The 288,358-nt window shown below is 40.7% G+C and overlaps 6 protein-coding genes across 11 annotated transcripts; 1 reads left to right on the top strand and 5 right to left on the bottom strand.

Annotated features, from left to right (window-relative positions):
* Nucleotides 1–42,095: 42,095 nt before the first annotated feature.
* Nucleotides 42,096–43,652, bottom strand: bola1 (bolA family member 1). Of its 2 annotated transcripts, none has more exons than XM_034697752.1 (2): nucleotides 43,550–43,652; nucleotides 42,096–42,855 (listed from the first exon to the last, which is right to left on the bottom strand). In XM_034697752.1, exon 2 carries the CDS (start codon nucleotides 42,830–42,832, stop codon nucleotides 42,380–42,382), a length of 453 nt encoding a protein of 150 aa, XP_034553643.1. In that variant the 5' UTR covers nucleotides 42,833–42,855; nucleotides 43,550–43,652; the 3' UTR covers nucleotides 42,096–42,379. The 2 variants fall into 2 exon arrangements, with proteins under 2 accessions (XP_034553643.1, XP_034553641.1); XM_034697750.1 differs by having other exon boundaries at nucleotides 43,494–43,623.
* A 1,910-nt stretch (nucleotides 43,653–45,562) lies between these two features.
* sv2a (synaptic vesicle glycoprotein 2A) lies at nucleotides 45,563–108,292 on the bottom strand. The gene is made up of 13 exons (XM_034696972.1): nucleotides 107,800–108,292; nucleotides 83,393–84,186; nucleotides 68,755–68,935; nucleotides 65,994–66,145; nucleotides 64,587–64,720; nucleotides 62,428–62,517; nucleotides 61,605–61,712; nucleotides 59,762–59,850; nucleotides 59,204–59,368; nucleotides 58,670–58,803; nucleotides 51,948–52,154; nucleotides 51,454–51,613; nucleotides 45,563–49,526 (listed from the first exon to the last, which is right to left on the bottom strand). The coding sequence occupies exons 2-13, from the start codon at nucleotides 84,000–84,002 to the stop codon at nucleotides 49,343–49,345; spliced, it is 2,214 nt and encodes a 737-aa protein (XP_034552863.1). The 5' UTR covers nucleotides 84,003–84,186; nucleotides 107,800–108,292; the 3' UTR covers nucleotides 45,563–49,342.
* Nucleotides 108,293–124,268: 15,976 nt separating this feature from the next.
* mtmr11 (myotubularin related protein 11) lies at nucleotides 124,269–172,744 on the bottom strand. Its single transcript, XM_034698599.1, has 17 exons — nucleotides 172,231–172,744; nucleotides 156,850–156,919; nucleotides 146,605–146,741; nucleotides 146,356–146,425; nucleotides 143,912–144,051; nucleotides 143,346–143,430; nucleotides 139,299–139,446; nucleotides 138,800–138,887; nucleotides 138,075–138,163; nucleotides 137,324–137,451; nucleotides 135,024–135,102; nucleotides 133,731–133,801; nucleotides 130,882–131,054; nucleotides 130,379–130,549; nucleotides 129,940–130,158; nucleotides 128,340–128,660; nucleotides 124,269–126,416 (listed from the first exon to the last, which is right to left on the bottom strand). Exons 1-17 carry the CDS (start codon nucleotides 172,285–172,287, stop codon nucleotides 125,991–125,993), a joined length of 2,472 nt encoding a protein of 823 aa, XP_034554490.1. The 5' UTR covers nucleotides 172,288–172,744; the 3' UTR covers nucleotides 124,269–125,990.
* A 7,469-nt stretch (nucleotides 172,745–180,213) lies between these two features.
* Nucleotides 180,214–243,060, bottom strand: otud7b (OTU deubiquitinase 7B). 4 transcript variants are annotated; one of them, XM_034697935.1, is made up of 12 exons: nucleotides 242,872–243,060; nucleotides 205,318–205,558; nucleotides 201,606–201,776; nucleotides 201,159–201,389; nucleotides 199,661–199,762; nucleotides 199,064–199,191; nucleotides 194,905–195,011; nucleotides 194,344–194,471; nucleotides 191,584–191,733; nucleotides 189,383–189,500; nucleotides 186,597–186,675; nucleotides 180,214–185,747 (listed from the first exon to the last, which is right to left on the bottom strand). In XM_034697935.1, the coding sequence occupies exons 2-12, from the start codon at nucleotides 205,400–205,402 to the stop codon at nucleotides 184,266–184,268; spliced, it is 2,781 nt and encodes a 926-aa protein (XP_034553826.1). In that variant the 5' UTR covers nucleotides 205,403–205,558; nucleotides 242,872–243,060; the 3' UTR covers nucleotides 180,214–184,265. The 4 variants fall into 4 exon arrangements, with proteins under 4 accessions (XP_034553826.1, XP_034553827.1, XP_034553828.1 ...); XM_034697936.1 differs by having other exon boundaries at nucleotides 189,383–189,497; XM_034697937.1 differs by having other exon boundaries at nucleotides 201,159–201,386.
* A 393-nt stretch (nucleotides 243,061–243,453) lies between these two features.
* rbm8a (RNA binding motif protein 8A) lies at nucleotides 243,454–249,611 on the bottom strand. The gene is given in 7 exon segments (XM_034698008.1): nucleotides 243,454–243,883; nucleotides 244,291–244,307; nucleotides 244,310–244,427; nucleotides 246,550–246,686; nucleotides 247,357–247,434; nucleotides 247,539–247,598; nucleotides 249,436–249,611. Coding segments are annotated over 7 exon segments (543 nt in total). The 5' UTR covers nucleotides 249,503–249,611; the 3' UTR covers nucleotides 243,454–243,817.
* On the top strand, nucleotides 249,488–261,855 carry LOC117822998 (type-4 ice-structuring protein LS-12-like). Of its 2 annotated transcripts, none has more exons than XM_034698009.1 (5): nucleotides 249,488–249,601; nucleotides 259,248–259,424; nucleotides 259,546–259,620; nucleotides 259,998–260,148; nucleotides 261,445–261,855. In XM_034698009.1, exons 3-5 carry the CDS (start codon nucleotides 259,569–259,571, stop codon nucleotides 261,704–261,706), a joined length of 465 nt encoding a protein of 154 aa, XP_034553900.1. In that variant the 5' UTR covers nucleotides 249,488–249,601; nucleotides 259,248–259,424; nucleotides 259,546–259,568; the 3' UTR covers nucleotides 261,707–261,855. The 2 variants fall into 2 exon arrangements, with proteins under 2 accessions (XP_034553900.1, XP_034553901.1); XM_034698010.1 differs by lacking the exon at nucleotides 249,488–249,601 and adding an exon at nucleotides 253,766–253,780.
* The last annotated feature ends 26,503 nt before the right edge of the window (nucleotides 261,856–288,358 follow it).

The raw sequence follows: 288,358 nt of genomic DNA, 5'->3' as shown, positions 1-288,358 counted from the left end.
CCTTCTTGATGCAACTTTTACTGCCTTTTTTTAACTCCAAACTGCGGTCATGCGATCAGGCAATAAATTAACCCCTGAACCCCGGCTGAAGGCAGAGCCCTTGTGACTCTCCGGTCGAGGCGAGCCGCAGTGTTGATGCTGCGCCACAGGGGTTGAGTCAGGAGATAACCTTGTTTTTCACAATGTCTTCCTGGTCGTGGAGCAGAGTCTGGACGACTGCCCAACGTGACTTCATGCCGTGTATATCTCAGAGGACTTGTGTCTCCGGAGAGATGTCATCTTTGTGTGTGCTCAGGTTGTGATAAGGAGGCCGGGGGAAATTAGGACAACAAGGGAGTTCAGAGCACAGAGGGAGATAGTGGAGAGAGGTTTTGTTCATCTTTAAGTGGTCTCTGAGAGGGAGCCATACACAAATCTGCTTCTAGTCGGCTGGGTTTGTAAAGTTTCAGGTGCTCAAAAAATGTAGAAATCAGGGTGCAGATTTTTATGAAGTCTTTAAACATTACTTATTAATCAGGAAGTCAAATGGCAGAAGATCAATTGACAACCATTACTGTTCTGTTTTACTACATTATTTTAAAATCAGAAATGTTTTAAGACATTAATTGTTTTAAGAATTTATTTTAAAATGGTTTTTTTTCTGATTAGTTTTTTCCACAGCAAAAGTTGAACTTTCTTGATCAAAACACTTGTTACAGAAATCTGTGTATCTATCAAATTCTGCTGTTTTCATGATACATTTTTAAGTTTTCTCATCATGACTGTGTAAATTGCCTACTGGAGAAGGATTTCCTTGTGGAAGTGAAAGCATTGTCACAAATATTGTGCTTGTACATCCATGACTGCAACTAAGTTTTACAGTTTTTCTCAGTCGCTTTGGTACATCTCTCAGATCAGAATTGAAATTCTCAAAACTACTTGTTCAATCTTTACATCATTGCATCACTTGTGCACATCAAAAAAGCAGTTTCTCATGTCTTTGAACAAGTTGCAAATGCTTTGGTACATGCATGCAAATGATGATGTACAATTATCTGCTGTTTCCTATATTATCAAGTGCTTATGTCATGTTGATCAAAATGTATTATAATGGGTCTCTGTTGAATAGTCTCACCCTCCACAACATTTTATGCATTAGTTCATCGCATAAGTATATGTGAATGTGAATCTTGTCCAGTCTCTTGCAATCAATCTCCCACATACACTAAGGTGTAACTTACAATTTACAATAACTGTCATCAAAACTTTAGCCATAGTTGACATCAGAATGTCCCTCCAGAGAATACTGTTATATCAACATGACAACATGGCTAAGCAATTTGACTGTCTCATCCATACACACTGACACAAGGACTTGTCATGCTGATGGCACTGACATGTTCATTAACACAGATATTTACTTTTGAGAGATGAACTAAGGATTTTGAGCAAGATACTGGCTTTTGCAGGTAATCCATGATGTTTTTCTATTTGTACGAATTGTTTTGAGAAATGCACTTACTGTTTTGCAAATGTCGAGGATGATTCGAGAAATGTACCAAAGCGACAGAGAAAAACTGTAAGGTGGTCTCTGCAAAACATTTCCCCTTCAGGCGACAAAACAGCACTTAAATGTCAAATTGTGTACTAATGTTTATCCACACAGAGAGGGTCTCACCTCTATATTATGTGTTTTTAGATTTTATGATTCAAAGTGGGACTTTAAACAAACCAATGTAACCTCATGACCCTGCACGCTTGTGTATTTACTACATTTTCTCACCTTTTATGTACAAGTTGTTCAAAAAATGAACCGAAAACCTGATTCATCACAAGCGTTTAAAGTTGCCCATCTCATCTCTCTCGACTCATCGCTTCTCTACCAGTACCAGGTGAGACGGTGAACTGGTCAGCGAGCATCTTGATGGTAATTTTAACAAAAGGTCAGTGGAGCTAACTTGTTCCAACAGCTTCTATTTGTGGATCATGAATCCCTATTGACTGTGCCAGCAGCTAATCAGAGGCTCATACAGGGTTTTCAGACTCGCCTCGGATGGATCGTAACCTCTGATTGGATCAGCTCTAATCCTCCAGTATGACGTCCCTGTGATGGAATTTCCACAGGCCTACCATCCGACGGTAATTACATGACCCAGGAGATCTTCGATACCCTGAATAAGCAATGCATGTGACGTGAGGAGAGTCTCAACTCTGATAGTTAACTTTGCTGTGGTTGCTGTGCAGCGGCAGTCAACATGCAGAAAACAATGCCCAAAATCAAGCACTGAAGCTGAAGGTGAAGTTGAAGTGACTTCACTTGACTTCTCTGAGCTTCAACATTAGCCGCCAGCTAACAGAGCTTGTCCTCTCTCTGCTTAACGTGTGTAGGGGTGGAAAAAGGCCAAATTCCCCTCCCTGCAGTTAAAATCTCAGACGGTGGTCTTTAACGCATACTCCCACTCCTGCTCCCTCCCTCCTGCACTCCCAATAAAATCCTCTGACCAACAGTTGACCTTTTGCACGGCCCCCTTCTCCCCCCTCATCCTTCTCTCTTCTTCCCCCTCCGTCCATTTCTTCTTTCCCCACTCATAGCGGCCCACGGCGGGCCAATGGGAACCAGCAGCTGCAGGGAGCGAGGGGTTGGGGTTCTGGGTGAGGCAGAGGGGGGTGTCAGGGTCAAGGGGGGTCACAGTACTGGTAAAGTCATCGCAGGGGCTCCGCTGCAGGGGCATCGCTTCCCCCTTCAAAGGCTGCACGGTGACGTCCATACACTCCTTGCACCCCTTCTCCTCTTCCACACCCTCCCTACCTCGCACTCCCTCGCGGCCCCCTTTGGCCCTGCTGTTCCTTGGCTCTCAGGGGTCAAGACAGCCGAGGGTTAATAAAGTGATACCAGGTGTTGGCCAGAGAGGCGTGTTCTACCCCCCCCTATTCTCCTCTTCTAACTCCCACCAGCAGCAAACCATGGGCCCCTCATTTCACACCACTGAATCCTGCTGGGACATCGAGCCTGAGAGCGAGCCTGTTGGAAGGGGTGGTCGTGATTGTCAGAATGAAAACAAGCCTCAGGTAGCGTGCAGGACATGCCCTCCATGTGCTTGTGTCACCCGCTTCCTGAATGTGTGTTTGCACATGTACGTGTCGCACAAAGCAGAGTGGGGAGAGATACCAGCAGGCTGAATGGCATAGCAGCTCTAAGGGGCCTCTGGGACAATACAGGGTTAACCGACCCAACAAAGTGGCCGATTATGTCTCAGCGGAGGAACCTCAGAAGTAAAAAAAAATCCCAAATCCTTCCACTGTCACTCCCTTGGATCAGTGGACACACAAACACACACACACTGGGAGGGGGGATGGTTGGCTTTAGCACTGTGCAAAGAGTGGAGGTGGAATGGTGGTTTCTTCTCTTGACCACTAGAAAAGAGGAGGCTGAATGGCTGCAAAGATCAAACCCAGTGAAAGGGAGTCATTGTGGCGAGAGCAAATGGCTTCTGACAACGAGCAAAGAACAAACAGAGGGAAGTTGTCAGCGAACGAGCGTTAGCACCAACGAGACGCTGAAATTAACACGAAAGTATTCAGGCTTGTGTGTGCGAGTGTGAAAAAGTGTGCATGAGAAGTTGACACATGAGCCAGAACGTTTGCAAAAACACCAGCAGCTCAATCCAAGCCGCTAAATGAAGGGGGTCCTAATTAACGCTAATTAACATCAACGACAAGTTGGGGCCATTAGCCCGGCTAATCCCCCGTTTACATTTTCCACTCTCATAGGAACCCTGCTGGCCAATTCTTACCGAGCCGCAGAAAGGACGCTTTGTTAGCAGCCTCAGCATCAAAGATACGAGCCCCCTCGAAATGAGTCGCCTCCATTAGGGCCTGGGAGTCGGTCCTGATCCGAACACACTGCTCAAACAGCCCGGGGAGAGGAAGGAGGGAGGGGCAAAGAGGTCAAGCCCCACGTTTAGACTGCTCTATCCGATCCATCAATGACTTGTTTGCACTCTTTCATGATCCCTGCCCATGTAGGGGGAAAAAACTAAAGAGCAGAATGAAAAGGGTTGTGAAGGATCTGATACTGTAAAAATCACATGTGTTTTTAAAGTGTCAACTTCCCATGTAGAAGAGGAGTAAATTAAGTGAAGTGTGTGTGAGTGGAAAGCATGTTTTATTAACCATGAGAGCAGGTGCTGCCAGGACATGATACGGTAGTGGCCTGCTGGATTTAGAAGTGTAAAGCTGATGGAGATGGTGCATGATTGTGGAAGTCCTAAATGTGTTTGAATTCATACAGATGAATATCTTAAAAATATCTGCAACATATTGAGCTGTGTTTCATTTGTTTTTAAACCTGTGTGTAGAAATGTTTGTTGTGTAGGCAACTTTCAACTCTAAATGTAGTAAAGGTTAAAACTTAAGCAACCACAAGAGGACTAATGAGAGACCCTGTTCAGTTGCGACAGGGGAAATGAAGGACTCTTTTTTGGAAGCTTAAAGAATTGTTGACCTTTGAAACTGTAATGTTGATAATCAAAATGTCCTGAGTTCACCATCAATGGTTTCATTTTGATACAAAGAAGTTGAAAAGTTTCATTGCATGCACATATTAGATAGATAGAGGACTCAGGACTTATCAATGGTATCAAATACCTGATCAGACCGGGAACAGCATGAGATTCCCTCAAAGCCGGAAAATGTGGCATCTGAAGTATCATGCCCCATCGATTGATGGACTAAGTTTATGGATGGATGGCTGGATGGACAGTTCAATGGATGGATGGATGGATGGATGGCTGGATGGATGGATGGTTGGTTGGATGGATGGATGGATGGATGGATGGATGGATGGATGGATGGATGGATGGATGGATGGATGGATGGATGGATGGATGGATGGATGGATGGATGGATGGATGGCTGACAGAAGTAATATGTAAAACCCTCATGCAGTATTTTGTGTTAGGGAACCTTAAGTACAGTTAAGTTTGTGTGATTCCCTCTGTACTGTCTCACAGTGTCATACATAATCTGCAGCAGTTTTATTGAGGATTGATGCATTGAGTGATGTTTTAAAACTTTACCCTTCAGTCATATTTTCATGGCTGCAACATCTCAACTATCTCTGGTATCTTTGGACACTTAAAGATTCCCTGTAGAATAAAATACAATGTTCTGTTGGTTCCATTTTCATCTGACTGCATGGTATAAGTTTCTCTTGACCCCGTTGTTGCCTTATTATGGTGTTAAAAGATGCAGATACTTCTTGCATATGCTCTTTCACTGATTCTTTGACCCTTCTTCTGAAAACAGTAATCAAGGCAGAGAGAGGACTACTTGTTCTGGAAGTTGCTGTCATTGCACTGTCAGAGTGTGTTACTTCCTCTTCCAACCACAGAAACCATTGAAACCACAGAATGCCAAAGGCGTTAACCACAATTCACATATTGTGCATTCAAATATAAAGCAAAGCAAGAGTCATGGGAGAGTTTTCTTTGTCACTTTAAAACAGCTGACAAGAAGCTTCTATTGTCAAATCTGTAATACAAAGCATTCAGACATAGTCTCTCAGCATTTCTATACTTTGATCTGCTGCAAAGGGTTACTGTCAAAGTTTTGATCAAAGAAGTAACACGGAGTTCTTTATTGTGATTATGAGACAAGTAAAAGTACAAGGCAATCTCTGCATTTAGATGTCTGAGCACTCAAATACTAAGTGAAGCAGCCCCTCACAGGATTCACACTGTGTACCCTTCACACCTTTTCTCCTCAGTTTTCATGTAACATTATCACCCCTGAAGAAAGGTTTATATCACACCAACATAAATCACTCCGTTTCTCAGTTTCATAGAGCTCTCGTTATCCTCCTCACTATTTCTGTCACGCTGAACCACTGCAGCTTTTATTCCCCAACCTTTTCGTCTTTACTCTTTGGAAAGTAAATACAATAAATTCCAACACATAGCCAGAGCCGGGGGTGTTGTGTTATTTTTCGGCACCACGGGTAATCACAATAGAAACACAGCTGTGGTGATCAGTCCGGGCTCCCCGGGAGCCACCGGGGGCCCAGAGCACATGTTCGTTAATGATCAGTTACAAAGGCCACAATGGGAGCTGCTAGTCGCTGAGGTTTGTACTCTTTTGCATGTGAAACCGTTTGAATGACTGCACCTTCTGCTAAATGTTTAAACCCAGGACATGTCGCTCTCGATTGATTGAGGCTGAATCAGCAGTTTAAACTCTTCTGAGTGAACTGAGGTGTTTAAGGTTTTTGTTGACTCTAAAGAAAGTCCTCCAATCAGTGAGCCTTTAAATGGTTCTTTGTTTTTGTTTGCTGAGAACACAGCTTTTGTATATCAACCAACAGTTTAATGCTAGTTTCTTCCTGCTGTTATTCACAAAGGTTTCGTTTTTGAGGGGCTCAATTTCACTTAAAATATCAAACTAGTTATAAAGTTTAGTATCTTGAAAATTTTAAATTACATTAAATTTAAATCTCTTTAACTTTGCACTGCCTCACTTTTTGGCACTAGCCCTAGTTTAGAAAATGTTCAGACGTTGTTCTGTAGATTTCTACAGGTCTCTGCAGGCAACATCATCATTTCTAAGAGGTAAAAGTGTTTCTCTTTGTTAGGCGGAAATTAAATCTTTATCCCATCTTTATTTACTTTACCCCAGTGATCTTTATAACCGTGATCTGATGGACCAGATATACTCTAATTTGGCACTCATTTTTGAACAGTGTCTTAGTGATGAAGAGGTTCACTTTGGGACAATGTATAGTGAGCAGGTGGTCATACAAATTAGAAATATGAAAGGGTAAACAGGACCTGGACATTACTCTGATTTGCATAACCACCCATTAACCATATATAATCTTGCTTATTACCTGCTATACCAATCAAAGAAAAATGGATTTAGAAATGAACTATTTACTAACCAAAAATAAATTGTCCCTCCTATTCTGGGGTTTGTGACAATTCCATGGCATCAGACTTTTACCAGCCTCTCTGCTGTTTGAATGAACATTAGCCTGAACATTTCCTCTGAAGGTAACGTTCATGTAATGTGAATAAAACTTCTGCAGGAATATTTATATTGACATTTCTGTCCTCATTCAGCTCTCCTTCTCTGATATTTGCTGTTGACACACCTTTAAACACAAATGAGGCAAATGTCACAGTTTTGAACTTTATTGTTGTTATCACTACTGCTTTCAGTTTAAGTTATTTTATGGCAAATGGCAACTAGAGATGCTCTCATCAGCTGTGCTGCCGTTGCACGGATTACAGGACAGAATGTTACTCTACTTTTCCCTATCAGAGATGTTTGGTGCCCACCAGCTTCTCAGTAACTGTCTTTATTGCTCGATTCTCAAGACCAGCCTGAGATGGCAACTCACCTTTTTGCCACAGTGAAAACAGGCAAAGGTGATATGTGGTGGACTCCTCTCCTCGGATTGATTTGATATGTAGTTTTGACCAATCAGAATCAAGTATTTAATGTAGCTAGGAATATAGTAAGGGAGCAGAGAGATAAAGGAATCTAATCTGCAGCATGTTTGACTTAAATCTGTTTCTCCTCTCCTATTCAGTGAAGGAGGCCTAATCCATGCTGATTATCTTTTATTATCTGAACAATGACGTGTTTCATCCCAAGAAGAATTTGACAATATTAAAAAAAGGTAATTAGACAGAGGGGGGCGACCTAAATTAAGCGCCTGACTGACAAATGACCCAAAATGGATCAGAGGCATTTTTGGAATAGATGTCTTTCAGCTGCGTACGTAGTGACACTGAGGTCAGGGAGTTAAGGTGTTGCCTTATGATGGGTGAGCCTCCTCCAAACACCTCACACACAGCAGTAAACATCAAGAGAAAGTCACAAACGCTTTGAGCTCAAGCTGCACCGCGATGTTTTGAAAAAAAGTGCTGCCTGGACAAGCCCTCACATAAACACGTATTTGCGCACATGCACATGCATGCATATACCGACTCATACACAAACACACACACTCATGCACATAAGCACCTATCCCTCTAGGGCGATCTGCGACCCTCCCCCACCCTTGAAACCTGATCTGTCGGCATGCAGCGCGGAATTCTCCAATCGCCCTGACTTTTGACCTCTGACCTTTTTGGCAGTGCACACAAGAGAAGATGAAGTGCCCAAGCCTCTCTCTTCTCCAACACAAAAAATCCCCTGTTCTAGCAGCCCTCCCACACATGAGCGTCCACACACACACACAAACACACACACACACACACTGATTCCCATTTGGGACGGCTTGAGGCCAAAACTCTTTCTGGTACCCATGAAGCACATGATCGAAATAAGTCTTGATACGGAGGTAGCAGATTTATGTCAAGAGTGTGTGAGACTTCCAAGTGAAAACCCTGTGATTAAATCTTCCTCTTAGCAAAGACACAATAAATCTATTGATATTTGAAGATTTTAGTGAAAGGACAACATAACAGGCAGTACTTGTTATCATTACCATCATCATCATCGTCACAATCACCTTCATTGTCCACATGAACAGAGCGGAAGAGACAGAAGAACAAGTCCGAGGGACAGATTGAAACCGAACATGTGTTTCTGTCATCTGCCCCCTGACTCCATGTTTACGGGCTGTCACTGTGTGTTTTGCGTCTCTGTAAATAACACGTCTTGTTTGTTCTGCATCTCACCTGCTTTTAAACTTCCATCTCAACAGACTTTCTGGTGTAATGTATTTACCTCATTAGTGGAAATGAAGGATGTTCAGTTTGCACGTTGACAGGATGACCAGAGCGCCTGCACATTTCTATGATTAAGTGCTGTTCCAGACTCATTTAAGGCTCAACACATGTTATCACTTAAGATTTTTCCAATACAAATTTTGACAGATTTGTTGAATCAGTTTCGTTTTTCTTTACTCATAACTTTATATTATGGAATATTTGGTTCTGGAATAAGTTATGTGCTTTTTTTCTCTGAGATGTTCTTCCTGAAGCAAATAAAATGGAGGTAAGTGGAATATCACAACCAAAAATTGTATTACTGACTTAAAGACATCCACAGAACATAGTCAGGGTTGCTGCACATTTTTCAAAACCAAATGTAAGTCCTTTCAAAGACACAAACAATCACATAAATGGCACAGTTGTGACATATTTAACTATAATACATGTCAAAAAGCTATTTTGCCTCATAATGGTTGTTTGCCCCAGCCAACTGGTCCTAGTATTTTTAATTTTAAAGCTAAATGTCCTTGAACTAGCCTCTTCTCATCACTCTCTCCTCACACTTGTGTTTGCACTAAATTAATTTGAAACAATATGCTGTCATGCCTTTTGTACTTTTCAAAGGTCCTGGGACTTTTGGTTGAATGTAACTGTGTTTGTGGAGTTTATACAGTTGTTGAAACACAGAGGGAGTTCCTGGAAATGCATACTAGCTTAGTTTTTTATTAAGATTTCAAAATGTTATTCAATATATATATGTGTTGGAATATATATTTTTTTCTCCATACGTCACTGGCCTGATTTGCACAATCTGCATTGCCATGCCAATGCAACAAATTTTCAGGTGAACAAACATATTCTCATTAAAGAATAATTATAACTCATACAACTCTAGCTAGACAGTGTATATTGTATGTACATGTCTCTGTTAAAGTGCTGTCTAAAATTGAAGACCTCCCACAAGAAAAAAATAGAGACTTTTTAGGACATTTTATAGCCTTAGGTTTTTGAATATCTAATTTTAGACACTCAAATTCTTCTCAAGGATCTTCCAGTAACCTAGTAGTTTCAACTGTTTTTGTGAAAGCTCAGAACGCTGTCTCTGGCTTTAACACTTTCATAACTTAAAGGATACACTCCTGTCAGATCATTTTGTTGTTGTGAGTGCCAACATTGAAGAGGAATTTGTGTCCTTTTTCATCAGGATGATGGCAGAAACATTCAAAAGTGTTAATGCTGAGCTTTTATAAAGTAGTTTGGAAAATGTCTTGATCACAAAGACAGGCCACAAAGCCTATCATCAGTAAGTGATAATAGAAGTTCCTGTAATAAAAGTAACTGCCAGTGCAATAAGTAAAACTTACCTCTTAAAGCCTGGTTTATAATTCTGCGTTGAATTACAAACTGCTCATCTGCTCTGATATACTCGGCTGAAATGCTTAAGGGCAGTTTGAACTCTATGATAGTTGGGTGGCATGTTTCTGAATCCTGCTACATTTTCTGCTTGCTTTCTCACAGTTATTCCAAATGTATCATGTTAATTTAGAGCTGAAAATTTTTGCTGTTTAGTATACAGCAATTAAAGAGAGGAGATTAAATGTACGGTCGATGTACAAGTGGACCAATCACAGGGCTTGAGGTCTGCGTCGTTTCAACACATAGTTACATTTGGGAGGAGCACGTAGGCTCCTGCGTCAGAAAGGAGCTAAGCAGACCTATGGTGTAGGCTACGGCGTAGATTCGAGGCCGAACTATAAACCAGGCTTAAGTTTCTTGTAATCAGAGTGTCTTATTTCATGGAACTTAAGTACATTTTTATTACAGAAATTTAAAAAGATTTGTTTTAGAACAAGCAAATCCACCTTAATTTTTTGCTTTTTATTTCTTAAAATTAGATTTGTATCTGGATTTGTCAAGAGAATGTGACTTACATTAAGTCTTATGACGTATTTTGACTACAAATCAGACAAAAATACAAGCTCTAATTTCAGTTTTTGCAGTGCAAAGGATGAAACAAAAGTCTTTAAATCCCAGAAGAATTTCAAAAGCCAAAGTGCTCAAGAAAATGCAGTAAAACAAATAAGTAAAATGAAAAGAGCATCGTATATACCTGCACCATGAAAATACAAAGTGAATTTTAAATCAAAAGTAAGGAGTAAGTGTATCGTACAGTGCCTAAAATAGAATATAAGAGAAGTGAGTATAACACATTGCATGTATCACCAATGAGCAAATCTATATGTTTGACCATTCAGTGAAACTTTTGTATATTTTATGTCACTAATTGAATCAAATATATAACTAATCTGTATATGTGCCTCTCTCTGATGTACTGTACGTTGGGTGTGAGAGAGTTTCCCATTCATTTGACCTTCTATCCCAAAAAGCGTCTTTAAAACCCCAGAGCACCACCTCTCTCCTCAACCATCTGACCGCTGCCATTTGTGCATTGTGTGTGTCCGGCATGACTGCTCTCGTCATTTTCCCCTTTGATTGGCCTTCACACAATGTAATCAGTGTTGCAGCTGTCTGAAAAGGCCTCTTGTGCAGAATCTGAGCAATGCCGATCACCCCGATGCGTCCACAACTTTGCTTTTAGTTCCATTCAGGCTCTGTGACAAACGGCAAACTGTCTGCTGAGCATGTGTCAGGACACTTGATTTACTTCTTTGTTTGACTGCACTGGCCCTTTGCTGAATGTCGCCTCCGTCTTGTATGGTCGCACTGTGTTGGTAAAAATTGCCATGGCCGTAAGCTTGAAATTTTAATGTACAGACAGACAGAAAGAATCGGTCCACTGTGTGTGTGGGTCATTTGATGTACTTCCAATGCACAAAAGCTGACTTATCCCCTAATTTTCTGTTTTTTTGAACATGGATTGAATGAATGAGGGAAGAATCAATCAAAATCATCTTTGTGTCTAACTCTATAAATCCATCAGCTCTCAAAAAATGTCAAAATAACATCCAAAAAACATCAGAACCAACAAGTTTTCTGTTCATGTTTGTGGGAGAATGAGCCATGCGGGAATCTTCCAAAGAAGTGCCATGTGTTTTGAGTCATATTGTTAGCGAGGGATGTGCTTTTAACTAGGTATAACTCAGTGTGCCGGACCCCTAAACTGTAGCAAATCCATTAAGACAAAGCTCTCTTGATCCCCTTCTTTAAATCCTCCACCGTGGCTGATTAAATGTAGCCGATTTTCACGCCTGTGCTGAGGAGGCTGTGAGGCCTGAATGGCTCCTCACAGCGCGACCACAGTGTGCTGTCACTCCAAACAGGCTGAGGAGGAGGAGAGGAGAACCAGGAGGCTACAGATGAACACTGGGAAGGTGCGTGCTTAAAAGTCCTGGTTACATCTTGATTCTTATCTACATTCACGCTTTAGGAGGACCCCTGGGATGGTAGATTTCCTTTTCTCTGCAGCAGGCAGAGATTCTTTTGTGAGTTAGTCATCTCAGAGAGACACACAAACAAAAACCCCCAGAAGAAATCACGGGCAAGCTTTGTAGCCAAGCTAGAGGAACATGACGTCAGTACAAACTGAAATTAAATGATGTGGCATCCCCCGTCAAATGAATAAAAGCTTTGACTTGTGGCATGGGATTTTTTTTGTCCAGTGAATTCAATAAACCAATGTCACTGAACTTACATAAGAGCTGAACAGTGATGTGAGCAGAAGTACAGACAACAATTTAACCCAATCAAAACTTAAAAACATCACTCGCATGACTAACAGCAGAAAGTGTACTAATTTCTTACAAATGGATCACACTGGGCACTGAAAGCCCCTCAATGTGCACCTGTCCCTGGAAGCATTTTTCTAATGTCAGTACGTACATGAAATGTTAAGACGTCTACGGCCACGGCTGAAAAGATGGTGAAAACTAATTCAGAAGGGAAACTTTTGATGACGTCTATTTGAATAAGTTGATTCAACCTCTATATTAAGACAGTATTTCACTGCTTCTGTCATTTAACACACACATATTAATAGTGGGTTTGAAGTCACATCACATATTTTATGGCTAATATAAATGCATTAAAGTGCTTCACAGTCAAAAATGACAGAAAAGGTTGGACTAGCATTGGATTAGCATATAGGTGACCCTTTTGGATGAAATCAGTAGTGCTTTCTAGGATGAAGACTGTATTTCCCATGAGCACCGTCAGCAGCTGTGGTAAAAATGTGGCTCTTGCGACAGCGTGCATGTGTTGTGAAAGTAAATGAATGAACACAGATCTATTCTTTGTACAAGACGGCTCCCTGCAGGATGCAGACCATAGACTGTATAAATAATGGATGTAGTATCCGTGACGTCACCCATCTGTTCCTGAGCGCTGTTTTGAAGCCAATCGACGGCGGCAGCCATATTGGAAATGCGGAACTCAACCAGGCATAGTGTGGCGTAAAGAGGCGGAGTTTGAGCCTCCTAGCCAACAGCTATGTGTTCCCATCCGGGAGTCAAGTCAGTCATGTCCTTATTTAGGCAAAAACTTGTAATCTTAATATCTTCTGAACCGTCGCGTTATAAAAAAATTCACCCCCATACAGTGTGTGCCGATAGAGAAATTAGCTACGTAGAGCCAAGCCGTTTTTTGAACCAGGCTGTAATCATGTTTATTTCTGCTGCAAAGATCGTCTTTTTTGAATTGGTGTGTATGTGGTTTCCGGTGTTTCTGCAGCCAGCTTCAAGCGGATTCTCGATGAATTGCAGTTTATAACACTTCCCCATGGGCTTCATATTACGAGAACAGAGGTTGCCACTTGATGCAGACTGATGAGGTAATGTATTGATTTGTGGCTAAGTGAAAGTAGCAACTGTAACGTAACAATGACTAAACTTTGTAAACTCTGATTTATCACTGTGAGTTAGCTTGCAAAGTTGACCACATGCACCAGTTCAATGTTACCTGTGTGTCATGATGTGTGTCTCAGTGTCCCAATAAATGTTCAAATAATGTAAATATGCACACAGTCTAACTCTTAAGACTTCAAAGAGCAGTGAAGCATTTACATCACGTCATAAACATTAAATCCTGTTAAAAGACACTTTGCTTTTCTTGCTAGCAAAGCCCTGGCTGTACAGTTTCCACATCTAAAACAATACTTCAACAGAAAACATACGCCTCTTTGCTAATCCTGCTCTAGTATCAGCCATGAGGACTAAACAATATGTCAAAAGAAAATTATCTCAAGAAAGAAAACTCCTCCTGCTTGCTAACTTACTTCTAACTGCAAGACTTACCGACAGAATTCAAAACATAGACACCTCCAACGAATTGCAGAATAAAGACTCGGCTTTGATAGTGAAAAATCCAACTCGAATATGGAAAGTGGAATTCAGTTTAAAGTAAAAACCCTTGTCATTGCTGATAATCTCTTCATAACTATGTCATGAAGAGGCTTCAGTATAAGAGTGAGACTATTTGCAACTCAGTTAAAAAGTGCAAGTTGGAGCACCGGGGGTGTAGCGGTCTAAGTGTCCCGTGTATAGAGGCTACAGAGGTCTCCGGTTCGACTCCCGGCCGGTCGACCATTTGCTGCATGTCTTCCCCCACTCTCTACTCCCCACATTTCCTGTCTCTCTTCAGCTGTCCTGTCATTAAAGGCAAAGAGCCCAAAAACATAACTTTAAAAAAAAAAATTGTAAAAAGTGGAAGTTAGCAAAGTTTAGCATGCTGCTGAATTAAAATATGTTAGCTAGCATTGTTGTAGCGGTCAACTCCTTATTTATTTTTGAAGGTATGATGTCTAGTGGATTTTATTTTCATTCAGAATTAGTGACACTAGTTTTGACCCTCCTGTGTTTCTGTACCTGTGTCTCTCGCAGCCCGCTCTCTTTATTGAACAAAGTGATCGTGTCTTTGAAGAACACAACTTTCTGGAAAGCGCTCAGAAGATGTGAGTTTGTAGAACTTAAGACTTGTGGTTGCAATATTGTTTTAGTGTTATTTAATTGTATTGTTCTGGGTAAAGCTCCATACTATAATCTGATTTTTTGTACTCTTTCTCCAACCTTTGTAATGGTTCTCATATTGCATTAACCTTTTCACCTCAGGATCTTTGTTTCATAAGCCATTTCAAAGGAAAATAACCCAATTACAGAAAAATCCAGTAAATTCCTTCCCCAGATCAGCCAAAACAAAGCATTACTTATGCATCACTTGACTCCCAATACGTGACCCTTCGGACAACAAACTGCCCCCCTCTTTCTCTCTCTCTCCCCCCTCCCTCCTCCAAGAGGGTGTTAAGACCTGTCCCTACTCTCCCTAGGGAATGCTGGGAAAGGAAGGCCTAGACATCTGTCCAAAGCCTCAGGCAGACGGAGAGAGAAACATTCCTTCATCTATGAGAAAACAGAAAGTATAAACGGAGAGAACAGAGAAAAGCAGGTGACCGACAGAAAGTAGACGAGCAGTTAGGAGAAAAGGGAGAAATCAGAGCTGTTGACATGACGTCAGAGAAGCACTGCTGGGAGATGAAGAGAGAAAGACAGAGAAAATGAAAGACTCATTTAAAGAGGCAGTGATTTTGTGAATGAGAGATGGATCTTGTCTCCTTATGAAGCCATCCATCACTCCTTCAAAAGCCCAGTGGGAAGAGGGAGGGAGGGGGGTGCAGCAGGCGGGCAACTCAGGCCTCCTTCAAAAGACCACAAGGAGAGGAGGGAGGAGAGGAGGACGGCTGCAATGTGCTGCCAGATCTGTGATCTTTACCTCCCTCCCTCCTGTGAAGTCAGCAGGGAAAGTGATTAGGCCTGCCTCTCTCCTCCTCCTCCTCCTCCTCCTCCTCCTCCTCCTCCTCCTCCTCCTCTCCTTCATTTTTCCCTCCAACATAAGTTGTAACAGTTTTGGGCCTCTCAGTGAGGCCTGCTGCTAATTTCTTCACCTCACTAATGTACTGCTGATGGAGACTGTCTTCACCAATACACAACTGAAACACCTACAGAACACGATGTAACAAACTACACTCCTTTCTCCTTTATTTATTGTTTTAATGTCGCGTTGGAAAATGTTTAAATGAGTATAATTATAAACCTCAAATCAGTGTTTTTTACATGTTCAGCTGAGTTAAGAAATGCTTTGTAGATTTTATCCTCCCAGACTGATCCTCTCCTTGTGCCATAAATTATTTGTATTTATCAATGTATTAAACAGTATTACTTTTAATTCCTATTCCATACATGGGCTCTTTTGAATATAATAATATAAATAATAATCTTTTTTTATGGAGCACTTTTCAAAAACTATGTTGCAAAGTGCTTAAAAATGCCTCAAGGACATGTGCAAAATAAAGAGCATTTTAAAAAGCCATACAGACAGTGCAAGTGTCATCACTATTAAAAGAACATGAAATCATAAAAACATAAAAACAAAGTAAAAACTAAATAAAAGCAAAATAAAAGCAGGACCCTGTCCAAGACACCTTGCTCAAATAAAATCAGGAAATGCCCTTCGATAAAAGTATGTTTTGAGCAATGATTTAAAAGAGAGCCCAGAGTCCTCCAACCTAATTTCCTCCGGCAGTTCGTTCCACAGCTGTGGGGCCCGGACTGCAAACGCCTTGTCCCCCCTTGGTTTAAGACGAGTTTTTGGGAGTGACAATAGCTCTTGAAATGAAGGTTATTTGTTCTTCGTTCATCACTGTGTGACTGACAGACACCATAAATGTTACGTCACTGTTCTTACATACTGTATATCCATAATATCTGTCGCACCAGTTGACAAAGTTGCTATCAAAAGCCCCGCCCCTTCTTGATTTCAATTTGTCATTGAGGGAGAAGTCACTTTGAGGAGCACAGGGGTGTTCTGGTGACTTTCAACAGAGTGCCGTGCTCGCCGCAACAAAAATCAACTGATGCTGGGGGCGTTTTTGGTGAGAAAATAGATGCTTTAAGCAGAATTCACATATTTGTTATTTATTTTATTATTTAACTATCACCTACATATACTTTTTTTAAATGTAAAACTACCTCATGTCCACGTCAGCATCTTTGCACTACACACCACTGCACTATTATCATATATTATTTTAGCCTGTTCATATTAGTCACGCCTATTTGTTATTCTTTTGTGTTAATAGTTGATGTTATTGTTGTTATTATTATCATTATTATATTTATATGTATATTTTTATGCCTTATTCTTATGTCTTTGTACAAAGAAAGCACAGTTTACCAAAGACAAATTCCTTGTGTGCCCAAGCATGCCTGGCCAATAAAGCTGATTCTGATTCTGAAAAATGCTGTCAGTGGGCCCTTAGTCAGGCTGTTTGATGACTCAGTGAAGTTACTATCCAGATGTTGATGATAAAAGGACTGTTGCATAAAGCATTTCCTTTACTTTTCAGACCATTTAAAACAGTTTACACCACATTTTATCTTTTAATTCACACATTCACTCTTATACTTGTGGTCGAGCCTCAACAGCTTCTTATTACAGCCCTTTTTTTTTTTACACAAATACACACACTCACACATTCATGGTACAGCCTTAAAGAAGAAATTGGATCCCAATGATGTACAAAAAAATATAAAAGTTAAAATACCAAAATTTAAAAACTGGATGAATCCACTACCAAAAGAACTAAAGAAAATCAGGGGACAAAAGTATACATTTCTTGTTGCTGTTAATGTTTAGTTTCACCTCTTGACTTTCTAACACTCCACTTTTCCTCATCTCTATCAGTGTGAGCCGTGTTGATAGAGAAAAGAGATGTAAACACACTTTCACACCGGGCTGTGACAAGTGTGAGATGTAGTTGACCCCTGTGTGTCCCCTCTCGTTCTGTTTGGGTCCCTTAACGTTAAGGTCACAACCTAGCACTTTTATTGGCCCTCTAAAGTCATCAGTGCATTGGGATTGGATGAAAGCCCCTAATGGAGTCAGTAATTGGTCCAGTTTATCAGTTTATTAGCTGCTCTGGCGGTGGGAACAGCTTTGGTGTTTAAAGTAAAGTATACATCATTAGCAAAGAAGTGGATGCTTTTGTCAAAAGCAGAATTAGCAGCAGGACGGCTCGTTGGGAAAAGTGTTAGAAAGGATTCATTTTTTGTTTGTTTGTGGAAAGAATATTAAAAGATGATTAAAACATCTGTGGTGGGAAAAAGAGAAAGTGAAATATCTGGCATCTTTATTAAATTGAAAAAAAATCCAGAGACCTACAAAACTCTCTACAAATCCATAATTTACTTTGATAAAATTAAGGGTCAAACTCAACAGTAAAAGGGACTTTTTTCCCAACTCCAAAATCACTCTATATCTTTTATTTATTGCTAGGAATTTCATGAGGTATCCCTCTTTTTCTTAACTGAGACGAGAACTGTTTGCAAATGAAAGCCATCAGCTTATCCTGTCATCTGAATATGTTGTGTCCTATTTGAAGTCAGGTGCTCAGAGGAGTGACAGGACGTCAAAAGCTGCGTTCACGACCTCCAGTAAAGAGGAAAGCATTGCTTTTTGGTCTTTTCTGTCCAGTTTCCCATTATCTGCCTGACCTGTCCCCTTAAAACACTTCAGACGAGTGAAAGGTCCTGACTCTGCACAGAGCTCTGGGAGAGATGTCAACCTTTGCTATTCAACCTGCACACTCGTACACCCCCCCTCCACACATACACACAGACACACTGCAGGAATGAGTAAGCACAAACACACGCAGAATCACATGCAAACAGGAACATGTGCACAAACAAACATACAGAAATCATCATATATGGATATTTGATTCTTTAGATCAAAACATCCCTAAACACTTGATGAATGCACCAAGCTTTAGGAGAAAACAGGAACCTGTTCTGGATGAGCTGTCAACAAAGAAAGAGGAAAACAACTGTATGAAAGTCCCCCACCCCCCCTTCCACTCTCCATCTATCTCCCCTCCTCACCCACGGACTCCTTTCTCCCACTGACCACTGTTCAGGATTGCCCCCTCACCCCTGTGACCCCCCCATTGGGCCCTTTCACTCCTCGACAATGGCCGCCGGGGGCCGTGTTATTTGAGGCACTAAAGAGCCGTCCCACCCGCCCGCCCCTAGGACAATGCCCACCCCCGCTGAGAGCTTTCTTCCCCTCACCTCCTTAATGACAGGTTTCATCCTCTCTGCACTGACCCCTGGGAGGAGCCCCCCCCCCTGCCTGGTTCGGCCCACCGCCTTTCGGCCCACTGGCCTGCCTCCTGCTCACTAATACACACACACATGCATTTACACACACTTTCTCCCTCTAATATGGACCTGACACATGTAGAGAAGTACATCACTCAAGTACTGCACTCCATTTGAGAGTAAAACATTAAACCACACTACACACAGGCATCCTCAGATTTGTCTTGAGCCTCTGTGGAGGGGTCTTAACCCCCAGGGGTGGTAACTACTGAAGTTACATCATCATCCTGGCTTTTAACTTAACTACTTATGCTTTTAGACCAGTTTGGACAAGTTGCACAAACTTGTCAGTCCCAAGCTTTAACGATGTGACTGTCATGCCTTCAAGTCTGAAACTGGCTGAGGACGAGTTATCACGCCTCTTCTTCTAATTTTTCCCCGTGTTACCTGCATGCATACAGAGAAAAACACAGATAATGAACAGCTGAAACATTAGCTGTATTTGAAACTTCCTACTATGCAGTAGTTTGTAGTTTGTAGTATGACTGTCCTGTTTGATCTGTTTTGCAGTATGCTGGTCTAGGCTTTACTAGTTTTCAATTCTGGAAAGCATGGCTTTTCATTTTACAAATTGCAAACTACATTTCAGCCAAATTGGTACTTAAAGCTAATACTATGAAGGGTTTTGAATGCAGCATTTGACTTAACTGTCAGTTATCACATTAACAGCATACCTTGAGCTTAGTTTGATTATGTTTATGTTTATCTATGTTTATTTATTTGCACAATTAAAAGAAAATACACACATGCACAAAAAAAGAGCAAAGATAAATAATATACTGTGCAGGAAGAGGCAGAAAACGAGAGCTTATTTGAAGCCTCCACCCAAATAGTGTTCTGATATCAACAATTAGCTTAGTTTAGCCACTCTTTTAGTATTTTTGCAGAACTAATGAGTCCCCATGAGTCATTTCTCAGCCTTAGATTGTTTAGATTCTCAGTTTGATTTTTCTGGTTTTTCTCAAGCTGAGACTCAAGTCTACAGGCGAACCTCAGCTGTGGAACGACCTGCCTGAGGGGATAAGGTGTGCAGAATCAGTGACTTCTTTTCAGTCACTTCTCAAAACTCACTTTTACAGACTGAGTTTTATGTGATTTCAGCATTTAATTGTGTTTTTTAATGATTGTATGTATTCATTTTATAATTCAAGCTTTATACATTTCTCTTTTTGTTTCAAATTAACTTTTTATTGTTTCTGCTCTTAACCTACTTATCTTTTTAGACTTCTCCTGATCAAACTTCACCACCCTTTACTATTATTTCTTATTCATTTACTATCTGTTCCTCCTAATATTACCCATTTGTATGTCCTCTGATGTGATGTCATCTTCATGCAAACTTTTAAACCTCATGTCAGGAGTTTTTTGCTGCACGTCAAACAGAAAATACCAACGCCCCTTTAAGACTCACAACACACATCAAACTAGACTGTTAAAGACAGCAGGTATGTATAATGTATAGAATTGTATTTCTTTTTTTATAAAGAGCTCTTTGTGTTGCTTAATTCTTGTATGAAAGGTGCTGTAAAAATAAGTCTGATTGATTGATTGATTGAAGCCTGACACAAAAGGTCACAGTAACTGTTTGAACAATGTACTAATTGTCGTTTCTTTCTGAGGTGTCAGATGTAAAATGCTCATTCCTTAATGTTCCTTCTATAATCTGAACACACTGCAGTCTGTTCACCTCACTTAACCTCTCCTCACACAGCTGATGGCTGTTGACAGATGAAAACCTCCTCCTCTCTTTACCTGCTTCAAACACCCAGCAGGTCAGAAACACTCTCATCACATTTAACAGCCACTCACAAACTTTAAAATGAAGTCAGAAAAAAATACCAAACTTCAGAGGGACATTCTTGAAAGACAGCTGTGTTTTTCTCTTGGATGGTGCTTTTAAAGGAAATCTCAGGGTCATCACTTACAGGCCGTCACTCACAGGCTGAAATAGGTTACTGGTCATTCATTATGTGAGCCTGAAGCAGACCGACACCTTTCCTCACAGGGGAAATCAATCCTGCTCTTATGTAATGTCTGTCTTTGTGATGATGATGATGTATCACTATCACACACAGCAGCAAGTATCGGCTAGTTTAGCAATTAAGCACGTGGAAGCTAAATGACCTCGAGTGAGTGAAAACATCTTCACTTGTTTTGGAGTTAATTGCTGACTGGCCTTCATTCTGTTCTACGAGATAGAGACATTTTTCTCCTCGTCCTGAGCAGTCCTGCTTCATACTTCCTCATTCATCCTAGTCTCATGACCTAAGGTCGTGATCCCATTTTAATCCTGAGTGATTATTTCCTTTGTTGAGTCCCTATCCTGAAAGAATGGTTAGTCTAAATACAATAGACAAAGCTTGTTGATGTCAAAATGATAAAGAATTTGTACTGAACACTTCACCATGTGTCATGTTTCAAATAAACATATCTGTGCTCCGATGAAGAGGAAAAGCACTCAGTAAGGTAACCCATGCTATCACACCCTTATTCCAATATTGATGCTCTACTAGTAAGTTAACCGTCCACATGGCTCCTAATGTCCCTCAACACCCAAGCAGGAAGATAGATGTTGATGGAGGGGCCTCAACAGCCATCACCAGGATTATTCAATAAGTTACACTTCAAGGATCAACAGTTGGTTCCAGTGTCCCAGAAACCACCCCATCCATGCTAGCTCTCACCTCCTGCCTTACCCACACATAAAAATAGAAAAGAAAGGAGATGTTAGGAAGAGGACAGGGAAGTCAGCCAGGATGAGAAACCCTCATAAGATTAGGTTGTTCCTCTCCCCACTCCCCCATTTTCATGAGGAAGGAGAGGAGAGGAGAGAGAAAACATGATCAACAGGCTACTGTTAATAAACCAAAGTTGATGCGTCTATTTAATATCTCCCAACATCAGAGCTTGTTTTTACTTTTTGCAACACCACAACTGTAACCCCATCAAAACAGTCAGGGGCGCGGATTTAGCCTAATGGTTAATGTAGCGGGCGGCCCGGGTTCGAATCCAGCCTGCGGCCTCCTTCCAGCATGTCATATCCCTACTCTCTCCCACTTTCCTACACAATCCGCTTTCATCTCCTCTATAAATAAAAGGTGTAAAAGCCCCCCAAAAAATAATAAAGTAGAAAATAAATAAAAAGCAAACAAAAAAACAAACAAACAGACAGTCTGTGCATTTACATGCACAGTTAATTCAAGCTATGGTTAAAGCTCAATTAGGCATTTTAATTGGACGACTGTCCTTGTCCCAGTATACAAGCATCAGGCAAGGAACCAATTCATTGACAAGAGTCTATGAACGCCCCCACTACAGCAGATCATGATACACATCCTCAAAGCTAGTCACTGTCGGTCCTTCTACCAGTTGACCTCTTATGTCAAATACCGAAACAATCGACAAACAAGTTAGCATGAGGTTGTTTGTTGCAGGGTGAAGACATACAGAACTTTAAAGCTCTGTACCTGTCACACATACAATACAACAGCTTCATCTTGTTTACCTCCATTCTTCTTCTACTTCTAAGAGAAATTACCTTCTTTCTGCCATTCATGTGTATTAAACTTTCAGGTTCAAATATCTATGATGTAATTCTTCCTATGAAGAATAAACTCTTCTGATATCTGCAGGAGAGAATGTCCCATTTCAGATATCTGCAATCCAGTTTGTTACTAGTTATAATTAAAATTTCATGAATCCAAAAAGAAAAACCCATGTTCATTTAAACATAAAGCCATATTGTAAAAGACTTAAGCCCTGACTTAATGAGCCAATTGATAACTTCCTGTATTGGGAAGAGCTTCAGACATTCTGGTCCTTTCATTAACTATTTATTAAGCCTTTATATCTGGATTAGAGTCATTTATTAACTACATTATTTCCATATGGTAAGGATAAAGCTCAGCTAAGGGGATTTTTCAACAACAATTTAGCAACATGATGCATGATGACTCGTTTATTAACTCTTAAAAAGCTAGAAGTTATAAATTATGAACCTGTTGTTGCCTCCAAAGAAAGTGGTACTGACATTTAAAGTGTCTGATTGGTGCATGTGTACATTATGTGTGTGCCTTTGTGTCCCTTTGTGTGAGAAAGTGAAAGATTCCTGCAGTCTGAGGGCTCATCCTGTCACACCCTGTCGCCTTCATGTCACTGCTGCAGCAGAGCAGCCTCTTTTCTCGCCCTCGCTCCACCTCAGCGCCCGGCAGCAGAGAAACACCCGACACTCACTCTCCACCTCTGTTAAATGATACAAAGTATTTCTGTCTCTTTGAATCATTAGATTGTCTAAAGCTCCGAGGCCGACAATGTGCGTTACCGATAACCTGCTGAGGACTTCTGAAAAGTTTTCCCATCAGGAGGATTTGGACTACAAATACACAAGAGATATCTGGATCACAAACTATCACGTTCTCATTGAACCCTAAAGAGAGATGTGTTCTTTTTCATAGCTGATAGTTAAAAATAACAAGCAGTAGATGATTTATAAACTTTGAATTAAGAGAAATAAAGGCTTTCAAATGAAGCCGTATTATTGAAAAGTATTTTAGAAGTCTGACAACAAATGCAACAAATGATTCTGCATGAAGTAATGCTGATATTTCTGATTAGATAAATTGCAGGATGCATTGACAAAGCAAGTCATGCTTGAGGATTATAAATACCAGCCAGAGGGATTTCTTTTGGACCATATTCTGACTAAAAGTCACCTTTAACAAAAGACTATCAATGCTCAATTATACATTTTAACTAGCAAAGAAAAAAGCTAACACTTCCAGCTGTATACAACCAGGTATTACTGATACCAAACCAACCAAAGACTGCCGTGCATACAGTAGAGAGGAAAGCAGGTGTGCACTCACATTACACTAAACTGAAAGAATTGAACAGACATACTCACTCAATGTAAGGCCAATGCAGCCAAACACACTCACATGTGCACACACTTGTAAGAAGCTGGATTTCTCCCCTAAGAGCACTTTTCAGTACTGCCTACCTGCAGCATCTGTGCTCCATTAGATGCACCTGCTGGACATAAACGCACTCTTTTCCTCAGCATGGCACTGTTTGATAGTTTTCTCCTCTGGAAAATGTTATGTGTAGATTTAAAACCCCCTGACACTGAGAACGCTTAAGACTGCAAGTTATCTGAAGGTTCACTAAATAAATCTCACCTGTATTTGACTGATTGGTCACTGAGACCATGGTAAGGCTGGTTTCTAAGGGCTGATTTTGCATGTTCAGAAAAATGTGGGATTACAAAAAACAACTTTCAAATTGCAAATATAATATCTTTTTCACGTTAACATGCATAAATACACTCAAATCTAACATAGAACAATGCAAGTATTGCAATTGTCCATGTCACTTTTTACCAATGGGAAGTTCATGTACTTATAGTTTTGGGTTTTATGTTGTGTAGCTGCATGGCACCAATGCCACATAATATACCCACTCTGCTCTGTGCACACACACACACACACGCCTCACTGCTTGTCCAGAGCTCCTCCCTGGGGGGTCACAGTGGCAAGGCGGGAGGGATTTCACGCTTGACCTTCCCCTCACAGCTTTGTGAGCCCCTTCACTCCCGCCTTGATTCTCTTGACCTACTTGGTCATCCCGGAGCAAGCCACTTATAATACCTACATCTCATCCAGCAGCACGCTCTCTCCCTCTCTTCTTAATACACACACACACACATCTGTCTCACACATCTGTCGGCTGGTTTCTCCCTCTGCGGGGCTCTTTAATGGCGGCCTCTGACTGTGACCGATGACAAAGTTTAGAGATAAAGGTTTAATCCCTTTGTGCTAAATATTGTTTTGGACCGCTCGCTGACATGCATTGCCCTTGGAAATCCTTTTTGTTTGCTTTTTTTGATCCAAATCTCCTGGAATCTCTCGTGTGCACTGACGTGTGTGGGAGGCTTCAACTCTCACGTGTATTTTTATGAGGATGACTCCCTTTGAAAGGCACACCATCCTGGCAAAAAATATGTGTCTCTAACTAAACTAGAGCCCAAGCTAACCATTATGTCCATCATTAGTTCATCTGTGGATTACTTTCATGATCAATCAAAAGCATTTTTTGTTTATAAATTGTCAACAATTGCAGAAATGCAAATCACAGATACCTCTACATGTGAGTGGATTTTTTTAATTTCTAGATTTGTCCAACAGTCCATCAAAAAGGAGAACATCAAATTGTTGGAACAATTTGCAACCACTGTTTTAGACAAAGCTGATATCCTCCCCTTCTTGTTTTTGATTGGTCAGTGATGGAGAAGTGACATTGACGAAGGTGATGATGTTTCCGGCTGAGAGTGCTGTGAGCGCAGGGACAAAAAACAGCTGGTGCTGAGGGTGTATTTGTGCTTTGGATGCTGTGTGCTGAAAATGCTGAACTGCATTAACTTTGAATAAAAAGTAGGCATTGCTAGGGAAAAAAAAAAGATTAATGGTCACAGGTCTTTAACCCTCCTGTTATGTTGCGGGTTAAATTGACACTTTTTAAAGTCTATTTTAGGCAATAATTGCCTTCTAAACCAGCTAAATGCAGCATAAAAATCTGGGCAGCATGTGACAGAAGAGGTGTCGTGTTAATTTATCAACATCACTTCAAAAAAAATAAAAAAATTCAAGTTGTAAAATAAAATGAACAAAAATATATGTCATGTAAAACTACAGTATTTATATTTAAGGCTTTCCAATGTATATTAAAAAAAGTTTTAACATGAATTTTAATGAAAAACGAGTGAGTTATCCTCATTGAACCATGATCTATGAGAATGAAAGAACACCAATGGACTAAACCTTGATTTAAATGGTTAGTAATGGAGTTAAAAATTAGATTTAAAAAATGTGTATTGGGATTTTTTGGGTTCTGACCCTTTGGATAATTGAATATGCCCCGGGTCAAATTGACTCAGGAACATTATTGCTGTTCCAGAAAAACAAACATAACAAGATGGTTAAGGTTGATTGCTGCAGCCCAAAATTTAACAATGAGTTTCCCACCTTTCCTTAAGAATGTTGGAGGTGTTTCTTTGTAGTGGTAACTGGGGCAGTGTTATGACAAACTGTTTTTTGATGTTGAATACATTTTACAGTAAATTAATTGTCACTGATCATCAGTCTCTCTTTGTGCAAAGCTGTGGAGATTCCCCTCTTCTGCATCGTTTCCCAAACTCCTGTCCCCCCCTCTGCCTCCCTCTCCTCAGAGGAGCTGGATGGACTCACTCAGCAGCATCCCCCCTCCAGCGAGCACCACTTAAGGCCTCCTGTCTCACACTGCAGCCCCGCCGGTAGTTGGGAACCATTTTCTACTTAGATGATCACAAACAAAGACATGCATGTGCAGGAGAGAGGGAAGAAGGAGGAGGAGGAGGAGGAGGAGGCCGTTGGTGTGTTTGGTAAACAGCGAGAAAGCCACAGAGGGCAGCTACCCGACAGGAGAAGAAGAGAGGAAGGGGAAGTGGAGGAGAGGGAACAAGAGACGGGGGGCAGAAGAGAATCGTACTCTGAGGTATGGCCGAGTCGGAAGCCGGTAAAGAGTTGAGGAAAGGAAATTGTAGGGGGCTTCCATGTCCCAATCCCCTCTTGGGCTTATCACAAAGAAAGGGGATGACACACCTGGCACTAAACAAACACATATGCACACACACGCACACACACACAGCTGAAGATCTGCATAGTGCTCTGCATGCCTCATCATGCACAAACAATGTGAACCATCAGATACTAGAATCACAATTACACAACAGTAAGGTCTGAGCAAGTCATGTGATGAGACATTCAGTGTGTGCTGATACACCAAATAACAGCACACAGACCTTTAACTAATACACTGAATGAAAACACACAGATGAACATGAGCACTGCAAAGATTCTGCACTATGAGAACATGTTGACATACACAAGTCAGTATCATGAGTGCAAGGAAATGTTTGGTTTTGTTGCTTAGTCACAGTCAGGTGTTGGCAAACAAATGAAGTCATGATTTTTAATCATTCTTATGAGGTGCAGGTGAGGGGCTGTGATTATTTTAGCACTCTGCTTAGGGTTACATGTCTATGATCCAATCACAACTGAGCTGATAAACTGCATTTCCTCACATAATATAGAGCTAAATTATACAACATTTAGTAGTAGTAGTAGTAGTAGTAGTAGTAGTAGTAGTACCAAGGAAAGGGAGGGAGTAGAACATCACTTTTTTACATCCCTCTACCTAAAGTATTCTGGCTAACATCAAACTAAGCTATTGAAATTTGTGTCATAAGACCTGGCAACCCTGCTAGGCAGTGACAGGCATGCACAAAACAATCTATACCTGGCGTACACGTGCGTCACTCCCAAGCAGCAACCTCCGGTCTAAAAATATGAGTCCAATGCGGAAGTGCTAAAAACTGCAGTTCATCGAGGATCCGCTTGAGGCTGGCTGCAGAAACACCGGAAACCACATACACACCAATTCAAAAAAGCCAATCTTTACAGCAGAAATAAACATGTTTGCAGCCTGGTACAAAAGACGAGTGTAGTCTGGATAGCTCATTTCTGCATCGGCTCACACTGTACAGGGGGTCGAATTTTTTTCTAACGCTGCAATTTCGAAGGTATTGAGATTACGAGTCTTCCAATGAGAGGCACAGCTGACTTGATTGACAGGCGGGAACACTGTAGCTGTTGGCGAGGAGGCTCAAACTCTGCCTCTTTATGTCAGAATCGCTTGACAGCAGCAATATGGCTGCCACCGACGACTGGCCTCAAAACAGTCTATTTTATACAGTCTATGGTCACTCCTCACTCCTCTGCTTCACTCTGCCGCTCTCTCTCTAATGCTCCTTCAACATTTTTTCTAAGTTTTGTCCTTTTTGTAAGACATTACTTTTTTTTTCATTTTTTAAGTTTTTTATTTTAACGTGGGCCTTGACATTCAATAAATTAAAAGTACTTTTTCTTACTCATCTGTTTATTTAATGTATTAATCTGTAGTATAGGCTGACTTTCTGATACCCCAGGAAACCTCCCTCTTTTCACAGTCTAATGTTGGCAGGTATGCATATTCCTTGTTAGAAAGCTAGTCAGTTCTAGGTAACATAAGTCACCAGTTGTATTTGTGGAGTAAAATTAATGTTTAAATGAACAAAATGTATCTATTGCATACCTTTAATTACGTCTATCTGCGTGTAGGACTGTTATATGGAAGCAATACTCCACTTTAGTACTAAATATCTGCTTTTATTTTATTTGGCCTATGGCATATAACAGGTTCACAGTTGTGCCATTATTTAGTACAACAGCACTCCCTCTTGTGAGATTTTGTTTTTGGAAACTATAGCCGGGCCCTATTCATTCCCACCTCAGAAAGGCGTAGTTCCCAACACTACAAACACACTCCAGAGAAAGTGTGCACATCCCTTAACGACACTCTTCAGTGTAACCCTGAGCCTTGTCCTATTCTGGGGATATGAGGGTCAAACCTAAAGATGACAAAGTCCTCATATCAAAGCCCACACACTCCCAGTTGACCCAGCTCTTCCCCCTGACCCTGTTGTTTTATTTGAGCCCTAATAACTCTCCTAATTAAAGCCCCTTCCTATTATTTTTTCCCCACTCCCCTGTAAAAGGCCTGGGTTTCAAAGTGCTAATAAAAATAAACTAGAGGGGGGGCATTTCTTTATTTGTATGTGTGTGAAGAGTGTGTGGAAGAAGGACTCAGGGATGGGAGGGGGGAATGGAGGGACAGAGGTTTTAGGTTCAGAGGGGGGTAAAAGAAACAGAGGTCAATGGAAACAAAGAAGTGCGAGACCCCGGGGTCAAGCTGCCTGGTGTCCACAGTCACCGTGCTGGCGTTTCTGCAGAGCGAATGGCCCTGCTTGTATAATCGCCGGGGTACGTTTTGTCCACGGGTGTAGGATAGAATATATCACGGCGCAGCTGACAGATGAACAATAGATCACGTTTTGTGGAAGTCCGAGTGGAGCCTTCGCAGCTCCTTTGAGATGGCTGCTACATCTGGAAGAGCTAAGATTAACCCTGCGTTTACTGGCCTGCGTATGGCTGACCCTTGACCCAAACTCTGGCTCCAACAATATCGCTCATGGGTTCATATAGGACTCAAAGACACCCAATGGAGGTGGCCATCATGAATGAAGGAATGAATGAATGAGTGAATCATCAATCAATACAATAGAGTTGCATGTTGTTCTGAGATTACCAACAAAAGACAGTTTTCAGATGGATAGAAGGTGAAACAAGACTAAGAGGATCCACAGCTGCGGATGTTAGCGGCTCTGTGAGGCTGTCTATGGACGTCAGTATGCTGACATGTTAATGTCGGGCAAATTTAATGTTGACCAAAAAAAAACAAAAACATCCATGCAGACCAAGTGACTTGTACTGTTTCAAAATATACATAATACTAACAACATTATTTCATAAACATTTGAACAGCTTTTGGCAGACTACAATTTTTACTGTCTCTTCATAGTGCTTCATTTTCTGTTTTGTAAAAGGTTGATAGCTTACAAAACAGAGAACAAGACGTAACCTGTGAGAAGTTCTTAGCTGAAACAGGCTGACTCTAACAGATGATGCCTCTTTAGATCCTAAAAAAGCAAAGGGGACCATCCACAACACGTCAGACGATTTCTGTATTATGATATTTTTTCATGCCTGAAACTGCTGTGAGGGGGTAAGTTTCAGATTTGATGATTGACAGCACGCTGGAGAAAATTCCTTGTTTTGACATTTTCCACAGCAAGTACTCAAAGTGAGTAACACATATGATTGTCAGAAGATAACAACATGGGGTTATTGAACAGAAAACACACAGAAAACCAGAAGAGGGATAAGATGTAGAACCATGTCTACAGAGGACATCAAAAATTGACACCTAAGATGACAATTTATTTATTTATCTAAATGCATTTAACCAAGAAAACCATGTTGAGATTAAGAATCTCTCTTACAAGTGTGTCCTGGCCAAGATCGGCAGTAGCCCGTTCCAACAAAGTTACAGACAAACAACACAGAATTCTAAAACATAAGAACATATTATGGATTTCAGAGCAAAAGTCATCAGTCATCAGTCAAAGCATCTACAAGCAGTATGCCTTCAGTCTGCTTTTAAAAACATTTAAAGAGACAAGCTCACTCAAACCCAGGCTCTTCTGCAGCAGGTTCCAGGTTCCAGGCTCCAGGAGAAGCGTACGTAAAACTCTTTTTACCCATTTCAAGGCACACTCAGGGGACTGAAAGCAAAAACAACTGAGACTGTAACTTCCAGTAATATATAAATTGCAACCTGTGCAAACCTGGAAGAGCTGCACACTATAGGATGGATAAAAACATCAGAGGTTAAAGAAAGAGAATCATTTCAGAACAAGGAAACAGCAAAGATGTCTGCACATCGTCTGTTTACATAAAAGTAGAAACCTTGTAGTCAACAATACACTGTGGCGTCTGCAGCGCACTTTTGATGTCATGTCCTGGCATATAGGCTACAGTCTACAGCTGGCAACCCTATGAGACCAGGTGCAGCTGTGCATTAAGCTAACATGCTAACAATAGCAATGCTCAGCAGGTATGGTGGGAGGTTTATTCATTATCTTTGTTTGCTGCAGCTTTTTGTGCCCAAGAGGCTGACTGGAACATCTTTGGTTTTGCATTAAATTGGTCATTAAACAAAGGTGGCTGTTTAACTAAAAAATGTAACATGATGATGATCGTTAAAAAGGAAAAGAAAATCAAATACAACATCAGCCTAAACTTTAAACATACCCACAACACCTACAGAGTGAAGACAAACGGTAGAACTAGCTGTTTGTGTTTTTTCGATGTATGCAAGTTTTGAGAGATTTCATGTAGTCCTAATTATCTACAAATCATTATTAGGGGAATATGAATGCCTGTAGTAAATATGATCAGAATTCACCTGATGGTTGACAATGAAAATTGTTCAGCAGAAAGTTAACCCTCCTGTTACCCTCAAATGTACTAACATCTCTTATCCTTGGGGTCAATTTGACCCCAGCAATTTAAACCTCTAGAAACTGATTGTTACCCAGGTTTATGTGTCAGGTACTTTGTTGACTATAACCCTTTAAATAAAAAATATTTCAAGCATAAACACAATTTAAAGCATTCAGAAGGACTGTATTTGTAAAGCAGAACATCAAACTGCAAGTTTGTCATGCTCTCGTCGGCCCTGCCTTGTTTCTGTTATTAAACTGATGACACAGGACAAATCATTGAATGTCTTTAGAGACATGGTGGCTGGAAATGATATATCATTATATCTCAATCTATAGGTTGGCGGTTCAATCCCAGCTCCTGCAGTCACATGTGGAAGTGTCCTTGGTTATAGTGACCTCAATATCATCCAAAACAACCAAAGCAAAAGTGTGTGAAATGTTGATATTTCTTATCTTATATACAGCTAAAACAGCCTGGGGTCAAATTGACCCCTAGGAACACAGATGCGTAATTTTTTTTTTTTTTACAGGGAATTGGAACATATCAACATTTTAATTATTAATTAGTCATTAATTTAGAGACGTTAAACATTGAATGGGGTCAAATTTACCCCAAGGATAATAGGAGGGTCAAGTTAGGAGATCTCCACAGTGTTCTCTCGGGGTCACGGGGGTCTTAAACTAACTCTTTGGGGGGGACATCCAGTAGTTGACTTATTTCAGTCTGTGGACCAACAAACTGACATATTCTGCCAACCTTACAGCCGTGCAGCTATCCCGCTAAAACCTGATGAATACCAAATGAATATTTATACATGTCATCGAAAACCAAGGGTACAGCAGGTGCAAAGTGACACCATCCCCTGCATGGGAAAACCAGATGCTAATCAATTCTGTTTTTATGATATCTGAAGCTCTGCCATAAATGTGCTCAATCTCTGTTAACTCTCCTTTTGGTTTTATGATGATAAACATGTCGGAGTGGAGGTTTACGAGTGTCTTTCTGCAGCCACTATAAAATCAGCTATGTGAATATCATATGCTTCATGGGTCTGCAGCCTGTTTCTATGCTGGCTGTCATTCAAATCCCACAAAATATTCTAAACACGGGTGTTTGAATAACTTACAACCTCTCGACTGAAAACATCAGCACTGAGTAATACCCAAGGGGTGAAGCCATAACATAATATGGTGATATGATAATAGCTCCAGGCTGTGTGAGAGATATAAACATGATCATATGGGGTGTCTGGTACTCCAAGGGGTTAAGTGAATGTAATCCTGCTTGAGACACAACTCTAAAGAAGGAGCGAAAAAAGGAGGAAGAGAGAAGTCATGTGTCAGGGTTCAGCCGTGAGCGACTGAGGGAAGGTTTGGGGAAACTTTTACACTAAAAGAGGGAATTTAGAGCACGTTCAGCTCTGCTTCACATGATACGGGCTGTTTAAAACATTGAATGAAGGTTGATAAGAGGTCAGAAGAAGTTTACGAGGAGAAAGAGAAAAGGGTAAGTAGCCAAAGTGCGTTGTAGCTTGCACAGAAAAATGATCTGATTGACAGGGAGTGGAGAACGAGGGGGGTAAAATAGGAATGAAGCACAGGTTCAAAGCTAGGAGCAGGAGTGGGAAGATCACAGAGGTTGAGAGGGAGTTGAGAGAGGGTACAGAGGGAGCCCAAAGAGAAGGCCTTGAAAGAGCCTTATCTGTGACCCATCTGTCTTGACATGCACACTCCTCTGGTTAGTGCCCTGGAGGGGAGGGAAGGGGAGCTGCCTGCGTGTCAGTAACTCAGCGTGCAGGGCTCAGGGCGAAGGCCTTGGCCTGTGCACTCTGGCCCGAAAACCAGACTAACCAGCCCCATGCCTCAACACCCCCAGGAAAAACTCCTATGACTTTTACTGCAGTGATCATGTGATTGACTGAGCAGTGCGAAGGGAACAAAAAAGAAAAAAAAAATACATTAACAAAAAGGCTGACGCACATCAGTGAAGACACAGAGGTTACTTTCTTTGACAATTCACTTTTCATCTTTGCGTCAGCTGATCCTGGCTTAATTTCTCTCTGTGGCGTCTGGTTTCTGTTTGGTCATTTTTTGGTCAGAGACATAAGATCAGCAGATCAGTCTGATGATCCTGTGTGTGTTCAGGGACTTTTTAAAACTTGTAAACAGTAGAGAACCAAAAAGTAGATGGTTGAGATGTCATCAAATCCAAGAGTGATTTAATATCGATCCAAAAACAGGAAAAACTTTGAATTTCACACAACTCCCCTCCGGCATGACATAAATTTCCCACAGTGGAGCAGTCATGAAAGTAGAAGGGGTGAGGAGGTATTGATCCACAAACATACACAAAAAGAATCCTCTACATATCATTAACGTTTATTCTTACCAGTAAATGTAAGAGTCCTGACATGCCTGACTGTTCCCTTGATTTCCTAGTTTTACTTGATTAGATGCAGCAAAGGCGAGGTTAGGAGTTTACCACCTTACCTTGTTCAAGACACATTTTGGGACCACTGAGATATTTATCAATCATCTTTTTCAGTAACTGTCAGAAATTATGTGTCACAAGACTGCAAACCCATAATTCACAGTTTATTTGAACTTAGTTGATCATTCCACTTGATAATATAATATAGTAGAAATGAACTGCCTAGATTGTGGACAGGTAAGACCCAGTGAAAATATATACTGCATAATAAATCACAGACATATTTTTATACGTTTGAGCATGTAAGATAAGATGCACCTTCATTTCAGTGTTAGCAGCAGCAGATACTCAACACACAGGGCGAGAGGAGTGCAGAGGCGTCATGACCTGTATCTGTATCTATGTCTGTAAAGCAAACAGGAAGTAGGTGCGGCTTATATTGGAAGGGGTACTTTTTGTTGTCTTGCTCCAATTATCATAGAAGATGAGAACAGACATAATCAAATTACAAATGAACATTAGATTAAAGGAAGTCCTGTTAATTCTGTCACTGTCTATTAAAATAACCATGAACTACTACTAATATATAAATGGAGGCTTAGTCACAATTTAATGAAACATGTGATGCTTTACATCTTAAATGGATGAAAATTGTCTGGGATACATGGTTGCCCCACCAGGCTTTCATCTGCCAGTGACCTCCTTACTGTAGCTCCTCCTGTTCTTTGCCTTTCTCCTCCTCAATGTACGACTGAGTTTCTCTCAGTGATTAAGACAGAGTTTAAACTGAACTATGGCTGATTTTTTTAAATTGGAGGAAATGAACGCATATAGTTATCTTGTGGAAATGACCCTTTAAATATAAACTAAAGGCTCAAAGCTAGACTCTAATGTATAGTTTGTGGGGGTTTAAAAGAAATCCACCTGCCGGATACAAAGCTTTACAGCGTAAGTATTAATGCTCCTCCCCCAATGTGAGACAGTGATGGATGGATATGCCGCCAATGTACAGCCTGCTGCCTGTGTGTAGAGAAACAAGATCAACAATATCAAGCAAATGATTTCAATGTGGACTAAATTAAATGACATTCTACAGGGGCTTGTTTAATAGAGCAAATTCACTTTGGCTTCATGGTGGAAAAGTCACAAAAACTTGTCTGTGAAAATCATATGTGTCAATGACACAGTGTGAAATTGTTTTGTTCTTTCACTCTCTTTGCATGGACTTACTAAAATTAGCAGTGGCTGCAACTTTTGGCAAAATAATATATGATTCCTCTAATCACAGTGTCTTTAGTAAAAGTGTTTAATAGTTTTTTTATTCCCTTAAATGTGAGAACTAAAAATGTACTTTAAACTAGATTATTCTAAAGGATTATCAACTCAGAATTAAAGATTATGTGGCTTATTAAAGGTAAAGTTTGTCATATTTAGCAGCATTTAGCAGAACAGACTTGGTAGAAATTGAATATAATATTCATAAGTATGTTTAAAATAGTGTTTAATCATCTGAATATGAAAGTCGTTCTGTTTTGTTAACTTAGAAGGAGCAGGTCCCTTTCCAAGGAGACCACCATCTTGCACCACTATGTATCTACAGATACACAGAAAGGTCAAACTAGTAAGGGCCATATACACTAGCAGTCTAAAGTTTGGACACACCTTCTCATTCAATGGTTTTTATTTATTTTAATTATTTTTAACATTGTAGTTTAATACTGAAGACATCAAAACCATGAAATAATCTGGTTTTACCATAATATGGATTACAACAGTAGTCAAATAGGGCTATCCATTGTGTACTAACCCTACCTCTGAACAACACAACTGATGGTCTCAAACACATTAAGAAGGTAAGTCATTCTACAAATGAACTCTTGACAAGGCTCATGTTAATTACAAACCATTCCAGGAGACCACTTCATGAAGCAGACTGAGAGAATACCAAGAGTGTGCAAAGCTGTCATGAAGGAAAAAGGGGGCTACTTTACAGAATCTAAAATATAAAACATATTCTGGTTTGTTTAACACTTTACTGTTAATTAAATAATTCCATATATGTTCTTTCATAGTTTTGATGTCTTCAGTATTAATCTACAGTGTTTCAAATAATTAAAATAAATACAAACCCTTGAATGAGAAGGTGTTTCTAAACTTTTGACTGGTAGTGTAGAAGAAGAAGAGAGTGCTTGTTGTTGTGCGCAAAATATTTCGTACAGTGTTTGATAGTAAATCATATTTATCATGCATCACAGGAGCTTCTTGTCCGCGCAAACCACCACTGCTTCTGGAATTTCACCAACAGGAAGAGTGAGCAAAGGAAGCATTTTAATCTGAAACATGACCAGTAGATTTTGCTTAATATTTCAATTTCTACACACTGTACCTTTAAGGCACAGTGTACTAATACTGAACACTCCTAACTCATTGTTTGATGTAGTTTGATGCCTGTAAGACTGATGTTTGTGGTCTTTTGAATGAACTTACTTGATAAAGTGCTTTTTTGGCCAGGACTACAAACAAAAATGTTGTACTGTATTGTTTTATTACAGGAAAAATGAGTTCAAATAAAACCTGAAAAAATACAAAGCTAATGTTCAGAGGTCTGCCTGTGTTTCTGTGTTTTGTTTTTCAACCTAACTTAATGATTTGAAGATGTTCAGGCAGGTTGTTTTTTTCTTGCAACAACAGGTAGGATAAAACTAAAACTTAAAACGTCATTACCAAGAAGCACATTTCCCACCCTTGTTCCCACCCTCACTGTCCACAGCAAATATCAATCAGTCCAAGTTACTTTGCGTCAAATCCGCCCTCCTAAGATGTTTGACTCGACTTGCATGTACAGCACACCTGGGAGATTTACCATAATGAATACCTGATGTGGTGGAGCACTTAATACTGCCTATAAAATAACTCCCTTCCTTCTTCCTGTGGGCCCCGGCTGTTGTTTATCAAACTTGGTAACGTCCTGTCATGTGACCCCTCCTCCCTCCCTGCGACCCACCTGTGTGGACTTTTCTCTTAATCCCCATCTTAACCCCCCAATCCTTTTTTTTTATGCTGTGCGCTTTGAATACTTAGACTACTGAGTGTAACTAATTCTCCCACACAAGGATATTGTCTTCTGCCTATCTCTGCTTTTGTCCTTCCCTTTCAAGCCAGCTATTCACTCATTTCATTAGCTGGCGGTGCGGTGGGAGAGAGAGAGTTGGCGAGGAAAAGAGAGTAGAGGAGGGAGGGGGTTCCAATTAAAAGGCCTTAATAGCCTATTACCATCACCTTAAGTTCAACTCTGTGTTTTTTTACAGCATGAAACCAGCTAAAGATTAATCACCGGAGCTGTGAGGGAGCTTTAAAGCCATTCTGTGATTAATAAACTATAATTAGGACTGAGGGTTTTGAGCTTCCATCTATGAAGATTTTGCAAAATAGAGAGAAACATTTTTAAATGATACTAATCAGGTAAAAACTGGTGCTCCTTTTCATTTCAACACATGCAGGATTTCTTAAACTATTAAAAAATGTATTTCATTAAAAGTAAAACACTTATTAAACTATTTTCTAACTTTTTCTGTTTAAAAGTTTTGATCCACTTTGACATTGCAAAGTTTTAAAAAGAAGTTCTTGTGTTGAGTGACATCAGGTTTGGCATTAAAGACATAAATGTAATGATTGTTGTTCTTAGTGGGGGTTAAAATGAAACGTGTTTAACAGGCTGCTCTCCCTGCACACATGCTGCACAGACCCTGCAGCTGACCAGGGGGGCCTGAGGACGAAGCCAGTCCCCTGGGATGACCAAACCACCCTTTCTCAGACACCCATTTGTCTTACCCTCCTCCCTCTCCCTCGCAGTGGATGACCCTGCAACCAGCAGGGGTCAGCTGCGCAGAAGGAGCCCCCCGCACCCCAACCCAGGGTCCGGAGCCGCGGTGTAAATCAGCGGCTGCTCATCGCGGGAACACTGCTCTGCCCGAGGTCTCAGCCCCAGCCTGGCACCATCTGTCCCGGGGCTCTGACGCAGAGGCAGCACTGCCAAGGTGGGTTCCCACTGACCTGCTGCACCCTCCAGGGCAGACCTGAGACCGGGGACAGATCCATCACACTGGAGTCTGGACATGATGGAACAGGCTCTGCACACAGCTACAGTAAATTCACTCTGAATGAGCTGAAACAGTGGACTAGTTAAATCTCACACCACCACATATTGGTCTGGTTACATGTTTACCAGCTGTTGGTTGGAACCAATGCATTAATGTACCTGTTTATAAAACTATGATACTAATAACATGAATACATTTACAGACTGAGGAACATGAGGAGGACTTTTAAAGCTCCTTTGAGGAACTATCTGTTTGTGCTGATTTTTTGCGCCCCCTGTGGACAAATTGACAACTCTTATATCTTTGCTTTTCCTGTACATGTGTAAGTTATCCTGCTTTTTCTACCACTCATCATAAATGTGCAGTGGGAAAATATATATATATTTTCTTCACCATGCAGTAAATTGCCTCAGCTGTCGCCTACCCCCTCTCAGCAGTTATGGGCATTACATTTGTCAAGCAAAGTTGTCAATCTTGTTGCTGGTGGTCTTATTTTCTTCTGTAGGTCATAGAGAGGTAACAGTGTTAATTTCAGTGTGTTTTATAACCAGTTAAATATTACTCACAGTAGCTTTAATTTTGAGCACCAGTATCCATGGATGACTTTGAAGCAGATGTGTATTTCTCTTGTTGAAGACAAACAGCCGTTGTTTGAATATTTTGCAGTTTGAGATGTTTAAAGAAAGAATTATCAAACTTTATGAAATTGGCAAGCAGTGTTTTCTCTAAAATGGGGAAGTGTTGTCAAAAAATCAGATTTTTTTTCTTGTTTATCTCTTTACATTGCAGTAACAATAGGCTTCTAAGTCATTGTAATTTGACAAAACATCTATATTGTTCACTGGTGTTTTGAAAAAGGGGTTGGTATTATGATTTTTCTCACTGCTCCTTTCCAGGCATGAAAGATGTTAAAATAATTTCTAAAAAAAATCTTTTTAATGGAAATATTTTAACATTAACATGAGCGAAATGAATAAAATTGAAAAGAAACAAGTATTTACAAATGTAATTTATTATTAATTTATTCCATTACCCACAGTGGCTATTACGTCTCACTTCTTATTATTGTTAGTCAATATTTTCTTACATAAAACTAAAATACTTAATATTTTGAACCATCTTTACTCGTAAAAATGACATCATAAAATCACATAACTAGAAAAAAAAATACTTTTTTGAGTCTATGAAAACACATACTTTTTTATTGGTGTGTTTATTTAATAGATTTAGAAATCATTGATTAATCTATCAACTATAAAGGTCACTCTCCCACTCAAACTACCTCCTTTCTTTATAACACCTGAGCAATAATATCTCTAAGTAACTTTAATATTATTTACAACTTGACACGTTTGCAGGGCAGTGATACCAAAGGGCAGAAAGAGTACTCGAATTATCAGATCATGTTGAAGTACCTCTAACTTGACTCGAGGACAGATGAAGTGGTAGATTACACACGAGAAATCCTACTCATGTGGAGAAGCAGTCCTCTGAAAGACAATACAGAGTGTGGTAACTATGAAAAAGCCCATGAGGAATGCTGATTGTTCAATTGAAGTCTCTCTAATCTGCACTCTGAGTTGTGATTTTAAAAATACTACAATTGTTGACTTTAAAAAAAAAAAAGGTGTCCATATTTTGCACTCAAAAAATGACTCCTATGAGGTTCAACACAAACTTAAATGAAGTTGTCTCATGTTTGGGTCTTAATTACACAACTAGAAAGTAGTTGTCAACATGCTTTTACATAAAAGCAAAATTACTGACCTTAGAATTACTAAACACATGAATGGCTAGTCAATTACGGCACTTGCAATTTCTCCTCTGGCCAAAACAAGTCACAATCTATTGAGGTGACCTGAGCGACCCTGTAATTTAGCTGTATAACTGCCACAGACTAAATAGGTGATGTACTACTCACACATGTAAGACAGTCTAAGCTCTTAAGTTTAGGACAAGTCTCTGCACTCCACCTCATCACCTTTGACGACTTGACGTCTTTTCCCCTCTCCATCATAACAGCACCTGGATTCCTGACACGTAAATCTCATCAGCAGAGACAGTCTGCGGGTCCCCGGGCAGAACGTCCCGGGTTATTGCTTTCTCCCGCAGCCGCGACCTTGCTTCCCGCCCCCCCTCAGGCCCGGCTCTAATGGGTGAGCAGGGGTCATAAAGTGGTTGTGTTACTGTTTTCCTTTTTCCAAACCAGTGACACCAGTTGTTCACCCTCCTCACCGGTCCTTTTGTGAGGCCTGACAGGCTGTCAATTCCAGGCGGAGGATGATTGTAGAAGACGACACGCATTACCTTGGGGTGACACTGCATTCCTCTGCGGGCCTGTCTTTATGAGCTAACAATAACTTTGAATAGTTCTGCAGCAAAGCATTAAAAGTTTGCTTTGGCTCTGTTCTGTGTCTTTGGTGTCATTTCCTGCCTGTGTTGTATCAAATCTGGACATTTCACTTAAATGATATCTAATTAATCTTGCAGATAAATGATCATTTGGGTAAAGGATCACTGTTTGTTGAGACTCCCACTACAGTTTCTCTTACATTTAATGTTGTTTTATCCCTCTCACAGGCTTGAGGAGCGATTTTTTTTAGTCATGAGGGTTGAGGGTAGGACAAGAAGACCTTCACAGGGACACATACAACCCCAAGACGAAAATAGACGCCCACCCACATAAATGCATACATGCACACTCACACACATGGTAACAAGTGTGTCATACTGAGAACAAGCACATGAGCGAACATTTTGTACTTCCATCCTCTCATTTGTTCACCCTGTCACTGAAAGCTGAGATAACTATCATCTTACAAATGAATGGAGCAGTAATATATTGCACACTTCATTAGTGTTGACTGCAGAGAAGAGTGCTTTTTCTACTTTAGTGTGGCTCATGGGTTGTTACCAAAATCTGAGATGAAGACACTTTGATGTGTCTGTTTAAAAAATGTGGGTGGTCCAGTTTTTCATAAATTAGTCCAAAGATTAGTTATGAGTTATTTTAAAACTGGTTTGTGCTGTAATGAAGTAGGAAAAACATGTACCATCATGAGGGAGATTTGATGACTGACTTAAAGGAGAATAATGAAGACATCTTGGAATTATCAATTCAACAGTCCATCCAGTTTGTCATGAAATCTGTGCATATACTGCCCTCTTGTGTTTAGCCTGTGGTACTGAAAGTATCTACCTTTGTAACTGTATTTAATCCCTGCATTTATCAGGGCATAATATTTATTTTGTTACAGTTCAGTTCAACAGCAGTACTCATCAACTGTGACTCTTGCAGCACGTCTAACTTCTCATCAGTGTTATTTGTTAAATGATTCAAGCTGTTATCACATTTTATCATTTATCATTATTCTTCATGGGGTTAAGAGTATTATTTTCACAACAGTTGAAAAGGTATGTCTGTTGCAATGACGCCTTTGGCTCCATCTTAAATGAAAGACAGACCCCAGAACATTGCCTGTGTTTTTAAATGCTGTTTTTTTATCATAAATTGCACTTTATTTGCAAATCAGTTGCACTTTAAAATTATTGATTGGTTCTACATACAGTCTGTATATATGCTCCATGCCATTGAGTTGTGCTATTTATTTTGACGTGTGCTGCTGACCTCTTGGCCAGGTCGCTCTTGTAAAAGAAGTCTTGATCTCAATGGGTCTCATCTGGTTAAATAAAGGTTAAATTAAGGAAATCAAAAAAAAATTATTAATCTGTTGTTTATTTTTTAACTGCTTTTATGTCTTCAATATTTTTGTAAATTGTGTCCTCTGTGTTTTCTTATTAGTCTTTCATTTATTCATTTATTCTACAAGGTTTTATGTTTTGTGTGTTTTAATTCATTGTACTTAACTGTGCAGCATTTTGGTAAACTTTGTTTTTCTTTTCAAATGTGCCATACGAATAAAATGGATTGGATTTCACTGAGCTGAGGATTGTGGGTAAGGATAGCTTCAGAAGTATACTGGCCCCCAAAATGTGAAAAGTGCATAATATGTACTGAAGGTCATCTTGTTGTTTTTTAGCACATATTAATATGTGGGACGTACCTTATCTTTTTTTGGCCAACAGAATGCTACTGGCGAAAATGGTACCTGTGAACTGGAAGGACACAAATACACCAACAACAGCTCAGTGGATGGAGAGACTTCAATAGATCTATGTGTGTGAGTCTACAAAGGAAGATGGACATTTCTACTCAAAGGTGGAACTGTGTCAGATACATGTAGGTGTCTGGGTGATTTTGTTTGTTCTCTAAACATGTAGTTGTGTTTATTGGATATCTGGTGTTTTGTTTGTATTCTCTTTTAACTTCACTGTGTACAGTTGTAGCCACATTTATTTCACTGAACTGATAATGCCAATAAAGTAATTTCTATTCTATTCTATTTGTAAGTGATATGGTTTGTTGTAACAGAAATGTGTTAAAGTGGAGTACTACAGAAAATGTTTCCACATTTGAGAAAATGTCAGTTTTATTTTGTTTGTTTATTTACTTTTTTTAAATCACATCACTTCTTCACTTTTGATTATTCATATACCTACATTTCAAATTGTTATGGGTGTTTGTGTTAACAGAGTGAAAGGTTTGTGATGTTTGTGCGTACTGATGTATCAGTACTGTCTCTTCGTTTCAAAGTGGATCTTCATTGTGAAAAGTATCAATTGTTTGATAGTGTAAAATCTATCTCTAAAACACACTGCTGATTCAATGTTTGTTTTCATGTTTTATTATGATAGAATGATGACAAATCCTCATTTCTGCATTGCAATCTGCAACAGAATTCTCCCTACTATTGAGCCAAGGAAGCATAAATTAAAAAGAATCAAAATAGGGGTATTGCAGATTTCTTAAATTCAACAGAAAACAGATGTTTCCTGTTGAATCTGAAATGATCCGGTCTGTTCTTTTGTTGTTTTGTTTCCTTGAACAGTGTTCACCGGCAGTCTTTACAGTTCAGTTTAACAGCAACAGTACTCCACAGGCCAACCTACTCCCTCCCGCCTTTCAGCTTCTCCTCCACTGTGTGATCCCCCCGTGAGCCTCCCAAGCAGGGTGGGCTCTTTGCCAGGTTGGGGTTACTCCCCCACTGCTCAGGTGTCTTTGCCTGGATGGCGAGTGCATGAACACAGCTACTTAACTCCTCCTTCAGAGCTTCATTTACCAGACGGTGACGCTTTATTAACGTCAGACCCTCAAACAGGGGGCTGACGACCAAGACACGGAAATGGGATTCAGAGCCGGGGGGCACAGCGTGCATGTGGCTTTCATTGTGTACCTCTAAGTGGTCCGGCTGGAGCATGTCGGTCAGTTTGGTTCTGATAGCCCTCTCAACGGGCCGGCTTGGGTCTGGGTCCATGTGTGGTCTGAAGTGGGCCAGAGGCCGGCTTAAAGCAGGGATGGTAGAGATAGGCCGAGCACAGCGGAGGACAGCAGGCAGCATCTGAGGCTGTGGCAGGAGAACACCTGCAATGGACATAAATACTGATTATTTCAGGCATTTTAATTCAATGAACAAGCCTTGAAGTGTAATAACACACTCTCAAAGGGTATTAGTGTTATAGGTCTGAAGTCATAGTACATCATGTTTTTACTACTGCTGCATGCAGATGGAGGACAAACAGTCAAATATTAACATTGTAAGGGACGCCTTGGACGCCTGAAGTCTATGATAGTCTTTATATTTAATTTAGTTAGCTCTTACAGGTGTAACTAATAATGTCCATTCAATGAAGTCAAACTAGACCCTTGTGTTATGACTGATGGGTCGTCCAGAGGATTTCATAAGAAGAGGTGCCATAAGCAGAACACTAACCTTCCAAACTAGCTCCAGTTAAAGCAGTTCAATAAATAGAGTGTTTTAGTTCACATAAAACCACTCATACCTCCATATATCTCTTTAATATTTTGATGACATGATCACTAAAAGCATTTAATGTGCCAGCATTGCCTGTAGCAAACCTGGTAAAATAGCTAGTTAGCTAGTTAGCTTTCATTGTAAACATCGCTCATTGTGTAAGTGAAATGAGACAATGTTACATAGACTCTACCAACATAAAGCTCTAAAATATAAAACACTCTCTCCCTTGTTACATGATACATACCTGTTCTGAAATGTGGTATTAAACTTAAAGTGAACTTTCCCACTGACGTTTCTCACCTTCGTGACTCGGTCAGTTGTCAACAGTGCGCCCAAAGTGCGCATGTGCAGTGATGCTTCTTCTTCTTTGTGGTTAAAGGCGAATCGAAAACAGCTTTTAGGTGCATACCGCCCCCTACTGCACCGGAGTGTATAACTTCAGGGTGTTGGACTTCAGGTACATTCTACATCATGCAAAAATGAAATTAAATAACCAAACAATAAACAAAAATGTAAGCGACTAAGTAATAATAATAATCATAATAATAATAATAATAATAATAATAAGAAGAAGAAGAAGAAGAAGAAGAAGAAGAAGAAGAAGAAGAAGAAGAAGAAGAAGAAGAAGAAGAAGAAGAAGAAGAAGATAGGGCTTACTTCATTGCTGCCCCTGCCATCTGGAACTCCACTGACCTACAAACTTTCAAATCCCAGCCCAAAAATCACCTCTTCAGAACTGCTTTTAACTGTTAATGTGTTTATAGTCACTGTGTTTCTATTTTGCTTCTTTTATTCTGTCTTTTAATGTGTGTTACTTTTGAAGTGTCTTTGAGTTTTTTGAAAAGCGCTATATAATTAAAATGTATTATTATCACTATTATTATTATTATTATTATTATTGTTAAGAAAAAAAATCAATAACTAATCAAAATAAATACATTAAATTAATTAAATAAATAACTACAAAAATCATATCACACGATGCAAACCTGTTTCTTTCAGATAAACTAAAAGAGCCCAATAGCATTCTCCCATCCCATCACTCCTCCCCAGCCCAAAATACTCTCTCACATAATCTCCTCCTCTGTATGCCATATTTTTTACACTCCATAACCACATGTTTCACATTCTCCTCAACATTACACACATCACAGTTCACTGAGAAACATTTGGCCATTAAGTACAGAGTCGATTTCGTGCAGTGATGCTTGTGTTTCCGGATGCATAAAGTGTTACTGCCCCCATTAGACATATTTGCAAAATGCAGTTATTCCACTTGAATAATACGCTGTACTCTCCATCAGGAAAACTGAACCTGCAAGTTGCTTTTCAGTTATTGCAACCTTATCTTTTATATTAAAATAGTGCCTTGTTTACAATCAAAATGTGTGACAACTTGAGTCATCATTTTAAGATACAGAATAACTATCATCACTCTCTCAATATCTGACACTGATTAATTGATAAACTGTGGAGTATTGCCCTTTAAGCTTCTGGATTTCACATCTAGCAACTCGCACAGCAAGGTTCTCTTTGTGGCATTTATCTGAACAGGGAGCCCACAGAGCCGCTACATGTTTCTAATTCCTCCTCTAATGAGAAACTGCTCAGAGCAGCTGTGACCGAATGCTTGACATAATTTAAGTCTGAGAGTGAAATATGGCCTGCCTGATATATGCTGTGGATGGAAACAGCTTTTGAATTCCTGTGTTCCTTTCCTTTATTGCGCAAATATACAACTCTAATCTGCTTTCAACATGTGATATGTGTGAACAAATAGAATAAAAGAAACATTTTGAGGAGAGAAACATTTTTGAAATTTTAAAACTGAGATAATAAAGGACAAAGTCAGGATTGCTGGGAGACAATCCAGCCCTGCAATTCTACATTTAATGTAAGTCAGTGGAGTCACTGGTCAGGGGAAAGGAAAGTTACTGAGCCATTTTCACAATCATTAAAAGCACATTTCATTTTATTTCTAGTGGGACTGAAATTAGTGTGTCTACAATAACTTCAAATATCAAGATAGCTGGGCTACAGTAACCAGGTTCAGTGGCTTCTTTGGGATGGTAGATCTGTGTGTCATTAGCAGGCAAAATTAACACCATGTCTAGGGTCAAAATTTCCCAGGGGAGCATGTACAGAGTAATGGAAAAGAATGCATTCAAAACCCCGTCTCATCTGTTCAATAGAAATACAATTTCTAGATGCAAGTTGTGTTTTCCATCCTCGAGGTGTATCAGCATTGTAAGCATGTAATACACGTGAAACAATATTTGCAGACATAAAAAGACGACAAAGATTGACTGTTCATATTTTTCCACTTGTTTATTCTTCATGGTTCTTTGTTATCCATTGTGATTCCAAAGGGTCAGCTGCACAGCGGAGTGCAAACCCGATCAAAAATCAACAATGAGAAAATATAAGAAAAAATCTCACACACCTTTAAACAGAACTGATGTCGTCACATTAGGGCTAATTATGATTCATAACCGGTATTTAACATTGATGTATTTACTTATATTTCTTCCTCATTTTTACAAAATACACAAAATCAAAGACAACATACATCATTGTTCATTTACACTTTTTTTGTATACCTTTTTTTATATTCATGGTTCCACAAACAGTTTCTATACTTACAAACAATCAACTACAGTTTCTACAGCACAGTACAATGACAAAGGTGATAAATTCTTTGTTACATTTAATTAATGGCAATGCAATCTTATTGACAAAAGCCTCAAGACTTAGGGTTGTTTTAGAGAGTACACACAAATGTCTGCTGTTAAGTCCTGTGTCATTATTACGCCAACACTAAGCATTTCAGTGGACAAGGCCAGCATAAAGTAACGAGCTCCCATTCTCAGTAGCTTCAGAGAAGAGAAGAGGAGACAATACTCAAACACTTATTGCTTTGTTAACTTTTTGCACTCACAATTGACTGTTGCTCAGGCAACAGTTATACAAAAAAACCCTGTAACATAAGCTGAGATATGTATCTACGAGACAATTTAGACTTGGAAGGAGCCTGAACTGAGTCACTGAGACAGGTTAGCGCTTTAACGGTTATCCATTTTTCAACAAGTACAACAGTTACCTTGACATCGTTGTTTTTAATTCGTGGGTGATACAGAACAACATGGAGAGTAAGACTGCTGATGCTTAGCTTTTATATTGGTACAGCTAAAGTGTGTTTTATTTTTATATCAATGTGCTTTTAAAAGGGAGTTTGGGCTGATTTTCCTTTTCATGTGCTGGCCACTTTGGTGCCTGATGTCAACATTTCATGTTTCTAAATAAGAGCACCTGGACTTCTGAAGACAGGTTCTCAGATCAGTTGTGAAAAGTCGTCATTAACATAGGAAGTCCAGATGTTCTTGCTTTTGCATGATCAACGACTGAAAATGGTTAAAGACTGACTGCAATTTCCCAGGGTTCAAAAGCTTTGAACAGCTATCTTATTAGTTACATTATAAGTACTTTTATTTACATATATTCATATCTAAAACAGAGAACTGATGGTGTAATGTGTAAACTCAGGCCATACAAAATATTTGGCAATAATTAATGAGAGATGGCACACTCATAGATAATGGATCCAAGGTCAGATTTAGGAGTTGAGTCAGTGAGAGACGGAAGGAGTGAAATTTAAGGGGGGCAGGTCGTCAAAGCTCAAAGCACCGATGTTCACAACCGCACTCATGTTCACAATCCCATCATTTGGTTGGTTTTGGTCTTTGTTCTCCTGCTAAACACCTTGTTCTTCCTTACCTCTCAAGCAAGACTGTATCATATTGTGTCTTGAAGAACTCAAGGTGTTCACAATTGTGCATGTACGACATTGTACGTTTAGTGCAATGGGTTCGTCTGTTTATTCAACTGTCTTGAGTCTATGTATGGCTGCTATCCTACAAAATGGCAGTCTGGGTGAGAACTTTATTTGTTAAGCTACACGTTAACAATTGTTTGTCGTTTACCACGTGATTGTGAACATATCAGTCTTGCTTTTCTAGTTTAGGGGAATGTGGTATATCATTTTCACCTGCTCTCTGTGCTTTTACCAGTGTGACATGTATGACAGGCAGCCCTTGGCAGTGAGTTCTCTACGGTGAATCTCGTGTTATATCTAGCTACATTTGTATAATATAATAATGTCATAAAGCACAAACAAACACAAGGTCCAGTGCACTCCTAATCCATACCCCGTTAGCAGAATTGTCCTCTAGACTGCAATAAATCACTACTGTTCAAGTACATACACATCTCACATGAAGAAACTTTGAAGTATGAAGACTCTGCTGCTATTTTAAATTTGAATGCAGAGTTCTCCATGAATTCTTCTGAACACTCTGCTGATCTTTTGAACATTTAAAAAAAGCCTGAAAGATTGAGCAACAGGTTCTTTTTGTCCAGTATGTTTATCATACCGTTCTTAGTTATCAGTGTAAGACAGTGACCTCACAACCATTCACAAACCAGAAAAGAGTTCGCCAAATGTGAAATGCTAAAAGACAAAAATGAAAGAAAAAATCAATATTGCACAGAGGTTCAATATTGCACCAAGAAGCACACTCACATTTATATAAACATTCAGTTGACACAAATAATTTGATTATAGTTTATCCGTAATCTCTTACACACTTTACACAACTTGTGCCTCCACTGAAACATAAAAGCTGAAGGTGAAGGGTTTTAGTGTAAAAACCGTTTGCTTTTTGACCCTTTGACTACTCGTTCCTCTGCCATGTGCAATGTGTATTATGTGTGACGTGTATTAATAAAGAAATGTTCTTATTCTGGGAGTGTGCACTAAGAATGTTTACTGCTACCAACAGCAGATTAGACGCACTGTGCTGTTTTTAGTGTGTAGGAAATTTCAAAATATTACATTAAATGAAGCCTGGCTAATCAGCGGGCAAATGTAACTATGCTAATTATGTTGTACTCTCAATTTTCATAGTACTACATACATACTTTGTGACATGCATAACACCCTCCAAACATATTTTATAAGAGGCAAACATACTGTAAGTCTGGGAGGAGAGGTACTAAAAAGGCATTTCTTACAAAGGAATACACAGTATGATTGAAAAATGGTGCCCAACTGTGAGTTTCTGAACATTTTCATCAATTCAGAAAATGTTAGGGGACATTCACACTGGCAAATGGTTGTGCTTCGAATGTACATTTTGACAAATAGCTTCATCTTTGGGATGAAATGGCTACCATGACAGCACAGAATTTAAAACATGGCATGGGAAACATCCCCATGAACTGATCTGAATGTCACATGACGTGATCAGAAAAGATGTTTTAAAGGGAGAAGGGCCTCGATTGATCTTCTCGTCACAATCTAACAACAACAAAAGCAAACCTGGAATGTTCTATAATCTATAAAATGGCAGTTAGTCTGTACACCAACACAAGACCTCTAGGAGAGAAAGAATGAGCACGGGTCTTTGTTTAAGAGAAAGCCAAGAGAGGTGTGTCTTGGTTTTACCCAGAAAACGTCAAAAATGCTTCAAATCAAGGCAGAAAATGTCGCATTTTTGGATTCTATGTCCAACAATGGCAAAGTACTCAAGACTTGACGGGTGAGTTGAATTTGCTCAGGAGGATGGAGGTGATTACAGAGAACTCCGCAACAATGGCTAGTGGTCATTTCTATGAGTCTATTTCCATGGCTCATCATCAAGAACCCCCGACCCCTGACCTCCAACCCCGGCTGGATGTACTCTGAACAGGGAAACAAATCTAAATTTCCTACTTTTACTTACAAGAAAATTAAATGTCATTCTTTCACTGAACAACTTCACAACACTTTGGAGCAATCATCAACACTCGGTCTAAACTCAGGGTGTTTTCAAACACTTATGTTTGTCATAGCTTCTACGTTTGATTGCAAGGAGGGGTACCTATGAAATAATCACTGATCCCAAATATTTACAGCAAATCTTGAAGCATGTGCACTTACTTCACTCTATCATTGTGAGGGAGGGGTTAGAGGGTAGGGTTTTGAGGGCTCTTGAGCTCTTCATTCACAGTGTGGCGAAAAACTCTTCTGTTCCCTGGAAAGCTGTTGGCGCCACACTATTGGAGCACCTGACCCCGCGTCTCTGGTAGTTTGAGGGCCAGAAAACTGCCCGCCGCCAGCGCCCCCGAGGCAAAGAGGATGGGCACGGCCTTGGTGATACCAACGAACGAGGTGAAGATGCTTATGCCTAAAACAGCCGCTAATTTACAGAGGGCGTTGAGGAAGCCAAACGCCGTGGTTCTGAGAATAGAGAAGGGGGAGAGATAAATAGTACAGTCAGGTACGTCTGTTTGATTATTCATTAACAAAGTATAAATCAAAACAAAGAAGAAGGAAAATAAAGAAACAGAAGGGTTATCCTTAATTTTTTGGATAACTTTCAGTTATTCTGTCTTCATGCTAACTTGTGTCATCATTTCTCCTTCTCTATATGCAGAGCATGCGCAGCACGTAAAGCCTCATTATGTATGGGAGGATACATATCACCAAGGTAAAGAACATGCAGTGTTTGCTACACATAGACTTCACCTGGACGTCACACTCAGAACAAAATTCAATACACACTGTCTGTTCGCCCTGCTGCTGTTCCCTGTGACAGACCCACACACTGTCCTTACAGGCACTCATTATATCCCTCTTGTCAGTGCACTGAGTGTTGTTGGACCTCTTCTGTTCAATATCAACTTAACTGTTAAGTAGTGCTGCTGTCTGTACCCAATTTAATTCAGCATGCTACCATGTTGGTTATGATATGTATCTCAAATAAAATAAAAATATACATTTAATGGTAAAAACCTTAAGTTTAAATGTAGTTGTTTATTTGTGCCACAATTCCCTTGTTTTATTGTATTAGTCAAGACACATTTTTACAGAAAAGCTTTTATTCTGTGATTTTTTTTATTTTAATTTGGATTTTATTAGTCTGTTTTATAAGTATGAATACTTTTGTATTTATTTTATTGCCCAGAGCATAAATATTTTTAAAGGCAAACTCAAGACCTACCTTTTTAGTCTAGCTTTTAACTAAGTTTTATTTTTATTCTTAACAGTTTTATCTATTTATTTATTTATTATCTATTTCAAATTTAGTCACTTTTATTCTACTTATTTATTTATTTTAAGTCTCACATCTGATTTTCTTTTAATGGTTTAATATTTTAGTCTTTTATTATCTTAGAAATGTATTTTACTTTGGTGATTTTAATTTCCTGTTTTGAGTTTTAACATCTTATTTTACCTCCAGTGTTTCCTCATTAAGATGACATGAGAGCGTTTCCTCAGTTCGTTCAGCAAATTTTTATTTTTATTTATTTATTTATTTATTTTTATTTTATTTATTTTAGTGTTTTTATTACTATTGTTGCATATTGTGTTGTTAGCCTTAGGATTATGGGGTGGGTTCGGGGTCGGGGCTGGGGCTGGGATCTTAATTTATTCTATTTTAAGCTGTTTTTCTTGTACAGCACTTTGTGTTACAATGTCATTGTATGAAAAGCGCTTTATAAATAAAGTCTGATTGATTGATTGATTGATTATTGCTTCATTGTTTGATTTGCATTTCTTCTTGCTTTTTTGCCCTTTGTTACCTGCATTGTAAAGTGCTATATAAATGTATTATTATAGTAATAATTATTAATAATAATATGAATTCTGTAAGTGTTTGAGAAATGAAGAGCACTGTTATTGAATTAAATTGTTGCTGGCACATTATTCCTTGTAAAAGCTGCAGGAAGTCCATGCAGCCACAAGGTGGAGCAACATCTCATAAAACAACCTTGAGTGCTGATTTTTAACATGAGCACTGAGGAGCAACACAAAAGGAACATGTTTTCACCTATGGTCTGTTTTTAATATGTTCCATAGGAAATGTATTTTTTTATAAATTCATTTTTATTCATTCATGAGATAAGGCTTGAAAATCTTAGCTCTTTAAAGGGGGACATAAAGACCTATGGAATGATCCCTCTAAAGCCATTAGGTGGCAACAAGACAGCTGTATGCTCTGCATCACATGGACGACCAATGATTTCACCCCACAATGTCATCCATCCCTTTAAGCCAGCCAATCACTGATGGGCAAGTCCCGTGACGGCACTTAGCACGTCATCCAGCACCATAATGTCTGTACAGTGTCAGGGAGATTACAGGGCATGCCTATATTTCCTACCTCTTGTCAGAAGGATAGAGCTCCACTGTCAGCACATCCAGGGCGTTCCAGGAAGCAATGCTGATTCCCCCAAACAGGCAGAGCAGAGCAATCATGGCCGACTCGCTGTTGCCAAAGGACAGGAAGAAACAGCTGATACAAGAGATCACGCTGGAACCCGCTGGAGAAAGACAAAGAGAGGTGAAGAATATAGAGAGGTGTTAAAGCAAAAGATGGACTCCTTCAAGACTTAGCGATTTGTTCAAGCCTCTTATTTAAATTGCAATGCACTTAGAAGAGATAGGACCATGTTCTATCACTATTTAATGTCTTTTCAGTTGCCTATTAACTAATAAAAACTTACAAGAAAATATCTTTCAGATCTCCTGATTTAAAAACCTCTACCACAAACGTACATCAGTACACCATGATTTAAGTTTCCCACCATGAGTGACCCGTGGGAGGAAAATGACCACCATGCAAATATGGTTAATGGGGCCACACGTTCACGTTACCTAGCATCCTCAGACGTCCGATCTTGTCCATCAGCAAAGCAGAGACAATGTTGCCCGGCAACACAGCCAAGGTGCCCAGGAAGCTGACAAAGTAGACCATGTAGGCATTGTTTTCGTCGCTCACGTCGCTGAGCACGCAGCCCTCTTTGTTGTGCAAGAACGTGCTGTTGATGAGCCGGCAGTTTACCAACCTATACTTGAAGAGATCTGTGGAGAAAAGAGAGAGAGAGGACATAGACAAGTGTTAAAGATGTTGGTTTATACTTAAACCTTGTTGACAGACAGAGGAGAAAAGATGCACATAGTGATGATGTTGTTCATCAGAATCAGAATCAGAATCAGAATCAGAATCAGCTTTATTCGCCAAGTATGCTTGAACACACAAGGAATTTGACTTTGGTAAACTGTGCTCTCTTTGTACAAGGCATAAGAATAGGAATAAGAATAAGAACTACAATAAAAAATAAAATGAAAATATAATAACAATAACCTTAGCTATAAATACAAAGAAACAACAAATAGGCATGACTAATATGTACAGGCTAAAATAATATGATAAAGTGCAGTGGTGAGTTGCAGAGGTAGTTTTACATTATAAAATAGAAGTTAAATAATACAAAAAATAGAAATATGGAATTCTGCTTGAGAATTGTTGCATTGTATATCTACATGTATAATTACAGAGAGTATTTATCTGACAGGTATGACACTGTTATGGTTTAGTGTTCATCAGAGTGACAGCCTGGGGGAAGAAACTGTTCTTATGGCGGGTTGTTTTGGCGCACAGTGATCTGTAGCGCCTGCCGGAGGGGAGGAGTTTGAAGAATTTGTGTCCAGGGTGTGAGGGGTCAGCGGTAATGCTCCCTGCCCGTTTCCTGGCCCGGGACCGGTACAAGTCCTGGATGGGGGGCAGGTCGACACCGATGATTTTCTCTGCAGTCCTTATAGTCCGCTGCAGTCTGTGTTTGTCTAGTTTGGTTGCAGAGCCAAACCAGACAGTGATGGAGGTACACAGAACAGACTGGATGATGGAGGTGTAGAACATGATCAGCAGCTCCTGAGGCAGGTTGAACTTCCTGAGCTGACGCAGGAAGTACATCCTCTGCTGGGCCTTTTTTCTGATTGTGTCTATGTGGGAGGTCCACCTCAGGTCCCGGGAAATAGTGGATCCCAGGAACCTGAAAGAGTCCACAGTAGACACAGTGCTGTTCAGGATGGTGAGGGGGGGGAGTGGGGGGGGGCTTCTCCTGAAGTCCACTGTCATCTCTACCGTCTTGAGCGGGTTCAGCTCCAGATGGTTCTGACTACACCAGAGGGCCAGCTGTTCCACCTCCTGTCTGTAAGCAGACTCGTCTCCGTCCTGGATGAGACCGATGACGGTGGTGTCGTCTGCAAACTTCAGGAGTTTCACCGAGGGGTCTCCTGAGGTGCAGTCATTGGTGTAGAGGGAGAAGAGCAGTGGGGAGAGAACACATCCCTGTGGGGCGCCAGTGCTGATGGTCCGGGTGCTGGATTTGATGCTCCCCAGCCTCACCTGCTGTCTCCTGTCCGTCAGGAAGTTGGTGATCCACTGACAGATGGAGGCCGGCACTGTGAGCTGGGTGAGTTTCTGGTGCAGGATGTCTGGTATGATGGTATTGAACGCAGAGCTGAAGTCCACAAACAGGATCCTAGCGTAGGTCCTGGGGGAGTCCAGGTGATGCAGGATGTAGTTCAGACCCATATTGACTGCATCCTCCACCGACCTGTTTGCCCGATAGGCAAACTGCAGGGGGTCCAGCAGGGGGCCTGTGATGTCTTTCAGGTGGCTCAACACTAGTCTCTCAAAGGACTTCATGACCACAGACGTCAGGGCGACGGGCCTGTAGTCATTGAGTCCTGTGATGGTGGGTTTCTTTGGGACTGGGATGATGGTGGAGCTTTTGAAGCATGAGGGCACTTCACACAGCTCCAGCGATGTGTTGAAGATCTTTGTGAAGATGGGGGCCAGCTGCTCAGCACAGACTCTCAGGCAGGAGGGGGACACGCCGTCTGGTCCTGGAGCCTTCTTGGTCTTTTGTCTCTGGAAGAGCTGGATTACCTCATCTTCACAGATCGTCAGCGCAGGTGGGGGGTCAGAGGGGGGTGGGGAGGGGCTTGTGGGGGGGCCAGGTAAATCAGAGTGTTCGGGTGTGGGGTGTGAAAACCTGCAGTAGAAGCTGTTCAGGTCGTCAGCTAGTCTTTTGTTACCTTCAGGGTGGGGGGAGGGTCTCCTGTAGCTTGTAACTTCACGCAGGCCTCTCCAAACTTCTGAGGGGTCGTTGGCAGAGAAGCTCTGTTTTAACTTCTCAGTGTAGCTCCTCTTAGCTACCTTGATCCCCCTCGTCAGTTTGTTTCTGGCCTGCTTGAACAGGTCCCGGTCCCCACTCCTGTAGGCCTCTTCTTTGGCCTGACGCAGCTTCCTCAGTTGAGGTGTGAACCAGGGCTTATTGTTGTTGTATGTGCAGAAGGTCCTGGTCTGCACACACATGTCCTCACAGAAGTTGATGTATGAAGTCACAGTGTCAGTGAGTTCATTGATGTTTCCTGATGCAGCTTCAAAAACACTCCAATCAGTGCAATCAAAGCAGGCTTGTAACTCCTGCTTTGACTCCTCCGTCCACTTCTTCACAGTCCTAACTACAGGCTTAGCCGTTTTTAACTTCTGCCTGTAGGTCGGGATGAGATGAATCAGACAGTGATCAGATAGTCCTAAAGCTGCACGGGGGACAGAGCGATATGAGTCCTTTATTACTGTGTAGCAGTGGTCCAGAGTGTTAGACTCCCTGGTGGGACACTTAATATGTTGTCTGTATTTAGGTAGTTCGTGGGTTAAATTTGCTCTGTTAAAATCCCCGAGAATGATGAGCAGAGAGTCAGGATGCTTTTTCTCCACGTCTGTAATCTGGTCAGCCAGGTGCTGTAACGCCTCCGTTACGCAGGCCTGAGGTGGGATGTAGACGCCGACCAGAATAAAGGAGGAGAACTCCCGCGGCGAATAGAAGGGTTTGCAGTTTATGAAAAGAGTCTCCAGATTTGGACTGCATGACTTCTTCAACACTGTGGTATCTGTACACCAACCTTCGTTTATGTAGAAACAGATTCCGCCTCCTCTCGCCTTCCCAGAGAGTTCCTTTACGCGGTCCGCTCTGTGGAGCTGAAAGTCCGGTAAGTGCAGCGAGCTGTCTGGGATGTGTTCACTGAGCCAGGTTTCAGTGAAACACAGGGCGGCGGATCTGCAAAAGTCCGTGTTTCTTGAGTTGAGGAGCAGCAGTTCATCCATCTTGTTTGCCAGGGAGCGGACATTCGCCAGGTGAATGGACGGGAGCGCACTGCGTAACCCCCGCTGTCTCAGTCTGACGAGCACGCCTGCTCGCTTGCCCCGACGCCGGCGTCTCCGGCAAAGACCATAGAGAGCTGCGGCTCCACCAGCAAGAATCTCTGTGTAACTTAAAGGTTCAATGAAAACCGGTGTAAAAAGTTCGGCAGAGGACTGTCCAATGTTAACAAGTTCTTCTCTGGTAAAAGAAACCAGAGAAGCGGAGCATAAAGATACAAAAAAAGAGAAAAACGCAACAAGTACGAGAGAGTGCAGTACCAGGGCGACCGTCCGTGGCGCCATCTTGGATATTCTATCAAAGCTGCACAAACAAGTTTGAGCATGAGTGACTGTAAAGCTTTGCAGTAAAGACAGTGAGCTTTAAATATCTAGGGTTAGTGAACAAACTGTGACAAAAAAGTGGTCTTAAAATTGAACATTGATTTCAAACCCTGAAAAATGTATGACACTACACATCCTCTCCACCTGTCCAAATCACCATTCAGACCGTCAAATGTTCCTTGCAGAAGTCTGATTATGTATTAACAGGAGACCACTTGTGTGTGCTCAAGGTGAATTAAGCAATCAGTAGCAATCAGCAGAATAACAAACTCAATATCCCTCAGATTATGAAAAAGCTATTTTAATCAACACAGGAAAGAGTAAGGCACAGCTTGAATCACTTGGGATTTCGTTTGTAGAAGAAGGTGGATGGTGGATAAAAGGCTCTAAGATCTGTGGTCTGAAATTTAGCCAGAGTGTGTGCAGAGAGTCCAAACCATTGAAAACAATCACTGCATAGTACAGTCCCTGAAACCCAAACTGTTGACTTTGCTGTTAGTGCCATTTTATCAGTACGATAGTTTTAGTGGTACGAATATATTTCTTTCTTCTCCACACACTGTACATAAACTAGGTTGAGGAACTCTTAGAACATTTCAGTCTAACATCATCACAAAGCATCTTCTCAAATTGAGCCCAAACACAAACAGCTGAACCTTTATTCATTGATGAGTATTATTAGAGTCCATCTTTCTCTAGAAATCTGCACTTTTTAAGAGACATTTTCCACCTCTACATTTTTAATACATTTTGCTGAAGCTGTTTCCAACTACTGCTGTTAGCATCATGCATGCTGCATGTGATACCTTTTCCTCCTCTGATGCTCTCCCTCTTGGCCATTTTTGATGTGTTCGAATCAAATGTCTAAGGACCGAAGGTATTGTATTTTCCTGGTTTTGTCAAACCATCATGAAATAAATGTGATTGTCCTGCTTGACATTTGTTAAGAATGCATACATCAGACAAAGTGAGCTGAAGCTGAATGTGGACGATGTCAGCTCATTGATTGTTTGTTGTACAACACGCCTACAGTTGGTCCGAAACGCTGCAGCCAGGCTTCTGACTGGTTCCAGGAAGAGGGATCACATCAGCCCTGTATTGGCTTTCTTCCACTGGCTTCCAATTCGCTTCAGAATTGATTTTAAGGTTTTGCTTTTTGTTTTTAAAGCTCTGAATGGTCTGGCCCCTCCCTATATAGCTGACCTCCTGAGCCCTTACAAAACCTCTAGGCCTCTGAGGTCTTCTGACACGGGTCTCCTGGCAGTTCCCCGGTCAAAATATAAACTGAAGGGCGACCAAGCTTTTAGTGTTAAGGCCCCACGTCTTTGGAACAGCCTCCCCTCCTCAATCAGGGCCGCCCCCTCTGTTGACTCTTTTAAGACTCACCTCAAAACACACTTTCATATTTTAGCATTTGAGTCCTCTAGCTCTGAATAGGTTTCAATTCCCAATGCTGTGCTTTCCTTGTTGTCTGTTTGTCTCTTTTTCAAATAATTGTTTAGTTTGGTCTCACATTGTGTTTTTTATTTATTTTAATTTATTGATTTAATTCTCTTTTTTTAATGTATTGTACAGCAATTTGGTCAGCTTCTGCTGTGTTTTTAAATGTGCTTTATAAATACATTTGACTTGACTTGACAGCTGCTGATAAACAGAGTTATTGCCCTTTTTCTAAACTGTAAGGAGATACAGCTCTCATCAGCTTTCTGTATGTGACATCTTTGTGAGGAAAATACAGAATTTTGAGGTGAGAGACAGGTATGCACTTTTGAGAGAGAAGTGATGTTGCTAGGAAACGCTGCAACCTTTCAATCCTGTTGTGCCACTCTGAGAGTTAGGGCAGTGGAGAGGGAGGAAAAGTAACCAAGCAATTTTCACAAACAGTCAAAGACGATTTTCCTGCCTTTCTACACATAAAGGAGGAAATGTGTGTGGAAAATGTGTCCTGTAGATTTTAATAATGTAAAATCCATTAAGTTTTATTTTAATGATGTTAGGCTGTACAGGAATTGATGCAGCCACTTGTTTTAAAAGGGGAGCTGTTACAGAAATGCCTTAAACCTGCATTGCTTTTAATGGCCAGCAGGGGGCGACTCCACTGACTGCAAACAGAAAAGGTTTGGATAGCACCAGTTGAACAATTGAGCCCACTTCTCAGTTGATTAGAGACCCAGAGCACATTAAATTGTCTTTGCATGTGTGTTTGTTTGTTTTTTTTGGATTAGCACATTTATGTATTTGCTGCATGTTGTTTTTTGCAGCATGTTTCCACCGTTGCGTTTTTTTGTGAATTAACACAGATTCTGAATCTATAGCATGTTTTTCCTGATGACAGTCATTTGAGCTCCTGCAGATATGTTAACCTCTTCAGCCACCATAGTTACGTGTTACATCACTAACTTTGTGATTGACTGACAGGTGTCATGAACAGACATCGTATTAAGAGAACAGATTTTGTCCATGCATCATAATATTATGGTAAACTAAGAAAACCCCTTCCTACAACTACAGCCGTCACAAAACACTGAAAAGTGTGCCAACAGTTCTACTTTAAGGAAAGTTATTTAAGGATCCTCTAAAGTAGTGCAAACAGCGTGAAAGCTGGCAAAGAGAGACACAAGATCATCAAAACATAATTTATTCACTTGTCAAGGGAACGCATCAATTTCAATTAAAGGAAATCGGCATCAAACTGATGCTAGTTGTGGAAAAAAAAAGTGGGAAGTTATAAAAGATCAGTCTTTCCTGAAGAGTCGGGATTCCCTTTTTTAATGGCCTGTCACTGCAGGAGCCTGAGGAGCAGAGTCAGCCAGTGAGTCTGCATCTGTTGTCTCATCACCTGTCTGACGTCTTGGATAGGAATAATAGGTTTTGTTGAAACTTGTGTTTGAGCTTCCTTTTCCAGTCTTTCTTTGGATGTGTTTTTACAACATTGGTTTAAATGTGTCATCTTATAGCTTTCACTGTTGCAAGGCAACAGAACCCCATTATTTTTGTTCACCATTCCACAGACTGAAAGTGTTTTTGTGTGTTTGTATCCCACCTGTGTTGTAAAAGAGGGTGGCGATAAAGGTGCAGTTCTTGAAGAAGGTGTTGCTGGAGGTGATGTCTTCAAAGTAACACTCCTCAAACAGGGAGTCTTCAAACACCATAGACCTCATCTTAAGATTCATAAATCTGCAGGTGATAACAGACAGGGAAGATAGAATCATGAAAACAGAGGCAAAGAGATGAACAGGTGGAATATTGAGGTGCAGAAAAGAGGGGAAAATGAATATGCAAAGTCTTTCTCGACAGGCTGAAAATAAAAGGCTCTAAAATATTCTGTACCATCCTACTTTGAATTTTAACAACTCAAATCACATGCAGGGTTCATGTTGCAAAGAGAGAGTCAAAGGAAACATCTCAGCAGGCGTATTAAACATGAAAACGTCTGCAGAAATATCTGCAGATTTGCACAAAGCATTGTAGATATATGTATTTAATGTATCTAAATATTAATGGACAAACAGGCATCGAATGACCACCTCATTCAAAATGAGTCCGAGGGAATGAATGTAGGATACAGATGACTCACTTGTCGTTAAAGTACTCTCCCTGGCGGTGGACCTGGTTTTCTAGGGTGAAGTTAAAGGTGACATGTTCCACTTTCTCCTTCATGAACACCTTAGTGCGTGAGGCGTACTCCTGTTTCTGCAGGTACTTGATCATGTCGGGGAACCACACTGTCAGACCGTAGTAGCTGGACAAGAAAAAAGAGGAGGAGGAGGAGAAGAGAGGCAGGCACGGTGAGAGGGCTTCTGATATGAAACACAAGAATGCATTGACAAGATGAAACCTCAAAGAAACACAGGAGCAGTGTCACTGTGTGCATGGATATACCATAGACCCAGACGTACATGACCTTACTGGGTCATGAAAACTGTCAATGAAAAAAAACAAAATAATGAAAGCTACAGAGTAAACTTTCATTAAATTAAATGAAAATAAAAACAAGGCCTCCATACATCCAACATGAATCCAGCATTACAAATGGACTTCACTGATTGACTAAGTAACCGTTTCTGTGTCCTCTAAGTCTCACAAAGACTCAGCAAGACCTGCAGTACAGCATCGATTTTTAATGTAATCTCACCTGAAGGACATGGAGAACCACACGGCCATCATCATGTAGGTGGTGCGACGGTACTCTGGGGAGAAAACTGCCTGGAAGTTACTCCAAACCTAAAGGAACACAGACACACACACACATATACAGAGAGAGAGACAGAGAGAGAGAGAGAGAGAGAGAGAGAGAGAGAGAGAGAGTCGCAGAGAGAAAATAATAAATATACAGTACAATCAGATAAAAAGTAAACAAACACCAGACATCGCTGAACACAAGCCGCAGCTACAATACATAAACACCGTCTCCCAGAATCCCCTTCTAGTCATAAAGTAAACAACTCCTGTCACTAAATACACACAGTCCACAAAGAGAGGGAAATAAAACACAAATACAGCCTGAGCTCAGCTCCTTCCAACTTTCATCCAACTTCTGAATGACAACTGTCTGTGTGTGTTTCTTTATTATTAGTCAAATGCACTTATGAATACCATGGAATATGCTTATTCCCTTATGCGTCATTAATAAACCATCTAAACTTAACTTTGGGTAACTCAAACATGATCTGTGATCTGTTTTGTTTGGTTGATCACTAGGTGGCACAGTCAATAACAAGAATCCATTCATATACTAATGCTAGCCCACTTTTCCTGCTTCCAACACACCCACATCAAGGACAAAATGTTCTTCCCAAAATATCCCACCCACTGACAGATCTCATCATTATGAGAAACTCAATGTCATTTACCTCACCTGTCAGTTGTCATGCTAAGGTTGATCAGTGTACACCGCAGCCTTGTGTTTACCTCTGACCATACAATGAAAAGGTGCATCCACAGTGAACGTTGCTATATAATCATGTCATGCCAAAGATCTGTGCTGTCAGTTTCAACCAGACATCACAAGAATTCAAAAACTGAAAATGAACTTGGAGGCTCCAGATGATTTAGCATTATTAAATTGGTCAAGTGAAGTCAGGCCAGATCATTAAAAAGAAAGAAAGAAAGAAAGAAAGAAAGACAGAAAGAAAGAAAGAAAGAAAGAAAGAATCAATCTTGGGAAACATATTGGGTAAACTCAGAGGAGCAGATCAACACCACTCTTACTGAGCCAGAGTCAGACGATGGTTTATCTAGTTTAGCATAGAGATTGGAAATTCAAGATCATGCCTCCACAGGCTCAGGTTTAATTTGTACATAGGAGGGAATATAAAAGTGAGATGAGATGAAGTGAGATTTAGTTAAATGCTGAAACCATTCTGTTCCAGTATAATTTATTTGAGTCTGCACGCTCAAGTTCTAAATGTGCTGATTCCCCAGACTTCTGTTTGTAGGCTAAGCTCTACCTGCCTCTGGTTCCAACCACATCAACCAACCATATTTAACAGTAGAAATATTTTATCCAACTCTCAACAGGAGAGCAAATAAGCCCTTTTAATGTACTGATATCGCTCATATTGATCAGGTTTTATTAATTAAAATAATAATAATAATAATAATAATAATTCATTTTATTTATAGGCGCCTTTCTGGACACCCAAGGTCACCTTACAACATAGCAATAATAGAAGCAACACTCAACAGTGAAAAAATACATAAATTAGAATAAAGAGTACAATACTAGAAAAATTAAAGAGGGAGGGGAAGTCATTCCAGTCCCAAGGAGACAGATTAGAGTGCGTATGCTTGGTGGAAAAAGTGAGTTTTAGGCGGGATTTGAAGGTGGTGGGAGAGGTGGAATTGTGTACGTCCAGGGGGAGAGAGTTCCAGAGGCGGGGGGCCTGCTCGGCCTGAAAACAGTGTTTTACACAAGCATTCATCTTTGCTAACACAGCCTTCTCTGAGATCACAAAACAAACTGCAGGGTTTGTTACCTGATGGAAAAGAGAAGTGAGCTTTATCTTCCATTTCTGATGCCAGGCGGCACCATCACCCAGGTTCACCAGCTCGTCCATCTGCTTCACTGTTTTGATCGTGGTCACCTGGAAACAGACATAACATCATTGAATATCTCACCGTGTGTGATGATTGTTCTTTCTGTTTTCTCTTACCAGGGCTGTGCACTTTTTTATTTTACAAATGTTTTGACATAACGGATTAATATCTGTCAAATTATGCCAAAAGGATGTTTAAAAAAAAGACCAGGATGTCACTTTACAGAAGTGAGAGAATGTAGAATCACAAAATTATCACACCCTTTTTCTTCATCGCTTCACTGCTGTAAACCTTGCCTGACCAAATGTTTAAATTGACTGACTTTTTAAACTTTGTCCAATATTTCAAATTGAGGGACAAGACAATCAGTGAGTTGCACAATTAATGAACAATATCTCTCAAAAATGCTCTCCAATAAAGGAGCAAAACATTTTGAGACCAATGAAAAGCCCCTTTCCACCTAAAAGTGATGACCTCCACGTACCTCAACATTAACACTGTAAAGACTTATCAAAGGCACCACAATTCATTTGAAATTAAATATTAATAAAACCTGTATGGCTTTGGGCCTTATGAGATTACAGTGGTTAAAAGAAAATCTGTATGAAATTATGATTATGCTAATTTATGCAGCACAGAGCTGGAAACCTGCTGCACTACTTCAGCCTGAAGGCAGAAACACATGAGCTGTGTGAGGACATTTTCTCCTGCATGCGGAGACGTGTTTAAAGGTAAAGGATAAGGATCTTAAACGTGACTTACGGAGAAGACCCTCTCTGGGTAACCCTTGGCCCTCATGTTGGTGTCATGGACCTGCTTCAGGATCATCCAGGCTTCATCGTGTTTCCCGTTCTAGAGGAGGAGAATGAAGTTAACGTGAGTGATTTGATGAACAGATGTGACCACAGAGCAAAGCTTTGACACAGGTTTGGTTTGATAACTTTGTCAATGTACATAAGAACATCACTACATGGCATTTGTTTGACCAGCACTAAAACAGAAGTGTGATGGCAGTGCACTCAGTTGCAGCAGCTTCTCCTAGTCTGTCATTTGTCTCATTATTTCTTTTAAAATATGTGTTATCATTTTAAGTGTGTCTGATCTGTTCTGAAGATTATAGTATTTCCCTCCAATGTATGCTGTATTGTGGAGGGGACAATAAATAAATATGACTCTTTAATCTCAAAAATATTACTTCTAGTTGGGGAGCTGGTAGAGTCTAAACCAGGGGGGTCAAACATACGGCCCGCGGGCCAAAACCGGCCCGCCAGAGGTTCCAATCCGGCCCACAGGATGACTTTTGAAATTACAGAGAAGACATTGACTGCAATTTTTCAATAAATGTAACTTGCATTTCAAATTTGTCCTACAGGGGGGGCACCTGAATGGTACTCCGGGACTTTTTTTTCTTAAAGTGAGGAAAAAGAATATTTACAGTTTGCATAATCCGGTGGAAAATCATAGACTTTTTGGACCGGCTGGGGGGTCCATAAAGGTCTAGTATAATCTATCTGTTCTTTTGCAGTAAACATTACACTCTGTGTCAGGTGAATGGGTAACCTGTGTGTTTGGTGTGTTTACAGCAGGTTTCAGGGCTTAAAGAATATAATATATGGCCCTATATGAGACTCATCATGGCGAGAAATACAACAACTGTTTTTGTAAAAAGATAGTTCATGAAATATAAAAATTTTCAGAATGTACTTGTACTTTTTTTTGCAAACAAAGGGAAACATTTAGAGTTTTTGTTATTTATGGGTTTATTGTTTTGATTTTACAGGTCCGGCCCACTTGAGATCAAATTGGGCTGAATGTGACCCCTGAACTGAAATGAGTTTGACACCCCTGGTCTAAACTGTCGGACTGGCAACCACAATGTTGTATCTTTACACATGTGATCCAACAAAGACAAAACACAACAAAGTCTTCAATTAGATGTAGAAAGATGGGGAGATTGTTTTTTCTAGAGCAGCAAAATGTTAGATTTTGATCTACAAAACAGACATCAGATTGATATCCAACTTATTTTCTAATTCACTGCAAGAAAAGTGAATATCTGTATTAAACTATGAAATAAAGAACATCAATCTAAATTGTTTTGAAACCTCACATGTTTTCTGTTTCTTTTCCTGGACTCTTTTAAAAACAGGACAGGGGATACAGTCAGAAAAATGGGAAGAGAGAATGAGGATGGCATCCAGCAAAGAGTCGAAGGTGAGACTAGAGTCTGGGGCTGCTGTGTTGATATTCTCTTATATTTTCCAATACCTGTTTTCAGGGTATTCTTTATATCTGCAACCTTCTAAAACTTAATATACTGTATCAATTCAGGATTTACTAATGGGTGCATGTGACAGCCTTGAATCTTCAAATGTAAACCAGATGGAAAACCATGCAGGAACAAGTTAGTCCATTACAACTACAGAAATAGCTTCTGCTCGTATAAACAAGCAATTCATCATTTTCAAATGATAGCTAGAATAAGATTAGTGGTATAAACAGAGACAATGTAGTACTGGGATCATAACACACGTCCACAAACTGTAAAGTAGCAGTGAAAGACTCTCTCAGGTATTGAATATTTTATATCCTTGAAAATTAGATTTTTTTCTTCAACAGTCCGGTTTACTCTTCCTTGAGTCAGTATTCAAAATAAAATGAATAAGAATGAAAAATTTTAGATATACTCCGTCCATCTTACAGTTCCCTGCTCCCAGCCATCCTCCCAGGATGTTTATATGCACATATTCATAGCTCTGGATAAATGTGTATGCAGCACTCTGTCAGCAGCACAGTGTCTACCAATTTGCAAGTGCACTGACGCTTTCAGTTTCCAAGGCTGTTTATACATTCAGGAAGTCTAAATGTATTCTAATAATGTTTCCACGATGTCTGAGTGGGCAGAAAAGTGATGAGCTGACCTCCAGGTAGAAGCGGGGGCTCTCAGGCATGGTGGTGAGGGCAGAGATGGCCGCCACAGCGGGGAAGGCACACACCAACACAAAGACACGCCAGCTGTGGAACTGGTAGGCCGAGCCCATCTGGAAACTCCAGCCTGGATGAGGAGAGGGGAAGAGGACAGAAAGCAAGAGCTAAGAGGAAGCTGAAAGACCTGATTTTATGTATGCATGAGGAGCTTCTTCTGTTGATGCTCTGATACTCTGGTTTTAAGTATGTCTTTAAACTGTTGTGGTAATAAAATCGTCAAATATGCTCCACTTGGTTTAGCCAGCTTGCTCCTTTCACCACTATTTTACTTTAGTTTGTAAAGTGAGTGACTTTAAACAGAGAGAACATGACCTTCATTAACAATGTTCCATTGGTTTTCATTACCAGGTTTTTGTCTGGGAATGTAACACTAATATTAGAGCTTCAATTAATCGAACTCCAAGTTGTTTCTGATTAAAACTAGTCGACATAAAGTAGGACCAAGCTTGAGAAAGATTTGCAATCATTGCAACTTTTGGCTTTTAGCAGAGCAAGGATGTTATTTTTCTCAAAAACAGTACTAATGCATGACCAGGACAAGATCAGCAAAGAGATTAATCATTCTGCTCTGTCCACAGAGGTTGCCAAATTCGACTCAAAAACAAAGAAAGAAAGAGAGAAAGAAACGTACTTTATTAATCCCCAGGGGGGAAATTCAATTTTTCCACTTGTGTTATTTTTTGGTCATGCTACACGCAGTTTGGTCTATGTACATTTTTATGCACAAACATGCAGTGGACATGCACTTAGGGAGAGATGTCAGAGTGAGGATGCTGCCATCAACCAGCGCACCCTGAGCAGTTGAGAATTCGGTGCCTTGCTCAAGGGCACCTCGGCAGTGCCCAGGCAAGTGAACCAGCACCTCTCCAGCCACCAGTCCACTTGCCAAACTTTGTCCATGCTGGGACTCAAACCGGCGACCCTCCAGTTGCCAAGCCAAGCCCCTATGGACTGAGCTACTGCCGCCCCAAGCTACTGCCGCCCCAAAAAAGTTCCTCACAGGAGCTTTAGGTAAGCAGTCACTAAATCAGAAAAGAAATCTAGTGGAGAGTAACAGCGCAATATTAACAAATGAAATGTAATGTATTGGATGTATAGCTTAAGTACCATTATTAGTAAAGCTTTATATGCAAACTGTACCAATTAAAGTACTCAGGGAAATAAGTTACTTTCATCACTGTTGATTGAAAACAGCCCCCAAATCCAAAATCCAGATTTTGTGTTACAAAATGAAATGGCTAACGTGACTCTCTGCTAAATTTAGTGACAAGAACAATGACTTAAAGGACTTGACTCTGACTTTGAAAGCACTGAGTGATGATCCGTGTGTTTTTTCTCACCGTAGTGTGGGATGATAGCCCAGGCCATGGCAGAGGCGTAGATACCCCCGATCATCCAGAACATGCAGAGCCAGCTCAGATGCTCTCCTCGCTTCTCCTGAGCCAGGAACTCAGAGTAATAGGAAAACACGATGGGGATGGAGCCGCCAATGCTGTGAGGTAAAGAGACGGGCAGACAATAAAATGTTAGTACAATTAAAAGACAAACAAGAGAGGGGAGCAACACAGAGGCAAATGTTGAGGGAGATAAGAGAGGAAATAAACAGAGGGGATACAAAGAAAGGAGTCTAACAATGGTACTTTAACGAGACAGCATTAAAACAGAGAGAGGAAGTGAAGAAATAATGGCACAAAAAACAAATCCTAATAAAAGGCTCTGAGAATCAACAGGAAAGAGTGTGAGTTATAAGAGATATAGTCCTGTGCATGATGAAGACCGAACATTAAAGTCTTAAAAGACGCTCATAAAGACCCAGCTGACTGCGATCGATAGCAGATTCTTTAAGGCCTCGCTGTACACGCTCCATCACATCAGTTTATAGCCCAGTGGGAAATGATTCTGGGAACAGACTCAAACTCAGAGCTCTGCCAGTTAAAATGGGGCAGTGTTGTAATGACTCAATTTGCAGAAGTTGAAAGTTCACCACACCCCTTATCGCAGCAACATCCAGACTGAAATGCTTCACATAGTATGACTAAAATATGGCAGCATGCTAACATTCTCATAAAACTATACTAGAATTCAGATATTAAAAAGGTGATGTTAACCATGTACAACATCATTGTTTATGATGCTAAAGTTTGCCAGCTGCCCCTTAACACATAGCAAAGCCGAGCTTGATAAGAAGTCTTTGATTTGGTTTATAACTGAAAACCTGTTAGATGAAATATACCCAATTATGCCTCTTTACTGAGCATTTTCCTACCTTCAGACCAGCCAGTTAGTCAGAATTCAAATGTATGTTTTTAGTGACTGGGATATAGTCATTTTGGAACATCTCTAGTCGAGATGCTCTTCAGCATATCGGGACTGCTATGATTTTCTTTGGCTCTCAGCTTGCGTCCTCGTGCCTTCGACCAAATCACAGCAGTGCTGATATACAGATCAACATTTCAACTTCGAGTGCAATATTGCTTAAACATCTAGATACCATATGTGCTTGTATCAAACTTTGCTCCTATCCGTAGAGTAGATTTTCAAAGTTCCATTGCAGAGTTTACAGTTTTGACTTTCTGGTTGGTGCTACATAAAACTGATAGAACAACACATCAAAACTCCTTGGTGCAGCTGGAGGAAAAGTTAGGGAGTCTCTAAAGTAAAAAATGATTCATCCACCAGGGATGGAAAGTAATCTGTATTAAATGTCACTGCAGATCAGCTGATATCACTGAAATATCTCCACTAAGATACCTTTGTCTTGAATAGTTTTGGACCACATGACGTTGCCACTAAAAGAGCTAGGCTACACACAGTAGCTTAAATTAAAGACAGATAGGAATGATCCACATCTGGGAAAAACAGCTACAGCTAGATAAGCTAATATTAATCCATTGAGTCTTAACCCTCCTGTTATGTTCTGTTCTCAGTAACAGCAATAATGTTCCTGGGTCAAATTGACCAAGGGCATATTTAATTATCCAAAAGTGTCAGAAAACCCCATAAAATCCCAATAAACATGTTTTAATCTCATTATTAACTCCATTACTGACCATTTAAATCAATATATAGTGCAATGGTGTTCTTTAATTCTCACAGATCATGGTTCAATGAGGATAACTCACTCCTTTTTCATTAAAATTAATGTTAAAACTTGTTTTAATGTACATTGGAAAGCCCTAAATATAAATGCAATAGTTTGACATGACAGATTTTTTTTATTATTTTTTTTATTTTTATGAAGTGATGTTGATACATTAACACCAGACACCTCTTCTGTCACATGCTGCCAAGGTTTTAATGCTGTATTTAGCTGGCTTGGAAGGCATACATTGCCTAAAATGGAAGGAACCTCTGAATGCCTCTAGCCTTTCATCCACTGTGACATTAGGGCCTGGGTTATAGAGTAGTGGAAGTTACTGTACCCACTTGCAAATATGTGATATGAACCATTTCAATTGTATATGTTGATTTCACCTAATGAGCCAAGCAGAAGAAGTTTCATACCGAAAAAGTACTTTGAACAATTTTTGTTTTTTGAACTTTAAAAAAGGGTCAATCTGACCCGCAACATAACAGGAGGGTTAAACAGCTGAAACTTGATGAAGGTCACGTTTCATATTCAGATTGAATATCAGAGCAACAGCAGCCATCTTGCTGACATTTTGCCACTGCCACCAGCATTCAGTTACCAAGGAAGAAACAAGAATGTAAGAAGCCACAAAGTATTAGGATTAGTTTAACCCCAGTTTAAATGAATCTTTCACAAACTGTTAGTTCAGGCTCATTGTGCAGAGTCTGTGGACCCAAGTTAATGAAATTACCTCCTTAAGTACAAGTCGAGGAAATAAGGAAGTAACATTGAAAAGCCCAGTCCTCCACTTAAATGTAAAACAGCTTCTACAATGAGGAACACATCCAAGAATCCGAGGGTGGATTTCTTCCTTTTTCATGATAAGCACAGTGTTTTTATCTGTCCTCTGACATGTGGCACTGCTCTGCTTGTCAAGTCAAATGATGTGCCACAGCGGTCGTGACTGTTTCATTTCCAGGCCTGGCTGCTGTGTGTGAGAGTGTGTGTGTGTGACTCATCTGTGTCCTTACCCCACACCAGAGGCCAGGCGGCAGAAGAGGAAGGAGATGTAGCCCTGGACAAAGGAGGAGAAGAAGGCAAACACACTGTTGATGGAGAGGGAGATGAGGAGGGTCTGCCGTCTGCCGATCCGATCAGCCAGGCCGCCCCACACGAAGGCCCCGACCATCATCCCCAGGTACACGATCAGACCTGAAGAGGGAGGGGAGGAAAAGAAAAAGAGAAGAGTAATGGAGGGGAATGAGAGTGGGAGGTATAATGGGGACGGAAAGAGAGAGGACATAATAATGAGGTGAATTTATTGATATTACTTCCAGTCACCACATCCACTCTCATTATATGTCCAATTCCCGAATGTTTAGCTGCTTTATTATGCTTCTGACGTATTTTACAGCACAGCTTAAGTATGGCTTAATCACCTTGACTGAATAATACAACAACAGAGAGCCATTGGAGTCAAATATAACAAGCCCTATTCACATATGCACTCCTGGAAGTTTCTAGAAAATTTCAGGACAGCCTGCCCTTGAAAGTTTCCAAAGTTGCTCATTCACACATCTCCCTCACAGTGAGAAGTTTTCCCTGGCGATGTGTGGGTGGTTTTCTCAGAAGGCAGGACATGACATAAAAGGATGCTGCTGTTACAAAGTCTCTTTGTATGTTTACAAGACATCCAAGACGGCAGGTGATGCAGAGTCCGACACTATGATGATACTTTTGATTTGATATCAGTGTAATGTGTAGTTCAAAGTACCAAAGAAGAGGCTGGCCGGCTGCAACTGGCATAAAGCAGCTTCATTACGAGCACAAAGATTGCACCAGCCAAGCACTGGTTGCATAATATAAATGTCACCATCCCCACCCACTCACTCACAGTTAAATTTACCTGCCATGTTCACACATCAGCTCTCCTTGACTTCTTGCAGAAATATATGAGGGGACTGGTACGAAAAAGTCTGGCTCAAGTCAGGGGATAAAATGTGTCCACTTTGGTTCAGTGGTTTCATTGTGTGCTCCATGTACAGAGGCTTCAGACCTTGAAATGGGGGGTACAACTTTGACCAACAACAGCCCTTATCCACATGTAATTCTCCACTCTTCCTCCCTCCTTTCACCATTCTGTCTCTGCATAAAGGCATAACAGCAACCTCATAAAGCCTCAAGCATGAAAAGGAGGTGTAGAATAACAAATAGTTTGAGGCAGATCTCTTCGGTCTAAACCAAAAACCCTCTGAGAAATGCTCAAACCGATGCAGGATAAAATGATTTCCATGTTATGCAAAAAATTGTTGTTTTTACAGTATAGCCTTTATGTCAAATAATCCAATGAGATGCACCCCTGTGACCTGCTGCCAATATGTTTTAGGTCAAACTTTGTGTGTAATCATTTCAAAATAATACATTTTCTAGATCAGAAAGTAGCTGCTGCAGAATGTTTAAGAGCTGAAGGCTTTGCATCTACAGGCGGTTAGACCAAGAGTAATTAGAATGTAATTAGAATAGAATAGAATAGAATAGAATAGAATAGAATAGAGTGTACTTTATTCATCCTCAAAGGGAAATTCGGGTGTCTGGCAGATACAATTATAAAAATCACACAAAACAAGTAATTCAGGTGTCTGTCAGCTCATCTCCCATGGCTAGAGTTATGAAGCCTAATGGCTGCAGGAAAGAATGATTTTCTGTATCTCTCAGTCCTGCAGCGCAGAGAGATGAGCCATCCACTCCCTTAACTTGGACAGTAATACAGCATGGATCACTTTTTCCAAACACAAAACATTTTGGAAAAAGGCTTTTTTGCTTTCTTGTGTAGTTTCAGATCATACTGATGCCATTGTTATGTCTGTATGTGAAGTACTGAGTAAAAATTACAAGTCATTTAGCTTAACTTTCGCATATAGCTAGGAAAAAGTGAGCCATGTTGCCCTTTGTGATATCTAAACTTTTTCCTTATTATAAACAGATTAAAATGTTTGAAAGATATTTTTTTGTTATCAGAGTAAATTAGTAATGTTTAGACATCCTGGAAAATTAATGTAAGCATTTGATAGAGCTGGGATCTGCTCTGCAAGCCTCCCATAATCTTCAGCTCGCTGTGGCTTTAAAGTAGCATAAAAATAGCAACAACAAAAAAAACAACCTTAAAGATGACAAAGTAAAAACCTCAAGTGAGTCTGGACTTCAAACTCCTGACATCTTACAACTTCTCCTCTGCAGATTTTCTTCTGTACTACAGACATCTTTTCTCTCCACAGGCCAAATATCCAGGAACAAGTGGATGTTTTTTTTTTCCCACATCAGGAAGTTACAAGAAGTCTTTGTCAGAGAGCAGAGAGGCTGCTCACAGAAACAAACAGCACCAATGTCAACCCAGCCGTTTGATCGAAGGTGCTAACATGACTCACAACTCATGAACTTATCCAAGCCTGCCTCACTCTCTGTCTCGACCAGCCTTCTCTCCCTCTGTGGCACTGTTGATGCTCCCACACACACGCACACACACACACACTTTGCTCCTTTTGCAATTGCTGCCTTATTGACATCCTGTCAACAGTCTCCACGCTCCCTGAGTCAGTAGTGATTCAAGTTATTGTTGAGATCACCCTGAATGAATTAGAAGGAAGAGGACGGTGTATACTGCCCACTATTTTACATCTGTGTTTAAATCCTATGCCTCCTTTCCTATAATCCATGCTATTTTGTATTTCATTTGCAATATTAAGACATTGCACATCTCCATTAAACCCTAAACATGTGTCAATACTATACTCTAAATGGACAATCAATACTGTACAATTTTCTACCATAAATGATAGTGTATCTGTCAAGCATTTACTCCATCTGAAATCCATTTAACTGACAAAATCTTCTGCCAATAACAGCTTTCTGCCTCATTACTGTAGACAAACAAATGGCTGATCAATAGAAAACCCAACAAACACCCGGAGCCCACTTGTTCCTGAGCTTTCAGCCATGTCTCATTGTGTGTTAATCTTTATGTGGCGTTCATCGGCTCATTCAGCCATGATAGCAGTGCCTACAGTCTAAGGCGCCTACAGGTACCAAGATGCACCGAGCATGAGCAACAGTACCCTGTAAAATCGATCCTTGTCCATGATGTCTCCTGCAATTGCATTTCGGGAAACTTTTCTCATGCTTGCATAGTTTTTGCTAATTTGCAACACAAGAAAAGGCGCAGACTACAAATCAACCCTGAAAGAGCCTGATGTTCCTCCTGACTCCCAATATTGTCACTGTAAATATCAATTTTGGTGAGAAAACACAAAAAACATGGACACAATTACCAGCAGTTTTTTTAAAAAAACGTTTCAGTGTGGTGGCAAAATAAATGAATAGAGCAATAGATCATTATAGTGACAACTTTGCTGGAATCAAATAGCCATATCCAAAAAATAATATGGCACTCTAAACAAGGTTGCTACCTCATGACTCCTGATGGCGGTGCTAATGACATTTAACCTGTACATTACCTCTTAAAGGAGTACATACTCTTCAGTTGATTAGATATCATGATATATCATTCTATGGCTGTATGCAATTAAATGATTCTCACAGAATCGCTGTTTTGTGATATTATAGCTATTGTGGGTCATGTAAAGGTATCATATACATTTTATAATGTCATATTAAATCATATTTTATCACACCATATCACATTGTATCTTATCGTATCTTATACTACCCTCCCCTATCCTATCTTGTATTACAGTATGCTATTGTTTTGTATCACATCATTTTGTATTGTATTGTAATGTACCATATTGTTCATACCATACCTTATTGTACTGTATCCTATTGTACAGTATTGTATTGAGCTGTATCCTATCGTATCTCAATGTTCTGTTTCATTTTGTTTTGCTTGCATAACATCAAATAACATTACATCGCATTGTATCTCATCATTTCGTTTCTTATTCCATTACATCATATTATATTGTAAGTAAACCTAAGACTTACCTTTTTAATCTAGCTTTTAATTTGGAGTATTTTATGTTTAGCTCTGCACTGCATTATTATTTTAATCATTGCTTTAACATTTATTTATCCTATTTAAATATTTATTTATTTATTCTATGCATCTGATCTTGTCAACACTATCTTATTTTTAACTTTTCTTTCCACTCTTACTTATTTTATTAATTCTACTGTGTTGATTTTATTTTAACTTTAACTATTTTATTTATAATAATGCCTTTTAGAATTTTACCATTGCTGTTGTTTTCTGTCTCTGTTATTTTGTGAAGCACTTTGGGCTGCATGTTTATGAAACTTATGTATGAAAGGTGCTACATAAATAAAGTTGAGTTGAGGTGAGTATCCTATTGCACTGTATCATATTGTGCTGTATTGCATGGTATCGTATCATATTGTATCTCATTGTTTCATTTTGTTTCTTTCACATGGCATCACATCATACTGTATTGTATCACACTGTAGGAGTAACCTGGTATTTTTCACCTCTTCTGTATCAGGTTAAGAATCATCAAAGGTATCTACTTAATAGCAAAAGCTTTTGAAGGCATGGACAGGTGATGTTGTCAACCAATTGTCAAATTAAAAAGTCTTTCATGTGTCATTCTAGATGTGGATAAGTCTGTTTAATTTTTTGTCATTTAGCGCATTGTAACAACAACATGGTTAAGTAATGGACTGATCATGGTGACTTTAGAGAAACAATGATTTTCACATAGTTCAGCTCCAGTCTTGTCTATACTCCAGTATGTGCCGATCAAGTTTCTACATCACTTTTCAAAGTTAGGACTTCTCACACCCTCGTACTTGCTGCATCAAATCAAAGTAATTCTTGTGTTTGCATTAGATTGCATCTAATAGATGCGCATCATGAATAGCACCTGTGTTCAATAAAGAGCTACTCTTTTGACTAGTGTGCTGAATGGATCAAGACTCAAGATGAAAATCACAAGATCTAAGTGAACATGAAGAGGTTTTAGTAGTGGTAAGAGGCGCTTTATGGTTATTTGAAACACATGGTTGCACTTCACTGTCTTCACTTCCCTTCACTTTACTTTTAATGGCCACTAAACCACAGAGCTGGTAGAATCTGCTGTTAGATGTTACACAGACTACTGCAATACGCCTCATTATGCACGCCACAGCTTATCTCATTGTGATGACCAGCTTGCTTTACACTGATCATTAGCACCAAGAGGACTGGCTGCCACCATGAGAAGCCAAGTTGTTTCTGCACACAATGAGAGTCACAAAGCAGCTGATAGTGTTTGCTGGGGATGACACAAAATTCAGCTCCTGCTTCATATAGCTAAATGGTCTGAATTAGCCAGACAGGAAAGCAATTATGGGGTCAATTAGGCTTGAAAACAAGGAAGGAAAAACCACTATAGATAAGAAAGTATAATCCATCACAGTCTTACAAACAAACTGTTGGGGGAGGTTAGGGTACTATTAGGGCAGAAAAATCCCAGTTTAGCACTGAGGATGGATTTTTATGCCTTGGAATCTTATAAAAAGGGATGTCCTATTCTTTTAGATAAAAAGACAGTCAAAGGAATTGCAAAAAGTGTGTGTTTGCAGGGTATAAGTGTGTGAGTCATCCCTCATTCCCTCGGTCTGTCCTCAGTCGTCTGTCTGTGTAAACACTGCGCCGCTGAATAAGGGAGGAAGGTGACTTTCACTCCCTCCTTTGATCGATTGCAGGGGGTTGTTTGTGTGCATAAGTTAGTGTGTTTCCATGATCTCAGACGTGTGTGTGTGTGTGAATAATATCTCCTGTGAACAAGTATTGTCAACATTTCCATTTTCTCCTGTACTGTAAGTGTGTCCTCTTACTCTGTGCGTGGGTGGCTTAAGTGTGTGTTCATCTGTGTGTGTTTCACTGGCAGAGCAGAGAGACAGCTGTGAGCCTCTCCTCCTGACAGAAGAGCTCATAGCAGCAACTACGAGCCAGAGATGATTGCTGGGCTCTTAGCCGTCGCCGCATTGCAGCAGAGAGGCAGAAGAACAGACAGACAGATGGATGGACAGACAGACAGAAAGAGAGACACAGTGACCAGGAGAGACCACACATTCACTATCCCCTGTTTCTGCTGTGGTGTGGGAATCTGCCTGATGGGTTGTGCTGACCTGTCAGCCTTTTCAGCACGACCCACTATCAGTGGATCACTATCTCTGGCTCTCTATCTCCCTCCATCGTCCTCACCGGCTAACTCAGCTTTGTCTATCTCTGAGGCTACAATACATCACTATCTTATTTTTCCTCAGGAATCGATTCAATCTGAAGTTATCTAATTTATCAGAGGAGTCAAATAACCGATTTAAAGTTGTCGTAAAAGTCAGAAAAACTAAGTGTGTGGGTGAAATGCTGAAATACAGTGTAGTCCTTTTTTAACACTACATCACCGGCTCTGTAGAGAGTGTTAAAATATAGCTAGTCCCTCTTTATGACCCTTTAAAACCAACAGTAATAAAGTACCTTCTCATGGGACAGCAGAGGCCTTTTTCACACAACCTCCAGATGTTGTGGGGTGAATAGAATCAGAAGCTCAAATCTTACCACGTCTACATTATTCACAAAATTTCTCATCACAATATTATATATCATTAATCAATATCATTACATTTAATAAAAGCCTCATTGACCTGACAAGACCAGAAATAAACCTTATTTCAAAATACTACAAGTGAAAATTTAAGATTTCATGACTGTAATAAGTAGAAAATTGCTGCCAGCTATTTTTTAAAGCTTTCTTGAAACAATTATTAAATTTTGTTTCAAGAAAATTTTGCTTTAGTCAGTTTAGGCCTCACTTTTGGCTTGAAATATCTTGAATTAAGAATAATGCCTGTCAGGTCAATGAGGCTTTTGTTAGGTGTTATGGAATATTTTGCGTTTGCAGGGTATCTCATTAATTGACGGGGCCATATCATTGATAAGAAATTGATGAAAATCACAAAATTGAAGTGTACAAAAAGTGCTTTCTACTTTTTTGAGTATCGGAAGTTGAGTTGTGGTTTTGTTTGTTGGCGACTGATTTAACTGAGTTGTAGAGGAAATAATAAGATAGTTAATCCCCCTTCATGACTCTTTTCTTATTGGTGTAATACGGCTCATTTTTATTGGAGAACACATGCCCCCTAATTAAAAGTCTCCTATAAGTCGGGATGCTGATGCATGAGCACATCAAGTATTTATCCAAAAATGGTTTTGAAGTTGTAGAAAATCCTTAAAATAGAGTGTACATATAAAGAGCTGAAATACTGCCTACACCTTTATTGAACATTGGACTGTCCAGTGTTAGATATGCTTGCTGCTGAAAACAGTTTTAACGGGTTTGTTGAGTAAGAGACAGGTAGTCTCTCTCTGTGACCCTTTCATCTCATTTAAAACTGATCTAATAAAGTATCTTCCTGTTAGTAAAACAAAGTGCCTTTTACACAAGAACTGTAGCCCTAATAACTGAGCGCCACCGGCTCCACAACTTGCTGATTCTTTACAGCTCCCTCATGAAAAGTCCTCTTGAGGTCTGGATGCCGATGCTGATACACAAACAGAACAAGTAATGGTCTGGAGCATTCAATTACAGCAAGTGATCCAGTTTTGCTGTTTTATACTCTTTATTTTTTGCCTCAGTTGTCTTTATTGTGTTCCACATGACTCAGGTTTGCCCACACTTTTACAGCATTGATCCTAAACCCTGTCGTAGTGTGGTGATAATCTGTTTCTGACATCTAATATGCTTCTTTTTTTTTTAACACCTCTTGGTCTCATGTCACACTTTTACATCAATTTTTGTTCCAGCCTTTTTCCACTGATGATGAGCTGCTAAACCTGGGTAGGTGTACAGAGGAAGTCATATCCTAAACAACTCCTGCCTCCTCATCTACTCATATCTATAAAAATATACTGTGACATATTTTTTAGTTTCCCAATAAGAGCTGAAACAACCCAAAGAACAGCTGGATGAGAGAGCTAAACAGGTTGAAGGGTAAAACTATAGGGAAGAGGAGAAGAGGCAGTCTTTAGATGGCTGAGAAGCTCTCAGAGAGTAAGCAGGGGGAGGGGAGGATAAAGAGTGAGTAAAGAAAAAAAGAGGAAGAGGAGGGGAGGATGGTGGCCTGTCTGAGCAGTGACAGAGCTCCCAATGGCTTCAGGGTATTGCGTGTTTGTGTGTGTATGAACATAGGAAGACAAAGTGTGTGCCACTGCAGGGTTGTGTGTCTGTACATGTTGGCTGAAGGATGGGGGCAGGGCAGGGGGAAACTAAAAATAGAAGGTTTTCCCTTTCTGCCAGAGAGAGTGCGCAGGGCTTTTTGAATGAGCTGGAGGAGGATGCAACGCTTCATCAGAGGACCAGGCCAGTCAGCCATCACACTCCCCACTGCCGACCACTTAAACCAAAAGAGAAATAAAATGTAACTGCTTAAAGTCGGACAGCTCACCCTGTGGTGAATGGCAAATAATGTGACATACCTCTGGGTAATTTTCCTCTGGCCATGACATTGATCTATAGCCTTTGGTGATGATTTGTTCAAAAGTAACCCCTCCCCCCTTTTCACAAACCGGCTGTTTAGAAAATAGTTACCTTCATTCATAAAGCTTTGACTGACTCAGAATCAATATTATTACTCTTTGCCCCAAACAAGATTCAGATCAAATTAAAAGGAAAATGTGCAATCAAATTTTTTTAACCATGTCTTGCAAAGATGATCATTACTGCAGTATTAATAAAAACACATTATGAATAACAGAATACAGAGCCTCTTAAGTCCCCACTTCATGTTCAAAAATTCAGTCCAAACAATATTGCCAACAGGATGAATACGATTAGACCATCTGCTGCCTTCCAGCTTGCATATTTTTCTTTAGATGCTAGCTGAATACTAATATCTGTAAGCTGAATTACCACAGACACTCATTCTCGTTTACCAAGATTCTGTTGACAGGAACAGCTTTTTATATCAGCAGGCTGCAGCACCTAACCTGGTTTGCACAGTTTTTCCCCCTGCTAGCATCTCCCACAGGGGCTGAGGGGGAAGACAAATGCTGGCAGGAAGTTCTTCTTTTCTATACTCTCTCTCAACCTGCTGTCTTTATTTGTCACTGATATAGAGTTATTGATTCTAAGGTCATCACTAAAGACCTAAAGAAATATGATACACACAAATGAAGCCCCTTTCACACATGCACTGACCATTTCTAGAACATTTTAGGACAGCCTGCCCCCAAAATGTCCCAAAGTTGCCTATCCATACGTCCCTCACAGCAGGAGACTTCTTATCAATGCTACATGTGACCAGTGTTGCCAACTCCTCAGTGAGGAGAGTAGCTATTGGCTGTTCTAAAAGTCACTAGAAGTCGCTAAATGATGTCATTATTTAATTTCCATAACTTGAATTGTAATGGACGCTGCAGGAGAGACGTGTAACGTTGAGGGGGAGACAAAAAGAGGTTCAAAAACACTCTGAATATGTTTCTAACAACACTTAGGGGCCTACAACAAATCAAAGTACAATATTACATTTTTCAACCAGAACATTTTCAAGATGTTTATTGTATAAAATCTACATTAACTATCTGAATGGACCAAAAGGAGACAGGATCAGCCAGCGGTGTCTGTGTACATGTGTGATGCATTTGCAGTCTGGATGCTGAGGGTTGAACGACTCCTGCTCTGAATGCAGCTAGGAGGGACTCACAGTAGCATCCACTGCTTGACGAGTAGAGTAAGAACAATACATGCTTTCACGCCAGTCTCCAAAAGTCTCCATTCGACACCAGAAAAAGTCTCTGGATTTGTCGCTAGTCTCTTTTTTGAAAAAGAGTCGCTAGAGGGGTCTGAAAACGCGCTAAATATAGCGTCAAAGTTGCTCAGTTGGCAATACTGTATTTGACTGGATGTATTATATCAATAGAAGAGCAGAGATGAAGAAGCTGGCAATCAGGAAAAAAAAGTATGAAGCAGTCGCATTCGCACAAAAATCACACCAGTTGCGAACAAGTCAAACAATATAAATGTCATGTCACAAAAATCAGGAAATAATTTACTGCTTCAACGTAAGCAGTAAATGATTTCCTGATTTTTACCTGCTGCTTTCGAACTTTCAAACCTCAATTCTTATTGATTTTACTACGGGGACTGGCAGAAAAAAGTTAAAATAAAGTAGGGGCAAAAGGTTAAAGTAGGTTGTGTTTGCACATGCAGCCCACCTGAACACTTCCTAGAAATGTTCAAGAGTGCAGAGCATGTGTGGAAAGGCTTAAACCTCAGGAGCATGTGTGTATTAGCTTCCTCAAGAAGAGAAAGAGGCTTATTTAGCATGTTGCTGCAATGCACAGAGCAAATACTGCTGGTGCAACCAAGTCAAAATACTGAGGTGCAAGTAGCTTGATATGCAGTACAGATAGTTTACCCTTCATTGTGACGCAGAAGCACAGAAAAATAAACTGTGTGTGCAGTGTACTTGACATTTAAAAAGGGCTTATGCTTATCCAGCACTTCTCTAGAAATCTGCTCCCTCTGTAGCGAAACAAACCCTCAGTTTCTTCTTCATTTTATGGCAAAACCAACTCTGCATGCCGATACAACCTCTGCAGCTTCACACGAAGGACAAATCAATGACAACCACACTGCTGCCTTTGAATGTGTCTCCTCTGGGGAGTAAAACGATGCACTACAGCTCTCATTTTTGAAGCTCTGGATTTTCTCCTTTAAATGTTCCTAATTTGAAATTAATGTGCTGCTGGAAACATGCAATCATTATGAGTTCCTGGAAGAAAGTGACACGTGTCTATGTTAAAATATAAAATGCTGTTTCAGAGGTAGAAAAAAAACAGGGTTGTTTCTAGGTCCTTTCTCTGAATTTGTCTCAGGGAATGGCTCGATGCTCTGCGAGGGAATTAATATCATGCAGCCAATCACCTCTCACAGTGTGCAGAAGCTCATCATCACACACATGCAGTAACAAATCCACACACACACCAAATAAACATATAGGATTCCGCCACAGTGCGTCACGTTAAAGTGTCTCGCACTGTGATAGCAGAGGAAGCTCCATTTAGACCTCGTTGAGATGGAGAGGGTGAGGATTGGGTGGGGGTGGGGTTGAGGACACGAGGAATCATGGGATGCAGATAGGCATGAGCAGAGGAGGCTCTCTAGCATGAGTCAGGGGTGTTGCGTAACAGAAAGAAGAAGGGGGGAGGGATTTGGGGATAGTTGTGTCTTCCTACTGGCTCCCCCTGGTATAACACAACTCAGCCAGAGAGCACGGAAGGAGGGAGGAAGAGATGGAATGGACTGTAGATGAAGTTAAAACTCATATCTATATGCAGGATGCATGTTTGTGGAAGTAAAATCTGAACCTATACTATAATATTTTAGGCCACTTGAAGACAGTGCAAAAAGGTGTGGGTTATAATGAAAGACCAATTTCAAATTATGCATATTAATGTGATCCCTTGCTCTGCTACTGTCTATGTTTGTAGCACACACACAAATATCATGTAAACCACACATGCAGAATTGTATGGATGTGTAAGCAGACAGACATATCTAGCCTCACACAGGCCAATAACCAAACATGTCAGCACTGCAATCCTTATCCTCTGCATGGACCACCAGGAAAATCACACAACCCAGTTACCAATTAAAGGCATGGATGCCTGCCAAATGCTGCACCGAGGTGAAGTGCTGATACATTGCTATGCCATCTTATGTGCACATTTTCATTTCTTCCTATACAGCAAGCAAATTGCAGGATATTCTGACAAAAATCGGTTTGTAAAAAAGACAGAGCAGCTAACAAGTAGACATCAAAATTTAGAGTGGGGAAAGGAAAAACATGAACATAGCACATAAACCTCCCACTGATGCAGCGCTGCAGCTTGCTGACCAGCAGCAGACAGCAGAACTGAAAAAGAACATATTGTACTTTATCAGCAAACCTCTCTTTCTGACAGCTTCAAATAGAAAACATGACTCTGTCCTTGTTGCACCATGAACACACAGTGTGCCCTTTGAAACAATAACCCATCAGAATGATTTTGGCTGGGGAGGGCAATAGTGAAGGCTGCGCACTGTGGTAGCTGATTTAACAATAACTTTCCAGCCAGCGTTAATGCAGAATACATGATGTTCATTTAAACAGCTCAGACGATCAATAGTCAGACTTCCACATTTGCGGGGAGACATCAATCAATGTTCATCGATGTGGCAGCATGACAGTCTAACAGTCCAAATCCTGAGTCCACTGAAGATTACATAACTTAATATCTTCTTGTTATATGAAATTATGTAAAGCAACTTAACATTTATTATCCCATGTTGTAGTGGTGTTTAAAGTCATTTATATTTGGAGCAATGTAGTCCAACGAAACTAAGGTATTAATTCTTCTGTGTTTAGACAGCATGTCATATGTTTGAAATCATGGCTGAACTACGTGGTAAAATGTATCCAACAATTTTTATATTGTGCTCCATATTCATACTTCCAGGAATATAAATCAATAACGCCGTCTGCCTGAAGAGTAGCCTGATAATGGCAGAGGTCTGAATAAATCAGTATGTTATTTATAGTAGTAGTAGTTTATTACCCAGAAGTGTGAAATACTGGATTCTGATTGGTCAGACCCCCATGACAATAGTGATAAATTCTCAGAGTCCCTGAGTCTGCATCCATGTTTTATAGTCTATCGTATCTCCTGACACATTTCATCCTTCAGTCTAGTTCAGGTATAAACACATACTTTATATTGAGTCCTAAACATAAACAAAGCAGTTTGTTTATATTTATTTTCTCTAGGAGGACTCTTCCCCTTGTTCATTGTGTCCTACCGGGCAGCCAATGACAGATGGCGAGGCGGGTTTCGGCTGTGATTGGACGTTGGCCTTACGGATAGAAAATGATCATAAGGTGTTGGCCCATTTCACAGCATACATAAACACAGACAGAGACACAACTCTGACTGTAAGGAGGCAAACAGGAGGAATACAAATCTAAACACTGCCCACCATCACCTTCACATATCCACACACACACACTCACACAGTCTAGCAAGAAACCAGCTGAACCGAATCGAAGAACATTGTGTTTGGATTGGCGGAGAGTTTGATTAAAATTCTGCTGCCGTTCACAGGCTGCACGGGCAGTTGAATGTTAAATAGCTGTAGTTCCTCTGCCAACAAGCCTGTAGAAAAAGCAATTACCGAGGGATAAGCTGCAAAGGTAACTGCCAAGATAAGACAGAGATACAATGTGAAGCAGTAGCATAAACTCCCAAAGGAGACACTGAAATTAAATAAACAGAAAGGGCACAGAAGACAAAGGAGACAAGCAGTCGCACCATAGCTAAAAAACAGTGTTTACACTCCTACATTCTCATGTTTTATCCCCCCTCCCATTCCTTGTTAAGTGCTTTACTAATGGTCAATCAAGGTATCTGCTGAGGTAAATTAGGGCCAACCGGAGGGTCATCTGTTTCCCTTGAGGTATCCTCCCGTACAACACCTCTGGACCTCCCACTGTTAACTGTGCTCCAGTCTTTCCCAGTCCTTCCTTTTCAGCCACCTTGTACCATCTGTCCATTACCTACACTCAAGCTCATAAAAGATACTTTCTGCAAACCCCAGGCGGCTCTGATTAAAACTGAGCAGTCTGCCTCTGCGTCTCTTTAAACATTCACTTTGGTCTTCTGGGTACTGAAATAATGTTACTGGAATATCACTAGTTCACTTGATGTAGGATTATTTAGTTAATTAGGCTCTTAATCCACACACAGGTCATTTGTTGGTCATTCATACTCTTGGATTACATGAGGGCGTTTGAGTCCCGAGTAATTTTTAGTAGCAGGTGTAGGAACTATTCTGGTTTCCAGTTGTAGTCTGAGTAGTCACTATTTTTTTCATTATTATTAGAGTGTGTATATGAATAAAATAGCAGATACGTTCCAAGAATGTTGCAACATTAGAGTTTAGAGAGATGTTTTGATGTGTTTGTTTTTTGTAACATAGACTGTGTAAAAGATGGATGACATGACAGATACCCAAAGTGAAGCCAAAACATTTGGAGCTCCTCCAAGACTGCAGTATTGGTCATAAAACCTGCCTCCTTCATGTTATCAGATGTGACATGGGTCAAACTTTTAAAACAAGTTACATGTCAAATAAATCATTCATAATGTTAGCTCTTATCACGCTGACATTTGTCCAGTTGTTCCTTTTGTCTAAGTTGAATTTTGATCAGTTGTTTGATGCTACAATTAAGGTATGACGCCATGACTGACAGCTCTTTTGACAAATGCGGTTCTTGCAGAGAGTAGAAGAGTAACAGTGAGAGAAAACAAACAGTAACTCTAGATTTATTACACTCCATGATTGTGAGTGTCTGCTTTAAACTGACTGATGAAGCTTGTATAGTGTGGTCTGTACCAACCTGGGTGATTTATGCTGTGGGGTCAATTCCACGGCTCCACCAGCCAATCCCTACTCTTGCTCCAGATGATGTCACCAGTCATTTCAGTTTTGATCATGGGGGATATTTTGGCTTCACAACTGGGGCGTCATCTATCTTTCTAAACAGTCAACAGGTGGTAAAAGCATTGTATCTTTTCATTGTCTTTAAAAGCACTAGAGTAATATCAGAAAATCTTACCCAGCATGCCCTTGTTGGGCTCAGATAGACACATATCCTTCTCTGCAAATGGCAGCACGAAGCCGACCACAAAGATCTCTACGCCATCTGCCATCAGCGCCAGCCCGAGGACAAAGTAGAGTGTCCACTGGAACTTCCCGTGGCCACACTCCTGCAGGATGGTCTCGTACTGCTGGGCCAGCTCCTCCTGGTCTTTCCTCCTCTCGCCCTCATAGGCGGACAGATCTCTGAACTGCTGCGCCTGCGCTGCTGCTACGCCATCCATGCCTCCGGCTTTCTCTGAGTCAGCCCTGGGGATGCCCTGGTACTCGCCTTCGTAGATCTCGTCATCCTCGTCATGTCCTTCAGTGGAGTCGCTGTGGCCTTCATCGTCATTGGCCCGGCTGTCATTGCGGTAATATCCTCCATCATTGCCAGGCGCACCTCCATAGTCATCATCATCATCCTCCTCCTCAAAGCGTTTGTAGGAACGTTTGCTGTACTCATCGGCCACTTTGTCCACGCCGCGCCCTACCTTTTTGCCAACCTGTTTCTTGGCCACTTTGGCGATGTCCTTTGCGCCACGAATGAAGTCTGATCGGCCATCTCTGTATCTCCCGTCGTCCTCCATCTTGGGTTTTGGGGTGGTGGTCAGTCGCTGCTAGGAATGGGAGCTATCAGGAGCGGCCCAAGCACATGAGTGGGGCAATGGGGATTTCTGTTAGCTGGTGAATTCAGCACCACGGACAGCTCCCTGCTCCTCTACACTGCTGCTGCTGCTGCTCTCTGGCCAGCGTGAGCTCAGATACCAAATCCTGTAGAGGAGACAGAAAAGAGTTTGTGTATTAGAACAATTCATCACACTGACTGCATGTTAGGAAGACACATCCATCGTAAGCACACTTTGAACAGATCTACATCAGAGCCAATTTACTCAGAATTACAAAAGGAGCATTGGCGTTCAAGTTCACATCGTCGCTGCCATTTGCAGGACACTTTATCTGGCTCAGCACTAATGGCCGAGAAAAAGGACATGACAGCTTTAAGAGGCTGACATCTGAGTGTGGAAGCTCGGTGGCCCTGTATTGTCTGAACAGCAGTTATCTCATAGCTCTCACCTCGGCTCAGCACAAATCACAGCATGGCATTTACAGTGGCACGCTGTGGAGACGACATGTGACGGATCCTACTGCGACACAGACATATTTAATTAACAAGCAGGGCTGCAGTGTGGTGCAGTATGGGTCAATGTGTAAAGAGGCTCCTACTGAGGGCTTTCATGACTGTAGTGTGTGAACTCATGTTGAAACCATCTATTGATGAAGAAAATGTTTCACTCTGGTCTTGACACATTGACTGAAATATGAAAACACACACTGTTAATTTGAGGAGATACTCATTAAGTACAAAAGCGATACAAATTCAAAAGATTTTATAACAGAATGATGACCATCCATTATTAACAATATCTATGCCACCCTGCTCTTTGCCACCACACTCAGTCAGTGTGGTGCTGTCCTTGTTTGTCTCACTGATGAGGACATGCTGTGCCAAGAAAAAGCCTGCTATTAAACTAATGGACAAAACAAACTCTGCAGGGAGATCCTCATTAACATGTGTTTGTGTGAGCTTCTCTCATGCTATGAATTGTTCCAGTCATAGCTTTGATACCCACAAAACACATTTATGAATACATCTGTTCAAATGAGCAAAACTCCCAAAAGACTTGGGGGAAAATACTTTCACATTAGAAGAAAACGATTGCTATTTTTTTCCTTTTGGTACAGTGCATACAGCATTTATATTCATTATAGCATAAAGACTGGAAACAGATGGTAAACGCTAACCTGGCTTTGTATGATGGTTTAAGAAAACCTGGCAAACAGAACCTCTAAAGCTTTGTGCTTCCCATCCTGACATGATTCACCTAAGAGCTGATAATATGTGTTCAATTTTAACTCCATGTGACATGAATACAGTTAATATTATCACACCCACAACAAAAACTTGTTTGATCATGACATAGCAAACAGCAAGAGTGGCTGAATGTGATTAAACGACTTCAAGGAGAAAGTTTTTGTATTTTTTCAACATGATAATATCATCGTCCCTCCTGTCCCCAAAGGTAAAATACAATCTTCAGGGATGTGATTCTTCTGCATTCTCCAAAAACATACTAACAGCCAAACGGACATAACTTCTCCACATCTTCATCTTCCCATCTGGATAAGTAACTCCCTTTACACAGCCCTCAATAGGATTCAAGGATTGAAGGTTTTTTATTGTCATACCAGCACAAGCTGTTGAATGATATGGAACCAAATTCCGTTACTCAGGTCCCGTATAAAGCCACAAAGAACACACAATTAAAGGAAGACAGCAGTAATAAATATACAAATATACAAATATAAATATTGTGCATGGACTGATTGAGTTGTTTATGTCAGTGCAATTGAATGTGCAAATGTACAATGTGCAAGTTTTGAGGTAGTCAGTTGTATAGTACTGTTCGTATCCGAGTCTGTATGGCTGGGAGTGGCTGAGACTACAGGGGACCACCAGAGTTCAGCAGTCTTATGGCCTCAGGAAAGAAGCTGTTCTTCATTGGTCCAAAGAACAGCCACTAAGCTTTTAACAAGTACAAGTCATCACTTGAAAATGTTTAGTTGTTTGTGTTTATAAGCAGGCTGTACACCCTAGCAAACTACACATCCAACAAAGTTGTGCTTGAAATAAGTACCATCTGGTTTTGATTCGCACTTTGTTTCCTCATGTCATCATAACCATGCTGTAACCAGCTTTGTAGTCACTGAGGTCCACAGCTTGGCAGAATATCTGCATTTAGAAAATTGGCAATAATTACCGTATGACTGCATTTGATTCATATGACAGGTGCAATATAAATAAAGCTTGATTGATTGATTGATAATAAGGAAGCTGTCACTTTTTTCCATGCAGGGATCAGCTGCAGCACGTTATTTTTCTCTAAAGCCCCCAGTCTATGAGAAGCAACAAAAGAAAAGACTTCAATTCATCACATGACCGTGCTGTCTGACAGTGTGTGTCACAGAAAAACATATTTATTATGTTTAAGTAATTCCAGTCATATTCATCAAACCTTACCCCATGAACCTAACGTTTAACAGGGATTAAGAACAGATCATCAATGTGTCATTACCTTCACTTTTGTTCATCACAAGCCTGAATCTTACCAACTCTCCAAAATTACAATTTCAAAAAATAATTTCTATAGGCAGAAAGAAAGTATTTTCACTCAATACCAAACTGTGCCCCGGTCTACCGAAGCCTGGACCTCTGTTTACTTGTCTAACGTCGCTGAGATGGGAGTCTGTTTACTGTTTGTCTGCAACGAGAAAACATGAACTCTCCCATGTTAGTGCTCATGAGACCGAGCAGAGACGACGTCTCCCCAGAGAAAAAGTCTGGGTCTGGACTGCAGCTGTAGCCATAACCGAAGTTGTTCTCACAGTGTCTTTGAAAAGAGCAGCACCAGCAGCAGCAGCAGCAGCAGCAGCTCAGCAGGGGGGAGAGAGGAAATGTTTAGCCTGAGGGAGCTGGCAGCACCCAACAACACAACCAATAACACTGGAAAACAATGTACTGCAGAATACTGTGTCACACCAGAGGAAACACAATGTCCAACATTGTCTCCTTGTGAAGCATTCATATTCATTCAATACTACTAACCCCTAAAAGACATCCTTACATCCAATGTACCTTATTTTATGTCTTGTCAAATAACTATAGACACAGAAAGTACAAAAATACCAATATTTATTTTTCCTTTTCTTGGCACATCCTGTTACTTTTCCTTCCTTTAGAGCGGCACTTTTTAATGGTTGATGCGTCACATAACAGCTTATCTAAGAAACCCAGCAATAAGAGACACAAAATAAAACTAAGGACAGAATAAGAAGTTAAAGATACAGGCCTTTGATTTCATGGATTTTTAAGTTAAATGAGGAGAACTGCACCACGTAGAATATTCTTACTCTCTTTGATCCTCTACCCACAGAAATATCCAGCTGGGGAGGATGTTGCAAGAGCGATGCCGGCTAATATCCAATTTTTCTGAGTCATCCTCTCTGTTTGCTCAGGTCCAAACCTGCCAAATGTTTAACAGCAGCCCCTCCTCTCATTTATCCCCTCCCTGACTCTCTGCTTCAGCTGGAAACTCAGGGGATGAAGATATTTACACAAGTCAAACTCTAGCTTGCTTGTACAGTAAAAATAAAGGTCTCATGAATGATTTATTGAAGCTAAAATATGTGTATTGATCATGTAAAGGTCCCTTATAGTGATACTTTTAGCTGTGTATAACATATTCTCGTTGTCTTTTAGGCAACATTTTGAATTCAGTGGCAAAAAGAATCACAAATTCAGCCTCTGTGCAGGATCTGCAGCCTCTCAGTTTCTAACCTCATTATTAATGTAGTGATCTGAGTGGGTGGGGATCATATGATAATGAGGCACTGTGCTGATTGGCTGCCTGAATGTTGTTCTGAGGGCAGAGGGTGCAGACCAATTGAGTCCAGACAGATGCAGAGGCGGAAAAACACTGAAAATAGAAATCCTAACTCTAGAGCTCCAGAAGAACCTGCCAGTACACTATACTACACTTATAATCGTGAGATTTCCTCCAGAATGGTTTTTTTTTTAAGTTATCTAAAAAATTGTACATTTTACCCATTATAGTAAAAAAAAAAATCGACAAAAATAGTAGCTACATTTGAAATAAAACCTTTAAATAGAAGATATAATGTGTTTTCTGCCTTTCTTTTTGCCAGATTTCTTCTACGTTTACGGTTAGTGAATAGTTAATTATCAAAAGCAGTTACTGAGATGAGTTACCTGGAAATTATCTGAACAGAACACAGTTTATAATGTTAAAAGTGGCAGATTTGACATTTAAGTATTGCATTTTCTTACATAATGAGTATTTGATTTCTGACAGCTTCTCATTTGATATCAACTTACAATCACCAACTAAAAGCATGACAAATACCAGTAAGTTTTATCAGCTGTACCTAGCTACTCTTAGCTTAATAACGTCACTTTTGCATGTGTGTCTTAAGTCAACTTGCTCCATAATGAATGTCATGTTACAGGCTTAAAGACATGCATTTGATGACTAAATACAAATAACCTCTTTTTACCATGGAGTGCCCGCTGAGAATGCAATCTCTGGTACACAGTTTCACTCAAAGATAATATATATTTATCAACAACATTTTGGCACTAGACCTTCATCAGGCAAACAGTTTGTCAAAAAAGAGCAAGACACCTTAAACAGGGAGTTACTGCAGGCCTGCAACCAATCACCATCATCGTTTCAGATCTGAGTCAATAAACTAATCAATGAAATGATATTACATTACATAAAACCTCATTTAATTTTCCATGAGGCCCAGAACTCTTGGCGTCACTCCTGTCTGTATTTACTGTTTTCTCAATGTCTAGTAATTGATCAGACTACAGTGACAGTGTATCGATCAATAAATCATTGAGCCATGTAACTTATACAAGGCAGGAGGAAGGGAGGTGTTTACTTACACAGTAAAAGAGGCAATAAACCAAAAGCCAACCTTGGTGAAACTGTAATTATCAGCCTCGTGGTTAATTCAAACTATTTGTTTAGCACTATTTGTGAAACAGGAACACAATATTCTTATTACAGCAAGAAAACAACAGCTGATGTAGACAGAAAAGAGGAGGAGGGGTGGTATCAGACGGTGTGAAGCAGGAGGGAGGAAACCTCTGAAAGCTTCCTGTGCAGCCTCGGGGGTGTTGAACAGACACTGACTGCTGCCAAGCTAACATCACACGACCCGTAGGTCCGCTGGGACCGCTGAGTTTATAAGAACGCACTCTCTGAAAGCCAGCTGATACTGAAACCATAGAAGAAGGGTTTCTCTTGGATCTCCCTTCGGTCTGTGTGTAAAGGATTTCTCAACAGAGTAATGAAATAAATACAGATTACAGAAGCTAAATCTACTGGAGCGTCTCTTTGATCAGATGATAGGGTGTGAAGAGTCTAGCTTTAGCATGATGTAACCAGATGTCAAAGGCTGAAAGCTTTAATAGCATTTATATTCATTTAATTTAGTTTGCACTGCTCTTTGACAAATTAGATTTCAGATCATTTTGAAACCTTACATCAATACACATTATAACATATTGCAACATAAGGATGTTAAATAATATATGAGGTTTTTCTACACCAAAAAATGTTCCTCCAGGCTAGTAAAGAGGCAAGGATTCATAGAGCAGTGCTGTGAACTGCATGCAAAAATGCATTACTTTCCTAACATGCTCAGTCTAAGATGTTATAATGCATAATATTGCCATTTAAATTAGCCTGCTATCATGCTAACATTTGCTGAATAGCAAGTGGCACATTAGGTACAGGTCAGGCTGGGACTTCCTTACCTTTGCATGTATTTGCATGTAAAAACGTCAGGGATCATTGCAATATTGTCTGTCCAAAATGTACAAATAGTTGTCAAGATATACACCAACATGGTGGATGCTGGATTGCACCATTGTCTCTTGTATTAATATGAGACCTCAGACGAGCAGGAGGCTTTAGATGTCTCTATGCTGCAACATTTAAAAAAGAGTGGTGAAAAAGAGAATGCCTCAGGCTACACTGTAGGAACAAGCAGCGAGGGATAAATCAACATCTCTGTACCTCAGTGACTGGAATGGAACCTCAGTGTTACTGCCTTTAGGTCAGGTCTCGCTCGATTACTCCCTTAGTGAACAGCTTTGTTGAAAGGACTGCTATAAAAAAATAAGCCTTTCCGCTTTAGATTTTCAGTCCAACAAATGACCCTGAGGCAACAAGCTCGGGATGGATTGAAGAAAGAAATAGAGATCAATTTATTTACGCTTGATTGTGCTACACTCTTATGGTTTATCTAACATCATTCAGAAATACATTTATCCATTTATCTGTATCCTAATACAAACCAATCAGTCATACCATTGTAACCGCTTGCCTGATATTATCAGGCCTGAGACAAATCAGTCCCAACCTGATGAGACCTGGACTTAACTAGACCCCTGAAGTGGGCTGTTGTATCATCCAGCACCAATACAGATCCTTTAGGTGCTGTAAGTGGCAAGGTGGGGCCTCAATGGATCAGACCTGGTTGTTCAGCACACCCTGCAGATACTTGGCTGGAATGAAATATGAAGGAATTTGAAGGCCTAGTCAACACTGCCCTCCAGGCTTCCTTCTTCCATTGCTCTTCAGTCCTGTTCTGGTGCTAATGTGCCAATTTTAGACACTTTTAGCAGTGCACAGGGGTCAGCATGGACACCCTGAACGGTGTGCATCTACGCAGCTTCATACACAACAAACTGCAATGCACTGCGTGTTCTGACACCTTTCTATCAGACCCAGTATTCCCTTTTTCAGCAGTTTGAGCTGCAGTAGCTCTTCAGTTGGACCAGACCACACAGGCTGAACTTCCTTTCCCACGTACATCAGTAAGGCTTGGCTGCCCATGACCATGTACTGGTTTCCCTTCCTTAGACCACTTTTGATGGGCTCTGACCATTGCAGACCATGAACACCCCACACTAGCTGCAGTTTTGGAGACCTTCTGACCCCGTCATCCAACTATCACCATTTGGCCCATGTCTATTCCTAACGCCTGCCTGTTTTTCCTGCCTCCAACACATCAACTTACAAGGACAAAATGTTCACTTGTGGCCTATGAATCCCTCCAACTGACTAATGATATTCACCTCACCTGTCAGTGGTTAATGTTAAAGCTGATCAGTGTATTGTGGCATCATTGTGAGCATCTTCAGACTAAAACTGTTGCTCTTTAATGAACAGCTTCTCACTCTGAAGAGCAGCATCACATCATGAGCAAGTGTTGGGAAAGACATTTGGTGTTTGGTAACAGCTTGGATCAGATCCCGTGAATCGGTCATTTTAGTTTTCACTCCATGTTTGTAATAACTTCATAACCAGATCCACCCAGAGGGTTTAACCGCTGTGCCATTATCATGAAGACAGGACCTGTAGGTCCTAACTATGGATACAAGTGTATGGGGTCAGCTGGATGAAAGGTACACAGTCATATCTAGAGATTGTTTTGTTTTAGTCACTCAGTCTTGACTCACATGTTCAGATGCTGTTGAGCCAATCTGTTGCTTGGTCTGTCAGTCAAAAACAAAACTAAGCATCTTGAAACTGTAAGATTAATGGTGCTGAATGCATCTGAAAGACACTGACAATTGTTTCCTCTAATTGAAGAAATCTAATAATTGGATTGATATTCACAGACATGCTTTCAAGTGCATAAAGATCCAATTGTGAAGAGATGTGTGGTTGTAAGTGTGTCAAATCACAAGCTGAGAGCCTGGGTCCAGCAACGCTAGGCTAGGGTAGGACACGGCTCCATCAGCTCATCTATAATACTCAGACTTTGGCTTTAAACAACTTTGCCAGTGCAGCAAGTCAGCACCCATCACAGAGTTTGTTTTTGGCTTCACTTTTGTTCAACAGAAGAAGGATAAGTGTTGTCCATCTTGGTAAACAATAAGGATTAAAAACCTCCTTCAACATCTATCGATGGCTAACTGTTGTACAGTGTATTCTTTGCATGATGAAAGTATTCATGCAGTCAGTCTGACATGGTATTAGACAGTTGTAGATGAATAATGTAAGCAAACTTGCCACCACAGGAATAGAAGTTACACAGCCTCATGAATGGGTAACAACTGAACCTTTTAGACCACTACAATGAGCACGACATGGTTAACTGATTAATGTGTCAGCTCACCTTAAAAGAACACCACTCCAAACTGAGCTCATTAGTTCAATGCATACATTTCATCAAATTCTGAAACACAGAGCAAGCGTTTCTAATTGAGTCTAAATACCTGGCTTCACTTCCTCTAATCTGCGTCTTGAAAGTAATGTTGAAAGTAATTCCACCATTACAAACATATTACAGACTGTGACAGCCATGATGGTTGGGTGTGCTCTCTCCTCTCAGCTCCATCCTGCTGCAGAAAATTGGATTTCATGGCTCAAAAACAAACTGCCAAAAGAGCAGCAAGCAGCTCAGTTCAAGCTTCAAATCCAACGTCCCCTGAGATATTCATGTTTGACACTACATATGACGACGCACAGAGTGTGTGCATGTTCTGCTGCAGACTACAGTTCACTGAACATACAGTGCAGGCAGGATGCATTAAGATAAGGTCTGTGAAGGGAAAGAGGAAATGGCCTTGTTTGCCGTTTTCATTAACAAATAGAAAAGGATGGAGAACCAGACGGAGGAGTGGTGTTTGAATATTCATGGAGAGTTGGCTAGACACTGAAGATACTATACAGTGAAATATTTAATTTGGAATGACTGCAGAAAGCAAAAACAAGCAATTATGTCAGTTTGTATCTACATCAGTTTTGACATTTACCCAGCATACACTGCTCCAAGAAGAGACAAATAAAGTTACTGCACAGAGGACGTTTGACAGCCTGTAAATATCTTCTCCATTAAGAACAGTCAAAGGGCAACAATGTCATCACTACCCCTTCAATATACACTGCACATACACAGGTAGGAAAAAATAAGGGTCTGTCAGGGTGCAGCAATCCAGTCTTTTCATTACATCTGGCATTGATTTCTGAATATAAACTGGATGCACTCACACACACAGAACATTGCACTTAATCCCTTTCACGCTGCAAAGTCACAATTTTACATTTTTGTGAATAAAACTACTCTCTTATTCTTAAATTTCTATATTATACTATATGTAATTCTCTTATTGTTTATGCGTAACTGCTTCTACCAAGCACTAACCTCCCGTCTTTGGATTTGAAGCCAATGCTGGAGTACCAAAAACTGCAGTTCCCTCAAGTGTCCACTTGAGGCTGCCTCATAAAACCCTGGCTGCCACATACACACCCATTCAAAAAAAGCTCATCTTTACAGCAAAGGTGTTTACAGTTAACATAGCTTTATTTATCTATTGTAATTTTTACTTTTTTTTTTTTTTTTTCATTTTTACTTATTGAAACTTCTTTCTTGATTTTACTTATGTCTGGGTTGCTGTAACAACTGAATTTCCCCCCCGGGGATCAATAAAGTAATATCTTATCTTATCTTATCTTATCTTACAGACTGGTACAAACAACTATTTTGTTCTGAATACCCAACTAAGGTAATTCTGGAAATGATTCCCAGTAATTTGTGATGTATATTCTTTCTGTAGAAGTACTTCTATACCTTTCTTTGAACAGATTGTATTTTTTATTTTTATTTAGAATTTTTAAGGTTAGTGTTAAGGTTAATATATTTATTGTCCTTACTGTCTTGTTGTGTCCTTACTGTCTTGTTGTTAAGTACCAGTGTTCAATTCACCACGTCAAATTCCTTGTGTGTGGAGCTCACTTGGCAATAAAGCTTTCTTGACTTGACTGGAAACACAACATAAACTGGAGTAGATTATTGATAAATCTCAGATGGTGGTTGGTTAGTCGACAAAGGTTAACTGAAAGAGCAAAAGTTGAGATACAAACAACTTCCTGAGATCTTTGGGAGGTAACTATACATCCAGAAATGTAAGCATTGCAACTTACCTTTATTTTTAATTTGTCAGAAATATTGAGTAATACAAAAATAAATAGGAGTGCACTTCTACTTTATCAAAACTGTCCATCCTCTGTCTTTCCCCTCACACTGGACTGTGGAACATTTAAACATAGATTATCAGAAGATAGAGCTCTGCCTTATGGAGGTTAAATTAGTGATAACAAGGGCCTTAGAGTACATGAGTGTTTGGAAAGGTAGGTTAGAATATGGAGAACCAGGACGTGCTCTATACTGATGGTTGCAGGTCCTTCATCCCGTTTCAGCTCACAGAATCACCTCTGCCTCCAGGTCTGCTGGAGGCCGACAATAAATCCTCATTTGAAGTCTCTAGATATTGAGTCATTGGACAGCTGGAATCTCTATCACACCTCTCTGCACAGAGACTCACTCACTTTTCTAGTTCTCTCTGAGGAGTCAGACGATTGGCTGATCCTCGCTCGTCGCCATGGTCTCAACCTTTGTACTAAGACTCTTGAGGACCATCTAAATGCAATGAGACAACAAATCACCATCTGATTAGCCTTTCAAATGCTGCAGCAAGGGTGGGGGCTGGCTGACTCTCAGCCTATGAATAACAAACACGTCCTGGTGTGCACGTGCAGGGTTACAGTGCAGCTGTGGCCACTTCATCACTGCAGTTCAATAAATCTCCATAATCACCATGAGCATAAAACAGAAATATCTGTTACATCTTTGCATGCAACCAGATTTCAGTGGAGTCAAAAATACATATGTACGCTCGCAGCATATAGAGTTATTGTGAACAAAGTGGTTTTGCAAACTGCTCTGGCATCTCTAATGAAGTATAAACTGATAATAAATTTAAACTCTGGAGGGGGATCGAGCAAAAACGCCTGTTGTCACTTGCAGCTGATGAAAGACTTAATTATGTAATCTAATTTTCTTTCAGTGAGCAGAGTAGACACAAGAGAGATGAGGAGTGCAGCCTCACTCGCTCACACACATTCAGAGCCATGTACACAGGCTAAAAGCACACAGGTTAAAGACATGCTAGCAAAGATGCAATAGTAGCATAAATTTAAGAGGTAATGAAAAATGATGTAATTGTTATTGATGTTAGCTTAGTTGCAGCACGGCTCTTATTACCCATGCCCTGGGGTTGACATGCAAACTACAAAGAGGTCCGGTCTAGTCCTACTTTGACAATCTGTAGCATGAAATTCTAGACACTGAATCAACATTTTTCCCCTCAGGGTCCACTGCACTAAAGTAACACTATTCAATATTTTGATAGCAGAGGAGAGAGGGATAAATTGTTAGAAACTACAGTTGATAAACATTGTGGAGCATTTAGCAGCCCACAGGCCACAAATTTCTCTCTAAGGTTGGTGGAGACCAAACCAGAGCCAAAAGGTGAGAGTAAATTTGATTGATGTTTGTCAACAACTCTATGAATACTATTGTTACATATGTAATTTGGTCACTTTTATGCTGAGACTTTTGTCATAAAAACTTAATGAGGTGATATTCGGTCTGCTTTCCTTTATATGTTGGGATGTGGTCATTTTACATCACCTGTGGCCTCTTTACCGCCTGGTCAACACATCACTCCAAAGTTTCCTCGAGTCAGTTTCATGTGTTCCTTTTTCTACCAAGTCATAATTGTGTGATTTCGGGGCACTGGTGGCCTAGTGGTCTAAGTGCCCCACATACAGAGGCTATAGTCCTCGTTGCAGGGGTCGCTGGTTCGATTCCCGGCCGCGACAATCTCCTGCATGTCTTCCCCGCTCTCTACTCCCCACATTTCTTGTCTCTCTTCAGCTGTCCTACAAAATAAAGGCAAAAAGCCCCCCAAAAAAAATATATATAATTGTGTGATTCCTGAGAGGCAAACACAAGATATATAGGCGAGGGTAAAAGAAAGCCAATATGCTCTGATTCCACATAATTCAATTTGTTATCACTTTATGCTGTAAGTTTATGTCTTTAGAAGAAAAGCATATTGGGAGTATCATATTTAATTAAGAGTGTAGAAAGTCTGCTCACAGTTTCACTGTTTACCTCTCAGAGCAGTACTTCAGATCTCCAGCTGCCACTGAAGGAGTTGTAACCACATTAGTCTGACTCCGACAAGGCTGTTCTTTCAACACCATTGAATTACCTCCATTCATCAGTCTCGCTGATAGCCTTGAGCTTTTAACAATTACTCCATGCTGCACTGTTAGAACTCCAACGTTAAGAGCAGCTGATGAGCTACTCAAAACTGACTTTCCTTTTGACGTCAGGTCTTGGCACTCGATGATAGGAGTGGGACGTTTTATTTAGCGGAAATACAAGAGCTATTTAGCAGCAGACAGCTGCTGGCAGGAGGTTACTGGGCTTCCAGAAGATGGATGAGGAGGAAGAAACCATCGAGCAGTTCATACAGCACTGAGACCGCAGACCTTAAACCCCTTGACTCATCGAAAACGTTGTCTGAATAAACCAGCCTTGATGAAATCCCATCATAGTTGCAGCTCCATTTATTTACTGACAGGGTTACTATCTTCTCTTTTGCTTTATTTCCCTTCCCTGATGTCGGAGTAAGTCATTCTGCAAAGGGTACTCAGGCTCACTTTTATCAATGGACTTCTATCTTCACATATTAAATACTTGTAGATAAAATGGAATGCTCTATATTTCATGTAGTAATACTATGTTTGACTGCATGATTAACTGCCTGTATCCACTGACAGCGTTTTTGTTCTGGCAGGACTTATTTCTTACACAAAACCAATGCAGTTCAGTGTTTTCAGCGCTCAGTGTCTTCAATGCAAAAACACTACAGTTCAACTTTTGGAACTCTGCTAAATATGTCAATGCTACCCCTTAAAATAAAAGCAATCAAAATCAAGAAAGGACTTCTGATGCCACTGTGTCAACAATGGTAGACAAAAGGAGACGGTCCATACAGAGGAGAAACTAACTCCATCGATTATATCAAGGGTTTAATTTCCAGGTCTAGGGTTGCTTCTAAAGCTACAACATTATTTCTATCACATTTTCTTATTAAAATTCCAAATATGAGGCATACAGAGCATTTAAAAACAGACTGAACAGTCACCACTTAGAGGATCAGTAGTGCCATGAGGTAACTTTTGTAATCTAGCAACAGAAAGTGCCAGTAAGAAGAGCTTTGGAAGGGAGATTGAGGTAGCTGTTGGATGTAAAAAGCCCTAATACTGTTCATTAAAACTATTTTAATTTATTACCTTTTTTTCATTTAGGGGTGACATGCACCTAATCGACTACCACCACTGTGTTAAAGACTAGCCTCCATCAGAGGTGACCACAATTCATCAGAAATGACAACATTATGGAATCACTAATTTATTATAATTTAAAGGGTTCAATAATGGTTTTTTTTTTTCAAATTAACATTTACACTAACAGTCAATAAAAATGCAACACCAACAATAAACTATTAACTGATGCTTGTCTAGCTCTGGCCTCCATACATGGGGCGCCCGCTCTATCAACTGAGCTATTCTGGGGCCCTACAAATAATGGTTTAAAGCAATATGCAGCTTCCATTTAAGATGAGGGAACAAAATGAATGTGAACAAACAAGACTGACATGTAGAAAATAAAGAGCAGGTTTTAAAATTGAAGTCTGGTTGCGTTGTGACAATCAAAGATCAGACTGTAACAATAAGTCAAATGGGGATTTTGAAAAGCCAAACACACTTTCCCAGAGCAACACCAGGAAGAAAGAGCAACAACATCCAAAGAGACACAATGCAGATTTCAGGATATGTGGTATTAACTAAACACCTCTGACACTATCAAGCTGTTCAACCATTGTTCAAAACTGCTGAAAGTCTTTCAAATGATCAATCGTTAGTTCCCATCCAGCTGAGTCTAAATGTGTATAGAATAGAATCAGAGATATTAAGATTGTCACTTATAACATGTGGAAACATCTGTAACATCTCTCTTCAATCTCTGTTCCTCAGGTAGATTATTTTTTCCATTTGAATTTCTCACATTTTGTTAAAGCTGCATCCAATTAACAGCCCTTCGTTTCCTGCCAGCATGACTCATTCCTCTCTCCAAATATAACCTCAGCTTTCAGCACCGTGCAGAGGAACACTTTGACACTTTATAACAGCTTCATGCATGCAAACTAGAACTCTAGAGTCGTGCTGCAGCTAACCGTTATTATCATCATCATTGATTATTCTTCAGATTATTTCCTGGTTTAAACATTTGATCTATCAAGTGTCAGATTAACTATCCACAGTGTCTTCAAGCGTCCTATTTTGTCTGACAGTCTTGAGTCAGAGACACTCATCTGGCTACCAAATATATCATTATTATATTTATCAATAAAGACTTTTTAAATGTTTTTGTTAGTTTAATTTTGTACAAGGCCCTTATAATTTATCCAGTTTAGAGCAAGAGCTGTGACATGCTTCCACCATCATGTGCCCTCTTAACAGCAACATTTCCGAACAGGAACAGACACAACAAATCGTGTGTTTTTCTTTGTAAGATTTCACAGTAAATGCAGCAAAAGCAGTGCATCAGGTGAAGTAGCAGAAAAGTAAGAGACATGCCACAGTGAGCCTATTCATTTGATTACATTACTGTTAGCAAGCCAATGGCAACGTTAGCCTCCAGAGTGACTCAACCACTGGGAACAAGATGTCCAAGAGACCGGAATCGATGAGTGCGTGTCCCCATTAAGAGAATCAACGTGCACTTTTACTCACGACACACAGTGCTGCGATTTAGTCGATAATTTAAATCTCCAGACACGGCGACAGGATCAGTCAGGATCTAATGAAATGTGTTTTCTGCACATTTAAGGTCTCACACAGTCAGTCCAGGTTCATACAGTCAATAGTTTGGAGTCAAACAGTGTCCTTTATTTATAATTAATGACCCTCGACTGAGGCTCAGGTAATGGGGACTCCACTTAGGCTCAGGTAATGGGGCCTTGACTCTGACTGGACTCAGACTCGGACCAAAGTAATGGGGACTTGTCTCTCACTGAATTTGGATTCTTCTGGTTTTTTTCAGTTGCTCTAGTCTTTTCATCACTTTCATTCACACACTGAATTAAATCTTGATGCTCATTTGACAGCACAGACGCTGCAGAGAGCGGGTGTGATTGCAATGGACATGATTGCTGATAGTTTTCATGCTTGTTTGTGTGTATATGAGAAAGAGAGAGAGAAAGAGAAAGGGGGGAGTGAGAGAGGTAGTGATAGATGGGGATGATTCGATCACTGGTGAGTCCTTAGAGCTGCAGATGGCTGATAATGTCATGCAGCGTTGAATTAATTTCACTTGACATCTCTGATTTCTCGTCATAACGCCTGCAGTGAATCTTCTCCTCTGATAGATCATCCCTGAGGCTCAGCACGATTCTGATCAAGATGCCGCTGATAAAAAGGAAGCAAGGATGAAATGTAAAGTGTACATAATGTACTGAAATAAATCATCCGCTTTTACTATCATATTTAGTATTTTTTAAACACACAACCTAGCCTTGAAGGCAGAAATCCAATCTCCAATCTTTGTTTTCTATGAATGGTCTCTCATCTGTGTTTTTTTTACATCAGGGTAGTAGAGCATTATGGTACTAGCATTTAACCAGAGCTACATCCTCTGCTAGGTTCAGGTGGCTCCACTACAGCTTTGACACAACATATGAGCAGTACTATAATTATAGAAGTACTATTATAATAATTTGTTTAACCTAATAATTCTGGTGCCAACTAGCGAGAGTGGCGTTAAATGGATAAGGCGACACGTGCACATCCCAATCATGAACACTGAAAATCAGAGCTGACTCAAGCAGCAGCCGCCATGGAGGAAGAATTAAGCCATGCAAAATAGTGCAGTACCATGAGTGGCCACTTGAGGCTGGCACCAAAAAGGAGACACTCCCCATAGAGCACAGTATTAATATGCTAAACTTGACCAGAGAAAAAAAAAAGTGCTAACAGTTTGGTACAAAAGATTCTTGTCTCTAAATTTCTCACTTAATGAAAACTGCATGGATTTTTTTATAGCTTTAAGCATGCATAATTCATGCATAAAACAGGGGTAAACTTAGATTATAAACTCGGGCATGTTGGTGCCATTTCAAAATGTTCGATTACGTGTTTGTTTGCGGTTCATTTGTCAGTAAGAAGGCAATCAAATCTGACTTTGTATGCTGATTTCTCAGGATAGCAATAGCTGAGCTGAAGAGTCCTTTCTGCTCTCCGCAGTGCAACAGGAGCGCAGAGCGTTGCATTCTGGGTCAGGTCAGCATGGACAGCCCTCACGCTCGCTCTGTTTGAAGATTTCCCCCACAAGACTCAGTCAACAAACACCCACGCGCTCATAATAAAGCTCTGTGTGTGCTCAGACCACAGCAGGGGATCACATCCAGCCGTACGGTCATTTCAGATCTGCTCACCAAGGTGGAAGAAAGAAGCAAGGCAGCTGTCTTTATAAATAAACATAACATCAGCTATAGGAGGGTGTCATACTGCAGAGGGAAGGGAAACAAGCTGTTAAAAGTGCTGACAGAGGAGCTGTGATACACTATAGGCCAACTATCTCACCTTTGCAGCAATGTTAGTGATGTAGCTCTTGTCTTTTACAGATGCTGAGGATGGAATGAGGCTCTTGAGTTCTACACCATTAAATCTGGCACCGGCATTCACGTCCCCCTCAGAATAAATCTCATACAGTGAAACCATCAGGCCATGCTTTCATTTGACCAATATCTCTATGTAGATCTTATTGAATCCACTGGTTTTATAGTCACACACACACATACAGTATATACAGCACACACACACAGGCTTCAAGGTTTATCTTCACCCAACCAAAGCCTCTTGTGCATCTCTGTATTTCAACCCATCGACCAGCAGCTCTCATCCGTCCTCATCCATCATTTTTTCTATCAGCTAGTCTGGTCTGAGCTGCCTGGGGAGTCCTGCTGAGTGTGTGTGAGGAATCCATCCATTATTCATGTCTTGTTTTCTGGCCACAAGGACGGAGGTGCCGGAGCCGACTCGTCTCTCAGTAGTGATATATTGATGCTACAGAAAATAAAACTCTTCTCACTGCCGCCTCTGTCCAAGTCCTGCTCATCTACACCGACCACAGGCCGACGTCTGCACAGGGCCACACAGGAAGTGACAGTTTTATTCAGCTGCACCATGTTCCTGCACGGCTCCAGGCCCATCAAGGCTAAGGCCAGAGCAGCAGCCTGGGAGGAGGGGGTGATGATTGGTTGTTAGGCCCACTGGGTCGTAGCTCCTCCCCGGCTGCAGAGTCCCCGATGGGAGAATCAGCAGCCAAACATGAGTCACATCGTTGTTCCCTTGTTCCGGCTCTGGGTGTGCACCGTCACCCTGGTGGCACCAAGGCGGCTAGCAACACCATGTCAAACTCAGTGACGTCAGCTCTCTGCATCCATTTTGGCTGTGCTCGCTGCAAAATGGACTGAAGAGGAGTCAGACTGAGGGCAGCTGAGAGGTGCAGTTCAGTGTAGCATGTTAGAGGGAAACTGTGGTGCATAATACAGCCTGGAAAAACAACTCACATTAGTGTCATCTCCTTTTGTTTAATACATTAGCATCTACCGCCTGTGAACCAACAAATTACTAATATCAAACTGAATTTATAATCAAAATGTGAAAAATGAATGACTGCAAACACAGAAATTGACTACAAGATCGAGACGGTGCCAATAAGCCTGCATGTGGCTGCTGACTGTGGAGGATTCCCATCCCCTTCAGCTATTTGCATGTTACCACTTCTAAAATCTGCATCCCTGCATTCAACAACAAACTCTGAGCTGGCAATGAAAACTGATTCAATGAAATGATTTGAACACTTCTTTTTGCAGTGGCTTTGCATCGTCAGGGCTCACCTCTTCAAGTGCAAATGTCCCACCTAAATGAACTCCAGGCTATTTCTACTTTGTACAGTCTATGTTGCTGCATCCTGTAAATTTTTTTTATTGTAATATGCCTAGAATGTATAAAACATGGCCAGAATCTACACTACACCACTTCCTGGTTTCTGAGGATGTAAAAGGTGATGGTCACAATTTTAGAAATGCTGACTCAACCCAACTTTCAATCAGATATAGTAAAATAGGAGGAGCTTAGGAAGGCCTTTAGCCTCCTGGCAAACAGCTACAGTGCACCCACCTGTCTGTCAACTCAGCAACACCCCTTAATATGCAAATGTAAGATTAAGTATAACTATTATAATCAAAACAGATGTCAGGAAAAATTCCAACCCATACTCTTGTTACGAATATAGGAATGAGCCATACAGACCAAAACTGTAAACATGTTTAATATTGCTGTTTAACCTAATGGAGTTCCCATCTCTGTCTCATACTGTGCGAGTGGACACTCAAGGAACTGCAGTTATTCACACTTCAGTGTCAGTTACAAAAGGCTCAGCAACACTTTCACCAGCGCTGACATAGGGCTCAAATGAGCTGTGCAGACTGGTCTGGCCATGTGAGACTACCGACACCTTAACCTTAGTATGTTAACTATAGAAGACATGTAATCTAACAAGGTGGAGTAAATGTGTTTCTTTTAAGACCACTAAAACTAAAGGTTACATCATGCCAGCACCTCCATGATGCTAAATTCAGCTTGCCAACATTCACATGCTGACAACAGCATTAGCTAACTGTCCCTAACAGAAGCTGTGTTTAAATCTCCTTTGAGTTTGTTTAGCTGGTGATAAAACAGGCTGAAACAGAAACTGATTCCTCTATGTGATTTAGAAAAGCAAACAAGACCATCAGTGTGAAGAGCAATCATTTCTGTAAGCTTCATTCATACGCCCTTCACTGCTGTTGCAGGGTACGTGTCAGAAGAGGTGACTAGCAGCACGCTGCGAAAACAGTCTTTATCAAATCATTTGAAATGTCAAATATTTATCCTAATTATCAAATAAATACTACCACATGTCCATGAGAAAGTTGGTATAAGTGATAAGTCTCCATGCTTTGTCCACAGGGGGTGTCAAAATCAACCTGGAAGTTCCTCACAGGACCTTATAAAGAAAGGTTTATAAGCTCTGTATAACAGTAGCTTTGGTATCTCAAGGCAAACATGACTATTGACAAGAAAGGGAACCATCACAAACACACCAAAGAAAATGCCAACCAAACCCAGACCGCTAACGTCACCACTAACACATCAGATTCTACAAGTTCTCCTCTGCAGCTCCTCACTGTCAATAAACAACCAGTTTAATGCATTTACAAGGGTTTGTGAAATAAAATTGTTGTCTCTACAAGCTTTGCTCTTGCTTCAGTGTGCATCAAAGTCTGTGTGTTCTGCAGCAGCTGCAGGGTGTGTTCTCAATTTTGCATCGAGATGAAACAAGCAAACACCAGTTTCTGAAGCAGAAGAGTACAAACAAAGAGCCGTTTTATTTGACTGGTTCCATCTTCCTTTTTGTACATGCTTCTTTAAAAAGGACTTTATAATGAGATGTGGTTGCAGGGAAATTACAGACATTAGTCTGAGATGTTAAACATATTAAAAAGTCAGTGAGCATTTTGTTCTACATGCATATTTGCTTTGAGGTGCCAAATGTTGGTTCTATCTCATACAATAACCATTTGTTTGAGAGAGCCAGAGACAGGGATGTTATGAGCTTAGCCCAGCAATAATCTTGGAAGGGGAGAAAGTTAGCCAGCATGCCTGCAAGTACATGTCGTGTTGCTCACTGAAGTAAACATGAAGAAATGTTAAAGGTTGTGGTTGAACTGGGAGTAACTTGCTGCTACTACACTTGGCTAGCTGCCTTTTGGTACTAAGAGCAAATACATTGAACTGCCAAAATGTCAGACATCCTCTTAAGTTACTAAAGAACTAATTTGGTGTCATAAGGAAGAAGGGATAACAGTCAATTTTACTCAAAGTATCTTTGAAAATCTGATAGAGATCCATTTTTCTTGTTAGCTAGCCCTTTCAATTGGAGATGTGTGTGATTAGTCAAACAAACAATTACATTTTTTTATTTTTATTATTGGAGGCCTGACATTCTGGTCATATGTTCTGTCTAGGTTGTAGTGCAGCCACGTGCCACCAGCCAGAATGTCTACTGCTCTAATGCTCTACTACCTGTATGTAAACAAGCTCCTTAGATAACATAGAAGGATGGCATCTCGTAGCGCAGCATGGTTGGTCAGTTTTGCTCTAGAAAGAGAGATGAAGCTGTATGCAGGCTGTGTGGTTAAACTGGCATGTAGCGACTACAAAGAGCCAAAAGCAGCTGAGAGGCTGACGCTGGGCCTAGTTATTGTCAAATACGCTAAAAAGCAAAAATCACTATGCACAAAAAGTAAGTTTAACCTTTTATTACCAAAAAAAAAGGATGATAAACTCATGATAAAGTGCACAAACAGAAGTAGCAAAAATAAGTGAGAAACAGCTTGAACTGAGCGTAAATTAAGCCTAAATAGCGTTCATAAGCGAAGGTAAGCGGTCAACAAGAAGTACGGAGACCCAGCTCACCCCCTCTCTCTACCTGCAAAACAAAAGAACACAGGTGGCCTAAATGAACTCAATATCCCCGCCCCTAACACATGACCCGTAAATAACCCAATTAACTAATCCCACAATAAACTATATTGTAAACAAACGCCATAATCACACCACAAAAAGTATACAAACAATATCCTACCCTAAACCTCAAAATAACATAATATAAACACTTGAATCCCTTCATGGCTCCAACATGGCATATAACCAGAAACCATATAACCAGGAGCAAGCACAGATATGTGGAACAAGCCAATTTCACATTACATCAAGCAGGAAATGTGTTGCTTCTAAGCATCCCTAGTTAAAATACATCTCAGGATATAAAAGTTAGATTGAAGTATCATCCAATTATCATCCACTGAACCATATCAAACCTCAGAATCTGTTATGTAACTTCACCAGGAGTTTGTGGAGAAACAGATAACCCAAAGACATAAAGAAAAAGCTCAACACAGAACCAGTGAATACAAATCTGATGTATTTCTGTATAAAAGCAGAACACTGTATCTTGACACCTCCTCTAGCATAAAAGAAACACTGTCAGTTGTTAATGGAGAGTTATGTGCTTGACACTAATCGCTGCTTCGACCCACCCATCTGGAGACGACAGGGAAGGCCATCGATTTCCTCTCAGTCTCGCAGTAAATCTTCAGCAGAGAGGAGCGATTCAGCTCCAGCATCTCAACCAAAAGCTGATCAGGATCAGAAAAAGCACGCAATAAAAATGACCCAGCGTTTCCTGAAGCCTCTGATCTAAATGTTTAGTACCTACTCATTGCTGATCTTGACAAGGTGGACAGCCGTGCTCTACTGCACCAAAGCCCCTTTTCTTTTAGATGTTATGCTAATTTATTGGGCACCGTTGCTCCCAGCTGCAGGGAGGGCGAGTTGTAACTTGTGACGGGGCTAATCTCTGCGGACAGACCGGAGCACGGCCCAATCACCAGGGTAGCAGGCAGAAAATGAGAACACCAAACAGAGCAGCTCCCTGTGCTCCTCCTGCGTTCAGATGGAGCTCTGTGAATGGTGCTTTTAACGTGAACATTAGCTTCACCTGCAGCACAGATGCAGAGTCACTCTGCTGTTGTTGTGCTGAGGGACGTTGAGTGAGGCCTCAGGGCAGAGACACATTTTAACCAAACAATTCAGCATGTTATTGATTCTCTACCGGCATTACCCACAGGCTATACTATTGATCATCATGCCTCATATTCATGATTCATTCACAAATATTTGCCCTTAGAATGACTAGGAAATATTCTTAAAGGGCGCTATGATTTCACACAGCAAGGTGACGTGTTCAGACAGCTTGATTTATTTAACCAACAGTCCAAACCAAAGGGTATTCTGCTGATCAGGGAGAAATAAAATAATCATTGTCAACATTTTGGAGGATGGTATCTGCAAAAAAAATTGATTCTTGCATGAAAATAGCTTAAAATATAACCATCAATCTGAGTAATAGCCTGTTCATTTTCTCACCTAACCTTCACTGTACAAACTGAGATGTTTTAAAGCTCCATTATTGCTTTTCCCACTTACCAACAATCTTATTGCACCACTGCAAATGTAGAGAAAATGTCACTATAAACAATTATAGCCCTGTTTGTATCCAAAGCATCAGCATGACAAAGAGCCATGTTGAAATGATTTGCAGTGTTTCAGGGGGTCTGGTGTTCAGCCACCCCAGCTGGCTTGGGCCTTTTTGGGTCTGATAATTAAGAGGAAACACCCACCATCTGCTAATCTAAAGGCTTCAGCAAAGCACAACACTGCAGGTATGGTGACTAAATTGACGGGAGTACTAAGTGGAAAAATTAGAAACACTGAATTATCCAGGAAAGTTTTTAAAAATGGGTCCTGTTGTGGTGCCAGAGGGATTACAACGTGTGTTTAAGATCTGATCATCTCAGAATACAAACTGTAAATGGATACTTTGGTTGCTGGTAAGAGGAGCTGTTGTGTAGCTGTACTTGATGTAAAGGTAAATGTGTCACCACTGCAGCCTGATTCAGGCTAATTAAGAGTCTGAAAGTGCTTCACTGAAAGCTTGAATCACAGCCCATACATCATGTTTTTCCTTTTTTCTCGAGAGAAGCGGACTGTCAGTATCCTGCAGGTTTGCATCAGAAGCTGCTCCCTTCACTGCCACCCTTCATGTGGGCTGGGTGCATAAATAGCTCAGAAACTGCATCATGGCTGCCACAGGGACAAGATATCAGACATGCCAAGTTCAAAATGCATCACTCACGAAGATAAAACACACACAATCAATGGCATCTGAGGTTTTCAGTCTGCTTATTCCTTTTACTACTTGTTCTTTCAAATACACATCACTATATCAAACACTCTGTCCTCTTTGGGCAAAGTCATTGAAGCTCCACTGACATAAACCCCTGCAAAGAGGAAAGCAGGGAGAGAGAGAAAAAAACTGCTCATCACTCTTTCTCCATCATATTCTCCCCGCTGGGTTTCTACAAGGTCATTTTGGCGCACGACGCAGGACAGGATACCCAGCTGCACTGACAGCTCGTAGCTCTTTCTCACATTAAAGGAGTTATATCAAGCATAAAGCCACAGGAAAACTTAAAATAGTCTGCAAATAATTGGGGTTTCAGCTGTAATACAAATGTACAACCGTGTGCTTCGGAGAAAAGGCGGAACTGAGGGGGACAAGGGCATCGGTGCCAAAATCCATCACCAATCTGAAATCGAAAAAACTAGATCGATGGTGGGAAGTTGGACAGATGTGCTGTTTGATGACATTAAAACACAACTCAAATCATCAAACATTCTACCCGTTCTTCCTCTCTGCCTGCCTCCTCTGCCTCAGAGTGAATCCTCTGCGCTTTGATGGATGATGATGATGTCTCTTAACGCACAAGACCCCCCATCAAGAACAAGAGCGATACATTTTGCCAAAATCAGTTCAAAGACATGTTAAAATCTTGTTTTCCTGCAACATTTTTGTCGAATTATCAATATTTCCCATCAAAGGTCGACTAGTCTCTCGGTTCCCCTAGGGTGCAGGTTTAGGGGTCATCGCGTTGCGCAGCTGAGGCCTATTAATTCCATTTTAGTGCTAATGAATGTCGAGTTATGTCAGAAGGACATGCAAATCTTATTGCTATTTGTCTCTCGGACGCACGGGCACAAATGACAGCAGCTGGGTCAATTGGCTGAATAAGCGCATCAATAAAAAGATACAGGATCAGGTTGCGCATCTAAAGAGGATTCTTTATTTCCTTACCTTTAAGTTGTAGGATCAGCGCGTTTTCGGGGGACCGGAATTGGGATTTTTCCGTGCAGGGAGTCACCCCGGGTACCTGAAGCAAAAAGGTCCTGTGTGTCCCTGTGATGTACACTGACGTAGAAGCACGGAGCTGTACCCTCCCTTCCTCCCTCCTCCGCCCCCTTCACTTACTACACAACATCCCTCTTGGATGGAGACACCGCCCCCTCCTCCTCCTCCTCTTCTTGCTCCTATCCCTCCTCCAGCAGACACCATTCCTCTCACAGAGGAGAGGGGGGTTTGCAGGGTTGCATGCGAAGAGAAATAACGAGTGGGGTTAATAATTTACCTCCTGATTGATTTATTATTTGTGCAACTGAAGCGCTCACTTTCATGACACTTTCCAAGAGATGATGCTCTCAACCAGGTGCAGAAAAGACGCTCCGTCTCAGCCTGTGATTTGCTCCATATGCACCCAATGGTTGGTGCAACGAACTGTGCAAGACGAGCCTCTCCCTGCACGTGCTGCGGCTCGTGCCTATAATTGGCCATGTTAGGAAAAGAAAAAAAAACTTACAAGGATGCCCCTGGTGGAAAAAATGAAATCCTATTAGGGATACAGATATCACTGCAGTGTTACAGTCATGTATAGAAATTATGAGAATATATACTTTATCAGAGTACAGCAAGAAAGCTGAGGGTCGTCTGAGTGATTAGGGGACTATTTTCCACTGTTGAAGTATATTTTTCAGTGTTGTGCATGCATGATGCATTAGATGGATGCATGTCAGCCTGTGGTCTTCATTGGGGTCATCATGCAGCACTTTAAACCTGATTTCACATTGCTTACTCTGTGTCTTTGATATTCCTCACACTTTTCTTCTGTATATTTTCTTACCTTTCCATCCTTTTTTAATTCCACCGATCTTTAATGATCTACTTTGCTCACTATGGTTGTTAATTTTGGAATAAGATTGCACTTAATTTAGTTGTACTTGTGACAATGACAATAAAGATATTCTATTCTAATTTGCTTCATCATTATGTGATGAGGAGGCAGTCAGTTTATCAGAGGACAGCTGCTTGATGCTGCTGAAAACAAAGATCATGAGAGAAGATAGACTGAACTAAATCAATAATGTGTGCATAACACCAAGTAATGTGCAGAATGTAGCTAAAACATTCAGAGCTGGAGGAGCTCAGGAGTCTGGAGATATTCATAGATATATATTTTGCAGTTTCTGCAACATTTAAATGGTCATTTTAAAAATATCTAGAAATAAAGAGCAGCTGTATAGGATGATCTTTATGACACCAATATGTGTAGGTAGCATAACTGTTATAAAAAGGACATTAGCCAAACTTTGATAGTCAAATAAGGTGAACTTAATGATTAAAAAGCTATGAAATATTATGTTTCTTTATCATGTTTTGAAAATATAAAGTGAAAGATAAAGAGAACAAATTAAAACAAAGAGCAGTGAGATTTTAAACTACTTAAAACACAATAAAACTAATCCAAAGAAGAAATACACAGAATATAAACATTAATGCGTTCCTCATTTCACTAAGTAAATTAACTTTGCCTTCTCTGATTGGTCTAAAACGACATGACCTCATCCATTCATCCTCTCGGCCCTCAGTCTCTCAGTCAGGCCCTCGGTGACGCTGCAGCTGTCGTCAGATTGTCATCAGGATCAGACGAGTTCTTTCATCTCCCCTCAGGCTTTCAGCTGCTTTTGTCTGTCCGGGTCATCTATTGATCGACTGGACACACAGGCTGCTATCTGCACACAGCACTCCTCCATCCATCTGTCTGACTGTAATGACTGATTAAACAGCCGGCTGACAGGGTGAAAACGTGACACATTACTGGTCGTATGAAGTTCAACATGTTCTGTTTTTCACTGGTATATGAGTACACAGATTTTACTGTTGCATATGTTTGGTGAGATCCAGTGTGGCTCTAATCTGGCTCAAAATATTTGGCCAAGTAAAATGTAACATGACATCAAACACATGGCAGAGTTTGAACTCTTCACAGACTCCATGTAGTCAATGTTGCATCTGACAGTGGAGGCCTGAGTGACAGGTTGTAGTTCTACTGCATAAAAAGAAGAACCACAGATAGACAACTCTTCATCTTTTAGAGCAGTTGTTCTCAAAGTGGGGTCCTGGGACCCCTGGGGGTCCGCGAACCATAGCGTGGGGGTCCGTGAAATAATTTGAATAAATTTCTAATAAATTATAAAATTGTACTGTGTCATTACAAAACAGCATACACCATTGTTATGATACCATTTGGTGGCTCGAAGGGATATGTGAGTCTTGCTACTTTTGATTTTCTGGAAGCGTTTTAGATCAATTACTTGAAAAGTATAAATGCTGTCATGTTGAGTCCACAAGGAATGAAATGACCCTCTGTTTAAAAGTATACAAGTGGTATTTAGTTGATTCAAATTGAAGTGTTATCTGTTTATCACTATGGTACAGGTCTGAAGTATTTACATTGATACGTTTTACAATACAAATAGTTCCAAGGGCAACTAAGAGTGCAAATGGTAGTAAGCATGTGCTTTAGTGATGGGAAGTTCGGCTCTTTTCAGAGAGCCGGCTCTTCTTTGGGAGCCGAGTTAAAAGAGCCGGCTCTTTCAACTCCCGAACGGCTCTTAATTTAGGATATTTTGTAGCCGTATGTTTTACCTTAACTTTGAAAAAAATAATGGTCTGTGTTGAAAACCCTTTTACATACAGTGTTTTTATGAGAAGCCTTATAATTGCCCAATTTTGTGCATTTATCCTGTAACAAAACCATTTTTACCCTAGGGTTCGGGTTAGGGTTATGATTAGGGTAAGGGTTATGATTAGGGTTAGGGTTGTGGTTAGGGTTAGGGTTAGGGTTAGGGTTATGATTAGGGTTAGGGTTAGGGTTAGAGTTAGGGTTAGGGTTATCATTAGGGTTAGGGTTATGATTAGGGTAAGGGTTAGGGTTAGGATTAGGGTTAGGGTTAGGGTTAAGGTTTAGGGTTAGGATTAGGGTTAGGATTAGGGTTAGGGTTATGATTAGGGTTAGGGTTAGGATTATGAATTCTGTTAGGATTAGGGTTAGGGTTAGGGTTAGGGTTAGGATTAGGATTAGTGTTAGGGTTAGGGTTATGATTAGGGTTAGGGTTAGGATTAGGGTTAGGGTTAAGGTTAGGGTTAGAATTAGGGTTAGGGTTAGGGTTAGGGTTAGGGTTAGGATTAGGATTAGGGTTAGGGTTAGGATTAGGGTTAGGGTTAGGGTTAGGATTAGGATTAGTGTTAGGGTTAGGGTAATGATTAGGGTTAGGGTTAGGATTAGGGTTAGGGTTAGGGTTAGGGTTAGGGTTGTGATTAGGGTTAGGGTTAGGATTAGGGTTAGGGTTAGGGTTAGGGCTAGGGTTTCAAATTAGGGTTAGGGTTAGGGTTAGGGTTAGGATTAGGGTTAGGGTTATGATTAGGGTTAGGGTTATGATTAGGGTTAGGATTAGGGTTAGGGTTATGATTAGGGTTAGGGTTATGATTAGGGTTATGATTAAGGTTAGGGTTAGGGTTAGGGTTAGGGTTATGAATTCTGTTAGGGTTAGGGTTAGGGTTCGGATTATGATTAGGGTTAGGGTTATGAATTTTGTTAGGGTTAGGGTTCGGGTTATGATTAGGGTTAGGGTTCGGATTAGGGTTAGGGTTCGGATTATGATTAGGGTTAGGGTTAGGGTTATGAATTCTGTTAGGGTTAGGGTTAGGGTTATGAATTTTGTTAGGGTTAGGGTTCGGGTTATGATTAGGGTTAGGGTTAGGGTTAGAACCAGAACTAAACTTAAGTAAAACAGAACCAGAACCAAACTCAAGCAAAGAGTACCAGAACCAAACTCAAGCAAATAGAATCAGAACCGAACCAGAACCGAATCAGAACCGAACCAGAACCGGACCAGAACCGAACCAGAACCGAACCAAACCAAACTCAAGCAAATAGAATCAGAACCGGATCAGAACCGAATCAGAACCGAATCAGAACCGGACCAAAACCGAACCAGAACCGAACCAAACCAAACTCAAGCAAATAGAATCAGAACCCAATCAGAACCCAATCAGAACCCAATCAGAACCCAATCAGAACCCAATCAGAACCGGACCAGAACCGAACCAGAACCGAACCAGAACCAAACAGAACCAGAACCAAACTCAAGCAAATAGAATCAGAACCGAACCAGAACCGAACCAGAACCGAACCAGAACCGAACCAGAACCGAACCAGAACCGAACCAGACTCAAGCAAACTGAACCAAACTCAAGCAAACAGAACCAGAACCAAGTCAAGCAAACTGAACCAGAACCAGAACCAAACTCAAGCAAACAGAACCAGAACCAAGTCAAGCAAACAGAACCAGAACCAAACTCAAGCAAACAGAACCAGAACCAACTCAAGCAAACAGAACCAGAACCAGTGCCAAACTCAAGCAAACAGAACCAGAACCAGAACCAAACTCAAGCAAACAGAACCAGGACCAAACTCGAGCAAACATTATTAATGTCCTCAGTGCAGGTTGGCATTTAGAAAAATCAGATGCCTCAGCTTGGATGGGCTGATCCAATTTCTCCTCTCAGCGAGAATTTGCCCTGTCTTTGAGAAGAACCCTAACCCTAACCCTAACACTCTCAGAAGGAACAGATGAAGCCACGATACACAGATTCCCCTCCATCACCATCCATCAAACCCAGACACCATCATCCATCAAACAGAACCCCTGTTTTAGAGAACAAACGTATTCCTCTGCAGTGTTTAAATCCCTGCAGTGCATTTACCACCAACAAGCCTCTGCTAGACGAGCTCATTGCCATGCAGGTGAACACTCCACATGTTTCCTGGATAACAGATTACCTGACCGGCAGGCCGTTGGACAGAGGGTGGTCTAGATTGAACCACCTGCAGCCGGACATTGGAAAGATCAGTGGGCTGATTTTGCTCTTTTCCAAGACTAACCTCCTCTGACCTCCCGTATCTATCTGAAGTGAGAAGTGGTTTACACCCATAAATACCCTGAGTGCACATTGACCACAGACTAAGGCGAGCTGAGGCCTTCCAGAGAGGTCTCTAGGAGGAGGGATCGATCCATGCATCATTCTCAATTTGCCCTCATGGTGTCAGAGATGAGGGCTTGAATTTTTTATTGTATTATTGTGCTTTGTCACAATAGAGAGTATGCACTGACATCACTTGACATCACCCCTCCAGACCACGCCCCCTCAGTTGAGGTGGCAACACATCCTGCATCATGGCTGCCTTCAGCCGGGAAATAGGGGTGCTCTGGATGGACAGAGATCCCTCAATGTTATAAAAGACACAGTGGTCCAGTGACAACACGTGGCCAGAAATCAGGTCTTTGACATTTGTATGTACTGGATTTCAAAAACACAGCAAAGCCTGAAGGCATACAAAAGCCAGGTTTCTATCATTGAGGGGTTTACCATCTGATAAACAGTAGGTGCCTCCTTTTCATTTCTTATGTCTCAATTTCATACAGAACGACTCTTAAACTTAAAAATATATGATTCAATCTATGATAAATATGTAAGCACTAATACATTTTGTCTTTTGCTGCAAAACCAGCCATGTTTGATGAACTTTGCAGGAACTTAGGCATCAACCAATCTCCAGAATCAACCACAACAGGACTTTACTTCACTTCTAGCATTGACAAATCATCACCATGTTGCATTTACACTACAGGGAGGAGAGAAAGAAAGACATGGATGAAAAGAGATGATAAGCAGCTCCTCTCCCTCCTCAGTCCTGCACAGGGACCTGTTGGTAATCTAACAGAGCAGATGAACACAGCTGTATGGTTTCCCTGCAGCAGCCGGCAGCTGGCCTGACTGAAGCCCTGACACACCAGATTATCATCCGCACCAACCAAAATATACCTTCAGAGACACGCAGGCACAGCATGTGTGTGTGTGTGTGTGTGTGTGTGTGTGTGTTACCTGCAGCTGTTCACTCTAATTGTTTTCTTGATTGTGTCCTCTCTATAATAACAATAAGCAAGGTCACACCTGAGTGACACACAATAACATTCACAAACAGGATCACATTTCCTGACTGCGGCCAATTAAATAATTCCCCTCCACAAGCGCTTATCTGCTGTTGTAAAAGCCGCAATGAACAAAAGGGCTTGGGATAAAGCTTCACATAAACATGAATTAAATGGCTCCATGAGTGCTGTCTGTCTGACCTTGTGTCCTTTATTTAGTGCTCAGTATTAACCTTTAGGCGTCATGACTGCTTTACCTCGATAAGGCATAAATCCTAGTACAAGTACAACCTCTGACAAACAATGACATTAGCTTTTCTAGAGCAGCATTTATTATCAGCCTGTGTTTCTGATTTGTTTGTTGCAGTTAAAGTGAGTCCTTATACATGTTTTACTAATACTGACACAGAAACAGTCCTCGTTTGACTCCTTCACACACCACCCAGTGCCAAACACTGAGCAGCAATGTTTGTGTTCACAGGCCTGGACTACAAAAGCCTGATTTTTTTATATACCTGATTTTAAAACTCATAGCATGACAATAGAATAATATGAAGAAGTTAAACACATAATCCAGACTTAATCTACACATCTGTGTTTGCAAAAATGAAGGAAGAACTGGCTGATAAGCTAAAATTCAGAGAGTGAATGTGCAACATAGACTTATTCTATCACTTTCCCCATCCTTGGAGCAAGATAGATTCTTCCTGATTTGTCCCTTTGATGTTTAATCTTGAGGCATGTATGACAGCTACAGATGGAATATATCAGCCGCAGACCCGACTTATTAAACTAAGCTTTATGAAGATGGGTCTAATAAAACTGAAAGCTTGATTCAAAGTGATAAGCATGCACAGTTTTATTTTTAATACAGTACAAAAACTTCACCCAACGTACCTATGCTATTTTTATTTCTTACAGTCAAAGTAAATCATTTGTGCTCAGTTTTTTTTTTTTTTTTTTTTTTTTTTTTTACATTTTATGCAAATAAAGGAAATAAAGACACAAAGTAACATAAATTATAATGGAATTGGAATTCACAGTTTGAAAATAAATAAATAAAAAATATAATAATAATAACAATAATAAGAATATTAAATAAAGGGGATAAGAGCAAAAAAAATGGGTAGCCTAACTGTACAGTGAAAATTAAAGAGTAAACAAACAACATCAACAATAAAATACAAAACAAAAGAAAAAGAAAAACACCTATTTTCTGACTCTGTTTAAGAATGATGTCAGGAAAGCAGCATCAATAACTGTCATCAGTATTTCTTAGATGTAAAATCACATGCAGACAAGTCCTGCCCTTGTCTGTCTGTCTGTCTGTCTGTCTGTCTGTCTCTGTCTGTCTGTCTGTCTCTGTCTGTCTGTCTCTCTCTGTCTCTCTCTCTCTCTCTCTCTCTCTCTCTCTCTGTCTCTCTCTCTCTCTCTCTCTCTCTCTCTCTCTTCCCCTCACGATCAGCTGTCAGAGCTCCAGGATCGAGAGAGTTGATTGGTTAGTGGGCGGAGTCTTCTACAAACTCATCCCCGATCCAGAGCATCACCTGCCGAGCTCAGGAGTTCAGCACAAGTTACCATGGCGTTTTAATAAGTCATAAATGGACCACCTGCTTAGTACCAGAGTTAACACTTATATTATATGGACAACCACTGATCCTGCTTCGTAGTTTAGGTTTCCCCTTGGTCACTCACCTGTGTTGCATCTTCTCTTCCGGGTGTTCAGGTCATAGCAATCCCAAAGAGATCTGTTCCCCTATCTAAAGGTTCTGGGGGAGACCACATGATAATTAGTGTAGGGGTGTTGATTTTCTTAAATCTGCTTCTTCATGTTGTCTGAGTCTTATATCATGTCTGGCACAAATTATAATCACGTAGACAACATTTAGGTATAAAAGTGTTCTCTGGGTTAAGGTAAGGGTTAAGGTAAGGGTTAGGTGTTTTGGTTGTTTGGTGTAGTTTGATGCCAGGGTAGGGGTATTTGACTGATGCAGTTACAGTCTCTCTGTTGGGTGAAACACAGTCTCCTGTAAAAGCTGCCTGTAGTCTTCTTATCTCAAAGTCCAGTTTCCAACAAAGTCTTAGCAGGTAAAAGTAAAGTTATTTTCTTGGAGGAAAAAAAGAGAAACATGAAATGTTTGTCTCCTTAGAATTCAGTTCAAAAGTTGGTACATGTCGCCCTCTGGTGGTTACTTAAGGTAATGCTTTACAATGAACTCATCATTGCTCAAACTTCAGTCAAACTTGAAGCTGCTTTGAGGAACTTCTAGTTTGTCACTCCCTGCTTGCAGAGACGCACAGCTTCTCACTTGTCTGATCCTGTCCTGTGCGTCTCAAGATAGTTCAGTCCTGTTTTTTTTTACAGTTACATGTGTCATTCATTGGAAACAATTGCTGTGTAATTAAAAGGCTGTTTATTCAATGTGATGTCAGTCGTTACAAACATTAAAGAACTGCTCTTATTTTACATTTAAATATTTCTATACTATACATAGACAGATAGGGGAGACCAGGTATGGTAGTAACACTTTTTGCTTCAACACCTATAGCTCCCTAAACTTTTGAGCAAGAGGTCTCAATATTTTATACAAAGTACCCACATACATTGACTACAAATGGGACCAATTCAAACAGTTGCACAGATATCATAGACCTTATAGTTTATGTCAACAACCTATCCAACTACCGGGGTAGATTGTAACACATACTGGAGTAAGTATCAACAGTTTAACAAAGATACAAATAAAGAGGCCACGCCATTGAATATGCTTCAAAAAGAGGTTTATTAAAATGAAATGATAACATAGAACAATGTTTTTTTTTGTGAGTGACCATAACTCAAATCCATCTCCCTTTGACTCAGGAGTGTGTGTGCATGTGTGTGCATTAGTCTACAAGAACTAGCTCACTGAATGATTAATGTGCATAATGAAAGTTGTATAAATATATTTAGATAATTACATAGCTGTATAACTAATAGTATAGTATAATACAAATGGACGCCATGAGTGTTCACTGACCATGAAACAAAAATACTTAGAGCTCCCTCTGCTGACTGGCTGCAGTAGAGGTCATTAACCCTGCAACCTACACGTTTACTGATGGAACATGGTTTGAACTATAACATTTAAATTTAATACCTTTATCTCAAATATGGTTTCTGTCTGCTCCGACTTGCGAACACTACCACAAGAGTCATTGAACTTAACATAGCCATAGGTGTCTGCGTTGGATCAACACAAGACTCTGCTCTGCTGTGGACTATACTGATCTGAGGGATCTTCAATGAGCAGTAAGTGTGACTCCTAAGTTATCCCTGTTTGGTGGAAATGGTGGACTTACAACTCTCCCCATGTTACAGCAACACCTGGTCTCCCCTATTCCAAAACCATCGTTCAAATAAAAATCCTAATATAACAAACAGACAATAGATGTTTAAAACTGAATATTTAACATAAGATAATACTCCTTTATTCGTCCCACAACGGGGAAATTCATGGAGTTACAGCACCAAACAAGAAGGTGTACAGTACAAGAATATATATAGAAAAAAAATGTCCATCAGAGTCGACAGATTGGCCATAATTCTCCTGTCAGCCACCTCCTCCACAGGGTCCAGGACTGAGCTGGCCTTCTTCACCAGTTAGTTCTTGCTCTCCTGTATCCTGTCCACCCACAGCAGGTGAAATCCTTCCAATGTGGCTTTCGTGACATAGGTCAAGTTGTAGTCTAATATAAATACCCCAAACAGGAGGATATGAAGTGTGATTTAAATGAATGTCACACTGCTTAAAGCTGCTGTTGGTAGTCACTGAGTAAACATCTGTTCAGAGAGAGGGACTTCAAATGTCAACACTATCCCTCCCAACCAGATTTCCTCTTAGTCCCCCAACACAGATCGGTGTGTGCAGTCATGATAGTGCCGGACTCATAACCAATCGGAGGACGTAGTAGGGGCCGCCCCTAAACCAATCAGGACAGAGGATTGGAAGTTAACTATGATTGGTCCATCATAACGGGAACAAGGGGATTAATAACATTGCTTGATATAAAGGCATTGGAGAATGCAGAAATTTCGCAATAGTCTCAAATTAATTGTGTACCAATGGGCATTATGACCTTTTCTCCAAACCCAGCAGAAAAAAAGTAACATTTTTTACACCATTCCTACCAACAGCAGCTTTAAATCCCACATTTAAAGTTTAAATCTTAACACTGTAAATAGTCTTTAAATCTTATCCACCCACCTCCACCTCCACACTGTCTAAATCCAGAGTTGTAGGTGAGATTATTTTGAACATCTCACAGTAATGACGCTCCTGTTGCGACATAAACTCTTTTTTTAAATGATCCCACGAGTGTTTTAAGTCATCCCAGTGTCCTGCTCCACTTTGAGCTCATTGGTGAGCTCTGAGTCGGACGTGTGTGTGTGATTCTCTCTGATTGATGCACATGAATCAGCTCAGCAGCGCCCCCCTGTGGACACACCGCGTTACTACACCCAATGCTGCTGCTGCGGAGAAACACGACAGAGACAGAAAGCACCGAAAGCTCCTGAAACAGACTCAGACAGACAGAGGCATGAAAGTAGCGCTTTGTTTACCTCCCTTCACATGCCAGAGGAGGGTGATGATGATGGTGATGATGATGGAGATGATGACGGTGGCTCATCCTGTCCTCTCGCATATTTAAAAACGCAGCGTGGGAGGGGGGTGGTGCAGGGTTTTCTTTGGTGTGTGTGTGTGGTGTTTTGTCCTGAATTTAAAGACAACAGAGACGCAGTGGTGTGTCGTGGTTTCTAAAATATGACGCTGGTCAGAGAGCAGGTCGCTGATATCTGGATTTTAAAATGAGAGGAACCGGCATGGACCTGCTGTGGAGGATCCTCGCAGCTCTCAGCTTCGACTGCTTCAAAGATTCATCGTCGACAAGGTGAGTAAGGTTTAATCAACCCACATTGTATCACCTTATATCCACCAGTGTTCCCAGTGTTGGCAGAAATTGACAGCTGTAACCAGTGCCTCTATTCTAAATGACTTATTTTCTGCATTATTTCCTTAGAATAATCAAATTATAGGCCTGCACTCCAGATCACCCTTAATTCTGACAGCCTCAGAGTGTGTCTTTAAATATGAGTCCACATTCAAATAAATCAGGTACAAATAAATATCCAGACACCTTCACTTCCCTGTTGTTATGGCAACAGGTTTTCTGACTCAGTATTTGTTCTCATTTCATGCAGCTGTCCTCACTGAAGTCCATTTTGTGTCACAAATCTGAAATCTCTCCACGTCCAGTAGGTATCAGGTCATACAGATTACCAACTAAGATGTTCTTGCACTGTAAAATATACCCTGGAGGTAACTAAAGTTCATTCATTAAGATCATTTCCATGTGTGATGAGGCTGATCTGTGTTACAGGTGCATCCATTAATACAGTAACATACTGTTCCTTGTTTGTTCAGGGACAAAACAGATCTTACAGTGTCAGTTTTGAGACGGGTAAATGTCAGCACACTTAGAGCGGTTACAATTATGAAGCAATCACATGAACTCCACCCTCCAGTTCACCTTAAGTCTTGTTCTACCTGTTTATTTTCACTCACTGGAACCAATCTGTGAACAAACAACAAATCTGTGTACAAAGTGCACCAGGAAATCTGCATGTTCACATTTGTGCACACTTGTTTTGGCATATTTAAGAGGAGTTTGGATGATCTCAGCCCACAAGCAGAAACTTAACTGTCTTCTTTCATGATTATGTGAATCAGGACTTTCACTTTTCAAATCAAGCTGCTGAAAAAATCTCATTCTGTTGTCTCTGATGAGACTTTGACATTTGTTTGGCACTTTATCAACCACATAATAAAATGATCAGTCAAGAAAACATTAGTCAGATGAGTCAGTGAAGACAACAGTCATGAGTAGCGGCCTGATTCTGACACACAGTGCTGAACAATTCACAAAAAATGTGAACTCATTTGAATAAATTATCTTTTTTTTTTTTTGAACACTTTATTTTTACATTTTCACATTTTATTTTATAACAAAAACAGAAGTATTGCCAACTACTGGCATTAAACAAGTGGTCAAGACTTTAAACAAATTACACAAGACAAAAAATAACCCCCCAAAAAATAAACATGTTATATATAAAGTAATTGTGTATAGATATATACACACACAAACAAAAGAAAAAGAAAAAGAAAAAGAAAAAGCACACTTCAGCTTTAAGGTACAACAGGGTACATGAATTACTTGCATTAGATTTAAAGGAGATCAAGAAAACACAGGTCAGTTGGGAAACAGGTACATTTACATTTCTTCATTTTTAATACAATACTGCCTAATGGTTTTTCTTCCTGAAGCTCATTTATTATTCTGGTTTGATTTCTCTCTAAAACAAATTGTTTAACAACATTTTTTTAATTAACCAGAAGATCAAAACAAACTTAGAGTCTGTTTGTTACAGCTGACAGGAAGAAGTGACAACCCTGGCCCTTAAGGCTTTCCCCAAAAAAGTCAAGCTGACTGATTCTTTGTTCATCAAAGGACCAAGACATTTATCAACCAGGGGCGTTAAGCAGTGATGAAACAGTGTCAGTGTCTTCTAATGAGGAAGATGTGTATGCATGGAGGAGACACTGTAAAACACAATATCTCTATAATTTATTACCTGGCTGTGTTAAATACTTGATTCTGATTGGTCACAACCAAGCGTGCCGGATACGGACCTGGTGGTGAGGCTTTCAGCAGTGTGACTGCCCCCTGGTGGCTGGCTGCAGTATAGGTAAAAAAATCTGTCTCCCCCATTCATTTGAATGGGGGAGCAGTCAAACTTTAAAAAATAAATACACGTCGTACGAATGTTTCTCACATCCGTATGCTGTGGTTATATGTAGTTAGTATTTGACTGTTTTGTGTCCAAGGCCTCTTTTTTCTGAAAAGTAAATTTTTCGTTAGTTATTAGAGTTTAAAAAACGGGGTTTTACTTCCTGTTTCCTTTGATTCACAGCCGCCGTAGAACGAAACTTCAAAGGGCACACAGCGTCTTGTGACGTTACGCTGTAGGGCGGAGCTTATTACAAAGGCTTCACAGGCTCTGGCTGCACAATGGCTGCGCCCAGGAGAGGGATTTTTTGGCTTCAGAACTGTACAACGGGAAGAGGCGGAGCAATGCTGTCCATTTTTATTAACGGTCTATGGTCACAACCCATAACAATGCTTCACTGTCTACAGCAAAGTCAATGACAGCCTGATCCCTCAGTGTAAATCAGATCATTTCACATGAAGGTGATATTTCACTTCTGCTTGTTGACACTGTGGCAAAAATATTAGTTTCTGATCACCTCAGTTAACAACAAGGAAGACGTTTTTAATACCACTCCTAATTTATTTGGGGAGCACAGACTTTAGTTTCATGGTGAATGGCTGACCAGTCAGAGTGGAGAAAAGAAGAAGAAGAAGAAGAGGGCAGGTTAAAAGACACAGCAATGAAAGAAAGAAGACACAGAGCAAAGACCAAACAGAACACAGTGTGGGCTTTGGCAATGTTGAAGGACTGGTTGAGTGGGAAGAAAATGTCCACAGACTTTGAAAGTAGGTTAGAAAACCTTAATCAGGTGCTGGGATCATTTTGATGCATCAGTTTGCGGACGCAAAAATGATGTTTTGACTTAGACATGAATGAAAATGTGAAGTTCGATGTTGGTACAGCCCACAAGTAAGCTGATGAGAATGTATTTTTACCATGGAAACGCTATCAACTGTGGAATTAGAGGAACATAATTTGTACCTGTATAAATCATCTTTAGATTAATACTTTGCACCTGCTTCCTGCTCACCCTGTCAGGGTTCAAATCTGCAGAATCACCTGCACACTTTACATTATCCCGTACACATTTGTACGAGCAATAAATCATCCAAATTTCACACTGAGATCTATCACAGCCTCCCAATCTTTTCTGTTTGATTATGAAGGGTGTTACAGGTGCTGGCAGACCAAAAGTCCTCTGAACAATACAACCATTCCCAGCAGCAAACTATGCAACATTGTGATAGGACGCTTGGCTACACAGCTGCTTCAAACTTCTAACAAGTATGGCCTTTAAGTCAGTATTATAGGCATTGATTCGGCGTGACATATTTTTTCAGCAAACTCAATGATTTATCTAATTTAATTCACCGTACAGTTCAATTTTTACAAGATAGAAGATTCAGACATTCAAGATCAATGGCAGCCATCTTTGTTGTTTACAAAAAATGCATCCACAGAGTTCTTTTCCACCCAATGTTGAATAAATGGTTGTGATTGGTCCAACTCTGAAAGTAAGCCTTCTGAAGAGAGCATATCAGCCGGAGAGAATAAGACATGTAGGTTCTCAGGTTCCCAGGCTCTGTGGTTAGTTCTTATCTGCTGATTTATGGACCTGGTCCCTTTATGATGAGTACTATCATGGTGGATTGGTTTATATGTTTGAGAAAAGGATTTTGAAATGCCAATCAAAGCCTGTCTGTGCCAGATAAGAGGTCTAAAAATGGCTTGTTTAGTCTGAAACTCATTTTCTGTTCATAATGGTGGGAATACAGAAAGAAGGAAAGTGCTCACACAGGAGGAGTCGGGACCAGCTAAAATGTTTGCTACAAAAAAATGGAGTTTGATCAAATAATCTATCATCAACTGATTTCAATGTTGTCAACAATTTAATAAGCCAATTTAGCTCTGTAGTGAATCTTAAGTCTCCTCCTCTTCTTCCTCCTCCTCCTCAGGTCTCCCACGAAGCAAAGCTCCAGCCATGGCGGCAGCCTGGAGAGCAGCTCCCTGACCGGCTCTCTGTCTCTGGGCCCTGACCTCCCTCACTGTCAGTGCTGCATCTCTTACGAGGTCCGGCTGAAGCGCCTCTCCTGCGGACACCTGTACTGCGACCCCTGCTGTGACCAGATCGTCAACCTGGCCTTCGAGGACATTGAGGGCCTGTCCGACTACCCCTGCCCCATGTGCAAGTCCATCCGTCAGCTCGGAGGCCTCCCTCCGTCCTCCTCTGGGTACTTCTACGGGCCTGATGGCATCCTGCAGCAGCAGGAGTTCACTGGGAAGGAGCACGGGAGTCGATGGGGCTGAAGATGAAGCTCGTTCCTCAGAGAGACTTCTGTTTATTCAGCTCTTTCCTTGGGGTTGACTTTTAATGCACCACCACTGCCATGACTGCTACACGATGACACGGACTACAGCTACACTACTCTGTTACATCTGTAGTTATCAGGTGGAAACATGTCAGAATGCATGACAACACATTGATAGGTTTAAAGTGCCAAATGCATCTAGGTAGATGATTGAAACAAGTTGTTTTGATACCGATAGCAGTATCAGAAATGCCTCCAGTGCAATTAAAATTAGCTATTTGGTACCGGTGAGTACGCCAGTTAATGCACCAATCTGATACCATAATATATCAGCCCCAACAAAGATGGACTTCTCCAAAACAGCAGCCTACGCAGCAGGAATACACATTAATGCTGGCAGAAGGAACCGCTGCATTGGAGTGGACAGTGGAGACTACGTGTGTTTAAGTGCTTTATCATGATAGCGAATGACAGCAGTGTGCTGCTAACAGGATGTGACTTAAGGCAAAGCCAGCAACATGTCAGCAGTGTTTTTCCATCACATCAATGACTGGTGTATTTTTTTGTTTGGAGTTAAAGAAATTAAGAATAAAGCAGCTTCACGTTTAAAGTCAGTGTTTTGATGATGCTCTTTAGGACTGAACAAGGGGCCGAGAGCTGAGCTGCTGCGTTCAGCTCAGCTTGTTTTTAAAGTTAAGATTCCTTCAGTGTATTGAGACCATCAGATCCTAAAAACACAGGCTCAGCTGGTTAAAGTTTTATATTTTATCACACTGATATCAGAGGGGAACTCAGTATCAGCCAATACTCAGATCTACGTATCAGAAAGGAAACCACTGATGGAATATTTCTGTTTGAAGACTGCACGTTATTTAACACACGTGAGGAAGAGAGAGGTCTCTTTATGTTGTAGTCATCATTGTAAATCATCGATCCAGAAAAACACTGCATTCATATTTTTAACAGCATGCAGGTTTTCTAACGACATTTCATTCTACTGAACATAACGTTGAGAGCTTTACACGAGTTAACTGTGCAGTAGATCTTTTGTATATGAAGCGTTTCTTGTTCAGCAGCGACATTTGTACATTTTATTGTGAAAGTTTTGAGCGTTTTGCACACGATTCTTCGATTGTTTTACTCTAACTGTACATATCATGCAGAACCGCTGGATTTTAATTGTACTGTACAGTGCCATGCTACTTTTTAAGTGTCCCAGATCATATGTATATATTTATTTTGTTAAAAAATAAAGTTTGTGGGCTGTGTTTGAGAAGAGTCTTCTGATTTTAGATGATGCACACAGGAAAGAGATTATGAATTAATAACACTTTTTATTTATCAGGAATCAAAACATGCTGATACAAAAAATATGTACATCTGGCAAATGAAGCAATGTTCGTACCAAAAACATTAAATAATACAATAACAGATGGATGGGTGCAGAGGAGGGTCAAATTAGGTTCTCGATCTAACAGGACAAAGATGATATGGTGTGTGTTTTTTTTCCATGGAAGTTAGACAAATGCATTGGCATCACAACTGGAAAGCTCTGATATCAATGTGCCTTGATATTGATGTAATGAATATTTACAACAATGAATAATTCATAGTGCTATCAAGTGAGGTACCTTTTGACATAAGAGAAGGTCTGCATCAGTTCTACATCTGACAACTTATCCCTCCAACTAAACATTCAGAAAAACTAAAACAGCGGTGCAGTTTCATCTGTAAGGGAAACATGCCAGTTCATCCCCTCGACACCCACGTCGTGCCAACAGCAACCTGTTTGGATTTAAAGGCGCAGGAACAGTTTTTTCCTCTCTGTGTTTCAGTCAGACACTTCCAAGTCCTTGACCTAAATGCAGGCTGCATACTAACACAGTGCCAGCAGGGGAGGGAAAAAAAGAGATGAAAGGAAAAATAAGCTTCCCTTTGCTTTCAACACTGATACCTTCACAAGGTGCAGATCAATCATGTATCTTTCCATCATAAATAACATGGAAGTTCTCAGAATAATACTAAATTTGGTCAGAAACATTTCAGAAACCGCATTTATCTACATGTACGACATCAAAAACTGACCAATGGTGGTCAAGAATACTTGAAAAAAGAGAAAAAAGTTTAGATAAGATTATAATACTAAAACCCTGAAATGATCATTCCAACACATTCAGACCCAAGCAGGCTAACGTAACTCAGAACTGAAGTGAATATAGGCCTCTCTCTGCTCCCATCATGCATGAGAGTGCAGAGATATGAGAGCAGTACCAAAATAGCTCTCATGCCCTAAATTCCAAAATAAAGCCACTGGTCACAGAGCCGGGAGTTAAAAAATGACGCTTTTCCAAAAACTATCCTTTTCATAACACAATTCTACTTTTTCAAGAAGCTTCAATACAAAAACAAGAAATGAATGTGTTTGTTTGCACATTAGCGTGACATAATAAATACTTAAGAGCTGGTAGGTAAGACAAAGCCTTCTGGAGATAAGCTTCCTGATGAGCACAGAGGTCAGAGCAGATATGTGTCCATCCACGGCCGTGTTTTCTGTCAGAGCGCTCTTAAGATCCACGTTATCACGCCGTTATCTCGGTCCTGCTCCGGATAAGAAGCTAAAAAAGAAGTTAGACACTTTCTTTCCATCTTAAAGGGTGACATGCTGTTTCTAAAAGGAGTCTACTGCATTTAAAGATACCATAAGTGTCGTTGGTTTACATTATTAAGCATCTACAGCCCTTTATGTTTTTGAAGTATCTCATCAGCGGTATATTGAACACTGGTTTTCTTTACAAATATACAAAACAGTTGTCACATTTTTATTACAGTACAGGCGATACGTTTCAGAGTCCAGAGCTCTTGCACTTATTCCTTTACACTGTTTTTTTAACACCTTGTAGTCAATCACATAGTTTGATATGAAACTCTCCTCAGTACACCAGTGAGGGATCATTCTGTGCAGGCAGGTGGTGTTACAGTACCCAGATTAAAGGGTGGAGCGGTTTGTATCAGAGCAGTTAGGAAGAGGAGCAGACCTCAGGATGAGATCGAGGACCCGTTGTTCTTAGGCAGCTTGGCGTTGTTGGGTGTTGGGTAGTAGCGCTGGTCGGCTCGGGCCTCTGTTACTGAAGTGTGCCCGAACAGGAAGGTGTGCTTGTTGCTTGATGGAGGAGCCGAGGAGGGCGGAGTGCCTCTGGAGGTGTGGTAGTTGATGGAGGTAATAGGGGGTGCTGATCTGGGCATGGTCGCGCTCTGAGGCCTCTGTGCAGGGAAGAGGAAGGTGCCATTGTTGGTGTTTTGGTTTAGGTTGGTGTCGGTCCGCCGAGGATCTCTTATCTTGATGGTGGGGTTTGAATCCGAGCCTGTGGAGACTTCTGCTATTTTGTCTTTGAGCTGCTGCACCTCCCGGGCGAGTCGCTCCACAGGGTGGAGGTGGTTTGCAGAGATTGGGTGGGAGAATGCCTAAAAAGGAGAAAACATGAACACATCTCAGTCTGACTGGAGCTTATTTTAAAATGCAGAGGACTCTGGGTACAGATATTTAGGGATTTCAAAATGAATGGATGTCTTGTTTCAGTGCCTCAAAGTTCATATGAAGGAAAGAGGGATGTTTTGGGGTGAGGGGCTGATTAATGGATTGAAACTGATGGGGAAACACTTTCATAACAACACAGATTGTATCTTTTTCTCTCTGCACTGTAACCTGAGTCAGTGCTTCAGCAGTTCCTCTGCAGCTCATCTAAAATAGACAACTGCATCCACCCACACAGGCCTCCAGTGCTCTGAACATCACCATGGGGACACTACAGACATACTGCTGCACAGACATCGTCAGCTCTTGGACAGCTCAGATTAAATCTGCACATGGAAAAGATGTCACAGTGTGTGAGGAAGCAACGTAAAAACATAACAAGGCCAAACAAAGACGATCTGTGACGCCGACCGGAAGTGTGGAGGACCAAAATAAATCATGAGTGGAGGATGTCGCCCACATGATGTACCCAGTGACACATCCACACTTAGACACAGCAGAATTACACAGCTAATGATGATCAGTGCTGCCTGTCTGATGCATATAGACTAGATACTCAGTATGTGTCTGTCCTTAAATCACATCCTGGTGTTTCACTACCTATAAAAGGATTTCACCATCTCTCAGGAAGAGGTAGAAACTCAATGTTTGTTGACAACAAGGTGACATGATGACATGATTCAGGGGCTAAAATGTGAATGTGCATACAGTGTGAATAATATACACTACCAGTCAAAAGTTTGGACACACCCTCTTATTCAATGGTTTTCATTTATTTTAATTATTGTCCACATTGTAGATTAATACTGAAGACATCAAAATTATGAAATAATCTGGTTTTGCCATAATCTGGATTACAACCATAGTCAAATAGGGCCATCCATTGTGTACTAACCCTACCTCTGAACAACACAACTGATGGTCTCAAACACATTAAGAAGGCAAGTCATTCTACAAATGAACTCTTGACAAGGCTCATGTTAATCAGAAACCATTCCAGGAGACCACTTCATGAAGCAGACTGAGAGAATACCAAGAGTGTGCAAAGCTGTCATGAAGGAAAAAGAGGGCTACTATACAGAATCTAAAATATAAAACATATTCTGCTTTGTTTAACACTTTTCTGTTAATTAAATAATTCCATATATGTTCTTTTATAGCGTTGATGCCTTCAGTATTAATCTAAAGTGTTTCAAATAATTAAAACTTTTGACTGGTAGTGTATGTCAAATATTTTTTATTTTTTAATTTGAGGTTCATAGCTTCAACTGTTGTTGTAGGTCAGACACACCAATTAGAACGAATCCTAGTATTCTTCCTCTGCTTTTTAATGCTTTAAACCACATTCGTGTGCCTGCTGTGAGTTTCACATACAGAACATGACACCCAGTTGAAATGTCAAGCTCTCTGATGTGTCTTTAATGTCTGCTACAGCCAGGGATCACTGAAGTCTAACAGGCTTTCTGATGTAATAAACTATTATTTAACACATGCCCCAATTTCCAAGCCAGTGGCTCAAAAGGGTTTGACAAGACCACCAAAAAAGGACTATCCACATTCGGCCTCTCATCCCAAAACCAGGGTACATGTTCACAGGTCTGAAGTGCTAAAAGAGGAGGGACAGGTTACATAACAAGGGGATTTTTTACTCCAGAAATACAGCACATCTAGTTTTCTTCATCTCTAGAGACCTTTAAGATTTACCCGGCCAATGCCAGATCTAAAACATCCTGGAATTCCAAAAGGCAACTAACAAAAGAACATGTTCCACGTTACATTTCCGATAGAGGATATTGTGTTGAATTTATTTGCGTTTCTCTTTCCAAACTTCCTACACAACCCTTTGAGCATACCTGTGCATGGAGCGCCCCTCGGAGATAGCACTCCCTCCACAGACCCATGCAGGGCCCCATGAGGAGGGGCAGCAGAGGTTCATATGGGTCAAGTGGTCCTTGAGGTCCGGAGGTGGAAGTGAAACCTTGAGGAATGTCAGTGAGGGCCCAAGCTTTCAGCAGCCTCTCCAGACCGGGCACGTTCTCAGAGGATGCCGCTCTCCGGTGGCTCTTCTTGTAAACGCCTGAGCCGCTGCTGCTGCGCCAGGGAAGCAGGTTAGCGGGGCAGGAGAAGGTTCCTCGAGAGAGGAGGAAGACCGAGCCAGGGATGGTGTCAGCGAGCTGGTAGGGAGACAAAGGTGGTGACAGTCAAATCCATGATTCACAGAAGCCTGCAAAAGTGACCTGACGACTTAAGTTATGAGTTTAGTCATCGTTACAAGGTTAAGTCTTCTCCTGTACAGTCCTGGGCCAACATGTGTAATGAGTTTTGACTGAAGGTATCCTTTTAAACCGCAACCCTGTTAACTGGAGACTTTCAGCTGGATGCATCCCTCATAAACATCTTTAGACGATCATTAAATATCTGATGAGGATATTTTGAAATCTTAATAAAAAACTAAACTAGGATGCATTCCCAGGAACTCCGTCTGTGTGAACTCCACAAACACTGCCACGTTCAGCTGAAGGTCTCCAGTTCACAGGGTCACTTTTAAAACCTTAACACCTGGAGAGACGCATTCGCCGTGGGTTTAGAGAAGACTACTGTTACAAAGCTGCCAAATCAAGAGAATCACAGCTTCTTCTTTTGAGAAAAGTACACACACATACACAAAAGATAGAACAAATGAAAGAGAGAAATCAAGTGAATCACAGATGTGTGTGATGTTATTGTGGACGGCAGGCTGAATAAAAACACTGCAGGCAATCTACCAATCAGACATGTTTAGCATTGCAGGTCCTGTCCTGGGACCTTTGAAAAGTGTTACCCACCAAGTAGGGGCTTTTCAGGGGGATATTATCTACCCCTGAACTAAATTTAGACCCTGGTTCCTTCGGTCGAAACGCACATAGTTCCGGGGTAAAGTCCCTAGTTCCTGGTTAAAGTTCCTGCGGTCGATAAACACCTATAATGAACAACCTGTCCATGAGGACTACATTTAGACTGCATGTCTTATAATAACCAGTAGAGGGTGCAGTGGCCTGCTGTTTACATTTGAGGCACTGAAAGATGTCAGCTCAGCTCAGGCAGGACATCACATAATAAACCAGTGACTACATCTGCCAGAGTACTTTATGTTCTATGATGAATATATTCATCTTATTTAATAGCTGCAACAGATTTACAAACTTCTGCTAAATTTGGTCTTGTACTGATTCGATTTGTAGTTTTTAAATTCATCAGAAAAGATTATCTGTAGAGAAACAATTTAAACAGTAAATACTAAACACACATATCAACGAAGTGCAAAATCAATCAGTTTGTTTACTACTAAAATGATCTATTCTAAATCTAAATCTGCAAAGAAATGAACATAAAGCATTAGAGTCTTTCTGCACTCAGCTTCCCTGCATGGCCACTAGAGGGCGCGTTACACCATCAGAAAGCCGGCAGCCTTACCCTGTGAGTGTCTGGGTTGGTGTTGAGGTTGCCATTGAGCAGCGGTTGCAGTGGAGGGATTGGGGGGACGGGTTGGGTGAAGCGATCTTGTCTGGACTTGCTGTACTGCAGGGCCCAGTCCCACACGGAGGGGAGAGGGGGGTCAGACGGATCAGAAGAAGAGTCAGGATGAAGAGCATCTCTCCAGCCATTGACAGGTGTGTAGGACTGACCAAGGTTCTGTAAAGAGGATCATGTATTCAGATTCTTACTCTTTAACACCGTGTTATACTGTGATGACTTTGAAATGTATTAAAAAGTCACTGTGCCAGGCTCTTCTAACTACCTGTGATTATACATTATTTTACTGTAATCATACATTTCCCAGGGAAGCATTTAGCCCCTTCACACTCCTATAATGAGGCAGGAGATGCCAAGTCCCCTCCCAGGTGAGCGTTACCTGGGAGCGTTTGCATCTCTCTCGCTGGCAGTTGGCCAGGAAGCTGGAGAAGAGTGGCAGGTGGACGCTGTCGTGCAAGGCCAACAGGAAGTCGTCTGTCAGCTGGAAGCGAGAGGGGTACTGGGACAGCAGCTGCCAAACACAGTCCAGGAAGAGCAGGAAGACTGGAGCCTGGAGGGGAAGTTAGTGAGAGAGCAACAAGGTATTTTTGTTATACAGCTATACAGGTACACATAAAAAACAATGCCATAAAATAAAACAATAAACTGAGGCGAAGGCTGAGCACAAGGAAATAAAACATGGTGCCTTTAGGAGTGGGTTTTAAACAGTGTTTAATATGTGGCACTGACTCTGTTCAAGGGTGTTTTACAATGCTGGAGCCAAAGAGTAAGAGTCAGGGACCCGCTTTCAAACCTGGACTGATGACCTCTTTAAACAATTTAAAGTGGTCATATTTTGATGGAGAGTTAAAGGACCTGAGGGTCTGCTGTTTGTCCTCTCACCTCCTCCTTGTCGTTGTCCCTGTGATAGTTGATGCGGCTGTAGAAGCGGTGGCCAGCCATGATCCACTCCTTCTGCACCAGACTCTGGAAACCATGCTGGGTCCGACAGTGGGGGTCGCACATCACCTGCACCAGGCTGGAAATCACGCAGCCCATGTCCCGGTCGTCAGCCTCTGTGAGGTCAAGAGAAAAGAAGAACATGATTACACTTCTGTGGCACTTGATCTGTTCTGCATCAAACTGCAGAAGATGTTGTTGTTTTGGAGTCTCTGAAGGGTTCTCACACCTCTTATAAAAACATGATGAGGGACTTTAATATCATGAGGAGACCGGCACTTTAATTGAGTATGGAGCTGAAATGGTTTTCAATTTTAGGGCACTAATTTGGAACCCCGGTCTGTTAATTTACAACCTCCATTTAATTCTGCTTTTATTCATGCTGAGGGCTTATTATCTTTGACTGCAGAGAGAACAGAGAGAGAGGGAGAGTGATAAATTATGTTGTTGAGACAGACCTGCAGATAAAAAACAAGCTGACAAAGATGAAGACTCGGTGCCAGACAAAACAAGAGGAGAAAGAGGGAGAGGCACACTGAGACAAAGTTTTCTTGGGCTACTGTAGTGACTCATTACTGCAGTGGGGTATTTTGTGCTGATCCGGCCAGCAACAGATCTGCGGCACCGAGGAGACTTGGAGCCCTCCTGATATATGATCCTCTCAGCTAAACAGGCGTGTTGTTAGTCACTTACAGCTGCAGAGAGAAAGTCAAACAGCAGCAGCCAGTAGTAAACATCCTGAGCTGAACACAGTCATTGTTTGACTGATGCAGTGTTGAGTCTGTCTGTCTGTGAGTTTGTTTGTGAACGCACCACAGGCTGCCAGACCCGATGATAATAAGTCAACAAAGGCCTACTGTCTGCAAAATCAGACACAAGAGTAAGGAACATGAATCTTTTAGAATCATCCCTTTTTTTATTTCACTGTCAGACACATTCAAGAATACTACTTAGATGGAAACTAAACTATTTACTGTTATCAATAGTTGGTAGTCTAAGCAATGATTACTGCAGGAGTCAAAATAAAGACACAGCCAATCAGCTAGTAATAAGCCAGAGGTCTAATTTAAGTCCTGTTAAAGCTGGGGAGACGGAGTCAGATTTAGATACACTTTTTGTTGTACTGGTTAAATTGATCTTTATGTCCCGGTGGCAATCAATACATAATCCATCCATCCACTATCTTGACTGCTTGTCCCGTTAGGGATCACGGGGGGCTGGAGCCTATCCCAGCTGGCTTCGGCCGGAAGGCAGGGTACACCCTGAACAGGTCGCCAACCTATCACAGGGCTAACACAGAGGGACAGACAACCATTCACGCACACACTCACGCCTACGGGTAATTTAGAGTGATCAATCAACCTGGTAAGCATGTTTTTGGACTGTGGGAGGAAGCCGGATTACCCGGAGAGAACCCACGCATGCACGGGGAGAACATGCAAACTCCACACAGAGAGGCACCTGCCCAGCCGGGGATTTGAACCAGGACCCTTCTAGCTGTGAGGCAACAGCGCTACCCACTGCACCACCGTGCAGCCATCAAGACATAATGTGTTCTTATAAGAGAGTGAAAAACAGCCGCCATCTACAGCCGGAGTAAACCTGGAAAAACACCAACCAATCCCTGCCTTCAGGAGCCAAATGATGAAACCAATCAAATCCCGTCCTGCCGTTCTGCCCGCCTCCTGCGCGTACATTTCATGTTTGTTTGTGTTTTTAACTTTCACTATGATAATGTTTGACGTAGTGCAAAACACAAACTATGTGCTGAGGACCGGTTTTGAATCAGTCGTGAATCAGTGGCGTTGTGCATGTGAGGGGGGACGTCATTTTGGAGGAGCTCAAATTCATGCTAGTTTTCCATGACTACCAACGCTAGCCTTAACTGAGACTTTGTGAAACACTACAGATGCTGTTTGAGTTTGAAAACTCTTAAGGCTGCTTGAGTTAGTAGAGGGAGATTAAAGGCATCTGGAAGCAAAACTTCAAACGCAACAGTTTGTTGACTGAAGTCCATTCAGTCAAGACAGATCTTTCTCTTATTGCACCTCTAAATTTGGCACCTGGACTCTAAGTGCTTAACTCAGCAAGATTACTAATGCTGTCCCTGCTAGCTGCTGATGTGCAGGAGAAAGCTATTATATCTGCTTTACCCACTTTATCACCACTGTTTGAATTAGAATATAAAAACCTGGTGTGAACCCAGCCTGAGGTCACCCTCACTGCATGTTTGGGTTTACCTGGCCTGTCCGGCTACATCACCACCACCTGATACAACTTTCTGCCAGGTGGTGATCACTGACACCTCTACTTCACAACAATCAACAGTCAGCAACTTCACTATGCACACACAGGCACTTTAAGGTGACCCCTGTGCTCACAAGGAGGAACTTTGACTCAGCAACACTCTAACAGTTTGTGAGCATCCTCAAACCAAAGCTCTAAACCAAGCAAGAAATGAAAATCGAGTCCTGATCCAGAGGTATAATCCAGGAGCTACTGATTCAGAAATGCACAAGTGATGTTAACACTGTGTGAAATCCTTTCTGAAATGGAGCTTATCTTGTCCTCTACAATGCAAACACAACAGCTGCAGCCAGGTGTAGACGTGTCTGTAAAGCATGCTGATCAGAGGCCTTTTGACTCTGTGCATGTGGGCTCAGTGGAGTGTGCTTGTTGCATGTACACGGCTACTGCAGGGCAAGCCCTAATGTGGGTTTAATGAGAGGGAGGAGCCATGAATAATGAATGGGCTGAATAATACGAGCCGGGGTCTGGGTCACATGACTCACCTTGCAGTGCCACAGTCAGGTGACCGCCGCGTAGCAGGCAAGCTACCTCTGACGCTTTCCTCAGACAAGACCTGGAGAGAGAGAGAGAGAGAGAGAGAGAGAGAGAGAGAGAGAGAGAGAGAGAGAGAGAGAGAGAGAGAGAGAGAGAGAGAGAGAGAGAGAGAGAGAGAGAGAGAGAGAGAGAGAGAGAGAGAGAGAGAGAGAGATACATGAACATATAACACCAAACAAGCGAGGACCAGGACATAACACTACAATCAGTAAAAAATGAAGTGAAACTTAAGTATTGTAGACAGGTACAGTACACAACAAAAACATTTAGACAACAGGAAAAGTTAAGAGTCTTTGTGGTTATAGCCATCCCATTTTTCCCACAGTTTATCCTCCTTCTCCTTTTGAAGGCGAAGATCAAAGTCATTTTTTCCATACTGCAAACAGAGTTAATAAGGTTTTTAAGTAGTTTAACGGTGGGAGGGTTCTTCCTGGCCTCTTGTTATAGCTTTCTTATTTGCAGCCATGAAAATCTTCAGAACATATGTGTCTCTTTGTCTCTCTTTCTGAGGCATTCAGGTATTTTCCAGAGGTACAGAAAGATGAATTTTGAATTGTTTTCATTCAATATGGTGTGATGTCTATTTCAAATATGTTTAAGTATATTGGTAAATACAAATACATGATTGCACAAATATTAGGACTTTGCCATCAAGTAATGCTAAATGTATCATACAAATAAATCAGTAAATAAACAGCCCAAGCAAAACTACCTCAGTATCAAAGGGAACTTTTTAAAGTTATTCCCATTAGGGATGATGAATTATATATTATATATTATATACAGTATATACAGCTGTGCTCATAAGTTTACATACCCTGGCAGAATTTGTGATTTTTTTGGCCATTTTCCAGAGAATATGAATGATAGATAAGAGAAAATAAAATATTTTCACTCATGGTTAGTGGTTTGGTGAATCAAATTTTTTATCAAACAACTGTGTTTACTCTTTTTATGTCATAATGACAACAGAAACTACCCAAGAAATACTATATTTTCCCAGGGTATGTAAACTTATGAGCACAGCTGTATATATAGTACTTTACACTGACCCAAGGTTACCTGAAATCTTAGAGCTTTGTAATTGGATTCAATAGAAACCTTGTGCTTCCATCACCACCATTTTATTTCTTCAAACTTTCACAGTTGAGATCATAGTTTTGAAATTCCTCCGCAAGTTGGAGAGCACAAGTTGAAGAATTGAAAAGCCATATGCCAGCCAGGCCTATCAGAGCGGTTACCTTGTGTAGTCTAGCCAGTGTGTGCTTTCCAGAGTAGATAACCATTTGTCATCAGGCACAGACACAGATGTGGAGATATCTAGAAGTCAAAAGAGGAAAAACACGATCATGTTTAGACATTTTATCTGTGAATATCAACTGGCATGGAGGTTAAACTGGAACACAGCTGCAGACACAGCTATGAGGTATGGTCTGATCTGAAGCTCACCAGTTTTAACAGCGCTTATCATAAGACGCTGAAGCTAACATCATGTAGTAAGAATATTCTTCCCAGTTTATCATTTATTCACAGGAACAAGTTTGAATAATAAGCATGTCTTCCAGGCATTTTCAAAACCTGTGTAGTAAACAAACAACTCGTATTCAAATGTGTATTTCATCTTCTCTTCGAGGGATTCATTTTTAAATCACTTCTCAAAGTCTGCGTCGGATGTCTGGTTGTTTTAAAGATTCAAAGGCCACTGCCAGTAAGCCGACCAAACACATATGACTGGTTGTTTTTAACACGACAGTCCTCTGAGCTGTGAAGCTCTCACCCACAAAAGATTAAACACAGAGCTGACGAATGTGTGAACTGAGATAATCACTGACCTTTACACATTGTTGGTGTGAGAGAGCGAGTGAGAGTCAGAGAGAGGGCGCGTGTTAGTGAGAAAGGTCAGCATTTCAGTTCCAGGGCCCATGTTTGTAGACGACCGTGAGTATATCTGTCGTCTCTGTTTACTCAACCGTGGAATGTGCTGTGTGTGCGTACACGACAAAAACAGTTATAAAGACCCTCTGACACAGGCCCTTTCTGTGGTGACAACTAAAAACAATCCTAGTCCAGAAATGAGGTGTTTCAGAATTCTATCGAATGTGAAAAAGATTGTTGGAGAAAATTCTGAGGCCCTTGTTGGTTTAAATGACCAAAAAATAATAGAGGTAATAAAACAAAAGGAAAGGTTTCTGTTGAGGCCAGTGATTGTTTATTGGTTTGAAGACTGCCAGATTGAAACCACAAGTGTGAGGTTTTGGCTGTCGCAGTTAGTTTTTAAGTGTTTTGTATGAATGAAAAATGACCATATGTGGAAAAATGGGAACTGGAGTTGAGCAAGGGGTTAACACACTCACAGGCATCATCTATTCTGACGGTGAGCACAAACCTATCCATAACTACAGTTACTGTGATACTGACCTGGATGCTAATTTGGATAGCAAACCAGGTTTGAATCATTTTTTATTTTCATATACATAGACTGATGAGTCTTTAGGCTGTCTTCATTACAACAACACCATGAGAAGACATTGTAAAGCAGGGGTTCTCAAACTTTTTGGGGCCAGGGACCCCTTACAGGTGAGAACATTTTCCAAGAACTCCCTCATAATTGTCACATAGATTAAGCACATGCTTAATACCATTTGCACTCTTAGATGCCCTTGGAACTATTTGTATTATAAAACGTATCAATCTAAATACTTCAGACCTGATCCATAGTGATAAACAGAAAACACTGAATGTCTGTGTTTTCTAGCGGATGTATTCCTCGTCTTTCGCTGGAAAAAGTCTTTAGTTTTGTCCGGGTGATCAGATGTCGCTTTAGCTTGGCTGGCTTCATAGCTTCGTTCGCTAGCATCTGAAGACACATGACGCATTTTGGTCTCCCATCACTGTTCTCAATAAAACCAAACTCTATATACCTGTCGTCATATTTTCTTAATTTAGCTAGCTTGGGCTTAGCATCACTTGACAATGTGAACTGATTTAGGAATGGCTCCATGCTCGCGAGCTAGTAGGCAAAGCTAAGCAGTAGCGGGAACAGTTGTGTCCGGAGTAAAGTGTGTATGTGTGATACGTGACAGATTGATGTGAGTGTCACAGTCATATCAGTTGATTCAATATAATTTGAAACAAGTGATTGAGACCATACACTCAATAGGAAAATGTTTACAGTGAAACCAGAATGAGAAGCAGGGTCACTTTCCCCAAACACTCAGATTTCCGGAGTCTCTTCCTGCCTCTTTCTAGAGAGAGTGCAGGTCTAAAGAACCTATCACTGGCCTCACTTATTTAACCCCAGTTCATAACACTTCCGTATGGGCTTCATAGTTTGAGACCGGAGGTTGCCGATTGAGTCTAACCCCTTCAAACAAGATGAACAACATAATCAAGGTTTTCATAACCAGTAGACTCCACTGGTAGTGAAAGATATGGATGCTTTGTTTAACACAATTCTAAACAACGCTCTAGTTTGTTTTTGTGCCAGGTGTAAATACATATCGGTCTTGTGTGGTGGATGTGGTGCAGTTTTTGTTCCCACCTCCCAAACAGAGAGCACGCAGGCGGCTGTGTGCCAGCTGGATATCTGCAGGTGAAGGCAGCTCTTCACCCAGCTCCACCACAACGCACAGAGACGACTGGCAGCCAAACAGGATCATCTCCAGGTTTCTGCAGAACAGCAGGAGCTTATTTAGCAACCTTCAGCTTCCTTTTGAGTGAAGGCTAATATTAGCTTTATTTGGTTTCCTGTGTCATCTCACAAACAATGCAGCCACTTCCTGACAACATCATTACAAATCTGACTGAGGGGCTCACTTGCATAGATAAATGGCTGTCTCTTCTTTGTTAGCAGTAGAAACAGACTTCCCACAACAGTCTCAAGCTGAGCAGATTATGAACAATCTGTGAGCAAACTGGTAGCTTGGATTTATTAATGAGTGTGACAGAAAAAGATGCAACAAATTCAAATCCAAAATGAAACTTTGATTATTCTCACTGTTTGACGGTATACACACAATCAGAGATGGTAAGCCTTTGTTGTAGCAGCAGCAGCAGCAATATATCTTTATTCAAACAAGCAGTTGGATGTGTTTTAATGGTTTATCCAGCAGCTTAAAGTGATGACATAAATGCTATTATTTGTCAACCCATGATTTGCTTTGTCATATTTACGATCAAAGCCACGTCAAGCAGTTCAGCTCAATGATCCTGAAACACATTTACATGTTGATGCATACATAAAAAGACAGGTACGCATTAAAACCCCTTTGAAAAACATCACACACACACACCTGATATCATCTTTCTCATGGTAGATGTTGTTCTGGAAGCTCGCCATCCGCAGCAGATCACTGCCTCGGGGGTGTCGCCAACTCCAGCGCTGCGACACAAAACACAGTTTCATCCTCTTTAATAACACGTTCCACGGCGATAATATCCCCGGAGGCCCGCACCACATCTGTGCTCATCTTGTAATTTGTTTCACAGGAATGATAATGAGAAGGAGAAACATATCTATACGCTGACTGCAGTCGAGATTTCCTTTCTGTTATAGCACATAAAACACACTTGGGAATAGTAAGTGCTCATTTTGAGAATACACACACACTTTTGTTTTTCTCAAGTTCTGACACTCCTTTTGAAAATCAGCTCTTCTCTCTCAAACCTTGAAGTGAAGTTTTGGATGTTATTTGCTGTATTACATCTGTATTACATTGTCTGATTTTATATTAAATGGGTTTGTTCTATTGCAGCACAGTGAGGTCTAAATTTGAGAATGTGTTTTGATCCTCAGAATCTTTAATTGACTACTCTCTGAAATAGTTTAGTAAGAAGTCTTTCCTTTACAACAAACGACTGTACACGTTTGCCTCAGTTTGTTTTAGGAGCTACAAACAGGAGTTCAAAAACATGAGTGGTGAATATTATGAAAATGAAAACGTATTAACAGGACTGAGGCTGCTAGAGTTCCAAATGGACCATTATTAATATGTTTCTTGATACTCAGAGCACTCACAGGGATTCGTCCTTCGTTGAAGTGGGCGAAGCTTTTCTTCAGCTCAGTGTCTAAAACCTTATGTGGCACCACGATGAAGCGAGGCAGACTGAAAGGAGAAAGACAACATGCTCAGTTTTATTGATGGAAGATAAAAGGTGAGGATGAGGGTTTTTTTTTCAGAACACTGACTCATGTAACTTTTGTAGATCATATGAACTGACTATAGAGAGTGCTTTTCTTTGTGTTTGTTATAGATCTTAAGTCTTGGCTTTGACAACTATTCTCAAATGCATTCATGTTCTTGAAGAGTTCCCTTGTTCAGATCTTTTCTTATATTCTCTACACTCCCCTGTGAGTCATTCAAACATTGAGCTTTTTCCTGTTTGCACCAGGAGATACAGGATGGAGTGAAACTGTGAAGAGAATACAAAAGAAAACTGACAACCCATCCAATACTCAATTTTAAAAACTGACACAAAGGGGTGTCTGCTTCAGTTCACCTGAAGACCGAGTTTACCTGGTGGACATCTCGAAGCGGTCGTTGACCGAGCTGACTCTCCAGCCCGTGGCCCCGCACCTCTCCAGCTCCTGTTCCCAGTCTGAGACGGACTCGTACCAGTTCATGTGGGCATTTCTTGGACGGTTGCTTAGAAACTGCTTCATTTCTGGAGGAGGAGAAGTGACAGAAAAACACTTTGAGGATTTTTGTTAAGATGAGGCATAAAGCATTATGTGTCAGAGTGCAGATATCACTCCAATGATGCTTGTGGAGGAAAGAGCAGATGCGTAGTCGAGGATATATTGAAGCTGAAATTGGTGAATACAGACTTTCACCTTCTCTCTGAATAGAGGGATCAGGATCAGGATCTACAGCAGCCTGCTTGTTGTGGTACAAAGCTGCTGATGTGAGCTGAGTATTGGTTATAAATGATGAGAAGAGCTGATTTAAAACTCATGTTACTTCTTCAAAACAATAACAACTCTCTTCTGCTGCCAGCTTTGAGGTGAGGATTTTCTATTTTTGCCTTTTTAATCGACTGTTTAGCGACAGCAGAATATATTTGAGGTTTTCAACAGTTCATAGGACAAACTCAGCAATCCAAAGATCTGGTACTGTGAGAGCTTGTACCTGGCACTGCTCCCTCTTCTTCAGACATTTCACGAACCGAATTAATGATTGATTTATTGGGGAAATAATCCGCCGTCTACAGCGAGGAGAAGATGTACTGAAACACTTTCAAACAGAATAAAAAATGGCTGTCCATTGAAATATTTAGCAGGTCGGCGCAGCTGAGCTTTTTCCTTTCACATTTTACTAGCCTGCAACATCAGACAAATCTAAAATTACTCCAACTGCTGTGAATAAAAAACATCTTTGTGGTTCTTTTCTGAGAACATTGCGTGCTCATAAAAGACTGTGAGAATCAAATCTGAGGTATGCCCTTGTCTCAAAATGTGTCACAATCTCCTGCAGAGTAACAACGTCCGGTGTGACACATGCTGCAGACACAAAGCAGAGCAGTGACCACACATGCCAGACACACTTGACCCGTGGAGCAGAGTTGAACTGTAGGTCATCTAGAGATTTCTTCCAGAGTGGGCCTGCATTATTTATCTAACAGCTGACAGTCCACCACAGCCTGGTCCGCCTAGCGTAGCTTTAACATAGCTTAATGTATTGTAAAAGCAGGCTCATATTACTCTATATAGTGGAAGTGATCGTTGGAGCACAGTGAGATGTTTAGTGTTTCCAGGGGTGGGTTCTTTCTCTCTGACAGCACATTCTTGTATTTAATTACGGCGTCTTAATGTTTCATAAATGGAGCTTTTCAATCACTGTCAAAAGCAGCCCTTAAAAAGTTTGAGTCACTCTCGCCTCAAAACCTCTGTGGGGAGATTTCCTCCACATCTGCTCATGGTTTCAATATTTCATTTTTCATTGTGTCATCACAGCAGAGACGGGTTCCAAACTTGAAAACCAGAGAGGATGTGAGCTTCATTACAGTTTCCATCTATGTTTCCTGTTTGATATGCTCTCCAGTCTCAAGAGTTGTAACATCACACTCTGATGGTGAGACCCAAAATAGACCGAAAGAGAAACAAAAATAGATGAAACGGGGTGAAGTCGTGAGATGTTGGCAAACAGTGATCATAGAGTTGAGTACTTTTTCTCCCCAGAGCAACAGAGAGAATATTAAAAACCTAAATAGAGAGAAATCTTCAGGCTGCATAAAACAAGAACGTCACATATCTAACGCATTCACGCTGCGCATCTGATCCATGTGGGCTTTTGATTCTCACTTTCACGGAGCTGTTATTCTGTGAATATTCATCACAGGGAAACATGCACTGAAGGGAAGTGAGATAGTGAGTGGTTACTGATGAACACTTGAGATCATCGAGTTTTAAATGTTTCCATACCGATAACATCCAAACAGGGTGAGCAATATGTCTGTAATATGAAATACACTACCAGTCAGAAGTTTGGAAACACCTTCTCATTCAACGTTTTTTATTTATTTTAACTATTTTAAACACTGTAGATTAATACTGAAGGCATCCAAACTATGAAAGAGCATATATGGAATTATTTAATTAATAAAAAAGTCTAAAACAAAGCAGAATATGTTTTATATTTTAGATTCTGTAAAGTAGCCCCCTTTTTCCTTCATGACAGCTTTGCACACTCTTGGTATTCTCTCAGTCTGCTTCATGAAGTGGTCTCCTGGAATGGTTTCTAATGAACATGAGCCTTGTCAAGAGTTCATTTGTAGAATGACTTGCCTTCTTAATGTGTTTGAGACCATCAGTTGTGTTGTTCAAAGGTAGAGTTAGTACACAATGGATAGCCCTATTTGACTACTATTGTAATCCATATTATGGCAAAACCAGATTATTTCATAGTTTTGATGTCTTCAGTATTAATCTATAAAAAACATTGAATGAAAAGGTGTGTCCTAACTTTTGACTGGTATTGTATGTCTGTATGATTTACAGTAGAGTTGCCAGTTTTGTGTGATTTGGATGTTTTTATGGCACATCAAGTTACCTTTGGCAGTATGTTCTTTTTGCATTAATTGCACAAAGTTTAATAATGAGTGCAGGAACGAATCACTCACATTATGTCCGTCATATATATAATTTATATATTATATATCCCAGTGCTTTTGTACATAGGTAATTCTAACTATTCTGCGCTTCTGTATATACTTTATTTTATTTTATCTTTATTTCAGACCACATAACACCAACTCTTGCCTCCCTACACTGGCTTCCGGTCAGCTACAGAATTAATTTCAAAATCCTTCTTTTCGTATATTAAGCACTTCATGGTTTGGCGCCCACTTACATCTCAGAACTCCTGTCTCCGTATCACTCTGTCAGAGCTCTCAGATCATAACACCAAAACTTCCTGTCTGTTTGAACAGCAAGGACAAAGAGATATGGGGACAGGACCTTCTCCCTCTGTGCCTCTTCCCCCAACCATCCAGTTCCAAGTCGTCTCAAAACACACTTTTATTCATTAGCTTTAAACTACTCCTGACCACACTGGCTCAGATACTCGCTGCACTGTTAATTGTATTTCTTGTCATTACTGTTGTTATTATTACTGTTAATTTCATTTTTAATTATATTGCTCTCTTACCACTCTTCTTCCCATCTCTCTTCCTCTATTTGTGTGTTTTTATTTCATTTCTCTTTGTTTTCCTCATTTTCTGTTGTAAAGCACTTTGGATCAACTGTGTTGTGTGTAAAGTGCTATATAAATAAAGTTGATTTGATTTGATCGGTATTTATATCTTATTTTATTCCTTCTTCTATTCATATTTTGACTTTCTTGCATACTGTTTATAATAGCTCTGTAATGACTGAATTTCCCCCCCCCCGGGATAAATAAAATATTTCTGATTCTGATTCTGATTCTGATCTGCAGTTATGTATTTTAGCTGTGTCATTGTACAAAGAGTAACACAGCAGCAACAACACAGAAAGCTGTGAACTTTAAATCGAACAACAAAGTCTCAAAATGATCCTTCATCATTTCATGAAGTCTAATTCAGAGCTGAGTAATGAGCGAAGTGCTCCTCTTCTCTGAAACAAATTCACTTGATGGTTGAAACCTTTCCAACACTGAGTAAAGCACTTTCATGTTAAAAGTCAGCGTTTCCTGGCTCTCTCTGTGGCAGGGCTTTGAGGCTACACGCTGAGCTGTCTCTTACTTTAGCTCACCAGCTGACTCAAACCCTTCATCCTGTTAAAAAAGATATTTAAAAAAACAGTGATGTGACTTAATGCTAAGTACAGGGGGAACATGAGACACACGGACGGATGTGTGTGTGAGACTGAAAAGAAAGGATGCAAAATATTTCAGATTTGAAAGACGAACTGGTTTGACCTGCAGAATTTAAAGTTTGGTGCAGGTCTAGCAAACAGCAAGGCATCCTTCTATGATCTCTAATATCCACTCAGATGTATAAAGATAGACATGCTGATAAGGGTTTGTATCAGTGCCAGGAAGTGAATTAAGCAGCATACATTCAGACTGCATACATTATCTACTCACCTACACTCCCCAGAGCAGCGTTCTGGAAAGATAACACTGACCCAGGTTTGAGAGGCTGGTAGGTCTTGGCGATGGTGTAGGTTATCTGAGGAGGGAAACCACAGCGTCCCATCAACATGACAAAGGTCATCAGCTTTCAACATTAATGCACCGCAAAGGCATTGATCTACGGTCAATGGTTAGGCTCAGCTTCTCTCTGCAGGAGTCTTTCAGCTCTGATATGAATGATAATCACTATGACAGCAACCAGAGACTTGAATCTGAGCCAAAACACACACACACACACTGAAATATGCAGCAGTATGCAAATATTTACCAACCCAAAGCACATATCTCTAGAAGGCGAGTTTAGCAGATAACGCTAGACAAACCAAACCTGCATAAAATATGACGGAACCAACATTTAAAATGTGATTTCAAAGGCTAGAGTATAAAAATTGGATGAAATGATGAACTACACACACCCTTTTGAGGTTAGCACACACTAAATGTCATGTAATCCAGTGTCAGCCCTATTCTTGCAAAAGTAGATAACCAAATTCATAAACTTGGACCCTGACACACACCTCGAGCACTTGTGGGTCAGGAGTGAGGCGGTCAAACAGGAAGCAGATGACTCGCATGTCTCTGCAGTAAAGCACCAGCTCCTCAGGCGTGAACTTTAGAGAGGAGTTCGGTGTGATGAGCTTGGTCCTGTTCGGGCCCACTGCAGCACAGGAGGAGAAAGAGGTCTGATTAAAGATTCAACACAGAAACAGGTCAAGAGCCAAAGAACCCCAGAGTATAGATTACATACATACTTACAGACGAACAGTGTATACATTAGACCTACAGTACGATGGATCCACTGGACTCAACTTTACAAGGGATCCAAAACATGTACAGGGGAACTTGATTCTTTTAAGCCATCAAATGATCTCCTCTTGTCACGATCTGAGAGGATGTGTTTCTATTTTAACCATAGGATCGTGTGTGGGTGTTAAAGCTACAGTGGGCAGTAGTTAGCAGCATTTAGTAGAAATGGAATATAATATGTATAATCACCTGAGTATGAAAATCTTTTTGTTAGTTAACTTAGAATGAGCTTTTTATATCTATAGAGGTCGCGTTCCTCTCTCAGAGAGGTAACCTTCTTGCAAAGCCATGTTTCTACCTCAGCACAGATCATGCTCATGATGCATCACAGGAGCTTCTTGTCCTTAAAGGCCATTGTTGCTTCACTAACGGGAGGGGTGAGTAGGAGAGCACTTCAGCTCAGAGTCTGACTGTTTGATATTGCTGAATATTACCATTTCTACACACTGACTGAACCTTTACGTTATTTCTAAATTTTTTGTAATCCTTAAAAATCATGAAAGGGAGTCCCTGAGCTCCACTGTCTCTTAGGTCCCTCTGAGCTGCCGTAGACGTCCTCCTGCTGTGGACGTTCCAGACTCCAGCTGATATGGACGTGCCGGACTCCAGCAGCAACAGCGACTACTACTCGTCTCATCACTATCATCGCTCCCTCTCTCTCTTATTCTCCTCTATCTCTCTTTCAAGACCCAACTCGGACAAGGTAGATGGCTGTCTAACATGAGTCTGGTTCTGCTTGAGGTTTCTGCCTGTTATAAGTACGTTTTTCCTCACCGCTGTAACTTGCTAAATACTGCAAGGTGCGATGCTCATGATGGATTAAGATGAGATAAGACTGAATCTTACCCTGTCTTGGTGTTGGGTCTCTGTTCATAATTTGACATAGAGTGGTCTAGACCTCCTATGTTTGTAAAAGCGTCTTGAGATAGCGTTTGTTGTGATTTGGCGCTATACAAATAAAGATTGATTGATTGATTGATTGATTGATTGATTGATTGATTGATTGATTGATTGATTGATTGATTGATTGATTGATTGATTGATTGTTAAAATCAAACCTCACTGTATGTTGTCACTTATTGATCTGCATAACCAAAATGTATCCCCAGTAAAAACCCTGAAACAAAAGCAGCTTCTTGGTTAGATAAGTCATTTTCAGCTTGCACTGTTTATTTTGTCTGCTTGGTTGAAAAACAGTTTGTCGACATAACACAGAACATCAGATTACTGATGCAGTGTTCTGAAATCTTCATCAAACCCTCTTGTTTTATTCATTGAATATTAAACAAACACAGTTTTTCCCCCTCTGTTGCTTTCCATCAAAGTGGCTCAATGAATGTTTGCAGTGATATTAAAACTCCATTCCTGTTACCATGGAAACTAACTGTGTGTGTGTGCTGCCAGATCAATCACAATGAATGAACTTGAATCTTAAGAATTACAGCCAGAAAAACCTTTTACATCTCTATCAAGTTCATCTTAGCGTGAGCGATCCAACTGAAATTTTACCAAAGACCTCGGTGAAATCTATGTGATGTGATGACTTCTATCTACATCATTAACTTACTCCAGTACTGTACTTAAGTGCATTTTTTGAGCATCTGTACTTCACTTGAGTATTATTTTGGGGGGAAATGTATTACTTTTTCTCCACCTGTGTATCATGCGCCTCCACGGTTGAACGTGGAGCAAACACAGCAAATTTCACTCAGATCAGGCAGTTCATTCAGAGGTCGTAATGATGGCTATAATTCTCAACCTGAGCACCCATGGACATATCTTCAGCCCATGTTAGAGGTTTTTGAAAAGAAGAATGATATGTATCTTTTAAGTAATGTTTTCTAAATAAACATGTAACTGAATGTACTCCTATGTATTCTTGACTGTACTCATGCTTTGTGAAAATACAATGTTTTGAGATATTTTAAGAAGTACTTTGAATACTTAAGTATTTTTAAAAGCATGTACTCCAGAGTAATATTTGACCTGGAGTATCTATACTCTGACTTCTGTAATGAAGCTGTGTACTCTGACCACCGCTGGATTGGACCACGACAGGGAGAGCTCCATCAAAGTTATACTGCCCATAAATCTGCAGTCATGAAACTGAAATACACTCAGTTGAGTAATACTGTTGGCAGGCGGTTTTACTTACCAACCACAACCTTCTCTATGGACGCCAAAGCCACGTCATGATCCCCTAAGAGCACTGGGTCTGCGTTGTCCTGTATTAAGAACATTGTGTTAAAAATACACATGACAACAAATACACAGACGTCTGCTCTAGTCATGTTATTTTTTTTACAGGTCTATATGTCCATTATGTTTCCATATTATCATTTTAAAACATAAATAAATCAATCATGAGTGTTTTTCATCAGTGAAAGTGTTTGGAGGGACTCACGTCAGGTTTGGGACTGTCCTGGGGCACGAAGGCCACTCTGAAGTGGGTGCAGAAGAGGGTCCCAGACACCCAGCCTCTTCCTTCCCGAGCAGACAACTTCTTCCTCACCATAACAGCTCTTTGAAGAACACACTCGCCTAGTGAGGACAAAAGACACATGTTCTGTTGGTCAACCAAGAGTTTTTGTTGTGTACTTGTCCTTTAAATTGTCTTACTGAGTGTGTATGAAGGGGTGGGAGGGCTGCTAAAGAGGATACATAACAGGAAGTGTACACACAGAAAAACAGCAGAAAGGAAGCTCACACAGAACAGACTACTGGGAGTGGGTTTGAAATATCTTACACAAGTTGTTGTTATTGTTTTACATCATCTGGGCTGAATAGACGAGCAAGAAGCAGGAGGCAGACTCTTCAACTCATATCTGATATATTTTGAGCTGGTCAAGCATCCCCTGATATTATGGAAAGCTTACATAAAGAGGTACAATATTCAGCACCTGATTTACTAAACTACAACACTGTAACTTTAAACACTATGAGGTGTGCTGGATTATTATTATTATTATTATTTTTGCATATATTGTGTTCTTAACCTTAGGATTGTGGGGTGGGTTTGGGGTCATTATACATTATTGACTTGATTAGACTTATATCTTGTTGGTATGCACGTCTGCTTTTTGACATGTTTGAAAAGGTATAGTAACTTTTTTCTGTCAGCTTGTTTGTGTGTTTACTTCTTTTTATTTACATGTTTGAAATTAAGACCTAGGTTCCATGTTTGCATCTTTAATTCCTGATTAATGGAGGAGGTTTTAGAGGATTGGTGCATGATTTAAAATGAACTTTCAATGACCTTCAAGTACTGAAAATTTGACCCTCTAACAAAGGGAATAATCAGAGGCTTTTTCAAATCATGAAATCTACTGACAGGCACATAGAGAAGCGTTTCAACATACTGTTTTTATGAACAGCACTTTGTGTTACAATGTCATTGTATTAAAAGATGTTAATACATAAAGTCTGATTGATTGATTAATTGATTTCATTTTCCAAAGTATCCATTAGGAAACACTAATGTTCTCTTTTTGCTAAAGTGAAGATCCCTACCTCCCCCCTCTACCCCCTGGACTGTAACATACCCACTACATACAAGGACTCTACCTCAGCTGCTTTTGCACATTAAACCATTTACTTATTCTCCAATACTGTCTGCACCTTAATATTATTTGCACTATTATCTATTTACATTTGTCCATTTTTAAACTGTCACTGCACTGCACTACCTGCACTGTGTACATAGGCTGTTTTTAACTGTGTTTTATTATAATTTTATTGTATTTTATATTAAAATGTTTGCTATTTAAGAGTTGGAAGAGAGAAACAGCCTGTATGTCTTCATATATATGGTGAAAATTGACAATAAATGAATCTTGAATCTTGAAGATATCTCTCTTTGGATTTATAGTCAGCCTACTATCACCTTAAGAATATATCAAGGATTAAAGGACTCATGTCTCAGCAGGATGCAGAAAAACTTGTCCATGCATTTATCTTTAGCAGACTAGACTACTGTAACGGGGTCTTTACAGGACTCCCTAAAAAGTCCATCAGACGACTGCAGCTCATACAGAATGCTGCTGCTCGAGTCCTAACAAGGACCAAAAAAGTAGACCACATTACTCCAGTTCTTAGATCTCTACACTGGCTTCCTGTCTGTCAGAGAATAGACTTTAAAATCCTGCTGATGGTTTATAAAGCACTGAATGGTTTAGGCCCAAAATACATTGCTGATCTGCTACTACTTTATGAACCACCTCGACCTCTGAGGTCATCAGGTACTGGTCTACTTTCAGTTCCTAGAGTCAGAACGAAACATGGTGAAGCAGCGTTTAGTCATTATGCACCACATATCTGGAACACACTCCCTGAAAGCTGTAGGTCTGCTCCAACTCTCACCTCTTTTAAATCAAAGACTAAGACTTTTTTATTTACCTCTGCCTTCCTATCTTAGATTATTTTAACCCACTTTAAATTAAAATTTTAATGTAATTTTTAATATATTTCTAATTTTCCTTTTCTTTTCTGTTTTATTATATTTGTCATTTTAATTATGTTCTTTTATGCCTGTCTGAATGTCTCCAATGCTTTTAATGTTTTAATGTAAAGCACATTGAGTTGCCCTCGTGTATGAAATGCGCTATACAAATAAAGCTGCCTTGCCTTGCCTTGCCTTATATTAAATGTTTTTGCGAGCCCAGAACCACAACCCAAATGTTGAGCAGTTTTAATCATTTAGAAGTATTGAAATGATACTTTTTATGAGCAGGACTCTGTTAATAAATTCCTGATCTTGTTGAGACTTCGTGGTAAATCCTCATTATTGGCTAAAGAGAGACGACAGCTGAAGGTTCTAGGACAAAAGCTTCCTAAAACAAACCTCATCACCCAGACAGATCTCCTACACACAAACACAGATGTTCACAAACACTCTGAACAAGACACAAAAAAAAAAGAGAAAAGGAAACGCTTCCCCCAAAGACACACAGCAGTGAGACAGCACATTTAAAAACAGACTACAAAGACTTTCCCAGCTAGACTGTGGGTTTCCATGGCAACACAGTGCAGGATAGGGTAGATGCTGAGAAAATGCCCGGCTTGTCCCTGACAAAAAAAGAAGGTTTGGCCAAACACACGGCATGCAAACGATTTTTGAATTCACTGGAAATATCATGGATATAAAGAGAAACACTGCTGGGTGCTCCAAACTGGAATAAAAACATTCAGAGGAAACAGAGAGTCCTCCTCTGGACATGTGGAAGGAGCCAGTCCAGCACTTAAACTCAAAACAAAAGTAGTCTTCACAGAGAGCTCTCAGACTAATGAATGTTTTGGGGAAAACCACAGCACAAACAGGAAACAGTCATTTCTTCATGTAACACTTGTTTGCACCGTGTGAGTGAGAGAGAGGAAGAAGAGGAGCCTTTGATTCCAACACCATCATTTTCTAACTGCACAAGAGGAGTTTCAGTGTTCGAGTGTACTCTATGATTACGCTTGTTGCCTTTCAGCCTCCAAAACCAAACATTAAAAAAATCCCTGCAGGACGATTTAACCTGATGGCTCTCAGGCTCGCAGCGATTTTCAGATACTTAACAGAGTGAGCACAAGTGAACCCTTGTTGAGAGCTTGTCTTTCAGAGGACAATCTGTGGCTTTGCGTGCTTCGTTTTAATGTCTCCCCAGGGTGCAACAGGAACGAAAACAATCCTGTAGCCTCAAGATTTCAGAGCCGAGGGGGAGAGGCAGAGGAAGGCAGGGAAGCAGAGGATTCTGGGACTGCTTTCACTCTTTCAGGGCTGGGGTTTAAGAAGCTTGTGGTCGCAGGTGACTCAACTCGGCATGAGTGAGCAGGAGAGGAGGTGTTTACAAGACAGTTGTCCTATAGTCAAATAAAATCTTTAATGTGCTCCCGGGAGAGCTCCAGACGGAGGGTTAAAGTGCTTAGCAGAGTGATATTATCATTGTTCCTTTCTTTATAAAGTTAGAAATAATAAAAAGTTATTATTTTTCTTGTTAAATTCTTCTTCTGACCATGACGGTGTTTGGACATATCATGTTTTGGATATAAAATCAATGACTTCATGAATTGAAATCATGAGATCCTTTCAACTATAAGATGTGAAACCAAAGAACAGCTCGTTCTGGTGGAGCCAAGGGCGTGTGCATAAGCTATCTGGCTGGTAGAGATGCATGACTGACATCAAAATCCTTTCTGCTAACCAAAACACACAATTTACTGACGGATAAAGACTCTTCATGATTCTTGTTGATTTGAAGCAGACACTTGGGGCTAAAGTTAAAAGACTCAGTGTCTGTTTGTTATGTTTTCTCTCTCTATGAACATTAATCGTGAAATATTACACGAATATGTACAAGCCAACGTTAGACATTCAACTGTTTAAGATAATGATGCAATGGTGAGGAGTGCATGATTTACACTACCAGTCAAAGGTTTGGACACACCTTCTCGTTCAATGGTTTTCATTTATGTTTATTATTTTCAAAATTGTAGATTAATACTGAAGACATCAAAACTAGGAAATAATCTGGTTTTGCCATAATCTGGATTACAACAGTAGTCAAATAGGCCATCCTTTGTGTACTTACCCTACCCCTGAACAACACAACTGATGGTCTCAAACACATTAAGAAGGCAAGTCATTCTACAAATGAACTCTTGACAAGGCTCATGTAAGTTAGAAACCATTCCAGGAGACCACTTCATGAAGCAGACTAAGAGAATACCAAGCGAATGCAAAGCTGTCATGAAGGAAAAAGGGGGCTACTTTACAGAATCTAAAATATAAAACATATTCTGGTTTGTTTAACACTTTTTTGTGAATTAAATAATTCCATATATGTTCTTTCATAGTTTTGATGCGTTCAGTATTAATCTACAGTGTTTCAAATAATTAAAATAAATACAAACCCTTGAATGAGAAGGTGTGTCCAAACTTTTGACTGATAGTGTATGTAGTTATGGGACTGATTGGTTAATCTACATGAGGTAGATTTTGTGTTAACATTAAATAACAGTGTGCACAGTGCCATGTCAGTCTAGAGCAGTGGTTCCCAAACCTTTCATCCCGCGACCCCCAACATATAGGTTCTAAAGACTCGCGACCCCCACTGTCCCTAAAAGTTATCTAATGTGGCTTCTTTTAGCTGGTCTGCAGAAAATGACCCTACCTATATGAGCATGTGGCTGTGTTTCCTGTGCTGATATGAATTAACCTACTGCTACTGATGCTTTTGATAATTCACTGTTCTCTAACCGTGAGTTTGAACTAAAACAAAGTCTTAGTTCAAAACCTGAACCATCTGAAAGCCTTCTTAAAGCTCTGCGTGTCTTCTCCACTGTTGTGGATAATTCCAGTATTTTTCTCTCAGCCTTAAGTTTACATGTGTTCCTCCCTTTAGTGTTTCAGCTGCTTCTGTTGATGTTGTGGTCACTGACTGGGATAAAAAGAGAGAGCGACCTGAAGAACCAGCCTGAGAAAAATCGGCTGAGAAAGATCTGAACCACATGCTCTCTGCCTGTTTGTTTCCATCGTCATTTGTTCCTTGTTTTCAGCTGTGATGCATGCAGGGAGAAAAGTTCCTGCCCTCCTCAGCCCGCTGAGGGGACGAGTAAATACCAGGGGAAGGTTACTTTGGGTTAAATCTAGGGGATAGGGTTGTAATGACAGAGTAGCAGCAGACAAATGACGCAAATGACAATCTGAGAAGTTACAGTGTCTGGAGACTTCCCTTTAATTCTGCTCTTTTGACAAACTAGTAGAGCAATATCGTTGAGAGAACCAAATCCAACCTTCATGTGATGAAACTGTCATAAATGGAGACAGCACTTTCATAATGGCAAATATGTTTAGTCAGCTTAATGTGTATAAAACTGAAACTTAACATTTATTCTCTATTAGTCAGTCTCTGAAAGGCTGCTCTGTCAAACTAACGACCAATCATGACATACATTGAAATACAGTTTCATACTTTTCAATATCAGGATGGAAACCCAATTATAGAATTGTCAATTCTCTGTTCCCTTGTCCATCAATCACTAAGGGATAAAGCTGATTGGCAGCCCTTTAATCCCACAGTAACGTTAGACTGTGGTGAAAAAAAGGATTGTGGAGTTGCAGCAGGGGGTCCTGGCCTCTTGGCATTGTGTGTGAATGGACAGCAGTCCCCTCTCCTCTCACTGCAGCATTGAAAAGGTACATGATCTACCTATGGCTGTCGGAGCTGTCCTGACCTGTTTGGCCTCCCGCAGGCCGGCTCGGTTTCTGCGGTCCTGTGTCCCGGTGTCACATGAGAATGTTGTGGACGCCGAGAGCCGCACGTTAGCTGCTGAGTGAACAGGACGACTTCTGCACACACATTTCTGATTCTGAATTTTTGATTTGTGCTTAACTGCTCACTGGATCATCGACCTGGTTTGAGACAGCACACAACCGGCTTTCTCCTACGGCCTGCAACAACAGCTACACTGTACCGCACTGATATGAGATCTAACAATACACTCCTTACACAGTGCTGACAAATGACCCGTCCATTTTCAAAGACTGTAAGAGAGAAAGAGAGAAAGAGAGAGTCTGCAGGTGCAATGTGAGCCCTTTCACTCGCTGCAGTAACACTCACTCGCGACTCCTTTGTGCCTGAAAGTGAACTTGTTCTCACAAATTGTCTCAACACTTACTCTACACAGTGAGAACAGAGCCAGAGGATCCATTTCACTGCCCCAAATCTCTTTCAAAACACGTCCAAAATGGAACAAAATGCAACTTGTACAGAAGACTCGCAGTGATGTTAGCTCACAGGGAGCTAATACAAAAGATGATGTTGGTTCTGAAAATCTAAAATATCTTCCAGGACACATCTGTCTTCCTTTCTCTTAATATCAAACATGCTTCCATGGACAGCTGTGTTTCTAATCTGCATGGAATGGAGCTGGAGAAAGAGAAGAAAGAGAAGAAAGAGAAGAAAGAGAAGAAAGAGAAGAAAGAGAGAGAAGGGACCAGAGAGGTTGTGTTGGATATGAAGATGAGGCTGGAAGCCAGCAGGGGAAAAAATGTGAACTAAAGACAGTCGACATTTTACAGTGACATGTTAAGAGCTATAAATAGGAGGTGTGTGTTTCTCTGTGTGTGTTTGTTGTCAAAGATGAACAGAGTCTGGAAAGTATTTGATAAAAACACTGCTGGAAAACAAATTAGGCTGACTAAGTGAATAACATGGAGGAAGGAAGTGTGTGTGTGTTTCTCAAAAGCATGTGTGCATTTGAGAACGTGTGTGCACGCTATGTTTGTGTATGATTATGATGACAGAAACTCTGTTCCTTTTCAAACGAAGGACGACTGATCTATTAAAGCTGCAAAGAAAAATAAGGCTGGAGAGAAATGGTAAAATAAAGACTGAGGTGAAGGCAAACTGAGAAGGAGAGATCTCTCTGTCTTATCATTTACTTTCAGTCTGATGAAGCAGTCAGTATTGCTGATGTGCAGCCTTCCAGCTTAGCCTGTCTCAGATGAAGGCTCCTTAATCTGCTGCTACTCTAACAAAAAGCTACTGCAGGGTGTTGCTGGCTCTAAAGTATGTGCAAGGCCAGGTTAGGTTAATAAATCAGACTGCAGCAGCAGCAGCAGCAGCAGAGGTTTAAAGTGGCCCTGCACCATCCAGTGGATAATCACTTGGGTTAACAGAGTTGACCTATCTGGCTAATTTCTCTCAGCAGCAGGGTTGTTATATTTTTGGGGAAAGGCAGAATCATCAATTTGTAATGTGCTGAATGTGAGTGTGGCCTCCTACAATTCTCAAATCCCAGAAGACACAGTTTGTTAAATTCTTTATTTGTATGAAGTATTAATGTGCTGCAGAGATATCCAGGTCACATCACCACACTACAAAGAGAAAATATCTCCCTTTGGTTTGAATCAATGCAAAGAAAATCATCTCCACCATTGAAATGACAGAGTTCAAAAGCCCTTGTTCCACCAAGTGGTTCAGTTTGGTTCGTCTGAGTACAACACGCATTTTGTGGCGTTTCCATTGACTAAAACAGGGACATGTCCCCAAATTACTGAGGCGTACCTTCCCACTCTTTGGTACCTTTCTGTTGGGGTGCCAGACATACTGATCCGACCCCAGAAGGTGGAGCTAGAAACACTGCAGTGCGTCGATTAGTCGAAAGAATCGTCACTTCCAGTGCGACATCGGTAATAAAGAACAACACATAACCCTGCCATGTTTAAATCTCCAGTGGACTTCAGGAAGATAACTTTTTTTGTTTGGAAAATGGCGTCAAGAAACAGCGTTCCATGGTCGACCGCGGACCACCCCACCCACCAAGTAGGCTGTGGAAACGCAAACAGGATCAGGCGTTACCGATCTGACCCGTACCAAACTGTGCTGATCCATACCAGACCACTTGGTGGAAACGAGCCAAAAATGTCCTTCGCCTTTAATTTCGCATTTATTACAATATCAGTATGAAAAATCACATTAAGATAAGATAAGATAAGATAAGAGATTCCTTTACTCGTCCCACAACTGGGAAATTCAAGTGTTACAGTAACAGAGTAGACAAAGTGCAAAAGAAATATATAAAGCAAACAAGAGCCTATAAATTAACAATTATTAAAAAGTTACTAGCAATTAAAATTAAAATCAAAGAGGTAAAAGATAAACATATCTTAAAATCACACATATATATATATATATACATATAGAGTCTGACCACTGCAGGTTAAGTTAGGTTAAGTTAACTTATTAGGTGGAGTTTATTTTCTTTGCGTCGATCCAAACCAAAGGAGATATTTTCTCTTTGTAGTGTGGTGATGTGACCTGGATGTCTCTGCAGCACATTAATACTTCATAGAAATAAAGAATTTAACAAACTGTGTTTAGTTAGCAGTTTTAGAATGTTGATGCTGAATCTTCAAACCTCTAAAAAGAAGGGATGCATCGAAAATTAGGCCACGGAAAATGTTCGGCCAACAATAGCCCAATAGTGCATTTTCGGTTTTCGTCCGACTTTTATCACCAAAACAACACGGCCAGAACAGAATGTTGTGATGAAGCAAGCAAAAACTGCTGCCACTACGAGCTTGTCTGGTCCAGGGCCAACATGTCTGCATCCATTATTCCTTTAATTGCAGGACTAAAGCGTCTTTCATGCAAAGAGGTTGAGACGGACCACAAGTGAAAACAACGAAAAGTACACTCTTAGAGTCTGTCAGCACAAGTTTCACTGAGATCTATTCAGATCCTCTGCACTTCATCGAGACTGTAATTGATCTGCGTTATAAAGATCATTACTTAGATGTGGGAATAAAGCAGCTTGCATGAGAAATGAACCAGGCCGCGATGGATGAGGAGAGCCTGCTAGCCTTGATTTTACTGAGGTTAGTACACAGTCATAGCCATAAATGCAATGGTACTAATAATTGGCATAATAATTTCTTTCAGTTTTTTGGTTTTCGGCCTTCGTTTCCTCATTTTCGGTTTTCGGTATCCGCCAAGAATTTTCATTTTGGTGCATTCCTACTAAAAAGGATAAATTCAGTCAAAGCAGGAGAAGGAACACCGTTTTTATTACACTCATCAAACAGGAGGCGCAGAGCTGTGATCAATAACAGAAGCTGACCAGTTATTGTCCACAGCTATCAAAGTGGATGGAAAAATACATTTCAACTACCTCAGGTGTAAAATAAATACCAAACACCGCCTGCTAATGCACAGTCATGCAGTTCTGTGGTTGTGCTGCTGCAAGCAAACGGCTAAATTCTGCAGTGACTATAAATCAGTCCACATGTGAATATTATAACAAGCTCTGCAACACTTCAACCGGTCACATAGGGCATAATAAATGTTGAGACACATTTGCTGTTGATTATACTTCAGTTTTAAAAATGTTTTGATCTTAGCTACAAACTGTTTGAGTTTCCCGTCTCCTCTCTGTTCATTGTAGCGTTTCAGCAGTGGTTGTTTTCCCATCTCTATGGCAGATCACCTGCTGTGACATTCCTGCTCCAGGTGTGTCTATGAGTACAATATGGGAATTTCCAACCACAGGGAACAAAGAGTACAGAAGCAGTTCTCTGCGTCTGTATTGTTGGATGTTTACATTTTCAATCGGACCCTGCTGCAGCACTGCAGCTGTTAACCGACATACATGCTGTGGTGTGTTACACTACTTAATGCCTTTACACATTCCTGGTGTCTAGCAGCAATCTGCTACAGGAGCTTTATATATTTGTTTAGTCAGTGCAAATGTTATCAGAAAATTGGAAATTGCACAATATGCTTTGTTCGGGTAATTTAGTTGTGAAAGCATCACTGTTAGGCAACAACACGGACATCACAAGACTCATAACCAAAACAAGAAATGTTAAAAGGACGGGTTCCAAGACAAGTGGAACATTTGAGGCTAAAAGACATATTCTATTTTTACTTGGAATTATCTGCAAAATCTCACAAAGCCTAAAATTACAGTGTATTAACTGAATAGTTATCAAAAAGTCTACTTCCACGTTCTTCACCATTTCTGAAAGTCTCAGAACAGTCATCCTAACTCAGACTTGAGTCAAAGCGTCCTGTAAATATCATACTTTTTTGTGAACACTCATCATCATCATCATTTACACGAGCCCATTTGAAGGCACCATTATCTCACACAAGCATGATCTTACCTGGTAGGCAGCGCAGCCCAAACACATCTCTACTCCTCGCGTTCACCCCGCTCTGACTCAGCATCCTCTCCTGTAAGAGAAGCAGAGAAGATATGAACATCCTTTCTCCTTCTTTTGAACCAATCGTCTTGAAATGACCGTGTTTATCATTGGCACAAGGCACAGAGGAGACATTTTGGGGAGTCACTTGCATTCTGGTCATGAGTTGGAGGGGAAGATAATTCATGCAAAGTTAATTCAAGCTAAGTAGAAAGTAAAAGAGACTTAAATGTGTTTATTTTGCAATGATTGATGATAATGGCCAATCAATGATGAGCTGACTGTGGTTATTAAAACAGTACATTCTTCAGTGCGGGTCAGTGTAACTGAGAAAGCATAGTTCTTCTGCTCTCACGGCCAAATTCCACCAGATCTGTGTCCGGTCCATCTCTGATCCGTCACAGCACCGGATCTGATAGGTTTCTATTCTAGTCAATGTGTTAACTTCCACTGGATCCACTCTGTTGCGTCTCCATCTCTGATCCAGCATGTCAGAGCCCTCCAGATCAGATACACAAGACTTCTATTTTTGCCGGATACCGAAGCATGACGCATCAATTTGCACCGAGCAGATCAAGTGGGACATGGAAGTCAGGCACCAGGGAGCCAGGCCTAGATTCAACATGTCAGAGGTTTTCAGAGGACCATAAAGACCACATGGATGAGAAGAGGAGGAGGATAATCCTTGATTCTGTCACATGACTCCAGCTCTCCGATGGTCCAGCTCCATGCTGCGTTCTGAAAACGCATCCGGTGGGTGTTTATGGACAAGAGAGCACCGAGCCGGACTGCAGCAGATTGGAGACGGACCGGACACAGATCTAGTGGAAGTCCCGTATTAGGGACAAGCAGGCACTGCCTTTATGTTTCATGATGAACTGCACGCAAGCAGACACAGCCACATCCTCACGCAGCATTTCTTTAGCCTGTGTTAATATGCCTGAATATCCGGGTCAACCAAATCCCAGTTAAATAGCTACATTCAATATATTCTTTACACTTGCATGCAACTTCTGCAGATCCTGAGACGAGAGTTCCAGGATGAAACAGACCGGAGAGCTTCAAACTACTTGAAATGATTATGCTTGCTCCAGATGAACAGATTTAGCAGCTGCAACCCAGAGAAACAAAGAACATCTGCAACAACCACAGAGCTTTTCAAACTATATGCCTGACTTGAAGGTTGAGGTAAGGCTGCAAATCTGAAACTATCCCTAGAAAGTAGAGGAGCGTTGATTTTCTCACCTAACCCATAACAACACACCAAAAAAGGCAAACTAATCCCTCAAAGGAAAGCAGCACACAAGATGTTAAAGAGAGAGAAGGTAAATACCCTGAAGAACTATGAAGGCAGCGTTCATTTTAAAGGAATAGATTTTTATTCCTATGCCCACAGACTTTTTAACAGTTGAATCAACACACAGACTAAACTGAACTCACTCAAAAACACACGGGCAGAGCCTTATGTCACCGTTTGTCTTGTTGATTATATTTGAATTATGGCTCGGCCTGCTTCTCTCTTCAAAGTCTGGCTCGTCTCACTGGAGTCATTTTCAAAGACAAAGGGGGGAAAAGGCCAACAACCACGTCCTCTGCATGATCCGTACTTTCCATTTTGCTGTTTGTTCCTGATTTCTTCTACAATAGTAATAAAGTCTCATGTTGTTGAGTCTGTTCTGAAGCAGGGAGTCCAACTCAACGGAGCCGCAGAGGTTTCTATAATAAGACTGCACATATGCTTCCACTTAACTCTGCTACTACCCCCCCTTTGTGAAGACCATTTACATTTATCGGCCTGAAGCCCATATTACGCCAAGGTCTGCAACGTGAGAGTAGGGTTTGGTTATACAGGTGTTGGACCGGCTTTATGGTAGAACAGAACCAGAGTTCCACATCTGAGGAAACTTTACATTGCAGAGCCTCAAACGTCTCTCTCAGCGATTCTGCCTCACAATGAAACTATTAAAGAGTGTTTCATTAAAGGTGCTCGGCTTTATCACTTAACACCGGTATTTCTACGACTCAGCAAGGATGTGTGAACGATAACAATGAAACTACTGAGTCGCCAATGTTATGCTAGCAGTTTTGCAGTGTGGTGGATTCTGTGTTAGCAGCAGGCTCATGAAAACCTGAGACTCTAAGCCTGTGGCCCTTCACAAAAAAACAGGGAACAAAGAGGACCTTTGCTCCTTGAAAAGGTAGTAAAAGCACACTAACTGATGGCTGCTTGTTTTCTTTGCATGTGAGAGCGTCTGGCTGTTTCTTTAACAAAACCCAGAGATTCTGCAGTCTGCTACCGATCCTGTCTTAATAAGTGGTCAACTTTTGATTAAACTTTCTTCTCTCATACAGTATGAGGCAAAATGTTCAAAATAAATGTCATCAAATATTTTGTTTCCAGTACTGCAATGCTCTCCTTTCTGGTCTTCCAAAGAACACAATTAACAAACTGCAGTTAATACAAAATGCAGCAGCAAGAGTTTTAACAAAGACCAGAAGGAGAGCACACATTACGCCTGTTTTTAAAATCTTTACCCTGGCTTCCTGTTTCTTTTCGTGTTGATTCTAAAAATAATTTTACTAGTTTTTAGGCGCTGCATGGCCTCGCACCAGACTCCATCTCGAGATGCTTTTAGTGTATAAACCAGGAAGGCCTCTCAGATCCTCCGGCTCCTCTCTTTTAGAGTTCCTCAAAGGAGAACGAAAACTTGGTGATGCTGCTTTCAGCCATGACACTCCGAGACGATGGAAGAGCCTGCCGGAGGATCTGAGAGGAGCTGATGGAGATATTGAGACTTTCAAACTAAAAACGTATGTATTCAGTCTGGCTTTTATGTAGGGTTTAACAAATGTAAAGCTTTACTTTTTACTTTTATATTGATCTTAATGTTGTTTTATTATTTTGTTAATTTTGAGGATTTATTTTTGTATTATATATCTACTCAGTTTTATTGATATTTTGAGCCTTAATGTTATTTTAAACTCTTATCCTTACCCCTTTTTTAACTTATTTATTTTCACTACTTATACTCTTAATTTTAATTTGATGCTTTCACTTATTTTAATTACACATACTTTATTGTTGTTGATGTGCATTAGTCTCTATTTTAAAATCAATCTTTGTTTATTTTAATATCTCCTGCAATTATTTTATTTCTGCTTCTTTCTTGCCTTCAATCGCTGTAAAGCACTTTGAATTGCATTTGATTTGTATGAAAGGTGCTATACAATAAAGCTTGATTGAATATATTTCAACTGTTAAATGACCACATTAACATATTTTAAATTAATATAAGCGACATGTTTTTAAAATATTTGAAAAAACAGAATAGGTTATAAATTCAAAAATTAATTAAAATAGGGCAGAGTGAGTCTTGAACATAGATAAGAGTAATAAAACTGATTTTATGGATTTAAGTTATACGAGCATTAATAAATCTCACCTGCAAGTTAACACAGTGCAATATTTCTCTATATAATACTAATAATAATTGGGATAGGATTTGTATAGTGCTTTTCTGCTCACACAAAGACAGAAAATGCAAAAAACAAGGCAAATAAATAAAACAGAAAAAAGTCAGAGGTGGGGTGGGAGTACAGGTTCTTTGTTGTATGCTTTTTTGAACAGGGAGGTCTTGAGGTGGTTCTTAAATGATTGAAGAGAGTCAGAGTTAGGGATGTTTGGAGGTAGATCGTTCCAGAGAGTTGAGGCAGCAATTGGTCTTGGTGATAGGGGACAGGAGGTGGATATCTGATGATCTGAGGCGGCGAGATGGGGAGTGGCGTTTGAGGAGGTCGGTCAGGTATGAGGGAGCGAGGTTGGATTCGGTGCTCTATGAGGAGCCAATTGAGGTGCTTAAGGATGGGTGTTATGTGAGCTCTGGAGTGGGAGTGGGCAAGTACCCGAGCAGCTGAGTTCTGGACATATTGGAGTTTTTGAAAGTCAGTGGAGGGAATGCAGTGTAAAATGTTTATATCCTGCTCCAACCTCTGTAATAACACTTCAGGAATTAGCTAATATCATTAACAGTCCTCCCTTACAAACTTTAAAGCCTGGGTGTTCAAATCAGTCACTTTTCTGTCCAGTTGAATTCGTCTGAAAGCTGTGTTGGCAGAAACTGCTGGAGAAAGAAAAGCACTTTTCATGATAAGGCAGAACACTGAAAAATTTACGAGCCATTGTCTCAGCCTGCCAGAGCATTGTTCATATTTTTTCCATCTGGCTTTAAAAAATGTCTCGTGCTTTTTCTCAGTCTCTCCATCAACACCCACAGAAAACCCACAGCTGAATTCCTCATCCTCTTTTAAGAACGTCAGAGACTCTTCAGATTTGGTTTTGTTCCTCCTTTTATAAGTGTTGTGTCTTAGATGTGTGCTCTGAAGGTTGTCAGGACTAACAGACGTAGGCTTCAGGGTGTTTTGAGACTATAGTAAGCTCACTCGATTCTGCAATGCACATGGTGAAGACAGTACGACTGGCACTCAGCTGCAGACTGGGTTGACATAAGCAGAAACTGAGATATTTCTTCATTTTGCACAGAAGCATGAAAGCAACTGATAAGTAAAATGAGACAGCGTGGCTGTTTTTCCTCTGAGTCACCCGTCACTCAAAAAGCTCCGTTCCCAGGCCGTGTTTAAGCTGACATTTTTCTTTTGCTTTGTGGTTTCAGTTTCCCCGCTCTTCTACTTTCATTGCCTTTCCCCCCTCTGCTCTGTCCCTGCCCCACTTTTGCCCTCCTCTGCTCGCCCCCTTCCTCCTCAGGGACAGTGGCCAAGGCTTATTGCAGTTTCCATTGCTCATGGCTTCCCTTTGCTACTGCGGCCAGACTTCTGCAGTAAGCGTGCCTGTCCCTGGCTCTGGAACGTACTTCTCTTTTCTCAAACAACAGGAACAGAAATCACAAGGGAGGAGAAGATTATTGTGCTGTTAATATGAAAAATTCAGCCTTTTCTAAAAGTGCTCCCCGCCAGATGTCCCACTTTTGTGTTGCTTGTAAGGGGTCACAATCCGTCTGTTTGTATTGTGCCTTTCATTTCCTCCCATGAATGGGGACGGTCATGTGGCATTGTGAACTGGGTTGGGAGGAACATAATGCCATGAGGTGGTTCTAAATACAGCTCACTTTGAACTTTTTCCTCTCATCTCATTCACAACATAACTTTCCTTTTCTACAAAATGGGATGAACTGAATCCAGATCTGTTCTATCACTCCGCCTGTCTCTACATTTCTTGTCTTTCCTTGAAGACAAACCTGCGATGATGTACGCCGTTTCCTCTTACTGAAGCAGATGAACTGAAATATATTGATGCACTCGCAGCAGAACCCCAAGGGCAAAGTAAAAAGGACAAAAACCTGCCTTGAATATAATCAGCAGCAGATAGTATGAAAGCCTCTGTGAAAAATACAGCCTTGTGTTCGTGTTTAACCCTCCTACTATACTTATGGTCAATTGGACCCCATTTAATGTTTAAAGTCTCTAAAATAACATCTTGGTTTTTTTTAAATGTAAGTTATATTTTGGGGATTTTTTGCCTTTATTTGATTGAACAGTTGAAGAGAGATAGGAAATGTGGGGAGTACAGAGTGGGGGAAGACATGCAGCCTCTAGCCTCTATATGTGGGCAGTGGCAGTTCTATACCAATTTTACTGGGAGGCCAGGCTGGGGCCAAGGGTGTTGTCAGAGGGACACATTCAACCCTGACAAAAGAGACTGAGAAGGGTGAGGACCGGCTGAGAACAAACTGGCAAAACATGAGTACATCGCTTTATACTAGACATATACTACTGTGTACTATATCAAAATGCAGACTGACAGCAGCTGTTTGGCTGTTTACACTCAACATGAGTCCCTTAGCGCTCTAAGGGACTGGAACCAAGTGCCACACGCATGTGTTCCGCCTGTAACATCGGCGTGATACCGAAGTTTTTTTTATTGTATGATATTATTTTGGTGTGGAGGGGGGGCCACAGGGGGTTCCAGGTTCAGTTTTACAGGGGCACTGGCCCCTGTTGGCCCCTCCCCAGAACCGCCACTGTATGTGGGACGCTTACACCGCTAGGCCACCAGCGCACGTGACATAATTTCTTTTGGCTTCATATTTCATGACTTTTCCTAATTTAATGGGGACAACTGGGAAAACGTAAAATTAAAATGTTGATATGTTCCAATCTCCTGTAAAAAAAAAATGTACGCATTGGTGTTCCTTGGGGTCAATTTGACCCCGGCTGTTTTAGCTGTATAAGAAATATCAACATTTTACACACATTTGTTTTGGTTGTTTTGGATAATATTGAGGTCACTATAACCAAGGACACTTCCGTATGTGTCTGCAGGAGCTGGACTTGAACCGCCAACCTTTATATTGAGATATAATATTTCCAGTCTCTAAAGACATTCAATGATGTGTCCTGTGTCATACGTTTTGATGACATAGAAACAAGGCAGGGCCGACGAGAGCATGACAAACTTGCAGCAGTTTGATGTTCTGTTTTACAAATAAAGTCCTTCTGAATGCTTTAAATTGTGTTTATTCTTGAATTATATTTCATTTAAAGACTATTTAGGTAGTCAACAAAGAAACAAAGTACCTGACACATAAACCTGGATAACAATCAGTTTCTGGAGGTTTAAATTGCTGGGGTCAAATTGACCCCACGGATAAAAGATGTTAGTAATATTGAGGGTAACAGGAGGGTTAAAGGAACTTAATCTTGCGTTTTGGCCTCCACATGAGGAACCAGCAACTTCAGAGAAGACATAAACGGATTCCGACATATAAAATAATGAATACATTTTTCATGAGCTGGGGATTCAGATGGTAAATATTTAATGTCAGAGTTTCTGCATCTCACTGCGGTGGATATTCAGCTTTTAACCCCATTTCTCTGAAAAGCCTGCAGCAATTAGAGCGTCTCCTCCTGCTGTAACATGGTTTTTATACAACCTTCTAATAATGACAATTAAGTCATATTTACAGCAGCAGCCTGCATTCTCATCAGTCCTTCATTACAACACCATCAATCCAGACTTCTAGCCGCACAACACAATTACTGGCTCTGTGAATAGTCTCCCTCATGCTGAATGCTGAATGTCTCATAACAGATTTGCATCCCCTTCATTCCTTCCTCTGATTGCTAAATTGCTGAGTGCTGACAGAAAGCTAAACAGATGTTTGATGACTCACTGTACGATCAGGCCGGCAAAATAAATCCTTTTTTCATCATCATGCGCTGCAAGCAAAACGCAGAACACTGCATGAAACATATGGGCCACTCTTTCAAAGCATTGGGCAAATAAGGTGGAGCCACAACTAGCCATCAGCTGCTCGCGGATCATTTGGTTTCATTTCTTTCAAAGGTTAGCAAGCATGATGACTCCGAGACGATAAAGGAAATTGTAGTTGAAGACCTTGTGAGGAAAAGAAGAGCACTTCTCCTTTTTGGAAAAGAACTGTGGATACAGAGGGAGAAGAAGTTAAAATGGCAAGATGACATTATCATGCCCTTCAATACTCATTCATTTATCACATGTCATCACAATATTGATACACAGGTCTTCTTAGAACTAGGGATGCCCTGATCTGATCCTGGTGTTGTGTAGCGGTCAGATACTGACTCTAAAAGCTAGATCAGATATCGCGCCAAAGGGCTGATCCATGAGGTAGATCTGTTCTATGCTGCTTTGTGTGTTCACAGCATCCATCAGTGTGTCAGTAGGTCTGTGCATTTCGCTAGGCGGACAGCCAACATAGCATGGAGGGAGCCGACAACAGAGGCTCAGCACTTTGGAAGTATTTCACACTTGTTATTCCAACAATTCCAGCAGCAACTTGCAATATGTGCAATAATGTTTCAATGGTTGGTGGTAGAGAAGTGAAATACAACAGAACTGAGTTGATCAAGCATCATTAAGAATCATCATGCCAAAGAAACAATGAACTCAAGCAAATAAAAACAGAGGCCAAAATGAAGCAGCAAAGACCCAAGTAACTACCCAGGTTGTTTGAAAGCGAAAAAATGACTCGCACCCCTTTTTGACCAATGCAAACCTGGTTCTAGTTCCGGGCTGCTGCTCGTTCAACTTGCAAACCAACTTGGCACCAGTTTGTTTTTCCACCCGCTCGAGCCTGTGGAAGAGCCACGCCATCTTTGCTTGTGTTGTTCTTGTTCTCGTATGTACGTTGCTTTGGATAAGAGCGTCTGCTAAATGACATTGTAACATTGTAACATGACGTCATTTCTACGTGACAGCTTTTCCCAGCTAGCGCAAACTTTCCCTCACAATAATAACAATGGCGGGTAACGATCTCCTGCAAGGACCAAACCGCAAGGAGCTTGTTTACTCGACCAACCACTGCTTAGCCTTGGAATCCATTAGCTCCGTCTTTGTTATTTTTTCGCTGCAGGAAAATGGCGGAAACTCATTTGGTTTGTCTGTTTTGGTCACAGCAACCCCGCCCCTCGCCCCTGATGATAGCAGTTCATGGCTCAGAGACCAGCAAAGAGTTGGTGCTGCTCTGGAACCTGTTTTCCTGGGAAGGAACCTGTTCTCTCGCAGTCATAACACAAAAACACTGGTTCTCAATTGAGCACCGGCTCCGAACCGGCCCTGAAACTGCCTCGGTGGAAAAGGGGTAGAAGGTTCTCAATTCATTGTTTGGACAAGTAACCCTCCGCAAGTAGGTAAAAATGAGGGATTCCACCGCCTGGTTGTATTTTGGTTAATACAAAGTCAGAAAAGTCTGAAGTTACCAAAACATAACTTCTATAATCTCATCCTCAAATTGAGGACTATAGGTTGCCAATTCAATAATGGTGTTGGATTAGATCCGATCAGGTTTGTATTTGTATCAGCTCGTATCAAAGCCCAGGTATCTGTACTCATATCAGGACTTAAAGGTTGGGTTGGTACATTCTGCTTAAAGTCACATAATGCTGGTCAATAAATCTAAATTATTCATTTTTCAAGATCCAAATTTCCTAGAGACCCAAAAAATGTTTGTTGTTGGGAGTCAGGACACACTGTCTGTTGAGACATGTGTTCAATAGTAGTCTAGAGGTGACAGTTTGGAATAGAGTGTTGGCTTGACTGATCGTGATTAATATCTTTAGATTTTTACACCAGCAAAGAAATCAATACAGCAAAAACAAACCGCTGCATTAAAAACAAGCTGATAGAGTACAAGAGCAGCTCACTGGTCAGTCTCCATTGGCCTACATTCGCATATCAAACACTGATTGATTTGACAGCTAGCTGTCATCAGTCACTATCCTGGCTGTCAGAGGAGCCCTGACGTATCAAGTTCTCCTTCTAAAGAGCAGGAGGAGGGTTGCCTTGTGGCTAGACAGATCACTCTGTGACTTCAAGATCACATGTCTGACTCCCACAACAAGCAGCGTGTCCACCAACAGCATGCTTTTCTTCCTCTTGGTCTCTGGGGCGCACTTACATCTCTAAAGCCCCTTACATTCTCTCACTAATAGTACATCATTGTAGATAAAAGTGTCAGCTGAACGGCTTAAGTGAAAATCTACTGCTGGACATGGAACATTTTCAGTAGCTCAAAGTGTAATCGTCTCTTGTATGAAATGTTATTTTGACAGTCCACTCCACTCCAATAGCTCAGATCCCTGGAGTGAGACTATCAGAGTCATTCCACACGCTTCAAGCAGACAAACGACCCAAAACTAAAGCCTTACACACAAGTGAACACTGCCGCAGGTTAATTATCACCCAATGTTAGATCGATACGCCCTCTAAAGGGACCATAAATCTGCCCTGGCCTGAAGAGGAGCCCATTGTTGTCTCTGTTTAAGCAGTAGAAGCCTCAGCAGTGAATGAGACGTCCAGGTCCTGTGGGAGCGGGTGTGGGGGACTGTACTGCCTCGGCCCACTCCTATCAGGCTTGGATCTACAGTCCCTCTGAATAGAGCTCAGATGAAACCTCCTCTGGCATTTTTTGCTTCTGTAGAGCTTTGTGCAGTGTGCCTTTCATGCTGACTGCTTCAAAGCTGGCTGGGAGATGCAGATAGAGTGAACTCCAGGGGATAGGCGCAGCCAAAATAAGCCTGAGTAAGACTGCTTTGCCGTCAAGATGCAAGCCCGAGCATCCTTCTGTAGCTTGTACTGGTGCTGTTTTTCTTCATATCCCTCAGGTGTTATTTTTCAAGAAAAATGTCAAACATTTCCGACTTCAAGCTGTATAATTGTGAGGATTTTCTTCTTTACACAGTCTAATGTGACTGGATTCTACTACTGGACTACTCAGTGATCTACACGGCAAGTTACATCCAGCTCAACAAGATGCAGTGCAGATCTTTCCAACTAAGGTTGTGTTTCAGCTTCCACCAGACGCTGCTGTTTTAGAGCAGCAGACGGGAACTGATTGCAGGTAATCACCATGTGACAAGAGCAAACAACATCTGTGCAGGGCTAAGAAGTGTATAGCAGATCAGAGCGGCAATGAATTAAAGAATAAAAGCAGTCACCATTAAAAAAAAACCTGTGTTTCAACCAAGCGACAACATCCGGTCTATAGATATGACTCCAATGCGGAAGTGTTAAAAGCTGCAGTTCATCGAGCATCCACTTGAGGCTGGCTGCAGAAACACCGGAAACCACATACACACCAATTCAAAAAAGCCGATCTTTACAGCAGAAATAAACATGTTTACAGCCTGGTACAAAAGACGAGTGTAGTCTGGATAGCTCATTTCATGATCGGCACACACTGTACGGGGGGTGAATTTTTTTGTAACGCGGCAGCTTCAAAGATATTGAGATTACTGGTCTTCCAATGAGAGGCACAGCTGACTTGATTGACAGGGGGGAACACTGTAGCTGTTGGCTAGGAGGCTCAAAGCCCGCCTCTTTACGTCACAATTGCTCGACAGCAGCAATATGGCTGCCGCCGATGATTGGCCTCAAAACAGCGCTTCGGAAACAGGTCACCCATCTGTTTCTGAAGCACTGTTTTGAGGCCATTTGTCGGCGGGGTCCATATTGGAAATGCTGAACTTAACCTAACTTCTGTCGAGCTAGTGTGAGGTAATGAGGCGGGGTTTGAGCCTCCTCGCCAACAGCTACAGTGTTCCCGCTGTCAGTCAAGTCAGTCATGTCCTTAAATGGACAAAACTTGTTATCTCAACATCTTCTGAACTGTCACGTTAGAAAAAAACTCACCTCCACACAGTGTGTGCCGATCGAGAAATTAGCCATCCATACTATACCACCCATGTTTATTTCTGCTGTAAAGATCGGCTTCTTTGAATTGGTGTGTATGTGGTTTCCAGTGTTTCTGCAGCCAGCCTTAAGCGGACGCTCGATGAACTGCAGTTTTTAACATTTCCACATGGTCTTCATATCTTGAGACAGGAGGCTGCTGCTTGAAGAAAACACTGGATTAAGTTATGCAGTAAAATCGTTTTTTCTCTGACAGTGTTGGGTAGAGATGTTACGATGGTGGAAATTTAAATTCAGACTAATCAACTTGTCTACAGGTGAGAAAATACTTTTTGAAGAGTCAAAATTGACCATAATTCATTGTCGCTCTGATCACAGATTCTAGGGGTTAAATGATATTAACTTGCTTCGGTCCTCCTTGCAGGTTAACGCCCACAAGCATGTGCTTGTTACACATTGCTCCAGTCAAGTGGGTACATGCCAGTTCAACCTGACTCTGCCTTCATACTATTTAATCTCAAGTTTCAAGATCAGATATGACGACACGACTAAGGAAATGCCCTCGGTCATAGTGCTCATTTACATCCGGGTAGTAGAGCATTAAAGCATAACTGCAGCAGTCATTAAGCAGAGTTACAGCCTGGTTATGGCAGGTGGCTGTGCTACAGCTTAGACCTAACATGTGACTGGGCATTTTGGGCATATAATGATGAAAATGATTAACAGTTTGTTTAACTGACTAGTAATTCTTGTGCCAACTGGCAAGGGTAACAACGTTTAATCATTCAGTTTACTGAACACACATCGGTATTGTTGGGCAAACAGAGATCTGTGTGATAGAGGATCATTCAATTAATGAATTATTTAGCTTTTATTTATGTTCTTTTCAAAACACATGCCAAACTACATAATTCAAGACTTATATTTGACATTCATTCTCTGTACTTGTAAAGTGTGTACCTGAGCCCAGGCTAACATTGATGGCAATGATATCACATCTCTACAGGGTGACTACACAGCTCTGTTTGGAGTATGATCATAGACTGTATACGGATGTAGTATCCCTGATGTCACCCATCTGTTTCTGAAGCGCTGTTTTAAGGCCAATGGGTGGCGGAAGCCATATTGCTACTGATGAGCGCTTGTGACGTAAAGAGGCGGGCTTTGAGTCTCCTAGCCAACAGCTACAGTGTTCCCACTTGTCAATCAAGTCAGCTGTGCCTCTCATTGGAAGACTCGTAATCTCAATATCTATGAAATTGCCGTGGGAGAAAAAAATTCACCCCCTGTACAGTGTGTGCCGATCAAGAAATGAGCTATCCAGACTACACTCGTCTTTTGTACCAGGCTGTAAACATGTTTATTTCTGCTGTAAAGATCGGCTTTTTTGAATTGGTGTGTATGTGGTTTCCGGTGTTTCTGCAGCCAGCCTCAAGTGGATGCTCGATGAACTGCAGTTTTTACTTCTGCATTGGACTCATATTTTTAGACCGGAGGTTGCCGTTTGAGTATGACAGGATGGCCTTGATTCAGAATTTAGTATTGGAAGGTGAGCAGTCAGAATCCATATCAGGAAGATAAAGATCAGTACAGGAATATCTCTATAATAATAATTTACTGCAGCCTTCATGTCATAAATTTTGCATCCAACCTGGCCTGAGCGAAATCCATGATTAAACTAGAGTACACTCACCAGAACATGCACACTGCAAGGCCATCTGGTACAGAATGAGCCCAGCATTGGATTCAGTTTTCTACAGCAGTCTTAACACATGCTCATGGAAGTGAAGCCCACAAGAGTATGTGGGTGGGCTGTGCATATAATCTGCACAGCCTACTCCTCCATCACATCACCATCTCTCAGGCTCGGCCACATTCCCTGCTTGGACACATCAGATTCCTTTGGTAAGGGGGGGTTGTGATGATTTCTGTGTCCTTTTCAGAGGTAATCAAATTCAAAAACCCCTCCACCTCCCAACTGCTGTCTCCATGGCGACAGCCAGATGTTGTGCAGGGAACATCACCCCCACTCCACATGCAAGCCTTGCCTGAGGGCAGAGTAAAGAGGCATCTGTTACCGTTTTCCCCTGCGGCTGCTGAAAATAACCAGGGGGAGACAAAACAAAAAGCCAGGCAACACAAAGATGGAGCCAAGAAGAAAAGAAGACATCCATACTGTGTCTACATGTTTCTTTGTGCTGTCTATCAAACTCAGGACTCCTTCTATAACCTCCAGGGTGCTCCTTCACTGGGACAGTATCTTCTGATCATTTCAAATTCAACGCTTCACAAATGCATCAGAAGAGTGTTGGCAGTAAAAGCAGCTGAAACGAGCTACAACTGTTCAGTCCACACAGCTCTGTGGAGATGATGATCCTCTGCACCGCTTCTCTTTGTGTGTGATCCCATATGAGGTGAACCCCCCCCTGCCATGAGAAGTAATTAAGATGCACCACCACTTCCCCGGCCTTTAATAAGGCATGCAGAAAAAGACAGTGACATTATGTACCCTACACTTACAGTAATTATGCATCTCCCTGTTGTACAGACTGAGAGGAAACAGCAGTCCTGTGCAGTCAGTAAAGCTGCCATCCTGAGTTATGAACAGAATAACATCTGCACACTGTGGAGGAATCTCTGAGGACTGAACCCGAGGTTTGTACTAAACCCTGCAGGCTGCAGACTACCTGTGTCTGTGTGTACATTTATAGCTCTGCTGCACACTGAATGATGACCAGTGTTTCCTGTGTAGTGTCATCGCTTGCTTCCTGACCTGTGGGCTGTTTAATTATATTGAGAAAATGTGCTGAACTCAAGCCTTCACTTGACTTTCTATAGAAGAGGATTAGGGCCACTGAGAAAAAAAAAATGAAGGTTCATTATTTTTATGAGAAAAGAGTCAGAATTCTGAGATTAAGGAATTCTGACTTTAATCTCATAATTCTGACTTTAATCTCAATTTCTTATTTTAATCTCATAATTCTGACTATTTTTTCTAGAATTCTGACTTTAATCTGAGAATTCTGACTTTAATCTCATAGTTCTGATTTTTAATCTCATAATTCAGTTTTTTAATCTCATAATTCTGACTTTATCCTCATAATTCTGACTTTAATCTCATTATTCTGACTTTGATCTCATAATTCTGACTTTAATCTCATTATTCTGACTTTAATCTCAGAATTCTGACTTTAATCTCAATTCTTATTTTAATCTCAGAATTCTGACATTAATCTCAGAATTCTGACTTTAATCTCAGAATTCTGACTTTTAAACTAAGAACTCTGACTTGAATCTCAGAATTCTGACTTTTTTCTCATAATTCTGACTTTAATCTCAATTCTTATTTAATCGCAGTTCTTATTTTAATCTCAGAATTCTGACTTTAATCTCAGTTCTTATTTTAATCTCAGAATTCTGACTTTTTTCTCATAATTCTGAATTTAATCTCATAATTCTGACTTTAATGTGATAATTCTGTTTTTTTTTTCAGAATTCTGACTTTAATCTGAGAATTCCGAATTTTAATCTCATAATTCTGTTTCTTAATCTCAGAATTCTGAATTTAATCTCAGAATTCTGACTTTAATCTCAGTTCTTATTTTAATCTCATAATTCTGACTTTAATCTCATTATTATTATTATTATTATTATTATTCCGAGATTAAAGTCATAAATCTGAGATTAAAGTCAGAATTCTAGAAAAAAAAAAGTCAAAATTCTAATAATAATAATAATAAAAATAATAATAATAATAATAATAATAATAATAATAATAATAATAATAATAATAAATATTGGACCATCATTTTTTTTTTTTCAGTGGCCCTAATCATCTTCCGTAACTTTCCATCCAAAACACAATGTAATTAAAAGTTGCACTGCTTTAACAATGCATCATATGGCTTCAGCTGCAATAGCAGAGGATGAAACATTATGATTAGTCCTATAATAACCCATAATAAGAAACAGTAGAAAACGCTGCAATTGAGACAGGCTGGGAGATAACAGTATATGGTGCATTCAAAGGCATTAAATACATTCATGCTGTGTTTCTATTACCACAGTTAGAACTCAGTCTACACATATACGACAGGATAAAATAGGATAACACAAGTCCACTCTGCAGAGCGTCCCAATAACGTGTAAACCCTTACCTTGATATCTGGGAGCATTTGTCTCACTTTGAACGTCGTTTTTGATCCTGTCAACATTTTAACGACGGCTTCACTCGACTTTCACAGAGAGGAAAAAAAAGAAGAGCTAATTGAAGTGGAATAAATGAAGGAGGAATGTTCTCCTCTGAGCTGTCAGCTGTCCTGTGAGTGTTTTTTAGTCGTTAAAAAGGTCCGGAGTCCAGGAACGGTTCTCCTCTATCACTGAGGCGTTCAATGTACAAACTATTTTCGCTCTTTTCATCGCTATTCGCTCTGGCAGCATCCGTGTCCCCGACCACATACACACACATAAACCCGAGAGAGAGCACACCCTGCTGAAGCCTCACACCAGTCACTGCACTGTTACTCACTAACGGAGAGATGTGTTCACCGTTATTGCTGCTTTCCTGCCCATTGCGCTCTGTTTGTTTATTCCTTCGCCATAGTGAAACACACACTGCTGAAAAAGAGGCACAAAAAGGCAGCAGAGCAGCTTCTTAAAGGGCCAGTACGTCTGGAGGTCTGGACCTGACCATGAGAGTGTGATTAACCTGGAGGAGTCCCCAAACTGTCAGGGGAAGTTTATTTTTTTTATAACTCTTAGATTATAATTCATTTTTATCCATTTAAGATCCATTTAATTACTTCTGTTTAATCTAATTCCATTGTAACATTGTATATACCAGGGGTGTCCAAAGTACGCCCGGGGGCCAATCGCGGCCCAAGATCCACTTATTTATGGCCCCAAGCTTCCATCTTAAAACGTGTTATTTATAGCACAGAAATGTATCACATTCTGAATCATCTGTTCATTTGCAGTTTCTTTCAAGCGCACAAACAAAACTGAAGTCAATCCAGAAACCTCTCAAAAAGCTTCATATGGACTACTTGTCTAAAGCCAAAGCTCTGGGAATTCTGCAAGACGACAATAAAGAAGAAACACAAGAACTCTTAAAGTTGACTGGTTTTCAAATTAATGTTTTTATCACAATGTGAGAATGTCAATAAAAGTTCAGAAGACACAAAAGAGGACACAAGACAAGATCAACATTTTGAAATTGTACAGAAAAGGCAAAATTTGGTGCATCAAAAATGTTTAGAACTCAGGAAAATAATTATGTTGTTCTTAAAATGCTGTCTGCTGGTCAGAAAAGTCTTAAAAACAACATTAAAAAAGAAGTGTGATGAAATCCAGATCGTGATCCTGCCATAGAAAAATAATGATACAATATTTCTTCCCACATTGCCCGACCCGAATGAAAAACATTTTCCTCCAGAAGAAGATACACTTTTCTAATGTTTAAGTGGCTTTTGGAGAACTGAGGACTACCTAATTACTGATTTATTGAGGGAAAAATGTAAAATAATTGTTATTAAATAGAGATTTCATATATAACTTTTATGATTCCTTAGTCTCAGTAGGAGCCACTGGCCCTGAGGTATTCTGACAACATCATATGTGGCCCTCTTTGAAAAAAGTTTGGACACCACTGGTATATACAGTTGTGCTCATACGTTTACATACCCTGGCAGAATTTATAGTTTCTTAGGTAGTTTCTGTTGTCTTTATGGTATAAAAAGAGTAAACACAGTTGTTTGATAAAAAATTTGCTTCACCCAACCACTAACCATGAGTGAAAAAAAAGTTTTTCTTTTATCATTCATATTCTCTGAAAAATGGCAAAAAAAAATCACAAATTCTGCCAGGGTATGTAAACTTATGAGCACAACTGTATCTAAATTGTATTCTAGCTTTATTTATCTATTTTTATTTTTGTAATATCTTATTGTATCTTATCTTAAAACAACTCACAACAAAAGACAGAGAAAAAAAAAAGCAAATACAAAACAAAAACATCAACATCATTGCCAGGCTTTGTAATACTCATAGTTCCAGATAAATCCACAGTCATAAGATAAGATAAGATGAGATAAGATTGATCCCAGGGGGGGGGGATTCAGTTGTTGCAGCAACCCAGACATAAGTACAATCAAGAAAAAGTTCCAATTAGTAAAATAAAATAAGTAAGAATAAAATAGATAAATCAAGATAGAATAAGATAGAATACAATTTTTCACCACTTCGCCCTCTGTCACTGCCATTACACTGCTATCTCTCCCCAAACAGTCTTTAGCATCTCATAAGATGCACATGTCACATTTATGTCTGTTGCAGCTCCAGAGGAGACAGACAGTAATGTCACCTGGTCCATGTATGACCTATATTAGTCCTGGCCTGCTGACTGCTGGCAGGAAGCTTTACAAAACCACACAATGATGAGTACAAAATAAGTCTGAAAATGAAAATAGACAGACAGAGATCACTGACTCAAGATGTGCTCATTTTGAGACTCTCAATGATTTTTTCTGTACAAGCACTCATTTTGGGTTTGCAAGAGTTACATTTCTGATGAAGTGATATCAAAGCAGGTGTTATCATTGTTAGCTTTTTTTCTGAAATTCTGTTATTGTGACAGCTCTATCCATGTAATAATTAACAGATTGAATATGCACTGTTAGCTGAGATGTTAGCTGCATTTTAATAGCTAATAAAACAATGCTAAATTATGTCTGTGTAGCATTACCAAGTTCTAAGTCATTACAAAGGTAAAGTCAACATGCTCATGACCTGCCCTCAGAACTAGGTCATTGACAACCCACACTGAAGTCCTGCAGCTTAAAATAGACAACCATTATCAGTACTAATGACTCACCCGGTTAAATAAAGGTTAAATAAGAATAAATAAATAAATAAAAGTACTCAGCACTACACTCATGTTGAGTGTAAACAGCCACACAGCTGCTGTCAGTCTGCATGTTGATCTAGTACACAGTAGTATATACTGTATGTCTAGTATATAGGGATGCACTGATGTTTTGCTAGTTTGTTCTCAGCCTGTCCTCGCACTTCTCAGTCTCTTTTGTCAGGGTTGAATGTGTCCCTCTGAAAACACCCTTGCCCCCCCCCCCCCCCCCCCCCCCCCCCCCAGTAAAATTAGTCTAGAACGACCACTGGTTTTGTCTCATTATCATAGAATAAAATAAGACATAAGTTAGTAATGTTTTCAACAGTAATGAGGGGAGCAGCCACCATACACATCCTCTATTCCAAAACGTAAAGCTTCCATTTTTCCCACCTTTTAATGTAAAAATCTCTTCTTAATCTTAGCAGGAAAATCATTTGTTCCATCTCATGAATTTCTTTGTACTGTGGGTGCATCTGCCTGTAACCATTTGCGAGTGTTTCCTTTTCTTAACAGCAATAATACATATTGTCAAGAGATATTTGGTGTCTCCTGTTATGTCATCTGGCAGGTCCCAGAATCTGTTTCATGATATTCAAAATATTTAGCTAACAGGGGAGGTTCCATTTAACCCATTAGAAACTCAGAACAGAGACAGAAGGTGTAAAGAAGTCAGTTTACCCAGCTTTCATTAAACCTTGAACACACAACCTGCCTCTTACCAACACTCTCATTAGCTCTGTGGTGGAAGCAGTGCCATACATTATAACACAAAAAAACACAGCTAAACAAAAGCATCACAGGCTGTCTGAGGGGCAAGGAGGTAAAGAGTAAAAGGGCACCAGCTGCATGCTGTGGGAACCCGTGCATAGAAAGCTTTCTGGCATGGAGGGCGGTCTATGTGGTGCTGTTTGCTCTAACAGAAGGAGACTCTACAGGGCAGTTTATCTAACTTTCTTCATTTCAAGGGCACCCAAGACAGAAATATTATGACTCAGGGAGTGCCAATGCAAGTTTGTTGGATTGCTGTTTTGGGATCAGTCTAATGACAGTAAAGTTTCATACCTGTATTTTTATTTGTGGTCATATTCACTTAATTCTGTTTTATTTTCGGTCAGGGCATCTCACAGTATCATGCTTCTTCAATAAAAGGTATCCTGAATTTAATTTCATCACATTTTCTTCGCAGGAGGTGCTCCAGTAATTTCAATATTTTTTCTCAAGCAGATGGGCACTTGCATTTACACATGTTTTCTCCAGTCAAATACTACTTAATCGTGTTTTTTCCACTGAAAGGTCCCTTATAACAGGGGTTCCCAAAGTGTGGGTCGGGAGACACAAATGGGGGGCCGTGAGGTGTCTTCCTGTATGTTTTTTTTCTTAGTTATCTTAAAAATAGTACATTTTATCCATCCATCCATCCATCCATCCATTATCTTGACCGCTTATCCCGTTAGGGGTCACAGGGGGCTGGAGCCTATCCCAGCTGGCTTCGGGCGGAAGGTAGGGTACACCCTGGACAGGTCGCCAACCTATCACAGGGCTAACACAGAGAGACAGACAACCATTCATGCACACACTCACACCTATGGGCAATTTAGAGTGATCAATCAACTTGAGCATGTTTTTGGATTGTGGGAGGAAGCCGGAGTACCCGGAGAGAACCCACGCATGCACGGGGAGAACATGCAAACTCCACACAGAAAGGCACCCGCCCGGCCGGGGATTTGAACCAGGAACCTTCTAGCTGTGAGGCAACAGCGCTACCCACTGCACCACCCTGCAGCCTGTACATTTTATCCATTATAGTAAAAAAAATATCGACAAAAGTAGCTAAACTTGAAATGAAACCTTGAAATTAGAAAATGTAATGAGTTTTCTTCCTTTCTTTTTGCCTGATGACTCCTAAGTTTAGAGTTAGCGAACAGTTAATTATCAAAAGCATCAGTAGCAGCAGGTTAATTCATAAAGGCACAGGAAACACAGACACATGCTCATATAGGTAGGCTAATTTTCTGAAGACCAGCTAAATGAAGCCACATTAAATCACTTTGAGGGACAGTGGGGGTCACAAGTCTTTGGCACCTAAATTTTGGGATCACGGCCTGAAAAGTTTGGGAACCCCTGCCTTGTAGCTACAACGTTGACCACAGTAATAGCAAATTGATCACATTTTACACCACCAGAAGGACACTTTGGAGGATGTGTCAGAGTTTTATATGACAGGTGGATCCCAGAGGGCACATTTGCAGCTTTTTTCCCACATGCATGCACCCTTATGCTACACCTAACCCTGACTCCCCACAGTACATGAGTGCACCTGTATTATACAGAACGTAGTTTTCACATCATACTGTTATAAACACAGTATGTTGTGCTGCTACAAAGCACTCTGTGGATACATGAAGGCTATATCATTTGATTATTTGAAGCCATTAAGTCATATTTCAGGTATGTTTACTATCACAGCAGGTTAAGTGTCAATATCTTTATAAAAAGTATCTGCAGCTTGATGCTTGATGTTCCTCATATGTCCTATTCAATGCACAAAATGGACTAAAAGGTTCAATATTAATATTGAAAATGTACTGAATACAAGTGCATACTGAAATCAATTTAAGCTGCATGAAAACATTTTGCTCCATTCAATATTTTTTGTTAAGTACCCTGACAATCTGTTTAATATGTTTCAAGTAAAGCTGCTTCATGTTGCGTTTTAACATCATGGTGTCCAACTTGTTTCTCTACCTCATCTTTTGTTTTGTACTTTTCCTTTCATTGATTTGTCCCTCCTGCACAAACACAACAGCTCTGTTTGTTCAAATTGGTTACATACAAATTAGATTGTATCCTTCACAACCTACTTTGAACTGGAGGACATCAAGGAGACAACTTTTATCATGCATAGAGATAATAAAATGAAAGCTTGAGGTTTCATTTCACAGTGAACGCTCTGGCTTTGTACTCGAGCGGCTCGTTGTTAAGGGGTTTATATGGAAACAGAAGCTGAGTCAGTCAGCCAACATCAATAAAACTAACCCGCTCTTGACTTTCTAGTTTTTGAAGCCTGCTCTTTAAGACAAAATAATCTTATTTAATAACCACCAGCACTCACTTTTTGGTCAGCAGTACCTCTTTCTGATCCTGTTGCAGGTCTGTGTTGAGGCTCAGTCCTCTCCTCTCTCATGGAAAAGAACAACCAATCACTTTCTCCTGGGTGGATACAGGAGGCCAACTTAGAAGAAAATTCCTTTCCAGCGAGAACAGGGAAAGTTTGAATAATCCTGAGCGTCAGTCTGTCCTGCTGAACAGGTGGGGAGACGCTGTCCCTGTGAACTATAATAGAGAGAGGTCTGGATTTTTTACCACATGGGAAACTGTTCAATATTACATAAGGGTCTCCGATTTCTTTGATACATAAAACAGTCCCAGACACAGGACCTTGCATCATCTGAGCTGGAGATATTCAACAATGTATAATGCAACAAGGTTAGGGTAATGCACAATGACACAGATAAAAAAAAGTACTCACAACAAATGATAACATTTAGAGCCAAGCTTTGAGTTCATCTGATATGTTTGTTTGTATTCTGTTAGAGATCTGTAGTGTCTCTGCAGCAACACTTTAATCAAAGTGATGGTAATGTTGAAGTGGTTTAATAATAGTGCAGAATATCACTTTCCTTACACACAGAGCGAAGAGGTTTATAGTTTTATAACAGTGGAGCTTGTAAAGGACCAGTGAGGAGCTAAAAGGATAAACTGATCAGACAACATCATCAGCTGATCGGTCCCTGGTGTTTACGTACATGTTGAGTATGTGCGGTTATAAAAATAATATTTTCTGGAAATAAAATTATGAAAATGGTTGATATAAGACCATTACAGCACTAGCCTGTTTGCATCATATTCTTTAACTCCTTATTTAGCTTAATACTCTCAGCATTATCTGAAGAAGCTGTAGCACAGCATCAGCTGAGCAGACAAGGGTCCTCTCCATCGGCTGATGATGTATAAACATGAATGTATGATATTATAGGAACGTGTATTTCCAAGATTGGGGTCTTGAAAACTTGGGGTGGGGTGTCTCCAAGGGTTGCTACATTAGTGGCAAACTTTTAAGAGGAAGTCTCAAAGCAGTCTCAGCAGATGTCTGTCTAACATGAGTCTGATCCTGCTCGAGGTTTCTGCCTGTTAAAGGAAGTTTATTGTGCATTTCTGTGCTCATTATCACAAGACAGTGCTTTTTCTTGTTTTATGAGCTGCTAGCTGTAAAACAAATTCCCCCCGGGGTTACTAAAGTTTACCTCATACTTTCTTCTATCAGCAAAAATTGGTACACAGTTCACATAAATCAGATCTGTTCTCATTCTGGCTCAAGATTCAATATCATATCAGCCATCGTGTGATTCATTTGGACTCCAATGTCAGTATCTGTATTCTCCTCTATCCCTCTTCCAAGACCCAACTTGGTTTAGGCATGACGGCTGTCTAACATGAGTCTGGTTCTGCCTGAGGTTTCTGCCTGTTAAAAGGAAGTTTTTCCTCGCCACTGTAACTAGCTAAATATTGCGATGTGCAATGCTCATGATGGATTAAGGTGGGGTCAGACTGAGTCTCACCCTGTTTTGAAGTCGGGTCTTTGTTCATAATTTGACATAGAGTGGTCTAGACCTGCTATGTTTGTAAAAGAGTCTTGAGATAACGTTTGTTGTGATTTGGCGCTATACAAATAAAGATTGATTGATTGATTGATCTGTATCATGCTACAAAATATTGTTTACCTCTAGTTGTTTTTATTTCAGATATTGTTCAAACTGCTTGTTTTTTTACTGTTTTATTTTTTTGTTCAACAGTCCACTTTTAAAATATACTTGTAAGTCTGACATAGGATGATGCAAAACATCACAGCTGAGAGGCTGGAGCTGAGAAATGTTGAAATTAATGACTTGACTGATCTGTTATTAATATGGTTGCAGATGGATGTTGATTGATCATAGGACAAACTGCTTCAGCTCTATTGCTAAACTATTAAACTGTAGTGCTCACCCTTTCTTCATGGACTTAACTTTACATGTCTAAAACAACTGTATAAATGTATGCACTATTTTCTAGTAGAATGATGCTGTATTATTTTATAGGAACTGATCACATCTATTTGTGGATTTGTCAATGAGCCATCAATCTTTTAATAACAAAAAGATGAGTCATATTAAACAGAGAAAACAGAGGAAGCATAATGTTTTTGAAATACAATGAGAATTTATTCAAACGGTGCAAAAAAATTAATAATTATAATAATAATAACCTAACATAAAATCTGATGTTCTTTCTATCCAGATTGCACTGTCACACAGCCTTAGGGCTCTCCTCTCAAAACAAAACAAAAGAAAAAACAATAAAACAATAAAACAATTAAAAAATGAAAACAGATCAAAATACCAGGACGAGAGAGAGATCAAGTTCAAATAATGCACAAATTTGGTAAAATGGATCGCCATTTACATGCAACAGTTCCAGTCCCATGCAACTCAAAGTATTCCATGTTAATGTCACTGATGATGAATCTTCTGCTCACACAGAAAATACAGTGTTGTACAATATATATAAAAATAGATCGGGTCAGTTGTGTCGCAAAAACTAATTCTGAGCCGGTTCTCCTCTGGTGTGGAGGAAACGAGCTGGGTCAACAAGAACATCACTGTCATGTTTTAGCATAGCACGGTTCGGTGGCTGTAGAAAAAAGTAAACAAATTTTTTTTTACAAATCAATAAAAGCAACAAACAATTAAAAGCCAGACTGCTAGACAATTAGCCTTGTGAGAAAGAACATCCTAAAATGTCGCAACTAAACATTCCACAAGGAAACCTATTAAAAAATCTCACTATAAATATAAATTCTCAAATGGTATCTTGTTAGGTCAGCACTGAGGAAATTAGTTTGCAATGAGAGACCCAAGAGGCCCGTCTGGGAGTCGCCTTCCACAGCCAAAATATCACTTTCTGGAAAAACACCAATTCTTCCCCAAATCCAGGCTCATACAAGCTGTTCATCCACACCTGTTTCACTATCCAACAACATACATTCTTACCCTTTAAAAACACTGTAAAACTTTGGGCTTACAAAAATAACTCGAACATATTTATACAACCTCTCACTGTTTTTTTCATAAATACAAAAATGTGTTTGTAGCCTGTAACGTCTGATGTTTTACATGTTTCTGAGGCATCCATTCATTGCAAAATATTAAATTAAAAAATGCTTTTGTGAGCTAATTATTACTTTGGAGGGCAGGAGAGAGTTTGCACATACATACAACATTTTTTTTAAATACAGGCATCACCTTCCCCCACAGTCAGGGGACGCCCCACGGGTCTCCTCTGAATTAAAATGCAAGTGCATGGACACATGTCAGCACACAGAAACACAGCAAATGTCTTTCGTAGAGGGGTAATAGCATGGTTTAAAGGTTTTTTCATGTCAGTAAAAACTCTTAGTGTTGCTTTAACACACAGCAAAAAAGACTTCAATCTTCCATCACCTGCCTTTGTAACAGACAACAAATAATACAGCGTAACATAGCGTTAAATCACCACTACTGAAGATTATCCTCAAATATTTTGGTTAATTTGTTGTTTGTAGTTTGAGTGTGGTGTCACAAAGGTAAGTCCCAAACATTGAGTCACATGGAAAACAAATCAAGAGCGCCCTCAGCTGGGCAAGGCAGTGAACTACGTACTAAATTGTGCTTTTCTAGATTCAATGATGGAGAACAGATCAGAGTTGGAGCAGCTGAGGCCACACTACCTCAAAAGAAGTTCCTCAGAACCGCCTATTAAAGGGGAAACAAAGCATTTATGTAGTACAACTAAATCAGCCTTCAATTTCAAAATAAAATAAGGAAGACTCAAACAGAACGTCAGTCTGTATCTTAACCTGGAGAAATAATGAACAGCTTCCACACTGTTTCAAAATAATTTAAGATATTATTTCATTTGGGGCAGTAGTAGCAGAGCCTGCAGGCGATGAAGCAGCAGTGGGTACTGGAGGTTCGCCCTGCACAGCGGACAAACTGGATTGTGATGCCACGAGGACAAATGCTGAAAAAGGCAACTAGGAAACTGAGTAACATGGTGACGCTGGCACCAAAATGCTGTAGCACTACAGTAACTGAATCCCTTTCTGACCTGTGGCCCTGATTTCCCATGAACAGAGGTGGCAGTGTCTGCAGAGATGGACAGAGGACAACAGTCAGGCCACTTCAGAAACAGTAAAAAGGTTTGTTACTACGGACGTCAGGAAAGTGCTTGAATTTGTGCAAAAACAGGAGAACGTAACCAGATTTCAGGATTGAGTGCCAGAAATCTAGAAACAGCCTTCAGTAGAACTTTAGAATTTGCAGTGAGTGAACAAACTGAAAGACATTAAGATGTCCTGTGAGCAAAAAACAACGTTAATGCTTGAAGATAACCTTTTTGTGGGATCGTGAGATTGTAACAAACAAGTTTCACATTTCTCAAACATCAGAGCGCAGAGGGTTTGATATCTCAGGACAGCCAGTGTTGGGATCTTGAAACTTGGTACCAGAATTTGTGGATGCATTATGAATGGAACTGAGTTTCATGAGCTGACAGAGGGGCGTGTTTCCCTTTGCACCATGCACACAGAGTTTGGAGACAATCGTCCTCGAAAGCAGACAAGTTCATGTCACTGGTTGGACAACAATCAGTAGAATTTCATTACTCAATGGCAGAACACTGTAACCAATCAGTTCATTAGTTTTTAACATTTAAATTAATCCCAAATTTGTTCATTTTTATTTATTTGTTGAAGTAATTTCTCTTTTTTTTAGTTAATTTATGATTCAAGCTTTTTGAATTTTAATAGAGTGTCTTTCCACTGACAGATCTCACTGATCAACATTTTTCACAACTTCCTGATATTTAGTCAAATAAACAAAACATGTGTTTAGGAAGTAGTCCAACTTTTAATCCACAGTGGAACTTGCATTTTTTTGCAGCCTTCATTTTGGTGTCAGAAACCTGAAACTGTCTTTAGTAACAGTTGAATCATTAGGAAGAAAAGCATAAACACATGTGACAGTTGTCTCCAAAGTCTGTGACGTTTTGACTCTGCAGTGTATCGTATTATTAAAAGCCTTAAAGCCAGCTATTATCACAGAACAAGAAGATCCATGTGAGGAAGATAAACAGTTCAACCAACATCTGAAACACACTGACTCAGGCTCTGAGAGGGAGTTCTTACCATCCAGCTTTTATGGCTATATTATCTTTGTTCTGCAACATGGGATCAATACTGTGAGTGAATACATTTAGATTGACATCTTTAGGATTTAATTTATACATTTTCTTTAGATATTTATTTTGACCAAAAAAAAGTTATTATTGACAGTGCAGAGCTGTTGCCTCAATGCATGGACATGTCTAAGGTTTGCATTCTGTAAAATTAGCACCACAGCAGCCCACAGAACGCTTATTCATTTAGCATTGCACGCTAGTTTCAATTTGCATTATGCAAATGGTGTCAGACGAAAAAGCAATTTGACGAGGATTAAATCTGCTGTTTCCCGAGGTACATATGACGCAAGCATCTAGTAACAGTAGTGTAAAAATCTGTATAACACTGAAATCACCCTCGACTGATGTGACTTCAACACACTCAAACATCCCGCCTCGACTGACCAATCAAACATCCTCACAGAGCATAAAGTGGAGCAGAGACACTCGTGTCTTTTTCTGTTTGTGCTTGCATCGCTGTGTGTGTGAAGTAGTGTGAGTCTGACTTGGTGAATATGTGTTCATGTAACTGTATGTGTGTGATGAGTGTTGTGTATGGTGCCTGCCATATACATTCTCTCCACTAGGAGGAGACAGTAGCAAGGCGTTAGACTGATAAAAGGAGGAGAGCCTGCAGCTCACACACACACACACACACACACACACACAAATAAACACACGCACACACACACACTCATACGTAACGCCTGCGTAAGAGCCACAGCAAAAATGTAACAGAAGTGCAGTTAGTTTATTCTATGGTCTATCATGTGACTCCTGCAGTTAAACCACCCTGTTTTACTGAAGTTGTGTCGACTGATCGCCACTTTCTTTGCTCCAACAGGAAGTGACGCTGCTAGAAAAAAAGTGAGGGAGCTGGTTGTGGCTTTCTCTCGCCCATACGCAGGCTGATCTGCCCAAGCCGTCACACGTCTGTTTTTTTTTAAACTGACAAAAGGCCACTCATCAAATTCAAGCTGTAGTGAGGTCCGTTCAGAACCTGTGGATGGCCGGTTCTGGCTCCCTCTTTTTCAGCTCTTCTCTGTAGCAGTAAGAGCAGTAGTTGCCCGTCTCAGGGTGTCCGTAGTAGGTGCAGCTGGGTGTCCGACAGCGGCTGGACTGCAGGCTGGCTAGGCCGCCGGCGCTGCCCAGGGAGTAGTGTCTGACTGGGGGCTGCCCGCTCCGAGAGTCTAGGTTGGAGCGCACGTCCCGGAAGCCGTTAGTGTAACTTCCAGCAGCATGTTCAGACCCGGGGTAGTCCGGCGGGTCAAACTCAGGGGGGTACGAGGGCACAAGGCGAGTGGGACTTAAGGAGGAGGGGCCTTGTGAGTTATTGTACTGGGGGTGTGGGGGACCCTGTGCTGTGGGGCAGTGTCTGGGAAGTGTGGCGTACGAGGGAAGGCCGGGGTAAGAGGTCGCGGGGGAGCCACCGGCGAGCTGCCGCCGAGTATCCATGTAGCCGTGCATGTGAAGGTGCTGAGTGAGGGGCTGTGCAGCTGGAGGCTGGTCTATGAAAGAGGGCCGGGGGATGGCGACCACACCAGGATACATGGAGGTTGTCAGAGGAGATGCTTTCAGTTGGTTGAAGGTGGGGGAGGAGTTCTCTGACAGATCCTCTTTTGCTTCATAAGCTCGGTACGTCAGCTCCGGACCACCGACCGTCTCCTTCTTGGGTATCTGGACGCCATTCGTGATGTTCTTCCTCTCCAGATCGCGCCGCTGTTGGTCCTGCTCGGCTCTGAAGCGCTCCTCTGCGTCTGAAAGGTAGCGCTGGATCATCTCCTCCTGGAAGGGCTGACGGTTGCTCGTGGTGAGAAGGCTGGCAAAGATAAACTTCCTCTCGCCCTGCATGGCGGCTCGGAGGATTCCCAGGCTCACCTTGACGTCGGCACTGTACTTGTAGGTTTCGCTCTCCGTGCTGCTTCCTCCACTGCTGCTCATGCTGCTCCCCGTCCCGTTCAGACGCTCGCTACCTGAGGAGGGGGAGCCTTTGCCTGAGTCCTCGGAGGCGTGGGCTGAAGGCGAGCCGTCTTTGCTGCCCTTCCTCCCCCTAAACGAGCCCTTCTTCTTCTCACCGCCCTCCTGCTTGACACCTCCGGCTCCAGCGTTCTTTCCTGTCATCAGTCCGCCTACGTTTTTCTTCAGCTTGCTGCCCAGACTCTTGCCAAAGCTGCCGAGCTTGTTGGCCACAGAGTCTGCCCTCTTCTTGTCTTTGTCTTTGTCCTTTTCCTTCTTGGTTTTGTCCTTCCCTGCTGTTCCTGTCGCCGAGCCACTGCTGGAGGAACTAGACGAGGAAGAGGAGCTGTTTTTGGCCAAAGAGCCACCTCCATTGACGGTCGATCCTGTGGTCGTGTCTCCGTTTCCGTTTGAGCTGCTGCTGACTGACTCCTTGTCTGACTCTCCCGAGTCTGGAGGCGTGCGGGCATCCTCTCCTGCCGACGCTGTGGGAGACTCGGGCTGGGCCAAGGGGGCTTGCTGTAAGGACACAAAGCAGGAACCAAAGTCAGTGGAAAACAAGGGTAGAGAACTAAAAATCAAGCCTAAACCAAGTGACCAAATTACAAAGGGAAATAAAACATATGTATATAAACAAGAAAGGTTACAAGTCACATTCTGTCTGAAATGAGAAGTACAAATACACAGTGCAGACCTGTGCCCCTCAAGTACAGGGGAAAGAATCCGCACAGAGGATGTGAGGAGGGTGAGTCATAGAGCTGCCGTTTGCAGACCAGCGCAGAAAAAAAACAAATGACTCAGTTTCCAAATGCCTTTTCATATCAAACAGTTTAAGGAAGCTGCTAATATAAGAATGCTTTATTTGGAAAAGGCACGACCCACATGATGACGCAGTGTTCTGATCTCCAACAAGCGGCAGTCACAGACTAACCCACCTTTCAGGAATAATGACCATCACACAGATTTCCTCTGGCAGCACAGCCGAACAAAACAAACCTCCTCAATATCTAAATACAGGGATTCCTGAAATGTTCACCCGTCCCTGAGTTTAACCATGCACTGAATGTGTCGATCCCAGCACCCTGATGTTAGCATGTGGCACACAAGAGGAGCTTTGTCACGGTGTTCGCATGGCGTGACTTTATGACCTGAATAGCCCAGTGTAGCTTTCCGTCTGGTCCGATGGAAGAGGCATAAACATCGTCTTTGTTTAGAATGAGAGTGGGAAATTAACACTTACCACAAGTGCCTGTAATATAAGTCTACCAACCACTTTTCCTCATTACAGGTTAGTGTATATTTTTCCTTTTTTTCTTTCCTTGTTTGACGATTTATGCAAAAGCAGAATGTCCAATAACTCTTTTTTACCTCGCAGGGCAGGGGCAGCCAGGCGACCGTCATGTAGCTGTGCAACATCTGGAGCTTGGCCTCCAACGAAAGAGCCACGCTGAGAGGAAGCAGGAGAGAGAGAGAGAGAGAAGTTAAAGCTCAGTAAGAAGAGGCTGACATGTTCTGCTTAAACTTGATGTTGAGAGGATGTAAAGCGCTATTTTTGTACGAGGTGGGGATGATATCCCTCATCTATCATGAAAGGCATCATGTCTTTTTTGCAACATTTTGTGCGCTAGACTGAAAAATAAACATATGAATGTAAGAAGTGAGAATGTGTGGGAGTCTTTCTGCAACTCAGGAGCAGCTCTTCCCTCTTCTGAGCGGCTGTCCCGTGACAGAGACGTGTGAAGTGGAAAAGAACACACTGAGAATGCATACAGTTTATTACATTATAGATCAACTAAGATGTTCCTCCTGGGGATAATCGTTAACCAAACCCTGAAGACTGAATAAAACTGGCTCATGTTTCACACACTCGTATACGTATATGCTAATCTGTTACATCGTTGTTCCTGGGAATCTCTGGAATGATCATTTCTTGGAGTTTTTCAAGATCGTGGAAAAACAGCTGAGACGGAGAAAGAGTGTCAGCCGAGTGGAAACCTCAGACTGCTCTAACAGGGCTGCTTGTTTTTTTCCTTTTCTTCATTGATTTGTAATGCTGGTTAAAAATGAACTGGAATGAACTGAAATGTCTGTGGATTAACCTCCATGAACTGTTCTTGAGTTACTGTTTGTAACTCACTGTTACACAAATACAAGAAATCCTGGACTAGATTTTGAAATTCCAGGAGGATTACTTTTCGTCTGTCCTTGTTTTCCCTTTTGAAATAACAACAAGTTAAAGTCGAATGTACTCTGTGCTGCTTTCCTGATTGATGTTTATGGTTCTGCTTGTTCTGGTTAAGTTTTCTTATTAACGGTAAACAGGGCTCTCCATGCACAGCCAACTTATGTACTCAGGTGCAGGAACATACATAAGGAAAATAACAAATATAACTTCACACTCTGAAATGACTTCAGCGAAACGTGATGTTCGCTCACAATAAAGTCAGAGTAAATACATTTCAGTGTACGGTGCTCTTTTTGTTATTTTCCTTAAGTTTTCTTATTATTAAGGACCTTTGTGGAGTGAACTGTGGAAAGCAAAAATAAAAAGACACTGACTCAGGTGTTGTTGGCCTAGCGGTCTATGTGCGCACCCCATATACATAGACTAGAGGTTGCAGGTTCCATACCAGCCTCGGCCATTAACTGCATGTCCTCCTCCACTCTTTACTCCCCACATTTCCTGTCTCTCTTTAGCTGTCCTAACAAATAAAGGAAAAAATACCCCAAAATATAACTTAAAAATAAATTATAATTAAAAGATACTGATTCACAATTAAACATGACTTCAGTATTGTTCAGCTGTGAACCTAACTGGCTACCTGGTATTTGGGTGAACTGATACAGAGGTCCCTCACTTGAAAAGGGGAGTTATATGCAGATCACACAGGGGGACAGCAAGAAGAAAAACATCCATGAACAAGGTAAACCTGCACTCTTTCTTAATGTTGAATTAATTAACACAATGTTGTCATCCCACTTTAATCTTTAACATTTAACTGGAGAAGATCTCAGAGGTTAGCACTGACTTTTTTGAAGCATGTTTCTCATTCAATTGTTTTTATTTATTTGAATTATTTTCAACATTGTAGATTAAAACTGAAGACATCAAAACTATGAAATAATCTGGTTTTGCCATAATATAGATTACAACAGTAGTCAAATAGGACTATCCATTGTGTACTTACCCTACCTCTGAACAACACAACTGATGGTTTCAAACACATTAAGAAGGCAAGTCTTTCTACAAATTAACTCTTGACAAGGCTCATGTTCATTAGAAACCATTCCAGGAGACCACTTCATGAAGCAGACTGAGAGAATACCAAGAGTTACAGGGGGCTACTTTACAGAATCTAAAATATAAAACATATTCTAGTTTGTTTAACACTTTTTTGTGAATTAAATAATTCCATATATGTTCTTTCATAAGTTTGATGTCTTTGGTATTAATCTGCAGTGTTTCAAATAATTAAAATAAATACAAACCCTTGTATGAGAAGGTGTTTCCAAACTTCTGACTGTTAAGAGTCAAGAGTAAGAGGGCACATCTCTAACTTTGTATATAATGTGATGTTAGTTCTCTCTTATAACGCACACTGAAGATAGAACTGGGGGTTTGTCAGCTGCTGCTGAAAGGTTGTAATTTCTCTCTGGATGCTACAGTGAAAAGCTTAAAGCATCTGACTGTTGTTCATTCTTCCTTTTGTTCTACTGAATTAACTTTTCCAAACAATAACCACAGCTACTCAGGAAATCTCCTCCATGTCAGTCTTTTCTCCTGAAGGAGAAATCCACAGTGTTGTCAGCTGACGTAGGTAAAGGTGAAAGTTATTATTGGTTTGCTATTTTGGTGCTCAGTCCCCAGGTCCATTCATAGAAAGTATTTAGAGCTAATCTCATTGTAAGTGGAACTGAGTGTTGCTAATCTGAGTTCAGGGATCAGACCCCACACACTGACACTCTTTTCTAAAGGTACAGATGTCCCAGAGGGAGTACATACGCAGGACAACATTGTGCACTCTCATTCATATCTGTTCAAGTTGTGACCCATAAAAGCTCTTCAGGAGAACACATCTGTAAAAGGCAGTGAGTGGAGACGTCTGACATGATGATCATGACCTGGAAGAGATGTTTTTAGCAGCAGGCCGTACCTCGCTAGCATCACGTTGTCAGTGTCATCCTTGCCCCACTCCCAATCTTTCCCCGGGTCCACAGCGAAGTGCAGCGGCAGCATTTTGTGCTCTGAGTCAGTGAGAGGGATCACAACTGCTGGTGGAGAAGGAGAAAAGAAAGTATTCTTAGAAAAAGGATGAAACGCTTTAATGAAGAACTCTGGAATGCTTGCAGGACGGAAATACTTCAGAGTGCAATCAATTCTTTCACTTTCTATTTTCACATTTGGCCCGATCTGTCTGACCGATATTGTGTTTGGAGGGTTCCATCTGATATTTTTAGATTGGTTAACAACCCGGCGTCTGAACTTTGTCTGGAAATCAAGGATAAACTTCTATTCTCTGCATAAACCACAGAGTGAGCACAAAGAGTCAGTGCTGATTCAAAAACTATTTTGTTTGACTCAATTCAAAGTTTATTTTAAGTTCTTCAATCCTGAGACTCTAACTGAAGAACTTGATAACAGTATCATTCACACTGAGCTGCTGAAGTTGGGGATTTTCTTGCTCTGCATTGAGCGAGAGATCACTTGACATAGGCCACGGTTACATGATGTTTTTTAATTCAGAATTAGTTATTCAGAATTAAATAATTCAGAATTAAAGTATTCTACTTCGCATTTACATGGAAATAGTCAATTTGAATTGAGGTTTACATGGAAAACACATTTAATCGTCTTTATTCAATTCCGCTTAAGGTCTGGGGGTTGTGAAGGGTTCTGATTGGACAGGAGCGGGCGTCACGTGTTTACGTCTACCGGAAGAAAACAGACTCCAGTTCCTGCTTCTTTTTATTTTCAGTTACAACATGGAAGACCACATAATAAGTACAACTTTTGCTTTGATTTTGATTATAGTTTTGAATAAGCAGCTCGACACAAACATACTGCTTCACTTTCGTCAGCTGAGGAGGAGAAGAGAGATACAGTTGTGCTCATAAGTTTACATACCCTGGCAGAATTTATGGTTTCTTCGGTAGTTTCTGTTGTCATTATGATATAAAAAGAGTTAACACAGTTGTTTGATAAAAAATTTGCTTCAACCAACCACTTACCATGAGTGAAAATAACGTTTTTCTCTTATCATTCATATTCTCTGAAAAATGGCCAAAAAAACCCCAAAATTCTGCCAGGGTATGTAAACTTATGAGCACAACTGTAGACTCTACAGTTGTGCTCAGTTGTGACCAGAGTGAAGTGTGAATGAGTGAAGTGTGAATGAGTGAAGTGTGAATGAGTGAAGTGTGAATGAGTGAAGTGTGAATGAGTGAAGTGTGAATGAGTGATACGAGACACATTGATGTGATGTGTCACAATCATATCAGTTTCTATCGGCCCAAAATTAACTAGGGTGGGAGTAATGGGCACAATATGCTGGTTTCATTGGCGCAAATGGTCCTTATCTGTATATATGCTGTTTTTAATGACACAGCACAATTTTATAATTTATTAGATATTTATTATAATCACTTCACGGACCCCCACGATATGGTTCGCGGACCCCCGGTGGTCCTAGGACCCCACTTTGAGAACCACTGCTGTAGAGGACCGGAGAAGGGAGGCGGAAGACCGTATTTTGGCGAATCAAAGCCGGTTAGTGCAACGGCTGCTCTACCTCAGCCTGGAATATATCCCCGCCAGCGCGGAATATGTGCGTCATCGCGACAGGACAAGGGAACGAGCATGCGCAGAACGACCGGAATTAATTTAAAGCGGAATGAACATATATATGATCGAGGAATTATTCAATTCGGATTTAAAATCCGAATAAACCAGCCACTTATTTAAGTTTTATTCGGAATGGTCATTTTCATTCAGAATAAGGTGTTTACATGGTCATTTTTAATCTTTTTAAAGAGGATTTAATTTTAATTCTGAATTCAAGAGGAATTAAAAGTCTCATGTAAACGTAGCCATAGACAGCTGAAGGCACAGAGCTATAGATGAGAGCAGGTCCGTTTGTTATGTACTCCTAGAAAACCCTTTGGTAAACTGTGCATACTTTAAATTCATACATTATTAAAGCTCTTTTATTATCAGGGATCTTCTGCAACAACTTGTAACGCCGTGATTAATGTGCTGTGATTTATGACTTTCAAATGTTTACTGCTTACTAAGAGGCTGCTGGGGAGAAAAATCGATATCCAGATGATAATAAAGATGAATGATGCCGAGCATTACCTTGCTCTTTGGAGCTGTCCTTTTGCTCCATGGAGACCAGGGCAGAGAAGTGCGCCTGGTCGTACGCCAGCACCAGGGGCGAGCGATGGCACTTGGCAGCTGGCACTTCCAGTGGTAGGTAGATGCCTCCGAACGGGATGGGAGCAAAGGCTGCGGGAAGAGTAACAAGGACATTAAACATCTGAACAGCCCGGCCTGCAGCAATGAAACCAGGTCATAAAATACTCTGTGAGAGCGGGAAGGAAATAAAAAGGAGCTTTTACATCTGAGTGCAATAAATCAAACCTCTACTCTCAAACTTTTTACACATCATTTAAATATGATGAATTCATTAACGCCAGTTATCTGACTTATCCCACGGTGTAAAGTGAGCTCCCAGGATGGAAGGTAGAGCTGACGTGGAAGTATCTTAAACATGCATTCTTTGTCGTCCACACTAGTCACAGGTTTTATTCAGTGCAGCATGTTTTTTATTTATGAAACATGACCTCATTTAGAGTAAAACAGCAGACAGAGCAGAGGCAGCTTCAGGCCATGGCTACCTTCTGATTAAAGTTTACTCACTGATTTTTCATTAAATGTAGGATCTGCATAAAAATGTGGCATTTATATAAAAATGATATGGTTTGGGGATTCTGTGTGGAAAACCAGAATAAACTGAGCACCAGCTGTAATACAATACAGGATCCATCAATTGACGATGACTTAGCGATACTTCTTTGTTTAAACAGATATCTGCACACAAGTAGTCAGTTGGACTTTAAGCAAAGGCAACATGAGCACTGTGCACATGCGCCAGCCGTGCATGCAGCCGGTTACAGTTGCTCCTCTTTGTTCATTCTTCTTTCTGATTTTTCTTCTCTTTCTTCATCAAACTTTGTCAGATTTTCCTCTGGTAGTTTGTTGAAGTTGTGACCTCTTTTGGCCTTCCGTTGGTGAGAGTTGTGGACTGTTTTCACAATGAAATCACCAAATTTAACTTTTACTCGCATTAATTTTGCCCGGCAACCCGCTTTGTATTTGTTTATACCCATGCTCAGGTCACATAGTGACTCAAGGCTGAAAACAGAGCTCGACAGATCAGGAGGAGACATCATGAATTAAAACCTGATTCATGTCCTGCAACAGAAACCATCAGCTTCTACACCTGTACAAGTGTTATGTTCTGTTTGGTTCCCCTCATAGGAGGACTGTAGGTTTCTTGTTGTAAGAACAAATGATTTGTTTATGCTCGTTAGTTTATGCATGTTAGTTTTTTGTGACTAATTTGGATCGGTCTATGTTTGGCAGTGTGTCACAGTGTTTGTTTTAATCAGCTCGAGATAACAGGTGGGAGGTTTTTACATCATCAGGACAACTTCAAGTCATCAATCACTCAGGACTGGACTCAGTCAGGAATGTTTTTCTTCCCTGATCGTTTCAGTATATGTGGAGTGTAAATGTGTAAATTCTGTATGTGATGAGAATGAAAAGAGAATTAAATGAGGAAACAAATTATGGAAATATGATGTATGATAACAGAGCTCTGCTGCTTATTTCATGTTTTCATAGTTGATTAAGCTAATCTTTCATTACAGGGTTTCATTACTGCTCTCATAATGTAAGTGAAGCTCTGTTTTTCTTTATTGATCCCTGAAGGGAGATTTGCTCTCTACATTTAACACATCAGAAGTAAAAAGAGCAGTAGGCGATCACTGCACAGTGCTCTGGCATCAGCTGTAGATCTGAAACAGCATGTTAGAGCTGTTCACTTTGGATTATTTTAGATTGGGTCATGTTTTTGTTTGTTGTTATTTTGGTTAGGAAGATATGGGATTCAGTTAGTTACCTTTTTTATTAGTAATGATAGAGTTGGGAATTTATTCAGGCTTTTATTTTGATAGGATCTGTAGTTTTTGAGATGATGTATGGTTATAAATCGGGGAGGCTGGACACACCAGAGGAGACACAAACACATCACTACTCATTTATCATCATCCAAATTTGTTGACTCAACCTAAAGAAACTGTATTTATGACCGCACTTTGAGGATTTGTTTGAGCCATATGATCTACTTCCTCTGTGCACTAGTGGCAGTTCAACTTGGAGGTTTCTTCTGCCCCTAAACTATTGAACTCTCTGCCTCTGGACATCAAAACAGCTAGATCTCTGGGTCTTTTTAAAAGTAAACTTAAGACTTACCTTTTTTTTAGCCCTGGGCTGCATTATTATTATAATCATTGCTTTAACATTTATTTATCTTATTTAATTATCTATCTATTTATTTCTTGTATTCATCTGATCTTGTCAACGCTACCTTATTTTTAACTTTTCTTTCTACTCTTACTTATTTTATTAATTTTACTGTGTTGATTTTATTTTATTTCTAATCATGCCTTTTATAATTTTACCACTGCTGTTGTTTTCTGTCTCAGTTATTCTGTGACGCACTTTGGGCTGCACGTTTATATGTATGAAAGGTGCTATATAAATAAAGTTGAGTTGAGTATCTGTCTGTTCTACATACAAAACTGCCACCATACTCTGTTTTTATTGCAGGGGTGAACCTGAGCATCAAAGCAAACACACAAACCCAGGGAGAACATGCAAACACAGACACAAAGGTCCTGCAGCAGCCAGGATACAGACATCACTGCTAACCCCTGAGTCACTGTTCTACCTCCTTAAGTCCGATGACACTCAGTGCGAGGAAGGTGCTCATGAATAAAACGTGATGTCATTATTATTGAGAGCAATATGAGGCCTCTGGCAGATATTTACCCTCTCCTCCAGAGTCCCTCAGCATGGTGTCAGCCACCACAACGATGGGTCGTCTGAGGACGTGGGCCAAAACAAAGACGTGAAACTCCTCCAAACTCTCGTAAACCGGCTCGTCGGAGGACTCCGCCCTGAAGACAACAGAGACACAATTGTTTATGGTGTTGCAAAACCAGAGATAATCAAAGCTTCCAGACGACTGTAAATGTTTATCTGTCTCATTAATGGATCGCTTATGACCTACAATTATGATAATTATGAATTGTTGTGCAGAAACAGGAATTCAAAACACGTGAGGGACGGTTGATGGTGGAAAAAATGAATTTAAACTGATTCCACACATAAAAAAAATGTAATCAACTTTCAAACTTTAACAGTGTTTTACAAAGTTTTATGTTCAGTATATTTAACCCATTGAACCTTTGCTTGCTTCAATAAATAGCAGATTGACTGAGGCACTCGGTGCTGATTGTGAGCTCAGTTGTTTGTTCATGAATAAAAACATGAGTGTGACTGAGTGCGTGCCGGGCTAACAGGCCCTGCATTGTCCGAGTCAGACCTTACCCGTTGGTGCCGTTGGTGCTGTAGTGTATTCTCGGCTCGCTGGAGGCCAGCTTCAACAGTTCATTCCACTCTTTCTGCCACTCCTCCTCCGTGTACACCAGACCGGACTGAGGAGAAGGGAAGGACACACACACACACACACACACACACGTTTGCCATTTAGAGGAGGAGTGTCAAATGTCACAAAAGCATGCACTGACGTTCTGGCGTCTTACCACAAGGTTACATGCTGACAATTGAGGACAGAAATTTAACCAGTCTAGCTCTGTTGTTCACACAGTAGCAACAGGATCCTCATTAATATCATGTTTCAACCTCCAGAAAACCACTTGTTAGTATTTTCCTTCTTTAGAATCAGAGCCCCCGGTTCACCTGTCGCTTTTTCACGCATGAAAAACGTCCAAATATAACAACAATCATCTGCTGCTGTGAGCGTCTGTGCAGCTCCACCAGAGCTAACTGGGTTCAAGAGATTTACTTGAGGACACCTCTTGTGGTTGCTGTTGAAGAACGAGTGAACAGTGGGCAGTCATTCGTGTGGCATCTCCTCTGTGGGTGTCAGCACGCTGTCTGAAACCTCTTTGGAGTACATACTGGCTCGCTTTCAGAGGGAGGAAAGTCTTTATGCTGTGTAAAAATAAAAAAGGCTCTGAAGACGCTCTCTAGGCCTGGAAGGAGAGTGCAGTGAAAACACGACTCAAAGTGTATCTTTCTGAGCTTGTGATAAACACAGTATCAGTAGTATGTGTAGATAGCAGAGATAATACAGTTAAACAGGAGGGAAGCGATAAAGCTATCTTTTCATTCGATGCAGTCTCGAGCACTCGAGTGATAAGAAGTGAGATTATAAGCTGCTAAAGACAATCAAATACCTGATGGATGTAGTAAGGTGTGAAAGTGAACTAACATGACCTCTCTGTGATAACAAAACTGTTGATAAAGAAAGGAGATCAATGCAAACTAGCAAACCTGCATTACATTAGCTGCAGCACCTTAAGCCAACACCACACGGTCCATTTATCAGACACACCTCTGTTTGTGTTTGTTTAATGTCATGATTTATTCAATGTTGTGATTTAGTTTTATTCTTGTGTTTGCAAAGCACATTTCAACTCAGTGTTTTCAACTTGATACAGCTTCAATGAGATCAGACAACAGCGACACTTTAAACGGACTGTGTTTACACGCCGCTGTCTCTCGTCTTCTGAAGTGTTTTTACATTACATGTCACAATCACCTATTCACTCCACATTCATGCACTGATGGCAGAGCCTGCTATGAAAACCACCCATCAGTATTAACTAATCCAGTTCACACACCACTGGTGGCTGTGACAATGGCAGTTTGGGGTTGAGTGTCTTGCCCATGGGCACTTCAGCATGGACAGCAAAACCTGAGATCGAACCCCCAACCTTCTGATTGAGAGACGACCGACTCTATCACATCAGCAGTAGTGCTGCATAACTCTACTTTTATAAAGCCTTCAAGTTTCAGTTTCAACATAGCTGAGCTCGGCATAGAGCGTGGTTGTACGGGTGGCCCAGACCCCTGCCTGAAACGCCTTTCATTAGGTTGTGTTCAGGTACTGGTCTGCTTTCAGTCCCTAGAGTCAGAACGAAACATGGTGAAGCAGCGTTTAGTCATTATGCACCACATATATTGAACAAAGTCCCTGAAAGCTGTAGGTCTGCTCCAACTTTCACCTCTTTTAAATCAAAGACTAAGACCTTTATTTGCCACAGCCTTCCTATCTTAGCTCATTTTAACTCACTTTAAATGCAAATTTTAATTTAATTTTTTTATATATTTGTAATTTTTCCTTTTCTTCTCTCTGTTTTATTATATTTGTCGTTTTTATTGTGCTCTTTTGTGCTTTTCTGAATGTTTCCAATGCTTTTAATGTTTTAATGTAAAACACATTGAGTTGCCCTCGTTTATGAAATGCTTTATACAAATAAAGCTGCCTTGCCTATGTTTAATTTTAACAATTTTTTAGTTTTAATTTGTATTATTATTATTTTTATTATTATCATTATATTTAATGAATTTATACAAATGTGTATTTCTATTGTTTTTCTTTCCTTTTTCCCCCCATTATAAAGACGGTAAGTAATGTAGAAACTGTGAGTCAAGCTGTGAAAAATCCAAATTAACTGTCCAAAAAAAAAAAAAAAAAAAAATTCTGTTTCAAAACTTCTTAATATTTTGTAGTCCAGTACAGAAACTACTTTAACCAGCATCAATAGTAAACACTGCTACCCAGATATGTTAAATACTTGATTCTGATTGGTCATAACCCCATAACACATTTTTTTAGCCTGGGGCATCTTGATCACGTCACATCAAATAAATCCAGGGAAAGGAGACCAGCACATTTCACCTCCGCCTGTTGACTCTGTGGCAATATGTTAGTTTCTATCTCAGGCTGGTCTTGAGAGTCGAGACATAAAGACAGTTAGAGGGCACAGATGTGAGAGCAGCCTGAGGAGCTGCTGACCCCAACCATCTCTGACAGGGAAAAGTGGAGCAACATCTTGTCCTGCAATCCAGGCAACTGCAGCAGAGCTTGTGAGAGCATCTCTAAACTGCTGATCACTACAAAGTAACCATAAGCTGCAGTGACAATAGCAACAACATCAAACACTGCAATATAGGTCATTTCAGGTGTTAACTGCAAAGAACTGAGAAGAAGGAGAGAGGAATGAGGACAGTAACGTCAACATAAATATCCCTGAAAAAGTCCTGTTCAACTGTCTAACATTACCTTCAGTGGAAACGTTGAGTTCGTGTGAATTATAAAAAATAAGCAGGCTGATGTTTTAACTTGACTGCAAACAGAAAAGTTCAGTTGAATGTTAAGTCATCCTGTGAGGAGGCTGATAAGAATCTGTACATGCTTTGAATTGGAGGAGCTATTTTTACTTAGTTGTATAAACAAATTATCTTCAAATCAATGAAATCATCTTTGTGTCATACTGTTTATGTCTTTAGTTGGTAGCTGGGTAAGCAGAATTAATGCATCATGAGACGACGCCTTTGCTTTGCGGCAACATCTTACTCACCCTGTCCAGATTCTAATTCCCCCTTTACTTAAATTTAATTTTAATGACGTTAAGACCAAACATCATTACATTCATAAAGGCAATTGTGCATCAGCTGCTCTGTCTAATTACAACACAACATCCACAGCTGTAATTCATACACTCGAGAAATGAGCTCAAGGAATGAGAAACGTTTTAAAGTATCTAAATGTCTGCCTGACATTTTCCCTGTTGTCAGCTGTTATTAAATGTAGCTGTAAATACATCACACTAACCAAGAAGAGTGGCCGGTTTGTATTTGACATTTGAAATGCTTTATTGCAGATGTGCAGGCAGCTGCAGGCAGGCATGGAGCATCTGGTAGAGTAATCATGACAAAGCTTCTGCTTGTCCATTATCTCTGTATTTTTCCTCCTGTTGGTCACACTAACAGCATTTTGATCACAAGCTCTCAGCCTTCTGAATGCACGGACACTTTAATCATACAGTCATCTCAGAGTTACAAAGATGACATGGAGAAGTGCAGCTTCTAATACGGGACTTCGACCAGATCCGTGTCCGGTCTGTCTCGGATCCGCGGTGGTCCGGCTCCGTGCTCTCTCGTCCGTCAACACCCACTGGTAGCGTTTTTGGAATGCAGCACGGAGCCGGACCGCCGGACAGCTGGAGTCATGTGACCAAGGCTTTCCCACGGTAATCACTGAATTAAGGATTCTCCTCCTCCTCTCCTCATCTATTTTGTCTTTATGGTCCTCTAAAAACCTCTGACCTGTTGACTCCAGACCTGCCTCAGCTCAATATGACATTTTGTTGTCATAGTCAAGTTAAAAACTCAACTTGATGTTTCAATTTTGTTTCGGTGCATGACTTCCTGTCCCGCTCCATCTGCTCTGTGGTGATTGATGCATCATGCTCTGTCATCCGGCAAAAATAGAAGCCTTGTGTATCTGATCCGTTGCGTTCCAACCTGCCGGATCAGAGACACAGCCGGAACGCAACGGATGGGATCCAGTGGAAGTTAACACATTGACTAGAATGGAAACCTATCAGATCCGGTGCCGTGACAGATCGGCGATGGGCCGGACACGGATCTGGTGGAATTTGGCCGTTAAACTGACCTCTTTGTTCTGCTGAGTCTGCTGCCACCTCCACCTCCGCTTCAGGGCCTCTCTCTCCAAACCGTGGTCCATCAAAGCGTACAGGGACTTCCGCAGCATCAGGTCCCGGTCATGAAACCCCCACATACCTGGAACAGGAGACAAAATCACAACATTTAAAACACCAGTAAAACCATGTGTGTGAATACCTTTAAAAAAATGTGTAAATATATAAGATTGTTTTTCTTGTATTTCCTTTTTATGTTAAGAAATTAAAGTCAGCATATTGAGAAACCAAAAAAAAAAAGCTGCAGCTGTTTGCCTTGAACCTGAGAGTATCTCCACAAAGCACAGGTTTCAAATGTAATTATTACTTTAAATCCACTTTCCAGCAGTGATGCACTACAAGCGCTCTAACAATGCCTGCACATTAGTTAGGGCGTTATTAATTTCCTGGGTTATGGCTCCTCTGTGGGCCGCTGAGGCTAAATGAATTTGCTCTCTGACACTGTAAAATGCAATCAGTGTTTGAACTAACAGTGAAGCTCTCTTAATGAATGTTAATGGAGTGCAAACCTGCGCTGTACCGGGGTCACGTATTAAAAGTGTGATACTCACCGAGCGAGGCCGCGTGTAGCAGACAGTTTCCGTCTCCGCTGGTTGCCAGGGGCAGCAGACTCTGACAGTTTGAAACCACTTTCGTCCACCAGTTGAGGCGCCCTGCGGAAAAACATCAAGTCAGCTCAGTACAGAGATGGAGCAGTGTTCAATCCAAATGATCCTGCAGTACTTTGAGAACGAGGAAATGAAGAGTGTCAAAAGTGGATTTCAAGGTCAGAGACGTAAGAGCCATGACGTCACCCATCTGATTCTGAAGCGCTGTGAGCGATTGTAACATAAAGAGGCGGGCTTTGAGCCTCCTTGCCAACAACTACAGTGTTCCCGCCTGTCAATCAAGTCAGCTGTGCCTCTCATTGGAAGACTCGTAATCTCAATATCTTTGAAATTACAGTGTTATGAAAAAATTCACCCCCCGTACAGTGTGTGCCGATCGAGAAATGAGCTATCCAGACTACACTCGTCTTTTGTACCAGGCTGTAAACATGTTTATTTCTGCTTTAAAGATCAGTTTTTTTTAATTGGTGTGTATGTGGTTTCCGGTTCTTCCGGAGCCAGCCTCAAGTGGACACTCAATGAACTGCAGTTTTTAGCACTTCCGCATTGGACTGGGGGTTGCAGCTTGGTCACACCATGTCATTCAAATCAACTAACTTTTTGTGACTCTATCTTCTACCATGCATATCTAAGACAGGTAAAGTGTGAATTTTTACTTTTTCATAACTCATGAGTTGGTCTCTCTTTCCATTTGAAGAGACCAGTTTTGTTTGTTGTGTTTATTTATTTATTTATTTATGAAGAATTTCACAAAATCTCTCTAGATATTTGACACCACTTTTTGGCTGGAGAGTTGGAACACAAACACCTGCTTTCTTAGTGCTGCTCATTCAAAGAAATAACACTAACCTATCAAAAACAAATTGTAGCATTAGAGTAGACTGAGTTATTTATTCATTAATCTGCTGCAATATCTCCTCCACTTATGTGTTTTTTGTGTTCTTGTATTTTGTGAAATGTCTTCATTTCTATATGTGTCAGCTCTAATTTTAGAATTAAAGCTAAGGTTGGTAGCCACAGAAAATTGCATGAAGTTGAATGTCACATTTCCTCAGGACTCCATCTATTTGATCTCATTTCAGTGTGATTAACCTCCTTAAAGAAAGGTAATATAAGACTACAACTTCAAAATGTACGAATGTGTTTTCACTTGTGGTACAGGTGGTAGATATCACCTCATTAACATCCAGGATAAAGACCTTTTTTACTTTTCACAGGTGTTCCCAGTGACAACAACAGCAGCTCTGTTCTGCACTGCTAATGCGTCCCTGGAAGCCACAGCAGTGTTATAATGAACCAGCATGCAGAATACCAGGAGCCTGAAGCTAACACAGCTGAATGAAACTCAACCTAAATCATTTGTTCCAAATGTCTCTCAGGATTTATCACAACTGGTTTGTTCTTGGCTGTTCAGTGTTCCAATATCTTCAGTTTATCTCACCAGCATGCTCCAAGGCCACCATCATGGACTGCTCAATGAGGTCCCTCTCGATGAAGCCACGGAAGTCATCTCTGTACACCGTGAGGTCTGGTAGTTGGAAAGTGCAGAGGGGCGTGTCTAGAAGCGGCTCACTGCTGCTTCCTCCAGTGCTCGAGACGTGAGAGCGCGCCAGGGACACGATGGTTGAGCTGGCGTGTGAAATGCCCCTCGAAAGACGCTTTTCTGTTGCTGCTGTAAGACGATGACAGAGGATGTGCAGAAAGAGTTCAATGTTAGTATACTTTTATAAAGTCTTCTTGTAAATACTTGCTCAATGATAGTGATTGCTGATAATTGTCTGGATCTTACTAAGTGTTTACATCTCTTAATAAACCTTTAACAGGTGCCCGTTAACCGATTAATTCATCTTATGTAACATTACAACATGTCCCTGGCTGGTGTCCTCACCTTGCACCACCTCATCTTGGCGTTGGAGAACCGGCCGTCCTACCCGGGCCATCTCTTTTTCTGGGGGCGGATAGTTCCTCTCCTCTGTGAACGAATACGTCAGGTTCCCAGCATGCACCTGTCGCAGCTGCTCAAAGTCACTGAGGGCAGCAGTGAAATCCCAGTTCTTGCCTACACACATTTACACACACACACACACACACACACACACACACACACACACACACACACACACACAGAGAGGGAAAGGAACAAAATCTGTCAACAAGTGCAGCGTGACAACCTGAATCCTGTTCCTGAGTCAAGCAAATGACACATCCTTAATGAGTTTAAATATTTACCACAAGTCAGTGCAACCAAAGGCTGGCTTATCTTATGTAAAGGCCACTGGCACATTCCTCCACATGGGTAAATATCAGAATTTGGAGCACGTCTCGGCTCGCTGGCTCGCTGCTCTTCACTGCATTGCATTACATTTTTAACCCATATTCTTATCTGCAACTTGTGGTGCTGCTAGGCAACAGGAGCCCTGTTGACTCCGGCTATACCTTCCTTCTGTCTGTGTATAAAAGCCCAATTAAGTGCTACAAGCCAGAAGCACAGAGTGAGGCAGCGGTCAATTTAGCTGCTGTTTGTAACATCACCAGCTGCCAACCTTACACCCCCACTCACCACCTCACCCCCTTTACTTTCTAAGCTCAGCTGGAGAAGTTATGACACCAGCACAGACTGAATAAGGGGATAAAGTTCAGCAGAGCAAAGTGAAACTGTGTTTCAGTTATAAATGAGGTGATGATTTTAATCTTCAGTTCAACTTAATTTGAAAAGTAATAATTGGACAGGCCTGATATGATCTTCATCACCTCATGTTTACATTACTGTAAGCGTTTGTGTACGACAGGCACTGGGCAGAGTGTCAATCACTTCAAATTATAAACTTGGTTCAGACCTGCTTCATCATTCCACAAGAAGATCAGATTGTTGAGTCTTTGTTTAGAGACCTAAATGTACTAAAGATGGAATTGCTGCAATAAGAGAACAATTTCAAACTCGCAGTGTCTGTTTTCTTCCTGCTTCTTCTGTCTGAGAAAAACAAGCATGTCCAACAAGCGGTCACGTTCAGTCTACTGGCAGAAAACAGGATCAGAAGGCCCTGATGTTGCTGGTATGCAGAGATACTAGCGTGCCAGCTTTGCCAGTCTGGGAAATCTCCCTGCACTGACTTTCCACCAGTCTGTCAGTTTTTTATCCAAAGATAGCGTCCCATAAAAAGTTCTCAACACTTGTGCCCGTGAAATTAGCGGTGGGTATTGTGTATTGCTTCCCAGAAGTTAGAGTCATCGAAGAGATCTGGCTCACAGCTGCATGCCCCAGCTAAGCATCTCTGCTGGTGGTTAAACCTTCAGCCAGTGGGTTCGCATTGAAACATGCTTTAAATGACACCACCATTATAGCTGATTATAATACGGGACCACACATTGTTTATCTTTACTTGATGGATAATCAGAATAAAATGTGTGTTTGATCCATAGACTGTATAGATAATGGATGTAGTATCAGTGATGTCACCCATCTGTTTCTGAAGCGCTGTTTTGAGGCCAATCGTTGGCGGGAGCCATATTGGATATGCTGAAGTCAACCTAACTGCTGTCGAGCTACTGTGAGGTAAAGAGGCTGGCTTTGAGCCTCCTAGCCAACAGCTACAGTGTTTCTCTCTGTCAATCAAGTCACTTTTGCCTCTTGTGACGCTGCTTTCAGCCACTACGCTCCCAAACTATGGAACAGCCTGCCGGAGGATCTGAGAGGAGCTGATAGAGATATTGAGACTTTTAAACGTAAACTAAAAACGTATTTATTCAGTCTGGCTTTTATGTAGGGTTTTATACAATTTTATTACCTACCTTTTACTATAATATTGATTTAAATGTTGCTTTATTATTTTAGTAATTTTAACTTTTATCTTATTCTATTTTTATGTATTTATTCATTCATTTATTTAATTTTATTTATCTACTCAGTTTTATTGATATTTTTCAGCCTTAGTTTTATTTTTCAACTCTTATCCTTACCTTTTAAATCTATTTATTTCAACTATTTTTATTTCTTAATTTTGATGCTTTAACTTATTTTAATTACACATATTTTGTTTTGGTGTGCATTGGTCTCTATTTTATTCTATTTTATTTTATTTTTATGTTGTTCTTATTTTTAATTTGTATTTTTATTAGTTTTATTATTATCAATCTTATTGTCTTCCACTAAAATGTCTTAGCATTGTTTCACTTCTGCTTCTTTCTTGTTTTCAATCACTGTTAAGCACTTTGGGTTGCATTTTATTTGTATGAAAGGTGCTATATAAATAAAGCTTGATTGATTGATTGATTGATTGATTGTAATGGAAAACTTGTAATCTTAATATCTTTGAGACTGCTGCGTTGTGAGAAAATTCACCCCCCATACAGTGTGATCGAGAAACGAGCTCTCCAGACTACACTCGTCTTTTGTACCAGGCTGTAAACATGTTTATTTCTGCTGTAAAGATCGGCTTTTTTGAATTGGTGTGTATGTGGTTTCTGGTACTTTCGGAGCCAGCCTCTAGTGGACACTTGAAGAAATGCAGTTTTTAACACTTCCGAATTGGCTTCAATTCTTGCGGGCAGAGGTTGCCGCTTGGTTCGAACACGTTCTCAACAATCATTTACTTTATTCTCGAAAACTGTAACATCCCTGTACATTACCATTCAATACCATGAGATACAATACGATACAAATAGGGATGCAAATTCTAAGTAGTATTCTCCATCATCCAACTTTGGAAACATTAATGATCAATTATGGATTAATCATTAAAAAGAACAAAGATGTTTCATGTGACAAAAACAATACCAAATGCGTTTTCATCCCTAAATCATGTTTTCCACAACAACACAATGTATTAAAAAGCTATGGATTGTAAAAATGTGTACACAATGCTGCCTTAAAAAAAAACATCAGAAAGTTATTGATGAAAAAAAGCTTCCCAGAACCAAACTGTAAAGAAAGACACAAAACTAACAGGCTCAAAGGTTTTGGAACTACTTTAGTCGATTTCTCCACCTGACACCTGGAGGCTGGGCTGTAATGGCTCCAACAAAATCCATGCAGGCGAATGCACCTGATCAAAGTATGTCTCCTTCAAGTGCCTGTTTTTTTTCCTCCTGAGAGTCTGACTGTCTGACACAACATTGCACAACACTCTGGAAGGGATCCCCACAGTACAGGCACAAACCTTTGGTTAAAGAATAAGGTCCTGTTTGTTTAACCAAAAATAAAGGTCTCACTCAAGGAGAAGTCACGCTATATAATCTTGCAAAACATGAGCTGTTCCTGGAGGACAATGGTGGTTATGTTGGAGGGAGGGGTTTGTTGTGTAAAGCACAGAGAGCATTGGCATGGTGTTTTTTTTTTAAACATTTGTTTTAAGTAAAAACTGAAAACTTTCAGTGGTTGACTTTGAGCAGGAACAGTTTCCTCAAAGGATTACACTGCGTCATTAAAGCCCATTTTGTTACCACCAGCTGAGGTGATTTCCTGGAAGAGTTCTAAAGCTTTCTCACTCCCCCCCTAAAGAAGTAAACAGAGAACCCAGGTGTTATAATGGTGTAATTACTGTTGAATAAATTTTTAAAGTTTGTTTTCAGATGTCTTCTGTTCGAGTTCACATGCATGTTACCTTCTAGCAGATCTCTGGCCAATCCAGGTTCAGCTCCAGTCGAACGGACAAAGTCGGACAGGACTGCGTCCATATCCACGGTCATGTGATCATGAATTCACACGTTTGCGGGGTTGTGTTGGAGAAGAAAAAAAAGAAAAAAGAAAAGACAAAAAAAGAAAACAAAGACGGGCTCTGCTATCCCTGACAGGACAGCGAGGGAGGGGTGGTCCTCTGCCTTGTCCTACTTTACCAGCCACACCTGAAAGAGAGCACAGATGAAAACAAAACAGTGTTAGAACTTTAATGTTTATGCACAAGGATATAATGACCCTGCTCAACCTCTTTTCAAATACAAGGCTGTTGTGGTCTGGTTACACTCAAACTTGACACCCTTGCTGTCACAGTCCCACCCAAGACAACAGCTGTGGCACACAATGAGAGCGGGTATCACGAACTGTTTGCTCAATTTGCATAAAAACGTAGTAAAAGTCAAATGAGGACGCATGTGGAGGACCTGCTGTCAGGCCTGATGTCTCCCATGCAGGAAACTTTATTGTGTGGTCTCAGTCTTCAATGTCTTTCAGTGACTTCAGTAGATGTTTTGTACACAGACCCACTGACAGGTTCCATTATAAAGCTGTGTTGAATTCAAATTAAAACATGGCTGGAGAGAAAATGTGCTTCTAAAATCAGCCCTCTGGAATGATCATTAAATAGACGTGAGAAACAGATCAAGGGCCTCAGACCAAACCACATCACACTTGAACCACTCGCTGGAGAAAGAATGTGTTATGTGTTGAGCTAGCGGTCGAGATAAGGTTTGTTTTCACTCTAAATCAATGGGAGACGAGAGTCAGGAACCAACATGAAATGCTGATATTTGTCTGGTTTATGAGGCAAAAATTGAATATTTGTTCAAATCATCATAATACTTATTAGGGATATCTTGATTCAGATCTCAACCATCGGATCGGAGCTGATCTGGGCGTTTTTTAATTGATCAGTGATCGGCATTTGAGCCGATTATCTCATCCGATCATTTACGTCACATAATTTGCAGCTGAAGGCTAACATGGGAGTATAATTGAGTGTTCTGAGTTCGCTTAACCGTGTTTACATAATGAGAAAATAATAAATGAAACCTTGATTTAGAACTCAAGCCATGATTTAGATTGCATTGTAGAACTCACATGTGCACCGCCCAGACACATTACAGTAAAAAGCATCTGCTCTACTACGCACTCTACGGTAACTCTCCAGGGACATGTGGTTCAAGACGAAAACATAAACCATACACAGGACAGTCTGTCACATTAGTATTAGCAAACTTTTGGCTAGCATTAGCTGCCGTTCTCTATAGCATGCCACTCTGTAGCTAGCGGCATGCAACCGTGTTTCGATCTCGCTGTCACTCCCAATATTTACGTTCTCCTCGGATTTAAGTGAGCTGTAATGCATGCACACTAGTTTCATGGGTCTCATGCAGCAGAGCTTGTTACACAGATTACGAGTTTTACAACAATACTAGCTGGATTAAGTTAAATGGAATAAACAGGAGACATATTTTAGTTAAAGGTAAACTCTCTTATCTCTTGTTCAACTATTATTAGGCTGTGTGTAAAAAGCTCATTCTAGCAACCTTTGTATCTGTAATTGACTATGGTGATGTTCTTTATATGCATGCTTCCTCAGCCTCTCTGAAAATGTTGGACTCTGTGTACCATGCTGCATTGCGGTTTGTTTCTGGTTTAGGTTTCCGCACACATCACTGTATCTTGTATGAGAAGGTGGGCTTGTCTTCCTTATACAACAGAAGAATGGAGCATTGGTATGTCTTTCTTTATAAGGCCATACTCCAGGAGCTGCCGTCTTATTTATGCTCCTTATTGACTCCTAAAGTTGTCAGTGGCTGTCATCTTCGGTCCCATGGACAATTTCTTTTTGTCATTTCTCGGACTCACTCTGTCTTTGCTAAAAGTGCTTTTAATGTCTTTGCTCCGTCTTCTTGGTTTGAGCTTCAGGGTCGCTTGAAACTGGACTGTTAAATTCGATTGGAGGATTTCAAAACTAGGATAAAGGATGATCTGATCACCTCGTGCACATGTTTTAAAGCTTAACACTGCTATTTATAAATCAATGTAATAGTTACTTGCCACTGTATGTTTTGTCCTGTTCTATTTGTGAAACTTTTTATGCTGCTGTCTTGGCCAGGACTCCCTTGAAAAAGAGACTTTGTATCTCAATGGGACTATTCCTGGTAAAATAAAGGTTAAATAAAATAAAATAAAAAAACAAGTATCAGATCGTGACTCGATATCGGCAAATGTTCAATATAAAAAAATCGGATTGGGATAAGGGGCCAAAAAAGCTGATCGGGACATCCCTAATAAATATTTGATTTAAACTAAAAATATATATATTCATATTACTTAAAGCTAGGGTTGGTAGTCACGGAATACTAGCATTAATTTGAATGTAGCATTTTCTCAGGACTCCGTCTAACCCCTCCCCCCCTCCCCTCGGAGCTCCTCCAAAACAACGACCCCGCTCAAATGCACATTATCATAGTGAAAGTTAAAAACACAAACACACATGAAATGTACGCGCAGGAGGCGGGCAGAACGACAGTACAGGATTTGATTGGTTTCATAATTTGGCTCCTGAAGGCAGGGATTGGTTGGTGTTTTCCCAGGTTTACTCCGGCTGTAGATAGCAGCTTTTTTTCACTCTTTTTAAGGAACACTTTATTGCCATCGGGACATAATGATCATTTTAACCAGTATAACAAAAAGTGTATCTAAATCTGATTACCAACCCCAGCTTTAAGGATGGGAAAGTAGTTGGACCTTCATAAAATGTCAAAGTCTAGCTTGTTTAAGTACCGTGATTTAACAGCATTCCTTTAAAGAGGCCTCTTTAATCAGTCAATCACACAATCTTATTCTTCAGGTTTCAATTGCAGATCCACAAATCCTGCACCAAATGAGCACCAAGATCAATACAGAAACATTATCAAGACTAAGAAAAAGAGAGTCAGCATCTATGGGCTGTTAACACAGAGGATGTGAAGGACGATCAATGGCAGACAAAAGGGATGGAGTAAAGTAGCCCTGGCTTGAGAGATGTACTTCTGGGCAAAGCCGGAGCTAAAAGCTTCCATTTTACCAGAAAATGTACCAGAGATGTTTCCAAACACATTCACACACTTGGAAATGCTCTGGTATTTCTATTTTCACAACACTTTGCATCTCAAACAACTGGTAAATCAGCACTGCAGGTTTGAGAATATAAATAACTTTGGACTCAGGGCTACAATAACAAATGCAAAGCCTGGCAGATATTGTTGTTTGTTGGAAAACGCTGCTTCACCGGAGAGTTGTGATATAACGTTAGAGTCGGCACGATGTTAACTCTCTGAATCACTGTGTCAATTTCAAATCAAAAGTTTAAAGCAGGAATAAAACGATCTGCTGATGAAGGAAAGAGTTGATTCTTCTGCTATGATGTTGGATGGAACAAGAACTGAGATGAATACAAATACTGATACCTCTGCTCTGACTTTAAAGAAGGCATTTTCACACTTCTATTACTATTCTCCTTTAAACAAATGAAAAAGCACTCCTGTTGTCTTGCTCAGAGTATGGTAAGCATTTTAAACCCTGTGCCCTGCACCAAGATAAATAATGCATTGCCGGATTCTTTCCTATAGAGCCCTACAAGATAAAGCCGAGCTGATAAGATCCCCTCACAGTTACATCAGTATCTCTGTTTATCTGTTTACAAACACAAACAGAGGAAAATAAAGCTTGAGGTGATTTGGGAATGGTGTGGTTTGTGCAGCAAAGTCCGGTCCCAGACCGCGATTGGTTCACACATAATGTAAGTTATTTTTAGCATGCTTTCACACCTGTTGCGTTTGTTTGTTTTGTTCTGATTCAGATGATAAAATGATATATTGTTGCAGTTTTCCTTTGGGTGTTTTTGTGTTCACACTGCAATATTGTCAAACAGGCCAAAACAGACACCATCACAGGGATGTCCTTGTGTCATTACGCTACAGCCTCCTCTTCCCACTGCGTATGTAAACAAATACTGGTTGCACTTTGCACTGAGGCTCCAAGACACCAGCTTACTTAAGCTAGTTAACCTTCCAACAAAATGAGTCATGGGTTGACTTGGAGCAGCAAGGAGGTCAATGCCTCATGGACATCCGGGCAGATGAGCATTTCTGTTAAATATAAATACAGAAATGTACAAACTTGTGAGTCAGAGCACGAACAAGGGAGACTTTCACTGCTCTGCCGACAGGGTTGCACCAAGGTCAAGACACTCCAACAGCAACATGTAAAGGCACGGCAACAACGGAGGTTCCAGTGATAACACCATAGACTGTAAATAATGGACGTAGTATCCGTGACGTCACTCATCTGTTTCTGAAGTTTTAAAGCCAAACGTCGGTGGGAGCCATACTGGAAATGCTGAACTCAACCTAACATCTGTTGAGGTAGTGTGAGGTAAAGAGGTGAGCTTTGAGCCTCCTAGCCAACAGCTACAGTGTTCCCACCTGTCAATCAAGTCAGCTGTGCCTCTCATAATGGAAAACTTGTAATCTTAATATCTTCGAAATTGCTGCGTTATTAAAATATTCTCCCCCCGTACAGTGTGTGCCCATCGAGAAATTAGCAATCCAGATTACGCTAATTTTTTGTACCCGGCTGTAAACATGTTTATTTCTGCTGTAAAGATCAGCTTTTTGGAATGGGTGTGTATGTGGTTTCCGGTACTTCTGGAGCCAGCCTCAAGTGGACACTCAAGGAACTGCAGTTTTTAAAACTTCTGCATTGCATAAGACGGGCAAATTCCCCTGGTTGTCAGAATTCTTAGATCTTAACCATAGACCGTATAAAATATGGACATAGTATCCATGACGTCGCCCATCTGTTCCTGAGCGCTGTTTAGAAGCCAATCGTCGGTGGCAGCCATATTGGAAATGCGGAACTCAACCAGGCAGAATGTGACGTAAAGAGGCGGGGTTTCAGCCTCCTAGCCAACAGCTATGGGAGTCAAGTCAGTCATGTCCTTATTTGAGCCAAAACTCGTAATCTTAATATCTTCTGAACCGTTGCATTGGAAAAAAATTCAACCCTCGTACAGTGTGTGCCGTTAGAGAGATTAGCTACTTAGACCCAAGCTGTTTTTTGAACCAGGCTGTAAACATGTTTATTAATGCTGCAAAGATCGTCTTTTTTGAATTGGTGTGTATGTGGTTTCCGGTGTTTCTGCAGCCAGCCTCAAGTGGATTCTCGATGAATTGCAGTTTATAACACTTCCGCATGGGCTTCATATTTTGAGACCGGAGGTTGCCGCTTGATCTAAACCAGTTGTTGAATAAGTAAATGTCATCGAGTCCTGTGCTGTTGCTGCACCTAGCACCAGCTCTTTTATTAACGTTCAGCCTATCGTGAGCTATTCTTTCACTAACTACCTCACCTATTACTGCAGCGTGACAAGTTGCTTCTAGTTCTGGTTGCTGGGTTCAATGCAACACCCTGCTCTAGGGTTTGATTAAAACTAGTGAAAATCGCACTTGTTTGATTCTGAATCAGCTGTGTTCACATGTCCAAACAACCCAAAGTGGAACAAATTATAACAGCAACTTTCTTCTTTCAGTCCAGCAAAAAAGGCTCTACATCCTTCCCCTTATTAGTACATGTTTCCATCTAGATAGGCTTTAAGTCTTAAAAACCCTAGACCAGTAAAGCTCTTTCAGGTTGCAAGTCTTGGTTTTAACTTGACATTGTGTGCATTATTATAATTATTATTATTATGAATCACTCGTGTTAGTTTTGTAGATCTGAAATATAATATTCGATCATTTAAATGAATTAAAGACAGCATCCACCCCAAAATGACATCACTCTATGGTTCACACAATCATACAAAAGCTTTGAATAATAGTTAAACTGCCCAGTAATTATGTGCCTTGAAGTTCGTAAACTGCCTAATCCAGTTTAGACTGACTGTTTTTTTTATATCTACCTACAGTCATCTATTCCCATCCGTCCCATGGCTCATCCACCACCCAGTGTTCCTGCCTCATCTCTGACTCAGTGAACTCTTTTCCAATGTGCCTGATGAGTCACGAGTTTACTCTTCTTATACCTCTCCACCATGCTCTTGCCTCACGCTCTCCGAATCCTTACCTCCCTCAGTTTCTCCATCGTTATTACAGTAAGAGCCACACAGGCAAGCAGGGGAGGAACAGCCCAAAAAGAGGACTTCTCTGCACAGCCCCTGCAGACTCCCCTAACATTCGTTCACCTTGTCTTTTCTGTGATAGTCAGGAGTATTGATCACTAAAACAACAGATAAGAGATGTGAAGCTGAGCTCAGTTAACTATTTTTAACCGACCACATCCAGAGGTTTGGGTTAGACCTTGCTCAGTTTGATAATACTGCATCAAAGAGGACTAGGGGCTGTGAGGGACTGAGGGCGTCGCTGTGAGTACGAGTAAGAAAATGTAATACAAGCCAGCCCAGGAAGTTCACTTTGTTATCAGGCTCTAAACACATGTTTACTCCCCTCTCAGGCAGGAGCTTTTTAAATCATTTTCTCGATTCAAAACAAACTATTCCCCCAAACTATTTTAGAATACAATTACAGTAAGCTCATTAATCTTATTTTGTTACATTCCCCATATATTTCAGGATACTACAAGACAAATTCCATACCAGGGAGACTATTAATGCAACTGCAGTACCTTTATACACTACCAGTCAAAAATTTGGACACACCTTCTCATTCAAGGTTTTGTATTTATTTTAATTATTTGAAACACTGTAGATTAATACCAAAGACATCCAACCTATGAAAGAACATATATGGAATTATTTAATTAACAAAAAAGTGATAAACAAAGCAGAATATGTTTTATATTTAAGATTCTGTAAAGTAGCCCCCTTTTTCCTTCATGTCAGTTTTGCACACTCTTGGTATTCTCTCAGTCTGCTTCATGAAGTGGTCTCCTGGAAATGGTTTCTAATTAACATGAGCCTTGTCAAGAGTTCATTTGTAGAATGACTTGCCTTCTTAATGTGTTTGAGACCATCAGTTGTGTTGTTCAGAGGTAGGGTTAGTACACAATGGATAGCCCTATTTGACGACTGTTGTAATCCAGATTATGGCAAAACCAGATTATTTCATAGTTTTGATGTCTTCAGTATTAATCTACAATGTCGAAAATAATTAAAATAAATGAAAACCATTGAAGGGGAAGGTGTGTCCAAACTTTTGACTGGTAGTGTATGTGCACTGATATCATGTAGCCAAAAGCATATTTTTTTAAAAAAAGGGTAACAAAGCCAATATGGCCGATAGCTGAGAGTGCATGAAAACATTTTGTGATGGCTGAAGGCCAACACAAAACAATAGTTAAGAAAAACAGGCAGTAAAAACCACCCTGATGTTGGACTAGCTTCAAGCACATGACACAGTTAAAATTTAGTTCCTCTGTCTTGATAAACCGCATCATTTGCATGAGGCTATGAGACCATGGAGGACCATGTCTAATATGTGTGAGTACACACTGGGTCTACGTCTGTTTTTGGTGCATCATGCTGCAGAGACAGTTGAGCTACAGTACTTTTTCACTGTGTCATCTATTTTTCATCCATTGTTTACTTTAAGAAGTAGTTGCACCTTTTTCTCCGACTTGTTTTAGTGTGTTCATAAATTCTTTCAGTATTCCCCACTACACACTCTCACACCACAGTGACAGCTTCCCTCTCTTTATACACACAGCAGTGTGTCCCACCCCGCCTCCTTCTGTTTCTCTTTCCTTTAAGTGTTACATTTTTTGACAATCTTCATCAGTGGCATGATTTATAAAGACGTCTGAATAACAACCCCAGTTTTGACATGTCACACTCGATCCTCCGTTAGCACAACAGGAGATATATGAGAACGAGGCTTGTTAATGATGCAGCATTTCACAGAAGTCCTAAACTTGGATAGTACAGAATGTAAACAGCAGCAACCAGCTGCACATTACTTCTACAACTGCAGTATGAGAAGGCTCATATCAAACACCAAACGTTGCACCTCAATCAATGCATTAACAGCAGGTTCTCTCATCTCTCTCTGATCACCTGCGGAGCATGTGTCAGGTGCTGCAGATTATTAGACAGGAGGTGTACAGAGTGACGAGGGATCCTTTAAATCATTGATTGCAGATGGCAGCTTTACTGGATAAAAAAAGAGATGTATACATTGTTGGTTAGCATTATACTAAGGCTGCCAAAATTATACATGGCTCCAGGTATCGTCTATGTGTGGAAAAAACTGACAGTAGGGCTGGGCGACAATTCGATAATGATAATCAATGTGACATAACTTTTTATCAATATAAATATATAAACTTTTTGGTAAAAATTTGATATGAATAAACCTGTAATTACATCCCCAACCACTAAAAAGGGAGGGGCATTGAACAGCCAATCATATCGCAGGGTAAAAGGTAGGTGGGGCTTAAAGACGTTTGCAGCGAATGTAAACACAGCTCAAAGGAGCAACAGCAACACTGAAGAACACTCAAAACCTACCAGCTCAAAGCAGAGTCGTTAATGTGACACTGTGCTGACTCTGCATTAACTATTAACTTAATACACTTCATTTAATATTCTTTCAGGATGTGGGTAAAGGAAGAGCACAGAGACAACTTCTGCTGTGTAAATGTATAATGTCCACCATGACCATCTTGAATAACCGTGATGCATTCACTGCACTGTGGGAAACAACATCACTCTGCCCGTAATCCTTAGTAATCTTAAAGGCGAGTGCACAACTCATAACAATGCTCTTATATATATATATATCTTTGTTGTACATTTAAATCAAATAATGCAAATAACCTCAACCTGAGAAAAATAAAAATCTACGAACTAAAACTTCACAAAAATCTCATCTTACTCAAAAAAACCTCTTTCCTGTTAGCACCGTCAGAAATGATGGATTCAAGAAGCTCATCAGTAAACTAAAGCCAGATACAAGCTAACAAACTGTCTAGTTTCTCAAACTTTGACTCAGGGGCAAAAACCTGCCTTTAATTTTAAATGAAATCGTGATAATTATCGATATCGACTGATATGAAATATGTAATCGTGACAACATTGTTTTCAATATCGCCCAGCTCTAAGTGTTACAATGTTACCATGTCATTTAGCAGACGCTTTTATCCAAAGCGACGTACATACGAGAACAAGAACAACACAAGCAAAGATCTAGACAAGAGGAAACAAGATCAGTAAGAGTAACAAAGTGCTTCAAGTCAATTTGGGTGCAGGTACTGCCAAGCAGTGTAAAGGCAATGCAAAAAAATAAGTAAAGAATTTTTTTTTTTTTTTTTTCCCGAAATAAGGAACATCTACAATGAAGCAACCAACCAATTTAAGACCTTCCATTATCATCATCAACAATTAACATCACCACAATAATGACCAAAGTACCAAGTGCTGGGTCACTCAAGAGCTGAACACAGATTCCCAGAGTAGAGCAGGACAGTGCGAGTCAACTGTAGCTGGAAGACATGATCTGCCACTGGGGACAACAGTGGAGAACAGTCTAGCTAAGTGCATAGTGCTTCCTAAAGAGCTGGGTCTTTAGCTGTCTTTTGAAAGTAGAGAGGGACTCTGCAGATCGAATGGAGTTGGCCAATTCATTCCACCATTTAGGGGCAACAGAAGAGAAGAGTGGGGCTAGTGATTTTGAGGCCTTGTGTGCTGGAAGCACTAGGCGCTTTTCAGAGGCTGAGCGTAGCGGGCGAGAAGGGCAGTAGACCTGGATGAGGGGTTCCAGGTAAACTGGAGCAGTTTTGGTTACTGCTTTGTAAGTGGAGGGTCTAACATGAGTCAGTTGACTTCATGACCCTCAACATGAGCAGACAATGAGTGCAGATTGTTTGCTGTCTGGCTTTGGTGGATTTCGTGAAACATGTAGGGTCGATTAGAACGAGGAAATAAGATTCAACACTTTTATTCAACTGAATAACTTTAGGAGTGCATCTCTTGAGAAACTATCTTTAACCAAATTAGCAAAATTCTAATCAGTGATGAAAGCCCTTGAAATTACAGTGAGTCGACATATTCACATGGTATTCAGCATCCATTTATGGCTGGTGCTCCAGCAGTGGACTGGCTAAAACTGACCAAACAAAGACAGACTGATGACTACAGATGATTAAATGTCCAAAGCAAGTGCAAGTTTAATTTACAGATGACAACAAACAGTCCGAGGTGTTAATGAAGAAGCTGTTTGGATCTCTGTTAGAAAGAAGGCAAACAACAAGGACAAAAGGAGCACACAAGTGATCTTTGACTGAGTGTACAGAACTAAAACAGACACCAACCTTTTTTAATTGTGTATTAAAATGTATGTATTTTGATTTAACAAGTACAAGCATGAGACCAAAGTGCAGACTTTCTGAACACAAAGGCATGCATTTGTGAAACCATCCTTATATTAATGAGTTAAAGGCAAGAGGCTTATGTGACGCAGAGACCTGCATCACACTGCCTCTCCCATATATAAGAGGTATAAAGAGGTTTTATAGTAAGCCTCCAGTTCTGTCAAGTCAGTGCTGCATTCAATTAAAAATAAATAACAGTCTCAACCTGCTGGAGTTTAAAGTGACGAAGAGAAAATGTCAAATCAATGTGAGCGTCCCCAACATTGATTTGTTTTTAATAACCTGGAGAACAAATACTGCAACATAAACACTGCAATCTTGTTCGCTCACTGGATAACATCCCGTGAAAGTTAATTTATTGGTTTAGTGTTTCTTGAAAACACTGTTATTCATTTTTATGTGTCAGTGCAAACACTGGCACGTCAGCTGACAACACAGGGCACTGACAGCCCGAGAAAAAGAAACACCAACAGGGCGATAAAAGTGGAGGGCCGAGGACAGAAAGTACCAACGCAGAGCAACAAAAGGCTGGCTGTTATCACTCTGGGACTGTAACATCAGCCATTCCTGTGAACCCACTCTGATGCATTCGATGTAATGTCACATGGCTCGCCTGCAAAATCACTTATGAAACACTTATTAGCAAGAAAAGGCCTGTATCATCGCACATGCTGTCCCTTAAGGCATCTTGTGTTAAAGACATGACACAAGGAAATAAATCGTAATTTTTCTAATGAGTTCAAATCGATCTGTAAGCACAATAAAACAGAAATACCCCAGTTTATTATTTATCATTCCAGAAGATTAGATCTGCCTAAATGAAGCATGCTTTCTAAAAGAACATGTTAGTACCATACCATCTGACATTTGACACAGAATTCAAGCTCAACACAACATCAATGGCCCCATACAGTCTAGCTATGTGGCAACATTTTATCTGTGTACTGCAAGAATTCTCTGATGAAATGTTACAGATCCCCAAAAATCTGATTTCCTTGGGTTAGCATTAGCAAAGGCTACTGCTCAGGCTTTTAATCTGCATCAGCAGCAAGAGAGAAGGCTTAGCAGACTGATCAAACTGAACACTGCAACCTCCTGTTGTGTGTACATTTTGTTTGTTCTTGGCTATAAAGTAATGAAATCAAATCTGTAGTTTTTCAGGGCAAACTGGTGAGCTCCCACTACATTTGACTTCAAAAGAATTTCTTAGCTAAGAGACTTTTAGAGAATATCAGTTACAAAGAACTTGTGTTTTCAATTCAAATGCAAAAAGATTTAGGGGTTTATTTAACCTAAGAAGCCAGCAGCCTGTTGCACCAGCTGTGCGTAAGTAGTGTCCTAAGTAAGGATGCACCGAAATGAAAATTCTTGTCCGAAACCAAAAATGAGGAAACCAAGGCCGAAAACCGAAACACCAAAAGAAATGAACATGGGTCAGTTGTAACACTTGCACTTGCTTCAATCAGGAACAAGTTAGGAATCCCCTGATTCACTCTGCACATGCTCAGTTTAGTTGCGGCTAGTTTGTATAGCAGTTTGAACACACTGGGTTAAAAGAGCTCAAAGTTATAGACAGAAATGCCAAAATGTTACAACTGTCCCCGGTATCCCCTACCATTGCATTTATTAACCTCACTAAAATCAAGGATCTCATTGAACATATCAGACAACGAGGGTGCATGCCCCTCATCTGGTTCAGAGAGACAAGTCCTTTTTCTGCGCTCTGTTCTCCTTCTTCTTCCTGCGCTACGCGCTTCTCCGTCTCCAAGTGGGTTCTCCGCATCCAACGCGGCCTGGATCATTTCTCGTGCGCGCTTCGCTACAAGATGCCATCTGTCATCTGTGCTTGTTTACATCTGGTAGTAGATCATCACGGCATTATGGCAGTAGCCATTGACTGGAGTTACAGCCCAGCTAGTTAGACACACATGAACGGCTGTTTGGGTCCACAAAAATAAAAGTTGATCCAACTAGGAATTTTGTTGACGACTAGCGAGGTTGACAAAGTTTAATTTGGTTATTTGAAAGCTAAGAGTTAAGCATAATCAAGCACAATTAGGGATGTGGCTAACTTGACAGACAGGTGGGTGCTTTGTATAGCCCTGAACATAATTAGGGGTGTAGCTGCCTGCCAGGCGGCAAGGCCGTGGCCTCAACTCCACCTCTTGAGGACATAGCCGGTTTTTAGCTAAGCTGGAAGTTCGTTTGAGTCAGCATTTATATAATGGTGACTGCCATCCTTAAGGCTTCAAAACACCTCTTCAGGCATCAATGAGTGGAGTCATGAGACTACTTCCACGTTTCATACAGTCTGTGTAAAGCTGATTGTTACTTCTAATGTCAAGGCTGTCCAATGGCCATTTAATGTTGTCATCAATACAAAATGATCCAGGTTATTTTCATCCCCTTAACATCTTACTCATTTTATCTGTGATAGCCATACAACTTAATTGGCAGCAGAATAAAAACTGTACATAAGAAAGCCCCTGTGTGGATTAGTGGCTAACATCAACAGCATTACCACAACATGGGGCAGTCCGTGATATGTGTTGTGGATGGCTGAGCTTTTGTCTGGCAGGAGGGCTTACGTAACAGGAGCTGCTGACAACACGTGGGTGCTGAGCTGCGAGCCGGGAGAACGGCCTGGATCACTGAGGGAGACAGAGAGGTCACCACAGCCCACTGCGTCAGCCCTCGGTGGGCTGGAAGGGTCAATCTACTGCTGGACACAAGTTTGTTTTGCTCGCCTTTAGATCCTTAATGACGGGATTGTTTGATGTGAGCCCTTCACATTTAAGATTACACTAGAAGACAAGGCGAGAACACAGCCACGGACTTCTACTGTTGACCAATGAGCAGCTGATCTGGAGGAGTTTAAAGACATCCTTCTCTCCTGATTCTGAGAAAGACGAACGCTAAACTTAAAATGGAAACTACTTCCTGCAGATGTAGGAAAGAAGATGAAGTGGAAGAGAAATGTGTAAAAAAGCCTCTGGCCAAATGGTGAAACAGCTATGTAACCAAGCAGTCATACACAAACAAGACATTTTTGGATATGGGTCCACACAAAAAGCTAGTCTGGTTCCAGACATCTGAATCACAGTGCACATGTCTGATTTTTACTTTTAGAGAAAAACTGAATGTCAATGCAACAGCTTGATGATCAGACACAAGACAGCTTCAGCACATAAGCAAAAGATGGAACAATATGAGCGCTTATTTATCTTTATTGTGACCAATTTCACTTGTTTTAGATTTTTTCTTTCTCTTCTTCTCTTCTTTAATGCCAAACTGCTTTTCAAGTCCAAGAGGTGTCTAATGGAAACATTGTGTTGCTGTTTATCTTAGCAGCAATAAAATCCAAACAGGATCCAACAGCATTAGCACAATGAGCAGTTATCAGTCTGGGTGGAGGCCACTACTGTTCAAAGCAAAACAAGATAAGGAACCAAAGCAGATTTCTGTCATAAAGCCAGTGAAGCCACTGAAGACAGTCAAATGTTTGACACACACACAAGGGGCTGAACAGAGGGGCCGGGCCTTTTGCCTCCTGCGTGCAAAAGATGCTGGGGCTCTAAATGCTGCGTCATGCTCACTGTGTAGGTCAGTCAATACAGCATGACCTAAAAAATGGGAACAGAGAGGACTATATTTTCTATGATGTTGCACAGGAGTTTTAGTAACTTACCAATTATGAAAAAAAAACGACTTTGCATCATTTTCTTATTGACAGATACACAATAGCTTTGAAAAGTAAAATGATCCCCAATATTTTAAACTTAAAAAAACAGACAGTTTCACACCCCACTTTAGGTTGGCCAAAACAAGTAACTTAAACAAAATTCAGTCATCAACCTTCTAACTGATCTGGTTAACAACACTTTCTTTACCATCTGGCTGAAATCAATACATTAAAAACAATTCAGCCGAGTCTGATGATGTTACTTTTCAGCACAATGTTGTGACTGGTTTTCAAATGAGCCGTGAGGTTTGATGCATTTAAATTGCTGCTAGAAGTCCCTTCTCTTTAAATGTCACTGTATGCCTCTGATCTGAGATGATGTAATTCTCCTTCACTGGCACTGCAGATATCCTCTTTAACATTTCACCATTAAAACAAATCAGAGTTTGTCTAACAAGAGATTTCTTTGAGCCCAGTAAGAACCCTCTCCTCTGAATCAGAATTAAAGTGATGTGACACAACCATAGACTGTATGAATAATGGACGTAGTATTCGTGACGTCACCCATCTGTTTCTGAAGCGCTGTTTTGAAGCCAATCGTCGGCGGGAGCCATATTGGAAATGCTGAAGTCAACCTAAAATCTGTTGAGCTAGTGTGAGGTAAAGAGGCAGTCAAGTCAGCTGTGCCTCTCATAATGGAAAACTCTTAATCTTAATACCTTTCGAAATTGCCACGTTATGAAAATATTCACCCCCGTACAGTGTGTGCCGATCGAGAAATTAGCTGTCCAGACTACACTTGTTTTTTGTACCAGGCTGTAAACATGTTTATTTCTGCTGTAAAGATCGGCTTTTTTGAATTGGTGTGTATGTGGTTTCCGATACTTCTGGAGCCAGCCTCAAGTGGACACTTGAAGAACTGCACTTCCGCATTGGCTTCAGTTCTTATGCCTGGAGGTTGCCGCTTGGACACAACACATGAAACCTCTGCCTCTGACATCATTATGTGCCGATGGGCCAACACAGAAAATATCAACAACTAATATTTGGGTTCATCCCTGTTGAAGAATATTCCTTTACTTTCTGCTTACTATGCTTATCTACAAACCAGTTGCTAATTGTTTCCTTCTTCCTGCAGTCTGGTGATGAGCAGGGTATTCAGAGCTTTTTTGTCGCAGCCAAAAACCACAAAGAGCAGTTTCTGTGACACAAACAGGAAGGTCACAGGTCACAGGTCACAGGTCACGACCTGCTAGAGAGCATCATAAAGCTGAAAGGAGCTGCAGATTCAGGTGAAATGTGTCGCCTTTGTAGATCAGTGGGTCTTTAAAGGTTCACCACTTCAAGCAAAGCTGTTCATTGTCATTTGATGTATCATTACCATAACAATGTTCTCTACAGAGGCTTTAAAGATGCTATGAAGTAAAAGAAACAGGAGGTTTCATGTCCAAACATCATTTTTTATTCCATATTGTGAAATATACAAGCATTTTAAGGACTCATCGTTAACTCAGGGGTGTGTGCAACAATTTATGTATTTGGTAAAAATCTGGGTTGGATTTTAAATTCCTCTCAAAACCACTCTGAAACACGTCGCATTACCAAACCTCAGGATTTGTGAATCTGTGTTTCACTGTGACCATAAAGAGTGAGACATGTTAGGAAACCAAGTGTTGTGTCTTCGTCTATCACTGACAATACTGCTCTCATATTAATCTCTATTAATCTGAATAGAGGAAAAACATCCTGTGTTTTAAAAACTGTCAACTGATTGGTGCCTTGACTACAAGTCGATCATTTTCGAAGTACACTTTGCTCTTTTTCATCTGCTTTAGGTCACAAAACTAAGATTTCTGAAAAAGAATGAGGTCATGTCCTGTAATGTGTCCATAATGGAAAGACCCAGCACTAATGTTACTCACTTTAGTGTGGAACATGAGCTTTCTTGTTCAATTAAGAGAAAAATAAGCTGAGGTGAAAGAACAGCACAACTCTGCTGCGTCTAAATTGACACTTCTCAATGACCTCAGCCGGAGAAATGTTTTATTATCAGCACAGTTTATGTTCAGACTTCACCAAAAGAGGACGACTGACTTGTTCTGTTTCCCTTTAAAGGTCAAGACATGATGAATGACCACGTCTATAAATGTGTCAGTTCTATTTTAGTTCAATCACATAAACCTTTCCTGTGATCTCAGTGAGTGTAACACGCCCTCTCAGCCGTGCAAAACAATATGAGTAATGAGATAAAGGGCATAAAGTAAGCAAACAGGGGAGGGGAGTGTAGGAGGAGGGGTGAGTGTGGTCCGGTGCTCCATCTCTCTGGTGCAGAGTTATGATGGGACAGAAATCAAACTGTTGAAGCCTCTGGACAAAACAAAGAGGACTGACGGATAAAGTTACACCAATATAAATACCTGTTAGCTTATGGGAGATCTTTCAACCGGGCAAACTTCCTAAAACTGTCATTACATGGTTTCCTAAACAAACAGCACTGACAAGTTGTTCTGTTTCACTGTTCAGCACACAGATTTTAGGTATGATCCCCCTAGAATAACTGAAGGGATCCGATTCAAGATACAAGGTTTATCTAACCCCTTTAAGATGATCCTTAACAAAAAACCATAATGGCTACAGGTTAATTATAATGTATATTAGTTGGTCAGATTCTTGGGATATAAAGCCTTAAAAAACATTACTTTAAAAAATGTACTAAAATACCAATGTAGGTCCTGTATATTAGGGGTTCCCAAACTTCTCAGCCTGCGACCCCCAAAATATAGGTGCCAAAGACTTGCGACCCCCACTGTCCCTCAAAGTGATTTAATGTGGCTTCATTTAGCTGGTCTGCAGAAAACCTGCCTACCTATATGAGCATGTGTCTGTGTTTCCAGTGCCGTTATGAATTAGCCTAATGCTACCGATGCTTCTGATAATGAACTGTTCACTAACTTTAAACTTAGGAGTCATCTGGCAAAAAGAAAGGCAGAAAACTCGTTACATTTTCTGTTTTCAAGGTTTTATTTCAAATGTAGCTACTATTTCTGAAGATATTTCTCCTAGAATGGGTAAAATATACTATTTTCAGATAACTTGAAAAAAAAAAAATCTGGAAGACATCTCACGACCCCCCAGAGGGTCCCAACCCCCACTTTGAGAACCCCTGCTGTATATCAACCATAGACTGTGCCTTGCCTTGCCAATCGTCGGCGGGAGCCATATTGGATATGCTGAAGTCAACCTAACTTCTGTGGAGCTAATTTGACGTAAAGAGGCGGGCTTTGAGCCTCCTAGCCAACAGCCAACAGTCAATCAAGTAAGCTGTGCCTCCCATAATCGAAAACTCGTAATCTTAATACCTCGAAATTGGCACGCTACCCAGACTACACTTGTTTTTTGTACCAGGCTGTAAACATGTTTATTTCTCCTGTAAAGATCGTCTTCTTTGAATGGGTGTGTATGTGGTTTCCAGTACTTTAAGTGGTTACTTGAAGAAACTGCTGTTTTTAACACTTCCACATTGGCTTCAATTCTCGCAGCCTGAGGTTGCCGCTTGATATCAACTGAAGATTTGTGTTTCAAAATACTTCTGAACTTTGTCTATGATTATGAGCATGTCGAAACGAGTACAACATACATAGTTCAAATAACTTATGTAGCATTAGATTCTATGAATAATATTTTTGTGCAGTTTTGCATTGAGATTTATTTTGGACCAATCCTTTCTGTGAAAGATGAGGGAAAAATTGATGAAAAAACGTCTTTTTTTTTTGTACATTCATTGTTAACTTTAATACTGTCTGTAATATTATTTTTCATCAATGACTTACATAACATTTGAACCTGGAAAGTACAAGTTCTAGGGATGTGAAGTGACATAACAATAAGTACAAACAACAATGTAAGCACTGCGAGATCCCCTGTAATGCAGGACTCAATGAGTTAAACCTCCATGATTAATGCACTTAAGTCTCTATCAGGCTTGTGTCGGCCCACATGTCAAGATAACTAAATGCTCTGGATGTCTGAGATAGGCGTAGGTTATTGTCTCTGAAACCACAGACGTGTATAAACACTCGTAGGAGCTCAAAGGGAGAACACTTCCTTGTGAATTCTCTCTTGCTGTGGGTCAATGGTCTGTTTTTAAAATGCTGCAGAAACAGGGCTGGGTTCGCTGCGAACAATCAATCACAGTAAACACCTCACTGCCGAGGAAAACCAGAAGCGGAAGACAAACAAAGGTGTGGTGACTGAGATGGCTGTCCTTCAGCTGTCTTTATCTGTGGAGTGCTGTAATCTGGTTACTGACTGAGCCCAGTCAGCCTACACTCACTCATTACATAACACGAGGGCTACAGCTGGGAAGGAGGCAGAGCGCTGCCTGGATGAGGAAGGAATGGAGGAAAACCAAAGCCTTCACACCGTTCTTCCCAGGTTTCTCTCAGCTGATCGGGGACATACAAGAAGGACTGCTGGACATGCACGTACTAAAGAGAGCCATTTCAGCTATACCATGCAGGGATACAGTCCCTCTTGAATTAAAAACAAAGGGTTAAAAAAAAGGAAGGGCTTCTCAGCTTTGGACCAGAATATGCACATCCAAGCATTTCACTGCAAATCCTCTGCTCAGTCTAGCTTTGTATCATTCTATAAGGCTGAGGAGTGCTTTCCTCGCTGACTGCGTTGTAGTTGTTTGGCTGACAAAACAGCTCAGATAAATTCCAGCCCTGAAATGAAGCCCTTATGCAATAAAGGTTGCTCTGCAGAAGATACCCCGGCCAATTCAGTCATTTTTTGCAGCATCAGTTGTCTTCAAGGGCAACCAGGAGCATCATATGGGCAGTGTGATGTAGGCACATTCGTTTCAAAGGGCTTGTATAATGCTAAAGGATATGATAAGCATTACACTGTAAACTCCCTTGGGCTTATACAAGGCCAATGCAGCAGGAGGACTGTGCAGCAGAATGAATCAACGCTCTTCCTCCTTTTTTAAAGTCACGATCAATTAACCCATAAAGGACTTTTATTAGGCCTGGAAATGAAAAATACCATCAGATATATTTTACTTTATTGATCAGCATTAATTTTTATCTCCGTTTATAATTTCACAAAGCTGCCAGTTTGAGAAGTGTCCTAAAAGGAAAACTGCTGACTCACTAGTTTAATTTAAGAATGTAGTTTCTTTAATGTGCTTAAGCTGACGACCACCCTTTGAGATAATTCTGAAGTAAATCACAGAATATTTCAATTTCAAGTTGAAAATATTTTTAATGCTACTCTGCAGATACCACATGTCTGGGGCTGCAAGCTGAGCAGCCACTTACATGGGCTTCTTTTGGATACACCGACCGGTTTATTATAAGTTTCAACAGCACTAATTAAAGTGTTAGAAGATAAAACTCAAAGTCTCTCTGGCTCTTTACAACAGACACAGGAAGTTAGGAGGGGCTGGGGGCTGAGCTGCTGCTAACTTCAGCTTTTGTTCAAATAAACAGACCTGGTAATTATAATTGGTAACAACCAAGTGGCAACCTCCGGTCTAAATATATGAGTCCAATGCAGAAGTGCTAAAAACTGCAGTTCCTTGAGTGTCCGCTTGAGGCTGGCTCCAGCAGTACCGGAAACCACATACGCACCAATTCAAAAAAGCCGATCTTTACAGCAGAAATGACGATGTTTACAGTCTGGTAAAAAAGTCTGGTAATCGTTCGACAGCAGCAATATGGCTGCCGCCGCCGACTGGCCTCAAAACAGCGCTTCAGAAACAGATGGGTGACGTCACAGATACTACGTCCATTATTTATACAATCTATGGTAACAACATATAGAATCATTATCTCTGGCTACACAACAAACAGAAAGCCAGGAGCGGCTGGGAGCTGAGCTGCTGCTATCAATGGCTCTGCTTGTTACTATGAGCTTAGCCTTATATTTGGGTTAGGTTTCCTTCAGTGTTTATCATTCATGGAGTTTTTACCTAAAGCTGAATCATCCACAAAGATCTCCCACCCATAAAAACAAACAAACCATGTGATTAAAAACAGTGAGAGCGCTAGATAACGATGTGAAGGAAAATAACTGTTTTCATTTTAATGATTTTCAGTGTCCACATCGATATCTAGTAAAGGGGGAGTTAAGCTGCTGCCTAAGCTGTTACTAAGTTGCATGCGTTTCATGTAATGTTTCTAGTTTTTAATCACCCTTTTCTTTATATTTAGGGAAAAACATTGGTTGTCTCTGTTGCCTTCATTTATCTATGTTCTTTGCAGGCAGCTCAAACGATGCTTTTCAGTACGAGGTAGGCATGCACCTTTCCAAGTACTTCACTTGCAAGCAAAAAAGTGCATACTGATTGGCTGATGTTCATCATACAAGAGACAGACTGAAGGGAAACACACAACATGTAAGATTCTGTCAGCATGGCACTGCAAGTCATCGCTTCCTGTTGATTTTTTAACTGCTGCCTCACTAATACACCCACTCAGCTGAGCAGCTGTGCTCCACCGCTAATGAGGGAGGGGACCAGTGTTTTCAGATCTCATTGGTTCACATCTGAAAAATCAATAGAGTAAATTAGAGTGTGACCATTTCCCTGGACAAAAGGAAATACACCAGTAGGCTGGTCATCGGAGTAAAATCAATAAAAACCTCTGAGCTGCAGCAGAACGGAACATCCACAGAGCTGTAGCTGACATGTGAATTATTGGAAGTAGTGGACCGTTTCAGGCCCATTCACTGGAAAAACGCTCCATCATGTGAATCCAGGATGCCTTTTGTTTGTTGGGGAGCTGCTGGACTGGTTAACTTCTTCCTAAATAAGGGCATTCGTGATCTTCAACTAGTCTGCCTACACTGTAAGAAGTGTCTGGCTTACTTACTACGCATGTCCAAAAGATACAGCAATCCAAAATAAACAAAACTCAAAAGGTGGATCAGACTCTATAAAAAGGATGCCAGAACTTACCTCAGCACATTCTCGATGTCTCATAACATGAGGAGTCTAACAGATAACATTTTTGCAGTGTGAAACATGTAGCATGCACATTCCAGCCCTGATGAAGGTTTGACCGCCAGCTGTGGGCGTCTGTGTGTGTGCAATGGGTAAGACAACACCAGCGTGAATGCACACACAGCTGATGTCAGAGATTCCAGCGCGCTCCTGCCCTCTCAGAGGCCGTACCACTCGAGCTGGTCTGGTCCAAAAAGCTGTCCAGTCATCACACAAAAATTTGCCAAGTCTGGCCTCCCTCTGCGGACCTCTTCTACTGGCTCAGAAACATCCAAAACCTGATCCATGTGAGCTCAGCAACCAAGCCCTTTTTTCTCTCCATAAGAGCTGAAGGCAAAATAAGGTGAGAAAAACAAGATCTGCTTACAGATTATGAACTCGAGCTCGGCTTTATTGTTTCGAGAGTATAGAGTCACAACATGTGCCAAACAAAGGGTGCAGCTTTGAACTTTAAGATAATGCCACTCTGACTTCTCAAAGGTTATCTGAGCTAAAACAAAATTAATCAATATTATGATGAAAAAAACACAAAATTCACAGTGGTTTTCGTTTTGTTCATGATACAGTCCCTTCACAACAGATTGCATTCCATCCTTTCTTCCAAACCAGACCAATTACAACTGTGTGAGCATGAGTCCAGTACCAGTGCTAACAGAGAATCACCACCTAATCTCAGAGTTGCTAGAATTAGAGCATCCTCCTGTTTCAGATAGTCTAAAAATAATCTGCTCATAATCACAGTTGAAACATAGAAACTCTGCAGAATGCAGATCAAAAACATCCAGCATTTAAACACCGTCAGGAACTAAACACACCCTGGTGAATGCCTCGTGTCTTCATCATGAACTATGGAACACTGGTGGTGACATTATGTGCTTAATCAAACCCTGTCATCAGGCAGGGACACACACCCTTTTAAAAGCTCATTTCCATTATCACAAACACAATGATAACCCTGAGGCTAACACCATGTACAATAAGGACAAGAACTTATTTACAGACAGGGCGCTCTGAAGAGAGATTTAAATGACATGAACTCATCTCGCAGTTTGACATCTATTTAAGTGACAGGGTGTAAATATGGACTTAGGAAATGGAGCATGACATCAGACAAAACATGACCCGGTCACTGGAAAGCACCAGAGTGCTCAATAATGGTTACCTTTAGCCTTATGTGGATGTTTGAGAGCTTCAACTGATGACTATTAGTCGTTACTAGACTGTATAAATAATGGACGTAGTATCCGTGACGTCACTAATCTGTTTCTGAGCACTGTTTTGAGGCCAATCATCGGCAGGAGCCATATTGGATATGCTGAACTCAACATAACGTCAGTCGAGCTAGTGTGAGGTAAAGAAGCGGGCTTTGAGCCCCCTAGCCAACAGCTACAGTGTTCCAGCCTGTCAATCAAGTCAGCTGTGCCTCTCATAATGGAAGACTAGTCTGTTTTCGAAACGGCCTACTTCATAGTAGGACGCAGTATGACTGTTCGGTTCTGCCGTATGCTGGGCCAGACATTACTGGATTTCTGGTTTCTGAATGCGGAAGTAAACAACGGCCAAGCTGATAGCGAAACTGCTTCAATAACATTCACTTATGATTTAAAAAGTGAAGAAGTGGGTTGCTGATGGCCTAGCGGTCTAGGCGCCCCACATACAGAGGCTACAGTCCTGGTCACAGCGGTCGCCGGTTCGATTCCTGGCCGCCACGATTTCCTGCACCTCTTCCCCCGCTCTCGACTCCTCACATTTCCTGTCTCTCTTCAGTTGTCCTATCGAATAAAGGCAATTTCTTATTTCTGCTGTAAAGATCGGGTTATTTAAGTTGGTGTGTATGTGGTTTCCGGTACCTCAGCAGCCAGCCTCAAGTCGACACTTGAGAAACTGCAGTTTTTAACACTTCCACATTGGCTTCAATTCTTGTGGCCACAGTTTGCCGCTTGGTCGTCATCAATGAATCTCTGTAATATGTTTGGAAAAAACAGTCTAAATTCTCTGATTTGAGTGTTTTCAATGGGAACATTTTGTAGATTCAGCACTCATGTAAGACAGTTATCTGAACATCTTTAGTTCGGGAACATTCTGAGAGTAAATTTGGGCTTTAGCAAACACTGTTGGGCATTTATCATAATTCCCTGGCATGTTAAAAAACAAATACCCAATGCAGTACCTCATAAAAGATTAATTGACAATCAAAATCATTACTAGTATGAGCTACAGGGTTCAAGTTTTTCCCAGGAGTAAGTCCTGCCAGCTGAAATGAGTAGTGTAGAGTTCTGACCACACGTGTTTATCAGTGTTCAAGAGCTGATGTCATGGTGCAGCAGTGCATGTAGCAGAGATCTCAGAGTTCACTGAGTTCTCTTTAGTACCGCACAGCAAGTCAACACCTTTGGAAACAAAACTTCTTTTGAGTAAAAACTTGTTCAGAGTTTCATTTTTGGAGCAGAGATCTCTTTACTATTTCATATTCAATGACTTGTATGTCAAAAAACAATGAAGCCTGTTCATATTGTTTTATTTTGAACAGGATGTGTCTCATGAGAACAGCTGGGTTTTCTAGTCCACAATCTCTTACTCACAAGCTCACAAACAAACCCCTAACTTTGGGTTTCATCTGAAAGCAGACAGCCAAATATTAACCTAGACTTTACCTGGATGTTCTCCTGCCAGCCCACTAATAAAAATGTCAAAAGAAATCTGAATAAATTGGGGAGCTGATGTGCAAACACAGCAGGGGACACTCAGGCAAACTCAACACAAGCAGGTGGTCGTTGGTGATGACATTTGCATCATGCGACCGGTGCAACCTTGGTGCACGTGATGAAGCTGCTTCATCCTTTTTGTTCTGCTCCCCAGCATGTAACTCTACACTCTTGGTATAAATAAAAAGGCATCAAAGTGTTTTATAGCGTCAAGCTTTGATCGCCTGCCATCGTGGATGTACAACATCCTTTTAGTGTCATGTTCAGCCTGCTGAGGCCCGGAGTCCTTCTGTCCCACAGGGAGAACTTACACTCTGTAAGGGACATGTGTGAAAAAGCAGTGTTGGGAAATTTTGGGGCAGGCTGTCCTGAAGTTTTCTAGAAATCTTCATGAGGGTTAGGGTCAGCAGCTCCTCTGGCTGCTAAATATGTGTCTGCCTGTCACAGTCTGAGGGACGCACCATCCCATGGTGATTGATTTTGGGTGGAGGTTTTGTGAGCGCGCCGCATCGGGTGAGGACATTGATATGCTGTATAGGATGACACCATCGTTCATTAATGCATATAAAATATGTAATATATGGGTGATATGTATGTGATGAATATAATATGTAATGAATATGGTGTGTGATTAATGTATATATGGTGAGTGTAGTGTGTTGTGAATATATATAATGTATTATATGAATTTATGTGCTTTGGCAATAACATCTCTTTGTTCATGCCAATAAAAAAAAATTGAATTTGAATTTGAATCTTCATGAGTACAAATGTGTGAATAAGCTAGAGGTGAGTAAAAAAGATATTAATTGCAGTAAATGCAATGTCCTCTCAGATGTGACAAAAATTACATTTTTGCTGGAGCTTAGATGTACGGAGCTGAGATAATGATCTTGTGCCCATGAGATAATTACATTGCTTGATGACATTAGGCTTTATGACTCTATTTCTTTATACGGTGAATCTGAAATAAACAAACAGATATATAAAACTGGGGAGTAATCATCTGTTATATTGATTTTATGATTTTGCTTTAATGTTCAGTATTTTGTGTTTAAAACTCACATCGAACACTTTTGAATCTCAGCTCATCGCATACCAACTGTCGAGAAACCAACGTATGATTATGATCTTAGGGACAGTTTTAAAGCTAGGGTTGGTAGTCTCGGTAAACCAGCATGAATTTGAATGTAGCTTTTCCTCATGACTCCGTCTAACCCCTCCCCTCCTCCCTCGGAGCTCCTCCAAAACGACGCCCCCCCCGCTCACATGCACGAGCGCCGCTGATTCTCGACCATATGATCGTGACTGATTCAAAACCGGTCCTCACCAAAACATTATCATAGTGAAAGTTAAAAACACAAACAAACATGGCTGCTGTTAGTACTCACAACTAGCATGCTAGCATTATCCAGTTGTACCAGTGACACGATATCAGGAGAAAAGTTATAACACATGTAATACTGTAACAGCTCTACTGTTTGTTAAACATGTTCAGTGTAGATGTTCTTAATTCCTACAGTGTTGACGGTCAGTGAAGGCATCAGGAGAGGTGTAGAGTGTGTGAGTGGGAGAGAGGAGAGAAGTTCTTCATTCATTCAAACATTGATTGTTGTTTTGTTGGTTGGCGTGATCACGGCCGACAGTGACCGGTTATTAAAGCTCAACGTGTTCACGAATCAGCTCGTCATCACTACAGCGTCCGGACGGACGCTACAATAAATGTATATTTTCTGTAGGACTTACTGAACGTCATTAATTATTCTGCTTGTTGGTGAGAGCTTTTTAGACTCTGATCCGGACTACAGTCCTGAGCAAAGCACCTCATCAGGTCAGAGGGGACAGGCCCGAGAACGAGCGAGAGGGGCAGTAAATAGAGTCAGGGGAAGTAGAGGCAGGAGACGGGGACTCGGAGGAGTGCACGCCGGGGAAATGTACGCGCAGGAGGAGGGCAGAACGGCTGGACGGGATTTGATTGGTTTAAAATTTGGGGAGCCAAAACACGGTGGTTGGTTAGTGTTTTCCCAGGTTTACTCCGGCTGTAGATAGCAGTTTTTTTCACTCTTTTTTAGGAACACATTATGTATTGATTGCCATCAGGACATAAAGATCATTTTAACCAGTATGACAAAAAGTGTATCTAAATCTGATTACCAACCCCAGCTTTAAGGTTCGTGTTTTTGCCGTTATTAAACTCAGGTGATGTGAAGTTTCAGAGAAGTCTGAGTGATGTTCAATAAGGGGGCGTGTCTGTCAGGCGGAGCAGTGTTGCCAACTTAGCGAGTTTTCAGACCCCTCTAGCGACTCTTTTTCAAACAAGCGACTATCAACAAATCTAGCGACTCTTTCTGGTGTTGAATGGAGACTTTTGGAGACTGGCGTGAAAGCATGTATCGTTCTTACTCTACTCAGCAAGCAGTGGATGCTGCTGTCAGCCCCTCCTAGCTGCATTCAGAGCAGGAGGCGTTCACCCCTCCGCATCCAGACTGCAAATGTATCAGGCATGTACGAAGACACCACTGGCTGATCCCGCTTACTGTCTCTTTTTGGTCCATTTAGATAGCTAATGTAAATTGTACAATAAACAACTTGAAAATGTTATGGTTGAAAAATCTAATGTTTTACTTTGATTTGTTGTCGGCTCCTGAGCATAGTTATAAACATATTTAGGGTGTTTTTTAACCTCTTTTGGTCTCTCCCTCCAACGTTACACATCTCTCCTGCAGCGTCCATTACAATTCAAGTTATGCAAATTCAATAATGACGCCATTTAGCAACTTCTAGCGACTTTTAGAACAGCCTATAGCTACTTTCCTTACTGAGGAGTTGGCAACACTGCGGCCAAGCCTGTTGTCTTTAAGTAAGCGAAGCAGATGATTTCTGCTAATAACATAGAATAGAATAGAATAGAATAGAATAGAATAGAATAGAATAGAATAGAATAGAATGTACTTTATTAATCCCAGAAGGGAAATTCAGGTGTCTGGCAGATAAAATTATAAAAATCACTTAAAACAAGTCATTCAGGTGTCTGTCTCATCTTCCGTTGGCTAGAGAGTTATGAAGCCTAATATAATATATATATAATATCCTTTAATTCCTTTAATGGCTGCAGGGATGAATTATTTTCTGTATCTCTCAGTCCTGCAGCACAGAGAGATGAGCCTTCCACTACCAATGTTTCTCTGGTCCACAAAGAAGTTGTGACGTGGATGATCTGTGTAATTTAGAATGTCCTCTAACTTCTTCTGTGTGCATCTCTCCACCACAGCCCCCAGTGAGTCCAACCTGGTTCCAATCACAGTGCCAGCTCTTTTCTACTTGTCTACTTTTCAGTACCAAGTCTACAAGAGCAGCTATAATATCAAATAAACCTTGATTAAATTAGTGTCCTCCATTTGGTTTTATGTTATCTGAACTAGTTGGAGAGGTTATAATTATCTTGTGCGCACAAGATAAAACATATTTCTTTTTGGGACTTCAGGGGCTCCGTATAAATGACTTTTTTTGTTTAATTCAAAAGTTAAAGTTCCAGTAAACCACCAAAAAATGAGTGGACAGACTTTGGACAGCTTATCTTGTCATTGTGGACATGTATTTCATGTATCATTTGACATTTTATCAGGAAAACGTCCTCCTCATCCGGAGAATAACTGTGTCCATATCTGCCTCCCCTTACTGTTAGTCTTGGCTTTATTTCCTTCCTCTCTGCTGTGATGGTTTATAAGCCAGTCTATTAAAACAGGCCTCAGAGGTTCTCAGTCTCTGCCCAGGGGCATGTCACTGCAGTCAGGCCCAGTAATCACCAGTCAAGGAGTGCTAATTAACAGCCGCATGAAGCAGGCCACTGTGGAGAGGGCTATAGGGGACCAGAAGTGGCATTCCCACATTCCACACGGAGACCACATTACATGCTGCTCAGTGTGAGTGTTGTGGACACCTGAAACAGCAGAAAAATGTAATGAGGGTATGTGATCCTCACAGCGAGCGAGGGAAGTGGAAGCTAATCTGCTATCAGTGCATTTCTGTTTGAGATGCGCACAAAAGGCAACCCATAATAAGACACTCAGCCACAGAGCATCCAGTGCAAAGTGTTGTTTACCTCTGAAACACAGCAGCACAGAGGAGGACGGATAAACTGCCTCACTTGGAGAACGTTCTGCTTTGTTTCTTCAATATTCCAGGAAGCTGCCAACCTAAACTCCAGACTCTGTGGGTGAGAAGTCCTCATTCAGCCCCGGCCTCTGTATCGATTTTTTCAGCCTTTGTGAAGAAATCCAAGCCTCTGCATCCTTCTGAACACTGAGTACACTGCCCACCTATCTATTAACAAAGGAGGAAATCTGAAAATGAGTGACTAAACATGTGACTGAAATATCATTATCATATCATTTATCTAATAGTTGATAACTTATAAATAACCCCAGCTCAGTACAAGAGTTCACTTCAGTAGAGAGCTGTTTTGATGCAGTTGCTGCTCATGCAATGCAGCTTTTTTGTCCAAAAATAACTACAAGCATCAGCATCGTACCCTGTGTCTCTAAAAGTGAAGCAACATAACTACTTTTAAACAAAGCATTGTGAAGTAACACAGCTACAAAGACAGGAGCCATAAGGAACAAATGAACTGTGCTTCTCACATTCATGAATCAAGCACTCCTTAAAATGAATGTCTCTGTGTTGACACTGATGTCCAAACATCCCTTTGTTTTATGTGGAGACACTGTGCTTATTATTACATAATTCACATTCATAAGGCATGTGCGATGATGACTCCTGCTTTCATTTGCATATTAACCCTTGAAGAATGACATATTTATTGACCCCAGCTTGAACCTTGGGCTCTGTTTTTCAGAATTAACTCAATCTGTTCCGCTCCAATAAAAATGAATGCAGTTACAGGAAAAAGAAGCTTAAAATTGGCAAAACGATTTGACTAAAAGAAACAAAATGCTGGCTTGACTTGTGTCTACCAGGCTTCAGGACATGTTCAAGATCTCGCTATGCCAAATCAGCCTGAATGTGAAGCCAACCAAGTCCTGCTAGATCTAAGGCCAGTGGCTAAACAAGTACCCGCCTCTGCAGGCGGGCAGCACTAATGCTCATGTGAATCCCCACGTGCTGCAGGCCGGGCCCGGTACACAGCAGGGCGGCTCCACGTCACTCCCTCAGTGATGTCATCATGGGTGGCAGGCTCCTCATCAGGGCAGTGTGTGGGATTACTCCCGCTGTCCTGGATCAACAGGGCAGGGTGAGAGGGAAGGACTGATGACTTCAGTCCCACAGGAAACTACACTCCTGTCTGCAGGTTAGAGGGGCGTCTGAAGCTCATTATTCACCTGCTGCAAAGCTTTGAAATGAGCAGAGTCATCGTGACGACATGTTAAGAGTTTGGATTAAGATCCTGAATGTATCAACTCTACGACACATTTTGACTGGTGTCATTACACCTAATGGAAACTTCTCATTCGTATACTCTGAAGTAGTTTCATCACAGAGTCAGGACTGGATTGGATTTATTAGTCTGCTTCAAACGGCACAGTGGTCAATTAAATATTAGGAAATATATCACAGGTTCAAAGAGGACAAATCATCTGCCGGCTGGGATTGTGCTTCCAATCACATCTTTATTTGTATAGCGCCAAATCACAACAAACATTATCTCAAGACGCTTTTACAAACAGATCAAGTCTAGACCTTACTCTATGTTAAATTATTAACAAAGACCCAACATCAAGACAGGGTGAGACTCAGTCTGGTCTCATCTGAATCCACCATGAGCATTGCACCTTGCAGTGTTTAGTAAGTTACAGCGGCGAGTACAAACTTCCTTTTAACAGGCAGAAACCTCCAGCAGGACCAGACTCATGTTAGACAGCCATCTGCCTCGACTGAGTTGGGTTGGAAAGAGGGATAGAGGAGAATAAGAGAGAGAGAGAGAGAGAGATAGTGATGAGACGAGTAGTAGCAGTTGTTGCTGCTGGAGTCCAGCACGTCTGTATCAGCTGAAGTCTGGAACTTGCTGCAACATTTAATCTGTGGTAACATGAGATAGGATGCTATCACTGGTATAACAATGACATCCTTAGAACATCAGCAACAAGCATTACAATAAAAAAGGCCGTAAAGGCGAATTTGTGGAAGATAGCCCTATGTTCCCACAGTCTTATGTTCCCACAGCCTATGTTCCCACGGCCCTATGTTCCCACAGTCTTATGTTCCCACAGCCTATGTTCCCACGGCCCTATGTTCCCACAGCCCTATGTTCCCACAGTCCTATGTTCCCACAGCCTATGTTCCCACAGCTCTATGTTCTCACAGCCCTATGTTCCCACAGTCTTATGTTCCCACAGCCTATGTTCCCACGGCCCTATGTTCCCACAGCCTATGTTCCCACAGCCCTATGTTCGCACAGCCCTATGTTCCCACAGCTCTATGTTCCCACAGCCTATGTTCCCACAGTCCTATGTTCCCACAGTCCTATGTTCCCACAGCTCTATGTTCCCACAGCCTATGTTCCCACAGTCCTATGTTCCCACAGCCCTATGTTCCCACAGCTCTATGTTCCCACAGCCCTATGTTCCCACAGCCCTATGTTCCCACAGCTCTATGTTTCCACATTTTTAAGATTTTTTTTTCCCACTGAAAATTAGGCCCTATGTTCTCAAAACCCGATCTTCCCACATTTTTAGCACATTTTCCAAATTAGGACTACAAACTATGGTTTGCATCCAGTTGCTTCGCTTCCTTCGACTGATCTGACCGGAAGCCAGCCAATGTGAGACTTCTGTGCTACTTAGTTTAGTTTGTTTATTTAAAAAGGACAATGTGCACTTACATTAAATATTTGCAAAAAAACAAAGAGATGGGTGCACCAGACTTAGCTAAAAGCTACATTCCATCTGTAGTCCATTGCTACTGGATAATAGGTTGGGTGTAATTGGCTACCAAATTGGGGGAAAGGGGGATAACATCTCAAATTCATGAAAAAGGAAATGTGGGAACATAGGCACGCTCCCACATGCCTGATGGCTCATGTATTTAACATTTTACCAGCAACTCAACAGATAACCGTTGGATTTTATAGCTGGTCAGTAAACAATATCTATCAGCCACATGCATAGTTAAGCACCATTAAGTTGGGCTGACTTTATGTCCTATTAGCAGTGTAAGAAGAAGAAGAAGAAGACAAAAAAAGAAGATTGCAACAAATTTGAAGTATTTCCCTATATTTCTAAAACTTCACAGAAACCCAGCGATCATGGCAGGAAGCTTGTTCGAACTCCAACAGACTTATGAAGACTTAACATCGAAATTATTTTACTCCACTGTCAAAAAGTAGTTATCAGAAAAAGTGACCAAGGCACACCTACCACAAGTGATCATAAACCACAACATGATCTCACGAATGAAAGTTCTCATGACCGTGACACTATCCAAAAGCTGACAAACAGCACTGAGAATTAACCAACAGCAAACACGTTGATGAAAGAAAAAGATAAAGACAAACACTGCATGACTCACACAATCATCAACCTTTTGAGCTGTGTTTGCTGAAGTCATTTATTTAATTCAAAGCTCTTTTAAATGACGTAGTGAGGCAGTTTTGCAGCTGTTTCACAAGATGTGCTAAAATGACAGACAGGGCAGAAAAAGTCGAGTCACCGGCTTGTGTAGTTCAGTACAGCGATTATAATTTCCTCACCCTGCGCTTTATGTAGACGAGGGAAAGGAAGCGTAACTGATACAGCAAGCTCTCATTACCATAGCTTCTCCTGTGGGAGTGGCATCTCATACTGTATTGGATTATAGCTGCCCAGCCGGTGCCATGAGTCTATCTTCCTCATATAACCATTAACTCTCCCGTCACACCTTTTGTATAACTGCTGTGTGACTTATCTAAATATAAGTTAGTCTTCTGTCCACAACAGAACGTTCACAGTGATGTTGTAGCTGCTGGCACCCAGGTAGACGCCTGCCAGGTCTCTCCACCCTGACACAAACAGCCGAGGGTACTGGCTGGCTGGCTGCTGTGTCACAAGACTGGCAGGCAACCAGCCATTCCTGTGAGGGTGGGGCCCAGAGAGTTTTATAGGCTGCTGTCTGGACACAGAGGCCTCTCGGAGACAGGCCACCTATTGATCGCCGTCTCACTGTGGCAGCGTGGGGACGCAGGTAGTTTTCTCTTTCACATCCCTTCAGTTCCTTCTGAGCCGTGCTGCAGATAAGAGCGCAGATGCACGGCTGCGTGGATGTGAGATTCTTGAAATGACTTTATTTTGACAACGATGAAAGCTGTCCTATCGGAGCAGGTGCAGGGCTTTGCTCTGAGCTCCACTGCCAGAGTAGGCCGAGTTCCTATGCTGGGAAACTGTGTGAACATTTGACACAAAAGTCATGTGAGTGTCCCACTAACCTGAAGAAGCACTCATCTACTTACTTATTAATCTGACCGTGTTTGAGAGATCCTATGGGAAAACCTCCACGGCCTAATGGGCCAGGCTCTGACACTGAATCCCTCAAGCACACACACACTCACAGACTCACACACACACAAACGCACAATGAGCAGCTGTTTGGGGGAGCCCATCGAGAGAGACACATTTAAATTTTCATACCCTCTGCAGTGCTGAAGCAGCATGGTCACCCTGTGAACCACTACATTCACTAATGCAGTCAAAACAGTCTCAGCCGGTGCAGTAAGGTCCATGTTAAAGCCGCTGTAAACCCAAATCCACAAAAGCCTTCTAACTATGTAATCTGGGGTTTCGTGTACATGATTATATGAATTTGAGAAGTATTAGAAAGCAGTTTCAATCAAGATTTAAAGTCAGGAAGTCTTGGAGTTTCTGAAAACTTTCCTGCATTTTTTTACGGTTAAGCCTGGTTAATGTGTTACAATGATAACACAACAAATTCTTCAAACCAATACTAAGAATAGTCATACTTTTACACCCAGCATGGAGGGTTTAACTGTGGTTGCAAACTTTTGGCAGCAAATGTTAAGCCCTCTCAAGGAGTTTAGTTTCATCATAATACAGCACTAGCGTTGCTCCACAGACATAATTCAGCATTTCATTCACAGCTATGAGGACTAAAAGGGGGCATCTGAGTCTAAGTGGCATCTGTATGCTAATTGCAGACTACAGTATGGACAGCAACATGCGTTTCAACCAAGGAGCAACCTCTGGTATCAAAATATGAAGCCCATGCAGAAGTGTTATAAACTGCAGTTCATTGAGCGTCTGCTTGAGGTAGGCTTGCAGAAACACCGGAAACCACATAGACACCAATTCGAAGAAGACGATCTTTGCAGCAGAAATAAACATGTTTACAGCCTGGTACAAAAAAACCACTGTGGTCTGAAGAGCTCATTTCTCTTATCAGGGTGAATTTTTTTCTAATGCGATGGTTCAGAAGATATTAAGATCACATGTTTTGCGCATTTAAGGACATGACTGACTTGACTGACAGGCAGGGGAACACTGTAGCTGTTGGCTAGGAGGCTCAAAGCCTGCCTCTTTACCTCACACTAGCTCAACAGAAGTTAGGTTGAGTTCAGCATTTCCAATATGGCTCCTGCTGACGATTAGCGTTCATGAACAGATGGGTGACATCACGGATACTACGTTCATTATTCATACAGTCTATGGTTTTAACCAAGCGGCAACCTCCAGTCTAAAAATATGAGTCCAATGCAGAAGTGTTAAAAACTGCAGTTCATCGAGGATCTGCTTGAGGCTGGCTCCAGAAAGAAACCAGAAACCACATACACACCAATTCAAAGAAGACGATCTTTACAGCAGAAATTAACATGTTTACAGCCTGGTACAAAAGACGAGTGTAGTCTGGATAGCTCATTTCTTGATCGGCACACACTGTACAGGGGGTGACTTTTTTCATAACACAGCATTTTCAAAGATATTTAGATTACAAGTCTTCCAATGAGAGGCACAGCTGACTTGATTGACAGGCAGGAACACTGTAGCTGTTGGCTAGAAGGCTCAAAGCCCACCTCTTTACATCACAATCGTTTGACAGCAGCAATATGGCTGCCACGGCCGACTGGCCTCAAAACAGCGCTTCAGAAACAGATGGGTGACGTCACGGATACTACGTCCATATTTTATACAATCTATGTTTGTAACCCATATAACACAATATCATGAGCCTCTTTGACATAGTTTGAAAAATCAGTCATTATTTATCTGGTGCCTGGATGGGAGTATGAGACGTTATAGATCAGAAGACATTGATCTGTGTTTTCACTTTTAATGTGATCAATGAGACAGTATAGCCATCCACACTGATGTATTAAGACACCCGTATTAATAGTTAAATAGAATAAACTACTAGCTTAATGCTAATGGAAATGCTTGGTTGGTTTTCCGACCCCCCTGTCACAGTGCCGGTATTCAACCGTGTCTTCTCTCTGTGTCTCTGGATCACTGCAGTTTCCTATCAGACCTGGGACACACCTTACACTGTAGCTCCAACATGAATACAATGTTCATACCACCCTGATGCACACTTTTTGTGAGGTTACTCCGTCTGCTGTGCTTTATTATGCAAGGCCTAAACACTTGAAGGAACATATTGATGCATACAGCTGCACACAGAGCACCTCGGGCAAGTATTTTCAGCAGGGTGTTGCATCCTCCCCTATAATGCGATTCAAATTCAAACTGTCGGGGTGTCAGAGGAAACATATCATGAGAAATGAGTGTTTTTATTTACCCTTCAATACAGCAGAAACACCGTTTAGCTACATTGTCAGCACGTACATGATAAGAGCTGGTTTGTAAACGCTTGAATGGCTTCATCAGTCAATGCACAAAACAGTGGGTAAATAAATCCACTCACAACCTGCCTCCAGTGGCACCGAACAAGGCAGAGTCTTTTTAAAGCCGTTGTTTCCCAGAGTTATTGCAATTGGATTTTCTTTGAACCATTTGATTTCTGTTGATCCACATGAAAATGTGCAGCTTGCAATCTGCAGCTTATCCCACAGGGATCTCCGACTGTATTCAAATAGGCTGCGGTAAGCATTTCACAGTAGACTTGTTTGAAAATGATACAGAAGAGATTGCATGGATGATGAGAACGGAGAAATGTTTTCACTGTTATCTTAAACGATCAAGGGCGAACGCTTGTAATGCCAGTGGAAAAGGGTTGGTTATAGAAATATCATCTTAAAAGTTGTTCGACTTGCCTGCAATGGGATTATTGACACACTGTTTTAGCTGTGACATATGGCAAAGTCATAAGATTACACAACAGAGGGAAGAGCAGCAATTAACCAGTGAGTCTTACTTTATATTTTCACAGTGCAAGCAGTTCTCAACACACGAGAAACACCGAATTAAATGACATCAAACCCATATCACAGCAAACTCTGACATAAGCAGATACTGTATTGTTGTTGAACTGGTGATCCTCACAATTAAGCAGTTGATTGTGTCATTCTAAATGTCATCCCCTAAAAGGTACAGGAGAGTACAGGTGTGAAGGTTGGAGGCTGTTGTTTACTTTAACATAGTGTCTTTCTTCTTGGAATTTCATCAGACCTGCGTAGTGAGGTTTCAGCTTTTAAACACAATAACAGTCCCAGTAGGCCAGGAGCAAAGTGTACAGCTCTTGTACCTCTGTCCCACTGCATGTCCACTGTGTGTCCTGGTGTCCAAGCAAACAAAAGCACCCACAAACACAAGAACCTGAATAATTCAAGGCAAAGTGTAAGGCAATACTCTGTCAACGTGGTGATGCTGAAAATGATGGCGAATAACCACGGCTATAGTCTAAAGCAGGGGTGTCAAACATGCGGACCGCGAGACAAAACCGGCCCGCTAGAGGTTCGAATCTGGTCCGCGGAACGACTTTGCAAAGTGAAAAAATTACAGAGGAGACGGTAACTACATTTTTACAATAAAAGCAACTACTATTTCAAATCATTGTCCTGAAGGAGCGCACCTGAAGGGTGCTTTTTTCCGGGACTTTTTTCCCAAAGTGAGAAAATAGATGACTTGCTGTTTGCATAATCTGGTTGAGATTCATAAAGACTTTTTAGAGCACTATAAGATGATCCACTAACACTACACCCCTGCATACAACACTGTCCAGCAAGCAGACTGTTCATGCTGGAGCTGAGGGGTCCAAAAGAGTCCACTTTACCTTCTTCATTATTATAATCTATCTGTTCTTTTGCAGTAAACATTACACTCTGTGTCAGGTGAATGGGTAACCTGTGTGTTTGGTGTGTTGGCAGCAGGTTTCAGGGCTTAAAGAGTAAAATATTCTGCCCCACTATGAGACTCATCATGGTGAAAAATACAACAGCTGTTTTTCTAGAAAGATAGTTCATTAAATGTTACAATGTTACAATGTTACAATGTCATTTAGCAGACGCTTTTATCCAAAGCGACGTACATACGAGAACAAGAACAACACAAGCAAAGATCTAGACAAGAGGAAACAAGATCAGTAAGAGTAACAAAGTGCTTCAAGTGGCAATGCACAAAAGTAAGTAAGGATTTTTTGTTTTTGTTTTGTTATAATAATAAAATAAGGAACATCTACACTGAAGCAACCAAACCATTTAAGACCTTCCATTTTCTTCATCAACAATTAACATCACCACAATAATGACCAAAGTACCAAGTGCTGGGTCACTCCTGAGCTGAACACAGATTACCAGAGTAGAGCATTTGAACATGAATGTGAATATTTTCAGAATGTACTTGATTTTTTTTCACTAAAACAAAGGGAAACATTCAGAGTGGTCGTTATTTATAGGTTAATATGTTATGATTTTAATGATCCGGCCCATTTCAGATCCACTTGGGCTGTATGTGGCCCCTGAACTGAGAGGAGTTGGACGCAAACAAGCACAGGAGCACTGAACCTGATGACCACTCAGGGGGGAGTCACATACAATATCTGACTGGGGCAGAAATGCCTTTACATGCACACTGTCAAGTTTCCCTCTTAGGGTTGGCTTAATGACTGCAGTCCAGTGGAGGTTAGAAACACTGGTGCATGAGTAAACAGTTAACACTGGGTTTCTCTAAGCTGGTGCTTTAAGTAAATGTTACATCACACACGCACCTGAAATACAAACCGGGCTCTGGTAATCTGGATCGTGACTGCCAGTGCCAGCTCTCAGAGAATAGGACATAAAGAAAACTCCACTCTAAAAGGGAGCAAAATCACCTCTAATTAAAGGGACAATAAGGAACTTGTGTACCTTTCAGGACAACTTTGAGATGCAGTATTTAAACTGCACATCTCCAGCTGACAGCTCATCAAAAATGTAATGTTCTGCAACCACCAACCTGCACCCATCTACACAATGATGCAGATTAACACTTGTAATGATAGCTTGTCCTGAATGTGGACTCTGATCAAGCTTCTTCGGGGATTCTTTGGAGGAAAATATCCACGAACAATACACATGCTTACATAAACGCATTTGAGGCGTTCAAACGCATGGGGTTCATTTCCACTCAGCCCTGTAACTTTATTGCCATGTTATATACTATTCCATCACTCTGCAGTGTATATGCATTAATTGCTCTTTCAGAATGAGTTCACCTCGTTTGTAAATAAGTGAAGCGAACCGTGACGTTTGGCTAGCAAGTGGCTACTTCAAGCTTTGGCTAATCAGCAGCTAACGTAAGCTAACGCTAGTAGCTGGAGTATCTCTTTACTGCTTACCTTGAACGGCCTCGCAGATGTTTTTCTCATCGTCCTGTGCAGTTTTCCAGCAAGTAGCAACTTATGAATATCATGTATGTTCCCAGGAGCAACAATTCCTAACTTTTTAGCATCTTCAGAGGTGGAACTAGGCGTAAAATCCCAAACCGGACCACCACCGACAAAGTAATTTCTCCAGCACTTACAACAACAACGTCAACCGAAGAGTTAGCCCCGCCCCCAACAGAGAGACAGCCAATCAGAGCGGGGAGTCAGTTTCACTCAGCCAATCAGAGCGATGAATCTGTTTCATTGACGCTTTAAAGCACCAATGGGCGTCCTCGGGGTCTTTGACTGATGCTCCCCGATAGAGTAAACACCAAATGAGAGCAGTCAGAGTACAACGCACCCGTTTGCCAATTGGCTGCAGAAGGATGAGGGGCAAAGCGGGTTTAGTTCCAGCAGCCTATGAGTGTGTCACTGCATCCAGAGTGACAGGTGCTTTAGAGTGGACAGAATAGCCTGGGTGAGGTCATCTCTAGGATGATGTAAACCCTACGTCATGAGCAGAGCTATATAAAAAGACAACACCAGGTCACTATAGGACTTTTAAAAAGTTTAATATTTCCCCAAGTGATATAAAACAAAACACTCCAGCACAATAAAATGCACAGTACATTGAAAAAACTGCAGAAACAAATAAGGAATCAGGAAAATTATCTAAATGCAACACTACAGGTTACTGTTCAGAGTAAACACTTAAACTGACACAGCTGTATTATCATCATCCTGTTATGCAAAGGACTGAAAATGTTAGTTGTTTATTCTCTTATGAGCAATTCTTCACCGTAGGAATTGAGGGAATGGCTCAACTTGAAGCCAAAATGTTGTACGAAAAAACAGAAATGAGTTTCTAATGGAGAAAGAATTATTGCCCGTCAAAGTGACGGACAACTCCTCTATTTAATTACAGCTGCAAAAAACTCAACGCCGCCTCCTGTCTGGACTTCTGCTGCGTCTCCGTCCGCCAGTCCTGTGGGGGGAAAAAAAAGGCATTTAACATTTAACAAGATATTAAATATCAGTTATTTATTCAGTGAAATGTTCTACAATAAAAACTAATTTTGGGGGGCTTTTCGCCTTTATTGACAGGACAGCTGAAGAGACAGGAAACGTGGGGAGTAGAGAGTGAGGGGAAGACATGCAGCAAATGGTCGAACCGGCAACCTTTGTGACAAGGACTGTAGCCTAGAAACGTGGGGGCGCTTAGACCGCTAGGCCACCAGCGCCCCTAAGAACATAACTTCAAAACAAGGATGAAAGTCTGCCACGAATATCTTGCCACACAGTTCCCAAACAAAGTGATAACCAAAGTGCACCGTGCAAACTTTGACAACACTTCCTTTACTGGCGAATTACTTCCACACGCAGCACTCTCACCTCCTCTTGTTCTTGGGGGGCCCTCTGACGAATCCCCAGTCGACGCTGATAGGTTGGCCCATCAGGTCCTGACCGTTAAGACCCTCCATCGCTGCCTGGGCTTCCTTGTACGTCTCATACTCGACCAGTGCGTAACCCTGTGGATCGTTGGAAACATTTCAGGATTTGGATGAACAACGCTGTTTGTTTGATGATTGATCAAAAGTTATTCTTCACACAACATGTCAGGAAAATACATATTCTCTCTCAGAGGCTGTGTGAAGTGGAAAGCATTTCTGGCAGAAGACACTTTGTTCTTACTTCAAATTTAAAACCATGCTGCCCCCTTGTGGCAAAGAGGAAGAATTAAGTATACCGTTTTATTTATTTTGGTGGCAATAAAAACAAAGAGACAATGAGACATTTCTGAACCTTATTTAACACTGCTAAATAAACCGTTCATTTCTTGGAATGTCGGCATCTTTTCCTGTTTAAGAATACAATTAAACTTAAACTCTCAGTCGATGCATTACATATTTTATAGTAACTATAATTGAGCTGGTTTAAATGTTTCACTGACCATTTTGATTTTGAGTGGGCACGTTTTTATTCTTTCATCTCTAGCGTGTGTGTGTTGTTGGTTCACTACTTAGTTGTCTGTTACTGTTTGCTTATTATTTGGTTCCCTTTCTGTTGATTTCATTTATTACATAATTATATTCTTATGTAACATCTATTTGTGTGGTTCTAAGGAAGACTATCTGCTAACTCTGGGTAGTAGGTGACAATTCCTTAATATTATGAAGGGGAACCTCTGATTCTTGTGATTTATTTATAAACAGCTACTACAAAGTAATCAAGTCAGCTCTACTCAAACTGTGAAATATCACAATGTTCCTCAACAAGGAGTCTTACGATTGATACAACCTACACTTAATCCTTAGACTCTTTATTAAAGGTAATAAACAAACCCATTAACATGATTACAATGGATCAAACACCAAAGAAGAGTCTACCTCCCAGAACAGAGATGTCAAAGATGCTGTCTTTACAGAAAAAGACTAATGTGGAGTCAAAGCTAGACTATCAAAATAAAAGACAGGTCACAAGTACATAAAATATAAAGATCCAATGGGGTTACTTTATTTAGAGACCTGATTTACGCAGAGTAAATTACTTGGAAAAAACTTTATCAGGCTGTTTCATATCTTTTAAAATTCCCAAAATTGAAACAGGCTATTATTACAATCTCTATATTTGAAGCTCAGTATGATCATTTAAGAAGTATACGGTGTGTTTCAGCAGAACTGAGACAGATTTAGTTTTCTGGTTGAGTCAACTTTGTTCACATAAGATCCTAACTACCTTTGAATAATCCACAGTGTAAAAAAAAAAAAAAAGACAATTGGATGGCATTTTGTTCTGGATTTGAACTTGCAGAGGGTCTTCTTGGTTTCCCCATTAATCTTAAAATAAGTTTCAAGGCATTTAGAACCCAGTTGCTGATTTTACCATTTTGTCCTTGTTGAAAAAATAAACAGGACTGATCTTTCACTTTTCCCTCTCATTTTAAACTTTAATGGAAAGGCTAAACACAATCATTTTCCACCAAAGGCAAACTGATTGAATCAGTCCTCTCTTGCAGAAAGGATGTGTGTGCAAAAATCTGCCAGTAACTAAGAACATGATCAAGCCAGAATAAACTATAAAATGTATAAACTGGGCCACACTGAGGAAACTAAAGAGTGAGAAATATAATATACATTTATAACAGAAAATGTTGTGTATACAGTACATGATGCACGAAATCTAAGTATTACACAGCATCAGTGTTATTACTGCACCGTACATGGTTTCACTTGCAGTGGTAATGATTACATATTTGGCTGAGCTGTACAACGGACCTTTTAAAAAAAAGTAATATCACATCTAAAGGATTCCTGACGGGAGTTTTAATCTGCAAAACATGCATGCACATGTTTCCTGGTGAGACATCTATTTGATTGATTTAAAAAATGAGGTTTTCTTTCACCGCCTGATAATTTAGTACATGTGAATTAACCTTAAAGACAGAGAAGATTACAGAGCCCTGAAGTCACATGGAAGGGAAAAAACAATTGAGTTGATTCTTAGAACCTTTTGTAAATACTGAGATTCCCCCCCTTTATGTCCCTTTGCCAAGATTTCCGTGCCAATGAGAAACTGTGTGCATTATCTAACTATGTTCATCTCTTCCATTAAATGAAGGACACAAATATGGTTCATGATTATTAGTCTCACCTTAAGGTAACCTGTTCTGCGGTCAAGGTTGAGATGAAGGTTCTTGATTTCTCCAAACTCTGAAAACTTGTCATGGATGTCCTCCTCGGTGGCCTCTTCATGCACACCGGTCACAAACAGGATCCATCCCTCCACAGCTGCAACAGGACAAGGACAAGAAACACATTAGGGGGTCAGATCATAAACCGAGCAACACCTTTTACACATTTTAGCCAAGTAGAGTTATGATTACTTAAGCTCCCATTTCTTGTAAGACGTGCAAATACGACTTGTATTGCCATCAAACTTCCTGAACCCAGGTTTGAGTCTCTCTTTTTTTTTAAAGGATTGGATTCAAATATCCCATGACAAAGTATTGACAGGAAAACAAGCAGTTCATGCATACCCACTTTATGTATACGTATAATGGTAGTGACACTTTTTGTAAACATAAGAGTTGGGCAGCAACATAGGCCAGGTCTTTCAACAGGACGCAGAGTTGCAAGTAAAGAGTAAAGTTTTTTAAAGTTTACATAGCCAATTCAAACTATTCTGAGCTTGTTTTTTTATTTCATTCTATTTTATTTGATCTTTATTTCATCTATATTTTATATTCTTCCATTTTCTATTAATATTTTGCTTTCCTATGTACTGTTTATGTCTATAAGAGCTCTGTAATGACTGAATTTCCCTCCTCGGGATAAATTAAGTATTTCTGATTCTGATTTGATGTAAATCATATATCTATTCTTGACAACTGAATAAGTTTAAAAGCATTGTTGAGGTATATGGTTGCAAAATTAAGCCAGCTTGACCATCAGCACTTACATCTCTGAGGGCCTGGCTCGTCTCCGTCCTGTTCAACAGTATCGTAGTCCTCTTTGATTCTGGACCTGGCTCCTTCCTCTGAAAAAAGCCACACATAAAATATAAAGATCTGTGTTACTCACCTAACAAACTTTATTTCAAGAGAGTACGTGAAGCAAGATCACAACAGAGTGGAAACTGACCTGAGCCGAAGCCTCGTCCCTTCCTTTTCTTTGCCTTCTCTTTTAACTTGTGGATGCTCTCTGTGGAGGGAAAACAAGAGGAGTTAGAATCTTTATTTGTAATGCTGAAGCCAAAGTCCGAACACACGTTGTGGAATTTTCATAGTCTTATATATATGTATGTAGGAATGTTTAACACTTGTATCTTTCCCGTGTCAGGTGCAGAGTAACTTCCTTCCAACGTCAGCTGAGGCTACTGGTTGATAGGCGGGACAGGGTCTGCGCAGTAATCAAGGTCTTTCTCCCTGCTGCCGTCTTTATTTGTATGTTTAGACTGACGTAGTGTCTCCAGACTAGAGCACCGCTCTTCTTCCCAATTGTTTTGTTTCCTATCGTCCAAATATGGGTATCTAACTTTAGTGTCGTCTTTGGGGATAAAATAGCCCGCCTGAGGGATTGTCTGGCAGAACTGATTTGGCATTGCACTGCACAAAAAACCTTATTTACTTTTGTGCATAGCTTCCACACTGCTTGGCAGTACCTGCATCCAAATGGACTTGAAGCACTTTGTTACTCGTACTGATCTTGTTTCCTCTTGTCCAGATCTTTGCTTGTGTGAATGACATTGTAACACTCTCCTGCCTGTGTACTATTATGTTATTTCTCCTTGATCAAGTTCTACATAAACTATTTCAACGTAAGCCGTCAGAGTCTTGTGTCCAGAACTGATAAATGCCACCACAACACTGGCACACAAAAGTTTGAACATAACACTCCAGCCCCTAAACACTTGATCTGCTCCCTCTTCAATGCCTAAACCCTTTTGAAATCCTATTATTAGTCTGTGAAGCTCTCAGTGGTTCAGATGATTAGTATATTTCTGAGCTGCTTGCACATCCTACAACCCAATCCAGCTTCTCAGATCAAGTGGAGGTCTTTAAAGTTCTGTACTTTGAATCATATATTAGTTTAGTGAGGGGGTCTGTAGTCCCTGTAGTACCAGAACAAACTAACATGAGGTCCATCACACCTGTCTCTACTTTTTCAATCGACCTGTTCTTGTATTTTAATCAGAATCAGAATCAGAATCAGAATCAGCTTTATTCGCCAAGTATGCTTGAACACACAAGGAATTTGACTTTGGTAAACTGTGCTCTCTTTGTACAAGGCATAAGAATAGGAATAAGAATAAGAACTACAATAAAAAATAAAATGAAAATATAATAACAATAACCTTAGCTATAAATACAAAGAAACAACAAATAGCTTGACTAATATGTACAGGCTAAAATAATATGATAAAGTGCAGTGGTGAGTTGCAGAGGTAGTTTTACATTATAAAATAGAAGTTAAATAATACAAAAAATAGAAATATGGAATTCTGCTTGAGAATTGTTGCATTGTATTTACCCTCAATTTAAAGCACATCCAATTTACCAGTAATGAAATGAACTTTATGAATAAAGTTGCTATTGCTAGACAACATCAAAGCTGAATTGCATGGATTAAATGCATAGGTTTAAAACTCTTCTGTTAAGCTTTCTCAGTTTCGTGTACAACGAGAGGATAAGTGTGGCATGCTAGCAGTAGCACTAGCATGCTAAGCGTGACTCCATTGATGAAAAACGCGCCATTCAAGCAAATAAAACACTTAACCTAACCTAAATCCTCACAGAGCTGAACGTTAAGCTCAGAGTTGTCAAGAACAAGTCAGTAGTTGTCTTACAAAGCTCGTTTGAATTAACCACCAACGTGTTATTAGCTTAATGTTAGCTAGTTAGCATGTTTTGGGCCTACAGCCATGCAGTACGCGCACTTTCAGCCAAGGCACTTTTACTAAAACACTAGACTCTAATATTTACACACCACTTGTCTGGCAGAACTTTTTCTAACCAAACTAAATTCATTGTGTTGTTACCATCACCATCCTCATCCATAGGAAAGTCCTCTCCTCCCGCTTCATGAAGGTCCAACACGTCCGCCATGGTGCCTGTGTGTGTTTGGTGTGTTTGCGTCTGTAACGTGAAGTGCGTGCGCAGAAAGAGCAAACAAGTCAGCGGATGTTAACAGGATCATGAGTGAAGGTAAGAACCAGAATCCTCTTCATTGGCCAGGTGCACTTACACGGGATTTGACTCTGGTTTGAATGAGCTCTCTTTGCAAAAGCAGAGGTGTCAAAAGTTTTCACATTCATTACTCAAGTAGAAGTATAGATACAAGGGTTTAAAAAAAACTGCTCAAGCTTTTTACTCAAGTAAAAGTGTAAAAGTACTGGTTTCAAAACTACTTAAAGTTTAAAAGTAAAAGTAATTTAAGGGGAGAAAAATGCCATTAAGGACAAACGCTTAGGCTGCACCACATGAGCCTATAGTGCACTACCCCACCTCCCAAAAAAAACATGTGTCTAAAGGCCATAATGGCTACAGTATAATGTTATATGAATATGTTAATGTTGAAATAATTGGGTTGCACCTGTTTCAGCCACATTCATTCCCATTGAAAATGAAGGCATTTTCGTGCAATGCAAAAAAATTAAAGTACCATATATGTGTACTCAGTGGCGCCATATAGGGGGGAAAAGTTAGGATGATTCTAAGGGCCAATGACTGACAGGGGGCCCGAAAATAGTAATATAAAAAATAATAATAATAGAAAAATCATAGTTAATATTTTATTCAGAATAAGGTAATTTAAAAAAACGGTCCCGTTGTCTTCATAAAATGGGGCAAATTCATATTAACCCTTCCTTGTAGTGGCATGAAATGGTACAGCCCAGCCTGAGTCGCGCTAATTAGTGATGGGAAGTTCGGCTCTTTTCAGAGACTCGGTTCTTTTGACTCGGCTAGGGTTAGGATTATGATTAGGGTTAGTGTTAGGGTTAGTGTTAGGGTTAGGATTAGGGTTACCGTTAGGGTTACCGTTAGGGTTACCGTTAGGGTCAGGGTTAGGATTCTGATTAGGGTTATGGTTAGGGTTAGGGTTGGGATTAGGGTTGGGGTTAGGGTTGGGTTAGGGTTAGGATTCTGATTAGGGTTAGTGTTAGGGTTAGGATTGGGGTTGTGATTAGGGTTGGGTTAGGGTTAGGATTCTGATTAGGGTTAGTGTTAGGGTTGGGATTAGGGTTGGGGTAAGGGTAGGGTTAGGGTTAGGATTAGGGTTGTGATTAGGGTTGGGTTAGGGTTAGGATTCTGATTAGGGTTAGGGTTGTGATTAGGGTTAGGGTTAGGGTTGTGATTAGGGTTAGGATTAGGGATAGGGTTGTGATTAGGGTTATGGTTAGGATTAGGGTTAGGGTTAATATTAGGGTTAGGATTAGGGTTAGGGTTGTGATTAGGGTTAGGATTAGGATTAGGGTTAGGATTACGATTAGGGTTATGGTTAGGGTTTGGGTTAATATTAGGGTTAGGGTTAGGATTAGGGATAGGTTTAGGATTAGGGTTAGGGTTAGGGTAGGGTTAGGGTAAGGGTTAGGATTATGATTAGGGTTAGGGTAGGGTTAGGGTTAGGGTTGTGATTAGGGTTAGGGTAGGGTTAGGGTTAGGGTTGTGATTAGGGTTAGGATTAGGGTTAGGGTTGTGATTAGAGTTATGGTTAGGATTAGGGTTAGGGTTAATATTAGGGTTAGGATTAGGATTAGGGTTAGGGTAAGGGTAGGGTTATGGTTAGGATTAGGGTGGGGGTAGGGTTAGGATTATGATTAGGGTTAGGGTTAGGGTTATGATTAGGGTTAGGGTTATGATTAGGGTTAGGGTTAATATAAGGGTTAGGGTTAGGATTAGGGTTAGGGTTATGATTAGGGTTAGGATTAGGGTAAGGGTAGGGTTAGGGTTAGGGTAAGGGTTAGGATTATGATTAGGGTTAGGGTTAGGGTTAGGGTTGTGATGAGGGTTAGGGTTAGGATTAGGATTAGGGTTAATATTAGGGTTAGGATTAGGGTTAGGGTTGTGATTAGGGTTAGGATTAGGGTTAGGGTTGTGATTAGGATTAGGGTTACGGTTAGGATTAGGGTTATGGTTAGGGTTTGGGTTAATATTAGGGTTAGGGTTAGGGTTAGGATTAGGGATAGGTTTAGGATTAGGGTTAGGGTTAGGGTAAGGGTAGGGTTAGGGTAAGGGTTAGGATTATGGTTAGGGTAGGGTTAGGGTTAGGGTTGTGATTAGGGTTAGGGTAGGGTTAGGGTAGGGTTAGGGTTAGGGTTGTGATTAGGGTTAGGATTAGGGTTAGGGTTGTGATTAGAGTTATGGTTAGGATTAGGGTTAGGGTTAATATTAGGGTTAGGATTAGGGTTATGATTAGGGTTAGGGTTATGTTTAGGGTTAGGGTTGTGATTAGGGTTAGGGTTATGATTAGGGTTAGGGTTAGGGTTATGATTAGGGTTAGGGTTAGGATTAGGGTTAGGGTTAGGGTTATGATTAGGGTTAGGGTTAGGGTTATGATTAGGGTTAGGGTTATGATTAGGGTTAGGGTTATGATTAGGGTTAGGGTTAGGGTTATGATTAGGGTTAGGGTTAGGGTTAGGGTTATGATTAGGGTTAGGGTTAGGGTTATGATTAGGGTTAGGGTTAGGGTTAGGGTTATGATTAGGGTTAGGGTTAGGGTTAGGATTAGGGTTAGGGTTACGATTAGGGTTAGGGTTAGGATTAGGGTTGTGATTAGGGTTAGGGTTATGATTAGGGTTAGGGTTATGATTAGGGTTCGGGTTATGATTAGGGTTAGGGTTAGGGTTTTGATTAGGGTTATGATTAGGGTTGTGATTAGGGTTGTGATTAGGGTTAGGGTTAGGGTTATGATTAGGGTTAGGGTTATGATTAGGGTTCGGGTTATGATTAGGGTTAGGGTTATGATTAGGGTTAGGGTTATGATTAGGGTTCGGGTTATGATTAGGGTTAGGGTTAGGGTTTTGATTAGGGTTGTGATTAGGGTTGTGATTAGGGTTGGGGTTAGGATTAGGGTTAGGATTAGGGTTAGGATTAGGGTTAGGGTTAGGATTAGGGCCAAACGCAAGCAAACAGAACCAAAACCGAACCAGAACCAAACTCACGCAAACCGAACCAGAACCAAACTAGAAAAGAACCAGACTCAAGCAAACCGAACCAGAACCGAACCAGAACCGAACCAGAACCGAACCAGAACCGAACCGAACCAGAACCAAGCAAACCGAACCAGAACCAGAACCGAACCAGAACCGAACCAGAACCGAACCAGAACTAAACTTAAGCAAACAGAACCAGAACCAACTCAAGCAAACAGAACCAGAACCGAACCAGACTCAAGCAAACCGAACCAGAACCGAACCAGAACCGAACCAGAACCGAACCAGAACCGAACCAGAACCGAACCAGACTCAAGCAAACCGAACCAGAACCGAACCGAACCAGATCTAAACTTAAGCAAACAGTACCAGAACCAAACTCAAGCAAACAGGACCAGAACCAAACTCAAGCAAACAGAACGCGAACAAACTCAAGCAAACAGAACCAGAACCAAATTCAAGCAAACAGAACCAACTCAAGCAAACATTATTAATGTCCTCAGTGCAGGTTGGCATTGAGAAAAATCAGATTCCTCAGCTTGGATGGGCTGATCCGATTTCTCCTCTCAGTGAGTATTTGCCCTGTCTCTGAGAAGAACCCTAACCCTCTCAGAAGGAATAGATGAAGCCACGATAAGATACAGCCTCCCCTCCATCACCTGTATCCTATATCCTCACATGTGATTGGCCACATGGCCGCCATGCTGACCAATCAAAACAAAGTTCTGCTGTGAGCAGAGCTGGGGCTGAGCACTGAGAGAGCTAAGCAGGGAAAGGTAAAAACTGGGAGCCGGCTCTCTCTCTCGATGCGAGCCGGCTCTTCTGATTCACTATAAAGCATCGGCTCTCAGAGCCGCAGCTTTTGATCATGACACATCACTAGCGCTAATCATCTGTGCCGCGCAGTCAGACAGAAGGTGCACAGTGCGCACAGAGCACAGAGTGTGCTTAAGGCAACTAAAATGTCTGGAAAGATAAAGTCTGGGTCCCAGAAAAGGAGGGAAAGAAAGGAGAGAGAGGAGAGAGAGAAGAAAGGGCAACAGTATATGACCCAGTTTTTCTCCAGGAAAGGTTGGTATAGTCTTTGAGTGGTTAAAATCAACCTGTTTGCTAGTTTGATGTCCATAATGAGATGAACTAAGTTTCAGCTAATTATACTAAATGGGTTTCCCCGCCCTCCCTACCAGACTCAGCAGCTGATATGCTGCTCCCCAACCCAATGAACAAGAAGGTGAGCAACATATGTCAATTAGCATTATTGAAGGGGGTCTGTGGGAATCTCTCTATCTTGCTTTCTCTCTCTATCTGAACTATTACAAAAGCCTATAAAAAGCTATAGCTAAACTACATAAGCTACAGCCTATAGTCTGTTTTGGATGCAGGGCAGGTTGAAGCATTGAGTGATTTTGTCCGTTTTAATTTCACGTCTGGGTCTATTGGATCCTGGAGATATGGTTACAGCAGTTGCACAGGGTTCTTGTGGCCTTTGATGATGGGGCCCAATGTGATATTTTTCATGGGGCCCAAAATCCCTGTACTACTGAGCATTAACGTGTTTCATGGAGCAGAAGATATGATGACTAGTTGCCTATAAATGTTGTAATGGTGCAAAAAGTCAAACTTCACAGGCATGTTATCAATAGCCTTTATTGGAAGGTCAATGTACATAAATGTGTTTTTTTTTAACGATGACAAGCTGGAATGAAAACAAGCCAAAATGAAATAGGAGTAACGAGGCTATTTTAAAATGTAACGAGTAGAAAGTACAGATCATTTTGTGATAATGTAAGGAGTAGAAGTAAAAAGTTGGCTGAAAATTAATTACTTCAGTAAAGTATAGATACCGAAAATTTCTACTTAAGTAAGGTAATGAAGTATTTGTACTTCATTATTTGAAACCTCAGTGTAAAAGCATTAAGTACTGAATGTCTGACTAATATGTAAAACACATGAGACAAAGGTGCAGTGGAGAGAAGGGACTTGAGCACACATATTTTATTGTCCATCTGCAGTTTTTTGTATCACTATTTTCAAGCAATTCAGGCCTATTTTTGTCATGTGATGTCTTGAAATAAGACATTTTCTGGATTTTTCTTATCCAGAAAAACACTAGCTGAGTTTTGTGTGTTAGCTTTGCTAATCTAACAGGAGCAATGTTTGTTAAAATAATTCACATGACCAGCAGAGGGCTCTCATCTATTACACAGAGGTTTCATGTTCTGGTTGTTGGATTGTCACTTGATCCCCATCTGGTGGTGAGTTGGGATCAAATGACTGAATGGGACTGAAACGAAAACACAGCCTGGACCGAGCTGGTCAAGTCACATGAGGCAATGACAGAAATTTGAATTTCAACCTGGAAGAAGAGCTTAAAAGCAGCCAGGGTTATTTCAAATATTTTCAGCATCAAAGTGTGAGAAGCAGGACAGTAGCATGCAGGAGGACCCGACAGAAACAGCACTGATCACTTGAGCACCATAATGAGTCTTTCTCCCATAAGAGGGGTAACAAACAACTGTTGATCCTACACTAGGGCCTGATTGAAAACCTACAGTGAGCTTAACATGTCGGCTTTATCTAGGATTCAGCTGAGACTTTATGTATCAAGAGTGCCCACATTGCCTTTATTGTTGTTAACACTGATATCTACCTGGCTATACAATTTCCTCTACTTTGCTGTACTATTGAAAATATTTTATCTGTACCTGGAACATAAAAAGATAAAAAGAAAATACTATGATACAAGAAAATACTGTTCAGTGCATCTGTTCGGACAGATTTGTTTCCATCATTATCAAAAAGAACACAAGTAAAGGCTGGATTTGGCTTGTAAAAATATGTAGCACACATAACATCCTGAACATTATCTTCAATCAATCAATTGTTATTTGTAGATTCACATTTAATGTTGCTACAGACACTTTTACAAAAAAATGGGTCTACACCATGCTTGTCTTTCAATATGTTTTACAAAGACCTATCATAAATCCACCATGAGCAAACACTCAAAAATTAATTTTTAGCAGGCAGAAAACTTGAGCAGAACCAGACTCATGCTGAACAGTCATCTGCAGTGATTGTGTTTGGCTCAGAGGTGGGATAGAGGGAGATGCAAAAAGGGAGATGGATAGAGTCAAACAGACAAAGCAGCAGCAACAACACCAGATAATACAGGCTCATGTCCACAGTAAAATATTGATGGTATAGATTGTGTAGGACTTGCAGAATCTTAAGGACAGATCTTAACAGCTGCCATTTGCAGAGTTTCTCCAGTCCTTCCTTTCAGCGATTACCAGAGAGCTGTAATGGAAGAGATCATTTTCTTGTAGTCTCAGGGGCTCTTGCTGCAGTAACGCAGGAAAAATAATTGGCAGGTTATGTCACAGATAAATACTTCTGACCTCCACTCCTGGTCACAAGATTAAAGCAGTGAACTCAGTAATAACTGGTTTAAACACACTTTCTTGGCAGCTGAGGACTGTTTTCACAAGTAGAGCAGTGACTCAGTCTGTAAGGACTTAGGTATGGAATGGAGGGGTCACCAGGTCAAGTCCTGGCTCTGACCAAGTTTGGAAATTGGTCCTGTTACTAGAGAGAAGCCAGTTCACGTAATGGGCACTGTGGCTCCTTAGAGCAAAACACCAAAACCCTGAACTGCTCAAGGTGCAGTTTCCTCACTCTGATGTTTGTGGCATGTTTCAACAGAGTACAAAAAAATGGAATGTCCTCTCAGGGATTAATCAAGTATGTAAATGACTGCCATGTAAATGAGTTGCAATGCTGCCATCCAGTGGTGAGAAATGCTTCATCTCTAAACTTACCAGAAAGGACCAGTGAGCAGTGCTCTAGGGTTAAGATGGATAGATTAATAAAAGGAAGGTTCATCAGGGGGTGAGAGAGACAAAGGTTTGGTTTATGAGTATGAGTATGTATCACTGAAACTGCATGTGAGTTGTGTCATGTTGTGGGTTCACATAAGTTCAACTGATACATGTATGTGTGTAGATAAGATAACAAAAGATAGACATTTTACACATTTCTACATTATTTTTAATCTCTGTCAGGTAACTTGAGTACTCTGTTTTGACATGTCTGTCCTATAGCACCAAACCACACTCCTAAAGGCCTAAAGTCTCTGTAATGCATTCTAAAGAAAGATAATAACTAACCATGTTTAAGGCGGTTGAATGAGAATATGAACATGCAAAACTGTACATCACCTCTGAAAGGTCAGAGCAGCTCAAGAGTCCAAAGTGACATCCATGATCTGATATCAATCAAACTGGGAAAAAGTTGGCTGGTTCATGTGTTAATCCAGTTTAAAACCAACACCCATCATTCAGTTATTTTACCACAAATGCTCCTGTTGAGTGAGGCACACTGTCCGTACGATCTGAAGCTTTTTACTCTTCAAACCTGCTTTGAAAGACAAACTCTGAGTTGGCTCCTTCAGCACACCTGCAAACACTAAAGTATTAAGAACAAGCTTGACAGAACTTTTTCTGAAGTATGCTGGAGACATACAAATGTTTTATCCTCGTTGTTCCTGAACAAAGAGTGCTGAAAAAACATCCAGAGCTACAAGAACAAATGGATAAGAAGGTTTCCATAGTGATAGTTCAGACACTCGATGTACAACCTTGTGTACAGCTGTAAGAATACAAAACACATACAATATAATACAATATGTTAAACACAAAGAACAGACTCACAGAAAACACACTAACTAGTTTTTAACTCTAAGTTTAGTGGACATACACAGTTTACATGTCTACAGGTGAAACATGTGCATTCACACACATGGGTACTTTAGTATGACTGTGTTGTCTTTGATAAGTTAATCAGGTGATGTCTTTAGTCACTGCATATTCAGGATGAACCAAGTACTGATAGGATTAAGCAGAATGTGTGAAAGGTCAGCCCAAGTGAGAAACTGTCCCATCAGTTGTCTCTTTGTTGATGTCACTGTGGGTATTTTGAATACATGAATAGTGCTTTGTAATTATAATTGTATTGTTTTATAGTATTTAAATAGTGATTTCTTTTTGTTTTCCTATGACTGGACTATTACCTTAGCTTGGGTTAGAGTTTACTCTGAGTGTGAGCTCTTACCTTCAGGCAGATAACACACAGTCCCCCAATATAAACTCTTTAAACCCCCTCTGTGCTCACCTTCATCCAAATCTTAAATAATGTGTCCTGAGTCTGTATGGCTTGTGCAATAACATCATGATGTTCTTATCTTCTTATCCTTTCTCCTGTTTATGCTGCTCTGAGCAGGTCTTGTGCAATATGAGTGATGTGGATAGTATGTTGTTTATGGTTCCCTTTGATGTGTGCTTCTTTGTTTGCTTGTGCAGGTTATGCTGCTTTTTTAGTGCTTTTATTCATGGTTTCTATTGTGAAGGCATTTGAGCATATACAGCACAAGCTGCTTGTCCCAGACAAATTTCCCAAAATAGGCAGTTAAGCATATATTATCCAACGTATTGTATCGCGTCGTATCGTATCATATGGCATTGTATCGATCGTATGGTATTGTATGGTATGGTATCATATCGTATTGTGTTGTATCAAATTGTGTCGTATTGTATCATATCATATTGCATTGTATCGTAAAGTAATGGTATTATACGGTATGGTATGGTATGGTATCATATTGCATCATATTGCATTGTATTGATCGTATCATATGGTCTATAATGGTAAGGTATCAAATTGTATTGTATTGAATCGTATCATGTTGTATCGTACCATATTGTATCGTATCATACTTCATCACATTGCAATGTATTGATCAATATGGTATATTATGGTACGGTATGGTATCATATTGCATCATATTGCATTGTATCGATCGTATCGTATGGTCTATAATGGTTTTGTATCAAATTGTATCGTATCATATCGTATTGTATCGTATCATACTGCATCATATTGCATTGTATGGATTGATATGGTATATTATGATATGGTATGGTATGGTTTGGTATGGTATCATATTGCATTGTATCAATTATATCATGGTATTGTATGGTTTCGTATCAAATTGTATCGCATCGTATCGCATCGTATCGCATCGTATCGCATCGTATCGCATCGTATCGCATCGTATCGTATCATATCGCATCGTATCGCATCGTGTCGCATCGTATCGCATCGTATCCATAGAACCCCACAAATGTTCAAGGAGCTCTCCTTTCTCATTTTTTGAGTTCCAAGATGTTTTAATTGTTTGAAAGAGAGAGCCTCTGAGTTTTTCTTCTGTTCATTATGACTTTGTGAGACACTCTCTGTAAAAATAAGACCATCCCCATTTTTCCAGTCTGCATGTTGTGGTGTTGTCTTGTCTGTTAAAAAAAAAAAAAAAACTTAATTCTTAAAGATACATTTTGATTTTATATGTAATATTTGATAAGATGATCATGTCTGTGTAAAACTTTGGATTTTCAACGTTACCAACATCTTTTACTGTCATGTAACTGTAATGAAGGTAAATCTCCTTCACTCTGTGTCACTTAAAGACCTATAGTACAATAGAAGTGTAAAGTAGCATTCAATTAAAACACTCTTAAAGCAAAGTTATTACCTCACAAGTTTACTCCAGTTCACTTCTTGAGATAATTCACACCAAATAGGTCACAACAGCCAAACGTTGTCACACACAAACATTGGACTTTGGGTCTTTCTTGTGACAGTCATCAAGCATCAAGGTTCAGCCAACACAAAAGGTTGTACTCATCATGTCAGGCCAGGTCTTCACATTGGAAATGATTACACCCTGATTAGCTGTGATTTACTCATCCTGTGGGGTATAAAAGGCTCTCCCTCACTGGCAGAAGGCACCATTTGGTCAAAGAACCCCAGGAGTTAAGGTAAGTCTCTGCCTGCATTACCTTAGTGTACTGGAAATTGCAATGACTGTTACTTGTAACTCATACATTCAGAGTATTCTCCACATTTTTGAGTGTTTCCTGACTTCTTGACTCTCTCCAGGTTGGTTTTGCTCATCTGCAGCCATGAAATTCTCCCTGATTGCCGCTCTTGTCGTTGTACTGGCTGTTGCCCATGGTAAGACATCTTTTCACTGATTTAAAAAGGAATGTTCTTTAAAGATTACATATGTAAAAAACAGCACATAGACCTACGTTTATTTTAAATATCTGCTTTAACTGTGCATAGAAGGCCTTTCCTCTTTGACTGAAATGCTTAAAAAGGCCTTGATTTTGATATCAACACTGTGTTTTAGTCTTATATTTATTGTTTGTTAAATGGCCGAGAAGAAATGCTTGCATCACATCTTAGAACATGTGCATTTCCACCCTTCAGTCTTGAAGATGTTACTGTAAACACTTCAGCCGTGTCTTGGGCCTGCAGGGTTTGATTTCTAACAGATTTGAATGAAATGTGGAGGCTTCAGATAAAGAGTGGTGACCGTGTGTTTGCAGGCTCTGACGCCGGGTCTCTGGTGAAGCGTGACGTCCAGGCTGACGTTGAGAAGATCAGCGAGGTCATCAATGAGATGTCCGCCAGCCTGACCGCTGCCACCGAGGACATGGTGGAGAAGGTGAAGGCTATGGAGGTTACCAACACCGCTCAGTAAGTCACAGAAACATCCACCTCTGTTTTCTTGTTCTCCATTATGTTTCTTTACCTCTTTCAAAAATGTTCTATGGACAAAATGATCATGTTCAAATGTTTGTTAGGATTGTTTGGTTTGTAAATTTGGAGGTCTCATAATTTAAAGTCACTTTTGTTGTCCTATCACTCCATGAACTGTAAGAACAAAATAGTCATTACTGGACGGCACAGGAAAGTTTAAGAGGGGCTAATTACTCCTTGGAAAATGTATCTATATTTTTAATTTATGATCTACTCTTATTACAACCCAGATTTTCAGGAAATTGTGTTCCTGTGTTAAATTTAGATCAAACAGAACACAATACATATTCAGATCTTAAAAGAAAAAAAGTACCTACACACAGTATTTACTCTGTACCAATACATATTTTTCTTCTTTCTAAAATTCACTCATTCTCAACTTAATGCATGCAAATTTTCAAAATATGTTACTGGGCTTGTGGCTATGCACAAATACATATAGGAGTGGTTCCCAAACTGGTGGGTGCGACCCTAAGAGTTCTCATGCGGGGGTGCAACAAGACTTATTTAAAACAGCCCTCAGAGTGCTACTCTTCTAGCAAAGAATAGCCATTTTTTAAAAAGGACTGCCAGGGAAATGTAAGGCTGACACAGAATCTACAAAAAACATCACTAGCACAAGTAATAATTAATAAATCAAATACAAGAAACTACAGCGAGTCAAATCTCGCCCCAGTTTGACACACGCTGAAGCTGAAAGTCTGTAATATTTTTCGACCATGTTTGATTAATTCTAAAGATAAAGGTATTTGTTAGTTTAGGATGCATCTGATGGTGTGATTTAGTGTATGTGGACGTATGTTTATGTGTAAACGTGTACAGTGAGGGGCAGGGGGTTTGGAAATAGAGGAGAAGTTTATTTATCTGAATTTTAACGGGACAAATTCTCTCATTTATTTATTATATTCTACAACTGAGAAAACACAACAAATGTGTCTCTTTGATTCATTAGTCAGGAGGAAAAAATCATTTATAACTGAAAATGTCATGTTAAATATGAGGCCAAAGGTGAACTACTTTACCGACACTAACTGGTGAAACTTTCGATCATGACAGATAATCTGCTTTCATACATGCACAAAAGCTCAGATTGTTCAGTCTGATCAACCTGGTGTGGCCGCAGTCACTTCAGAGTCATTCAGAGAAATAGTCAGACACTTTGAGTTTATTTTACTTTATTTAAATCAGCAGCAGAGATTAACACAACCACCTCACTTCCTCTCCCTTACTCAGGACTTACGTGGACGACAGCAAGGCCAAGATCCAGCCTCTGGTTGAGAAGTTCCAGGCCGAGGCCGCCAAGCTGCAGGAGCAGGTCAAGCCCTACATCGCCAACTTCGAGGAGCAGATGAAGCCCCTGACCGACAACTTCAACGCTCAGGTCAAGCCTCTGACTGACAACCTCCAGGCCCACGTCAAGCCTCTGACTGACATGATGGAGAAGTTCCTCCAGCAGATCATGGACCAGACCAAGGCCCTGATGCCCCCCCAGTAAATCCTGATGAGGGTACCTTCCAGCTGAATAGGGCTAACGTTCAACTCTGCCCTAAATGCTTCACTGGTGCTTGACTGTCTTACTCCTCCGTCTCCAAGTTATCTGAGATGTAATACTTGACTTCCATCATTAAAGGGGTTTGAAGTCATCATTTTGAGCTGAGTTATTCTTTATTTTGACATAACTGTATTTCATTTACATACTAAGCACAGGTATAAATCAACAGAAGCCAAAGGTCAAGTAATAAAGTAAAAATGAAATATATGGAAGCAGAATATGATGTGAGTTACTTATCGAAGTGGAAATCAATATCAGCATTACCTCTAACCTTTGAGTCGTCGATGTTCTCCATCATTTATGGCTCAATATTCTGAAGCACGCCGTCAAATCAGCTGGAGTCCAGCTTACTACTCTTGAAATCCAACTGAATTTATGGATGCATCGACGTTAGGGTGATAATTAACCTAATGCACATTCAGAATGATAACTAGAGCTCATCTGTGAGTGCGTAAAAGATAACCAGGTGTGACTTCATCTGCTTCTGTAACAGGACAGGATGATACAGTTATTTCCATCAGAATATAAGAAGAGGTCAGAAACAGATGCATTTGGATGTTTAATTTAACATGTGTGACATTTTAAAATAATCAGCATCAGAAATACAGGAAATACAGTTTTTAGAGGAGCAGTAGCTCCTCTAAAAATACATAATGAGACAATTAACAAGCAGAAAAAAAAAGAAGAGGTGATGATCTTTAATATTTATATTTGAAACAAAGATTATACGATGCATTCAGATGTATTTAAAGGTATTTTCAAGGCTAAATTTGGCTTATTTCTTTGATCACCGAAATATGTGTTTCTTACCACTCAGATTCTACCAGGTGTGTTTTTTTTTTCTTCTGCCGTTTGCTCCCTTGTAGACGATATAAATGAAACTGACACAACTAACTAACGACTGAGAGAAAATCACCCTTAAACGACCAAAAACACATCTTTTAAAAATCTGCCATCGGTCTCAGCGGTTGTGTCATCTGTGTTCAGAGGCCATAGTCCTCTTCACAGCGGTTGCAGGTTTGACTCCCAGCTTCAACCATTTTTCTGCTTCTCTCCCCCTTCCTTCTCCCCACTCCACACCTTTCTGTCTCTCTTCAGCTCTCCTATCTTAAAGAGGCCAAAAAAGAGCTTTCAAAAATCTGCAACCGTATTTAAACACGCAGTTAAAACAGCCAATCCCTTAAGTGTTATAACACAGCTGCAGTCTCCCATTTAAATGGATTGGTAATATGATTTGCATACTCGTGGGATATTGCATTTGTCCTGTTAAAGATGAGCTTTTCATTGTGAGCTGGAGCATAAAGGTTTGAACAATGACTCTTATAAAAGCTGTCTCTTTAAACCTTTGAAGCCAATTGTAAGCCAAAATCGCACACCTTCCCCCGTGGAGATTAATGTAGATTTGACCCAGTTTGGACTCCTCTGCACAATAGTGAGACATCAGGGTGTAATTACTGCTCTTATTTATTACTTATAGGGCAAAAGATGCACTCCATGTTTTGTCAAAAGGCTATTTCATGGTGTAAAATGGGAGCCTGGTGTTTGATTTTTGTTGGGACTGCCGATTTAGCTTCAGTTTGTATCTCAAAGCAGTGCGGGAGACAAGGACTTGTTGTCAGTTTGACCACAAAAACAACAAAATCACTAGTCTTCCACGCCGCTATGGACTCCAATGCAGACAGTGGAGGAGATTAAATGAACCTTTTTGTCACAATTCAAGCAGCATTCTTTAAAACTCTTAAATTCTTGTTTCCAGCAACAAATGTACAAATTAAAAAGAGTCTGAAACACTCAAATGTGTATACTTGCTCCCAGAATGAAATGACCAGCAGCTTTAATCTCTAGTCTTAATCTGTGGTGCTTCCTGATGTGTTGCCAGCCATACTCAAGGTGGCCTCCTTGAGCTAATATATGATGCAAGTCCTGAAGACGAGGGAGGTTTCAAAGGGGCTTTTTGACACCCTTCTGTCAAAACCCGACTTCCCTCAGCACTTATAACTCTGAGTTGAAGGCCGGAGTCTGTGTGTGTGTGTGTGTGTGTGTGTGGCAGCAGAACAGGCCATCCTGAGCGGCCTTCTCCTCTTGCTGGTAGAGATTAAATGAGCGAGTTGGCAGCCTGTCAACAAACAATCTGTAAAAACGCTCCGAGTTGTGCTGGAGAGAAATACACTTAAAGACAAGCCCCCCTGCCAGAGTTATTATTTCAATTACCTCAATAATCTGTGTACCACTGCCTCATTATATTTGAGAACAGGGATCATAAAGTCATCATGTTGCCTCTGTATTTACTCCAGTTTAACATTTCAGCATACACTTTCATCTTTGTCTGAAGCCACACAGCATGAATCTTTCTACCTTGAAACACGGGACCAAGGAGGGCTGGACTCAGGGTTCGGGATCCAGATGTTCTGGAGGAAGGACGAGACGAAGGGAAAGCTGAAGATAATGAGGCTTGATGTAGGGTCAGAGGTCTGAGATATCTGCCAGGACAAACTGTGTGATTCAAGGCTCAGTACAGCCGGGGGACAAACCTGCGTGCAGGAACAGAGAGAGCGACACACACAGACACACTCGCACACACACTCACAAGCAGTTGTTCAGTAGTGTGATTTTATGTCTTGACCTCAGTGTTCATCAGTTCAGTGTCAGTTTAATTCAGCTGTCAGTCAGTACAGTAGGTGAAGGCTGAGGAGAACGCACACTGTGAGCATATACGTGCATCATTTCTACCACACAGTTTTTATAGCTCCATTATAATCATGTTTTCATGAATTCAAGGAGCTGATTATTTGTCTTTGTAATAAAACGAATGAAAGGCTGAAGACTTCAGAAGCCTTGGCCAAATGTTTCAGCAAATACTGTGAAATGATGCAGATTAATAAAACTAATAAAAGAAAGTTGAACTGCAGCTGTATTGAAAATGATGACTCATATTTTGAAGTAGTTATGTGATGATTCCAAATCGTCAAAAGTGAGAATTTGCTGCATTTTTTATTTAAAATTTGATATTTCATGTAACGTTGATTTTGGCGAGACATTCAAAGACGTCTCCTTGTGCTCTACTGTATTGAAAGATTATTGATTTCAAACTGATATCTGCTTTTCATAGATGCAACGCTTCAGACATTAATTCAGAAAATGAGCAGCAGATTTAAGTGACAGGAGAATGATATTTGGTTTCTGCCTTCAGTTAAAAGAAATATACTCATATATATTTAAAAAATGATTTGGGATTTGCAGTATTACACTGAAGCAGAATTCAACAATGTGCCCTTGAAATTGATTTTTCTTTCATTTCTCTCCCGATTCGATCAGAAGCTACAAGTGGCTGCCAAACCATTTTTTTTCCACGTACAAATGAAGCTCTTCACATTCCCCCCCCTGCCCTCCTCCTCCTCTCTGAGCTCAGCTGAAAACTGCTGCATTAATTCATCATTCCTCCCTCATACATGTACTCTACTCTTTTCCATACTGCCAATAAGTCTACGTGCTGCAGGTAAGTTCTTTCACAGCGTCAATCATGATCAATAATTTAACGTGAATAATAATGTTTCGGACATGTGAAGTCAGCTTTTGAGGGGAGACGTACAGTCAGTTGTTTCTCTTCTGGCACTTTGCCATTTTGTTAATGCTTTAGCCGGACACACAGTGTATTACAGAGATGGACAGATTACAGTGATGGACACTTATTACATTGAGTAGATTAAACCCACACATGAGATGCTTCCTTTTTTAAAATCAGATAAAGCATTTTAATTTATGTAGTTAAGCCTACACATCAGCTCATAGATTTGAGTTATCAACAGTATAGAAGTCATAAAATCATATATAAGATATTTACAGCACTGATTGGCTGTTGGCAGTAAGATTGTATGAATATTTCTTCCAAATGTTCAGATTCTTGCAGATATTATTCACTCTCTTACCTGCAACTGCATTTCTTTCAAATTCAAACCTATTTTCAGTTTCTCCTGCTGCACCCTGAAGATAGGGGGACTTTTTTTTTTTTGCTGCATTTCGCTCTACAAATCACTAAAATCTGCTTTTCTAAACTGACTCCTGACTCCTCCTGAATGTGAATCCTGAACATGGATGCAGGAGGAAGATGTGAGTATTTACTGAAACTTGAGAGCATGTCGGCCAACAGTGCTGCCATCTCACTGGACCTTCTGCACAGACAACCCTGTTTGTGTGTTTGTGCCTGTGTGCCTGTGTGTGTGTGTGCATTGCATCGCCACAATGAAACCTGATCTGCACTAGTGTGTGCATGCATGTGTGTGGCTGTTTTTCGCTGGTATTTGTGTGTATGTAAGTGTGGTGTGTGTGCAAGTCTAAGGAATGCAAGTTGATTCAAAAAAGCCACTTTTTTTTTTAACGATTGTGAGCATTTTTTATGCGTCCTTTGAGAATAATATGAAAAAGCAGATTTGTATGAATCTATATGAAGTTTGATGATAAACGGTTGCAGGGAAGCGGAGACAAAACAGAAAATAGAGAAGAGAAATCAAGAAACACTGAAAGAAAATGGCAAGACGGTCATGATATTTCGGCAAGAGAATTGGACAACCAGGAGAGAATCGGTAAAACAGATATTTCCATAATGAATCAGTCAAAACAAAAACAAGGTCGCACAATTTAATGACAGACGCATTGATTTATCTGAAGGTTAAATTGTTGGTACTTACCATTTCTGAATCAGGCACCTGGGGTCATCCAGGAGGGCGGTGATTGCAGGAGCACAAAAAAGACCAATTTTCACCGCACAAAGAGTAAGCGCAGTCTTTGTAAAGAAAATCACTTGAATTCACAAGAAGAGCGCTTAAAAAAACCATACGTGGAAAAAATAAAGATGCTGAAGTCTTTAGCTTTGAGAGAATGGAGAGTGTGAGGGGGGCCGACTCTCTACAGTAGCTTTACGGACACCAGAGTCGATGTTGGCCTCTGAGGAAAAAAACCCAGACACATCTTTCTCCAATGGCCACTGAAGAACACTGATAGATATGTTTTTGCTGGCACGGGTTATGTTTTTACTCAGGACTGACGGACAGACAGCCCCCATGCACACAGGTGCTATTCAAGGAAACTGTGTAAAAAGTGACGTCACCGAGAAAAATCTAGCCCACAAACCTTTTCAGCACTCAAGTCCCGCCCCACTACATGTTGCTCTTTTCATATTTTTCCCATTTTCTCCAACTCTCTCTCTCTCTCTCTCTCTCTCTCTCTCTCTCTCTGTCTCTCTCTCCTTCTCTTTGTCCGTCTGTCTTTGTAGGTTTCTGTCTCTCTTTATCACTCTATAAAGTAAATTTCAACAAACTGAAGCAATAAACACACATCTGATATAAACCCTGACAGGCATCCACTCAGCTCTTTATCTCTGTTCCTGCCTTCATCACAGATACACAGATACACACACACACACACACACACACACACACACAGAAACACACACACACACGTAGGTATATAGATTGAGTATGCTCTACGATATAAATGACTCAGTGTTTGTTTTCTTTTTTCTGAACACAATCCTCGCTCTGACAGTCTTTACGTCTCCGCTGTTTGTGTGCTTTTTGCAAACATGTCCGACTCCTGATGTGAAACGGCCAAATGAAGCTTCCCCCCAATTTTCATAGCCCTCCAATTTTAAAAACCCGACCATCTCTCTCTCTCTCTCTCTCTCTCTCTCTCTCTCTCTCTCTCTCTCTCTCTCTCTCTCTCTCTCTCTAATGCTGAAACACCACTTTGTGAAATTACAGTACAATTTTGAAAAGTAGAAACAGGCAGCAGGCAATTCAGGTGCTCAGCCTCCGCAACAATGGAGTGCTGGCCTTGGTGATGGTTGCTAGGCGATGGAGGAAAACACAATGGCCTCCTCTGAAACCAAAGGCCCTTAAGTGGACTGACAGCAGCGAAAGCACACACACACATATACACATACACACACTCCCACAAAATAGAGCGATGCAAGGAAAGGAGTAAGTGGAGCTGTGCACCTCTGTGCGCAGACGTTCGACCGAAATATTGCGGTGTCTGTTTGGAAGATGAGGGGAGGTCGAAGTGAACAGGAGTGAATCAGGTTTTTTTTTTTTTATCTCTGAACACAAGCTAGACGTGGATATGTGGAAAGGTTACGTGCATGTATCGACTGTTAGGATGTTGCTACATGCCTGTATTGAATAAATAAGTCGCAGGGTCGTTTTTTTGTTTTCAGAGACGGCTTGGGATAACCTGATAGTGGGAGATAGTGTTTCAGACGGAGCAACGTATTGACCAATCACATGGTCAATAGAACAACAATCAGTGGCTGCTCACGTCTGGCGGCCTGTCTGCTTCTCCATCTGTCTGCTCATTTCTACATCCATCCCTCAATCCTCGTGTGAAACCATCTCTCTGCTGCCGTGCCTCAACACAAGTCCATCAATCAACCCATGAGTCAATCAAATCAAAGAGCTAACTTCACCATGAAGTCCTCGCTTCACGTCCATCTCTTCATTTGAACCAAGGCAAGATAAAAACAAGGAGTAAAAACATGAATAGAAACATGTACACTACCAGTCAAAAGTTTGGAAGCACCTTCTCATTCAAGGGTTTGTATTTATTTGAATTATTTGAAACACTGTAGATTAATACTGAAGACATCAAAACTATGAAAGAACATATATAGAATTATTTAATTCACAAAAAAGTGTTAAACAAAGCAGAATATGTTTTATATTTTAGATTCTGTAAAGTAGCCCCCTTTTTCCTTCATGACAGCTTTGCACTCGCTTGGTATTCTCTCAGTCTGCTTCATGAAGTGGTCTCCTAGAATGGTTTTTAATTAACATGAGCCTTGTCAAGAGTTCATTTGTAGAATGACTTGCCTTCTTAATGTGTTTGAGACCATCAGTTGTGTTGTTCAGAGGTAGGGTTAGTACACAATGGATAGCCCTATTTGACTACTGTTGTAATCCAGATTATGGCAAAACCAGATTATTTCATAGTTTTGATGTCTTCAGTATTAATCTACAATTTTGAAAATAATAAACATAAATGAAAACCATTGAATGAGAAGGTGTGTCCAAACTTTTGACTGGTAGTGTATATATACAGGGTGTGTGTAAAAATATTTACAGGGTATGGGAGTGCTGAGGGTCCTGCAGCTTAGACACGATAAAAAACCTTCAACATAAACACATTTCAATCTCTTTTAGGTCACATAGGGGTGGAAGCATATGCTATACAAGTACTTACAGTGACGTCACCTGTTGGTAACTGAAGAGGTGTTATAAAGTCCATCCTGCTGTTCTTCAAGTGTCCACTTAAGGCTTGCTCCAAGAAAGAGCCCATTAAATCTCAATGTGTAAGGTTATCAGAATCCAACATGTTTACAGCCTGATGCACAAATTGGTTTGTTTCTTTCTTTGGAATAATTGTAAGCGGGGTATTTTTTTTAACAAGTAAATAACTCATTCATTTTGATTAGACTAAGACTAACTAAGGGTTGTGTATAATTGGAGGCACGGCTGATTTGACTCACTGGTGGGTGCATTGCAGCTGTTAGCCGAACAGCAAACACCTCTTCAGAACCCAATGGGGGATGTCACTGAGCCTAGGTCCATGTTTTTTTTACACTCAATAGTCTATATGTCCTAATTCATTCAATTTTTATTTCTTGAAACCAAATACCAATTAATCAGAACCACTCTCATCGAAGAGAAGAAATTATCTGCATACAATACGTTTTATTTAGGTGGTATGCCTCACCTCTGGGAGCTCCCTGACCTTCCTTGTGCTTATGTGGAATTCCAAAAGCCTAAGGTGGGGAGAGCACACCTCCCCTCTCTTTCATGTGCATACCTAAAAACCCAAGGCAGGGAGAGCAGCAGCTGCAAAGACCCCCAGGGTACAGAACAAAGCAGACATCAGAGACAACTTGTATGTAAAAAAAGACTCAGGAGGAGCTGGGGTGGAGGTGGGTTGCAAAACGGTTTGCAGGAGAAACAGGAAGAGAAGGCAGAGTAAAGCAGATTCATTGGAACACCCATTTTGCTATTTGCCATTTGGATGTGTAGATGTAATCAGCAGAGCTGTTAGCTGATAAGGGCCGGTGTTAAGAGCAGCTGATGTACTGTGGGCCAAGCTTGACTTCATGGCCCGCCTGAACTAACACTTTGCCCGATTTATTTAAAAAGGTATTGTTCAGCCTCTTGCCCGCCATCTGTCTAAACTGCTGTGCAAAGAATCAAAGGATATGTTGGCATTGAAGGATGCACCTGATGCACCCCGCATGGCCTCGTGCATGTGGGATGTTTTTGAATGAGCCTTCAATGTGCCACTGTCATGAAACTGGTCTTCGAATGTGCCCTTCGAGGGATGCAGCCCCTGAACTGTGACACAGCTTATGATTTCAACAAGGTACTGTTGACTAATTTTTTAACAGTCTTTGTGCAATTAATGGAAATGTCGATTGCAACAATTACAGCTTCCTGTTCTTTCAAATTGCGGCCAGGCTCGGTATTGGCACCAACATTTGAGAATAATTGTCCTCCCTACAAATATCTGCCGGCTCGTTGGATAATTAACTTGAGTTTAATTTTAAACGAACAACATGCTTCTACTTGACTTGCATGTAAAGTAACAGGAGGTACTTATAAACCCGCAGTCTGTGGCTTACTCTGCTTCTTCCCCGAGATAGCAACCATTGATAACGTGGGTCAGGCTTTCCTACTCACCATTTTGACCAATGGGAGTGCACCATAAAGGTTCCAACAGTGCTCTGCATTTTGCCTTATTTGTCAGATTGAAAGCACTTGTGCACAAAACCGCTCTCTTGTTACACATTACAACACTAATACAGGGAAGTTTGTGGTTTTTGAGTTCTGTAGTAAATGTAACCATTTCCTTGATGTCAGTGGGATGTATTCTTTCACCAACACAATAAATACATTGATTTATTAGATTGGCTACACTGAAGTTGCTCATCTATATACATGTAAAACTTAATTTTATCTGCAAAAGACAGATGGCCCTGTGCTGAAAACAGAAAACTATGATTACAATTTATCAGATAAAACAGAACACATCGTTTATTAATTACTTTCTGTGATTTTCAGGAACAGCCAGAGTAAAAAGGATCACACGTTCATTAGCAAAATGAAGCCATATTACAGAATGATGTTACAAACAGCATTACACTGCAAAAACTCAGAACTAAACAAGTGAAGAGTTCATTTGCAACAACAGACATCTCCTTTTTCATAAATTTTCAAAGACCAAATTTCTTTTAAATAAAGATTTTTAATAAAGTTACATTTTTAAGATACCTCTGATTACTAATGTCATTTTGACTTATTCAAAGCAACCCAACTTCTATTGATTGATAATACCTAAAGCCAGTAATAGAAACTTCTCAACATTAACCCCAGGAGAGAAACTGTCAGTTCTCCTGGGGGAAGGGTCAGCAGCTCCTCTGGCTGCTAAATATGTGTCTGCCTGTCACAGCCAGAGGGACGCACCATCCCATGGTGTTTAATTTTGAGTGGGGGTTTTGTGAGCGCACCGCTTGGGGTGAGGACATTGAGATATGCTGTATGGGTAATCGTTCATTAATGCGTATAGAATATGTAATATATATAATATATGTTTGATATGTATGTGATGAATATAATATGTAATGAATACAGTGTGTGATTAATGTATATATAGTGAGTGTAGTGTGTTGTGAATATATATAATGTATTATATGAATTTATGTGCTTTGGCAATAACATCTCTTTTTTCATGCCAATAAAGCAAATTTGAATTGATTCGAAAAGAAAAAATGTTTTTTGAAACATTTTTTTAATTTTATAAAAGTGAGTGATCTTTTTTTGCAAATAAACTCTTCGAGTGTTTTTCCTATTCCATTGGCATTTTTTTACTCTATAAAATAAATTCAGGTCTTATTTTTCTCTAGTAATATCTTCAAAAAATACCCAGTTTTGCTAAGTTTTGAGTTTTTGCAGTGCAACCCTCTGGAAAGAACTCCTGGCAGCCTATGTGCCTCTGTAATGTTTTGCACTTTGGTAATCACGTGAATTTTCCTCTCAGATGTTGGACTGATTGAGAACAACAATGTAACGTATAAAGAACACATTATGATGTGTTTTTTTTCTCATGACACTCTGCAGTATTATCCTGTAGGATAAACTTGAGTGCATCAGTGAAAATAACCTCATTAAATGGCCATTGTCTGGGTGTATATCAGTGAAATTAGCTGTATTACGGCCACAAAGGGTGTATTCAAGACACCACAAGACCAATAGTAATGTCTTTTTGTCTTTAACAATAGCCATCACAATTTGGAGGTGCAGCTTTGATAATTACAGCCCGGCGGTTTGGACTTCCTGTAAACACTGTGCAATAAAATAGGTCGCTAGGCACACGCTGACCTTTTGAGATGTTTCTAACAACCCTGAAAATACTAAGAAGGCCAGTATCTCTCTGAAGTACCCTTCCCCTTCAATCTCATTTCCCCCCTACACATCTCCCTCGTCTGCTGGAGAGAAACTGAAGCACCACTTCAAGCCGCCGCTATTATTTGCTCCTTTCGGGCCGGCCCCTGAAGTACTGCACTCAGTTAGGACCTGTAATGTAGATTCCATTTCAGCTGCTATTAGGCCTCATCCGTTACAGAAGACCTGCCTGTTCGTTATTCCTCCACCCGCTCTCTGCATCCTCCACGTGTGCCCCCCTCCCAACCTCCACCCTCCTCTTCCTCCTTCTGTTTTCATTCTTCTGTCCCTCTACTCATCCTCTAATTCCTCCTCCATCTGTCCCCCCATCCTACCATCACTCCATTCCATCTGACCACCCCGGTTTCCACCCACCCCTCCTCTCCCTCCATCCACTTCTCTCCACTCCACTCCCATCCCCAGCCTTGCCCCCAGGGGAGCACTGCAAACTGCTTATTCAACAATCGGCCGCCATAAAGATATGTAATGACATTTTCCAAGGCAAAGAGGCCTGTGTGGTTTTTAATTCATATTTAATGGCTGTCAGGCTAAATAGCCCACTATCCTAAATGGGAGACAGGCTGCTGCTCTTCCACTTAAGACTGAGAGCCGTCTGCGTGTGGAGATCTGCTGTGGCTGTCCAGAGCGGCTGCTGCCTTTTTATGTTTGTTCTTCTTTGGGAAAATCTACGGCACAAGCTTTGGCATTAATGAGCTTACAGCAAGATGGTGAAAGAAAAGCTTGTGTTTTATTAATCTCCCAAACTGTTAAAAAAAATAACTACTTTTCATTGAGATGGTCATCTCCAAGACATTACTGCTACATCATGAGCAGTGCTGGAAGCAGAACTTAGATCTTCCTAGATGTCAAAAAAGTACAAGAAAAGGACCTGAAGCCAGTTGTTTTAGAGCTCCCCCTGGTGGCTGCTCTGAAAGCCTGCCTCCTGCATTCTAACAGATGAAACATGGGTCAAACAAATTATTCTCCAGCGTGGTTTAATAGATAGTTCTTATCATGCTGATTTATGCTCAAGTGTTCATATTTTTGGGGGAGGTTTAGTTTTTATTAGTTATATGATGCTTAAAGGTTTGTTGATTTTCAGCTCTGTTGACAAATGAGAGCTTGTACTGCTGCACTCATTACCATATTAGCAGAGTAGAGGAGGAAAGGTGTGAGAAATCATAACAAACACTAACACGAGTCATTTAACTTGTGTTAACTGAGGGTGTTTGCTTCAAATCAAAACAAGAATTTGTTCTGCTCTGGACTCACCTGAGGGATGTGAAATGTTTGTTTTGGTTGGCAGACAGGGTGTGACATCAGTCTCGCTGTTCCACACACCAGATTGCTTCTGTGCATGTCATGGCTCCACAAACCCAGTAGGTTAACGGATGGTGCTGTGGTGTCATATTTCACAATGAGAGAAGATGAAGGCCCATTGTGCATTCTGTATAAAGTCAATGATCTAAACCAATTCATCATACTTTATGAACTGAATGCATATTTTTTTGATCAGTTTTAAACAATGATGTTGAGTAGTGCTCCAAAAAGCAGAATATTTCCTGATGCGATGAGATATACTACGTTAAATTACATCACGATACAATACTAAATGATGCGATGCAATACATTACGATACGATGCGGTAAGATAGCATACAACAAGATATGTTACCATACGATACGATACGTTACATTATGTAACGATATGATTCAATTACATGCGATGCGATACGACACAATGCCATACCATACAAGACGTTATGAAACGATACATTACTAAACTATACATTACGAAACGATACATTACGATATGTTATGATACGTTACAATAAGATATATTACGTTAGGATACGATGCAATTTAAACGATAGGATAAGCTGCGCCTTGTTACCATATGATGCGGTGTTAAAATACGTTACATTAGTTATGTTAAGTTATGTTACGTTTCGTTATGTTACATTATGTTACGTTAAATTATGTTACGTTATGTTACGTTACATCACGTTATGTTACATGATGTTATGTTACATTACGTTACATTATGTTACGTTACATCACGTTATGTTACATTATGTTACGTTACATCACGTTATGTTACATTATGTTATGTTACATTACGTTATGTTACATTATGTTATGTTACATTACGTTACATTATGTTACATTACATTATGTTACGTAACATTACGTTACATTACATCATGTTATGTTACATTATGTTACGTTACATCACGTTATGTTACATTATGTTACGTTACATCACGTTATGTTACATTATGTTACGTTACATTGTGTTACGTTACATTATGTTACGTTACATCACGTTATGTTACATTATGTTATGTTACATTACGTTACATTATGTTACATTACATTATGTTACGTAACATTACGTTACATTACATCATGTTATGTTACATTATGTTATGTTACATTATGTTATGTTACATTATGTTATGTTACATCACGTTATGTTACATTATGTTATGTTACATTACGTTACATAATGTTACATTACATTATGTTACGTAACATTACGTTACATTACATCCCAACTCGAGGCATGATGGCTGTCTAACATGAGTCTGGTTCTGCCTGAGGTTTCTGCCTGTTAAAAGGAAGTTTTTCCTCACCACTGTAACTAGCTAAATACTGAGATGTGCAATGGTCATGATGGATTAAGGTGGGGTCAGACTGAGTCTTACCCTGTCTTGGTGTTGGGTCTCTGTTCATAATTTGACATAGTGTGGTCTAGACCTCCTATGTTTGTAAAAGCGTCTTGAGATAACGTTTGTTGTGATTTGGCGCTATACAAATAAAGATTGATTGATTGATTGATTGATTGATCATGTTATGTTACATTATGTTACGTGACATTATGTTACATTACATTACGTTACGTTTCAGTACAATACACCATACAATAAGAAAACTGTGTCATTTACCTTTTAATCTCCAGTATATTTGCACTCGCATTGGGGGCTATGTCTTGTTGTATAACAGGTAGCATGACTTTACATTCATATCTCTTTATCTCCTTGACGAGTGATCAGATTTTAGCAGATGGACCACTTCAACTGTAACAGCCTCAATCAATGTTAGAGCACTGAGGGCTGAGTTTGTGTACATTCCTCTTTAAATGTCATGGAGTCAATCAAAACTTCCCCAAATTAGCCGGCAGATGTTTTGCAGAACAAGCATATTGCTTAGCCTGATAGCATGCTAGGAGAACTAACTTATGTTAGCTTGCTTCTAATAATGAAGTAGCATTATTCTCGTTAATTTTTGTTCAAGAAAGCGCAGACAAAAGTAGAGGAAAATATCTTTCCTGTCATTACTCTACAGCCTTCTTTTACTGCCAACTGAGTCGATGCCTGACGTTAGCCTGTGCCCAGCCCTGAGGTTTTAGAGGTTCGCCTCTGTGTGGTTTTTACCAGGACCGTCTGGAAAATGTGAGTAAGAATTGATCCGTTTCTTCTTAAAAGCTACGGTTAGTATTCACAGCAAGGCATCAGCGGTTATGCTGTTCTTGTAAATAACCATCCAGATGAAGCTGAAGAATGTTATTTTTCTTCTTCGGGGTTAATCTAAGCTGTAATTTCACACTTTACAGGCAGAGATGCAGTCTGACGGCTGAGAGTAAGTGTGGCATTCAGTGGTTAATTTGTAGTAATTATAGAGTAGGCAGAAATTAAAAGCTTGAGGGCCATTAATAGTGTAAGATTGCACATTTGCTCTAATATTTAGCACAGCAGGGGTTCTGCACAGATGTCTTCAAGCCTTTCAAAATAAAGTGACAGCCATAAGAGCTTGGATTGACTTGAGAGTGAGGAGTACTGTGTTGGACTCAATCAGATGCGATAATGCAATCATGCTCATGAAATAGCCATTGATTAAGTGTTAGTTAAAGTTAATTACAGAAAAAGAGACTCTCAGGCTCCTGTCCTCAGCCATAGCAAATAACAGACTATGGATATAATCGTTGTACTTCTGTACAAACCAGCCAATGACCAGCCGGAGCAACATGCAGGTTCACCAGCAGCATTAAGTCATCATCATGAAACAAGAGAGCAAAAGGAGGGGCTGGTGAAGCAGGACCATCACTACTACAAAATATTGATGCCCTGGCCGCCTCGTATCATTTTTTTCTGAGTGGGATCCAGGCGCTGAAATGTAAATAAATCTATCAGGGCAAGGAGCTGGGGGCTCCAGTTACCACTCCTAACAATCAAGAGGCTTTTCATGCTGCCCTGGAGGGCCATTCCTGTAACGCTAGCACGCTGGAGAGAGCCACAAATCATCGTCTCCCCACAGCTCGCCCTCCCCCTGAGTTTTCCCACCTCTTGGACTCTTTCTTTCTTTCTCTCCTCCCTTGCCTCCTCTATTTTGTCTCTGTCACTCATTCAAGCACACACTGACTGTCCTCATTCCTCTGTTTCCTCTCTTCAGCCTTCCCTCTTTTTCAAGCCGCTTCCTTTTATTCCTAATGCTCTATATCACAATCCCCTCATGCTTTCTGCTCTCCCACAGCTGTGTCTTTATATTCTCACTCCCACTCTCAGTTCTTCACAGCTCCCTGATGCTCTTTGCCGAAGCTCACGCTGCAACAAAATGAAAGACGAGCGATACTGTCATATTTATCAAGATCTCAAACATCATGTCACTCTGAGCACATTTCTGTGTCACAAATCCATCCATCAGCATGTCATATATGCACAGATAAAGAGCAAAGCTGGCAGAGGAATGGGTCAAAATATGTTACTGACATCTACCTCTATACACAAACCTGTCTAGTTATATACTGTCATATTCTCTCTCTGCATTTGGTGATTTCTGCACATCAAAACTGCAAATCATTTAAGATTTCTGAAAGCATGATCCTTCAAACTGTCTTTGTATTGTTGTCAAGAACATCCGGCAGGTCTTTACATTGCAGGGAGGAAATACACAGTTTGTAACCTTCCATCAGACATTACTCTGATATGAAGCCCATATTAGCCTCTGGAATATAAAACCTCAATAAGCTCCTCTGGATCTCAAATATAGTTATACTGTATATTTGATCATTTGTGTGAGGGACATATGCAAGAGAACTATTGATAAAATGTTTACAGTAGAGATGACAGCAGGAACTGGTATGAATAACAGACATGTATGAGTGTAAATGTAAGATTAAGAGTATAAATGGATGCTTTCACCTGAACTGATGATGGAAGACTGAAATGCTTTCAGCACAGAGTGGACTTACACAGACCATATGGCCTCTCTACTACTATCTGTGCATGTACAGTTGTGCTCATAAGTTTATATACCCTGGCAGAATTTGTGATTTTTTTGGGGCAATTTTTCAGAGAATATGAATGATAAGAGAAAAAAAAAAATTCAATCATGGTTAGTAGTTGGGTGAAGCAAAATTTCAAACAACTGTGTTTACTCTTTTTATGTCATAAAGACAAAAGAAACTACCAAAGAAATCATGAATTCTCCCAGGGTATGTAAACTTATGAGCACAACTGTATATGAAACTATACATATGAGTATAAAAGAATGAAACAGAATAAATAAATGTATTGAAGTGTTGTATATGTTGAGTTTTAGAAACCAAAATGTTAAAAAATAAACCTATTTTTACGCCTCTTGGGTGCAGGAACCAAAATACAGTCTTCATAACTTGCTAGTTCAACATGATGCATGACATGAAAACAGTTCCAAGGTAATCCTCATCGCTGTCGGCCATCTTGGTTGTTTACTAAAATACTTACACTAGAAAAAAAGTTGTGATCCACCCGACCTGAAGCAGGCCAGATAGGAATTTGGACACATGCAAAAAAGTTATACAAGAAAATCACATCAAGGGCTTGTTTAGGTGGATGAATGGGTCAAACATGAGCCAATTGTATACGTATAGACCGGTATCACAAATAAGTAAAGCATAAACTTCATTACAAGAGCCCCAATTTAAAATACCGTCCTCCAAGAGAACCCTCTGTAATGGGTTACACACTTCAAGGTAATGAAGGATGATTCTGGGCTTGATTCCCTGCTTCCAACAAAAGTCAGCTAAGTCCAGATTTTCTGATGGTTTTAAAGATTATCTCACCATTTTCCTGTGGTGTGAGGTTTAGTAAGAGTGATTTCACTTCCCTAGATCTACCTCGAAGAAGACTGTGGACAGCCGAGCACACATGGGCTGTCACGTGGAACAGAAAGATAGCCAATCGGGAAGAAAGGTGACGAAAGAGTGTTGATAAAAGAAGAGGTGATGCAACACAAAGGTGAACCTCTGTCCAACCTGTTTTGAAACATGCTGTTGGCATCAAATTTAAAATGAGCATATGTTTTTCATAAAACAACATTTTTCAGTTTCAACATTTTCAATCAAATACAGAGTTTAAATGATTTTTTATTTTTATTTTTATTAACATTTTACTCAGCGTCTCTCCTGCAACTTTTAGTGGAATTTGGGTTGTACAAAATTAAATCAGGCATCTAATAATAAAGCTTGGACAAAGCTAAGCTTCGTATAACAGAGATTATAATTCTTGTTTCAAATTTTATAAATTGGTAACTAATTCACTGGAAACAAACCATTACACTTTGATTGATCCACAAATGTAGAAACCCGTGTTATTAAAACCATTAGCAGCAAATTATTAGATGTCATATTTGTGTCCGTCCATCAGCTCAGCTCACGCACCTCAGTATTTTAGCATCAGCTGTTTGTGCTGTGCTGTTTACCCCTCACTCCTCTTTTGTGGTGGAGAAATGGATTTGCTTTTAAAGACAGCATGCTCTTTAGAGAAAATTTCAGGAGACTGGACTGAAATAGTACATGTAGGTGAGGATGAGGAGGTTTTGTTCAGAGGAGAGAAAGGAGCTTTTTCTCAGCCACTGAGTCACTGGTATTGATCGACAACCTCACAAACCCCTTACAATACATCTTATCAACAACTAGGGCGCTAAAAGTCCTACTTACTGCACATTTAAGCATCATGAAGACGTATAGGGGTTGAGCGTGAATGCCATCTTGTTTCCAGCCTTCATACAAATCATGTTTATCTGGAGCTGCTGCGTGTTGAGTGATGATGCTATCTTCTCCCCCTGATCAATGCTGGTCTGAGCCTGTCATTGATCGTCTGGCTGGGGCTCTGGGACTCGGCCTGTTCTGTTCTGACCCGCAGAGGCCGACTGGGTCACACAGGTCAAAGCCACAGTTTGAACTGATGCCGCCAGAGGTTAATAAGCACCGGGTAAACAAGAAAACGTGACACCAGGAGGATAAGAGAAGTCGCTGCTGGATGATTTTTCTGTAAATCGATGAGGAGGAAGAATAAGAGGCTTGTCTGAAAGTCATTTTGTGACCGTAGGAATATGCAGAGATATTTAACTTAAGTTATTTGTTCCATGATTCCAAATAAGACTGTACGAACACAACCACCTGGATTCTACAGCATGTTTCAATGGTAGTGCAATGTAGCCTACAGTTTTGGAGTTTGCCGTGTCATGGTCTGTAATGACCTAAAGGTTATTAATTAGTAAGTTAAATGTGTGTTATGATAGCGAAAGTGGTGTAACATCAATCCCACGGCTTAATGCTTCATTTTCAGAGGTGATGGAGGCACGTCGTCCATATTTGTCATGACCAGGAGTTAGTCTATTTTGTTTGACCTACCTCATGTTTCATGTCTTGTGTTTCCTGTTTTATTTTGTAGTTTACCTTCTGCCTCTCGTCACAGATCCCTTAACCTTAACACGAGAACCTTATGTTCCTGCATTTGTGATTGCCCTAATGTACCTCACCTGTGTCTTGTTATCCCCATGTCTTCTCTGTATTTAATCTCTGTGCTACCTCCCTCCTGTGCCAGTTTGTCTCGTCTCTGTGTCAACATCCCAGCAATCTTTTCTTGGAGTTTACCTGTGTAGTCCAGGGGTAGATAATCTCCCCCCTGAAAAGCCCCTGCTTGGGGGGTAGTACTTTTCAAAGGTCCCGGGACTTTCGGTTGAACGTTACGGCGTTTGTGGAGTTTACACAGTTGTTGAAACACAGAGGGAGTTCCTGGGAATGCAAACTAGTTTAGCTTTTTATTAAGATTTCAAAATATTATTTAATATAATGTTGTTTCTCCATACGTCACTGGCCTGATTTGCACAATCTACCCGGGACATCAGCCCGCGGTCGAGACGCACACAACAATGGGGGCACAGGAACCTTTTAGTTCTGAGGAAAGTAGTTCTGTGGGCTACAAGACCCCGGAACTCTTGGTCGAAATGCATCTTTGAACTCCTGTTTTTTGATACCTCTGCCTATGCGGATTGTTCTCCCGTGTACCGACCCTGTACCGACTCAAAGCACTTTCTGTCGTCCCCCACCTTCTACTGTTACTGTACCAAAGCATCATCCAACCCATTCTCCTCTACTGTTCCCCCTGCTACTACAACATGCTAACTGTCTCCAACAAAAACAAACTCATACACACCACAAACACTGCCACCAAAATCATCCGCCTCCCCACACCCAACCTGTCTGACCTCAACAACAGAGCCATCATACGCAGAGCACGCACTATAACACTGGACCCCCAACACCCCCTCTACTCGGTCTTCACACTACTCCCCTCCGGTCGCAGATACAGATCCCCTTACTGTAGGCGAGCCCGGTTTGGCAGAAGCTTCGTCCCATCGGCCATAGCACTGCTAAACAGAATGCCACTGTAATGTGTCCGGTGTGTTTATATGTGTCCGGTGTGCATATATGTGTCCAGTGTGTTCATATGTGTTCGGTGTGTTTTATATGTGCCCAGTGTGTGCATATGTGTCTGGTGTGTATATTTGTGGGATGCGGGGCACCATTGCTGTGAGGCTGGGTGGATGTTTATGGTTATTGTGTTCATACATGTATTCCTGTACAGACGGTGGCAACAAATCTCCTTATTAAGGACAAATAAAGATCTATCTATCTATCTGTGTTTTTTTGGATTAAAAGGACTTAGAACTCTGAATCCAGGAGTCTTGCTTTTATTGGGTTCATTCCAGTGGTTAAGTCTGACAATATTTATATACTCTCATTGCTTTAGATGTTAGCTAACGTTAGCATGTTTCATTATTTATCAAAGAAATGGTTACTTATGTATGTGACATTTCAAGGCCCACTTGGAAAATTGTGACAGTGAAACCACCCACTGTTCATCCACTGTGACTACTGCCAGGCCTCTTAGGGGCATCTCCCCCCGCCTGGTGACTGATCCTATCCATCCTGACAAACTGGCAGCTTTATAGCTTCATCTGTTCTCAGCTGGCCGGTTGGACGGGGCAAGCCTCTTCTTCAACAGGGTCCTTAAAAAACAAGGGGACTACATCTGGCTGTTAAATTAAGACGTTGCCTGAGGCTTGTTGTTTGGTACACACACTAATTAAATCATCATCCTGCAGTCAGTTATGCTACCCTGGGACTGCATCTCTCTGCTTGACCAAGTCACGATACTGCTGATTACTGGGCTGATAAGAGAGTTTAAAAGCTGTTTTCAGTGATCTGTGAATCATGTTGATATGAAATTAATACAAAATAGTCAACCCTCTTATGGAAGACTACAACACTTTTGTTTTTTCCCTGTTTTCTGACATTTTACAAAAAGCTTAAAGCAAAGCTCTTTGGATTGTCAGTCTGTTGGTTTATCTGTCACTCTGGACCAATCTGAAAACTGAAATGGACTGTACTAACATTTTGATCAGACTTTCATGGTACCCAGAGGATTGACTTTTCTGGTATCATGACTTTTTTCTCACAATAGCATTGAGTTATTGGTTTGAGAGGTAACTCAGTGACTGTTAGTAGGACTACCATTGCTACAGACCTTAATATGACCCTTGTGATAACTTAATAATAATAATAATAATAATACATTTTATTTATATAGCGCTTTTTCAAAAACTCAAAGACACTTGATGACTTGTTCCCTTTGCAATCACATCAGCTGCAGCTGCTCTTAGCCAGTATTTGATAGAGGTGTGAAAAAATATCGATACAGCAATATATCACAATACTTTGACCTCCGATAAAATATCTATATTTCAACTCTTAATATAAATTTTTTTGCAAGAATAAAAATTCATATTTTAGCCGAGTAGGAACTAAAATATGACCTCAGTATTTCAAAAACAACAAAGTGGAAAAGTTGATTTCAATCAAATATTTTTGACTGAATTTGTCCTTTCAATTTTGAATAATATTGTGATTTACATATACACCATCTCTATTTTTTTCTTTGTTAACTGTGTAGAATATCGCAATATATCACAATATTGTGATATCTCATGATACTATTGTATCATGACCCAAGTATCGTGATGCGTATCGTATCCTGAGGTTCTTGGCAATACTCACCCCTAGTGTTCGATTACCCTTTGACCAAAATTGGTAAAAGGGAAAAAAACACTGCTGCTAGTTATAGTACAAATATACAAGTAATCAGTGTTGTGAAAACATTTGCATACTATTTTATCTAACATACTGCATTTAATACTTTTTCACTGGTTTCTTAAGAAGTGTCTTCAAGCTAAACAATGGTGGTCCCAGTATTGTGAATACTCAACCTAACTTTTGGTCATTCTAGAAACAACACAGAGGCGGGCCTTAAACCTCCTGGCAAACAGCTACATCACTTTTGCCTTTCAGTCAACTTGGCCGTGCCCTGATTATGTAAATATATATATATGCATAACTCAAAGTTAGCCTTATCCTACAGTGTGTATGAATTAAATACATACCGAACCTTATTTTTGTTCCAGACTGTAAACATTGAATTTTGGTGTAAAAAGGAGTAGGCTTTTGGAGTGAGCCTCAAGTGCACACTTGAGAGGAGCTGCAGTTTTTTGAACTTTTGTACTGGCTTCATTTTTCAACACTGCGGGGGGTTACCGCTCATCTTTTTCCTGTTTTGTTAGTATTTCTTCCTTCTGCTCACCCTAGTACTGTCAGCTTTCAGACTATCACACATTTTAGAAATCATCTTAATGGGAAAAAATGGACCCCAGCAGGGATCAAATGACCAAAGAGGAACTGTGTGAGTCGGTCCAATTTGGGATGGCAGTGGCTCAGTGGTGGATTAGATTGTCTGTTGATCAGATGGTTGGTGGTTCGATCCCAGCTCTAGCAGTACACTTGCCAAACTGTCCTTAGGCAAGACATGGAACTTGATAAATTACTCCTGAGCAGCATAAGAATGTGTATGAATGGGTTTAGTTAATACTGGTGAGTACTTTATATAACATCCTCTGCTATCAGTGGATCATTTTATGTGTGAATTAGTGTTAAAGTGCTCTGGGTGAGAACAGTCCATTTAACAGTTAAGGCTGATTTATACTTCTACGTTGAATCAACGGCGTACCCTACGCCGGGGGTCCGCGTAGCTCCCGTACCTACGCCGAGGCCTACGCACGTAGCTGACGTGCACCTCCTCCAAAATGTAACTCCCCGTAGAGCCGACGCGGACCGCAAGCTCTGTGATTGGTCCGCTCGGCGGCTTTGTCTTTCCCGCATTTACAACACTTCCGGGATCCCAGACATCGGCCGCACATCAGCCGTGTATTTCATCTCCTCCTCTCTATTCTTCATGTAATCATGTCTGTATGATAAACAGCAACATGTATCAGCTGTAGATTAACATAACACGCTCTGAATCTCTGTGGAAAAGTAAACAGAGATCGTAGCGGGACCGGAAGCAGGCGGCCGGCTATCAGAGAGACCGCACTGCCCTCAGGCGTTTTGGCCGAGAATTGCTGCGCGACACAGTCACACCGACGCACAAGTATGTGGGGCTCATGTCTGCGTCAGCCCCTGCTGCGTAGGGGCGACGCAGAAGTATAAATCAGCCTTAAGGCCCGCATTTACAGCACTTCCGTGATCCCGGACATCGGCCGTGTATTTCATCTCCTCCTCTCTATTCTTCGCTGTAATGATGTCTGTATGATAAACAGCAACATGTATCAGCTATAGATTAACATAATACGCTCTGAATCACTGTGGAAAAGTAAACAGAGATCGCAGTGGGGCCGGAAACAGGCGACTGGCTATCAGAGAGATCACACTGCCCTCAAGCCTTTCGGTGGAGAATTGCTGCACGACACAGACACATCGACGCACAAGTATGTGGGGCTCATGTCCGCGTCAGCCCCTGCTGCGTAGGGGCGACGCAGAAGTATAAATCAGCCTTTAGTTGCAACGCCCAACAGAACCTTAATTGTTGCAACAGTTGCACCATGTTATCAAAAACACAGCCCCATCCAGCCATTGAATAAAAGACCCCCCTGCGTGCTGCAGTCAAAACCATGAATTTGGCAGGAATTGCTAAGCTGTTATCTTATTGGGTTGTCACCTTCATTGTCTCACAGTGGGGAAGTAATCGCCTCTGATGACAGGGTAGGGAAATGTCTCCCTTTAACAAACCAAATGTGTTAATGAGGTTCTGATTGAGATTGCTACCTTGGAAAAATCAACTCCCAGGTCAAATTTACCCTTTTTACAAACCAGTTAACTGCACTTTGAGGGCATGTTTTGTAGGCTTTTCATATGCATTCAATGAATCTTTTTCTGTTGCCTTGCACATGACAAGAGCCCACTTCTGCAGGAAAGGTCAAAATTACTGACAAAAATCTATAAAATTGCATGTAATCTTTTATTCCCCGAAAAGAATGCAGATGAGACTGAGTGCCTCCTGCTCTTCACCAGAATCAACAACTTCACACACACTTTTTAAATATGCATTCAGTAAGATAGAGAGGGAATGCAAACATAGAAGTGTAAATGTATTCTGTGCTGGCCCAATTTCATTCACAATAGAAGCACATGCTTTCTCCTTCTTGGCTTACACAGATAAACACACACATACACACATACACACATACACACACACATACACACATACACACAAACAGCTCTCTGGTCCCTGGTTTGGCTCTGCAGGGTTCTGCGTGACTTGGAAAGAGCTGCACTGACTCCCTCTGGTGCCGCTAACAGCTGATCTCAGATTCTGATCACAGAGTAGAGGCTGATCCTGCCAAGCAGACACTCTGAGGTCTCCCAGCAGCTTCTTGTTCACACAACAAGTGACACAGTGAAATACAGGGAATCTGCTCAAAGACACACACACACACACACACACTCATGTTTGAACTGAAAGCCATTTATAGTGAGACGCTCTCACTTGCTACTGTACAGTGAAGTGGTCCAAATGGAGATGGGATCATTAAGTAAAAAAAGGGAACTTTTACATTGTGTTATTTACTTTCTTTCTTTTAGAATTTGAGCTGACAGACATGAAGAAGTGTTCTACATGCACTTCATAACAATCAGCATGGCGAGGGTTTAGAGAGGTCGGCCAGAGTTTATGAAACCAAAGCTATGTGCTGATGTGGATGAAGACGAGAAACATACTTTAGCTGTTTGTTAAAGCGCTATATATAAACATTAATGTCATTTAAAGTTCATGTTATATTTTGGATATTATATTTGATCCTCTAGAGCAGGGGTTCCAAACTTTTCAGCCAGCGACCCCCAAAATATAGGTGCCAAAGACTTGTGACCCCCACTGTCCCTCAAAGTGATTTAATGTGGCTTCATTTAGCTGGTCTGTGGAAAATTAGCCTACCTATATGAGCCTGTGTCTGTGTTTCCTGTGCCTTTATGAATTAACCTACTGCTACTGATGCTTTTGATAATTAACTGTTCACTAACCCTAAACTTAGGAGTCATCTGGCAAATAGAAAGGCAGAAAACTCATTACATTTTCTAATTTAAAGGTTTTAGTTCAAGGTTAGCTACTATTTGTGTCGATATTTTTTACTATAATGGGTAAAATGTACCTTTTTTTTGGGATAACTTAAAAAAAAACATTCTGGAAGACATCTTGATTTGTTTCCCCATTTGTGTCTCAAATGGGGGGGGGCCTGGTCCATCAGTCGCAGGGCGTGGGTGGGGGGCGTGGGTGGGGGGAGTGGTCGGGCCGTCTGGGGGGGGCGGGTGGGATTGGCCCTGCCGCCTCCGCCCTCCCCCCGCTCCGGCGCGCCGGTTGTTGGGCTCTGGTCCTGGTCCTGCCCGTCTGCCTGGCTGTCTGCTCCTGGTGCCGGGCCCCCTCGGCCCTGGTGGCTCCTTTGGCTCCGTCTTGGGGGGCTGTGGGGGCGGTGTTGTGGGGGTGTCCCTTGGGGGGGCTGCGGGATCTCTCCCCCCTCGCCCCCCTTTCCTCCTACTGGGTGACCTGGGGGTCGCCCTGGGTGCTCCGGCGGTACCTGCTTGCTTCCGGTCTGGGTCCTTGGCTTGTCCCCTGGCCTGGGTCTCCCGCGGCGGGTTGGGTCCTTCGGTCTGACTGCTCTCGCGGCCCGGGTGCCGGGCCGTACCGCTCGGCTGGTCTGACCCAAGTGGTTTCATCTGCACCAGTGGTGGTCTTGTTACACAAATAGAACACAGCACGGCGGCAACCCTCTGCGACCCAAGCTTCAGTAATGATTGTGGACACTAAGGGTTGCTTAATCATTAGTATCACCCCACGGATTTTTTTTTTTTTTTTTGGCATCATGGTGAGATGGTCCCTCTCCATCTAAGTGTGTTAGGTCTCTCTCTCCTTCTCTTTCCCTGTCCCTTTGTATATCCTTATGTAATCTTTCTTTCACTTTCTCTTATTTTTTTTATTTTATTTGGCCCACCTAGGTGTGCACGCCCTCTTTTACAGAACATGATATTAGCTGCCAATAAAAGATAGGCCAGAGTACTAAGAGGGATGGTGATGGTTGCATGCACACAGTCACAAGCACAGAAGAAAAAGGTTTTCTTTCTTTTCTTTTGCTGCAAGAATAAATTGCATGAATATTTGACAGTTTGTGACAAACATGACACAAACCAGAAATATATATGCAGACAAGAAAAAAAAAAAAAAAAAAACCCTGCTCTAAAGTGAGGGAGCATGTAGGATGAAAATATCCTTTTGTTTTCTATCAACACTATCTTGACTCTAAGACATTTTGAATCAAAAAAGGGTCAAGAGTTAACTCTTCTTTCAGAGGTTAGGGGCTGGAAAGGTTACTTCCCTGAACAAGCCTCCAGACAATTTCCTCATCTTTTTATCTCTACCATCATGTCCGTGAACTGTACATAAATGTGGACCACTCACCTCCATCACCTCTCATTGTAAAAAGAAAATGAAGCCAAAATATTACCTTGATACATCTTGAACCAAGACATGCAGAGAAGCATCTGGTTGGTGAAGCTGTGAGCACACAATTAACACCCTGTTAAATAGTCAGTCCACAACAGAACAGATCTTTTGAATTGGATTTAAACCGAACACTTGGGTGCGGTTATGGCTTCACTTTTGAAGAGCTGTCATCTCGTCCATTTTTGTACAAAAACTTGGCTGGTTTGAGTCTGAATTTTGAATTATAAAATAATGATTCCTCCTTAACACACTAAAGTGTGAGCCAGCTTCTTCCCTGTTTTGGCAAAGCCCTATACTGGGTGAAGAGCTGTATAGTTTTAGTCTGAATATGTGAATGGATTAAAATCTAAAAGAGCTACCCATAACTGAGGATGCATCATATTTACTGTAATGCAGCTTTAGGGGAGTGAGGGGTGAATAATATAGATTTTCTGAATATGATTTGAGTATGTAGGATGGCATGAGTTGCTTAACCCTCCTGTTATGTTCGTTTCATAGGGACAGCAATAATGTTCTGGGGTCAACTTGACCCGGGGCATATTTAATGATTCAAAAGTGTCAGAACCCAGAAAAATCCTAATAAATATTTTTGAAATCTTATAATTAACTCCATTACTAACCATTTAAATCAATATTTAGTGCATTGGTGTCCTTTAATTCTCACAGATCATAGTTCAATGAGGATAACTCTCTGTTTTTTATGAAAATTCATGTAAAAGCTTTTTTTTTTATGTACAGTGGAAAGTGATTGGGGAGAAATGTGTCACACAGTTGCAAAGAAACATTTAGTATTTGACACTTCTGACCACTTTTCACCTCCACTTTGACTGCAGGATCAAATGAACCCACGAACAGTATCATGTAATGTAATCATGCATGGAGGGGTTGCAAATGTGTGAAATGAACCATTTTTAT

This window comes from Notolabrus celidotus, chromosome 12 (assembly GCF_009762535.1).
Source record: "Notolabrus celidotus isolate fNotCel1 chromosome 12, fNotCel1.pri, whole genome shotgun sequence".
NCBI classification, from domain to species: Eukaryota; Metazoa; Chordata; class Actinopteri; order Labriformes; family Labridae; genus Notolabrus; species Notolabrus celidotus.
The sequence above is the reverse complement of the archived record's forward strand: the minus strand, read 5'-3'. Positions and strand labels throughout refer to the sequence as shown.

What these genes read in the sequence shown, in the direction of transcription:
- LOC117822998 (XM_034698009.1), top strand. Translation starts at nt 259,569, where the DNA reads ATGAAATTCTCCCTGATTGCCGCTCTTGTCGTTGTACTGGCTGTTGCC. An exon ending in TGTACTGGCTGTTGCCCATG is followed by an intron (nt 259,621 to 259,997) that starts GTAAGACATCTT and finishes GTGTGTTTGCAG; the next exon opens with GCTCTGACGCCGGGTCTCTG. An exon ending in GAGGTTACCAACACCGCTCA is followed by an intron (nt 260,149 to 261,444) that starts GTAAGTCACAGA and finishes TCCCTTACTCAG; the next exon opens with GACTTACGTGGACGACAGCA.
- sv2a (XM_034696972.1), bottom strand. Translation starts at nt 84,002, where the DNA reads ATGGAGGACGACGGGAGATACAGAGATGGCCGATCAGACTTCATTCGT. An exon ending in ACCCAGAGAGGGTCTTCTCC is followed by an intron (nt 61,713 to 62,427) that starts GTAAGTCACGTT and finishes GTCTGTTTCCAG; the next exon opens with GTGACCACGATCAAAACAGT. An exon ending in GGAGAGTACTTTAACGACAA is followed by an intron (nt 58,804 to 59,203) that starts GTGAGTCATCTG and finishes TATCACCTGCAG; the next exon opens with ATTTATGAATCTTAAGATGA.
- bola1 (XM_034697752.1), bottom strand. Translation starts at nt 42,832, where the DNA reads ATGCTGCCTGCTGTCCTCCGCTGTGCTCGGCCTATCTCTACCATCCCT.
- otud7b (XM_034697935.1), bottom strand. Translation starts at nt 205,402, where the DNA reads ATGACCGTGGATATGGACGCAGTCCTGTCCGACTTTGTCCGTTCGACT. An exon ending in GGTGGCCTTGGAGCATGCTG is followed by an intron (nt 199,763 to 201,158) that starts GTGAGATAAACT and finishes GTTTTTCCGCAG; the next exon opens with GGCGCCTCAACTGGTGGACG. An exon ending in GAGGGACTCTGGAGGAGAGG is followed by an intron (nt 191,734 to 194,343) that starts GTAAATATCTGC and finishes CTCTTCCCGCAG; the next exon opens with CCTTTGCTCCCATCCCGTTC.
- mtmr11 (XM_034698599.1), bottom strand. Translation starts at nt 172,287, where the DNA reads ATGTTGACAGGATCAAAAACGACGTTCAAAGTGAGACAAATGCTCCCA. An exon ending in TGGGCTGCGCTGCCTACCAG is followed by an intron (nt 146,742 to 156,849) that starts GTAAGATCATGC and finishes TGTCCTCACTAG; the next exon opens with GCGAGTGTGTTCTTCAAAGA. An exon ending in GAGGGGCGCTCCATGCACAG is followed by an intron (nt 126,417 to 128,339) that starts GTATGCTCAAAG and finishes TCTCCTTTTTAG; the next exon opens with GCATTCTCCCACCCAATCTC.